Here is a 244,384-nt window from a genome sequence, read left to right as displayed (position 1 = left end):
TGGGGGCATTCTGCTTCTCCTTCTTGTCTTCTACCAGCTGCCAGCTGGGGGGGAACCTGGCTGTGCCACCCTGGCAGGTGTTGAACACCAGCTGAACCACATGGGCCTCTGGGGTCACTGAGAAAGGTGAAAAAAGAGTCAGTCTGTGCAGTAAATGAGTGAATGCAAATGGCTGCAGGTCTCCCCTGCCACTGCACAGTCACAGAATCAAGGTTGGAGAAGATCATCAAGTGCAGTCCAGCCATCAACCCAACACCACCAAGCCCACTAACCCATGGCCCAGAGTATCATAGTATCATTCAGGGTTGGAAGGGACCACAAGGATCATCTAGTTCCAACCCCCCTGCCATGGGCAGGGACACCCCACACTAGATCAGCCTGGCCACAGCCTCAGCCAGCCTGGGCTTAAACACCTCCAGGGACAGGGCCCCAACCACCTCCCTGGACAACCCATTCCAGGGCTTCACCACTCTCATGGGGAAGAACTTCCTCCTCACCTCCAGCCTCAATCTCCCCACCTCCAGCTTCATTCCATTCCCCCTAGTCCTATCACTCCCTGAGATCCTGAGCAGTCCCTCCCCAGCCTTCCTGTAGCCCCCTTCAGATACTGGAAGGCCACAATGAGGTCACCTCAGAGCCTTCTCTTCTCCAGACTGAACAGCCCCAACTCCTTCAGTCTGTCCTCATAGGAGAGGTGCTCCAGCCCTCTGATCATCCTTGTGGCCCTTCTCTGGACACCTTCCAGCACCTCCACATCCCTCTTGGAAGAGGGGCTCCAGAACTGGAGGCAGTACTCCAGGTGGGGTCTCAGCAGAGCTGAGCAGAGGGGGAGAATCACCTCCCTTGCCCTGCTGGCCACACTTCTCTTGATGCAGCCCAGGATCTGATTGGCTTTCTGGGCTGCAAGTGCACACTGAGAGCTCCTGTTGAGCTTTTTGTCCACCAGCACCCCCAAGTCTGTCTCCTCAGGGCTGCTTTCCAGCCAGTCTATGCCAGTTCCAGCCAGTGCCATGTCTAGATGTTTATTGCACACCTCCAGGGATGGTGACTCCACCACCTCCCTGGGCAACCTATGCCAATCCCTGACCACTCTTGTTCAGAAGAGAATTTCTTCCTGATATCCACTCTAAGCCTCCCCTGGCACAAGTTGAAGCCATTTGCTTTTGTTCCATCACTTGTTACTAGGGAGAAGAGACCAACCCCCACATCTCTCCAAGCTCCTTTCAGGCAGTTGTAGAAAGCAAGAAGGTCTCCCCTCAGCCTCCTTTTCTCCAGACTAAAAAAACCACTTCCCTCAGTAGGTCCTCACAGGACCTGTTCCTCAGGCCCATCATCAGGGTCACTGCCCTTCTCCGGATGCACTGCAGCACCTCAATGTCCTCCTCACAGTGTAGCTCCCTGGAGGTGTTCAGGAGGGGATTGGATGTGGCACTTGGTGCCATGGTTTAGTAGTCATGAGGTGTTGGGTGACAGGTTGGACTTGATGATCTCTGAGGTCTTTTCCAACCTTATTGATTCTGTGACTCTTGCAGTGTGGAAGGAAGAAATCCTATCCTAATAACTGTTGAGACCAGCAAAAAGGACTTTTGGTAAGGACAGTTGGAAGCCACCAGCACCTTTTCCACTGCACATTTACTCTGTCTTTTTGTCAACACAAACCCACAACAACCCCAAGGCCCTCCCATCTCTCCTGCCTCCCTGAAAAGCACTGTGACCATCACATTGCATCAGGAACAGTGTGGCCAGCAGGAGCAGGGAGGTCATTGTGCCCTGTACTCAGCACTGGTTAGGCCACACCTTGAGTCCTGTGTCCAGTTCTGGGCCCCTCAGTTTAAGAAGGACATTGAGACTCTTGAATGTGTCCAGAGAAGGGCAATGAGGCTGGGGAGGGGTTTGGAGCACAGCCCTGTGAGGAGAGGCTGAGGGAGCTGGGGTTGTTAGCCTGGAGAAGAGGAGGCTCAGGGGAGACCTTCTTGCTGTCCACAACTATCTGAAAGGAGGTTGTAGCTAGGTGGGGGTTGGTCTCTTCTCTCTAGCAACCAGCACCAGAACAAGAGGACACAGTCTCAAGCTGTGCCAGGGGAGGTTTAGACTGGATATTAGGAAGAAGTTCTTCCCAGAGAGAGAGATTGGCCATTGGAATGTGCTGCCCAGGGAGGTGGTGGAGTCACCATCACTGGAGGTGTTTAAGGAGAGATTGGATGAGGCACTTGGAGCCATGGTTTAGTTGATTAGATGGTGTTGGCTGATAGGTTGGACTCGATGATCTCCAAGGTCTTTTCCAACCTATTCTATGCTATTCCAACTTACATGGTTCTATGGTTCTAGGTTTCCTACAGGATAAGAGCAGGTCTCTCCTCCTCCTCCCCTCTGGAACTCGTGCCTGCCATAGGCTCCTTTGCCAGGCAGGAATGTTTAGGAGGTGGATGGTGATCCCTGGCAAAGCCCAGGTTGGCTGAGGGCATTTCTTTTGAGGATCATGGGTGTTGTTGGGGAGGCTGTCATTTCTTAGCAGTCTCAGGGATGGAGAACACACATAGGAAATAGCAGCTCCTCTTCCAAGCTCAGGCCCAGCTCTGGAGTGCACACTGGGGTGAGGTGAGGAGGCTGCTGGATGCCAACACTCTGAGGCACCAGACAGACAAACACAGGAAAGACTGCACAAGCAAGGGCTTGGTGGAAGCAGGGAGACAGGACTGGGAGATGAAGTTAATATCAGTGCACCTGGACCTTGTTAAAAGCCTTTGGTACATGAGGACCACACCTGTAAGGTTATCCACATCTCCAAGTTGTGTGAGTGCTGAACTGAGCCTGACAAAGCAGCAGGCAGGCCCTGGGGGCTTGGGAGACCAGCAGCAGAGGAAATGTCAGGAAAGCAGCAGGAACTCTTTTAACAGCACCACAGCCACTGCAGAGACTTTTGTGAGCAGAGAATCATAGAATCAATAAGGTTGGAAAAGACCTCAGAGATCATCAAGTCCAACACCTTGTGACTAACTAAACCATGGCACCAAGTGCCACATCCAGTCCCCTCTTGAACACCTCCAGGGATGGTGACTCCACCACCTCCCTGGGCAGCACATTCCAATGGCCAATTATTCTTTCTGTGAAGAACTTTCTCCTCACCTCCAGCCTAAACCTCCCCTGGCACAGCTTGAGACTGTGTCCTCTTGTTCTGGTGCTGGTTGCCTGGGAGAAGAGACCAACCCCTTCCTGGCTACAACCTCCCTTCAGGGAGTTGTGGACAGCAAGAAGGTCACCCCTTAAGCCTCCTCTCCTCTAGGCTAAGCAACCCCAGCTCCCTCAGCCTCTCCTCACAGGGCTGTGCTCCAGACCCCTCCCCAGCTTTGTTGCCCTTCTCTGGACACCTTCCAGCAACTCAACATCTTGCCTAAACTGAGGGGCCCAGAACTGGACACAGGACTCAAGGTGTGGCCTAAGCAGTGCTTCATGTTGGTTCCTCTTGTCCTGTCTCTTGTTAGTTAGGAGAAGAGCAATCCACCTTGGCACAGCCTCCTCTCAGGGATCTGTAGAGTGCTACAGGGTAGCCAATGGGCTGGTGAGAGGAGGATGAGTACTTCTGGCTTCCTCTGAACCTCATGTGCCAATCCCATTGCATGTCTGACCCTGCCTTGCTCCCTGCAGCCCTGGCCTCCCTCTGACAAGACCTCTCATGCATTCCTGTGTCAGCAGCCATCATCTGGACCCTCATCTATGAATGTGTACCAAGTGAAGGTGGCACAAAGCACAGGGTGCAGATGAAACCTCAACCCCAGCCCCTCCATCTCTCTTAGCAATCCCTTACAGATGCAGACCCCAGGGCCCTGCCACTGCACACAGTGGGAAAGGGCTGTGCTCTGCCAGGGGACACAGCTTTCATCTGCCCACATTTCCTCACTCTGTGTCTGTGCAGAGTGTCCTGGACTGGGGCAGGCTGCCCTGCTGCAGCTCTCCTGTTGGAGAGCACCCTGGTGACAAAAGCTCTTCTGCAGCCACTTGCAAGTTTCTGCAAGGCTGTTCACTCCTTGCTTACCTTGTCCTGGAGGACCCAGCCCTGGCTCTGCAGACTGCAAGCAGAGATAGGAGAAGCAGACAGGAATCCCTGAAAGAGAAGACTTCAACTCCACTGAGTGGATGGGAGCTCTACCTGGTTGCCTGCAAGGGGCAGCAGGATGTATGAAGAACAAAACATCTGTGCCAGGACACCAGGAATTAGCTGGGTATGCAGAGAGCTCCAGGACAGTATTCCTGGATCAGCCAAAGGGAGGTATTTGATTTGAAGGTCCAACCCAGCCTTAAAGCACTGACCACTGTCACCTGCAACAAGCACCACAGGAGTTTGTCTGGGGGACATGCTCCAAAGCCTCAGCAGCTGTAAGACATTCACACCGAGACATAAACCTGTTTCCTGCCGTGCCCCACATGGTGTTACAACCCACACACCTTCCTTTCCCACCAGGGCTCAAATCTGGCAGCAGGTTGGGTCTGACCCTGCAGCCTTTGGGCAGGATTGGTTTAGCAAAGCCAGCCAAGATGGAGCAGCCCTGGCCAGGAATACCACCCCCCCTGAGACCAAGCCCTGCCCAGAGCCAAGGGAGGGAAGTGAGGTTCAAGACCCTCTGGTGAGGTTGTGTACTACCTGCTGGGCTTGTTGTCTCCAAGCAACTGGACTTGGTACTTCAGATGCACTCTGTGGCACTCCTGCTCTCCCCTCTGCATTTTGCAGCTTGCTTCCCTCTTCCTTTGTGGCTCTTCTTCTTCTCCTCCTGCGGAAAGCCACTTGGGCTTCACTGCCAGCAGCCTGAGAGCTGCCACCTTCCAGATAACAAATGGTCTTGGCAGCCTTGACCCTGACTTTTAATTCCAACCCAGATAACTGCAAGCTTGGTGGATACAGACAAAGCAGGTCAGTGGAGCAGGCTTTAGTGCTGCATTCAGCTCCACACTGCATTTTAAATCGCCCAAAGGTGTGGGTGACCAAGGAGTGAGGGGATTTGAACCTGCTGTGCCTGGTCTCAGAAGGCATTTGCACATGGGGAATGGTGACAGAAGAGCTGTTCCATGAATGCTTCTGTGGATCCTGCTCTTGAGGCTAGGATGCTTTTGTTTCAGCCTTCAAAAGGGTGATTGAGATGAAACTAAGAGTCCTGTTGACATTTGCAGTTTTGGCAGCAGGGAGCAATGGCTCAATGGACAACTGCAGTCTCCACACAAAAGGCTGAATACAGTCCTCAGGTGAGGAGACAGAGCTGCACCAGCTGCAAGGCACTCTCTGGTGCCTTCATTTGACACTGAGGAGGTCGTTGATAGGAGCCTTCTGTCTGGCTTTGATAGCCACTGATAAAGGGGAATATTAAGAGCAATTTTAGGAGACATAATTAGAAAGATTAGAAAGCTGGGAAGGAGCTGAAGATCCCCTTCCATTCAGCTCAGCAAGGAGTTAAGAGGTGACTGGGCTGCAGTCAAGGAGCTCTGACATTCAGAAGAGACCTGAGGTTCTTGTGCAAAGACAGTGCAGAAAGAGAGCCTGCAGCTGGCACACAAGGTGAGGTGAGTTCAGAGGAGATAGGAGGCAAGCACAGCCCCTGAACTGCTCAGTCCTGGGGAGCCAGTGCACAGCAGCAAGCAGAGGTGGGGGCAGAGAGAGCAATACTTGGTGTGGACTCACCATGGCATTGACTGTCCTCTTGCCACCAGCGCCTTGGTTCAGGGAGTGTGGGAGGCCTCACTTCACCAACTCAGTTCTTTGCAGACTCACCTCTTGGGTACCAGCAGCCTCCCAGAATCACAGCATGCAGGGGGTTGGAAGGGACCTCCAGAGGTGACCGAGTTGAACCTCCCTGCATAGCAGGGCCACCTAGGGCAGGTCACACAGGAATGCATCTAGGCAGGTTTTGAAGATCTCTAGAGAAGGAGACTCCACAACCTCTCTGGGCAGCCTGTTCCAGTGCCCTGTCACCCTCACAGTGAAGAAGCTTTTTCTCATGGGGGGACAAAATGTCCTGTGATGGAGTTTACCTCCACTGCCCCTGGGCATCACTGAAAAGGGGCTGGCTTCACCCTCCCGACAGCCACCCTGCAGATAATTGTACATTGATAAAGTCCCCTCTCAGCCTTCTCTTCTCTAGACTAAACAGCCCCAGGCCTCTTGCTCTTTCATTGTAAGTAAGAGCACTGCCATCTTCTCCAGTCCTGGGCATTTGGACACAAGCCACCTTCCTTCTAAACCAAGGACTACCTTCTAAACCAAGGTAGTAACCTCCTGCTACCCTCCCAAAGTAGCCTGGAGGCAGCTGTCCCCATTCCCCAGCAGTGCAGCCTGGTCAGGGGCAGGACATCCCTTCCCCCCCTGCTCCCACCTCTCCTGGAGCTCCTGCAGCTCCTGGCCAGGCAGAGGAGGTTGGGTGGTGCTGAGGGCAGGTGGAGGCACAGGAACAAAGCGAGAGGAGCCTCTGTGCAATAGAAATTGGTTTTTATTGAAGCAGCAGTGACATGACCTCGCATCTAGCCTTTAGGATAGCGACAGAATGGATGTGGCCAGGGGCAGCCAGCCCCCCAAAAAAAGGGTGTTTGGGGTACTTTTTCCCCCTTTTTCTTGCACTACTAAAGACATGTTCATGTTTAATACAGACATCATCCAGTACCAGAAACCCAACTCAGAGACAGCTACGTGCCGATTTGCTGGAGGAACGGTCCACTGGACGTGGTCTCGACAAACGTTACAGATCACCACCAGAGAACGTCACTAATGGGCTCCAATGAGGTCAAGAGAAAACAAAACCCAACCAACCAACCAAAAAAAATCCCCAACCCAAACCACCAGGAGTGCAGGATTCAAAGGCAGTGGTTGACCCAGGTTCTTGGGTTCGTTATCTATGGGTGGACAGTAAAGGAGGATAGTGGTTGGTTTCTAATTTGAGAGATTTATGTCCCAGGGTTCTTCTCTCCATCAAATCAAACTGGTATCACAGACAGGCTGGCATCTCTTGGAAGGCAGCATGGAATAACACAGCTCAGGAAAGGAAACAATCCTTAGTTCTTGTGGTTTCTCTTTTACTTAGTAGTAGTACAAAGACTCACCTCCACCTATTCTCGTGGAGCAGAAAGAGGCATGAGGGAGGGGAACAAGGGGTGGGGAAGGGAGGGGAACAAGGGGTGGAGAAGGGAGGGGAACAAGGGGTGGAGAAGGGAGGGGAACAAGGGGTGGAGAAGGGAGGCATGAGGGAGGGGAACAAGGGGTGGCGAAGGGAGGCAGGGGGAAGAATAAGGGGTGGCGAAGGGAGAGTGAAGGAGGAGGAGGGAAGGAAGGGGCAAGGTTCTTGTTGGTTTGAAATAAAGACCACACACTTGGTTGTTTTTTTTTTTTTTTTTTCTTTTTCTTTTAAATTCCATTTCCAGGCTAACCTACTTTTTATTTAATGCAAATTACAGTACCAGTTAACTATTTCCGAACCGAGTCACACAGAACAAAACGTATTTACAAGGGGAACGGGGCAGGGGAAATCATAAAACATTGAGCATACCTTCCACAAAAAAAAAACCTGAACAAAACAAAAACAAACAAAAAAAAAAAAAAAGAAAAGAAAGGAAAAAGAAGAAAAAAAGAAGGGAGGAAAAAAAAAAGGAGGGAAAAAAAGGAGGGGGAAAAAGGAGGGAAAAAAAAGGAGGAAAAAAAAGGAGGGCAAAAAAAGGAGGGGAAAAAAGGAGGGGAAAAAAGGAGGGAAAAAAAGGAGGGAAAAAAAGGAGGGGAAAAAAGGAGGGGAAAAAAGGAGGGGAAAAAAGGAGGGGAAAAAAGGAGGGGAAAAAAGGAGGGGAAAAAAGGAGGGGAAAAAAGGAGGGGAAAAAAGGAGGGGAAAAAAGGAGGGGAAAAAAGGAGGGGAAAAAAGGGGGAAAAAAGGAGGGAAAAAAGGAGGGGAAAAAAGGAGGGAAAAAAAGGAGGGAAAAAAGGAGGGGAGAAAAGGAGGGGAGAAAAGGAGGGGAGAAAAGGAGGGGAGAAAAGGAGGGGAGAAAAGGAGGGGAGAAAAGGAGGGAAAAAAAGGAGGGAAAAAAAGGAGGGAAAAAAAGGAGGGGAAAAAAGGAGGGGAAAAAAGGAGGGGAAAAAAGGAGGGGAAAAAAGGAGGGAAAAAAAGGAGGGGAGAAAAGGAGGGGAGAAAAGGAGGGGAGAAAAGGAGGGGAGAAAAGGAGGGGAGAAAAGGAGGGGAGAAAAGGAGGGGAGAAAAGGAGGGGAGAAAAGGAGGGGAGAAAAGGAGGGGAGAAAAGGAGGGGAGAAAAGGAGGGGAGAAAAGGAGGGGAGAAAAGGAGGGGAGAAAAGGAGGGGAGAAAAGGAGGGGAGAAAAGGAGGGGAGAAAAGGAGGGGAGAAAAGGAGGGGAGAAAAGGAGGGGAGAAAAGGAGGGGAGAAAAGGAGGGGAGAAAAGGAGGGGAAAAAGAAAAGGGGAAAAACAGAAGGAAAAAATAAGGGGAAAAAAAAGAAAGAAAAAAATTAAAGAAAAAAATGAAAGAAAAACAAGAAAGAAAAAAACCTAAACCAAAACAGCAACAAAACCAAAACCACTGAGGAAAAAACAAACACAACCCCAAAACCCAAAAAGAAAACCAACCCCCAAAAGAACAACAAAACCCAACCCCTTTAAAATCAGTCACAGAGGCATTCAAGTAGTAATAATGTTATACAGGTTCTGCTTCTCCTTTAAATCAAGACAGATTTGCACAAGTGTATGCAATAGTTTGTATACAACCCACAGTCCTTAATATATATATATATATATTTAATTTTTTTTGTGTGTTTTTTTATTGTTATTTTTATGTTGGTTTTTTTTTTTTTAGGATTTCTGGGTTATTTCTCTCTCTTTTTCTCTCTTTTTTTTTTGTTCTCCTTCAGAGCTGGAAGTGGTCAACGCTAATTTGGTGTGTACAGGCCCGAGTGATCCATCAGCGACACGTTGAGGAACGCAAATTTTACAGGCAAGCAAATGAGATATATATATATATATATAAATATATTTTATATATATATATTCAAAAAAGAAACCAGAGAAAGACCAACACAGGGAAGCTATTTTTCCTCGAGCTAACCCCTCAGGTACTGTTTTCCCTCCCTGTCGTTTTGCTGTTTATTGCGGTGTTGCAAAACGAAGCCAACTCTGACCGAGAGCCCCCCGGACATCGGCTGCCACCCCAAGGGGGACCTGCTGGCAGTCTCTGAAAGGCAGAGCCTGGACTGAACACCCTACTGTGCTTTTCCTTATTTATTTAGTTCTCTCCATGGTGGCTGAGGATCCTGGTACAGAGCACAAGTCTGACAGGCTGCTTGACTTACACTTACTGAACACCAGGAGGGGGTGGAAATTTTAACTCGCAAGTCACAGGCACCTGCTGTTATTGCAGGTAAAGCTTGGCTTTGAAATAAGGGGACAAAGTGTTCAGGGATCTTTTACCAGACAATTTGCTTTTGCAGGTAATTTAATTTTTCCCTAGCAAGGTAGATAAGTTTAACATCACAGAACACCAGCATCTTGATCGGGTGTACACGGGGGGGAGACAGACTGCAGTCGAGTCCGGCTCAGAGACCTGCGCCAAGGCAGGGCCGAAACAAAGGACAGATCAAGACCAGACTGGGTTAAAAAACAAGCCCAAAAAGAGAGTAAAAAGAAGAGAGGGACAGCTCTGAGTGGACTGTCACCGACAGCTGGGCATCACTGACCTTCGTGTCACCAGAAAGTGCAGCCTCTGCTTTCACTGGAATGAACACAAGATGCTTCGAAATCAACCAGCAACCTTTGGTTTGGTAAAGAGCTAAGTGTTTTCCCATTCAAGACAATCTTATGTGGAATACTAACAAGGTTGTAAAACACAAGCAAACTAGTTTTAGAAACAAGGCCTTCGTGCTGGGCACAAGAAATCAAGAGTCATGTTAAACTTATCATCGTAAGAAACCAAAAATTACTTTAAGGAGAGAGGTGTTGGGGGGAAATTAGGGAGAAGAAAGGGAACAGAAAGTCCCCCCCAGGCAGAAAAAACCCACCATGGTCTCTCTACAGTGATGCTCCCATTCCTACTGTGGCCAAGGGGCTCCAGAGTGCAGCATCCCTGTGGGGTGCAGGGGCTTTACGTCCCCAGGGGTCCTTTCTGCTCACCAAACCTGATGGAAAGGCCAAGCCTCCTGGAAGCTGCTACTGCCCAGACGAGTTCTGGGTGCAGGATTGAGGGGAAAGATGAGCAAAGTCTAAAGGAGCTGCCAGGGCAAGTGTCTGAATGAAACTGGCCACTGCTAGCGGAAGGAGGAAAGGGCAGGGTGGGCAACCTGGGAGACATCCAGACCAAAGCCACAGCTCCAACAACATGAACGACGGTGGAGAGCGATTCTTCTCCTTCTGCTACCGATCACCGAAACCTTACAGCACTCAAGAGTAAGAAAGCTGGGGGAGGTAGGAAGGGAGCGGGGAGGCAAAGATGTGGGTTTGGGGTGGGAGACATTGTTAATAAAGGGGGGTGGGGGGGGGGGATTAAAAAAAAAAAGAGAACTCAAAAGGAAAATGAACTTCAAACCATGATGGAAGCGAAGGCACTCCAAACTATATAGATACACTATACATCGCTAGAGTTATTGTTACAATAATACAGGCCGGTACCTACTGTACAGAGTTAAAACTATATGGCTTTAAAAAGCTCGTCTACATTTTGTCTGATTTATTAAACAGAATCACTGCCCTGAACAGTAACTTTTTGCTCATTTAATAACAGTTCCTGGGTCCACATATTTACATACAACACAACGAAACCAAAGAAAACCAAACCAACAAAGAAACAAAGGAACAAAACCCAACCACGAACCAAAACAAAGAGGAAAAACTTAAAAGAAAATAAGAAAATAAAAGAAAATAAAAGAAAATAAAGAAAAAGTAATAATGGACAAGCTTGAATTTGGTGAGGAGCTTTGTTGGTGTTTTTCTTTTGTTGGGGTTGGTTGGTTGGTGGTGGTTTTATTTTATTTTTTAATGATTTTTTTCCCCCTTAATTTTTAAAATTCTTATTTACAGAAACCCAAAAAAAAACAAAAAAAAAAAAAGGTTTGAAAAAAGATCTAACTTGTATTAAAAAAAAAAAAAAAGCAGGTGATCCTGCCAGGATCCTTGAGGGGGAAAAAAGGAAGAAAGAAAAAGGAGAAAGAAAAAGAAAAAAAAACAAGGGGGAAAAAGGAAAAGGAAAAAAAAATTAAAAAGAAGAAAAAAAAAGAAAGAAAAAAGGGAAAAAAAAAAGAAAAATAAAAGAAAAAGAAAAAAAGGAAAAAGGAAAAAAGGAAAAAGAAAAAAGTAAAAAAAGGGAAAAAAAGGGAAAAAAGGAAAAAGGAAAAAAAAAGAAAAAAGAAAAAGAAAAAAAGGAAAAGAAAAAAGGAAAAAGAAAAAAGAAAAAAGGAAAAAAAGGAAAAAAGTAAAAAAAGGAAAAACTAAATAAAAAGAAGGGAAAAAAGGAAAAAAGGAAAAAGGAAAAAAAGGAAAAAGGAAGAAAAAGGAAAAAGGAAGAAAAAGGAAAAAGAAAAAAAAGGAAAAAAGGAAAAAGGAAAAAAGAAGGAAAAAGAAAAAAGTAAAAAAAGGAAAAAATAAATAAAAAGAAGAAGGGAAAAAAGGAAAAAGGAAGAAAAAGGAAAAAGGAAGAAAAAGGAAAAAGGAAGAAAAAGGAAAAAGGAAGAAAAAGGAAAAAGGAAGAAAAAGGAAAAAGGAAGAAAAAGGAAAAAGGAAGAAAAAGGAAAAAGGAAGAAAAAGGAAAAAGGAAGAAAAAGGAAAAAGGAAGAAAAAGGAAAAAGGAAGAAAAAGGAAAAAGGAAGAAAAAGGAAAAAGGGAAAAGAAAGGAAAAAAGGAAAAAGGAAAAAAGAAGGAAAAAGAAAAAAGTAAAAAAAGGAAAAAATAAATAAAAAGAAGGGAAAAAAGGAAAAAGGAAAAAAGGAAAAAGGAAAAAGGAAGAAAAAGGAAAAAAAGAGGAAAAATAAAAGAAAAAGGAAAAAAGGAAAAAGAAAAAAAGGAAAAAGAAAAAAGTAAAAAAAGGAAAAAATAAAAAGAAGGGAAAAAAGGAAAAGGAAAAAAGGAAAAAGGAGAAAAGGAAAAAGGAAAAGGAAAAAAGGGAAAAAAAAAAGGAGGAAAAAAGGAAAAAGGAAGAAAAAGGAAAAAAGGGAAAAAAAAGTAAGAAAAAACAAAAAAGGGCAAGAAGCACAAAGAAACCCCCAAACAGAAATAAATTAAAAACTTAATAAAAAAGGTAAAAACCTCAACCCAAACGTATTAAAGAACTAAAACCAGAGGGACCCCCCGACCCTCCCCCCAGCCTAACACACACACACACACACACACACACACACAAGACAGAGAGAGACGCCAGCACAGTCACAACACCAGAGAGAAAAGCTCTGAACTCCCCTCCAGCAGCCTCAACCAGCACAGGGCAAGGGAAGGGCAGAGCCACACTTCCTGCCACGAGCAGCGAATTTCCTGCATTGTTTTTATGAAAGACTTGGTAATCTACTGCCCCCAAGTTAACAGGGTCTGTGGCCCATGCTTCAGCAGCCTCACTGGCACAGGGGATCCCTACCCTGCCACTGTCCTACTTTTTGAGTCTCCTGCCTGCATGGTGATCCCCGGCTCAGCCAAGCCCTGGCACTTACCTTCCCGGACACAGACTACCGAGCTCTCGTCTTACGATGCTCTTCAGCCCTTTCCGTTAAGTGGCATGTAAGGCTCTGGAAAGCCTTCCCCTTCTACATGTGGGTGTGCTTTCCTTGGCAGCCAGCCAGAAGTTAAGGACAGCTAAAAGCTTTTAAAGGCTTTTTTCTTTCCCTTCCCCTCCCTGTGTGCTCGACAGCAGATCTCTGAGGGGTATGACATGAGGGCTTATTGGTTTCACGGCAGGCAGTCGCTCACCTCTTGAAACAGCTCCTGCCTCCCCAAAATTTGCTGTGTGTCGGGCAGGAGGGGGAGGGTAGGGCTTCTATCAGCTCTGGGGCTGCTAAGAGAGTTTCTCTAAAACTCCCAGGTGAACAGCACAGAAGGTACAAGAGGAAACGCACCAAGCTCGTCAGCACAGCCCTGCCAGCCCTGCGGCAGGCGAGCTCCCCAAAGCTGCTACTGCTGGCTAGCCCTGGGCCACACCGAGGGCCCCGTGCTTCCGAAAAGCAACCGCTTGCCTCCGAGATCCGCAGGCTGAACAACGGCTTGGTAAGCACCAAAGGTGACTACAGTTTCTCTGAAGGAGGATAAGGCCAAAGTGGACACCAACCACAAACCTACGCCAAAGATGGGGTCCCAGGGGTCTCGCTCCTACGCCGTGGCTGCCGCCGGCCGCTCGCCTGCCCCTTTCCCGAGGAATATTGCTTTGACTTTAGGAAGAGAGACGCGGACGCTCGCATCGCGCCCCGCGGCGGGGAGGGAGGGAACCTGGGCCCTGAACAGAGGAAATGGAACACAAGCATTCACCTCACGCTTCAGTCAGACTGTTCTGAGACCGTAGACAAAATGAAAAGCAGCAGCGTAGCATCTATGTATCCAGGTATGTATTTATATAATATATACACACACACATGCTCAGGTAGAGCCAGCCTGCCTACGGGCCAGCAGGTACGGAGCACTGGCGAGAGCACTTGGATCTGCAGTTTATTCACGTTCTAACAATGGGAAAAAACCCAAAACAAAACCAAACCATAATGGCAACGTGGCAGCAATAAATAGAAGTAAAAAAAAAAAAGAATCAGAAAGAACAAAAGCAAGAGGTTAAAAAACCAAATAAACCCAGGAAAGGCAAAAAAGGGGAAACTAAACACAGGTTTAAAGCTCAGGGCTGCTGGAGAAGGTGGCGTCCTGCAAGTTAAAACTGCAGTTGAAAAGGGAAATGAACACGGTACAAAACAAACCAAGCAGACTTGTTACAGTTCACATTATAAACCCACCCCCCCCCGTGTCCTCTCCCTCTCTGCACCTTGGGCAACAGGAAAGCCTGCTCCAATCTACAGCCTGGGTGTGGGGCGGGGGGGGGGGGGGGAACCCCAGAAAGAAACAAACGGCAACAAAAAACCCCCAAGGAAAACAACCCCACCACAGAGCCAAGATTTCAGTGGCCGCTTCCCCCAAAAGTCCTGTAGCATCCCTGCTTGGGTCCTCGCCCCCTCTGAGGACTTTGTTCATCTGCTCTTCTCTGCTGAAGATGGGAGGAGCTGCTTGAGTAAAGCCAGCTGCTTGTGTTCATGCATGTGTGTGTATTATATTATACAGAGCCCACCCGGGTGAGGCTTCTCCCACAGCGAGGCTGCAGCTTTCTTCATCGCTAGCACGGATTCTTTTACAACGACAGGCTTCCACTAGCAGTTCAAGCCTTAGACACGTGGCAACCCCTCCCCCCCACCCAACCCCACGGGCAGCCCTATTTTCCTACCATGCTGCCTGCTCCCCCCACCTCGGGGCAGTTCTTCAGCCAGCCCCGGGGTGGGGGGGTAGGGATTCACTGAGGAGAGAAACGCTGAGCTCTGCCCAACGACCCCTTGGCTAAGCTCCCGACCAAATTCAAGCTCTGCACTACAGCAAAGTCCAAAACTTCACTTCAAAATAAAATGGTAAAAAAAACACCAACCAACCAAAACCAAACAAAACAAAAACAACCCCAAAACAACAAACACAACAAAAACAACCAAGACCCCCCCTCCCCCCCCAAAATAATAATAAAAGAGGGGAGAGAAAAAAAAAGAGGTTTGGGGGTTTTGTGGGGTTTTTTCCTTCTTTCTGTTGGGGGAGGGAGAGAGGGAGGGAAGGAGGGAGGGAGGGAAGGAGGGAGGGAGGGAGGGAAGGAGGGAGGGAGGGAGGGAAGGAGGAAGGGAAGGAGGGAGGGAGAGAGGGAAGGAGGAAGGAAGGGAGGGAGGGAAGAAGGGAGGGAGGGAAGAAGGGAGGGAGGGAAGAAGGGAGGGAGGGAGGGAAGAAGGGAGGGAGGGAGGAAGGAAGGGAAGGAGAGAGGGAGGAAGGGAAGGAGAGAGGGAGGTGGTGGGGGACATGAGGCTAGAATCCTGGTTCTGAAGTACACAACAGCCAACTTCCAAGATGAAGAGATTGTCGAGGGGGACAGACATTGGTTCGTTGTATTGCTCCACATTCCCTCCTCCTCCCCCTTTTCCCCTCCCTTCTCCCTCCCCCTTTCCCCCCCTCTCCCCCAACCTAAAGTCCCCCCTGCCCCTCCACACCCCCCCCCACCCCCTCCCGGCCCACCCTGCAGAGTGAGGATACAATGAAACTGGTTTTGTATTTATAGATATTTTACAAGGTTAAATAAGAACGACAATAATCATCAATCATCATCAGCATCGTCATCAATAAAAAAAATGGAACACTGAACTGAAGAGGGTTGGTTGGTTTGTTGGGTCATTTTTTTTTGTTTGTTTTGTTTTGTTTTGTTTGGTTTGGGGTTTTGGTTTTGGTTTTTTTTGTGTTTCTCCTCTTTTCAATTTGCTTTCCAAATGTGAGCAGTTGTGGCTGAGCAAGAACTCAAAAATTACTGGTGATTTTTTTTTTGTTTCTTTTGTTTTTGTTTTGTTTTGTTTTTTGTTTAATTTATTTATATTTTTTTGTTTTTGTTTTTGTTTTCCTCTCCCGTGCAGCTGGCTGCTTGGTACCGGTTCAGGTGGAGTTGGAGGCTGATGCTGTAGCTACACTATTGGTCTGAACTCGTTCTCCCGCGTTAACGTCTGCAAACGACAAGGCGAGAAGGAAGGGAAGAGAGAAGAGAAGGGAGGGGAAGGGGAAGGGAAGAGAGAAGAGAAGGGAGGGGAAGGGGAAGGGAAGAGAGAAGAGAAGGGAGGGAGAGGGGAGAAAAAAAACAACAACCAGCATTACCTCCAAGATACAGACACACATGGCACAGCAGCTACGGCATTCTCTGCACTGGAAAACCCCCAGCTCCCACCAAAGTGCTCTTTCAGTCAGGATATTCTCCAGCTATCAGCCCCAGGGATCAGTGCTGGGCCCCATGCTCTTTGATATCTTTATCGATGAGCTGGAGGAGGGCATTGAGTCCAGCATCAGTAAGTTGAGAGTGGTGAAGCCCTGGAATGGTTTGTCTAGGGAGGTGGTTGAGGCCCCATCCCTGGAGGTGTTTAAGGCCAGGCTGGATGAGGCTGTGGCCAGGCTGACCTAGTGTGGGGTGTCCCTGCCCATGGCAGGGGGGTTGGAACTAGATGATCCTTGTGGTCCCTTCCAACCCTGAATGATACTAAGTTTGCAGAGGACACCAAGCTGGGGGCAGGAGTTGATCTGTTAGAGGGTAGGAGAGCTCTGCAGAGGGACCTTGACAGGCTGGACAGATGGGCAGAGTCCAAGGCCATGAGATTAGTATCAGTATCACTAAGGTTGGAAGAGACCTCAAAGATCATCAAGTCTAACCTGTCACCACAGACCTCATATGACTAGAACACATCCAAATGCAGGGGTGTCCCTGCCCATGGCAGGGGGGTTGGAACTAGACGATCCTTGTGGTCCCTTCCAACCCTGAATGATACTACGATACATTGGCCACAGCAACCCCATGCAGTGTAACAGGCTGGGGTCAGAGTGGCTGGAGAGCAGCCAGGCAGAAAGGGACCTGGGGGGTGCTGGTTGACAGTAGGCTGCACACGAGCCAGCAGTGTGCCCAGGTGGCCAGGTGGGGGTTGGTCTCTTCTCCCAGGCAACCAGCACCAGAACAAGAGGACACAGTCTCAAGATGTGCCAGGGGAGGTTTAGGCTGGATGTTAGGAGGAAGTTCTTCACAGGAAGAGAGATTGGCCATTGGAATGTGCTGCCCAGGGAGGTGGTGGAGTCACCATCCCTGGAGGTGTTCAGGAAGAGACTGGATGGGGTGCTTGGTGCCATGGTTTAGTTGATCAGATGGTGTTGGGTGATAGGTTGGACTTGGATGATCTTGAAGGTCTTTTCTAAGCTGGTTAATTCTATTCTATTCTATGTCTGACTTCAGGGGTTGCAGGTGGAGCAGCTCATTTTGGGGACAGGATGAGAGTTGTGGACCCATGTGCCAATGCCCACATAGGCTCTAGAAGGTTCTGCAGGACATAACATTGCCCCCACAAGTGCTGTGTTGCCCGTGTTGCATTCCAGTAACTCTGAACTGCAAGACAGGGCAGACTAGCCTCGCAGCAGCTAATGCATCAAGGATGTGTGGCCGCTCCAAGGTTTGGTGCTGGGGTGTCCTGTGAGGCCTTCTCCTAACAGAGCTGCCTGCTGATCGTGCGAGTGAGCGCAGACAGTGCAGGCCACACCTCTGCTTCCCTGGCAGAAGCAGCCTGGGTGTTAATGTGGAATTCAGGCACTTCTTGCCTCAGAAAACGTCTTTCAAGTCTACTGCTTCCTTCTGTGTTGCTCAGCCAAAGTTGGATCTACCACCCTCTGAACTGCTGAAGCAGATTAGTGTCAAGGCCTGAAGCCAGTAAACAAGGTTTAGGCAAGCATATGACAATAGTTAGAGGATCAAGTCTCTACAGCAAACAGCCTACACCACCTTCTCTTCTCTGGGAGGAGCAGTGCTCCACAGAGTCAAGTCACAGGATCATAGAATCACTTTGGTTGGAAAAGAACTTGAAGATGAAGCCCAACCATTATCTAACTCTAGAGAGGCTGCTGCCAAACCATGTGCCTCAGCACCACATCTCTGTGTCTTTGAAACACCTCCAGGGACAGGGATTCCACAACCTCCACGGGGAGCCTGTTCCAGTTTTGAGAACCATTTCAGTGAAGAATTTTCTTCTAAAAGCCAACATAAACCTCCCCTGGTACAACGTGAAGCTGTTTCCTCTCAAGTTGAAGTTCATTCCAAGAAAACCCAGGGACTGCAAAGAAACACCCAAAGGCAATTGGCTGTATCTGTGTTCTCATGGCTCACATGCATTAGGCATCTCCTCTAAAGCAGTTGTTCTTAGCATGAGGGGAGTTGGCAAGGGAGGGAAAAACAGAACTGCACCAACTTCATCTGGAGCCATTCTATGTGGCATCTAATGAAGGTGGTGGCAGAAAGGTAAGAGGATGAATGGTTAAACACATGAAATAATAAATATGGGATGGTTAACAGTCACTAAGAGGTTTTCTACAGGAGATTGTCATGCATTTCTGCTGCTTGGTTTAAGCAAAACCATCAACACTACAACAGGGTAAAAAAACAGGAAGACTTCTTATCTCAGCACAGAAGAGGGCAGGCTGGGCAAATAGTGCATTTGGAGAGACAGAGGGAAAAGGGCTCATAAAAAGAAAGAACAGATTTACTGAGCACAGACTGGAGTACACTATGACTAGCACAAGTAACAGGCATGGCAGAAGACAACTGGTGGGCAGTGGGGGAGCAGTGGTACTTCTCCAGCACAGAAGAGCTCTTGAGGCAACACAGCCTTGGGCAATGCTGCATGGCCACCTGCTAATGAAACTGCTCTCCTCTCCTGCCACACTAACCCGACTGTAGCTGGAACTGCAGCCACAAGTGAAGGTAAGAACACGAGGGAGAATCTGGAGATGGACAGTACTTGGCAAGTTACAAATTCAGTAACTTGAACATGAAATAGGAAATCAAACAGCAGCACCCAGCAACACAAGGGACAAGTGGGAAGAGAGGATGATGTCTATTTGAAAAGGAAATGCTGAGGAGGAGCATGTGGGAAGAAACTGAAATCCTCCTGTGGGCAGAGTATGCCAGACAGCTGCTCTGGGAGTTTCCCATTCCCTTCCCTCTCACCTCAAATTAATTGCAACCCCTCCCTCACAAAGGAATGGCCACTATGATGAAAAAGACAAAGCACCAAGGCAGCATGAGGACAGTACCAACGTTATCTGGGAGCTGTCCTTGCTCGTGAGGGAGGTCCTCCTGCGCGGAGAGTTCCCACGAAGGAGCAGCTCTGAAATCCCACAAGCATGCAGACCAACGATGAGCATGGCAATCAAAAGCAACCCAGCTGGACAGCTAACAGCCCACACTTTAAACTCTCACTGTGCCTGTTCTAGATTGCATTTTCAGGTATGGCTAAACTCCAATCAGTGCAACATCTGCCGTGCCTGATGCGAGCAGTCCAGCTGGAGCCTGTACCGCTGGCAGCGGATTTCTCTGTATGTGCACAGAAAGTGCTTGTATTTCATTTGCTGAAAGGAAATGTGCCTTTTGATCTCCTGTTCCTGAAGACAGCAGAGGCTGAAATTGTTATCATTACATTGCTACTGAGCAGAGATAAAGGGGAAAAAAAACAGAGACAAGGGGCTGGAGCCACTTCCTGTAACATATGCTCCCTTTCCGTCATCACTCAAAGGGGAGAGACATACACAGACCACTTGTTAAAAAAGAAACAAACCAGGTGATGCAACCCAACACCATTTATGTGGGGCTTTTCAGCACAACATACAGAAATCCACCCCAGACAGAGTGCAGAGCCTGCTCAAGGCTGTACTGGCTCCAAACAGGCAAGAAAATGCAGCAGTTTGACATTCTGGCTCGTTCTTTGACTCTGCATTGATGAGACGTTTGGGGGAACAAAGAGAGGTTTGTTCCAGCATCTCTTCACTAAAGCACCACAGAAAGAACACAACTGGAGTTTACTCCTCCTCACCAGCAGAAAACAGTGTTTGGGCCTGAGGGGAAAAAAATTGAGGCCTTCAGCAATGCTGTTAAAGCATCTGCTTTGTAAAGATCCCTGTGTCATGGGGGAAGCCCTGCTGGGGAGTGAGACTAGGAGCTGACACACAGCCTCCAGTACTGCGCAGAGGACTACAGAGCAGACTGTGGCTTGAGGTCAGGGCAGCCTCTTTGTCCTAAACTACCCATTCTGACACCTCTGCCTAGGGGTGCAAAGAAACCACATTGGGGCTTAAATGTCAGCTGCTTTCAAAAGTTCTTCCAGAGGGCAGAAGCATCTCTCACTGATGTAGAGCACCTCCTCCAATTCTGTTTTTGCCTCCAAGCAATGCCTGAACTTTCTTGGAAGGCAGGTGACACTCCCCAGAGAGCTCAAGGAAAGGAAAGATGGGGCTACAGTTCAGAGAAAGCCAGAGGCGCCAACTCAGTCTGAGAAAGCCCATTAGCACTAATGACAGCATTAGCTGGTTGGCTTTGTAACGCTGACACACTGTGCTGCTCATCTGCAAAGATACAGACACAAAACCACCACCAGCCTGGGAATTCTTACAGGACAGCTGACAGGACAAAGAGGAGAAGGAGGAGGAGAAAAGCTTGGTTTTCCTATCGTGGCAGCATATGGGATGTAGAAATCCAGAGCTTGTGGCAAAACTGGTGAGCCTGAAGCATGCAAGTTTTGCTCCTTGGACTGACGTGGGCACATCCCTGCTTGCAGACATCTCAGCACATTGCTTGTCCCTCTTGTCCTGCTACCCTGAATGCACTCAGTCTTATTTTATGGAGCACTGTGGTGCTTTTCAGCTGCCAGGCACCGGCAGGTAGCACCAGCTCTAATCTCTTTTGTTGCTGAAAGTTCAGGCAGACACTGCATTGGGGATTACAGGGGATCAGCACAGCGGGATGCCTCAGCCGATGACCCCAGCGCCCCTGCTGCCGCAACTCCCCTGCAGATGGCAATTACACTCTTCCCGTCCTAACGCTGACTAACAGAGAGGGAACTACTGCTGCTGGCTGATCCGGGAAGGAAAACGTGTAGTCATGTGAGCAGCCACACATTCAGCTGGGTCTGCATGCTCCCCTCTAAGATGCTGTGGCTGCACAGCTATGAAACCATCCTCCTCCAGGGAGATCAAGCCAGCGTCCACACGAGTCAAGCTGCAGTGGGATTCCTCATCAGCAGCCGACAGTATAGTTCACAGAGAGCTGGCACACCATTTCAAGCAGAGCCCAACAACTCCCTTTTCCTCCACTTTGATTTAGATGTCCCACTAACAGTGACAAGGGACAGTCAGGTGAATTCAAGGCTTCACACACTGACTGCAAAGCCAGGTTCCATTTGTACAGTCCAGCTTTAAGCCTCAAGAGAAGAGGAAACGTACAACGAAGGCAGGTTTTTAACACTCAGAAACTAGCTGCAATAACTCCCCTACAACTGTGATCATGCTTACTGTTACATCAGTCTTGAAATCATCACTGTGAATCTATCAGTTAACCAAAATTACTCACTTTCAGTAACTTTAAGAATGCAGATGTGTGCCACCTGGCTTGGTGCAAGGGCTGCTGGCTTCATGACACTCAGCCTGTTAACGTGGCATGTTGAAGAGCAAATTTTTCTCTCTCAACACCACACCACTAAGTCTCCTGGCAAACACCACTTTGGGAGATTTTGGACAAACAGACCTAATTGTTCTAGTTATTTTCCAGCTATGACCCTGCCTCAGTGCATGACAAAATGCAGTGCTTCACCAGCACCAGAACAAGGGGACACAGTCTCAAGCTGCGCCAGGGGAGGTTTAGACTCAAGGTGAGGAGAAAGTTCACCGAGCGAGTTGTTTGTCATTGGAATGTGCTGCCCAGGGAGGTGGTGGAGTCACCGTCCCTGGAGGTGTTCAAGAGGGGATTGGACGTGGCACTTGGTGCCATGGTCTAGTCATGGGGTCTGTGTTGATAGGTTGGACTCGATGATCCTTGAGGTCATTTCCAACCTTAGTTATACTGTGATACTGTGATACTTGCTCTGTCAGGAAGCTGAGGTTCTGACATGGCTGCACACCAACATGACAGCTATGAAAATGGAGTAGCTATCTGCTACCAGGTAACAACAACTCACCATAGGTTATCCACAGAGATGCTCTAGCACTCTGCACTTCAAATGTAGGTGCACCTATGCCTCAAAGCTTACAGAGTAGGCAACTACCCTGGCTATAACAAGGGACACTCAAACCACAGTATGGGTTCTGCGTGCTAGAGGGAGGCAGAAGTTACACACTGTAATGTGAATGACAGTTGCATCTAACTTGCTTTGCCCTTTGCATTGCCCCAAGAGCTACATTTTGTTGCACCTTCACCACTCAAAAGAGTAGTGTGTGGATGTGTACTGCTTAGTCACACAAGCAAATATTCTGCAGAAAGTCTCCTGCCCATTGGGATGCCCTGGGTTAAGGTGGGGGAATTGCTCCTACGCTGCTTTAGCAGCTACTGAAGAAACAGAAATTCAGTGCCCTAGGATGGGTGGGGAGTAGTAAAGGGAAAGAAGTGACCTCTTAAAAATATCCTGCTAAGTGTGTAACATCAGCATGCACACAACAGATGAACAGGGCCCAATGCTAAAAATCACAGCTCTGATGAAGCTCCCAGCACCTGCTGTGAGAACCCCACGTGAGTAAGAAACTACTGAGCAGCTGTGCAGCAGAAACCCAAAGCTGCAAGTTGCCCAGGACTGAACTTTATTTCATAACTTCTTTCAAGGCTGCCAGGATACTTTTTTCTTTGGCTTTTGAACAAGAGGACCTATCCCAAATCAGCAGTGCTTGCAAACAGGGGGTTTGAAAGTATTGGTGTCAATAAGTTGTTGGGGTTTGGGAGCTTTTGTTTGCTTGGGTTTGTACGTGTCGTATTTAGGGCTCAGCCTAAACCCCACATGGACTCTTGGAGAATGCTGGGTGAAAACAGATTCCTTAACCCCACTAATTCCTCAAAGCTTGTATCTTGGCAAAGAGAGCTCCTGAAAGGCATGAAAAGGACATTAAATGGAGCAGTAATTCTCAGAAGAGCTACAAATCATTTTCCATGTTTGATTTTGTAGCTTTATGATTACTTTTACTACTCTCTCTGCTCCCCACTCCCCTGCTCTCAAGCAACAGATGCACACAGAAGGGAAACAGAGCACATGACTGTTTGCACAATACTGCCAAGTGTGTGAAACAAACACCCTAAACCTGAAAACAGCAATTCTGCTTTCTCCTGAACGTGAAGCACACAGATTGTACAGGCTCTACCTTGTATCCACTCTGACTTTAGTGTCAGAGTCAAGCCTCATCTTTCAAACCTGGCTGCATCTATCCATCCTGAGCATGACAATACTTTCTGTACAGCACTGGTTGGACCAGGTGCATCAGGTAGCAAGCAGCTGTTCAGCACATCCACCTGCAAATGCTTTCCTGCACGTTTCAAGGAAGCCTTTTTAATTAGGGCTTCTCCTTATCAGCTATCTTACGTTCAGTGAGTGTCCTGCACCTCAGAAGGGGGTCACAGCCCTTGTCCAATGGGACTGAGGAGCATCCAGGATATGTGTGGAAGCACACCCATTTTGCAGCCTACCTCTGGCTGCCCAAGCCCTGAGACAGCTGGCTGGTGTGCTGACTCAGAGGAGGAGTGCCATGTACTGAATCACCTCTGCCACATCCTGCTGCACCTGGGATTTTCCCTGGGAGTCTTGCAACTGGTATCACCAGGCTTTTAAGCTTTCACTGGGAACAGAATGCAATATGGAGTGGGCTAGAGGCCAACAGTCAGCTTTTAAAAGGTTCTGGATAGAAACTTGAGAGGGGACATGAGAGGTAAAAAGAAGTTCACTCAGTGCTTTGTGAAAACCCAAAAGTGTCTGCCTTGTGCTCAAGGATGACACAAACAAACTTGGTAAGAACTGAAACTGCTTAGATGAAGCAGTAAGTACAACTGACTGAACTCCCAAACTGGACTCTTAAGTGCTAATGCCTTTGGGGGCAAAAAACCCCAGATCCTCTCCATCCCAGCTCCATGGAGGCCACATGTACTAAGCCAGCTGCTGCTTCTCTTCCTAAGCATCACAAACTCACGCTCCAAGTCAGGATTAGTTTTAGACTGGCTGAAAACTCAGAAATTAGGTGCAAGCTGATCCACACAATTTGCTAAAAAGCAGGTGAGAATGTTTTTTTAGTAGTGGAAGTCTCAGTGAGAAGGATCAAACAACTAAAAGGTTGAAGGCAGAGCTTAAGCACCCTGAGGTAGGATGTGGGTTGGTGACCTCAGCTAGCAGCCAAACTGGCACCTATCAAGACTGAATTTCAGGTGATGCTGAACAAACCCTTCTTCCCTGTTCACCCCAAGGGTCAAGGTAGCTTGCAGGCCTCAGCAGAAGGAAGGTGCCAAGCCAGAGGCAGCATGGGTGGGGAAGGAGGAAGTGGGGGAGAGAGGAAGGGAGGGAGGTGTTCTCACCTGAGGCCGCTGTAGCATTTGTAGGGGTTGAAGCAGCTGCTTGGTTCCGGGCATGAGCAGGGATGAGGATCGAAGCCAGAGATGGGTTACTTGACAGTTCTAGAAGGGAGGTGGAACAAACAAGAGTTAGCTCATCACCTACAGAGTGCCCCACATGCAGGCTCAACTCCTTGGGTTCCCCACTCCCCCCCCCCCCCCAGCAGCAACCTCAGGCACAACACATGCCCTTACAGCCAAAGGTCACATTACATTTTCATCTCTGCTGACCAACAAGAAGTACAACCACAATGGTATCTGGCATGACAACCTCCAGAGTAAGACTGTCAGAACTACAAGTAGTGGTGCAAGGGAGCTGTTTCCTAGAGAAAGACAGTGGCTTGGGAGCAAAGAACCAGCCAGGCCTGTTCCTTATCAAGGGCCTGATAATGTCATTTCCTTCTGAGCACTGGAAGGACTCTCTTCACAAACTCACTTGCAGTCAAGTCTCAAGGAGAAGGTTGGTAACAGCAGTGCTGCTTTGGGCACTGGTTCAGCAAGCAAGTGAGCAGCTGGGACAGTTGCTCCAAGAGCTTCAGGGATTCAGTTCTTTGGCTCACTCAATCACCCCTTTCCTCAAGGACTCAGGAACCCAAGACCAATCTCTCCTTGACCAAGGCCAAGAAGTAAGATGTCCTTTAAATCCACAAAGAAAAGCAAAGGGAATTGGTCTGCTGGGCAATTTAAGTAGACAACAAAATGATGCAATCATTCTTTCTGAAGACATTAACCAAAGAAAAAATAGTCCTGTCTTGTAGGCTCCAAAACTAATATAGCTTCAATGTGTGTCAGAAGGAGAAACAGGCATCTCACAGGCACAACTGTGGGAGGATTAAGGGCAACACACCGCCAACAAATGACAATCTTCTGGCACCCTTTCAAGAGAATTCAGTGCCTTGCAGAAGGAGGGACTAAGCTTAGGCAAGACACGTCCTGTTTATTTCAGACAAAGGAATGATTGGCTGTCCCTTGAGAAAGCAACATCTGGTTGAAAGGATGTGAACGGTCACCTCATGTGAAGAGGCTGACTGAGTTTTGGAGCTCCTGGAGGTCACCTGGGGAAGTGAGAATAGACACCTTTCACACATGACCTCCAGATAGCAAGGGCTGTACAGAAACCCATCCAAATCACATCATGTGTTCAGTAAGGGGGCTTGTACACAGTCTTAAATTACTTGGCCTTGTATTTAAGAGGTTATTGCTTTTCTTTAACATGAGCTTTAAACTTAGGGCCTAAAGGGATCAGTAGGCTAGAGGGTGATTTATTCCCTCCGCCCCCCCAATTAAGATACATTAGGCTTCTTTACTGCTAGGAGGGCCAGATGCAGAAGGCTCTTGCCTGCTTGTAAGCCTCTTATTACTACACATTTTGAGACTGTGTTTCAGAACTTCAGTCTAGAACCAAAGAGAAGTTGCAATGCTCCCTGCATACCCATACAAGCTATTCTGTAACACTCCATTCAGGTCTAAGACTGAGCTAGTCCTTCTAGAAAGCCTCAGTACTCACAACATATAGGATAGGATAGGATAGGATAGGATAGGATAGGATAGGATAGGATAGGATAGGATAGGATAGGATAGGATAGGATAGGATAGGATAGGATAGGATAGGATAGGATAGGATAGGATAGGATAGGATAGGATAGACCAGGTTGGAAGAGACCCTCAAGATCATCATGTCCAACCCATCAACCAATCCAACACCACCTAATCAACTAAACCATGGCACCAAGCACCCCATCAAGTCTCCCCCTGAACACCTCCAATGATGGTGACTCCACCACCTCCTTGGGCAGCCCATTCCAATGGGCAATCACTCTCTCTGTATAGAACTTCTTCCTAACCTCCAGCCTAAACCTCCCCTGGCGCAGCCTGAGACTGTGTCCTCTTGTTCTGGTACTGGCTGCCTGCACAAACACTAATCTTCAAATCCACATGTGACTACTGCAGAATTCACATATTTGTAATAGCATTCAGAATTCACAAGCCTCCATTTTAAATGGGGAAACAAACTGAAGCAACAGGAATCCTCGAGTGTTGAAGCTGAACACCAGTGATAAACTGATACTTCAATACAATCTTGAGCATTAGCTGCTCTGTGCTAACAAACATTGCTCCTTCAGTGTTTTTTCCAAAGCCACTTCTCAGATCTGTTGTACCTGGGAATCTGCTGTTTACCTCACTCCTCTGAAAGTTTCTACTACCTCAGCATTATTTTCTGCTCATCACTGGCAGCAACACGGGGCTGTGACCAAAACAAAGTCAGAGCTAAAACTTCAAGGAAACCAAATCACAGCTACTACCTACTGGTGCTAAGTGGTGCCTTGAGGTTGCAGCTATAGAACTCCTGCATCACTGCAGGCAAAGAACCACTGCAATGGCACTACAAGCCCCTTCTCATTCCTCCTGTATGTCTGTCTAATGCTGTCAGAACACCTCCTTATGCAAGGCCAGCTCATGGCAAACGTGGCTTTGTCCTTTTAAAGGCAAATATAACCATGGCTCTGGAGCTACCTTAAACAGCTTGCATGAAGACCAGAAGACTGATCCTGCTCCCTTCTCAAACCCCACATTATCTTTGTTGGTATGAAGTTCCTTACATTCAACATGCTCCAATTGTCTTGATGCCTCACTTAAGAGGAGCAAGCCAATTTAGACAAGAAATAACCAAAGCAAATGGAACTCTTGGCTGAAGTTTAATAGTTTCGCTTGAGAACTTGTTTGAACTTTTGTTCTGTCCTATTTTTGCAGCCATCCTGTCTGTAAGGACAAGATATTTCAACACCAAGGAGAAGCTTGACCTGTGGTGTATCTAAAGCCTGTATTTTAAGTATTGAGTACCTTTATTCCCAGTGATTTCCAGCACATTATTTGGACAAGCTGTTGAACTGTAGCCTGCTTATCTAAATCAAACTTGGGTTAATTACAACCAATAGTGCTGCAAGGTGGTACTGTGACCAAGGCAATCCAGACAAAGTTTTCAACACCATGTGAAGAGCAGCTATACCAATTCATCTCTGAGGCTAAACTCCCATTCACATCAGCTGGGAGAAAAGCTTTGGCTTTCTCCTGGATCCAGTCACACCATTGGCAGCCAGTTTACACCTCAGAAAAAGAGAAGGAATGAAATTGTCCAGCTCTGCTAGAACACAAGATCATCTGTGTGTCCCAAAGGCAAGAAAACACTTACAGCTTGGAAACACTGCAGTGCTCTTTCTCAGTGTTGGTATATTCGATATAGCAACACCCTCAGAATCCCCTGGAACGATGAGCCTTGTGCCACGTGTGCTTTGTCACACTAACAAACTTACCATAGAATCATAGAATCAGTCAGGGTTGGAAGGGACCACATGGATCATCTAGTTCCAACCCCCCTGCCATGGGCAGGGACACCCCACACTACATCAGCCTGGCCACAGCCTCATCCAGCCTGGGCTTAAACACCTCCAGGGACAGGGCCCCAACCACCTCCCTGGACAACCCATTCCAGGGCTTCACCACTCTCATGGGGAAGAACTTCCTCCCCACCTCCAGCTTCATTCCATTCCCCCTAGTCCTATCACTCCCTGAGATCCTGAGCAGTCCCTCCCCAGCCTTCCTGTAGGCCCCCTTCAGATACTGGAAGGCCACAATGAGGTCACCTGGGAGCCTTCTCTTCTCCAGACTGAACAGCCCCAACTCCTTCAGTCTGTCCTCACAGCAGAGGTGCTCCAGCCCTCTGCTCATCCTCGTGGCCCTTCTCTGGACACCTTCCAGCACCTCCAGATCCCTCTTGGAATAGGGGCTCCAGAACTGGAGGCAGTACTCCAGGTGGGGTCTCACCAGGGCTGAGCAGAGGGGGAGAATCACCTCCCTTGCCCTGCTGGCCACACTTCTCCTGATGCAGCCCAGGATCTGATTGGCTTTCTGGGCTGCAAGTGCACACTGAGAGCTCCTGTTGAGCTTCTCCTCCACCAGCACCCCCAAGTCTCTGTCCCCACAAAACAAAGCACAAGCTTTGTTTTCCTTTCTTTCCCCCTCCACATGCCCTGAGCAGCAATATTCCAACTGGCATGCAAATGGTCCTACTCATGATTTCTGGTCACACTGAAAGAGTTTGGTTAAAAATGAAAGGGTTGTTAAATAAAACCAACCAAACAAAATTTCTCCTTTTAAAGGTCATGACCTAGTCTCATAAAAAATAGTAATAAAAAAAATAATCAGAAATCACCCCCCCCAAACCCAACAAGACCAAAACACTTCAGCAAAAAAAGCCATTAAGGAGCCTGATAACCATTCCTAAGTGCTGAATCACAGACAAATCTTAAGTCTTTAACGGCCAGCACGGAGTGACAGTAACATCTGTGCCCCAGCACAAGCACTGCCACATTACAAGGCATTTAGGAAATGGTTGTCACTCCACAGATTGAGTGAAAATTCAGGTTCTAAAGGAAAAAGTGCTTTCTGTCTTGCAGCTGTAACAGCCATGGACCTGCAGCTCTGAGGCTAGTGGAGAAACCTCTTTGGTCAAAGTAATTTTTTCCAACCCCAATTAGGCAGCCAACAGCTGTTTAAAGACTACAAGAAACTTCAAAGGCATGACACAAAGAATGACCAGATAAAGCTACCTCCAACAGATCTCATCTCTGCAATGAAGGAAGCACCTGCAGGCTCCACAAGTAGTGCACTATGATCTTTATGTTCCATACACTCTCGCTGCTTTCCCCCTCCGGCTCCTCAGCTCTATCTGAACAGCATCAGTACCCAGATCAGCACATTGGCTGCTTTCTGAAAAATCAATCCAAGGCATCACCAGTGGTCAGGTTCATGTTGTTTCTAAGAGCTTTGCCCTCAGGCCTTCTGCAGCTACCTCCTACTTCATGAATTTCAAGCAACTGGTGATAGCCAAATGAAACACTTACTCTAAAACTTAATATCGCCTGTTGAAAACAAACGCTGCTCACAACAAAAGGGTGTCTTTCATCACCTTTCAAATTACCACAGATGACTTAACCTGAGTCACTCTCTGATTGCCAATGCTCTGGATGCTCCTCCCAGTTGGGATTCCTGCTTTGGACTGGCCAATTTGATGGGACCTTGCACAGTCTGGGTAAAGAGCGAGAACTGCACAGTGGTCACAGGAGAAGCAAAGGCTTCTTGTTTATCTTCAGCTTGCAGTCAGGCTCACTGCTGCACATTTACTAACTACAAAGCTCTTAAAAATCACTGTGGTAAGCCATGTATTCATTTACTTTAAACACCACCTAGTTTTGGGTGGGGTTTTTGTTGTTTTGGTATTGGGGGGGGGGGGGGGGGTTGGGTGTATGTGTTTTTTTGTTGGTGAAGAGGAGACTCAGGGGTGACCTTATTGCTCTCTCCAACTACCTGAAGGGAGGTTGTAGCCAGGTGGGGGTTGGTCTCTTCTCCCAGGCAACCAGCACCAGAAGAAGAGGACACAGACTTAGGCTGCACCAGAGGAGGTTTAGGCTGGATGTTAGGAGGGAGTTCTACACAGAGAGAGTGATTGCCCATTGGAATGGGCTGCCAGAGGGGGTGGTGGAGTCACCATCATTGGAGGTGTTCAGGAACAGACTTGATAGGGTGCTTGGTGCCATGGTTTAGTTGATTAGGTGGTGTTGGGTGATAGGTTGGACATGATGATCTTGAAGGTCTCTTCCAACCTGGTCCTGTCCTGTCCTGTCCTATCCTGTCCTGTCCTATCCTGTCCTGTCCTGTCCTGTCCCGTCCCATCCCATCCCATCCCATCCCATCCTATCCTATCCTATCCTATCCTATCCTATCCTATCCTATCCTATCCTATCCTATCCTATCCTATCATGTTGTTTTTTTTCCCCCTGCCTCCCCATTTTAGATAGCAAAGCTGATACTTGCCAGTGACAGAAGAATGCTTTTCTGAATCCTAAGAAAACAGCTCCACTGGAAGTGATTTTTTTTGTTTTTTAGCCATTCCCATGATTCATTGCACAAGGGAAGAGCACATCTGCTCCTCAGGATGGCTAAAGAGGAGCTTTACATTTAATTGAGCATTAGGGTAGCTTACCCAACTGTTTCCATGCTGCCTGGGTGGAAACCAGGGACATATTCTCAATACATACATTTATTTTTCCACTAAGGATTTAAAACCATGACTCACCACAGAGCTTTCCAACCCTTGTAAAAATCCCTGTTTGCATGTAGTAGATAGGCCAAATCTTACTGAAAACCAGGGAGAGATACTTTCAAAAACAGGGGGGAATCTGCTTTAAGCTATTGAGAGCAAAACCAACTACCTTAGGTACCAAAGATGTCCTTAGAAAGGGAAGGTAATTCATGAGTGCTGTGACAAGAAAGGACCTGTAACATAATTACTAAACTTAGATGCAGAAAGCAGTTAAGAAGACAGTGATTTGGAAGCACAAGCTCTTTTCTTGAGCACTAAGGTGATCTTGCTTTGGGAAATGTTTTAGTGTATTCAACATATTTACCTTCTGCAAGACAACCATTTGAAGTAAGCTATAAGCTTATTTCTCTGAGAAGAGAAGGGAAGGGAAGGGAGAAGGGAAGGGAGAAGGGAAGGGAGAAGGGAAGGGAGAAGGGAAGGGAGAAGGGAAGGGAGAAGGGAAGGGAGAAGGGAAGGGAGAAGGGAAGGGAGAAGGGAAGGGAGAAGGGAAGGGAGAAGGGAAGGGAGAAGGGAAGGGAGAAGGGAAGGGAGAAGGGAAGGGAGAAGGGAAGGGAGAAGGGAAGGGAGAAGGGAAGGGAGAAGGGAAGGGAGAAGAGAAGGGAGAAGGGAAGGGAGAAGGGAAGGGAGAAGGGAAGGGAGAAGGGAAGGGAGAAGGGAAGGGAGAAGGGAAGGGAGAAGGGAAGGGAGAAGGGAAGGGAGAAGGGAAGGGAGAAGGGAAGGGAGAAGGGAAGGGAGAAGGGAAGGGAGAAGGGAAGGGAGAAGGGAAGGGAGAAGGGAAGGGAGAAGGGAAGGGAGAAGGGAAGGGAGAAGGGAAGGGAGAAGGGAAGGGAGAAGGGAACAGACCAGACCAGACCAAGTTGGAAGAGACCTTCAAGATCATCATGTCCAACCTATCATCCAACACCACCCAACCAACTAAACCATGCCACCAAGCACCCTGTCAAGTCTCCTCCTGAACACCTTCTTGTGTTTTAACTGTAAAAGGACTCCACATGTTGAAAGAGAGCTCTGTTTCACATTTTGGCAGATAAGCACTGCAGACACTAAAGAGCCTGAAAAACGACATGGATGCTCACTGAGCCAAAAAGGTGTTTGGGGCTTTCAACAGCAAATGCACATAGATCTGCTCTTGCTCCAAGAGTGAGAACTGGCAGCTAATAACTAACAAAAATGTGCTCTGACATTAATTACTTGCATATTTCTCTACCATACTTCTCACATTCTCTGTCTTGGCAGGCAAAACTATTCAAGGGGAGGGTATCAGTTTTGTATTTCTGACTTCTGTGGGGAAAAAACAAAGTGAATGCTTTTAAAATTTGATACCAATCCTGCTTCAAATCAAAGCCTTGCTTGTCTGTCACTTCTGCTGTTCCCAAATGACCAAGTCAATGCAATGTCACATGACCATATAGCACATCAGGGCTGGACACCAAAACCTCTATTTATCCCTTATCAGGAAGCAAAATGGGCAGCACCACTGCAACCTCCCTGCCAAACCAAGTATCACAGCATCGCTAAGGTTTGAAGAGACCTCGAAGATCATCGAGTCCAACCTATCAACACAGACCCCATGACTAGACCATGGCACCAAGTGCCACATCCAAGCCCCTCTTGAACACCTCCAGGGATGGTGACTCCACCACCTCCCTGGGCAGCACATTCCAATGACGAATGACTCGCTCGGTGAAGAACTTTCTCCTCACCTCGAGTCTAAACCTCCCCTGGCGCAGCTTGAGACTGTGTCAGTCCTTGCTATGGCACTTCAGGTGTAAAGGAGCAGGATCATCTCCCAAATGATAATCTAATCTCCATGGTCCACTGATTGGGTATTTCACTCAAAACCACCAGCAGACATTGAACTGCAAATGCAAGCCTTCTTCATGCAATCACAGAATCAATAAGGCTGGAAAAGACCTCAGAGATCATCAAGTCCAACCTCTCACCCAACACCTCATGACTAACCAAACTTCAAGTGCCATGTCCAATCCTCTTTTGAACACCTCCAGGGATGGTGATTCCAACCCTTGGTACCCTGTATGAAATTTGAATCAGGGGCATCAGTCATCATGGAAATTCTAACCCATTTCTCCATGTTCTCTTCCTCTCTCTTTGAAGTGAATAGCTGGTTATGCAACCACTTAATAACCTCAGCCCTGCTCAGAGATCTTCACTTTTGAGAGAGTGTCACCTGCATTATTACAATGAACATTTCTCAAAGCACTTCTTCCTATATCAGGAACAGTGTGGCCAGCAGGAGCAGGGAAGTCATTGTGACCCTGTACTCAGCACTGGTTAGGCCACACCTTGAGTCCTGTGTCCAGTTCTGGGCCCCTCAGTTTAGGAAAGATGTTGAGTTGCTGGAAGATGTCCAGAGAAGGGCAACAAAGCTGGGGAGGAGTGTGGAGCACAGTTCTGTGAGGAGAGGCTGAGGGAGCTGGGGTTGTTTAGCCTGGAGAAGAGGAGGCTCAGGGGAGACCTTATTGCTCTCTACAACTACCTGAAGGGAGGTTGTAGCCAGGAGGGGGTTGGTCTCTTCTCCCAGACAAGCAGCACCAGAACAAGAGGACATGGTCTCAAGCTGTGCCCGGGAGGTTTAGGCTGGATGTAAGGAAGAAGTTTTTCACAGAAAGAGACTGGCCATTGGAATGTGCTGCCCAGGGAGGTGGTGGAGTCACCATCCCTGGAGGTGTTTAGGAAGAGACTGGATGGGGTGCTTGGCGCTATGGTTTAGTTGATTAGATGGTGTTGGGTGCTAGGTTGGACTTGATCTCAAAGCTCTCTTCCAACCTGGTTAATTTACTCTGTTCTAATTCTATTGAAGGCTTGCAGGCTACCTTGAGTGGTGAAGTTGAAGAGTGCAGGTTTCTCTCGCCCATTTGGTAGCTTGACGTTTGGGTCCCGTAGTTCGTCGAAGAAAGAATGCGCGCAGGCCTCCAGGGGCGTCAGGCGGGCGGTGGGGGTGTACTCCAGCAGACGGCTGCATAGCGCAATCGCTTCTGGCGGAGTGCGGGGCCGGAAGACCTGGGCGAGGAAACACAAGCACAAAACAAGCAAGGAGAAACGGGTTGTCTGAGTGTGCCTCTTTTCTCTGTTGACCAAAAGCAAGGCAGAGCAATTAAACCTCTCATTGCCCAACAAGCTGGAACAAACTTGTGGTTTGTGCTAATCAAAGTCCTCCAGTAAGTATGGGAAAATCCAGTTCCTGGGGTCGAGAAAGGGTTAATTGCAACCTCTTGCACTAGAGTGAAGGTGCAATGCCAGCAAGAGACTTCATGAGAGTGCACTCAGAAAAAACAACTTTAGGAACCAAGGGAAACTCATTCAAAAACCATGATACACACAGACAGGTGCTACCAGCCATGCATATGGGATGGAGTGGAGAGTGAAGGTGGGGTGGAAGGTTCAAATGAGCAGGATTCACTGAATGTAAACATTGAATAAGGTCCCGCTATGGTTTTTTGTTTGTTTCTTTGGGGGTTTTTGGCTAGTGAATGAAGTCTTATTCACATGGACTTTAGCAGGCAGGCAGGTCAGATTGTTGCTATGGAGGCTGCTGTTCAACTTTGGAGAACAACAAGGAAAGTACGGGTGGGGTGCAGGAAACGTCTAGCTCTAATTTGCAAGTTAGTCTCTGTGTGACCTTATTCTGGCAAATCATTCCCATAAGTTTGTTGGGGTAATTCCTGCACATTTGGTATTTGGAAGGACAGCTGAAAATTGTGTCAAAAGAACCAACTACTTTACTCCAACAGAATTTTTTTTACCTTGAGTGACTATAAAAAGGAGTCCTCCACTGCAGCTGTGTTTTAAACCTCCTAACAACCGCTCTACCCACCACTAATCACACCCTGCCTCTCCTTTCCTATTACATCTAAAGCAAAAGAGGAGGTGACCCAGATGGCCTCCTTAAGCACTTGTTTCTCACCAAGTTGCAGATGATACACAGACTGGGGGGAAAAAAGGAATGGGGAGGGTGCAAGTGTTAAGTTCCGAGGCCAGCATTTTTGGTAAGAACTGAACGAATCCAAAATGCTTTTGCACCAGTGCAAGTGAATCCAAGCCACACAGCACCAAGGAGCAAAAAACAGTGAAACAATTAAAAAAGATCAGTGCATGACATGCTAATTAATCACAGATGACAAACTTGAACAAGCAAATGTCCTTAAGTAAGTTTTAAACCAAAGACACATATGCTGTCTTGAAAGCAAATCAAGCATAAATGCTAAGTTCTCCAGGGACTGCAATTTTATCCCCTTGGTGCCCAGCTGGCACAGAAGCACCTGGGTTTGTAGCAGTGAGGGCTGCACTAACTTATGTGGGAGGTAATCCTGATCTGGGGAGTCAAAATCCAGATACCTAAAGAGCATGATTTATTTCTCTTAGCAGGTTACTCTGCTGCTTGGCAAAACAACCCAAAAGGTTGGGTTTTTTTTTCCATAATGATGAAAATAAAGGCTTTAGCTCAAGACTGCCGGCAGAGAACTGCTGATTGCTGTGCTGTGAATGTATGGTCATGTGGAGGGACAACAGAAGCTGCTTGTGCCTGCTGCCTGCAAAGCTTGGATCGCTGACCACGGTGCACTTGTATCACTCCTGAGTCGTGGCCTGACCAGAATAAAAATCAAAGACTGTCTCCAATTAAAAACAAACCAACCTGCTTATGTTTATAATGTTTGGGTTTTTTTTTCACTCCAAATGAGTAGGTCTTGAGGTAAACCCACAGAAGTGAAGCCACTTCATATTCAACACGAGGTTAAACTACTGAGGTGTCCCTCATGCACCTCTGCACTGATGTTTGATTTCCCATAGCTTGAAACTGAAGTGCTTCACTCTCAGCTGTGTTTTTTCCCTCAGGACAGCTCACTTATCAGCTACTATACAGACGTTTAAAAAGGGAGAAGGAAAAAAAACCTCTTTAAGGCAAGGACTACAAGCCTTTATCTTGAGCAAACTAGTAGATAGTCATAAATTTGTCATCTGTAAAAGAAGCTCTTATTTGTCTGCTCTTCAACTCCTAATTTTTAAGTCAGTAAAACCTTTACATGTTTCCTGAACCCTGCTGAGAACTGCTCAGCCTGCATTTAGATCTGCAGTTAGTCTCGTGGGTCAGGCAGCTTGCAAACTCTGCTCTAGGTGCTTCAAACCAGGGAAGGGGAAAAAAGGAAGAAGAATAAACTCTAAAAGTAAAAGGCCTCACATGGCCTCTTCCTGCAACAAGCGATGACTAACATATGAAATGAGTTACAGGTCTGCGCCCATCTCTACTGCCTTGTGTTACAATATTTGCCTGGCTACTGCCTCAAGGATGCAGTTTGAACTAAAATTTCACTTCTAGCTTTTTTTTTTCCTTTCTTTTTTTTTGGGGGGGTTTCTCTCAAGGCTAGGCCTAGGAATTTGAAAAAATGTTTAAGTACATACCCGTACTCCTGAGGTGAAATGTCCTGTTCCTGACGAGTCCTAAAGATGATAATGCAGTGAAATAATCCAAACAGGGGGAGTCAATCCAAAAGAGAATAGTCCAGCAAGGAAAAATATAGCCAATATTATAAGAAATCCATGGTGTGGGGGACATAGAAAATGTTTATACAATTAGAAACTTTAAACATCAGTCTCCATAGCAGCAAGTCCAACTTCACCACAGTGTATGCCAAAAAAAAATTGATTGTGCAATGGTGAGGCATAGTATAGAAACATCTCTCTATTAAATTTATGTTCCAATGCCAGTGCATTTACTAAAAAAAATAAAAACAAAAATGGAAATTAAAACTCTTAACTTGAACTAAAAGGGTAATTGAAATTCCCATCATAAAGAATTTGCAGTCCTTGGTCCTGGATATAGACGTCCACAGACAACGGGGGCCAGATTAGTTTTGTCCCCAGAGGTGCATCCCACTCGTTAACCGGTCCCAGAGACACAATGTAAGCTTTTGGGTGGTTTTGGGTTTGGCTTTTAACTCTTTTTTTTTTTGTCTCCAAAAAACCCCAACACCCCACCCCCCCCTAAGCAATTCATAATTTATGCTGAAGAGAAAGTAAAAATCCATTATCAGTATTGGAATTTGGATGCTCTTAATTTGTGTGAGCTACGAGTGCCTCAGGCCGCCGCGGATTATTCTTCAGTTTGGATTGACTTCCCCGCCACTGGATTTTGTTTGCTGGTGTTATCTCTTTAGGATTCTTCAGGAACTGGATGTACCACCTCAGGAAATTGGGTATGGACTGAGTTGCTCTCTACTGCGGGTTTATTCTCCCTCATACCCATCACACCCCCTACTAAGAATTTTTTTCCCCCTCAATTTGTCCACGGGTATGGACTGAGTTGCTCTCTACTGCGGGTTTATTCTCCCTCATACCCATCACACCCCCTACTAAGAATTTTTTTCCCCCCTCAATTTGTCCACTCCCACCTCCCATCTGAATAACACCCTAAGAAATAAGAGCAAAACTCCCTGCAGTCTCTTAGCTCTTCCCATTCAACACAGTTCCACCAGGAATGCTGCCCAATTTGCCCACCGAGAACTACATGAGTGGCCGCCGCCCACGGCAATGGAGACACCAGCACTTCCATGCCACGGGGCGCCAAAGCCAAGGCGACAATGGTAGTCCTGGCGCTCCATGGCTGGAAGGGCTGGGAGGGCAGACCGAAGATGGAAGTTGTGAGCTATGAAGCCCCTTGCACACGTGGCTCAGCAGGAGTTCCGAGGCCTCAGCAGTTCTCAGTGAGGGAATTGGTTTAGTAAATAATCCGCGGATTATTTTTTAGTCTGCGGACTAAAATTTAGTGCACGGACTAAAATCCGGCCCGTTGGAGCAAAGTCTGTCTCGGTCTAAATTACACCTGGCTGAAAGTAAAAAGGGGGGAAAATAAATAAATAAATAAATAAATAAATAAATGAAAAGAAAGGGGGAGAGGGGAAGAAAAAAAGGGAGAAAGAAATAAAACACAAATTAAGGAGAGGGGGAAAAGCTAAGTGCACAAAGTAAAGCGTTTGGGCGGACTGACATTCGGTATGCAGGCTAAATATGGCTGGGCAAAAGGCACAGCAAGTCCACAAAGAAAACAAAACAAAACAAAACAAAACAAAACAAAGCAAAGCAAAACAAAAAAGAAACCAAACCCAAACCAAAAATAAAACCACTGACAGGAACTTTTGAAGCCATCCAATACTACCCCACCGGCGCGGCAATTCATTTTGCTAAAATGAAAACAAGACCTCGCGCAAGGCTGCTTTGTCCACAGGAGGGACTGAAGGCTCAAGTTTGCATTTTAAAAAATGAACCTGTTTTGGAGGTAAATAAATGCAAAAAAAAAAGATAAAGAAAAATAAAAAGAAAAAGAAGAAAATAAAGATAAAAAAGGAAAAAAAAAAAGGCTTTACATACAATATTCTTCAAGGTAAATTTTGCACTCACATAACGCAAACCCTCTTGCTTCTGCAAAGCAAATGAAGTTCACTTCTTTCTTTGTTTGCCTTTTTTTGGTTTGGGGTTTTTTTTGTGTGTTTTTTTTGTTGGTTTGGGGTTTTTTGTGTTTGGTGGGTTTTTTTTTTTGGTTGGTTTTTATTTTTTGTGTGTGTTTGTTTTTTGGTTGTCTCTTTTTACTTGTCGGTTTGCCGAGTTAGACAGCTCTCCGAACGATCACGCCTATTGGAAATGCCAACTCATCCCAAGGCACACCTTTTCGGTGCAGGTTTTGTTTGTTTGTTTGTTTTCCTTTCTTCCCACCCCCCCCCCCTTCAGATCCCAATAAATCTATACCTGACTGAATAGCTGAGGGACCAGTGCAAGCTCTTTCTTTGTTCAGGCATGCTGGTGATGCTCAAGCACTGACAGAGTGTAACAGCTAGACAGCAAGGCCAGACACCCTCCTCTCTCCTTTCTAAGTTATGCTGCTATCAACACAAATTTGTTTCTGTTACTCCTTCTTAATTTTTCTGGAACTACCACTTTCTTGAACATAGTTTATTCATAGTTTCATAGTTTCATTCAGGGTTGGAAGGGACCACAAGGATCATCTAGTTCCAACACCCCTGCCATGGGCAGGGACACTCCAAAAGCAATTCCCAGGCTTAAATGCCTCTGGGGCATGCAGCCCTCATCCCCAAGGAACTTCAGCTTAGACAGAGTCTTTGTGATCTAGCAGAGGAGTCACTTTTTACCTTACTAATTTGAAATAGGTCCTACCTGTGTGGTGGAGTTCATGCCCCTTCTGAAATATTTTTTGATTGATTTATTTTTTTGCATGCATGGAAAGATGAAAGAAATAAAACATGGAAAGCACAGGCTTCTCCTATTTCTTTTCACTCACATCAACATTCAGGTCTCAAATAAAACCACATGGGGCAAGAGCTAAGTATTGTTGCAACAGAATGGTTCCTCCGACTTTTGGTTCATTGACATTCTTCAAACAGGCTTTCCATGCGCAACACGGAGCTCTGTCGTCTTGGTCTAATTAAGCCCTGCAGCCAAAGCTTTGCAATGTTACACCAAGGTGCTCTTCTAGCCAGCATGTATTAAAAGACATGACTTCATGCCATCAACTGCTGTGCGGTTTGCATGCAGATTGTGAATACCGCTCGCATGCTGTGCTCCCCAAGAGAGCAGAGGCTTCTGAAAGTGACATCTGTTGCTAACACATCAAGTTTGTGACACCACAGTTAAAATTTTCCTCACCAGCTTCAGAGACTCACATGCTTTTGCCAAGAACCACCCACACCACCGATTCAGGCTGACAGTCTGTGCACATCTCCTTTCAGGTTGTAAGTGCGTTTTTGATGGCACATGAATATTAGGTAAGAGAGAAGTCTCCTCCCTTTCACCCAAACCTCGTACTGTTCACCAGCAAAGTCATCAGATGTAGGATGTGACCCTCAAATCAACTTCCAAAAAATGCAACTACCACCACTTTATGACACGAAGACAGGCTTTGATCACTCAAGTTTAATATGGAGTAACTTATGGCAAACATGATGTTGTCCACAAACAAAAAAAGGAGAGGGAAGAGACACGTGCAAGATGGCCATGGATGAACTGAACTCCGACACAAAAACTCAAAGCTGCACCTGAAGCTCTGCCCTTGGGATCAGTATTGTTGTAAGGGCCCCAGAATTTCAGAAGGGGATTTCTGAAATCCATCATTTAGCTATTTTTGATATGCATAAAACTCATGTTACAAATGAAGGTTAAAAGAAGTCCATGAAACACAGAACTGGTGTTGGGAGTTATTTCAAGATATACAGAAGCCCCCCAGCTTCCTTCTCTGATTAAATCCCCCTAAAGAGCAGCTCCTAAATAGTTAACGCCTTGTTAGTCAGGAATCCCTGTTCAGATGGCACTTAACACACACAGGGGAAAATGAAATAAAGACAGAAGGGTTAAGTGGCTTACAAATGAGCCAACACAGAACTGGGAAGAGGACCAGGAACCTGTCTCCAAAACTACTTCTTGTTGAGACCACACACTTGTTACTGGGCTCCTCCAACTGAGGAGCAGGCAGACACTGAAAAAGCTAGCATTTATTACTTGGTGCGTGATCAAGCTCTAAAAAGGAAAGCAATGAAGCTAAGCAGAGCAAAACTGCTCCCCTTCTCCTCACAGAGCACCCTCAAAAATATACCTCTGGAAGTGATCTCAGCCTTGATGGGGCAGCCACTCTGAACAGCCTAGACAGACATGTTGCAATGGGACAGTTAAACAGATGGAGCATTGCAGAAGACATGTTAAACTTAGCATTTGATTTCTGTAGTTGCACTGATGCAATCAATGTCTTCATGTGACATTAGTGCTCATTCATTTATTGCTAAGCAGTACTTTCTTTACTGCACAGAAATTGGGCAGAGGCAGGGTGATTTACCACCCCACCAACCTGCCTTCTTTTCTCATCCTTTAGATGGGGAGAATAGATTTCAAAAATCATGGCTTCTACAGAAGGAGCTGGGAAACATGAACTTGCCAGAAAAACTTGGGTTTTTCCCCTTTGAAGTTAGTCTCCAGCAGAGCTGTTTTCACTCTGCTTGGAGAATCATTATGTACCAAGTGAAAAACAGAACTGTGCTCTTCAGAAAGAGGTCGGGGTGCAATTTGAAAACAGGCACAAATCCCCGCCAGTTCATGCTGGAAAAGACAGTTCTGCCCTTCTTCTGGCCAAGAATGTCTGTCGTGTTCCCTTGTCTCAACATCTGCAGTCAAGGTTGAAGAGCTGTCCAGGTAAGAAAGGTGATCCAAATCCTGAGCATTCACGTTGTTCAAGAGGTTTTTGCTGCTACACAAACAAAACTGCAGAAGGGAGACATCAGGAACATGAAGGGGGAAGGTGGAGAACGGCACTGCTTGACGATGAACTTATGCCAATTCTGAGAATGCACCCAGAGAAACATCTCATCTCCACTGTGCCTTTGAAGGTCACACCCTGAACAGTGAAAGAAGGGTCTGCATTTTCAGCTTTAATTCAAATGCAAGCCCACTGAAAAGATTCCTGACCAAAGGACTTTAACTTCCCTTTGTCATCAGTTATAATTAGAAGTGACAAAACAAGCTGTCTATTTATCCATTTCACTGTTTGGTATTCTTCCTCCAATCTACAGGATGAGCAGTCATTTTGGATGCATTACAAGCAAAACAATCTGCTTAAAAACCAGACAAGAACCAGGAGAGCAGGAGTAGGACAGGATGAAGACATGAAACTGACTCTGTTGAGTGGAAAAACATGCTCATGAGAGAGACCAGGCTCTTTACATCCCAGTCCCAGAGTGTGGGGAAGACAAGAGGACTCCCTGCTAGGCACACAGAAAGATTCAACATTCAAGGTAAAGCAACTAAGCATGGTAAAAACAAACAAGGAACATACACACACACACAGAGGATACTCAACATTAAGTGTTTTATAATATTAGCCGAAATGATTTAATACAGGCAGAAATACAGATCTGAAAGTCAGTATCTAAAACTAGCCTCTAACACAACTTATTGTGGCTCTGCCCAACTTCTGCAGCCAGGAGTGGCCAACTGCTTTGGAAAAGTGCCAAAAGGGACGCCTAGAGCCTGAAGCTTCACCTTAGACACTGCCTTCCTCTGCTGTAATAATTTGGCATGAAGACAGAGACAGAAGAGCACTCAGAACCGTATAAATAGCGGAGAAAAGGAAGAAAAAGGAAGTTCTTACAAAGTTGGGAGGGATCTTACCCTAATCTGCTGCAGTTTTACTGTGATGGCAAAGCGCTGCAGAGAGAGGCCCCTTGTGTATTCATTCACAGTGCAGAAGGCCAGAGATGCTCAAATCCAAGCTAGACATGACAATCTCTCTCTCTCCTCCCCCCTCCACCCGCGTTAAACAAATGAGTTCTGTCTTTTTCCATCTCAACACTGACTTGGAAATTATGATTCAGACACCAGCCAGCTATAGATTTGGGGCTGGTGAATGAAGCCATTCTCTTGAGCACACTCAAACTTATCTCACCAACTGTATATTCAAAAAGCGCCCGCATGCATGAGCAGTTTTGAAAGCATCTTCAGAAAGAAGAAACAAAGGACACTAAACACACCAAAGAGATGCACTGTCCATTTTAAAGAGCTGCCTGCAGTGGAAGCTGCTTTCACAGCTAGACAATGGAGACAAGGTAAAGGTTACAATTTGCTTGAACAGCCTTTGCTGCTATAACCCATTCTGGTGTTCTGCCATCACAAACCATGGCATGTTTGTAGCTCAGTAGGTAAGTCCATTCACTACACTGCCATTACATCCAAACATATGGAAGTATGCTTGGGTGGTGAAGAAAATCCAAATGAGTCATCAGCCCCATGCAGAAAAGCCCTAATATAACACATATAATTAGATTACATTTACTATGATCATAGTCAAATGAGGTTTGTGACTAGCTGGGTGCATGTGGAAAGGCAGGCTGTCATAGACAGACATTCTTCATATTTCTGGAAATAATTACAGCACTGTCTTTGTTTTTCATAACCCAAAGGAGGTGAGATCTGAAGGTGGCATCTGAACAATGCCAGGATAAAGGCCAGCTGTAATGAGGCCCTGATAAGCAATGCCTGTCTAACAATCTCATCCAGCATGCGCTTAGCCTTTTCGCAGCCACCTCACTGTCTTTGGCCCCCTCCAAAAGGGTTGAAAGCTTCAGAGAAAGCTAATTGCCAGAGCTGAACTTTAATAGCCCTGTGACATACAATCTTGCACTTGCATCTCAGATTTTCTTCTTGGCTTTCTAGTCACACAGCTATGAAGTCTGGATGAAGCTTAGTTGGAAGAGAAACAATTAAAGATTAGTAGCAGAGATCAGACTGCAGTTCCAAGAAGCAGGAAGGCTCAAAGTTGTTGAGGTGGTTGAAAGACAGAAGGAAAGTTTTGGCTTAGTTAAAAAGAACAGCAGCAAAGCCTTCAGAAAGGGAAGTAACTTTTGTTCAGTCAGCCGATACAGTTGAAAAGATTGACAGGTTTCCCATCCCAAAATAAGCCTGAGGACATGGTTGTGCATCAAAAAGCCTAGCATTTTTTTTCACACTGTATCAGTCACTCAAAAGATATTCTCCACCCCTGCAAAACCTTGCTTCTCTTATAACTTAATGCCACTTAGTCACAGACATGGCAGAGCAGCAGTCCCCTACTGCACCCCCATGAATACAAAACATCCAACACTATGTGAAAACAATGGAAGGTTTGGATGAAAAGAACAGCTACATTACTAAAGAAAGCACTCTGCTAGTCTGAAGAAGATCCCTTCCAAGAGAGCCAAAGAGCCCCTTTTGGGGACTGGGGTGCCTAGGGAGGAGAGGAGAAAAGTCCTATTTTGAAAGAAGTGTTTGAAAGGTTCCTGGAAACTTCAGATTCTCTTTTCTTTTGCTAGCCAGGGACACGCTGAACTCCCATCACTGTCTGCCTCATGCACGTAACTGGTGTAAAACACACACACACACGTGCTTAGGCAACACAGAACTACACTGGAGAGAAGAGAGAGAGGCTTCCATTTATAATGAGAGACTCCAGCTCAAATTTCAAGAAGTATTTCAATCTCAAATTGTCAATAGATTGAAAACCCAGCCTGATGACAGCTTGCACTGTAAAAGCACATTATTGCTGCAGCACAGGAAAAGACTTTTTTAGGGCATTAGCTTGACTCCCCTGACCTATTAATATTCTTGCTAATTTGAGATTTCTTTCCAGAACAAGAGGACACAGTCTCAAGCTGCACCAGGAGAGCTTTAAGCTGGATGTTAGGACGAAGTGCTTCCCAGAAAGAGAGATTGGCCATTGGAATGTGCTGCCCAGGGAGGTGGTGGAGTCACCATCCCTGGAGGTGTTCAAAAAGGGATTGGATGTGGCACTTGAAGCCATGGTTTAGTTAGTCATGAGGTGTTGGGTGATAGGTTGGACTTGATGATCTTTGAGGTCTTTTCCAACCTTACTATGATTCTATAGACAAAACAAACCCAACAACCATTTGCACTTCCACTTCTCCAGTCATTCCTTTTCTGCAGACTATTAAGTGGCCAGTGTTCAAAAGTGCTTTTTCTCCCCTGCTTTTCAATTCTAAGCTACAGAAGCTCCAAGAGGATGTACAAGCTCACTGCTGTGCTGTTACACCAATGCAACTGGGTAAGCAAGACCAATACTACATAATACTACCACTGAAATCTGGGACGGCTCAACTTGCTCCAAAGGTTGAAAGGATCTTTGGAAGGTATATACTGAGAAGATAACCATCATTATCAACACCATGCTAGACAATCCATTCTGTTAATTCAGCATTTGTATAATAATAAAAAAATGCATCTCCAGTGTCATGTAACTCAGCTGTGATAACCTCCTTTCACTATTATTCTATGTCCAGCTGATGGCAGAAGGAGTTGCATGCTCAACAACAATCTATGCTGCCAACACAGCTTTCCAAAACTGATTGTGCCCTCATGCAGAATACAGATTTCATCTCCTGGCAAGTTGTTCTCAGCTCTTTGTAATTGACTTAGTTTCATTTGTGAAGACCAATAAAACATAAATAGAAGGAAGTCTCTGGTTTTCTTTTCTTGAAGCTAACTTTTCAGGTAGTGATAGGACTAGGGGGAATGGAATGAAGCTGGAGGTGGGGAGATTCAGGCTGGATGTGAGGAGGAGGTTCTTCACCATGAGAGTGGTGAAACCCTGGAATGGGTTGTCCAGGGAGGTGGTCGAGGCCCCATCCCTGGGGGTGTTTAAGCCCAGGCTGGCTGAGGCTGTGGCCAGGCTGATGTAGTGTGGGGTGTCCCTGCCCATGGCAGGGGGGTTGGAACTAGATGATCCTTGTGGTCCCTTCCAACCCTGAATGAAACTATGAAACTATAAGCTTCCATCTGTCAAAAGGTCTCAGTTGTGGTCTAACAGACTATCAAGTACATACAGATGATTCTTAAGACTATTCAGGCAGAAGAGGAGTTGCATAGCTGGCTCAGATGCTTAACTCCACGTCCTACAGTACATCTCTGCACTCCTACTCCACTGCATATTAATTTAACCCTTATCTTCAGGACAGCAATTCAGTATCACAGTATCACTAAGGTTGGAAGAGACCTCAAAGATCATCGAGTCCAACCTGCCAAGTTCAAATGGGACCCTAATGTGCAGTGCTATAAAGCTCTTGCACTTATTCTTGCAACTTTTCCATGATGCAATTCAAAACTAAAGAGACCACTCAGGGTAGGTAGGGGTTGGAAGGGACCTCTGGAAATACCTGCTAAAGCAGGATCACCTAGGGCAAGCTGCACAGGAATGTGTCCAGGCAGATTGGGAAAGTCTCCAGGAAGGAGACTCCACAACCTCTCTGGATGCCTTGGTCCAGCACTCCAGCACCACTGAAGGAAAGCTTTCACTTATGTTCAGGTGGAACCCTCTGGGTTCTGGTTTGCATGCAGATGCCTCTTGTCCTGTTATGGGGTATCACTGAAGAGAGCCCAGTCCCATCTCCTGACTCCCACCCATTGCAAAGATCCCCTCTCAGTCTTCTCTTTTCCATGCTACAGAGCCCCAGATTTCTCAGCTTCTCCTTGCAAGAGAGATGCTCCAGTCCCCTCATCATATTCATGGCACTCCAATGGACTCTCCCCAGTAGTTCCCTATCTCCCTTGTACTGAGGAGCCCAGAACTGGACACCCACTCCTGGGAATTTAACTTGTTCTAACACTTCCCCCTGTTAACATAATGTATCAAAAAGACTCACTGGATTTACTGGCCTCTCATACTGTCGCAGGCCACTTACAACAGAAAGAAACTGATACACAAATGCAAGCATGGATTAGTGGGGAAAATGAAAGTGGTGTGTGACTCATTGGAGAATCTATCACAGAAGGAGTGGCTTGCAGTACCTGACCTGGCAAGTACCTATCAGATGCATGGCTTGATACCTTTAACTGCTGATTAGTTTATCCAGAGGTTTTACCACAACAGAGCATCTGGTCCAAAAGCGTCTGACACTCAGCTAGAATGCAACCCTTCCACACACATGCACTGCTTTCTTAGCAGAAGGAATCCTGAGCTGTTAAGATATGATGAGAATATACTGACTGCATCAGACATTTCTCATCCTTTCTTGCTATGTGGAATACAGCTGACTTGTGTGGCAATGTGTTTGTTTCAGTGCTAGCAGCTCCCTCATTGCTAACAGAGGTTACAATCTTGTCTGCAGTGGTGTCTCCTTGTGAAAGCTAGATGATAAGAATTCTTAAGAAGTAACTCCTAGAAAGAAGAACCCCCTTCAACAGCACACCTATAGGGGTACAAATGTCTTAGCATCTGGAAGAGAGCTAGGAAAGAAAGTGACTGTCAGCCCTCATCATGTTGATTAACAGCAATACCAAAGTGTCACAAGAAGCACTAGAACTCTCATTTGTAAGGGACTTCTGTGCATATCAGTTTGTAGCAAGATGGGATTTAGATGCATTGCAGTCTGCTATAAACACACATACCATTGGTAAAAAAACTCCACAAAATAAAACCAATGACCCACCTGTTGAAGCTGCTCAACCTCAAAACCTCCCCCAACCAATAGATACTACACAGAGCACTGCTGCATTAACCACCTTCTTATCTGCATCAAAAGTTAAGACCAGGTCCCCAGCTTACTTAAAGGCACACCCAGTTTAGAATGAAAGCCACCAAACCACTCAACTTCTTGACCTTTTACTTTCAGCCCACATGTCTTTATTATGCAGTTCATATAGAGACTCACCTTAGTCCAAGGATGTGCCTTAATCTGAGGGAATTTGAATTCAGTATAGTTTGGATTCATTTCTCTAATTTGCTCCCTTGTGGGCGTGCCCAGAACCTAGAGAGGAAAGAGAAAAAAAGGCAAATTACTTAACTGTGCTTCATATTCATATGGTAATGAAAAGCACAGCATAATCTACCACATACTGAGACAACTGAAGTCAATCCCTGTGACTAGTAAGTTAATGTACTGTTGAATCACAGAAGTGCCTAGATTGGAAAAGGCCTTTAAGATCATCAAGGCTAATCACTAACCTGACATGGACAAACCCTTGACTAAAACATACCCCTAAGCACTACATCTACATGGCTCTTAAATACCTCTGGGCATGGGGAAACAACAGCTTTGTTTCAGAAACATTCAGCCTGGACCTTTTCTCCTGGGAGCTTCTGGTCCTGTTTGAACCATGGAAGTTGAGACAGCAGGAGTAGGATGCCCAAGACCATGTCTGGCTATGTTTTTAGCATCTCCACAGAAGACTTCACAACTTCCCCAGGCAACCTGCTGCAGTTTCACCTGGTTGTAGCCAGGTAGGGGTTGGTCTCTTCACCCAGGCAACCAGCACCAGAACAAGAGGACACAGTCTCAAGCTGTGCCAGGGGAAGTTTAGGCTGGAGGTGGGGAGAAAGTCCTTCCCAGAAAGAGTAATTTGCCATTGGAATGTGCTGCCCAGGGAGGTGGTGGAGTCATTGTCCCTGAAGGTGTTCAAGAGGGCACTGGATGTGGCACTTGAAGCCATGATTTAGTTAGTCCTGAGGTGTTGGGTGACAGCTTGGAGTTGATGATCTCTGAGGTCTTTTCCAACCTTATTGATTCTATGATTTTAATTGTGTTAGAAGAGTGGATTTACTCTAGGTGATCCTGCTCTAGCAGGGAAGTTGGACTACATGATCTCCAGAGCTCCCTTCCCTGCAGCTCTGTGAAAAGCACTCTGAAGATTCAGGTGAAGGGGCAGAGAAGCAAGTTAATTGTTGTTTAATTACTTTATGCACCAGAGAAAGCATCATTGGGAAAGGAACTTAGTACTTCTTTACTGTTTAAAATACAAGCAGCCTGACACAAACTAAGATACCAACCCAAAAAAAGCAACCTTTTAAATAAACAGCAGCAGCAGTGGAAATAAACTCAGCAAGTCATTCAGAAGGCTGCTGCTTGGGCAACAGATTTAACTGACAAGTTGAACAAAACGAATGATCACATAACTCCTACCTTCCCATCCTCAACCAGGATTTCAATCCCACCTACTCCAAAAGCCAAGAGTTACCTTCAGAGCTGGGAGATGATTTCTCTGTGCATGCCTGAAAGCACTGATTTTGCTCAGGTGCTAGGAAAGAAGGTATTTGCAGGATTCCAGACCTTTTGCTCAGCTTCCAATGGAAAGATGAACTGACAGAAGAATGTGCCCTACCCAGCTGTTTTTTTACCTGCCTTGTCCCTAAGCACTTATCACCCAGCTGTCAGCCCTGTCAGGAGGGTGCTGCTCTCACAGCTTTCAAATTCAACTTGAGTTCTGTGCCCAGTTCTGGGGCTCCTCAATTTAAGACGGACATTGAGACTCTTGAACGTGTCCAGAGAAGGGCAACGAGGCTGGGGAGAGGCCTTGAGCACAGCCCTGTGAGGAGAGGCTGAGGGAGCTGGGGTTGCTTAGCCTGGAGAAGAGGAAGCTCAGGAGAGACCTTATTGCTGTGTACAACTACCTGAAGGGAGGTTGTAGCCAGGAGGGGGTTGGTCTCTTCTCCCAGGCAACCAGCACCAGAACAAGAGGACACAGTCTCAAGCTGCACCAGGGGAAGTTTAGACTGGAGGTGAGGAGAAAGTTCTTCCCAGAGAGAGTTGTTAGCCATTGGAATGTGCTGCCCAGGGAGGTGGTGGAGTCACCATCCCTAGAGGTGTTCAAGAGGGGATTGCACGTGGCACCTGGTGCTGAGATCTAGTAGTCATGAAGTCTTGGGTGACAGGTTGGATTTGATGATCGTTGAGGTCTTTTCCAACCTTGCTGATTCTATGATTCTAAAAGTTGAGGGGATTTTACACCTGCAAATGTTATTTTTATGCCAATTCAGGCAGAAGCCATTTCCAAAACCTTGGAAGTTTCTTCAGGTAGTGATAGGACTAGGGGGAATGGAATGAAGCTGGAGGTGGGGAGATTCAGGCTGGAGGTGAGGAGGAAGTTCTTCACCATGAGAGTGGTGAAGCCCTGGAATGGGTTGTCCAGGGAGGTGGTTGAGGCCCCGTCCCTGGAGGTGTTTAAGCCCAAGCTGGATGAGGCTGTGGCCAGGCTGATGTAGTGTGGGGTGTCCCTGCCCATGGCAGGGGGGTTGGAACTAGATGACCCTTGTGGTCCCTTCCAACCCTGACTGATTCTATGATTCTTCAATCAGTTAAATCAACTTCCTGAAAAATGATGGGTAACTTACATTGCTCTCCCCCCTGCTCCCTAAGGGCAAGTTTTTATACTAGGGAGGGCTGAAGAGGGCTTTTAAATAGCATATTTACCTTCTTTACCCTCCTCCTCAACAGATTCCTTTAATAGCCTTCCTAAGAAGAGGCAAAGAGTAAATTTGGTTTTATAAATAGCCAAAATCCAACAAAATGGCTCAGTTGCCAAGGCTGCTCAGAGCAGAGCCTACGCAGTTCGAGTGGTTTTATTTAAAGACTTCCTACAGCATCAGGGAGAATTCAGATGAGACAGACCAGGGCAATTTTCACAGGAGGGCCAATGGACAAGGTCTACTCATATGCTTCACTAAAAATAAAGCTGTAACTCCACAGGAGAGAATGAAACAACTCCTAAACTCAAGCAGAGGTATTTAAGCAGCAGCACCTCAGCTCTCACAAATACTTAGACAAGAGGGAACTGAGGAGGAATCAGGCTAGGCAACATGAAGCATTTGGCCTGATCTTTCAGTTACATAGCAGCCTCTAACATCCACCTGTCCAGAGAAGGCCAGTGAGGCTGGGGAGAGGTCTCAAGCACAAGCTCTATGAGGAGAGCCTGAGGGAGCTGGGATTGCTTAGCCTGGAGAAGAGGAGGCTCAGGGGAGACCTTATTGCTCTCTAGAACTACCTGAAGGGAGGTTGTAGCCAGGTGGGGGTTGGTCTCTTCTCCCAGGCAACCAGCACTAGAACACGAGGACACAGTCTCAAGCTGCACCAGGGGAAGATTAGGCTGGAGGTGAGGAGAAAGTTCTTCCCAGAAAGAGTAACTGGCCATTGGAATGTGCTGCCCAGGGAGGTGGTGGAGTCACCATCCCTGGAGGTGTTTAAGAGGAGACTGGATGAGGCACTTGGTGCCATGGTTTAGTTGATTAGATGGTGTTGGGTGATAGGTTGGACTCAAATGATTTTGAAAGTCTTTTCCAACCTGGTTAATTCTATTCTAACCTAAGTAGAAGAGGAGAAGGTGATTGTTTAAAGCAGAAACCTCTGGAAAGCCATGGTTGCAGGGCTACAGTGATCTTCCCTGAGAAGACACAGAGCAAGTCTGAGGAAACAGCAAGCATGGCTTACCAGATGGCATAATTAATACATCTCCAAACACATCTGCACCTCTTCAGAAAGCTGAGGTGTGCCAAGTGGCTATTTAAAAAAAAAAATCATGATGCAGGCATTTTAAAGCAGTAAACAGAGATCAGTTTTGAAATCATTCAAGAGGTTTGTGACAGAAAAATACAATAAATGTACCCATTTTATACACACTTTCGCTCAGGAACACTCTCTTGTCAAATCAAATCAAAGCCAGCTAAAGAGAGAGATTTCTTCTATTCACAAACACAAGAGCAGCTACACATCAGGAAGAGGAAGAAAGCCACTGTCACTGCTGACAGGAATAGAATTGCTCATCAATTCTTTCTTTTTTATTTTTTACTCTGCCTGCAAGCACTGAAAAGATGAATTACATGAGGCACAGGAACAGCCAAGGTGTGATCTGCAGGGACTGTGAGTACTGCGTCCAGTTCTGGGCTCCTCAGTTTAAGGACATTGAGACACTTGAACGTGTCCAGAGAAGGGCAATGAGGGTGGGGAGAGGCCTTGAGCACAGCCCTGTGAGGAGAGGCTGAGGGAGCTGGGGTTGTTTAGCCTGGAGAAGAGGAGGCTCAGGGGAGACCTCATCACAGAATCACCAAGATTGGAAGAGACCTCAAAGATCATCAAGTCCAAGCTGTCACCACAGACCTCATGACTAGACCATGGCTTCAAGTGCCATGTCCAATCCCCTCTTGAACACCTCCAGGGATGGTGACTCCACCACCTCCCACATTCCAATGGCTAACAACTCTCTCTGGGAAGAACTTTCTCCTCACCTCCAGCCTAAACTTCCCTTGGTGCAGCTTGAGACTGTGTCCTCTTGTTCTGGTTGCCTGGGAGAAGAGACCAACTCCCCCCTGGCTACAACCTCCCTTCTAGTAGCTGTAGACAGTAATAAGGTCTCCCCTGAGCCTAACTTGAGTCTATTGCTCTCTACAACTACCTGAAGGGAGGTTGTAGCCAGGAGGGGGTTGGTCTCTTCTCCCAGGCAACCAGCACCAGAACAAGAGGACACAGTCTCAAGCTGTGCCAAGGGAGGTTTAGGCTGGAGGTGAGGAGAAAGTTCTTCCCAGACAGAGTCATTGGCCATTGGATTGTGCTGCCCAGGGAGGTGGTGGAGTCACCATCCCTGGAGGTGTTCAAGAGGGGATTGGATGTGGCACTTGGTGCCATGGTTTGGTTAGTCATGAGCTTTTGGGTGATAGGTTGGACTTGATCTTTGAGGTCTTTTCCAATCTCATTGAGTCTATGACATCAGGGAAAGAGAAAAAATAAATCAGGAGAATTCCCTCAGGGATGAGGAGAGGAAGCCTGTGTCAGATGCAGCACAGGACCACATCCAATAAAATGAAAGACTCTCTCTTTCTGCTTATTCCCCTGGAAGAGACAGCTCCTCTCTCCCCATTAACTACTGCAACTGAATTTATTTTATTTGAAAAACTGAGCCCAAAATAGTACCTTGACATTTAAGCATGAGCCATATATTATAATTGCAGTCTATACTTAGCATTTGGCTCAGTAAAACTGTCAGAGACCAGAAAGTTACACACAGATAGGGCTCCTGATACTACTGAGCTTGTCTTTTCATACACTTTTTTCCCCTTTCCCCCCCCTCCCACCTCAACAATTAGGGGAAGAAGATTTTATTACTTCTCCTAAATTACCATCAAATGCTAGGTTTGGTGCAGAGGGGAAAAAATAAATCACACAGGCCCCTAGGAACCAAAAACCCAAACAAACACAAACCCCTCCCTGCAATTTTCACAAGTCAGTTGATGATGCTCTAGACTGCAGCATTTCTGATAGCACCATGCAGACTGGCAGATGCTACCCTCCCCCTGTCCCAGGGCTGCTCAGACAATTACTGCTGCTTCCTTCTTGTGACAGAGATCATTTTTTTCCCCATTATTTTCTTTTCCTCCCATTTTTGTGGAGAGGAGGTACTAAACACATCCCTGGGAAGCCTATTCCAGTGTTTGAGACCCCTTTCTTGTAATAGCCAACTGAAATCTCCCCTCTTGCAACTTGGGACTATTTGGGACTAATGGAATGAAGCTGGAGGTGGGGAGATTCAGGCTGGAGGTGAGGAGGAAGTTCTTCCCCATGAGAGTGGTGAAGCCCTGCAATGGGTTGTCCAGGGAGGTGGTTGAGGCCCCATCCCTGGAGGTGTTTGAGACCAGGCTGGGTGAGGCTCTGGGCAGCCTGATCTAGTGTGGGGTGTCCCTGCCCATGGCAGGGGTGGTTGGAACTAGATGATCCTTGTGGTCCCTTCCAACCCTGCCTGATACTATGATACTAAATAGAACCTCTGGGAAGTTAATTATCCTCTTATGAAACAAAACCACCCCACTTCCAAAATCCCCTTCTTGCCAAGGGAGTACAGAGTGGCCACTGTTTATGGGAACTGTGGCTGAAGATGTTTTACTTTGGGGGCACACACACAAGGAAGTTAGCTTTTCCTTGATGGTTTTGGGGTGCTGCAGGCTTCAGAAACTGTGGGCTTGGGGCACTGCAGGGGTGGTGGTTAAGGAATGCCCTCAACATCCTAAGCTTTCACAGGAGGCACAGCAGTCCTGCAACCTCTCTGAGCTGCTGGAAGTAGAGCTTTCACCTCTCCATCAGCTATGGTGCCGTATGACTGCTCTGAGGTGCAGTGTTTACTTGTACATAATTTCTTTACACAACCAGTGATGAAACCCACACTGCCACTGCGCCTGCTTCAGAAGCTGAGCACACATCTGAGGGAGATGGCCCTTGACAGCCAGCAGGGGCATGAATTTTAATGAGTCTATCGGGTTACCCACTTGAGATATTCCCAGCAATGAGATAACTTCACATTTGGAATAGCTAGCAAGAGCTAAAAATACAGAGGAAGAGTCACCATTCAAGATCAACCTCTGGAAAAAGAGTAGCTCATGATTTCTCCCCTGCACTAGTGAAAGCATTCAAGAAGAGTATACTTGGGATCAATTATTTCCTCAGATGGAGCTCCAAGACTCTTCTCCCATATTGAATGCAATTTTGTCAGAGATGAGCAGTCAAAGATCTCTCTCCCCCAGACAGATTGAGAACACCTGGAAAGACCATCTTTAAAGAAAAAGGAAGGTGAAGAACAAGGAAGTTTAAAAGCAGAGGACTGCTTTTGGTTCACACAAACATGATGCTGAAGGTCTGGATTTTTTTAGAGCTGTTTGCAATGTGCAATAGGCCTGGAGAAATGGGAGGGAGAATAGAATAGAATGGAATAGAATAGGCCAGACCTTCAAGATCATAGTGTCCAACCTATTATCCAACACCACCTAATCAACTAAACCATGCAACCAAGCACCTTATCAAGTCTCCTCCTGAACACCTCCAGTGATGGTGACTCCACCACCTCCCTGGGCAGCACATTCCAATAGGCAATCTCTCTGTGTAGAATTTCTTCCTAACCTCCAGCCTAAACCTCCCCTGGTGCAGCTTGAGACTGTGTCCTCTTGTTCTGGTGCTGCTTGCCTGGGAGAAGAGACCAACCCCCACCTGGCTACAACCTCCCTTCAGGGAGTTGTAGACAGCAAGAAGGTCTCCCCTGAGCCTCCTCTTCTCCAGGCTAAGCAACCCCAGCTCCCTCAGCCTCTCCTCACAGGGCTGTGCTCCAAACCCCTCCCCAGCTTTGTTGCTCTTCTCTGGACATCTTCCAGCAAGTCAACATCCTTCCTAAATTGAGGGGCCCAGAACTGGACACAGGACTCAAGGTGTGGCCTAAACAGTGCAGTGTACAGGGGCACAATGACCTCCCTGCTCCTGCTGGCCACACTGTTCCTGATAGAGGCCAGGATGCCATTGGCCCTCTTGGCCACCTGGGCACACTGCAGGCTCATGTTCAGCCTACCATCAATCAGCACCCCCAGGTCCCTCTCTGCCTGGCTGCTCTCCAGCCACTCTGACCCCAGCCTGTAGCACTGCTTGGGGCTGCTGTGGCCAATGTGCAGAACCTGGCACTTGGATGTGTTGAAAGTATGTGAAGCCTGTTAGAAATGAATGAAATTCTGACACAAGTCAAAAACACCTCTGATGCAGCAAGGGACTGAGGATGTTGGACACACTGCCTGGAGGAAGGACAAGTGATGCTGACTGACACATCACAGAAGCTCTATCTTCATGTACACAGCTACAGAGGGGATGTCATCAAGAACTGCATGAAAAGGGAGGGCTAGTTGAATGTGAGTGCATTTGGAAGTCATTCTCCAGCCTAACACAAAAACTTCATGCTCAGGTGTACCAACCAACTGCTGTGTTGTGAAATAAACTCTGAATAATCAAAGTGGAGCAGGCACATGAAGAGACAACTGATAAATTTACTTTAGCTCAAGAAGTGCTACAAGGATGACTGTGACTCAGTTATCCTGAGTTCATAGGCACAAGCAGGAAAGTTTCTAAGTGACCTCTCTTGCAGTGGCATCAAGTAAACTTATGGAATGGAAGCCAGAAGCATTTCCAAATGTGTGGGTCAGTATTTTTTCACTACAGCCCTTTTTGGGAGGTTAAAACCACTCCATTTTCTCTGCCTGTAAGTTTTGGAGAGAGTTTCAATGAAGCTATCTGAAAAGCACAACTCCAAGATAGGCAAACAGCAGCTCACAGGTCCCAGCCTACAATCTTCTACAAACTTCACTGCCATTCTCCTCTGCTGCTCCTACAGTCACAGAAATCACAGAAACTTTCAGGTTGGAAAACACCCTCAGGATCACCAAGTCCAACCCAGAACCCTACTCTACAAGGTTCACCCCTAAACCATATCCCCAAGCACCACATCCAAACCACCTTTAACCCATCCAGGGTAGGTGACACCACCACCTCCCTGGGCAGCACATTCCAATGCCTGACCACACTTGCTGGGAAAAAAATCTTCCTAATGTCCAGTCTAAACCTCTCCAGTCACAGCTTGAGGCCATTCCCTGTTTTCTATCATTAATTACCTGTGAGAAGAGAGCAGCACCAGCCCCTCCACAACGTCCTTTCAGGTAGTTGTGGAGAGCAATGAGGCCTCCCCTCAGCCTCCTCCTCTTCAAACTGAACAGCCCCTGCTGCCTCAGTTGCTCTTCAAAAGATTCATTCTCAAGCCTCTGGGAGAACCAGCAAACCTCAGTATGGTTCCAAAACCCAAGGAGCTGAGTTGGGTGGATTGATCTGAGCATTTAAAAATGCAGAACTGAGCTTTGAGAGGCTAGTACCCCAGACCTGATCTGACACTGAATAAAACAACCCTCATGCATGTGTCTGACTCCAGCTTTTCACTTCCAAACAACACTGACTTGTGAGTGTTTAAAGATGGTGTACCTTCATCTTAACTTCATTCACTCACATTTATGCAGAGATAAACACAACAGAAATTTTAGCAATATTTGAACTAAGGAATACGGTTGGCACCTTCCAGTGGCTAAGTCTGGAAGATGCAGAACATGTAGGTGGAAAGGAAAGCAATTTCAATGGAATCAGCCAGAACTGGATTCTATCAACCATAACTAGCCACAGTACAGTCAGTTGGTGTTAAAACAAGGGTGTTACAATGAAATCTTTGACATTCTGTGGCAGCAAATGGACCTGGACATCATCTGTAAAGTGGGTGTGTTTGTGTGCTTTGGGGTTTTTTAATGAATCCTCTTCAAAAGCACAGCTTATAAAACCTAACATTTGACACCTCACAAGGCATTCATTCTCCAGGGCTCAGCACTGAGGCCAGGCTTATCAACCAGCTGGACCAGGGGACTGAGTGCACCCTCGGTAAGTTTGCAGGTGACACTAAGCTGGGTTGGAATGTTGATCTGCTGAAGGGTAGGAAGGCTCAAGAGAGGTACCTGGACAGGCTGGATTGATGGGTTGAGGCCAACTGTATGAGGTTCAACAAGGCCAAGCATCAGGTTCTGCACCTGAGACACAACAACCCCATGCAATGATACAGGCTTGACATGGAGTGGCTGGAAAGGTGCCCCAAAGGGAAAAACCAGGGAGTGTTGACCCAGAGATAGCTGAAAAGGAGCCACTAGGTACCCAGATGGCCAAGGCAGACAAGGGAATCCTAGCCTGTCTCAGGAGCTGTGTGACCAGCAGGACCAGTGAAGTGATTTGTCTCCCTGGACTCAGCACTGGGGAGGCTACACCTTGAGTACTGGGTTCCATTTTGAGCACCCCACTACAAGAAAGGACATCAAGGTCCAGGAGCAGGTCCAGAGAAGACCAAAGCAGATGGTGAATCACTGGGAAACAGGAATTGTGAGGAACAGCTCAAGGACCCAGGGTTGTTTATCCCAGAGAAAAGGAGGCTGAGGGGAGATCTTGCTCTCTACAACTACCTGAAAGAAGGTTGGAGAAAGGTGGATGTTGGTCTCTTAACCCTAGCAGAAAATCACCATCTCAAGCTGTAACATCCAAAGCCAGTCCACAGGATACTCCTTCAGCTGTCGTGCCAAAGAACATGAGTCTGCCAGTACTACCCATACAGCTGTAACGTGGTCAGTAGATGTTATCACACCACTTACACAGTGTCATTTAAGGAGACCACAGATGACAAGCTATCAGCAATTTTATTACCCTCTGCTTCAGTGTAATTTGAATGTAAATGAAGCAGAATCATAAAACTCAGAGCAAATATGTGCTATAAAATTATTAGGTCACAGAAGCTGACGTCAAGCAGTGGAGAACTGAGAACATCCACCTCTGATTCCACGATAAGGTGATCCAGCAAACTTTGAACCAAGCCACAATCTCTGCTTGGCAAGCATGTCAATTATGGGAGGACATCTATTTCCAGAGTAGTTAACTTCCACTTTGTGATAAATCAAAGCAATGGCAAGGTAAAACAGTATGGCTTTGTTGATAAGGTTTCTACTGTCAGATTTCTTATCAAGCAGGAAAACTTAAAGAGTAGTTCTTAAGCTAAGAACTATTCTTCCATGCCTCTCATTTGAGAATCACAGAATATTCACAGATTACCACATAGAATCATAGAACCAGTCAGGGTTGGAAGGGACCTCAAGGATCATCTTGTTCCAACCCCCCTGCCATGGGCAGGGACACCCCACACTAGATCAGCCTGGCCACAGCCTCAGCCAGCCTGGGCTTAAACACCTCCAGGGACGGCGCCCCAACCACCTCCCTGGACAACCCTCCAGGGTTTCACCACTCTCATGGTGAAGAACTTCCTCCTCACCTCCAGCCTCAATCTCCCCACCTCCAGCTTCATTCCATTCCCCCTAGTCCTGTCACTACCTGAGATCCTGAGCAGTCCCTCCCCAGCCTTCCTGTAGCCCCCTTCAGATACTGGAAGGCCACAATGAGGTCACCTTGGAGCCTTCTCTTCTCCAGACTGAACAGCCCCAACTCCTTTAGTCTGTCCTCATAGGAGAGGTGCATGAAATCAATCCAGCTGTGTTTGGACATATGTGATACATAAATGTCATGTATTTTGAAACATGACATCTTGCTGACTTGAAATAGAAGACTCTTTAGATGGAAGGTACCTTTGCCCTAGATTTCCTGCTTCTCCATGGGCAAAAGGGAGTGCCCTTTTTCACCTTTCACCTCCTAGAGCTGGAATGAAGACAAGGTGGCTACAAATGTGAAGCATCTGGCACAAGGAAATCTTAGTAATGCTGTTTTCAAAGGCAAGAATTAATTGCTTGCACCCAGATTCTCAAAGAATGAAAAACACACATTAATACCTACTGGCTCAGTATGCAAGCATTATTTCCAAGCATGCTGAAAGTGCAATCGTTTAAGGGGGACAAACCCCTATATAATTAAGAGATAATGTATCACTATGCAGTGCTACAGGCTGGGGTCAGAGTGGTTGAAGCAGCCAGGCAGAGAGGGACCTGGGGGTACTGGTTGATAGTAGGCTGAACATGAGCCAGCAGTGTGCCCAGGCAGCCAAGAAGGCCAATGGCATCCTGGCCTGAATCAGAAATAGTGTGGCCAGCAGGAGCAGGGAAGTCATTCTGCCCCTGTAGTCAGCACTGGTTAGGCCACACCTTGAGTCCTGTGTCCAGTTCTGGGCCCCTCAGTTTAAGAAGGACATTGAGACACTTGAATGTGTCCAGAGAAGGGCAACGAGGCTGGGGAGAGGCCTTGAGCACAGCCCTGTGAGGAGAGGCTGAGGGAGCTGGGGTTGCTTAGCCTGGAGAAGAGGAGGCTCAGGGGAGACCTTATTGCTCTCTACAACTACCTGAAGGGAGGTTGTAGCCAGGTGGGGGTTGGTCTCTTCTCCCAGGCAACCAGCATCAGAACAAGAGAACATATTCTCAAATTGTGCCAGGGGAAGTTTAGGCTGGAGGTGAGGAGAAAATTCTTCCCAGAAAGAGTAATTGGCCATTGGAATGTGCTGCCCAGGGAGGTGGTGGAGTTACCATTCCTGGAGGTGTTCTAAAAAGGACTGGACGTGGCACTTCGTACCATGGTTTAGTAGTCATGAGGTTTTGGGTGACAGGTTGGACTTGATGATCTTTGAGGTCTTTCCAACCTTATTGATTCTATGACTCTATGACTGCAAGAGAGGCAAAAAAAGGGTAAGTTCTCAAAGAGGTATGAGAAGTGTTTTCAAACACAGCTCATGTGCAACACCCTCTCCAAGGGTGACAGCACATACATGCTGACAAGCTGGTAACAATGCCTGTTTTCCTGCTGAGCCTGCGTAACGTAGTCAAAACAAAATTCCATACCTTGATTATTTCCACCAACTGATCCACACCACTGTCACCTGGAAAGATTGGTTGTCCTAGTAACAGTTCAGCCAATACACAGCCTGCAGACCACACATCTAAAAAAGAAAAGTGGAGGACAGGAAAAGGCATCATTAAAAGGTATAGGAAGTCATTTACCTAAACCCCAGCAATTTAAAACTACTTTATTTCTCCTTTGCCATGTTTAACGATGTAGATAACACAGCTAAAAAGTAGAAATCATCCCTCTCCTGAATGTTAATCCAGAAAACACAGATTCCTGGCATGAAGCAATGGAGCACAGACAGTCTTTAAGAGAAAAAAAGTAATAAAAAGCTAACCAGGAAGCAATGAGAAATAGAAAATAAATGTTAAATGTCAAAACATACTGACAGTAAAAAGTGTTGGGTGACAGTGCTGGATGTCAATGGGAGGCTGAACATGAGCCTGAAGTGTGCCCAGGTGGCCAAGAGGACCAATGGCATCCTGGCCTGCATCAGGAACAGTGTGGCCAGCAGGAGCAGGGAGGTCATTGTGCCCCTGTACACTGCACTGGTTAGGCCACACCTCGAGTCCTGTGTCCAGTTCTGGGTCCCTCAGTTTAGGAAGGACATTGAGACACTTGAACATGTCCAGAGAAGGGCAATGAGGCTGGGGAGAGGCCTTGAGCACAGCCCTGTGAGGAGAGGCTGAGGGAGCTGGGGTTGCTTAGCCTGGAGAAGAGGAGGCTCAGGGGAGACCTTATTGCTCTACAACTACCTGAAGGGAGGTTGTAGCCAGGTGGGAGTTGGTCTCTTCTCTCAGGCAACCAGCACCAGAACAAGAGGACACAGTCTGAAGCTGCACCAGGGGAGGTTTAGGCTGGAGGTTAGGAAGAAATTCTACACAGAGAGAGTGGTTGCCCATTGGAAGGGGCTGCCTGGGAAGGTGGTGGAGTCACCATCACCGGAGGTGTTTAGAAGGAGACTTGATAGGGTGCTTGGTGCCATGGTTTAATTGATTAGATGGTGTTGGATGATAGGTTGGACTCGATGATCTCAAAGGTCTTTCCCAACCTTGTGAACTCTATTCCATTCTACTCCATTCCTTCTACATGTAAGGATAAGCCCTGAAAACATTTGCCATTGGAAAGTTAAGATCTTTTGAAACCCCTGCTCAGATCATGGACTGTACATGAGCATCATTCACCACCATGCCTGGTGTCTCCACTGTTTCTGAATGTCCAACAGACTCACTTTTTCCTCCACACATTGAAAGCCCAGATACACAAGCAGGTGAACCAGTACTCCCAAGTATTACTTGTATCTTGCAGCACATAATGATTAAGAGATCTGGGAGACTGCCTCTCTAACTCAGTCACATCAGGACCTAACCTTTGTTGTAAATGGATTTGCAAACTAGGCTGGACAACAGCACTGCATGTCATAGATCAGGTCAACAGCATCCATAGAAGCAGCCACTGATAAATATTCACACATACACCAAAAGCCAAATATAGTCACTAGTAGCTGCTCCCCTACAGGAAGAAAACTTTCTATTAGAGATCTATCTTCTTACATAGCAGTAAGAATTAATTCCTACAACACCAACTCAACAGTGGCATTGAGTGCACCCTCAGCAAGTTTGCTGATGACACCAAGCTGTGTGGTGCAGCAGACAGCTGGAGGGAAGGGAGGCCATCCAGAGGGACCTGGACAGGCTGGAGAGGTGGGCACAAGCCAACCTCATGAGGTTCAACAAGACCAAGGGCAGGGTCCTGCATCTGGGTGGAGGCAATCCCAGGCACAAATCCAGGCTGGGCAGGGACTGGCTGGAAAGCAGCCCTGAGGAGAGAGACTTGGGGGTGCTGGTGGACAAAAAGCTCAACAGGAGCTCTCAGTGTGCACTTGCAGCCCAGAAAGCCAATCAGATCCTGTGCTGCATCAGGAGAAGTGTGGCCAACAGGGCAAGGGAGGTGATTCTCCCCCTCTGCTCAGCCCTGGTGAGACCCCACCTGGAGTACTGCCTCCAGTTCTGGAGCCCCTATTCCAAGAGGGATCTGGAGGTGCTGGAAGGTGTTCAGAGCAGGGCCAGGAGGATAAGCAGAGGGCTGGAGCACCTCTCCTGTGAGGACAGACTGAAGGAGTTGGGGCTGTTCAGTCTGGAGAAGAGAAGGCTCCGAGGTGACCTAATTGTGGCCTTCCAGTATCTGAAGGGGGCTCCAGGAAGGCTGGGGAGGGACTGCTCAGGATCTCAGGTAGTGATAGGACTAGGGGGAATGGAATGAAGCTGGAGGTGGGGAGATTGAGGCTGGAGGTGAGGAGGAAGTTCTTCCCCATGAGAGTGGTGAAGCCCTGGAATGGGTTGTCCAGGGAGGTGGTTGAGGCCCCATCCCTGGAGGTGTTTAAGAGCAGGCTGCATGAGGCTCTGGCCAGCCTGATCTAGTGTGGGGTGTCCCTGCCCATGGCAGGGGGTTGGGACTAGATGATCCTTGTGGTCCCTTCCAACCCTGACTGATACTATGATAAGAGCACTACAGGAGATAGCACTCTACTTCTGAAGTATAGCGAGTTTGATCTGCAGTAGACAGTGCATGGTAGATGTTTGTGAGAATCAATCTGTTTTACCTGCACACCAAACACTTCAGATTAAGCTGCTTAAAAGTACTGCACCTAGAGGCAGAAAACTGCTCAAGAAAAACCCCTGACTGCAAGGATTTCTAGGAAGTCATCATTGTTCAATGGATATCTGAAACCTCACACTGACATCTAACCTCAAACAAGCAACCCCTAACAAAGGATTTGTAAAGCCTTTAATACTGTAATTCCCCAAGAGAGAAAAGAACAAACCCAGCCCCCCTCTACCTTTCTTTGAACCCTTGCCTAATTTCATGAGCTCATCAAGCCTTCCCTCCTCCTCCACCTGGCCTTGAAATAACAGTAGCATTGCCATGACTCAAACCCCAGAGCATTTACTTCCTGATGGCTGCTCTAACCTGAGATAACCCACACTATGACAGATTCTGATTCTGCTGGTGCATTTAAACTGTGCCACTGGAAAGCAGGATACACACAGCACTGTCAGCTATGGCTAAATGTCTATGTAAGGAAAATGACAGTTCCCTAAACAGTCTGTTAGCACTTTGTCACAAACACTAGAGATTGATGCACAAAAATGAGAAACAAAATAAGCCAAACAGCTTTTAGGAATCCAAGATTGCTAACACAATGATCCTTCCCCCCCTGGCCTAGGCCACACCTTGAGTCCTGTGTCCAGTTCTGGGCCTCTCAGTTTAGCAAAGATGTTGAGTTGCTGGAAGGTGTCCAGAGAAGGGCAACAAAGCTGGGGAGGGGTCTGGAGCACAGCCCTGTGAGGAGAGGCTGAGGGAGCTGGGGTTGCTTAGCCTGGAGAAGAGGAGGCTCAGGGGAGACCTTACTGCTCTCTACAACTCCCTGAAGGGAGGTTGTAGCCAGGTGGGGGTTGGTCTCTTCTCCCAGGCAACCAGCACCAGAACAAGAGGACACAGTCTCAAGCTGTGCCAGGGGAGGTTTAGGCTGGAGGTTAGGAGGACGTTCTTCATAGAAAGAGAGATTGGCCATTGGAATGTGCTGCCCAGGGAGGTGGTGGAGTCACCATCACTGGAGGTGTTTAGGAAGAGACTGGCTGAGGCACTTGGTGCCATGGTTTAGTTGATTAGATGGTGTTGGGTAACAGGTTGGACTCAATGATCTCAAAGGTCTTTTCCAAACAAAAAGTACTCACTGCCAAAGCTTTCAAAATCACTCAAAAATCACTTTTAAAATCACTTTAAGTCAAGTGGATGCATTTTGTTCATAATGCCTTAGTACAAATAGTACATCAGGGCTTATCCTAAGAAGCTGGCCACTTACAATACAAACAGAAACCAGAAATAACCTGAATTTTGAGCCTTGAATTTCAACTGGTGTACATACCAGATTTGTGCTTTCTGATCACAGAAGCTCAGAATCAATCAGGTTAGAAGAGACTTCCAAGATCACCAAGTCCAATTGATCCCCCAACCCTATCTAATCAACCAGACCATGGCACTAAGTGCCTTATCCAGGCTTTTCTTAAACACCTCCTACAAAAAACCTCTGCCACAAAAGAGTACAAAGTGATATTGAACTGAGAAATGTTGTTCAACTCCTTTCTCTGGTTAAAAAAACCCACAGCAAGACAGAAGAAAGTAAGTTTGTCTTAAATGTAACTGAATACCTCCCACGCTGTTGGATATCTCTTAACACCCAGCAATATTGCTGCAACTGTTGTCTTAACAGAGAATCACAGAATCAATAAGGTTGGAAATACCTCAGAGATCATCAAGTCCAACCTGTCACCCAACACCTCATGGGTAACTAAACCATGGCTCCAAGTGCCACATCCAATCCTCTCTTGAACACCTCCAGGGATGGGGACAGTGTTCTGCAACCCTGACTCTGCAGATGATGGCTGTGACATAGCCATGGTCTTTTACTCCTCTCACCTCTCATCTTTTACTCATACTCAGTAAAAGCTGATGGGACGGGATGGGATGGGATGGGATGGGATGGGATGGAATGGAATGGAATGGAATGGAATGGAATGGAATGGAATGGAATGGAATAGAATAGAATAGAATAGAATAGACAAGGTTGGAATACACCACTGAGATCATGGTGTCCAACCTATCACCCAACACCATCTAATCAACTAAACCATGGCACCAAGCACCCCATCCAGTCTCTTCCTAAACACCTCCAGTGATGGTGACTCCACCACTCCCCTGGACAGCACATTCCAATGGCCAATCCCTCTTTCTATGATGAACTCCCTAACATCCAGCCTAAACCTCCCCTGGCACAGCTTGAGACTGTGTCCTCTTGCTCTGGTGCTGGTTGCTTGGGAGAAGAGACCAACCCTCACCTGGCTATAACCTCCCTTCAGTACCAGTTGTAGACACCAAGGTGCTAAGATCTCTTCTGGACAACAATCTGCCCTGCATTAGGAATAGTGTGGCCAGCAGGAGCAGGGAAGTCATTGTGCCCCTGTGTTCTGCTTTGGTTAGACCGCACCTTGAGTCCTGTGTCCAGTTCTGCGCCCCTCAGTTTAAGAAGGACATTGAGACACTTGAAGGTGTCCAGAGAAGGGCAATGAGGCTGGGGAGAGGCCTCAAGCACAGCCCTGTGAGGAGAGGCTGAGGGAGCTGGGGTTGCTTAGCCTGGAGAAGAGGAGGCTCAGGGGTGACCTCATTGCCCTCTACAACTCCCTGAAAGGTGGTTGTGGCCGGGAAGGGGTTGGTCTCTTCTCCCAGGCAACCAGCACCAGAACAAGAGGACACAGTCTCAAGCTGCACCAGGGGAAGTTTAGGCTGGAGGTTAGGAGGAAATTCTACACAGAGAGAGTGATTGCCCATTGGAATGTGCTTCCCAGGGAGGTGGTGGAGTCACCATCACTGGAGGTGTTCAGGAGGAGACTTGATAGGGTGCTTGGTGCCATGGTTTAGTTGATTAGGTGGTGTTGGGTGACAGGTTGGATGTGATGATCTTGAAGGTCTTTTCCAACCTGGTTTATTCTATTCTGTTCTACATGAGAAATCCAAGGGAATGGTAGGTGAAAAGAAGAGAAAGATATAGTTCATGAGGAAAGAACTGGGGAAGTCTGAGGATTGCATGCTGTATTTGTGACAGGTTTAATTCACCAAACATACAACAGATCTACTGGAAACCTATGCAGTTGCTCCTCTTGCAGTGAAATTCTGGGCCATTTAATGCCTTGTTAAAAATCTAATTTCCTTTGACTTTCCTTGCTAACACTTTAAACACACAGAAATAAGCTACAGGCATTCCAAAATCTCCCACTTTTTTTTTTTTTCCCAGAAGGGTAATGTCACCAACTTCCAAATTAGGTGTTGGGCAATGTTCCCTGGGCAAGGAAGTGAACAAAGCCTTGAAGCATCCTCAATGAAAGCCAGAAAGCAGAGACTTAGCTTCAGCAGCTCCAAGCATGGACCACAACGAAACACAGTTCACACTGGTGTTTATAAAGCTCTGGGGAGCAATGTACAATAAAGAGAGAAACAAATTTCAGCACTGCTGAAACTGGATGAAATCTATTCCATGGACTTCAGCAGGCCTAAAACTGGGCTCCAGTGTACCTTTGTCTTTCCCTACTCCCCCTTTGAACCTTCCATTTTAAAAGTTACCTTCCAAATTTGGATGGTAACATTTTTCAAGCCTAAAGTAAATAATGTACTAAATTCTACATTTACAGACATGTTACTTAAGTGATAAAGTGGTTACCAGCAGGTTATGATAGCTCCTCCCCAGACTCTTTTCCACCTTAGCACAGTTGCAGTTAACTATGGGCAACGAGGCTGGGGAGAGGCCTGGAGCACAGCCCTGTGAGGAGAGGCTGAGGGAGCTGGGGTTGCTTAGCCTGGAGAAGAGGAGGCTCAGGGGAGACCTTATTGCTGTCTACAACTCCCTGAAAGGTGGTTGTAGCCAGGAAGGGGTTGGTCTCTTCTCCCAGGCAACCAGCACCAGAACAAGAGGACACAGTCTCAAGCTGCGCCAGGGGAGGTTTAGACTCGAGGTGAGGAGAAAGTTCTTCACCGAGCGAGTTGTTGGCCATTGGAATGTGCTGCCCAGGGAGGTGGTGGAGTCACCATCCCTGGAGGTGTTCAAGAGGGGATTGGATGTGGCACTTGGTGCCATGGTCTAGTCATGAGGTCTGTGGTGACAGGGTGGACTCCGTGATCTTTGAGGTCTCTTCCAACCTTTGTGATGCTGTGATACTGTGATATTATAATGCTGAAGCATTTCACAGTTCCCTACACTTCAAGCTATGGGTAAAGCACTGCTGATTGAATGTTCCTTCCTGCCCCTCTCTTCTAAGAAACTTACCTGTTGGCTGGTGTACAAATAATGTTGGTTGAGTTGGGATGAGAAACCCTATGTGAAACAGAGAGAGGTTTTCACTGAGCATGCTCTTACTGCCTATGCAGCAAGGGCTGAGGAATACCCTGGAATACCACTGAGGAATACCACTGGAAGCAGCAGCAATACAAAACTGAACTTCTCAGTGCATAACATGATCTGCAATCTAAGCTTGGGAGCTGAAAAGTAATAAAATGCTTTTAGAAATGAAATAAATCTGTTGAGAAGGAAGCAGAGGGAGAGAAGGGCAGAACTGCTGAATGCATTGGGTTGGAAGGCACTTCTAGACATCAACTAATCCAACCACCCTGGGAGTAAGCAGGGACATCCCCAACTAGATCAGGTTGCTTTGACCCCCCTCAAGCCTGACTTTGAATGTCTCCAGAGATGGGACCTCCACCACCTCCCTGGGCAACCTGTTCCAGTGTCTCACCACCCTCATAGTAAAGAGCTTCTTCCTAATGTCCAATCTAAACCCACCCTGCTCTACTTTAAAACCATTGCCTCTTGTTCTAATAGTCCCTCCTCTCCAGCTTTCTTGTAGGCTCCCTTCAGGTACTGGAAGGCTGCTATTAGATCTCCCCAGAGCCTTCTCTTCTGCAGGCTAAACAACCCCAACTCCCTCCACCTGTCCTCATAGGAGAGGTGCTTCAGCCCTCTGATAACTTTTGTCATTGGAATGTGCTGCCCAGGGAGGTGGTGGAGTCACCATCCCTGGAAGTGTTCAAGAGGGGATTGGATGTGGCACTTGGAGCCATGGTCTAGTCATGAGGTCTGTGGTGACAGGTTGGACTTGATGATCTTTGAGGTCTCTTCCAACCTTAGTGATACTGTGTCCCTCCTCTGGACTCTCTCCATCAGGTCCATGCCCTTCTTGTGCTGAGGGCCCCAGGGCTTGTCACAGTACTCCAGGTACTGTGGAAGGAAGGAAGGAATTATCTGCTGACCTTCATTTTCAGCTTATTCTGTTAAGTTTCAGAAAAGGCAGTTTGAGGAGGGGGGGAGCATGAGAAAGTCTGAACAATGATTGAAATTCAGGGTGTTTCTGGCAAGTGGCAAAGGGATTCCTCACTTAAGAATGCTATTTTTACAAGAATAATTTTAGAGGCCAGCAGATATGAAGAACAAAAAAAGAGTAACTTTAAAAAGGGTCTGAAAACAAGTGTACAGTTGGAACAAGAGACATGCTCAAGCTTATCTACAAAGCAGTCTCTTCTGGTGCCACCTAAAAATACTGGGCTTATGCAGTTATCCTCTGAAACAAGTTGTCTCAGTGCACAGTGATAACACAGCTGAGCCAATCTATTAACTCAGCTGGCAACCAGGATCAGGCACCTTCCTCTTGCTCACAAGCTGCCACCACGTGACTTCTACCTGGGCTCTTCTGCTTCTTGGACTACACAGCAATGCTGATCCTATTCACTAATGTAGCAGAAAGTTAACCTACACAGAAGTCTGATCAGTTGAAGCTGAATGGGTGTATCAAACAGTAAAATGTGAGAGCTAGGGTGTTCAGGAGCAAGAAAGAGGAGGGTTGGGGCTGTCACTTTTGGCAGCAACCAACCCTTAAATAAAGTCTGCTCTTCATTGTGCCATTTGTTAGGCCACACCTTGAGTCCTGTGTCCAGTTCTGGGCCCCTCAGTTTAGGAAAGATGTTGACTTGCTGGAAGGTGTCCAGAGAAGGGCAACAAAGCTGGGGAGGGGTTTGGAGCACAGCCCTGTGAGGAGAGGCTGAGGGAGCTGGGGTTGCTTAGCCTGAAGAAGAGAAGGCTCAGGGGAGACCTCATTGCTCTCTACAACTACCTGAAGGGAGGTTGTAGCCAGGTGGGGGTTGGTCTCTTCTCCCAGGAAACCAGTCCCAGAACAAGAGGACACAGTCTTAAGCTGTGCCAGGGGAGGTTTAGGCTGGATGTTAGGAAGAAGTTCTTCCCAGAAAGAGAGATTGGCCATTGGAATGTGCTGCCCAGGGAGGTGAAGTCACCATCACTGGGAGTGTTTAAGAAGAGACTGGATGGGGTGCTTGGTGCCATGGTTTAGTTGATTAGATGGTGTTGGGTGATAGGTTGGACTTGATGATCTCGAAGGTCTTCTCCAATCTGGTTAATTCTATTCTATTCTATTCTATTCTATTCTATTCTATTCTATTCTATTCTATTCTAATTCTATTCTACTCTATTCCCCAGACTTTGTATGGTTCTGCTTGTCTCTCTTTCTACCAGGGAGATAAGCAAGAGTTGCTACAATACATACTGCAAAAAAAATTAATGGAAGAAAAAAAAATCAGCAAGAGCAGGTCTTATCTTCAGGAACACTTCCCAAATAACTGGAGTTGAAACCAGCCAGTCAGCCATTGAGTTTAATACTAGTTAGAAAATACTAACTTTCAACTAGGCATAAATACATTCTGCCAAGTGGCCAGCAGGTCAAGGGAGGTGATTCTCCCCCTCTAGTCAGCTCTGCTGAGACCCCACCTGGAGTACTGCCTCCAGTTCTGGAGCCCCTATTACAAGAGGGATCTGGAGGTGCTGGAAGGTGTCCAGAGAAGGGCCACGAGGATGAGCAGAGGGCTGGAGCACCTCTCCTGTGAGGACAGACTGAAGGAGTTGGGGCTGTTCAGTCTGGAGAAGAGAAGGCTCTGAGGTGACCTCATTGTGGCCTTCTAGTATCTGAAGGGGGCCTACAGGAGGGCTGGGGAGGGACTGCTCAGGATCTCAGGGAGTGATAGGACTACGGGGAATGGAATGAAGCTGGAGGTGGGGAGATTCAGGCTGGAGGTGAGGAGGAAGTTCTTCCCCATGAGAGTGGTGAAGCCCTGGAATGGGTTGTCCAGGGAGGTGGTTGAGGCCCTGCCTCTGGAGGTGTTTAAGCCCAGGCTGGATGAGGCTGTGGCCAGGCTGATCTAGTGTGGGGTGTCCCTGCCCATGGCAGGGGGGTTGGAACTCGATGATCCTTGTGGTCCCTTCCAACCCTGACTGATACTATGATTGTGTTCTCAATCCTTTTGAAGATACTAAACCTTGCCCAAATGTCAAGTCCATAAGCGAGGCAGAAGCTTAGCACAACATTAAGGAACCTGGGAGTCCATTCTCATCTCCTTAGCACTAGCACTAAAAGCCATGAGAATACCTTGGCTAAAAAAGCTGCAGAAATTACCCACAAGCAGCCAACATATTGCTGTTCATTTCTGTGAATTCTCATTTTGGTGTTCATGTTTAGGACTCCACTCTAAGAAAACACAGCTGCTCCCTGTCGTCTGCCCAAACCTCCAGCTTCCCTGACATTCTTCTCTGTCTCTTCTCCTGAGTAACAAGTAATGGGAAGAGGAAAAAATGGCCTCAAGTTACACCACAGGAGGTTTAGGCTGGGAATTGAAGAAGCTTTTTCACAGCAAGGTTTCTCAACTGCTGGAATAGGCTCCCCAGGGAGGTGGTTGAATCTCCATTCCTGGGAGTATTTAAAGAAGCATGGAGATGTAGTGCTGAGGGACATGGTTTAGCACCAGGTTTGGATGAGTCAGATAGTGGTTGGACTAGAGATTAATGGTCTTTTCCAATCAAAACTATTCCAATTCTAGCCTTGAATACAGTATCCAGTTCTGGTATCCCCATCACAAGAAGGACATAGATCTGCTGGAGTGCCACAAAGATGATCCAAGGGCTGAAGCATCTCTGCTATGAGGATAGGCTAAGGGAGCTGGGGATTGTTCAGCCTGGGGAAGAGAAGACTCTGGAGGGACATTATGACTGCCTTCCAATACCAGAAGGGAACCTACAGGAAGGCTGGAGAAGGAATTTCCATAAGGGTGTCTAGCAATAGGACAGGGGGGAATGGTTTTAAGCTGAGGGGAGAGTAGATTTAGACTGGATCTTAGGAAGGTGGTCATCATTACAAGGGTAGTAGGACCCTGGAATAGGTTGCCCAAAGAGGTTGTAGATGTCCCCTTCCTGGAAGTGTTCAAGGCTAGGTTGGATGAGGCCTTGAGCAACCAAGTCCAGTTGAGAAGCATCCCTTCCTTTGTCAGGGAGGTTGGAGTAGATGATCTCTAAGGTCCCTTCCAACCCAAGCCATCCTATGATTCTATTTCCATGCCCCAGCTACGTGCCAGGTATTAGAATGAAGTCTTCTTCGGATTCAGAACTAATAACGGAAGGACAGTAAGAGCTAACAGAATAAGCCAAATCAGAAAGATTGCTGTACACCATATATTTAAATCATCAAGAGAGTTTAAAGCCAACCACTAGGCCACATTTTCCCTCCCACTAAAAGCCAACTAAGAGAATTATCTGTGTCTAAACCGCAACGCATCAGAGGCAGTAACTGATTATTTCTACAGTCATTCTATGCAGTTATTCTATGCCATCAAAATGCATTTCTGGCATGAGACTTGCATCTACTTTTAAACTAAATAGCAAATATGACCTGGATTGGTTTTGTCAGAAATCAGACTTCCTCAAATACATTTGAAAACACCTCAACAAAGCCAACAACCAATGTGCCCCTTCCCTAAGATAACTGACACTAAAACTCTCAAAAGGCTTATAAATCACACAAATTGTGCATGTTGTGTTCAAAAGCAGTACCTGGCCACTTACCACTCTAAGTGGCATTCTGCTTCTTGGGTTTCTGTCAGAGACCTCTGGAAACCTCTGGGCTTTTTAACTACAGGTTCAGTAAGAGCAAGTGCAGGGTCCTGCATGTGGGTCGAGGCAATCCCAGGCTGGGCAGTAACTGGCTGGAAAGCAGCCCTGAGGAGAAAGACTTGGGGGTGCTGGTGGACAAGAAGCTCAACTTGAGCTCTCAGTGTGCACTTGCAGCCCGCAAAGCCAATCAGATCCTGGGCTGCATCAGAAGTGTGGCCAGCAGGGCAAGGGAGGTGATCCTCCTCCTCTACTCAGCTCTGCTGAGACCCCACCTGGAGTACTGCCTCCAGTTCTGGAGCCCCTATTCCAAGAGGGATGTGGAGGTGCTGGAAGGTGTCCAGAGAAGGGCCAGGAGGATGATCAGAGGGCTGGAGCACCTCTCCTATGAGGACAGACTGAAGGAGTTGGGGCTGTTCAGTCTGGAGAAGAGAAGGCTCCCAGGTGACCTAATTGTGGCCTTCCAGTATCTGAAGGGGGCCTACAGGAAGGCTGGGGAGGGACTTCTCAGGATCTCAGGTAGGGATAGGACTAGGGGGAATGGAATGAAGCTGGAGGTGGGGAGATTGAGGCTGGAGGTGAGGAGGAGGTTCTTCCCCATGAGAGTGGTGAAGCCCTGGAATGGGTTGTCCAGGGAGGTGGTCGAGGCCCTGTCCCTGGAGGTGTTTTAAGGGCAGGCTGGATGAAGCTGTGGCCAGGCTGATGTAGTGTGGGGTGTCCCTGCCCATGGCAGGGGGGTTGGAACTAGATGATCCTTGTTGTCCCTTCCAACCCTGAATGATACTATGATATTAAAAACTCACATGGTTGGTATAGATTTGCATGCACATACATACCTATACTGGAGGTATAATCGGTGGCTCCAAAGATCAATTCTGGTGCCCTGTAGTACCGAGAGCAGATGTATGACACATTAGGTTCTCCACGAACCAGCTGTTTTGCACTGGAAAGGAAACAAAACAATCATCTTTTAGTAGTGAAGAGCTTTACAGTGTTGCAGTGCTGGCCAGAGCAAAACTTTGGCACGCTTCACCCTACTCCAATTCCTAATGCTAAAGTGCTATGTTCAATCAAGGCAATGCAAGCCACAGAATCAATGATTTACCATTAAATTAGTCCAATTCAAGCAGCTACCTTACACTAGACTGTGGTAGTTTTAGGGTTTTGGATAGGATAGGATAGGATAGGACAGGATAGAATAGAATAGGATAGAATAGAATAGGATAGAATAGGATAGGATAGAATAGGATAGGATAGAATAGGATAGGATAGAATAGGATAGGATAGGACCAGACCAGACCAGACCAGGTTGGAAAAGACCTTTGAGATCATCAAATCCAACCTATCACCCAACACCGTCTAATCAACTAAACCATGGCACCAAGCACCCCATCCAGTCTCTTCCTAAACACCTCCAGCGATGGGGACTCCACCACCTCCCTGGGCAGCACATTCCAATGGCCAGTCTCTCTTTCCATGAAGAACAACTTCCTAACATCCAGCCTAAACTTCCCTGGCACAGCTTGAGACTGTGTCCTTGACTGTGGTACTTAAAGTAAACTGGTGCACATACAAGTAGACTAATAAAGGATAACATTAGCCTTTTAGGTTACTGTGGTAGTTTTAGGCTAAGCCTTTAAAATTTAGCTGCAGATTTTGAGCAGAAAAGTAGGAAAATATAAATAAATCACTGCTGGGTGCAAACCCAAAAGATTATTCTAAACAAATTCACTGTATAAATGTCTGGGATAAGAGAAGCCTTATCATAATAATTCTTCACATTTCACTTCCATTCCCATTCCTTTTCTCCTCTGATCTTGGCTGTTCTGCTTTGCCTGGGAGAAGGTAACACTTCTGCCTGACCTTGAAATAAGACTAACATTGCTTTCTCTCAGCTTCTCTATCTCTCTCAGTACAAAGGGGAGTTTGGGAGGTTGGGGGCAGCAGTGGAACAGCTTCCCTCATCTCTTTCTGAGCAGGGGGTTTTCCATGCTATTTGCTAATTGTAACTACCTGTATAATAATGTAACTCTTGTATATTTTGTACACATTCATTGCATTCCATTGCAGAGTGTAGTTTTTGCTTGTAAATGCAGCTTCATTTGTTTCTAACTGAGTTAGTCTGGCTAAAGCTAATGCTGGGGGAAACTTCAACCCACCACAGTTACTGTGCAGCCTGTTCTGCAAAAGACTCCTCTGCACAAACACCCAAACCTAAGATGGATGTAGCACCATGCAATATAATTACAGGCAGATTATCTACTACCAAAAATCTCTTCATGTATTATTATTCTCTCTGTGGCAAAATCAGTAAAGAGTCACTCAGCTCAGCCCCCTGCTTTGACTAGGCTCCAGGAAGGTGGAATTAAATGGGAAGTCACTTTAATCAATGTGTGGTATTTAATCACTGGGATCAACAGAATAAGAAGGCAGGAGTGGTGCAGAGGACCATAACTAGGAGAGGTAGTGATGGGAGAGGAAGGCAAAGCAATTAATCTGTGTCATGAAAGGAAACAAATCCAATTAGTTCTGAACTCAGAAGAGGACTAAGCCCTAGTCCTAGTGAGGACCACCACCAGGTACTGAGATGGGAGTGGCAAATACTCTGCCTTGCAGAACTCTGCAGAACTGTACCCATTCTCTCTTCCCCGAATACATTTCACCCCAACTGTATTTATTTTCCCATGGCACAGTGTTTTCCCTATGTACCAGTGTATTTCTTTTTATGCAGGTGGTAGAACATTACAAGCTTGAACTTTAATTCCCTCCCTTCTGGTAACTTTTCCCAGCTCTCTCCCACCCCCACATGGACCAAGACCACCTGAGTAACACAGAGGACTTCTTTGCAAAGTCCCACCCAGATTTGCCCTGAAGGAAGCTCAGTACAGGATGTTTCAGGCCACAGATGTGCTTACCTTCCGAAGTCACAGAGTTTTAGAACAGCTGTATCAGGGTCCAGCAAGAGGTTCTGTGGTTTTATATCCCGGTGGCAGATCCCAAAGGAATGGATATAGGCTAAACTCCGGAACAGCTGATACATGTACAACTAGAACACAGAAACACTGCGTAAGAAACATGTTCCCAGTCCAAATAGGGCCAACAAGTCATTTGGCACAACCCCTTATTAGAAGAAAACCACCAGAATCACTTTTAAAAGACCCTGCTACCTTTCCCTGCCACATTTCCACACGTGCAGCTCAAGTTGGTCCATGTGTCACAGTATCACCAAGGTTGGAAGAGACCATTGAGTCCAACCTGTCACACACACCTCATGACTAGACCACGGCACCAAGTGCCACATCCAATCCCCTCTTGAACACCTCCACCACCTCCCTGGGCAGCACATTCCAATGACAAATGACTTGCTCAGTGAAGAACTTTCTCCTCACCTCCAGCCTAAACTTCCCCTGGTGCAGCTTGAGACTGTGTCCTCTTGTTCTGGTGCTGGTTGCCTGGGAGAAGAGACCAACCCCCTCCTAGCTACAACCTCCCTTCAGGTAGTTGTAGAGAGCAAGAAGGTCTCCCCTGAGCCTCCTCTTCTCCAGGCTAAGCAACCCCAGCTCCCTCAGCCTCTCCTCACAGGGCTGTGCTCAAGGCCTCTCCCCAGCCTTGTTGCCCTTCTCTGGACATGTTCAAGAGTCTCAATGTCCTTCTTAAACTGAGGGGCCCAGAACTGGACACAGGACTCAAGGTGTGGCCTAACCAGTGCACAGTACAGGGCACAATGAATTCCCTGCTCCTGCGGGCCACACTATTCCTAATGCAGGCCAGGATGCCATTGGCCTTCTTGGCCACCTGGGCACACTGCTGGCTCATGTTTAGGTGGCTGTTGATCAGTACCCCCAGGTCCCTCTCTACCTGGCAGCTCTCAGCCACTCTGACCCCAGCCTGTAGCTCTGCATGGGGTTGTTGTGGCCAAAGTGCAGCCCCTGGCACTTGGATTTGTTGAATGCCATCATGTTGGACTCTGCCCATCTGTCCAGTCGGTCGAGGTCCCTCTGCAGAGCCTTTCTACCCTCTAACTGACCAACATCTGCTCCCAACTTGGTGTCATCTGCAAATTTGCTGATGACTGACTCAATCCCCTCATCCAGATAATCAATGAAGATATTAAAGAGGATGGGGCCCAGCACTGATCCCTGGGGGACACCACTGGTGCCTGGCTGCCAGCTGGCTGTGGTCCTGTTAAAAAGGAGCACAGTTCCAAACCAAGTAATTGTGCCAGCTTTCTCAGGTTTATCAATACGGGCAGTCATAAAAACCACCCAAAAGAAAGGTGTTTCAGTTTGCTTTATGAATCAGTCTCTTCATAAAAATGAAGTATTCTGGGGTATGAAGAAAATCCACACAACTGAAAAAAAAAACACACCCCACACTCCAAACCCCTCAAGAAAATGCTTTGTTTGAAGTTATTAACATCCAGTGCTGCCCAAGAACTATGGCAGTGTTACTTGAGTGAATTACCCAGTTTCTCTTCATGAGGGGCCAGTTTTAATCTCAACTCTCTAGACAAAGAGAAGGCAGATTAAACCCAACTGTTCAGAATACTTTTATGAAAGGACAGCAAACAAGTATGCTGAGGGAGAGTTTTCTCTGTTCCCATTCCAAGGCTTGATAACCTCATAGCAAGGAGGAATACAGCAAGGGGAGATGTTACGAAGCTGAGAGCTTCACAAAGCAGGATTACAGAGCAAGGGGAAGATGTCCAGCTGCTGGAGCTACACACTTTTGGCTACAGAGAATAAATCCTGCTGCATATGATTAGACCTGTATAGCCTAAGTCTAAGTCTACATCCCAGCCTATAGGCCATACAGTTAGGAAGGCAAGGGAAGCCCTGTTTCAAGGTTGACAGCAGGCTGCCATAGGTTATTTGTTATCTTGGCTGTGTCTACCTATAAGGTTCCATTTAAAAATAAAGCTACCAGAGATGCACATCCATGCTTTCCTTTTCTAAGTACATTCTCCACAGTTTACCTTTAACAGGCTGTCGAACTCGGTGCAATTACTAGATACTGCTATCAGTTCATATCTGCCTCACTTCCACCACTATTTTTAGAATAGAACAGAATAGAATTAGCCAGGTTGGAAAAGACCTTTGAGATCATCAAGTCCAACCTATCATCCAACACCATCTAATCAACTAACCCATGGCACTAAGTGCCTCATCTAGTCTCTTCTTAAACACCTCCAGTGATGGTGATTCCACCACCTCCCTGGGCAGCACATTCCAATGGCCAATCTCTCTTTCTATGAAGAACTTCTTCCTAACATCCAGCCTAAACTTCCCCTGGCACAGCTTGAGACTGTGTCCTCTTGTTCTGTTGGTGGTTGCTTGGGCGAAGAGCCCAACTCCCACGTGGCTACAACCTCCCTTCAGGTAGTTGTAGAGAGCAATAAGGTCTCCCCTGAGCCAGGATGCCATTGGCCTTCTTGGCTGCCTGGGCACACTGCTGGTACATGTTCAGCCTACTATCAACCAGTACCCCTAGGTCCCTTTCTGCCTGGCTGCTCTCCAGCCACTCTGACCCCAGCCTGTAGCACTGCATGGGGTTGTTGTGGCCAATGTGCAGAACCTGGCACTTGGATGTGTTCAATCTCATGCCCTTGGACTCTGCCCATCTGTCCAGCCTGTCAAGGTCCCTCTGCAGAGCCTCTCTACCCTCCAGCAGATCAACTCCTGCCCCCAGCTTGGTGTCATCTGCAAATGTACTGATGATGGACTCAATCCCCTCATCCAGATCATTGATAAAGATATTGAACAGGATGGGGCCCAGCACTGATCCCTGGGGGACCTTTACACATTCTCTCTCCCTTGTCTTCTTTGTTGGTTTTTGGTTGTTCTTTGATGGGGAAGGTAGGAGTGGGGGCAGAATTGCTTGAATTTTGGCTCTAGGTTTTCATATATGTTTCTTAAAACCACAACTCTGCACAGAGAAAAGCAAACAAGTTTGTATTCTGAATTGCCTGCTCTAGATGTGTTAGGTGTGTACTGTGCAAGTGTATTGCAAAATAATGCAAAAGACTGCTCTGACTTTAGGACTCAAGTCAAAACATGTGGGCTTTGGAAAGTATTCCTTTCAACTCCACACAGCAACCCCAACATCTTCAAGAATTTTCTACACCATGGTAGAATTTACCAATATTACTAGAAAAGCCTCCCTGCAGCTCTTTGTTACCTAGGGAAGAGCAGCGCTCTGCCTGCCGAGGCATCAATCAGACCAAATGGATATGATTTGACCTTTGTCGAGCCAAGATCCCTGGAAAACTGCAGAACACTTTAAGGTAAAATGGTCTTTTAAAATCCAGTGTTATGGGAAAGGCTAGCCTGGCCAGAAAAAAGAGAACAGCCTCACAGGCTACGTCAAGTAGGAAGCCTCAAACATCAAGTGAGATGAAAGAGTTGAAGTAGACTTTTCTCCCACAGGGTAAGGACAATTCTCCTGAAGTTACAATAATGAAGAGCAATAAAGGCAAAAGTACTGACAACATAGTATCAGTCAGGGTTGGAAGGGACCACAAAGATCATCTAGTCCAACCCCCCTGCCATGGCCAGGGACACCCCACGCTAGATCAGGCTGGCCAGAGCCTCATCCAGCCTGCCCTTAAAACACCTCCAGGGACTGGGCCCCAACCACCTCCCTGGACAACCCATTCCAGGGCTTCACCACTCTCATGGGGAAGAACTTCCTCCTCACCTCCAGCCTCAATCTCCCCACCTCCAGCTTCATTCCTTTCCCCCTACTCCTATCACTCTCTGAAATCCTGAGCAGTCCCTCCCCAGCCTTCCTGTAGGCCTCCTTCAGATACTGGAAGGCCACAATTAGGTCACCTGGGAGCCTTCTCTTCTCCAGACTGAACAGCCCCAACTGCTTCAGTCTGTCCTCACAGGAGAGGTGCTCCAGCCCTCTGATCATCCTCATGGCCCTTACAGATATATAAACAAGTTATTACAAGCTAAGGCAACAGATTATGGGGGGATATAACCTTAAGACATGCTGTTTCACCAGCAGACCAAAACAGGGTGCCCTTGCAGTAGAAATTGTTACTGCTGGATGACAAAATGTTGTGCTTCTTTAAAACCAGGAATACTTGTTGCTAATCTCAATTGAATGGTACCTGGTACCACACCAACAACTTAATGCCATGTGAGAACTTGGCACCCTTGACTGGTGCCTGACTTGATCTGGATGAAGGGATTGAGACAGGCATCAGCAAATTTGCAGATGACACCAAGTTAGGAGCAGATGTTGGTCAGTTAGAGGGTAGAAAGGCTCTGCAGAGGGACCTCAACCGACTGGACAGATGGGCAGAGTCCAACAGGATGGCATTCAACAAGTCCAAGTGCCAGGTGCTGCACTTTGGCTACAACAACCCCATGCAGAGCTACAGGCTGGGGTCGGAGTGGCTGGAGAGCTCCCAAACAGAGAGGCACCTGGGGGTGCTGATTGACAGCTGCCTGAATATGAGCCAGCAGTGTGCCCAGGTGGCCAAGAAGGCCAATGGCATCCTGGACTGCATTAGGAATAGTGTGGCCAGCAGGAGCAGGGAAGTCATTGTGCCCCTGTGCTCTGCATTGGTTAGGCCACACCTTGAGTCCTGTGTCTATTTCTGGGCCCCTCAGTTTAAGAAGGACATCGAAACACTTGAATGTGTCCAGAGAAGGGCAACAAGGCTGGGGAGAGGCCTTGAGCACAGCCCTGTGAGGAGAGGCTGAGGGAGCTGGGGTTGATTAGCCTGGAGAAGAGGAGGCTCAGGGGAGAACTCACTGCTCTCTACAACTACCTGAAAGGTGGTTGTAGCCAGGAAGGGGTTGGTATCTTCTCTCTAGCAACCAGTACTAGAACAAGAGGACACAGTCTCAAGCTGCACCAGGGAAGTTTAGGCTTGACGTGAGGAGAAAGTTCTTGCCAGGAAGAGTAATTGGCCATTGGAATGTGCTGGCCAGGGAGTTGCTGTCCCTGGAGGTGTTCAAGAGGGGATTGGATGTGGCACTTGGTGCCATGGTCTAGTCATGAGGTCTGTGGTGACAGGTTGGACTCAATGATCTTTGAGGTCTCTTCCAACCTTGGTGATACTGTGACACCACAATGCACCAAATGGAACTGTGAGAGCCAGGGGAGTTCCATCTTTGACCAAAAAGGGGAAATATAAAATAAAACTGTAAAAGACAACAACAGAAGCAGACACCTAAAGAGAGGTTGTGAGGTTACAGTGTGCATACAAGCATCTTTTCCCACTAGTATGCCTTTCATGCCTGTAACAGAAGCACATGAACTCTTACTCATACGGCAGGAAAAGGGAAAGATCACAGATAAGAGAACATTATTCTTTCTGACATCCTCTTTCAGTTCATGACCTTTGTATTTGTCATCTCAGGAACCTGAAGCTGCTAGTGTGACTGGTGTTGGTCTCAAGCCTCTTCAAAAACACAACACTCCCTTCACACTCAGACTCCCCCACCCCTTCCAAGACTTCTGTAGAGCAGGCAATCCAGGCTGCTTGCTTTCGGCTTCCGCCCTCTGTTCTTCCTCTGCCATAACAAATCATTCTACATTTTTTTCCCCCCTTGCCTTAAGATTAATGTGCTCCTAAAAATTTCAGAAAGCTACTTATGTCAGAGAAGAGGTATCCACATTCCTGTAACAGATGAAGGCATCACTGAACCACATCTATCAGTTACCTACCTTGACATAAATCATAGGGAGTGTCTGTTTGGCCCGACTATAATGTCTGGCAACTCTGTATACTGTTTCAGGAACATAGTCCAGCACCAAGTTGAGGTACACCTCATCTTTCTGAAAGAGAACAAAAGAAAAATAAAGAAAGAATTAATAATCATAATAAATCAACAATACATTTGAAGCATGAAGTACAATTAAAGCATTCAGAGAAGCCTAAAGGAGGACACAGTCTCAGGCTGTGCCAGGGGAGGTTTAGGCTGGATGTTAGGAAGAAGTTCTATACAGAGAGAGTGATTGCCCATTGGAATGGACTGCCTGGGGAGGTGGTGGAGTCACCATCACTGGAGGTGTTCAGGAGGAGACTTGATAGGGTGCTTGGTGCCATGGTTTAGTTGATTAGATGGTGTTGGGCGATAGGTTGGACTCGATCTTGAAGGTCGCTTCCAACCTGGTCTGGTCTAGTCTAGTCTAATCTATTCTATATGCCCTTCACTCTGGCTCTTTCAACCTGGTCTATTCTATTCTATTCTATTCTATTCTATTCTATTCTATTCTATTCTATTCTATTCTATTCTATTCTATTCTATTCTATTCTATTCTATTCTATTCTATTCGGCTGTGGACATCTTAAGTACACCTCTTTAGGTGGAGTGTGAACTCTTGCCAACCTGCCTTTGCCCTTGTTCACTAACACCTATGTCAAAACTACATTTAAAATCCTATTAATTGATGTGGTCTCCAACAGAACAAGTTAAATTCCCAGGAGTGGGTGTCCAGCTCTGGGCTACTCAGTTTAAGGAAGATAGGGAACTACTGGAGAGAGTCCAGTGGAGTGCCATGAATATGATGAGGACTGGAGCATCTCGCTTGCAAGAAGAAGCTAAGACCTGAGGCTCTGTAGCATGGAAAATAGAAGACTGAGAGGGGATCTTTGCAATGGGTGGGAGTCAGGAGATGGGACTGGGCTCTCTTCAGTGATACCCCATAACAGGACAAGAGACAGCTGCATGCAAACCAGAACCCAGAGGGTTCCACCTGAACTTAAGTGAAAGCTTTCCTTCAGTGGTGCTGGAGTGCTGGACCAGGGCATCCAGAGAGGTTGTGGAGTCTCCTTCCTGGAGACTTTCCCAATCTGCCTGGACACATTCCTGTGCAGCTTGCCCTAGGTGATCCTGCTTTAGCAGGTATTTCCAGAGGTCCCTTCCAACCCCTACCTACTCTGAGTGGTCTCTTCAGTTTTGAATTGCATCATGGAAAAGTTGCAAGAGTAAGTGCAAGAGCTTTATAGCACTGCACATTAGGGTCCCATTTGAACTTGGCAGGTTGGACTCGATGATCTTTGAGGTCTCTTCCAACCTTAGTGACACTGTGATAAGGCATTTTCTGATTATAAATGGGGACAAGGATAACTGCTATGTCCAGTCAATATTTTTATTAAGAGACATATTGAAGTGACATGTGCAGTCTATTAACTCTTGAGTTAACCCTTGCCTGCTAAAAACCATGTGCAGAAGTCCCAAACTCACCCCCCAAATAGACATCAGAAGAAAGTTTGACAAATGTAGCTTTGATCTTATTGAACTGCCAACTATTAAAGCATCAATACATATTAACAATTCAAAGACAGCTAAGCCACTGGTAATATTTTTGACCATTTCAGGTGCTTGCTTGTATTTTGATATCCCAGTTGTCTCCAGCTGAAATATATGAACTTATTCATGGCAAAACAGAACAAGCTAAACACCAAGTCCCCAGTTATCAAATCTTGGGTCAGGTCAGTGTGACCTAATTGTGGCCTTCCAGTATCTGAAGGGGGCCTACAAGAAGGCTGGGGAGGGACTGCTCAGGATCTCAGGTAGTGCTAGGACTAGGGGGAATGGAATGAAGCTGGAGGTGGGGAGGTCTCTTCCAACCTGGTCTGGTCTGGTCTGGTCTATTCTATTCTATTCTATTCAGGCTGGAGGTGAGGAGGAAGTTCTTCCCCATGAGAGTGGTGAAGCCCTGGAATGGGTTGTCCAGGGAGGTGGTTGAGGCCCCATCCCTGGAGGTGTTTAAGCCAAGGCTGGATGAGGCTGTGGCCAGCCTGATGTAGTGTGGGGTGTCCCTGCCCATGGCAGGGGGGTTGGAACTAGATGATCCTTGTGGTCCCTTCCAACCCTGACTGATACTGTGATAATACGATCATAATATAGAAACACCAAAAGGAGCTTTTTAATATGCTACTTGGTTATAGAATATATTAACAAAGGAAAGGAGGAACAAAGAGGAATTAATGTATAATGTCCTACAATCACATAGTGCCCAACTGTGGAACTGAGGATTTTCAGCAGTAAAACAGGTTTTAAAAGGACTGCTGAGATTTTTAATGTGGTCTTCTGCTCAAATCCTATCAGGACTGTGAATACATCTAATGTTGGAGGAGTAGATATAATTAATGTATCAACCTGAAAGATTATTTTTGAAAGTAGTAACCTTTCCTGTCCTTGCTGTATTAACACTTTCATCTTCCTAAAGAGAAAGTCAGTATAGAGAGACTTTATGTGGATGGAAACAGCACAGAACTCCCAGGACTCCCACTACAGTCCCTTGTAAAGGTGGTCTACTTGCTGCACATCTTAATACCTGAACACAAACCTCATTCAGCCATAGCAATGTCACAGTTGTATTGTCACCCCAGGGGTGGAGTGTGCTGTGCTAATCTCAAAGGCCTCCATCTCCCTTACTCGTCTCTGTGCTGCATTAGCAGAGAGCAGCAGCCTCCAGTGAGTAAAGCAGCAGCACACAGAGATACACACCTTGAGTACACAATATGCAAAGAGCTGCTGGGTTTGTGCTGTTGAAGACTCAGAGTTCAGGATCTCTGTTCACCATTATTGGACAGTGAACACCTCTATTTCCAGGATATTTTAATATCTCTTAACAACACCTCCTAAGAGGCCAAGTGACTTTGCAAGGTCCTGCCTACAACACTACAGAAGGATACTCTCTTTTTACTATCATTGCTTAAATGATAGTAGTAATAGCACCAGTTCTAAGCAAATGCCAGTGGTCTAGCTTTTCTACTTTTATGGTACTTCTGCAACATAAACAAGGAGCAGCAGCCTCCAAAGCCCTCTCTACACTGGTGTCTCTCTAGTGCCATCTTAGGAAGTGGGTAACATGAAGGAATGCAGGGAGCAGGCAGGACAACAAACTATTTGAAATGCATGAGGAGGAACAACTACTAGCAAAGGAAGCATCAGAAGGCTCTGGAACTACAGAGGTGTGTGAATGTATGCAAGAAAATTAAGTCCTTGTATCTTAGCACTTCCCTTCTGCAACAAGCAAAGTTCTTTGCTGGCTTTTACTTTAAGCCAGTAACAATCCCTCACCACCTCTTCTTGGATCAGAGCTTTCAACCTATTAAATATGAAATACAGAAAATAAATGTCCTGAAAATAAAAGGTAACTTATGTCTAGTAAGGCAACCTCCACACCAAGAGAGAAAAGTCTCATGGATATGAATTCTGTTTGACTCAGTGTAGACACAGCTTGATGGATATGCTACCAGAACAAGAGGACACAGTCTCAAGCTGTGCCAGAGGAAGTTTAGGCTGGAGGTGAGGAGAAAGTTCTTCACAGAGAGAGTTGTTAGCCATTGGAATGTGCTGCCCAGGGAGGTGGTGGAGTCACCATCCCTGGAGGTGTTCAAGAGGGGATTGGACGTGGCACTTGGTGCCATGGTTTAGTAGTCATGAGGTGTTGGGTGACAGGCTGGACTTGATGATCTCTGAGGTCTTTTCCAACCTTATTGATTCTATATGCTTGCCTCTTGGAGAATGGGAAAAGTACTACCAGTAATGAGCCACTACACAGAACTGTTACTAAGTTGATCATCTTCATTCAAGGATACATGATCCATGGATCAGAAAGATTTACATAAGAGATTTGAAACAAGGGGAAAAAAAGAGAATAGAAATGAAATTACAATGATTTCATTGTCCTCTTACAGTACAAGCAAAAGGAGACAGGTAAAGCATGCCATCATTGAACCCTCTGCATGCTACTTCACAAGTGAAGTTTGAGAACTACAGTATTCCATGTGGTCCACACCACTTTTGCTTTGCCTTTCTTCCCTCCATTTTAATTTTATGTTCTGTTGGAAATGAGACTGATTCAATAGAATAGAATAGAATTAACCAGGTTGGAAGAGACCTTTGAGACCATCGAGTCCAACCTATCACCCAACACCATCTAATCAACTAAACCATGGCACCAAGCACCCCATCCAGTCTCTTCCTAAACACTTCCAGGGATGGTGACTCCACTACCTCCCATGACACAAGCACAAATAAACCTCAAGACACCTGCATCAGAGAGAGGGAAGTTTTGCACTCAGTCACCAAGGCTTGTGAGTGTTGGTGCTGTCCACAGTAGCTGAACAAACAGCGTGGGTTTTGTGTGGCGCTGCTCATGTCAATGTGTATCACACATTATCACCTAGAACACCAAGGCACACAAAAGCCTTTTCCCCAGCCAGTGAATGAGTTGTGATGTACCATTTGATGTACTCAGAACTTCAATATGCAACTACAAAGCCAAAGCTTATAGTGTTGGCTATGTAAGCAGCTGCAGATTCCACTCCTACCACAAGCAACTTCAGAAGTGCTCTGAATGACTGCTCATGAATTATAGACATTTCAAAGTGTTCCGGACCTACCCCCTCCCGATGTCATCTGGCACCAATCTGATAAACACTCAGAATGGGGTTTGAAAGAGCCTTCATCCTTCCCTGTGAGCATGAACTGGATGAAAATAACATCCAAGTTACCTGGATTCCCCTGAACAAGATCCAGGGCAAGCTAGAAAGCAGTCATGGCCTGACAAGCTCTGAGGATGATGTAACCTGGTTTGCCTACCTCATGAGTTCCACCTGAACACATTTTTCCAGTGACCCAGATGTGTTGCAGGAGGGAAGAGAGTTAGCTCAAAGAGTTTGCTAAATGAGGGCAGCTGCTTGAGGATCAAATGGGAGGATCAAGGCTCATCTTTCCACTACAGGAAGCCATTTACAAACCCCACCACATATTCCACACCTGACTTGTTTCCCTGCTGATGGCTCAAAATTGCTGGACTGGGAACAAGCCATGGTAACCTAACTGTGAGCAGCACCTCTGAACCACCTCTACAAAGAATAAAAGAATTCAGGTCACAACTGCATCACATATATGACAAAGCAAGCACATGATGTCATTAAATAACTCACTTCTCCTTACAGACCTTGGGCTTGAATAGATGTTACTAGCTTTCCCCAGCAGGTCAAATGCCTATGTGCATCCATATTCTCCTGTGCCTGCTGCTAAGGATATGACTATGCACTCATTAGAATAGAAAAGGGGAGGGTAGGAAGCCAGATGCTGAAATACAGGATCAACATATTTCATTAGGACTTTGAGCAATGCAGCTGATGTACCTGCAAACACCCCAAATGTTAGAACTGCTTTTTATCAATGGGCAGTTAAATCTCCAGCTGACCAACACTGATGCAATAATCAGCCACAGCAAAATAAGCACCATCTTGTGGTGATCTTCCCCCTCTACTCAGCCCTGGTGAGACCCCACCTGGAATACTGTGTCCAGTTCTGGAGCCCCTATTCCAAGAGGGATCTGGAGGTGCTGGAAGGTGTCCAGAGAAGGGCCACGAGGATGAGCAGAGGGCTGGAGCACCTCTCCTGTGAGGACAGACTGAAGGAGTTGGGGCTGTTCAGTCTGGAGAAGAGAAGGCTCTGAGGTGACCTCATTGTAGCCTTCCAATATCTGAAGGGGGCTACAGGAAGGCTGGGGAGGGACTTCTCAGGATCTCAGGTAGTGATAGGACTAGGGGGAATGGAATGAAGCTAGAGGTGGGGAGATTCAGGCTGGAGGTGAGGAGGAAGTTCTTCCCCATGAGAGTGGTGAGACCCTGGAATGGGTTGTCCAGGGAGGTGGTCGAGGCCCCATCCCTGGGGGTGTTTAAGAGCAGGCTGGATGAGGCTCTGGCCAGGCTGATTTAGTGTAGGGTGTCCCTGCCCATGGCAGGGGGGTTGGAACTAGATGATCCTTGTGGTCCCTTCCAACCCTGAATGAAACTATGAAACTATCTTCCCACTGAACCACTCTGCCCCTCTCAAGAATTAAAGATACAGGCACCAACTCACACTGCTTGGAAACACTTCACATAAATAACAATACAGACCATCTCATCATAAGGGATATGATAAAGATTAGGATACAAGAGCCAAAACATCCTAGAAACCAATTATTTTCCTTTGTATCAGAAACTGGAGTCTACAACTACTCTACAACATGAGCACTAGACATCATGAGGCCAAATCACCACAGAATGGTTTAGGTTGGAAGGGACCGTAAAGATTATCATAGAATCAGTCAGGGTTGGAAGAGACCACAAGGATCATCTAATTCCAACCCCCCTGCCATGGGCAGGGACACCCCACACTACATCAGCCTGGCCACAGCCTCATCCAGCCTGCTCTTAAACACCTCCAGGGACAGCACCTCCCTGGACAACCCATTCCAGGGCTTCACCACTCTCATGGGGAACAACTTCCTCCCCACCTCCAGCCTGAATCTCCCCACCTCCAGCTTCATTCCATTCCCCCTAGTCCTATCACTACCTGAGATCCTGAGCAGTCCCTCCCCGGCCTTCTTGTAGCCCCCTTCAGATACTGGAAGGCCACAATTAGGTCACCTCGGAGCCTTCTCTTCTCCAGACTGAACAGCCCCAACTCTTTCAGTCTGTCCTCACAGGAGAGGTGCTCCAGCCCTCTCACCAGAGCTGAGTAGAAGGGGAGAATCACCTCCCTTGCCCTGCTGGCCACACTTCTCCTGATGCAGCCCAGGATCTGATTGGCTTTCTGGGCTGCAAGTGCACACTGAGAGCTCCTGTTGAGCTTCTCCTCCACCAGCACCCCCAAGTCTCTCTCCTCAGGGCTGCTTTCCAGCCAGTCCCTGCCCAGCCTGCATTTGTGCCTGGGATTGCCTCCACCCAGATGCAGGACCCTGCACTTGCTCTTGTTGAAGCTCCTGAGGTTGGCTTGTGCCCACCTCTCCAGCCTGTCCAGGTCCCTCTGGATGGCCTCCCTTCCCTCCAGCTGTCTGCTGCACCACACAGCTTGGTGTCAACTTGCTGAGGGTGCACTCAATGCCACTGTCCATGTCATCTAGCTCATAATCCCCTGCCACAGGCAGGGACACCTCCCCAGTAGACCAGGTTGCTCAAGGGGAAGGCCTCATCCAACCTTCCCAGGAACACCTCCAGAGGTGTTCCCTGGGAAATCTGCTCCAGTGTCTCATCATCCTTACTGTAAACAATTTCTTTCCAACATCCAGTCTAAACCTATGCTCCTAAATACTGTGTGAAATTGAGCACATGACCCCACTAACCCAGGAAAGGCTGCATGGAGGTTTCAGTCTCCACTTTGAAAAATCTCCCCTCTCAGTTCAGACAAGTAACCTGTTTTAAGCACCATCCAGTTGTGCTTAACCATGGCCAATATAAAATAACAGCTACTGAATGCACAGACTCCCTCTTAAAGATTGTTCCATGCAGGGCAAGTACAAATATTCTTTCTCTGTGGTCCTCCCCTGCCTCAACAAACCCCAAATTAATCCTGAGCGGTCTCTCTCAGTTTCTGTTCCCATGCATCACACACACTATATTTCCAATGTGCACATAGAAAACTGCAATCAACATCACTCACAGTCCAACTATTTCCTCTATTTAGCACCACCAGGATAATAGAAAGCAGGGAGGTCACACATGCCAAATGCCAAACTGAGGGCAAAAGGAAAAGCATCACAGGGCATAGCCTGAAACACACAGGGAGACGCTAGAAACACTCCTGGACTGTCAGTCCTATATGGAATCTAATGGAAAATACCCTGAGCATCAAGTAATGGAATTAAAAGGTTGGAGAAACTACTCTGGGTACTCTTTTGTCTGGGGTGCATATGGAAAAAGTGATGGATATTTCAGTTTTCCTGTCCTGGCAGATCACAGATCACCAAGGTTGGAAGAGACCTCAAAGATCATCAACCTGTCACCACAGACCTCATGACTAAACCATGGCACCAAGTGCCACATCTGAGGGGCTGAGGGAACTCGAGTTGCTTAGCCTGGAGAAGGCTCAGGGGAGACCTTCTTGCTATCTACAACTACCTGAAGGGAGGTTGTAGCCAGGTGGGGGTTGGTCTCTTCTCCCAGGCAACCAGCAGCAGAACAAGAGGACACAGTCTCAAGCTGTGCCAGGGGAGGTTTAGGCTGGATGTTAGGAAGAAATTCTTCACAGAGAGAGATTGGCCATTGGGATGTGCTGCCCAGGGAGGTGGTGGAGTCACCATCACTGGAGGCGTTTAGGAAGAGACTGGCTGAGGCACCTGGTGCCATTGTTTAGTTGATTAGATGGCATTGAGTGCAGCCTCAGCAAGTTTGCTGATGACACCAAGCTGTGTGGTGCAGCAGACAGCTGGAGGGAAGGGAGGTCATCCAGAGGGACCTGGACAGGCTGGAGAGGTGGGCACAAGCCAGCCTCATGAGCTTCAACAAGACCAAGTGCAGGGTCCTGCATCTGGGTTGAGGCAAACCCAGGCACAAATCCAACCTGGTTAGTTCTGTGTTCTGGTGGTGTGGTTCACAGGTGGTTCTCAAATGTTTATCCTTTCTCCTTTTTTCATAGTAAACCATTGAGCTAAGGTAGTTTTCAGCTGGACTCTGTGTGATCAGCTGAGCACAACTGAGAGGAGATGAATGACGGAGGAGTTCCTTAAATTTACCTTGGCATTTGGAAAACTGAATGTGGAACTGCACTCTGAAGAGACTCTCTTCACCTGCCTATTCAAACCAAATGCACACAGGGAAGCAATCAATCTAAAATTAAGGAATATGCCTCCAGAATGCACTTACTGAGATGACCCCAAAGCAGCAGTATTGGGGCTAAAGGAAGGTAAATAAGCCAGTTTCCTCCAGGGGACCATGTTTACTTTGCAGCATGACAGCACCCCACTGATGAGGTTTCAAAGGTAGATGCTACATCGAGCTGCTACTGACAGGTTGGCAACTACACAAGGGTTCTGTCAGAAAGTGCTGAGGAATTTTAACTCAGAGCTGGGAGGCAAGCAAATGGATTTCAGCATTTTTCATGGATTACCTCTCCTTTCTGATTGCATTAGTTAAACAGCAGAGTGTCAGCATGAGTTGGACAGATGGGCAGAGTCCAAGGGTATGAGATTGAACACATCCAAGTGCCAGGTTCTGCACATTGGCTACAGCAACCCCAGGCAGTGCTACAGGCTGGGGTCAGAGTGGCTGGAGAGCAGCCAGGCAGAGAGGGACCTGGGGGGACTGGTTGATGGTAGGCTGAACATGAGCCTGCAGTGTGCCCATGTGGCCAAGAAGGCCAATGTATCAGGAACAGTGTGGCCAGCAGGAGCAGGGAAGTCATTCTGACACTGTACTCAGCACTGGTTAGGCCACACCTTGAGTCCTGTGTCCAGTTCTGGGCCCCTCAGTTTAGGAAAGATGTTGAGTTGCTGGAAGGTGTCCAGAGAAGGGCAACAAAGCTGGGGAGGGGTCTGGAGCACAGCTCTGTGAGGAGAGGCTGAGGGAGCTGGGGTTGCTTAGCCTGGAGAAGAGGACACTCAGAGGAGACCTTCTTGCTGTCCACAACTACCTGAAGGGAGGTTGTAACAGGCAGAGGTTGGTCTCTTCTCCCAGGCAACCAGCACCAGAACAAGAGGACACAGTCTCAAGCTGTGCCAGGGGAGGTTTTGGCTGGAGGTTAGGAGGAAATTCTACACACAGAGAGAGACTGGCCATTGGAATGTGCTGCCCAAGGAGGTGATGGAGTCACCATCACTGGAAGTGTTTAGGAGGAGACTGGATGGGGTGCTTGGTGCCATGGGTTAGTTGATTAGGTGGTGTTGGATGATAGGTTGGACTCGATGATCTTGAAGGTCGCTTACAACCTGGTCTATTCTATTCCATTCTACTCTACTCTATTCTATATGCCCTTCACTGTGGCTTAGCCATCTGGATTTAAACATACAAGGTTCAGATTCATAGTTTTTGCCCTAGATTAAGAAAAAGTTTGTTGTACTTTTTCTGAAAGCTACAAGCATGATGTGCCTCAGACATACATCCTTATCAAGCACCAGGAGAGACCCACCTTCCTTCTCTTATCTTGAAGACTGGCATAGGGCATTAGAGATACACAGACTTTGGAGCCACTGCCAAAGACAAGGCAAGAATTTGCAGCCTCCCTACTCTAACTACTGAACAGCCATGACACACTGGGAAAAAAACTGAAAATGCAAAAAAATGGTGTAGCTGACCTTATCTGCATGAGGAATGGTGACATCCAGTGGCCACATGTGCTGTATTTACTTGCAGTTTACAAACACATCTATTCCAGAACCCAGCTGTGGCTGTGACCCAAGGGAAGGAAATGTAAACCCAGAGGTAGATGCAGTTCTGTACAGGTAACTCTGGAGTGCAAAAGCAATTAAGACTTGAATTCAGGGTCCATAAAGATACTGTATTCTAGTAGTACTGAATGCTGGGCTAAATAAAACAGAATTAACCAGGTTGGAAAAGACCTTTGAGATCATCTAATCCAACCCATCACCCAACACCATCTAATCAACTAAACCATGGCACCATCACCCCAGCCAGTCTCTTCCTAAACACCTCCAGGGATGGTGACTCTACCACCTCCCCAGGCAGCACATTACAATGGGCAATCACTCTTCCTATGAAGAACTTCCTCCTAACATCCAGCCTGAACCTCCCCTGGCACAGCTTGAGACTGTGTCCTCTTGTTCTGGTGCTGGTTGCCTGGGAGAAGAGACCAACCTCCACCTGGCTACAACCTCCCTTCAGGTATCTGTAGAGAGCAATAAGGTCTCCTCTGAGCCTCCTCATCTCCAGGCTAAACAACCCCAGCTCCCTCAGCCTCTCCTCACAGGGCTGTGTTCCAAACCCCTCCCCAGCTTTGTTGCCCTTCTCTGGACACCTCCCAGCAAGTCAACATCTTTCCTAAACTGAGGGGCTCAGAACTGGACACAGGACTCAAGGTGTGGCCTAACCAGTGCAGTGTACAGGGGCACAATGACCTCCCTGCTCCTGCTGGCCACACTGCTCCTGATGCAGGCCAGGATGCCATTGGCCTTCTTGGCCACCTGGGCACACTGCTGGCTCCTGTTCAGCCTACTATCAACCAGCACCCCCAGGTCCCTCTCTGCCTGGCTGCTCTCCAGCCACTCTGACCCCAGCCTGTAGCACTGCATAGGGTTGCTGTGGCCAGTGTGTAGAACCCAGAACTTAGATGTGTTCAGTCTCCTGCCCTTGGACTCTGCCCATCTGTCCAGCCTGTCGAGGTCTCTCTGCAGAGCCTCTCCTTCCCTCCAACAGATCAACTCCTGCCCCCAGCTTGGTGTTGTCGACAAATTTACTACTGATGGACTCAATGCCCTCATCCAGAGCATCAGTAAAGATATTGAACAGGATGGGGCCCAGCACTGATCCCTGAGGCACACCACTAGTGCCTGGCTGCCAGCTGGCTGTGGCACCATTCACCACCACTCTCTGGGCTCAGCCTCCAGCCAGTTCCTAACCCAGCTCAGAGTGCTGCTGTCCAGGCCAGGGGCTGACAGCTTGGCCAGGAGTTTGCTGTGGGAGACGGTGTCAAAGGCCTTGCTGAAGTCCAGGCAGACCACATCCACAGCCTGCCCCACATCCACCAGGTGTATCTGGTTTCTAACTTCCTCCTTGTTAACTAAATGAGTCTGAGAATTGAGATTGGTTCCAAGCCCTCTGCTCCTATACCTACTTATCAAAACTTATCAAATTGTTCTGTAATGCTCATTACTTGATGCAACAGTTTGATGCAGGAACTGCCAAATGGGTCAGCTGTGATGGGAGCATAAGGGCAGAAGTCAAGCTCCCCATGGAATTCAGATTTAAGAACTTGCCTCAGTCTTGTTCTAAGACAGTTGGTTTGCATTGTCTGCCTTTGATCACTGAAGGGGTCTAGGTTCTCAGCACTAAGCATTTCTCCTTCATTAAAAAAACCAAAGGGCATTTTCTGCCACAGTTTTCACCTCCAAGAGAGAAGATAGTCACGAGTCAAGTCAAGTGTTCAAGAGGGAACTGGATGTGGCACTTGGTGCCATGGTTTAGTAGTCATGAGGTACTGGGTGACAGGGGGACTGGGCAGGGGGGACTAGGGGGAATGGAATGAAGCTGGAGGTGGGGAGATTCAGGCTGGAGGTGAGGAGGAAGTTCTTCCCCATGAGTGTGGTGAAGCCCTGGAATGGGTTGTCCAGGGAGGTGGTTGAGGCCCCATCCCTGGAGGTGTTTAAGCCCAGGCTGGCTGAGGCTGTGGCCAGGCTGATCTAGTGTGGGGTGTCCCTGCCCATGGCAGGGGGGGTGGAACTAGATGATCCTTGTGGTCCCTTCCAACCCTGACTGATACTATGATACTATGACAGGTTGGACTTGATGATTTTTGAGGTCTCTTCCAACCTTATTGATTCTATGGTAAGTGTCACTCATGAAGAGAATTTGAGAATCCCAACCCAATGCATTCTATGATTCTGTAAGCTGGAAACAGCCACCCAACATGGAAGAGATGGGACTGAGTTGGGATCTTTGTCACAGGTAATCTGTGAATATTGCACCAGAACAAGAGGACACAGTCTCAAGCTGTGCCAGGGGAGGTTTAGGCTGGATGTTAGGAAGAAGTTCTTTACAGAAAGAGAGATTGGCCATTGGAATGTGCTGCCCAGGGAGGTGGTGGAGTCACCATCACTGGAGGTGTTTAGGAAGAGACTGGATGAGGCACTTGGTGCCATGGTTTAGTTGATTAGATGGTGCTGGGTGATAGGTTGGGCTTGATGATCTCAAAGGTCTTTTCCAACCTGGTTAATTCTATTCTACTGGAACCACAGCTTGCAAGCAGAGCCTGTGCCATAACCTGGCAATCTGTTGTGAAATGAAAATTAACAGATACTGTTTGGATTGCTTGGGTGTCCTGGCTACCTTAGCCTGGAAACAAAAAGCCCTCTTTGAAGATCTACTCGTTCCTGCCTGTACTCTACCTGCCAGACTGAGCGGAAATTCCTGACTCAGGTTGTATCCACAACAGCCAATTAGGCAAGATGATACACCAGAATGTCTCAAACTATAGCCCTGCCTCAGGACAAACAGCAAGCTGCTCTCCTTCCCAGGCTGAATGACTGTTAGATGAGAGCAGTGGCTCGAGCTGGCAGAGGAATGACTTCAGGACAGAATGACTAAGCAGACATACTGGACAGTTTCACCTGTCTGGAGCTTCCCACTTCCGCTGCACACATCTAGCACTGCCTCCTCTGCTCTTGCAAAGTCCTCCTGCAGGCAGACAAAACTGCTGTTTCTATTAACACAACCTACTCAAAACCAGACACTGCTCATAACTACAACTAAGGAAACCCCCAGCATGCTGTGAGCCCTAACAGCAGTAACTGCAATGATTATCTGAGGAGTCGTGCCCTTTCTGAAATGAGCTTGGCAGGCCTCAGGCAAGGACTAGGCAGATACCAATAGCCCAGAATCCCTCATAATTGGCATTAATTGCTCCTTTGTTGACAGCACAGCAGATCTGCCAAGGATTAAATGGATCATAGTGACTAAATTCATCTCCAGTGATGGCCCTTCAGCACATTTACCAGGCTGGTGCACCACATTCACACAGGCTCTCTTCATCTGAAATTGGGCTCAAGGCTCTGCCAATTGCACTTTTGCTGCAAGAATCACAGCATCACCAAGGTTGGAAGAGACCTCAAAGGTCATCAAGTCCAACCTGTCACCACAGACCTCATGACTAAACCATGGCACCAAGTGCCACATCCAATCCCTTCTTGAACCCCAAAACCAAAACACAACACACCATCAGCACAGAAATACCCCACAAAACCCCAAGTTCAATTAAGAAGCCAAATGGTTCAACTACAAGTACTCAGTTTTAATAGGAAACAGAGTGAATGGTCCTTACACAAGGACTCAACTGAATACTCCTGCAGGGCCACAGCAATCCCATGCAGAGCTACAGGCTGGGGTCAGAGTGGCTAGAGAGCTGCCAGGCAGAAAGGGGCCTGGGGGAACTGGTTGACAGCTGCCTAAACATGAGCCACCAGTGTGCCCAGGTGGCCAAGAGGGCCAATGACATCCTGGCCTGCATTAGGAATAGTGTGGCCAGCAGGAGTAGAGAGGTCATTGTACCCCTGTACTCAGCACTGGTTAGTCCACACCTTGAGTCCTGTGTCCAGTTCTGAGCCCCTCAGTTTAAGAAGGACATTGAGACACTTGAACGTGTCCAGAGAAGGGTAACGAAGTTGGTGAGGTGCTTGGAACACAGCCCTGTGAGGAGAGGCTGAGGGAGCTGGGGTTGTTTAGCCTGGAGAAGAGGAGGCTCAGGGGAGACCTCATTGCTCTCTACAACTACCTGAAGGGAGGCTGTAGCCCGGTGGGGGTTGGTCTCTTCTCCCAGGCAACCAGCACCAGAACAAGAGGACACAGTCTCAAGCTGTGCCAGGGGAGGTTTAGGCTGGAGGTGAGGAGAAAGTTCTTCACTGAGAGAGTTGTTAGCCATTGGAATGTGCTGCCCAGGGAGGTGGTGGAGTCACCATCCCTGGAGGTGTTCAAGAGGGGATTGGATGTGGCACTTGGTGCCATGGTCTAGTCATGAGGTCTGTGGTGACAGGTTGGACTTGGTGATCTTTGAGGTCTCTTCCAACCTTGGTGATACTGTCAAAGGATGATGTTGATGTGTCTTTAAAGGGAAGAATGAATCTTTCCCTAACAGGGCTATGAATCAGGACAAACATCAACTGTTCACCAAAGGCCAGCTTGCCCACTTGCTCCCTTCTTCTGAATGTCTTCACTGCAGTTCAGTACACTGCTGCCAAAGCACATGTGAGACAGTGCAGATCAAGCTCATTGATGTAGCTCAGCATGCATCTTCTGCATGCTTAGTTTAAACCTCCAGGTCTATGGGAGTAAATTTCCATCCAGAGCCTGCAGGGAATTTTGGCTGCGTGCCCTTACAGCTAAGACTAAAGAAGACTAGAAATCAATTAGAGGATGCAGAAGGGACAGCTCAGCCTCCAAAAGAGTTAATATATTACCCCTTAGTGATCTCTCCCTGTGCTTCCATATGTGATTTCTTTGACTTCTCTGACTACCATGTCACCTTAATTGGAGTTAGAGGATGGGAGGGGGAGGGGGGGAGGGTGTTGGGGGAAGTTCTATAGCCAGAGTTACAATTACTGAACAAAACCTGTATTTACTTGAGTTCTGTATGATTCAACCCAAGAACAAATCCCTGTGACTAATCTTCCTCTTTTGGGCACGGATATGGATCAGACTTGAACAATGGAAAACATCCCCACCAAGAAAACCTGACATGTATGAAACAGGAAAGATCTGGAGAACCAGCCTTCTGAGGAGCTGATGAGGGAACTAGAGTTTCATTTGGAGAAATGGAGCAGGGCTCCAAAGGCTGTCAGCACAGTTAGGATTAAAAAGGACAGGTACCAAGACCTGTTTCGCCATACTCCAGTAAGTTAATGTTTATAAACCAGGCTAAGATGCCCCTGAAATTAAGGAAAAGCATCAATAATCCAACCATAAATACACACCTTCCTAAAATGGGCTGATCCCCAAGGGCCAAGCTGACAGACAAATCATAGTATCACAGTATCAGTCAGGGTTGGAAGAGACCCCAAGGATCATCTAGTTCCAACCCCCCTGCCATGGGCAGGGACACCCCACACTAGATCAGCCTGGCCACAGCCTCAGCCAGCCTGGCCTTAAACACCTCCAGGGATGGGGCCTCGACCACCTCCCTGGACAACCCATTCCAGGGCTTCACCACTCTCATGGGGAAGAGCTTCCTCCTCACCTCCAGCCTGAATCTCCCCACCTCCAGCTTCATTCCATTCCCCCTAGTCCTAGCACTACCTGAGATCCTGAGCAGTCCCTCCCCAGCCTTCCTGTAGCCCCCTTCAGATACTGGAAGGTCACAATGAGGTCACCTGGGAGCCTTCTCTTCTCCAGACTGAACAGCCCCAACTCCTTCAGTCTGTCCTCACAGGAGAGGTGCTCCAGCCCTCTGCTCATCCTCCTGGCCCTTCTCTGGACACCTTCCAGCACCTCCAGATCCCTCTTGTAATAGGGACTCCAGAACTGGAGGCAGTACTCCAGGTGGGGTCTCACCAGGGCTGAGTAGAGGGGGAGAATCACCTCCCTCGACCTGCTGGCCACACTTCTGATGCAGCCCAGGATCTGATTGGCTTTGTGGGCTGTAAGTGCACACTGAGAGCTCCTGGTGAGCTTCTCCTCCACCAGCACCCCCAAGTCTCATGCATCTTGTTTAGGATCTCATCATAAAGGCAGAATATCAAAACAACAAACACAGCAGAGATCACTGGCCCTACAACCCTGCCCATTTGCTCCAAGGACTATGCAGGAAAACCTCAAACTGCAGAAATAAAGCAGGAAAAAGACTTCTGACTGCTTCCACCAAAAGAATCTTGAACATACAAGTCAGCCCATTATTTGGCTGTTCTTTCTTCCCCTCTGTTTCATTCCACCAGTTATAATCACATTAAAGTGATTAAAGTTGGTGAGGGGCTTGGAACACAAGCCCTATGAGGAGAGGCTGAGGGAGCTGGGGCTGCTTAGCCTGGAGAGGAGGAGACTCAGGGGTGACCTCATTGCTCTCTGCAACTACCTCATTCCAATGGGCAATCACTCTCTCTGTGTAGAATTTCTTTCTAACCTCCAGCCTAAACCTCCCCTGGCACAGCTTGAGACTGTGTCCTCTTGTTCTGGTGCTGGTTGCCTGGGAGAAGAGACCAACCCCCACCTGGCTACAACCTCCCTTCAGGTAGTTGTAGAGAGCAATAAGGTCTCCCCTGAGCCTCCTCTTCTCCAGGCTAAGGAACCCCAGCTCCCTCAGCCTCTCCTCACAGGGCTGTGCTCCAAACCCCTCTCCAGCTTTGTTGCCCTTCTCTGGACACCTTCCAGCAACTCAACATCCTTCCTAAACTGAGGGGCCCAGAACTGGACACAGGACTCAAGGTGTGGCCTAACCAGTGCTCAGTACAGGGCAGAATGACTTCCCTGCTCCTGCTGGCCACACTGTTCCTGATGCAGGCCAGGCTGCCATTCTTGAATTCTTCTTGGGTATCAGCCAGTAACACAGAGAAAGGAAAGCCTCTGGGCTTATGAGACACTGGTGTCAAATACCAGGGAAGGAGAAGTTCAAGGAACCCTCCCACTGGAATAAACAGGTGGAGTGATCACAGCAATATAAACTATTCATGCAAGAGAATACTTGATCATCCAGGTATCAAAATTAAGTTCACTGGTGAACAATTTCATTCAAGTTAAGAGCAGTATAATCATTACCTCTGAAATCCTCCCATCACTGCTAGACTCAATTAGCATGAACAGATCAATGGCACTAGGCTGTTAGGTTCATAAACAGGTAACAACTGCAAGCTCAAATCATCACTACTCAACCATGTTTTCTGGTACTTTTCCTTGGATTTTTGTCTTACTCTTCCCACTGCACGTTATACAAAGCTCTGGGTACCTAGCACACAAACCTGCAAGCGGTTCCTCTGTGTCTTTCCTGCTCACCAGATGGCATCTTGCCTTTTTTTTCCCCTTCCCTTTTCCTCCCCTCTTCAAAGAGTCAGTTTGATTAGGAAGGTCATCTGAAGGAAAAGATGTTACTGCTTCCCAAACTGACAAAAACACAAGAACTGTTACTCTTCCTCCCCAGACAAGCTTCAGAATACCAAACTGCTGCTGTCCAGAGCTTCTCTCAGAAAGCAGCCAAACAATTTATACACAGTTATCTCCACACGCTTCCACCTACATGGAAATACTTCTGAGCCAATTAGATATGATTTTGTATTGAACTGCAAAATGATCTTGCAGCCTGAATGGTGACATAACACTGCCTAGGTTCTGCTGGGTGTCTCTCTGTCCCTGCGACTGGCTCACATTTGCCCCATTTTCCTCCACGGCAGCAGCGAAGTCTCCAAGGCACAGAGCAAAGGTGCAAAGAAAGAAGAGCAGAAAGTAATTTCTAACCAAAACACCAAGATTCACTGCTCATGGATGGAGTCTGCATTTAAAAAACATCATAGAATCACAGAATGAGGTTGGAGAAGATCTCAGAGATCATCGAGTCCAACCTACCACCCAACACCTCATGACTAAACCATGGCACCAAGTGCCACATCCAATTCCCTCTTGAACACCTCCAGGGATGGTGAGTCCACCACCTCCCTGGGAAGCACATTCCAATGGGCAATTAATTACTCTTCCTGGGAAGAACTTTCACCACACCTCAAGCCCAAACCTCCCCTGGCACAGCTTCAGACTGTGTCCTCGTGTTCTGGTACTGGCTGCCTGGGACAAAAGACCAACCTCTGCCTGTCTACAACCTCCCTTCAGGTAGTTGTAGAGAGTGATAAGGTCACCCCTGAGTCTCCTCTTCTCCAGGCTAAGCAACCCCAGCTCCCTCAGCCTCTCCTCACAGGGCTGTGCTCCAAGCCCCTCACCAACTTCGTTGCCCTTCTCTGGATTCGTTCCAGCAAGTCAACCTCCTTCCTAAACTGAGGGGCCCAGAACTGGACACAGGACTCAAGGTGTGGCCTAACCAGTGCAGTGTACAGGGGCAGAATGACCTCCCTGCTCCTGCTGGCCACACTGTTCCTGATACAGGCCTGGATGCCATTGGCCCTCTTGGCTGCCTGGGCACACTGCAGGCTCATGTTCAGCCTACCATCAACCAGCACCCCCAGGTCCCTCTCTGCCTGGTTGCTCTCCAGCCACTCTGACCCCAGCCTGTAGCACTGCAACACTTAACACTCCCAATGTTCACAGGTTTCTGAAAGTCACTAGCTATGGCAGCTGTCTTCTGCTTGCATCATGAAATCCTACTTCACTCTAGCCAAGCTACAAGCTAGCTTAAAAAAAAGCCAACACTATCCACCTCCAAATTAAGCTCTCCTTCACACTATTCACTTCCCTGTGCTCGTGCAGCTCAAAGAGCTTCTGCTTACATGCTACATGAGCACAGTGTAGTTTCAGATACTGCACTACCAAAAGGACACTGGAAAGGCTTGCTATCACCAGGCAAAGGGAAGGAAGGGATGGTGCAAGAGGTAAGGAAATTACAATCACATTTATCCTTGATTCCTCCACAGGGGGTTGGATGCTTTCTGTAGGAACAGGCAATACATAGGGCAACCCTGCAAGCACCTCCCAGAGAGGTAACAACAGAGCTCTTCCAATTACCCCTCTGTGCACTGCACAGCAAACTGACAGCAGTAGTTTACCCTGGAGATGCCAGCTCCTTCTCTAGCCAAAAAGACCATGAAGTGAGTGGTCTGCCTCTCCCCTTCTCTTGGCCCACTTTGTGGCAACAGTATAGAATCACACAATAGAATCACAGAATCGACCAGGTTGGAAAAGACCTCAGAGATCATTAAGTCCAACCTATTACCTAACACCTCATGGCAACTAAACCATGGCTTCAAGTGCCAAGTCCAATCCTTTTTTGAACAATCACATGATCACAAATTATTTAGTCCTCTGGGCTTTTAAACTCTGTACATAGAACAGATTGTACAAGGAAGGTGATCAGAAGCATACAGGGTCAGGGAAAGGTCAAATGAATGCATGAAATGGGGAGTGGTTAATGTAGAACCCTAGAAAATCACAGAATCAGTCTGGTTGGAAGAGACCTCCAAGATCAGCAAGTCCAACTGATCACCCAACCCTAACATAAGGTCTCCCCTGAGCCTCCTCTTCTCCAGGCTAAGCAATCCCAGCTCTAATCCCTGGGGCACACCACTAGTGCCTGGCTGCCAGCTGGCTGTGGCACCATTCACCACCACTCTCTGGGCTCAGCCTCCAGCCACTTCCTAACCCAGCTCAGAGCTGCTGTCCAAGTCAGGGGCTGACAGCTTGGCCAGGAGTTTGCTGCGGGGAATGGTGTCAAAGGCCTTGCTGAAGTCCAGGCAGACCACATCCACAGCCTGCCCCACATCCACCAGGCTGTCACCTGGTCATAGGAGGAGATCAGGTTGGTCAGGCAGGACCTGCCCTTCCTAAATCCATGCTGGCTGGGCCTGATCCCTTGGCCAGCCTGCAGGTGCTGTGTGACTGCACTCAAGATGACCTGCTCCATAATCTTGCCTGGCACTGAGGTCAGGCTGACAGGCCTGGAATTCCCTGGTTCCTCCTTCCGGCCCTTCTTCTGGATAGGCATCACACTGGCCAGCTTCCAGTCATCTGGGACCTCTCCAGTGAGCCAGGACTGTTGAAAAATGACGGAGAGCAGCTTGGCAACTCATCTGCCAGCTCTCTCAGCACCCTAGGACAGATCCCATCCAGTCCTGTTGACTTGCGGTGATGCAAATGGCTCAGCAGGTCCCTTACTGTTTCCTCCTGGATTACAGGGGGACTATACTGCTCTCTGACTCCATCTGCCAGCTCAGGAGGCCAGGTGGTCTGAAGACAACATATCCTGCTATTGAAAACATATCTACACACATGGAATGGCAGTGCTACAATGTGCAAATGAAGCCTGGCTGCGCTCCATTACATTGAAAGAGGCAGTGCATAGGCAAGTCTGTTACAGTGTTGTTGTGCTACACCAATAGTATTACTCATAGTATCATTGTATCAGTCAGGGTTGGAAGGGACCACAAGGATCATCGAGTTCCAACCCCCCTGCCATGGCCAGGGACACCCCACACTACATCAGCCTGGCCACAGCCTCATCCAGCCTGGGCTTAAACACCTCCAGGGACAGGGTCTCAAACACCTCCCTGGACAACCCATTCCAGCGCTTCACCACTCTCATGGGGAAGAACTTCCTCCTCACCTCCAGCCTCAATCTCCCCACCTCCAGCTTCATTCCATTCCCCCTAGTCCTATCACTACCTGAGATCCTGAGAAGTCCCTCCCCAGCCTTCTTGTAGCCCCCTTCAGATACTGGAAGGCCACAATTAGGTCACCTCAGAGCCTTCTCTTCTCCAGACTGAACAGCCCCAACTCCTTCAGTCTGTCCTCACAGGAGAGGTGCTCCAGCCCTCTGCTCATCCTCATGGCCCTTCTCTGGACACCTTCCAGCACCTCCAGATCCCTCTTGGAATAAGGCCTCCAAATCTGCATGCACTACTCCAGGTGGGGTCTCAGCAGAGCTGAGCAGATGGGAAGAATCACCTCCCTTGCCCTGTTGGCCACACTTCTCCTGATGCAGCCCAGGATCTGATTGGCTTTCTGGGCTGCACACTGAGAGCTCCTGGTGAGCTTCTCCTCCCCCAGTACCCCCAAGTCTCTCTCCTCAGGGCTGCTTTCCAGCCAGTCCCTGCCCAGCCTGCATTTGTGCCTGGGATTGCCTTGACCCAGATGCAGGACCCTGCACTTGCTCTTGTTGAAGCTCCTGAGGCTGGCTTGTGCCCACCTCTCCAGCCTGTCCAGGTCCCTCTGGATGGATCCCTTCCCTCCAGCTGTCTGCTGCACCACACAGCTTGGTGTCATCAGCAAACCTGCTGAGGGTGCACTCAATGCCACTGTCCATGGCACCCACAAAGATGTTGAACAAGCCTGGTCCCAGGACTTATCCCTGAGGGACTCTGCTTGTCCCTGGCCTCCACTGGGACATGGACCCATGGACAGCCACTCTTTGGGTGTGACCATCAAGCCAGTTCTGTATCCATCTAGTAGTGCACCCATCAAACCCATGTGTCACCAGCTTGGAGACCAGGATGTGGTGGATGTGGCTTTGCTCAGGTCGAAGGCTTTGCTCAGGTCCAGGTAAATGACATCAGTTGCTCGCCCCTCAGCTGTTAATGTTGTCAGCTATTAATGTTGTCATCTGTTCATACTCCTCACAGACCACACATTTTCCTACTGAAGATGATCTGTAATCTTCACACTCCTGCATCTAGAACTTCACCTGGTTCAGAGAGACTCTCAATGGTTACCAGGAGGCATTGTCTGTTTTGTTCTTACCTTCTCTCCACTGGAGTAGAAGAAATAACGCAATCGGACGATGTTGCAGTGATCCAACTTCCTCATAATCTGCAGCTCTCGGTTCTGAAACAAGGCAAAGGCAAACAATGAGAAAAACTCCTGTCTCAACCAGGTTAGGTAACAGTAATGAACACCTTAACATACAGGAGCTAACACAACTAAGAACACATAAGGTTGGAAAGAGGCAACAGCTGTCACACGTTTATTAGTCTGCTTTCCAACGACTTTATCACTGAGTCTCTCACCACCTTTGAGCACATTTTCCCTCTAAAATAAAGTTCACCAAATCCAAAAATTACCTACTGTCCCAGTTTGAGGCCAGGCAGATCCTCTCTCGCCCCTGAGAGGGGCAAAAGAAGGACACTCACACAAATGGATTGCAGAAGTGATGGAAAAGCAGTGAGTGTTGTACAGAGAGCTACGAGCATAGTGACAAAAGAAACCCCAAGCGTACAGAATCCCCTTGCAGCATACCCAGGAGCTTCCCAACATTTTCCTTCTCCCTATCCAAAAACCCCCAGGGCTCTTTCTTCCCCCTCCACTGCTAGGCTGGTCTCAAGACTGGTCTGAGACTGCCTCCCCCTCTCCCCCACCCCGCTTTCTCCTCCTGGCATTAGGCCTAGCCAGGCCTAAGAGGCCTTGAGATACTCCCTCACCATTACCAGATAGGGAAAATCTCTCACAGGAGTAGGGAGAGAAGAAAGTGGATGTGAGAGACTTTGCAGACAGATTTATAGGGTGCAGGACATTATGGGTATGAAATAGCTATTTCTTGTGCCCACCCACTGGGCTGGACACTGATGACACCAGAGGTGTATCTTATGTGGCAGAGGCAGGAGGCACCCAGCCTGAACTGCTGCACCTACCTACATTAGTGAAATTCTAGTGGTATAAAAAGGCAAGAAGATACTGGCTTCCCATTTTTGTGTCCTGATCTTACAGAAATCATGAGCTAGAGAGGCTGGAAGCCTGCCCCCACTGATAAAAGCCTCCTTACTGCCAACTGAACGAACACAACGTAAAAGCAAACACAGCATCTCTGCCTCCATGCCTCCCCTCCTCCAGGCTACCAACAATGATGGAGCATCATTTCCTGCACCACCCTCTCTGCAATACCAACAAAAAGCACCTGAAATCGAGTGGGCAACTCAGTTTCCACTTCTGTTCAAGGAAGGTTCAGGCAGTGTTGTTTTCCTGGTTTATAGCAACCTGAAAAAAGCTGCTGAAATCAAAATCAGTGCGTCCCATACAAAATACACCGAGGGCTTCGCTGCACTGCCCACTGCAACTGTGCCCGAAACAAATAAGGGATCTTGGAACCATGGAATGCTTTTCCAGTCTGGAAAAGACCTTTAAGATTGATTTCAACCTTTCACAGTATCACGGTATAACTAAGGTTGGAAGAGACCTTGAGGATCATCTAGCTCTATCAAGTCTGGTGCCGAGTGCTGCACTTTGGCTATGGCAATCCCATGCAGAGCTACAGGCTGGGGTCAGAGTGGCTGACAGCTCCCAAACAGAGAGGGACCTGGGGGCGCTGATCGACAGCTGCCTGAACATGAGCCAGCAGTGTGCCCAGGGGGCCAAGAAGGCAAATGGCATCCTGGCCTGCGTTAGGAATAGTGTGGCCAGCAGGAGCAGGGAGGTCATTGTGCCCCTGTACTGTGCACTGGTTAGGGCGCACCTTGAGTCCTGTGTCCAGTTCTGGGCCCCTCAGTTTAAGAAGGACATTGAAACACTTGAAGGTGTCCAGAGAAGGGCAACGAGGCTGGGGAGAGGCCTTGAGCACAGCCCTGTGAGGAGAGGCTGAGGGAGCTGGGGTTGTTTAGCCTGGAGAAGAGGAGGCTCAGGGGTGACCTCATTGCCCTCTACAACTACCTGAGGGGTGGTTGTGGCCGGGAAGGGGTTGGTCTCTTCTCCCAGGCAACCAGCACCAGAACAAGAGGACACAGTCTCAAGCTGCACCAGGGGAGGTTTAGACTTGAGGTGAGGAGGAAGTTCTTCACCGAGCGAGTCATTCATCATTGGAATGTGCTGCCCAGGGAGGTGGTGGAGTCACCATCCCTGGAGGCGTTCAAGAGGAGATTGGATGTGGCACTTGGTGCCATGGTCTAGTCATGAGGTCTGTGTTGAGAGGTTGGACTCGATGATCCTCGAGGTCCTTTCCAACCTAAGTTATACTGTGATACTGTAAAGCATGTCCCTTAGCACCACATACCTGCATCTTTGAAACACCCCCAAGGGATAGGAATTCAACCACCTCCCTTGGAAGCCTTTTCCAGTGTTTGAAACAAATAAGGGATATTGGAACCATAGAATGTTTTTTTCAGTCTGGAAAAGACCTTTAAGTTTGATTTCAACCTTTATCTAGCTCTATCAAGTCTGGTGCTAAAGCATGTCCCTTAGCACCACATACCTGCATCTTTGAAACACCCCCAAAGGACAGGAATTCAACCACCTCCCTTGGAAGCCTTTTCCAGTGTTTGATAATTCCTTCAGTTATAGCCTTGCCTTACAGCCTAACATAAAAATCACTGCAATGTTGAATTGTAGGTATGAATAAATACAAGCAAGCAATATTAGCAGAGCTATGTTTGTTACACCTCATCCCACAGCTGTTGCTACAATACTCCTTTCACCTGGAGACTTGATAGGGTGCTTGATGCCATGGTTTAGTTGATCAGGTGGTGTTGGATGATAGGTTGGACACGATGATCTTGAAGGTCTCTTCCAACCTGGTTTAATCTATTCTATTCTACTCTATTCTATTCTACTTCTATTCTATTCTATTCTATTCTATTCTATTCTATTCTATTCTATTCTATTCTATTCTATTCTATTCTATTCTATTCTATTCTATTCTCACATTTACACACCACCCTTTCTCCTTCCGCAGCTACTATACAGTCTGTAGCTTCCAAGCTAGAAGATACTCCCATTTTCACTTGGTTCACAGGGTTACTAATCATGCATCCCAACAAGCTAGGGCCAGTACACTAAACTATTACTAACTAAACTGCAGTGTGCCCAGCCAGCCAGGAGGGCCAATGGCATCCTGGCCTGCATCAGGAACAGTGTGGCCAGCAGGAGCAGGGAGGTCATTCTGCCCCTGTACACTGCACTGGTTAGGCCACACCTTGAGTCTTGTGTCCAGTTCTGGGCTCCTCAGCTTAGGAGGGATGTTGACTTGCTGGAGCATGTCCAGGGAGGGGCAACAAAGTTGGTGAGGGGTTTGGAGCACAGCCCTGTGAGGAGAGGCTGAGGGAGCTGGGGTTGCTTAGCCTGGAGAGGAGAAGGCTCAGGGGAGACCTTATTGTTCTCTACAACTACCTGAAGGGGGGTTGTAGACAGGCAGAGGTTGGTCTCTTCTCCCAGGCAACCAGCATCAGAACAAGAGGACACAGTCTCAGGCTGCACCAAGGGAGGTTTAGGCTGGAGGTTAGGAGGAAGTTTTACACAGAGAGAGTGATTGCCCATTGGAATGGGCTGCCTGGGGAGGTGGTGGAGTCACCATCACTGGAGGTGTTCAGGAAGAGACTGGATGGGGTGCTTGGTGCCATGGTTTAGTTGATTAGGTGGTGCTGGATGATAGGTTGGACTCAATGATCCTGAAGGTCTCTTCCAACCTGGTCTGGTCTATTCTATTCTATTCTATTCTATTCTATTCTATTCTATTCTATTCTATTCTATTCTATCCTATCCTATCCTATCCTATTCTATTCTACTGGTCCTACTAGCATCATTAAGTCTGGCCAACTTCAGGAACATTTGGGAAGAAAATTCTTCAGCCAGCACACGTTTTCATACTTAAATGCAGAAACCTAACACCTGCTCTGCAGGGTGCTGCTGTTGAAAGGAGGTGTTTATGTTCTGTTTATCAGAGGGTCACCTATGGTGCCCTATCACTATGATTAAAGCTTAAGGAACTCCACAAGAGCAACTCACAGCTTGTAACGTGAACACGGTTACAGAGTCTGCTTTTAGTTCCTCTAAGCCATGCAGCCTTAAAAAGGGAGGTGTTAGATGGGATGCAGTACCACTAATCCTATCAGCCCTGCCACCCGCTGACTGTAAGAGTACCTCAGTATTAGCTAGCTCTTCACAAACACAAGTGACATCTCGCACAATCATCGGTTGGCAATTAGCCAGCTGGTACTTAAGGACAAAGCAAGTCCTTCCCCCAGCCTGCCTGGCTTTTGAACAGATTAAAGCCTAAGTCTGTTAGGTGCACACCTCTCTATCCCAAAGAATGAGAAGAGAAAGTAAGAGGAAGCAGGGAGAGAGCTCTGAGGCTTTCATGTAACTCCTGAAATCCTATGAAGTGAGTTTGTCAAAGGGGACTACAGACTTCATCACAACCTCATCAACAAGCTTCCCATCTCAGGGACAAAAGCATTCTCCTGGTGGGAACACCTCCAGTATTCTGCACTTACTCACTCTTTATTAAATGCTATCCAAAAGAAGGCAAATTTGAGCAGCATGGCTGGGTTCCTGTGATGCAGGGGACAGTCCAGGCTTCAGTCCAACAGAAAGACCTCAGGCTCTCTTGTCTGAACTGCACTGCCACTGCTGGCTCAGTAGAGTCTCCTCGGACCTCACAACCTGGGGCAGATTTCAAACATGGAGCTCAAGCAGAGGTGGCTCTCTAGATCACATTGTTCAGCAAAACACCAATTATGACAAGAGATTAATTTCTCCAGCTGGCTTTTACAGCCCTTAGTGTTACAACAGGACTAAACCTAACACCACACCTTCCACCACCTCAACTAAATCCCACCAGCACCTCACAGCACAGTGTAAGGCAAGTCATTTCCTCTGTTCTCCCACTGGCTGTGAGATAGGAGTAATGCCTTTTAACCTCATGGAATTACTGGGAGAAGCATGAATAGTCTAAGCATTAATGTACAAATATTTTGGCACTATCTCCACTAGCTTCTTAAAATACCCATATGCACTCTAAGTCAGGTTATCACTTCATGTCCTTTAGATGGTTTTTCTTCTTCCAGCCAGTATATACACATACTATCACCAGCAGCTACTCCAACACTAAGCTTAAGTTATATTTATACTACAGTATCTTATCCTAGCACAGGCACAGTCTGTGCCCACTGATACCTTCCACTGATCCATCTTCCTCGGCTCTCATCCTGACCATCTGCTGCAGCTGCACAAACAGTGCTTCAAGAGGTGCTGATATCAAGGCTAACTCATAAGCCAGTTACACAGTAACCTATATCTCCCATCCCGTGACTAGACAGAAGGAAGCAAATTTAAAGCAGTCATCTTTGTCAAACAGTCATCTTGGCCATCTTAAAACCAAGCTGACTTCTACTCCAAATTCCCTGATGGAGTTAACTGCAAGTACTGTACACTGCACTGGTTAGGCCACACCTTGAGTCCTGTGTCCAGTTCTGGGCCCCTCAGTTTAGGAAGGAGGTTGAGTTGCTGGAAGGTGTCCAGAGAAGGGCAACAACGTAAGCCCTATGAGGAGAGGCTGAGGGTTGGAACACAAGCCCTATGAGGAGAGGCTGAGGGAGCTGGGGTTGCTTAGCCTGGAGAAGAGGAGACTCAGGGGAGACCTTATTGCTCTCTACAACTACCTGAAGGGAGGTTGCGGACAGGCAGAGGTTGGTCTCTCCTCCCAGGCAACCAGCACCAGAACAAGAGGACACAGTCTCAAGCTGCACCAGGGAAGGTTTAGGTTGGATGTTAGGAAGAAATTCTACACAGAGAGAGTGATTGCCCATTGGAATGTGCTGCCCAGGGAGGTGGTGGAGTCACCATCACTGGAGGTGTTCAGAAGGAGACTTGATGGGGTGCTTGGTTGCATGGTTTAGGTGATTAGGTGGTGTTGGGTTGGACACGATGATCTTGAAGGTCTCTTCCAACCTGGTTAATTCTGTTCTACTCAAAACAGTTGCAAAGTTTGAATTGGCAGGGAAATAGCTACTGATACTCATGTAACAGACTGATGCTTTAAAGAATTCATTTTGTCCTCACACAAATACTGCAAGTAGTTTCACTTCAGATGTATTTCCCTGTATCTCAATGACAGCTTTTGCACATCATCACATGGGCTATTAATTACCAGCACACAAATGCATGGAGGGGGGAAACCATACCAGATTATAAGCAGGAAACCTTTAGTGAAACGTGACAGATGTCCTACACAGAACAAGAGAGAAAACAGATGTCTAAATAGAATGCAAACTAAACCCACTTCAAAATACACTCATGAGAGAGGCTGGCAGCTTACGATCAAAATACAAGGTGGACAAAAACAAAGCTCCTCTCTACCCTCAACTCAGCATTTTTGTCATCCAAAAGACATGGATATAAAGTCAAAGGCTCAAAGACACTGTTTTCAATTTACATGAAGAGAAGGGCTTGATTTTCTTACTTCAAGAACTAAGCCTGGTAAGCAGAGAAGAAAGGAGTACCACTCAGCACCAGCCTCACCACAAGGGAGACCTCCACACCAAAACAGAGCTTTAGAATAAACCTTTATTTAGAATAAACCAAACCAGGTTGGAAGAGACCTTCAAGATCATCGTGTCCAACCCATCAACCAATCCAACCCACCCAAACAGCTAACCCATGGCACCAAGCACCCCATCAAGTCTCCTCCTGAACACCTCCAATGACGGCGACTCCACCACCTCCCTGGGCAGCCCATTCCAATGGGCAATCACTCTTTCTGCTCCTGCAGCACATGTTCCCTTGAACAGCCACAAACCAACAGGCCCATGAACTGTTTACTGAAATCTCTGTTGCAGTTTTTTTCTCTTTTAAACTAAAAGAGGCATTTTATCCAGAACACAAGGGGCTGCTGACACACAACTATGTAAGACTGCTTTATGACCAGCGCATTTGAGCCCTTCTCTTCCCTACTGAAGCAAACCCAGCGTGGTAACACCATGTTCATGTCTGAAGACAACTTTCCCACCCCAGACTGCCTGTATCTGATGTATTGCAGAAATCTCCTTGCTCATCAAGGTTAAGGATTTGTTTAAAGGTTGCCAAGACAACATCAGACTTATAACTTCAAAGCACAGTGAACAAAGCTCATGCATGAAGACTCATGAAATCCCCAAAGTTAGGCTTGATTCGTCCTAGCTGTGATAACGCTACAGCTGATACAGAACCACCAAAGCAAGACTACTTCCGCCCCACTACTGCAATCTGTTATTACAAACTAGGACAGCCATGGCCCTCTCCAACACACATACCCCCTTCTCTCCTCTGCCACAGGTTTCTGGTGCTATGCCAGTTTGCATTCAGCACCACCAACCTGGATCTTCACTTTTTAAAAAGCAAACCAAAACACCTCCTCTTTTTTCCCCTCCCTGTTGTTACAAGAGGGGTTAAAATGATTGGATCATGAGAGATGGTGCCTGATGGACTTTATTTAGAATAAAACCTTTATTTAGAATAAACCAAACCAGGTTGGAAGAGACCTTCAAGATCATCACATCCAACCCATCAACCAATCCAACACACCTAAACAACTAACCCATGGCACCAAGCACCCCATCAAGTCTCCTCCTGAACACCTCCAATGACGGCGACTCCACCACCTCCCCAGGCAGCCCATTCCAATGGGCAATCACTCTCTCTGTATAGAACTTCTTCCTAACCTCCAACCTGAACCTCCCCTGGTGCAGCCTGAGACTGTGTCCGCTTGTTCTGGTACTGGCTGCCTGGGAGAAGAGACCATCATCCACCTGTCTACAACCTCCCTTCAGGTAGTTGTAGAGAGTGATAAGGTCACCCCTGAGTCTCCTCTTCCCCAGGCTGAGCAATCCCAGCTCCCTCAGCAGCTTCCTCAACTGGCCCAGAGCAAATGAAGGACTCCATGATCTCAAAGGTCTCTTCCAACCTGGTTAATTCTATTCTGTGCTGTTCTAAGGTGGAAGGTTTGGTACAGTTCATGTCAGCATGACATTATTCATATATACCTAATGAAGTGTAGAAACATCAACTGTATCACAGTATAACTAAGGTTGGAAGAGACCTCGAGGATCATCGAGTTCAACCTAACAACACAGACCTCATGACTAGACCATGGCACCAAGTGCCACATCCAATCCCCTCTTGAACACCTCCAGGGATGGTGACTCCACCACCACCCTGGGCAGCACATTCCAATAGCCAATGACTCTCAGTGAAGAACTTTCTCCTCACCTCCACCCTAAACCTCCCCTGGTGCAGCTTGAGACTGTGTCCTCTTGTTCTGGTGCTGGTTGCCTGGGAGAAGAGACCAAGGATAGGGCTGGGCTCTTTCCAGCAGTCCCCAGTGATAGAACATGGGGCAATAGACACTAACTAGAACAGAGGAGGTTTCACTTTAAACACAAAGAAAATTGTTTTCCTGTGACAGTGCCACAGCTCTGACCAGGCTGCACAGAGATTGTGGAGTCTCCTTCTCTGGAGACTTTTAAAACCCATCTGGACACGTTTCTGTGCAACCTTACCATGGAATTTGTTTGGCTTGGAAAAGCCCTCTGAGACCATCCAGCCCAACCAGCAACCCAACACCACCATGGCCACCAAAACACGTCCCCATGTGCCATGGCCACAGGTTTCTTGCACACCTCCAGGGATGGGGACTCCACCACCTCCCTGGGCAGCCTGTGCCAATCCCTGACCACTCTTGCAGCAAAGAAATTGTTCCTCATCTCTAACTTATCCTCCTGGCTCAATTTCAGGGTGGAAAGGAAGCCTGCAGCAAGCAGGGATCGGGGGGGGCTTTGCCCCATTGAACTAGATCAAGGGGCTCCCTTTGTGAAGGAGAATCAATCTATGATCGAGCAAGATGTGCTGAGGGGCACCTGGGCAACAAGCAGCACCCACTGGCAGTGGTGGGATGATGCTGCTGTTGCTGGAAGGCTGATGCCATGCCAGCAGCTGCCACCCTACAGAGCAGCAGGAGGGTGCCTCAGCCTGGCCAGCACCACTTGCTCAAGGCAGGCTCCGAGCTGGAACTGCAGCCAGCTCAAGGGCTGGAGTGTCTGCAACGGTGCTCAGGAGGCTGCTGAGCAGGGGAAAGCAGCAGCCTGCATGGTGGTGGGAAGTGGAGAGATGAGCAGAAAGGAGGTCAATGTGGGGTTGTGCCAGCAACCTGCTCTGGGTTTTAGTAAGGGCACTGGACTAGATGATCTCCAGAGGTCCCTTCCACCCCCTACCAGTCTGTGATTACAAGAAAACCAAAGCAAAGGCTCCAAATCCAGCTTCATGTCAGTATTAAGCTTCACAACACTGCCACACTTTCCACTATTTGCCCTCATGTAAAAACCTGGTAATTAAGATCCTGAAGCCACAAATGGCCACATACAACAGGGTTGCACTGAAAAGCATTGCTGAAACATTGGCCTATGAACACCCAGAAAGTCAGAGGCACAAACTGCCTGCGTCAGCTGCGCTCTAGCCAAAATTTATTACTGAGCACAGTGACCTTCAGCCCTGGCACCAGTACAGATCAGGGCAAACAGCATCTGCTCTGAGCAGGGCAGCAGGCAGGATGTGCCTGAGGCCAGTGGGCAGGATGGGCAAGGCTAGAGCAAGTTGAAGGTGCAGGGTTCAAGCAAGGCTATGTGGGGCCACGAGTGCTCCCCCTGTCCAAACTCATGATTTATCACTGCTCGGCTGAGATCAGAGCACAGACAGGAGCAGGGAGAGGGAAAATGGGCTTGAAACTGAAGTAAAGAAGTCACACAAATGCTCAAAGTGTTAACCTTTTAAGAACTAGATAGACTGGAACTCCAACCATGCAGGAATAACTGAGCTGACAAAGGTATACTGGATGAAAATCTGAGATACCAACATATACCAATGAGGCTGGGGAGAGGCTCAAGCATGAGCCCTAGGAGGAGAGGCTGAGGGAGCTGGGGTTGCTTAGCCTGGAGAAGAGGAGGCTCAGGAGAGACCTCATTGATGTCTACAAGTCCCTGAAGGGTAGTTGTGGCCAGGAGGAGGTTGGTCTCTTCTCCCAGGCAATCAGCACCAGAACAAGAGGACACAGTCTCAAGCTGCGCCAGGGGAAGTTTAGGCTGGAGGTGAGGAGAAAGTTCTTCACACAGAGAGTTGTTAGCCATTGGAATGTGCTGCCCAGGGAGGTGGTGGAGGTGTTCAAGAGGGGACTGGACATGACACTTGGTGCTATGGTTTAGTTAGTCACAAGGTTTTGGGTGATAGGTTGAAGGTCTTTGAGGTCTTTGCCAACCTTGTTGATTCTATGATTCTGTGATTCTTTGCCAACCTTGTTGATTCTATGATTCTGTGATTCTACCCTCTTCCTACCCTATCAGTTCTTTTTATTGTATTACTGCCCCAAATAAGCCTGAGCATTAGCCAAGATGAGACAATGTCATTACATCCCTTTCACAAAGGGACCATGCTCTTTGAACTTCTGAGCTTGTCCCCTAGGTAGTCAGCAACAACCACCACCAGCCTACTCTTGTCAGAGCAGGACAGTGTCCCCACGCTCAACTTTTCTGCTTCATACAGCTATTGCACACAGTTTCCTATAACTGGAGACAGAAATAGCTTACTTGTGTTAAGAGAACATACAAGCCTCAGTCTCTTGGGAGAAGAGAAGAAAAATTCTCACTCTTATTTCATTTTCCCCCTGCACCTCAGCAGTCAGAAGCCAAATTCTTTGTTAGCTCCTTGCCGCCTCTTTGAATGGAAGTGGAGTTTGAGAGCCTCTCAGAGGCTTAGTGCCATCTCTAAATTTCTGCCAGCCCAGGAAGCTCAAGACTAAACCTGGAACACAGATTGATTTTCGACATCATGTCACATCTAGATCACAACCTGAAATTCACTCCATCCCTGTTCAAGTGCTTGTTTCAAGTGTTGTGACCTGATGAACCAGCTCGCTACTACAGCAGCCACTGTACTCTGCCAGGGGCGAAGCCAGATGCAGCAGGAATCACAGAGCACCCGAAAGAAAAGGCAGAAAACCAGAACTAGGTCTGAAACTCAGAGCAATGGTTCAAGTCCATTAGAACACTGAAATAAAAGTGCAGGAAGGAGTATAATTGAAAGGAAAAGTGTTTGCTAGAAGGCAGCCTTATGCTCTCAGAGATAAGAGCCATCCTTTTTCAGTGACAACACAGAGGATCTCTGTTGAAAAACCTGGAGAAGAAAACCCATTTTCCCTTCACAGAAAGAGCAGACACATTTTCCTCATGTTTTGATTTTTAACTCTTCAGCTGGGAAGAGGAAAGTAAAGGGATGAATGCCTCTAACATCAATCCTCAGCGTGTCAGTGGCAGCCATAGCAACTCACACCTGCAATCACAATAGGTTGCATGCAATTAATCTATTAACCAACTAAGTTCCAATCTCCTGCAGCCATGAGGCATTTGCTGGGCTGCTAATCACTGTGCTATTAAACATTAATGGAATGCTTTATTACTCTTGGCCTTTTCTCCTTGCATGTGATGCAGCAGCTGTTTCATGCAGACACTGCAAAGGACTCCACTAAACAAAACCAACTTCTCCTCACCCTCCAAAGAAACCATTTAGTTATTTAGGGAGCAGGTAAGTGCAGCCTCCAGTGTTCATTTTCCCCTTGTCTCAGGACTATTGCTACATGACATGGAGCTGTCTGATGTCACTGGCCAAGAGAGGCTTTTATTTCTATCAGAATGCAAGCTTCTGGCTCCTTAAGACATTAAAAGAAACACATAAATTGGAAGGACACACAAGGAAGGGCGTGGGGGGCAAAAGGCAGATGAAGACTGAGCAGAGAGCAAAGGAGAAGTGGAACTAGCAAGGGGAATTAGCTGCCTGTAGATGACTATTTGCCAAGCAGAATTAAATCTTCCAGAAATCTTAATAATGAGCTCCCAGATGACCAAGCTTTTCAAAGGTTAAGCATTCTTTACTGCATTCTGAGGGAGACTGGGCAGGTCCTTCGCAGGGGATGGGGGAATGTGAGAGGAAGATGGCTCAACTCCAGCAGGGGAAAGTAAAAGCAGGGACTTACACTCCTTATACATTTATATAAGCCCTTCCCCCCTCAAATTCCTGACAGGTTCTCTACCCTTGGTTTGGTAAGCTTGTCATGAGCAAATATCAGCCTTTATTAGTTACTGCTATAATTTGAAATCACCATATGTGCATATGAGGCCTGAGATAAGCCTAGAATAATAAATACCCTACAACATCTGAGCTGATAGCCACTTGTGCAAGAATGCTTCAACTCTTCACAGTATCACCAAGGTTGGAAGAGACCTCAAAGATCATCGAGTCCAACCTGTCACCACAGACCTCATGACTAGACCATGGCACCAAGTGCCACATCCAATCCCCTCTTGAACACCTCCAGGGATGGTGACTCCACCACCTCCCTGGGCAGCACATTCCAATGGCTAACAACTCTCTCTGGGAAGAACTTTCTCCTCACCTCCAGCCTAAACTTCCCCTGGTGCAGCTTGAGACTGTGTCCTCTTGTTCTGGTGCTGCTTGCCTGGGAGAAGAGACCAACCCCTTCCTGGCCACAACCTCCCTTCAGGGAGTTGTAGAGAGCAGTGAGGTCTCCCCTGAGCCTCCTCTTCTCCAGGCTAAACAATCCCAGCTCCCTCAGCCTCTCCTCATAGGGCTTGTGCTTGAGGCCTCTCCCCAGCTTTGTTGCCCTTCTCTGGACTCATTCCAGCAACTCAACATCTTTCCTAAACTGAGGGGCTCAGGACTGGACACAGGACTCAAGGTGTAGCCTAACCAATGCAGAGTACAGGGGCGCAATGACTTCCCCGGCTCTTGTTCTTCATAGTTAGATAACAACAATTCAAACTTCTCTATATACATAGCTTCATATTCAAAGGCAGGAGCACATTCTTCTGGTAGCCACAACAATTTCCCCAGCTGACTTCTGCTGGGTGAAAGGAATCTAGCATACACTTGAAAGGAAAAGCAAAGCCAGTGATGTCAAAGTCCAAAGCCACTCTAAGCTACAAGAGAAGTTTCAGCTCGACTTTGCTGAAGTAGGTTATCAGGCGTCCTGCTGGAGGTTTTTCTCCTTAGTCAGCACCAGCACTTTGTAAACATTCTCCCATTTTTCAAGAAATCATTTTCTTAGGCTAAATGGTGTCAACATCCCTGAAAGGAGAAGGCTAAGAAATCTTCCAGCCTAAATTGTCCCTGAAGAAAGAACATAAAGAAGAGGAGTAAGCTTTAATAACTATTTGCCCAGCAAAGGGTGTGGGTTTATGATGGAGCTTAAAAGCAGAGACTGCTCTATGCTTAGAGTCACCAGGTAGTGACACTAAAAAAAATAGAGAACTCCAAAAGAAAGGAGCAGAGATTTTTTTTCATGTCAGATGGCACACACTAGCCACATTTCAGAAGGCTACACCGCCCCCTCACAGGCTTCCAGCCTCAGGGTTCCCAAGAACCAGGTCAAAAGGGACCAACAGAGGGTGGGGGCAACCTAACTCCCATAAAGGCCAACCCTTCTGCCCCCTCTCCTAACTCCCATAAAGGCCAACCCTTCTGCCCCCTCTCCTAACTCCCATAAAGGCCAACCCTTCTGCCCCCTCTCCTAACTCCCATAAAGGCCAATCCTTCTGCCCCCTCTATCTGCAAAGATCCAGAATGTTATGGACTCAGATGTTCCCTTTACTGACTCAGGTAAGACAGCTCTGAATTCAGGCCTACCCCAGGGTAGGTGTCATAAGCAGTGTCTCAGGAGTACATCACAATGAGAGGCAGTCTGATTCATGAACAGCAGCACCTTAAACTTGTAGGGCAGAGGTAGCCCTCCCTGCCTAGATGTCCACTCCACCTGCCTCCTCCAGAGTGCTGCTGTCCCTGCAGCAAGGAGATGTGGGTGGCTCAGTAGACCCCACATGATTTACAAGCACAGACATTACCAGGACTAAGGTTTAACACATTCACTAGGCTGCAAATGGCACTGATGGAAGGGCTGATTCACAGTCACTTCAAAGTTTCTGCTGCAGGGGCAGCAAGTGCAATAGCCATCCCATCTGCCACTCCCACAGAAGTCTTCTCTCTTCTTCTCTTGCAAGGATCTCCTCACTAGCCCCTCTGTCAGGTAACTGGGCATGCCTACAGAGTTCAACTTGGACCAGCAAGTTTTCAGGGAAGGAAAACCAAAAAGCTGAAATAATAGCTGGGGACTCAGGCAGTAGTGGCAGAAGCCAGAGGATTCTGGCTTCCACCTTGCTCATGGATATAATCCTACAGTGAATAAAAAGAAGAACTGATAAAAACAAGAAGCTAAGGGAACAGAGACAACTTGCTCAGACCAATCATCTTGGCACCCAACTGTTCAACAGCAGCCATCATTAGATGGTTCCCAGATGGGCTTTCTAGTCATCTGGGACCCCAAAACCTGGATGCATGGACAATTCACTGCCCTTACAGAGCTGGGAAATCATTTTCAAACATGCATTTGTAAAATGTAAGAGATTCCCCATGAGGAGAGGCTGAGGGAGCTGGGGTTGCTCAGCCTGGAGAAAAGAAGGCTCAGGGGAGACCTTATTGCTCTCTACAGCTACCTGAAGGGAGGTTGTAGCCAGGTGGGACTTGGTCTCTTCACCCAGGCAACCAGCACCAGAACAAGAGGACACAGTCTCAAGTTGCACCAGGGGAGGTTTAGGCTGGATATTAGGAAGAAGTTCTTCCCAGAAAGAGAGATTGGCCATTGGAATGTGCTGCCCAGGGAGGTGGTGGAGTCACCATCCCTGGAGATGTTTAGGAAGAGGCTGGATGGGGTACTCGGTGCCATGGGTTAGTTGATTAGTTGGTGTTGGATGATAGGTTGGATGTGATGATCTTGAAGGTCTCTTCCAACCTGGTCTGGTCCATTCCATTCCATTCCTGATTATCAGAAGAGACCTAAGACTGAAAGCTAGAAGCTTCACCTGACTATCCAGAGTTAGTCTCTGCAGACCAACAGTCACAGGAGTAAGGTCTGCAACAGTGTTCTTGGAAGCCAGAACAGTTAGTTTTGGAGAGGAAAGTTCCTGGGATAGCCTCTGCTGACAGGAGGATTAAGCAGCAACATCCTCACTGAAAATTCAAAGAAATACTCCCTGCTGCCTCATATTTCCAAGGAGTTGTGTCAGTCAGAGCTGAATTCATTTCACCATGACACCCTCTGACTACTGAACAATGACATTCAATAACTTCTTGAGACCAAACTATGTAAAGGGTGCTGAGAGCCTTTTGCATTCAGAATTCCAATAATGTGAAATAATGAAGTTACTTCCTGGTGAGGACCTGGCACTGCCTGCTCACACAGGCAAATGCTCCCTGCACATCCTAGTGTTTACTGCATACAAGGTTAAGACAGATTCAGCTCCAGATGTGGTGGCTCTGATTTAAACAGAAAAATCTAATTCAAATAGATTTTAAAGGTCAACCAGTTAAAGCTTCCAAAGGTGTTCAGTTGGACAGCTGAATTCAGAAGGCTCTCAGCCTAATTTAATTCCCTTCAAATCCCATCATCTGCTCAAGAAGTCACCTACAGAATCATTACCTACACACAGACCCATGCAGACAAGCCAGTAGGACAGGATACCACAAGCTCAGTGCTCCACCAGGTAGGGACCTCCTACTAGCACCTGCACACAGTGCTGTTTTGACCAGTAAGGTGGACCCCTTCCAAGAGATACTGATCAGGTTACCTCCAAAGAAGAGTCCTCACACTGTTTATCCTTCCTGCTAATTGATGGTCTTCATGCTGCCACAGAAATTGCTCAATGAGTACTCTGACTTATGTCTCCAACACTGCAGGCAACCCTCAACATGCCCTAGTTTGGCTGCACTTTCTTGTCCCACTAGATCTGTTACCCCTATGTATAAGTAGGTAACCTCTAGGCAGTCACTGAAGCAGTCTTTGCCAAGCAGGATATTTATTAGAGTATCTAAAACCCATGTCCTTTTCCACCCTGGCCCAAGTTAGGTTGGCTTTTCAGGGGAAAAAAGGGAGAATGTATGCATTGTACCAAGGCTCTTGACTGTTTGCTCTGGCTCTTCAAACACTCCAATCACCTATACTGTGATTTCCAGCACACTGTGGTAAGAGTGTTTCTGTTTCATGTGCTCTCATGCTGCTGCTTTTGGAGGGATCTAACTGACAAGTGAATAGTGTTAATAACCCCAGTACAGTCAAGGGAGCTCCAGGCCTCAGAGACAGGTAATGCCAGTACAGGTTACTGTGATGCAGATCTAACAGAAACACCTAACCTAGAAAGAATATAGTACTACTTAAAAAACAAACAACCCCCCAAACAAACAAAAAACCACCACACCAAGACCCCCAAATAAACACAACCAATCAACAAACTACAAAGCTTCTAATCATTGCAGGTGTTGATCAGTTAGAGGGTAGAAGGGATATCCAGAGGGACCTTGCCAGGCTGGACAGATGAGCAGAGTCCAACAGGATGGCATTCAACAAGTCCAAGTGCTGGGTGCTGCACTTTGGCCACAAGAACCCCATGCAGAGCTACAGGCTGGGGTCAGAGTGGCTGGAGAGCTGCCAGGCAGAGAGGGATCTGGGGGTACTGATTGAGAGTAGGCTGAACATGAGCCAGCAGTGTGCCCAGGCAGCCAAGAAGGCCAATGGCATCCTGGCTTGCATTAGGAATAATGTGGCCAGCAGGAGCAGGGAGGTCATTGTGCCCCTGTACACTGCACTGGTTAGGCCACACCTTGAGTCCTGTGTCCAGTTTAAGAAGGACTTTGAGACCCTCAAACCTATCCAGAGAAGGGCAACAAGGCTGGGGAGAGGCCTTGAGGGCTGAGGGAGCTTGGATTGCTTAGCCTAGAGAAGAGGAGGCTCAGGGGAGACCTCATTGATGTCTACAACTACCTGAAGTGAGGCTGTAGCCAGGAGGGGGTTGGTCTCTTCTCCCACGTAACCAGCACCAAAACAAGGGGACACAGTCTCAAGCTGTGCCAGGGGAAGTTTAGACTCAAGGTGAGGAGGAAGTTCTTCACAGAGAGAGTTGGTAGCCATTGGAATATGCTGCCCAGGGAGGTGGAAGAGTCATTATCCCCGAAGATATTCAGGAGGGGCTTGGATGTGGCACTCGGTGCCATGGTTTAGTAGTCATGAGGTGTTGGGTGACAGGTTGGACTTGATGATCTTTGAGGTCTTTTCCAACCCTGTTGATTCTGTGATTCCATGAACTAGAAAGTACCAGCTCCTACCATTTTCTAATTTTACAACTCAGAACTGCTCACTATTTTTAAAGCATGTTCAGCAGAGAACCACAGAGGAAAAACCAATTAAGTATATAGCCTCATTTTCAGGAATTCCTGAGGAATCTGTGCTCACCTCAGATGCCCTGCTCTACATCCTGCCCCTCCCTGTCACACTTCATCTGCAATGTGCTCGCGCTGTTGGTCACTATCCGAAAGCAGAACAACTGCATCCACCTTAAGGCACTGAACTGAATTTTCCTAGTGATCCCCAGCCTATGCACTGCATTGCCTGTCTAAGGGAGGTTGTAGACAGGCAGAGCTTGGTCTCTCCTCCCAGGCTACCAGCAACAGAACAAGAGGACACAGTCTCAGGCTGCACCAGGGCAGGTTTAGGCTGGAGGTTAGGAGGAAGTTCTACACAGAGAGAGTGATTGCCCATTGGAACGTGCTGCCCAGAGAGGTGGTGGAGTTACCATCACTGGAGGTGTTCAGGAGGAGATTTGACAGGATGCTTGGTGCCATGGTTTAGTTGATTAGGTGGTGTTGGATGATAGGTTGGACACTATGATCTTGAAGGTCTCTTCCAACCTGGTCTGGCCTATTCTATTCTGGAGCAGTAAACTCCAAAGTGCTCAGGTGCATTCCTACACACTTACTCTAATTCCCATGTTAGCCAGCAGCACATCTTTTCACAGTTTCCTCTGTTACTTAATAGTAAACCCAAAGTTGTGTACTGAGGGGCCTTACTGGCTTCACACAGCCAACAACCAGGCTGGATGAGGCTCTGGCCAGCCTGATCTAGTGTGGGGTGTCCCTGCCCATAGCAGGGGGGTTGGAACTAGATGATCCTTGTGGTCCCTTCCCACCCTGACTGATTCTATGAATTCATTTAATCAATCTTAATATAATTCTTGCCAAATGAAGTGATCAGTGTAAGAGAGGACCCTGACACTCTGCTGCTGAGGATGCTGCCTGGACTAAATGAGCTGCTTGAGCAGACTGCTCCTTTAACACTGCCTGTAGTTTGTCTCCCATTTAATACCACTCATTTCATAATTCTGCAGTGACAAATGGAAGGAATTGATTCAGGGCTTGTTCCAGATAATGAGGAACTTGTCCTGCAGCAACAAACTCTCTCTAAAATGTTAGAGGCCCTGAGTGTGCAGCTAGTAGCAGATTTTGATAAGTGGCAAGAATGGAAATGAGAAAACCAGAAGCCCATGGCAGGGGGGTTGGAACTAGATGATCCTTGTGGTCTCTTCCAACCCTGACTGATTCTATGAACATGAACATTCACTATGAACTTTGAAAGAAAAGAAGTCCTCCTCTGTACCCCTGCAGAAAGAACACACAACTGGTGGCCAGCATGGGTGGGAGCTCAGGAAGACTATGCTTGCACCCCCCCCACACCACACTGCACTGCTCCATTTCAGGGACTAACCAGCCACAAGTTATTCCATTCATAATCAATCAACATGCTTGCACTGTTACACTCATCTGGTATAAATGAGATGCCTGTTTTCAAGCCCAAAACACTGGGTGCAACCTTTATGACTCATCTGTCTGATGACATTAAACTAATGCACAAGATGAACACAAGGGCCTGCCAGCTCAGTCTGATAAGCAGATTCTTGGACAGATCTTCAAGTGAAGAAGGAAAGCAGGGAAATCTTTAAGACACTGAGGCAGACATTCTGGTTTCATGCTCATTTGAGAAAAATTAGAAGGGAAAAACAATCAAGGAGGGAACTGCATCCCAGGTCTCTGCAACAGAGAAAGCTCTTCCCAGAGAGAGTTGTTAGCTGCTGCAATGTGCTGCCCAGGGAGGAGGTGGAGTCACCATCCCTGGAGTTCAAGAGGGGACTGGATGTGGCACTTGGTGCCATGGTTTAGTAGTCATGAGGTGTTGGGAGACAGGTTGGACTTGATGATCTTTGAGGTCTCTTCCAACCTTATTGATTCTATGAATTAAACCCAAGTAAAATCCAATTGCAGACAGATTCAGCTGTTCTTCTACATAAGCATTGCCAGGCTTCAGTGATTCAGACTGGATGTTTGTGTTTTGACTAGTGAGCTCAGGACTAAATAGTCTAACCACCAGGGCTGGGCTTTCAAAGGGACAGCACAAATGAGGAGGTGAAATGGGCACTTATTTGGCCTCTACCAATTAGACCTGGCTTCAAATTTAGAAGCACTGGAGTATATACGTGCATGGAGCCTGGATATTTGCATCATGACACACAGAGGACTCTTGCTTACTCACCCCCCTTCATTATACCAGGCACTACACAAACAGAAACCCACCCTGGAGAGAAAGCAAACTGCATTTCACTTAGTTAAAAATGTGCAACATGTATTTAAAAATACAATTAACATCATGCCTCACATTTCACCCTAACAGGAGGGTGAGCTCCCTTCCTTGCTCCTGCCAAAAAACACTATTGGCATAGCTCCTTACACACATGGTTTAGTCATGAGGTCTGTGGTGACAGGTTGGACTTGATGATCTTTGGGGTCTCTTCCAACCTTGGTGATTCTGTGATTTTAAGGGAACTATCAGCACAGTACCAAAGCATCAAGCCCTGTAATTAGTTTTCCTTGATTAAGTACATTCCTCATTACATTTCCAGGAATATTTCTTCCCCTGGGTTATTGCATGATACAGCTCTTACAAAGCTGCTTGAAATCAAATTCAGTTTTACATCCTGCAGTAGCTCACACAGGCATCTAGGTCATCCAACAAAACCTCAGAGTCTCCATCATCCTTCCAGACTAGTCTTGGGCACCAAATTTCATTGCATACTGCAGACAGAAAATATGAGGGGCAAGAGCCAAACTACAGCAGGACATAGAACAGGATAGAACAGGATAGAACAGGATAGAACAGAATAGACAAGGTTGGAAGAGACCTTTGAGATTATCAAATCCAAGCTCTCACCCAACACCATCTAATCAACTAAACCATGGCACCAAGCACCCCATCCAGGCTCTTCCTAAACACCTCCAGTGATGGTGACTCTACCACCTCCCTGGGCAGCACATTCCAATGGCCAATCTCTCTTCTTATGAAGAACTTCTTCCTAACATCCAACCTAAACCTCCCCTGGTGCAGCTTGAGACTGTGTCCTCTTGCTCTGGTGCTGGTTGCCTGGGAGAAGAGACCAACTCCCACCTGGCTACTGCCTCCCTTCAAGTAGCTGTAGCCAGCAATAAGGTCTCCCCTGAAAGACACAGCTAATGACTCCCCATCAAGACAAACCAAGCTTTTCCTGGAAAATGTGCCATGTAAAGTAGCAGAAAAATTATTTTCTGCATTGTAGAGGCTAAAAATAAATTGTGCTGGTCACTGACATCTCTTCTCACTTGTCCCAGGGACCAGGAAGTATCCATGTCACAGGAAAAACCAGCAGCGCTGCTAATTCTGGAGTGTGCCTGACAGTCTGAAGTGCTTCTGTCTCTGCACTACAGATGCTTGACTAAACATTTAAAACAGCTTCCTTTTTATTCTTTTTCCTATGCCTTGCTACTAATTTTCAGAGCAGCACTGGGCAGTGTGTAGTGCCTTTAGCAGCAAAGAAGACAATCACCAATTATATGACTCTCAAAGCTTTCCAGCAGTTCTCCAGAAGCCAGGCGCCAGCTGGCTCTGAAAGGTCAGGGCTGCTCAGGAAAACACAGTGGCAATCAAAAACAATTCCTTCCACATCTGCTTAAACCTGATTAGGTTTACTGAATTTTATTCACCCCTCTTCAAAGAGGACCTAGGGACAAACCCCAAAACAAACAAAAAAGCTGTAATTTGTGGCGTTAAGGGACATGGTTTAGCATCAAGCCTGGCAGAGATATGTAATGATTGAACCTGCCTGCTGGATGTGGGGCAGGCTGTGGTCTACCTGGACTTCAGCAAGGCTTTTGACACTGTCCCCCATAGCAAAATCCTGGCCAAGCTGTCAGCCCATGGCTTGGGCAGCAGCACTCTGAGCTGGGTTAGGAACTGGCTGGAGGCTGAGCCCAGAGAGTGGTGGTGAATGGTGCCACAGCCAGCTGGCAGCCAGGCACTAGTGCTGTGCCCCAGCGATCAGTGCTGGGCCCCACCCTGTTCAATATCTTTATTGATGATCTGGATGAGGGGATTAAGTCACTCATCAGTAAATTTGCAGATGACACCAAGTTGGGGCAGGTGTTGATATGTTAGAGGGTAGAAGAGCTCTGAGAGGGACCTTGCCAGGCTGGACAGATGGGTGGAGTCCAAGGGCATGAGATTGAAGACAGCCAAGTGCCAGGTTCTGCACATTGGCCACAACAACCCCATGCAGTGCTACAGGCTGGGGTCTGAGTGGCTGGAGAGCAGCCAGGCAGAAAGGGACCTGGGGGGTACTGGGTGACAATAGGCTGAACAGGAGCCAGCCATGTGCCCAGGTGGCCAAGAAGGCCAATGGCATCCTGGCCTGCATTGGGAATAGTGTGGCCAACAAAAGCAGGGAAGTCATTGTGCCCTGTACTCAGCACTGGTTAGGCTACACCTTGAGTCCTGTGTCCAGTTCTGGGCCCCTCAGTTTAGGAAAGATGTTGAGTTCCTGGGACTACCTGAAGAGGGGCTGTAGACAAGTGGGGGTTGGTCTCTTCTCCCAGGCAACCAGCACCAGAACAAGAGGACACACTCTCAAGCTGTGCCAGGGGAGGTTTAGGCTGGATTTTAGGAAGAAATTCTTCACAGAAAGGCCATTGGGATGTGCTGCCCAGGGAGGTGGTGGAGTCACCATCACTGGAGATGTTTAGGAAGAGACTGGATGGGGTGATTGGTGCCATGGTTTTAGATGATTAGATGGTGTTGGGTGATAGGTTGGACTCGATCATCTCAAAGGTCTTTTCCAGCCTTTTTTCTATTCTAATCTAACTTGATTATCCTAAAGGGCTTTTACAACCAAAATCCTTCTGTGATTCTATTCTATTACTTAAAAGATTTTAAACAAAGCCAAATGGGATGAACTATAAGAGAGTACTGGAGAGCACAGCACAGCTGCCTTGGTGGCACATGACATCTGTCCCCGCTCTTTTGTTTCAGGATGCCTCTGCTGAGCAGTAGGTAGATCTTGTCTGTCCTTCCCTTGTCTGACATTTCATCAGTTATCCCCTTCTTTTCCTTCCAGTGTATAGCTACTACAACAGAGTATTTGAGTAAGTAACAAATACTGAGTTCAAAAAAAGGCACATCATTTTAAACACCCAAAAATAGAATGGAAGAGAAAAAATGGAAGAGAATGGACGAGAATGGACAAGAATGGACTAAAGCAGGTTGGAAGAGACCTTCAAGAACACTGCATCCAACCTATCATCCAACACCATCTAATCAACTAAACCATGGCACCAAGCACCCTATCAAGTCTCTTCCTGAACACCTCCAGTGATGGTGACTCCACCACCTCCCTGGGCAGCCCATTCCAATAAGCATTCACTCTCTATGAAGAATTTCTTCCTAACCTCCAGCCTAAACCTCCCCTGGCACAGCTTGAGCCTGGTGTTCCCTGGCAAAAACTGAAGCCAAATTACTTCATGATACATTCCAATCATGTCCTAAGAAGGGCATGTTGCACCAAAGATCATTGAACCAAACATGAAGGAAGCAAGCAACTGAGCCACAGGTACAGTGCTGCTAGATGCAAAAAGCATTTATGCTAAATACTCTGTAGCCAGGCAGTCTCATGCTGTGGGACTCCTGAAAGGGAATGTATAATAGCACAACAAGAAGCCTTAAAATGACTACATGCACCAAACATCCAAGTAGGCTCAAAGTACTGTTTTTACCTCAACAAGCACCAGCTAATCTTCTAATTATACTCTACACAACACTATTCTCCTACTGGGACACAGTCTCAAGCTGCACCAGGGGAGGTTTAGGCTGGATGTTAGGAAGAAGTTCTTCACAGAAAGGCCACTGGAATGAGCTGCCTAAGTAGGTGGTAGAGTCACCCTCACTGGAGATGTTTAAGAAAAGACTGGATGGGGTGATTGGTTGCATGGTTTAGTTGATTAGGTGGTCCCTCCCCAGCCTTCCTGTAGCCCCCTTCAGATACTGGAAGGCCACAATTAGGTCACCTCAGAGCCTTCTCTTCTCCACACTGAACAGCCCCAACTCCTTCAGTCTGTCCTCACAGCAGAGGTGCTCCAGCCCTCTGATCATCCTCCTGGCCCTTCTCTGGACACCTTCCAGCACCTCCACATCCCTCTTGGAATAGGGGCTCCAGAATTGGAGGCAGTACTCCAGGTGGGGTCTCAGCAGAGCTGAGCAGAGGGGGAGAATCACCTCCCTTGCCCTGCTGGCCACACTTCTCCTGATGCAGCCCAGGATCTGATTGGCTTTCTGGGCTGCAAGTGCACACTGAGAGCTCCTGTTGAGCTTCTCCTCCACCAGCACCCCCAAGTCTCTCTCCTCAGGGCTGCTTTCCAGCCAGTCCCTGCCCAGCCTGGATTTGTGCCTGGGATTGCCTCCACCCAGATGCAGGACCCTGTACTTGCTCTTGTTGAAGCTCATGAGGTTGGCTTGTGCCCACCTCTCCAGCCTGTCCAGGTCCCTCTGGATGGCCTCCCTTCCCTCCAGCTGTCTGCTGCACCACACAGCTTGGTGTCATCAGCAAACCTGCTGAGGGTGCACTCAATGCCACTGTCCATGTCCCCCACAAAGATGTTGAATAAGACAGGTCCCAGGACTGATCCCTGAGGGACTCCACTTGTCACTGGCCTCCACTGGGACATGGACCCAGTGACAGCCACTCTTTGGGTGCAGCCATCAAGCCAGTTCCTTATCCATCTAGTGGTGCACCCATCAAACCCATGTGTCACCAGCCTGGAGACCAAGATGTGATATTCACAATGCTTGCTGAAGTCACTGGAAAGTATATTCAGCCTTCCTTCCCTACTTGTGAGCACAAGACATTGCATTAAAGTAGACAGAATACAAGTGTGTTGTTCTGGGTGCTCCTTCTAGCTGTTTAACAATAAAATCAAGGCATTCTTTCAAGAGTGCCACCTCCATAATGGCCTTAAGAACAGCAATTCACTATTCCTCAGATCTTCAAAGCAGCCAAAATGTGCAAGTTTTCGAAGACTTGAAAGGCAATTAAATGTTATTATTTCTCATCACTATGTCTTTCCTTTGTGACTTGTTATCCCATGGGTGCTTCCCAGCCAACTGAGATACAGTAAATAAAGAGGACAGAAGGTCTGACAGATTAATGGCTGAATATTCAACAATCCTTAGATGGGAGATAGGAGAAAGCTCAGCTAGCTCACACAGAGATTAAATTAACAGAGAAAGGGCACTCTTTAGTTCAGTGGAAAACCAGTGCAGATGCCAAGAGGTCACAGAGAAAAGATGATCATGAATGCATCAGAGCAGGTTCAACCTCTGCATTGTAGTCAAGACAAACCAACAAATGGCAGTAACTTCCAATTCCTTCTCCAGAAAACAGAGGGGTGGGGAGCTAGGAGGGCTGGGTTGAAGTATTTCACTCAGACACTGTGTGCTTGAAAGGGTCTACAGCTCAGTTCTATGTGGTATCTGTTTTCAGCAGCAGTTGTGGCTTCTCTTCAACTGCAGATTTAACATCCTCATGGCCCAGCTACAGTACATAGAAACACATCTGGAGTAGAGAGGGAGAAACCTTCTTTTCAACTGCCTGAAAGGAGGTTCAGTCTCTTCTCCCTAGCAACAAGTGATAGGACAAGAGAAGTGTTTGGACAACAACCCCATGCAGAGCTACAGGCTGGGGCCAGAGTGGCTGGAGAGCAGCCAGGTAGAGAGGGACCTGGGGGGACTGGTTGATAGTAGGCTGAACATGAGCCTGCAGTGTGCCCAGGCAGCCAAGAGGGCCAATGGCATCCTGGCCTGCATCAGGAACAGTGTGGCCAGCAGGAGCAGGGAGGTCATTCTGCCCCTGTACACTGCACTGGTTAGGCCACACCTTGAGTCCTGTGTCCAGTTCTGGGACCCTCAGTTTAGGAAAGATGTTGAGTTGCTGGAAGGTGTCCAGAGAAAGGCAACAAAGCTGGGGAGGGGTTTGGAGCACAGCCCTGTGAGGAGAGGCTGAGGGAGCTGGGGTTGCTTAGCCTGGAGGAGAGGAGGCTCAGAGAGACCTTCTTGCTCTCTACAACTCCCTGAAGGGAGGTTGTAGCCAGGTGGGGGTTGGTCTCTTCTCCCAGACAACCAGCACCAGAACAAGAGGACAGACTCAAGCTGTGGAAGGTGGCTCAAGCTGGCTCAGGGAAGGTCAGTCAAAAGTAGAACAAAGTAAACCAAATTTAAGTCAGACTCCTACAGTGGCCTGTTAACAGATTCTGTGAGCAAAGAATACATCTCTCATGAGTCATCAGGTTCATGCTTTTTGTACATGCATGTTTACAGAATGACACTTTCAACCACAAGCAGGGACATGCAACCTATTGAAAAAGAAAGGGTCAGCTTTGAATTGTTGACTGCTTTAAGCAGAAAAGTCTCTTGAAAACTCTCTTGAAAAAAGTGAAGCAGCTAAACATCCACTCATTTTTCAGCAGGAATTCCTCCTTGTGGGTTTGTATTTTTTGTGTGAGCTGTTACAATCAAAGCTGTGGTTATTAAGTCATCACAAACAACATATATGGGCTACACTTATTAAAAGGGATCTTATTATATATATATATGGGGGTGCTGGGGGAGGAGAAGCTCAACAGGAGCTCTCAGTGTGCACTTGCAGCCCAGAAAGCCAATCAGATCCTGGGCTGCATCAGGAGAAGTGTGGCCAGCAGGGCAAGGGAGGTGATTCTCCCCCTCTGCTCAGCTCTGCTGAGACCCCACCTGGAGTACTGCCTCCAGTTCTGGAGCCCCTATTACAAGAGGGATCTGGAGGTACTGGAAGGTGTCCAGAGAAGGGCCAAGAGGATGAGCAGAGGGCTGGAGCACCTCTCCTGTGAGGACAGAGTGAAGGAGTTGGGGCTGTTCAGTCTGGAGAAGAGAAGGCTCCAAGGTGACCTAATTGTGGCCTTCCAGTATCTGAAGGGGGCCTACAGGAAGGCTGGGGAGGATCTCAGGTAGTGATAGGACTAGGGGGAATGGAATGAAGCTGGAGGTGGGGAGATTCAGGCTGGAGGTGAGGAGGAAGTTCTTCCCCATGAGAGTGCTGAAGCCCTGGAATGGGTTGTCCAGGGAGGTGGTTGAGGCCCTGTCCCTGGAGGTGTTTAAGGGCAGGCTGGATGAGGCTCTGGCCAGCCTGATCTAGTGTGGGGTGTCCCTGCCCATGGCAGAGGGTTGGAACTAGATGATCCTTGTGGTCCCTTCCAACCCTGACTGATACTACTATGATACTATACTTAGCAGCTTCATACCCTGGAGACAGGATCTGAAGGAAACCTGCTGTTCTTTCAGAAGTATTTCAAATAGCTCACAAGAGCACACACACCCAGGACAGAAAGAGAGAAACCAGAACCTCAGTGTAGACTTATTTTTCCACCCTGCTGCTCTGTTGGGATTTAAGGCTCACATGATCACTGAGATTTCCTATTTTGAAAAGCAAACACACATGCAAATAGTCAGACTATATATTCCTTCCACAGCTTGAATCCAGAAATGAGCACTTCAGTGGCCTTGGCTTTATCAATGCAGTGCTTCATATTTATGGACCATAAGGGCCTTAGTCTGACATCTTCTCACACTCCAGCACATCTGCCTACTTAAATAATTCAGGCAACTAAGCCATGGGCACACACAGTTGTTGTAGTAAACCCAGGCAGTCCCAGAGTGATTTGACAGAGTGGAAGGCATGAATGGTTCTCGTTACAGAGTCTGGCTTTCAGTTAACTGCACACTTCAGGTCTGTGTGAGCCATTGACAAGAGTTGTGATGCCCAGTCTAGACTGTCTGAAGAAGTACAGGCTTATTAAGGAGTCTCTTGATCATTTAGATGGCAACAGCTTAGCACTAAAGCAGAAGCACCAAGTACTGCAATTCAGATATGAAGAATTAGAGGATTTTTTCCCCTCAGGCAGCTGAGAAACGTCCAGCAGTCTGCAGTACTGTGTCCAGCTCTGGGCCCCTCAATACAAGAATGACAGGGACCTGATAGAGAGGGTCCAGAGCAGGGCCACAGAAATAATCAGAGGGCTGGAGCACCTTTCTTACAAAGACAGGCTGAGAGAGTTGGGGTTGTTCAGCCTGGGGAAGAGAAGGCTCTGGGGAAACCTTAGTGCAACTTTCCAGTATCTGAAGGAAGCCTGCAAAAAGCTGGACAGGGACTGTTTAGAAGGGCATATGGCAGTCTGACAAGGGGCAATGGTTTGAAACTAGAGAAGGGCAGATTTAGACTGGATGTCAGGAAGAAAGCAGCTTTTTACTGTGAAGGTGGAAGAACGCTGGAAGAGGTTCTCCAGGGAGGTGATGGAGGCCCCATCTCTGAAGACATTCAAGGTCAGGCTTGATGGGGCTGAGACAGCTGATCTAGTTGGAGATGTCCCTGTTTCCTGCAGGGGGGTTGGACTAGATGACCTCCAGAGGTCCCTTCCAGCCAGTGCATTCTATGATTCTGAATTCATGCATTCCAAGAGGATCTCTTAAGAATGAGCATGGAATGACAGAAATGGCAAAAACTGGACTTAGAACTTCCTATTTGTGCTAACATATATGCTTGCTCATGATTGCCTTGTACAGAATCAGGCAGCAATGACTGACCCTCCATCTGACAAATATTTCAATGAACATGCCAAGAAGTAGTGCAATTAGATTTATGCCCCTGGTATTTTCTGGTCAAGCATCACCATGGTTTTGTTAGTTAAGGGCCTGCACAAACATAGAGTTGAAAACAATCAAGAACACTGTAAATAATTTACCTGCACCTATCTTAATCAGTGCTTTGCATAAGCACCTATTGTTACACATAGTATCATAGCATCAGTCAGGGTTGGAAAGGACCACAAGGATCATCTAGTTACAACCCCCCTGCCATGGGCAGGGACACCCCACACTAGATCAGCCTGGCCACAGCCTCATCCAGCCTGGGCTTAAACACCTCCAGGGATGGCGCCCCAACCACCTCCCTGGACAACCCATTCCAGGGCTTCAACACTCTCAGGGGAAGAACTTCCTCCTCACATCCAGCCTGAATCTCCCCACCTCCAGCTTCATTCCATTCCCCCTAGTCCTAGCACTACCTGAGATCCTGAGCAGTCCCTCCCCAGCCTTCCTGTAGGCCCCCTTCAGATACTGGAAGGCCACAATGAGGTCACCTGGGAGCCTTCTCTTCTCCAGACTGAACAGCCCCAACTCCTTCAGTCTGTCCTCATAGGAGAGGTGCTCCAGCCCTCTGATCATCCTCCTGGCCTTTCTCTGGACACCTTCCAGCACCTCCAGATCCCTCTTGGAATAGGGGCTCCAGAACTGGAGGCAGTACTCCAGGTGGGGTCTCAGAAACACAGGTCAGCTCTGTCAAAGTTGAGACATAACCTTTAGGAAATTCTGCCATTTGAATGGATTTGAGCCCCAGAAGTTTCTGAGAAGTTACCATATAATATTTTGCAAAGAGAAACATCTCTCTTTAGTCCTGTGTCCAGTTCTGGGCCCCTCAGTTCAAAAAGGACATTGAGACTCTTGAAGGTGTCCAGAGAAGGGCAACAAGGCTGGGGAGAGGCCTTGAGCACAGCCCTGTGAGGAGAGGCTGAAGGAGCTGGGCTTGTTTAGCTTGGAGAAGAGGAGGCTCAGGGGAGACCTTATTGCTCTCTACGACTACCTAAAGGGAGGTTGTAGCCAGGAATGAGTTGGTCTCTTCTCCCATGCAACCAGCAGCAGAACAAGAGGACACAGTCTCAAGATGTGCCATGGGAGGTTTAGGCTGAATGTTAGGAAGAAATTCTTCCCAGAAAGAGAGATTGGCCATTGGAATGTGCTGCCCAGGGAGGTGGTGGAGTCACCATCACTGGAGGTGTTTGGGAAGAGACTGGATGGGGCACTTGGTGCCATGGTTTAGTTGATTAGATGGTGTTGGCTGATAGGTTTGACTCCATGATCTCTGAGGTCTTTTCCAACCTGGTTAATTCTATTCTATTCTAAAACACAGAGCACTTCAGAGACCCTGTTTAAAGCACAGCCATGCAGGAACTGCACTGGCAAACTAAAAAACCACTTAACTGCAACAAGGGACTAAAAATGGCAGGACTCCAAACTACCTTAGCCACCACAGAAACTATAATATTCAACTCTTCAGATAGTTCACACTCACTTTGTTCTGGTGTAGACCAATGCTGCTTCCACTTTCAGATGAGAAACCTATCATGGCAATGGAAAAAGGGGGGAAGGGGAAAGAAATACACCCCCCCCAGCACAGTAATTCCCATTGTCTAGTTAGTTTTAAACCTGAATGAAAGTATCTCAACTTCCTGACAGAGATCTAAAAATTGGCAACTGTGATGAGTTTCCCAGATCTTCACACCAAACTCTCTCCACATGCACAACATGTAGAAGGAACCCAGAAGTTACACTCTCTTGGGACTTCCTAAAGTTTCTGAATTGTGTCCTTTAAGTTTCAAGGCTTTCAGCTGGATTCTCTAAAAGCTTTTTTCCCCCTTTTAAGAGCCAAATCACAACAAGGGCATTATACTACCTATACCAAGATAAATACACAAAACACAGAGATAAAGAGGCACTAGTTTGAAGCACAGAGCTGAAAGTTTCATTGATAACACCCACTTCAGAAACAGCTTCTAGAACTGGCATTCCTCTTGTTGCTTCTCCACCCCTGGGACCAGGGCAGACAGGGATTTCTAAAGTGCTCCCTCTCAAGCTTAGAAAGTTGACTTAAACAAGCAACTGCCACCTATGACTGTCTACAATAATGTGTTCCTCATCACTGCTACAGCAGTACATTAATGCAGGAAGAAGGTAAAGTATCTGATCCAGCATTTATAACCTAGACCAGGCACTCCTGAAGAGTAGCATACCATGAAGTAATTGTATGCTATTCTTGATATAGGATACACGTCTCTAGCTTCCAAATCCGTCCAGGCTGAGGCTTTCATCCAGCCTGGAAGAATTCACACCTCCTGCCAACAGAACATACACTTCCAGATCAGAATGTGAAAAGAAAGGGAGGGCTAAACTGATGAATGACAGGAAAAACTAGGGAGCTGAGACCAAGAGTTAGATTACATCATGCAGTTGGAAATACAAGTTTGGGATAAGAACATGGGGGAAAAAAGCCTAATTTGGGATACTCCTGCAGATGACAGCCATGCAAATCACAAAAAAAAACAAACCATAGAATCATAGTAAGTTTGGAAAAGACCTCAAAGATCATCAAGAACAAGAGGACACAGTCTCAAGCTGTGCCAGGCGAGGTTTAGACTGGATGTTAGGAAGAAGTTCTTCCCAGAAAGAGAGATTGGCCATTGGAATGTGCTGCCCAGGGAGGTGGTGGAGTCACCATCACTGGAAGTATTTAAGAAGAGCCTGGATGAGGCACTTGGTGCCATGGTTTAGTTGATTAGATGGTGTTGGGTGAGAGGTTTGACTCCATGAGGTCTTTTCCAACCTGGTTAATTCTATTCTATTCTATTCTATTCTATTCTATTCTATTCTATTCTATTCTATTCTATTCTATTCTATTCTATTCTATTCTATTCTATTCCACCCAGGAAAATCAATATAAGTACTTTTAAATTAATGCTGTCTGTCTGTAAATCTACAAATGCACCTACCATTAAATCCCCTTACTTTAGGGGTTTTAAAGCCTCCAGCTACAGGAGGCTCTCGGCTAACGTCATCACAGAGAGAGAGATTGGCCATTGGAATGTGCTGCCCAGGGAGGTGGTGGAGTCACCATCACTGGAGGTGTTCAGGAGGAGACTGGATGAGGCACTTGGTGCCATGGTTGAGTTGATTAGATGGTGTTGGGTGATAGGTTGGACTTGATGATCTCAGAGGTGTTTACCAACCTGGTTAATTCTATCACACATAGGCGATTAGTTCAGAGTCCAAACTGGACAAAACCCTGCTTGCAATTTTGTCTAAGGTAAAGAGCTAAACAAAAAGCTAAGAGAGGGCTAGTATTGAAAAGGTATTTTTAAAAAAACCATTGAGATACTCCACAATAAAAAGACTGTCAGATAAAATGACACTGAACCCAGTACTGAAACAATCCACTACTGATCTGCATTTTATTCTGGATGCTCAACAGAGATGTGAGTCTAAAAAAAATAACAACTGACATGTCACAAACTACTAGTAACTGAACTAACTAGTTACTGCTACTAAAATTACTAGTACTAGTAACTCGGGAGGGGTTTGGAAAACAAGCCCTATGAGGAAAGACTGAGGGAGCTGGGATTGCTCAGCCTGGAGAAGAGGAGACTCAGGGATGACGTTATTGCTCTCTACAACTACCTGAAGGGAGGTTGTAGACAGGTGGGGGTTGGTCTCTTCTCCCAGGCAGCCAGCTCTAGAACAAGAGGACACAGTCTCAGGGTGCACCAGGGGAGGTTTAGGCTGGATGTTAGGAAGAAGTTCTATACAGAGAGAGTGATTTGCCATTGGAATGGGCTGCCTGAGGAGATGGTGGAGTCACCAACATTGGAGGTTTTCAGGAGGAGACTTGATAGGGTGCTTGGTGCCATGGGTTAGTTGTTTAGGTGGTGTTGGATTGGTTGATGGGTTGGACACGATGATCTTGAAGGTCTCTTCCAACCTAGTTTATTCTATTCTATTCTACTCTATATCTTTCCTTTTCCATTCTTCATCTAATGCATCTGTGATGTGCTGATGCCTGTGGTGATGACAGGCTCCAAAGGCACAGACCAATTCCTTCAAAACATTTCCAAAGAATGATTTTGCTGCCAAACCAAGACCCAATTACAACAGTGAAGTTAGCTGGGCATGAAGCCTTACTGAACAAAGAAAGGGGTGATACTTCTAGCTTTCAGAAGTAGTTCTACAACTAACAATAAGTATCAAATTAGAAGAGCTTCAAATCATTTAAGTATGCATCAGCTTCCCACTTTTAAGCTCAGAAGTTTGTATCCAGACCTCAACAACAGTATTTTCTGCAGCATTTTCTCTATGTATTGTCCTTGTGCTTCTAACAGGCACAAAAGCTGTGGCCTTCACATCCTAAACCCCACACCACTAATTACAGATGCTAAAGCCAGGACTTCTGCTATCATTCACTGCTTGCACGTTTACCAGCAGGCCACTTCACTAAATGGGAAAGCAGCCAAGCAGAACAAGTATCAAGCATGGGCTAACAGCAGCTATGAAGTTGCTGATGGTCCTCAACTTTTATTTGGTTCAAGTATCAACACATAAAAATACAGCTTTTTGGAAGGCTACTTGTTGAGAATAAAGAATGACTAGTCTATTATTACTGTGACCTATTATGGTGGGTTTAAATCAAAAGAAGTAATTAATCTTCAGTTCAAACTGTCCTGGGCTCAGTATTTACGCTCCTGCCTGGCCTGGGGACTTCCCAATTTCCTCAGATACAGCCTTCTACTTCGTAGGTGCAGCAAAGAAGAACAAATCCCAAAGGCTTTTGTTCTTTCCAGCAGCTTAATTGCAGATGACTGGAGAAGAGACTATGCTAGAAAAAAAAGAGTAAGCATAATCCAGGCTTTCCCCTTATTGCCACAGCTCAGTGCCTGGGAAAAAAATCTAGCCTGCAGCTAGAAACAGCACCACAACATCAAATCCAGATTCTCAGCTTCTTGTTTTGCACAAATCCAAACAACCTTAACAGTCACTCACTGTTCTTCAGGTTCAACTGTATCCCTTTGTCATAAACTACCATAAGTCCTGTGAAATTTTTGGTGTCTATTTATGTGTTCCAATGGAAGTAAATGAAAATAATCAAAAGCATTGCCATCAAGGGCACAGGAACATTCATAACACATGCACAGACTCACCTTAAATCTCTTATCCTGCAGGACTTTCTTAATGGCCACAAGCTCTCCTGAATCACAGAGTTTGGCTTGGTACACAACACCAAAAGATCCATTTCCAATCACCTTGGTGTCTGTGTAGCTAACTTCCTGTGGTCGGTCTGGACCTTGCCCAGGAGTTGCCACTACTGTAGTCACTTTGCTGCCATCTTTGTCTCCTGGGAAGAGAGAGAGAGACAAATAATTAGAATAGCTCTGCAAACAAGATGACCAACAAAGCTGAAAGAGAAGAGGGAGAGGCAAAGACTAAAATCAGCATGTGCATTATAGGAAAAGATAAAAACCCTGGCAAAATGCAAAGAACAGACCCCATCATCTAGATGATTGCTAACTAAAGCATTCCCTTTCCAGGAGCAAACCGCTCAGAAATCAGATGTGATGCACGATGAAGACCAGTACCTGTTCCTACTGATTAATATAAGCAGCATCAAACAAAGTATTGCTGGTATTATCAAAACCAAGCATTTCCTCATTTTCCTGTAACTGCATATACCAAACTGTCACATACAGTGTGTATGGGATTTCACACAGTACCACCCAGGTTGGAAGAGACCTCGAGGATCATCAAGTCCAACCTGTCACCACAGACCTCATGACTAGACCATGGCACCAAGTGCCACATCCAATCCCCTCTTGAACACCTCCAGGGATGGTGACTCCACCACCTCCCTGGGCAGCACATTCCAATGACGAATGACTCGCTCGGTGAAGAACTTTCTCCTCACCTCCAGCCTAAACCTCCCGTGGTGCAGCTTGAGACTGTGTCCTCTTGTTCTGGTGCTGGTTGCCTGGGAGAAGAGACCAACCCCTACCCGGCTACAACCAACTTTCAGGTAGTTGTAGAGGGCAATGAGGTCACCCCTGAGCCTCCTCTTCTCCAGGCTAAACAACCCCAGCTCCCTCAGCCTCTCCTCACAGGGCTCTGCTCAAGGCCTCTCCCCAGCCTTGTTGCCCTTCTCTGGACACGTTCAAGTGTCTCAATATCCTTCTTAAACTGAGGGGCCCAGAACTGGACACAGGACTCAAGGTGTGGCCTAACCAATGCAGAGCACAGGGGCACAATGACTTCCCTGCTCCTGCTGGCCACACTATTCCTAATACAGGCCAGGATGCCATTGGCCTTCTTGGCCATCTGGTCACACTGCAGGCTCATGTTCAGCCAGCTGTCAATCAGCACCCCCAGGTCCCTTTCTCTTTGGCAGCTCTCCAGCCACTCTGACCCCAGCCTGTAGCTCTGCATGGGGTTGTTGTGGCCAAAGTGCAGCACCTGGCACTTGGACTTGTTGAATGCCATCCTGTTGGACTCTGCCCATCTGTCCAGTCGGTCGAGGTCCCTCTGCAGAGTCCTTCTGCCCTCCAACTGACTAACATCTGCCCCCAACTTGGTGTCATCTGCAAATTTGCTGATGACTGACTCAACCCCCTCATCCAGATCATCAATGAAGATGTTAAAAAGGATGGGGCCCAGCACTGATCCCTGGGGGATGCCACTGGTGCCTGGCTGCCAGCTGGATGTGGCACCATTCACCACCACTCTCTGGGCTCAGCCCTCCAGCCAGTTCCTACCCCATAACATACCCTTCAGAGCAGCACTCTGTCCTTATAGGCATACCTGGCAACATAAAACATGGACCTGGCAACATAAAACACAAGCACTGACTAAGCTTGTCACAAATCCACCTTTGTCACAAATCGATCTACATGTAAGCCTTCAGCTTGCCTCTCTGTTAGGAAGCAAAACCTTTGCCCATGCTGGCATCGTGAATCTGAAGTGAAATCTAGGCTGCATTACACAGCACAAGCCCTGTTTCACCCTTCTTCACAGTATAACTTAGGTTGGAAAGGACCTCGAGGATCATCAAGTCCAAACCTATCAACACAGACCCCATGACTAGACCACGGCACCAAGTGCCACATCCAATCCCCTCTTGAACGCCTCCAGGGATGATGACCCAACCCAACCGTGCCTGGGCTTCTTTGCAAAGAAGGGAGAACCTCACTGGGGCAGAGGAAGGAAGCAGAAGCAGCACCAGAACAGCATGAGCTTAGCTTGCCTCTTGACACGAGCCCAAGAAAGAGAGATGTGCACTCACAATGCAAGATCACGGTGGACATTGCTCAGGTGAAAGTGCTGCGGTGCAGCAGCTGTGGGTTTCAGCAGCCGGCAGCCAACTACTCAGGGACCTTCCCAGCCACTTTCCCATCATAAGACAAAACCACTATTACCTCAGCAGCTCTGCTACTGCAAACAGTTCTTCCCCTCGTTCCATGTCTGGGTTTGGTTTAGGCATTTGCATGGGTTAGTTGATTAGGTGGTGTTGGATGATGGGTTGGACACGATTTTGAAGGTCTCTTCCAACCTGGTTTATTCTAATCTATTCTATTCTGCAAGCACACAGCAGGCATTTATTGTCCTTCAGTTATGCTTAGGTTACAGGATAAAATAAAGCTGCAATAGGAAAAAACCCTCCTGTTTCACCACAGTCACTCTGCACCTCTACAGAAACTGCACTCAGGATGCACTCTTCACTTCTACTAAGAACCTTTCCTTCTACAGCTTCCTCAGAAGTCCCTCTCTCCACACCTCATGCATTCAGGAAAATTTTTCTAGCAGGTACTTCAAATCACCTTTAATGCAGTTTAGATGTGATGCTTCCTGTTTAGCTCCCAGAATGCATGGGAAAGAGCACAGCTCCTCCCTGCCCTCTTGCCCCTCCCCCCTTAAAATATGGGGAGGGGAATTTACCACGATGGAGAAGCTATTTCTCTTTGGGGGACCGCTCTACTCACTGCTAAAAATCTCAGAGGCACACTACCCAAAACCAGACCCTGCCCTGGAGGCTTACCTCAGCTGTACCCAGAGTGCTGGGGACTTTTCATGTCCAGCTTACAACATACTTGTTTGTGCAGCCCAGCACAATGTTTGCAGCTTGTGCAATGCTGCAGCCTGGTTGACTCATGATCAGTTTGTGTACCAAACTCTCCCCTGCAAAGCTGCTGCCTGTCCAATCCTCAGCCACTTTCCACTTACACACCTGATTGCTCTTATCAAAACCTAATAGTCTGCATTTGTCCTGACTGAACCACATCCAGGATTACTTAACACTCTCTTGCCAGCTTGCCACATCCTGGGAGCAGTCACCACCAGAAGGAGATGCTATGTGGAGTTTATCTAAGAAACTGGGGAAATCCAGTGAATCCTGTGAAGCTGCTGCAAATCCATTGAATATTTTGCCCTCATTTCATCCTGAACAACTCAAGAAGGAAGCACACTAGTGCTAACAGTGTCAAACGATGTGCCAAGCAACACACAGCAGGCATAGCCCTCCCCCAAAATATTCAGGTGGTGAGATCCAGTGTTACACACTTGAAAACAGAAAAACAGCAACAAAAAAAATGCCAAACAAAACCAAAGCAACCAAAAAGAAAGAAGAAAAACCAGAAAGATTAATGTCTGCCAAGAAGGAGAGAGAGAAGCATAAAAGGAAGCAGACTAAAGCTGCAACCACAACAAATAAGTGGAAAGAAGCCAGGGGAAAAAGGAGAACTGGGGGGGGGGGGTGTGGGGTGGTGGTGGTGGTAAACAAGTTGGAAGCCTGACTGTAGCCCTGCATTTGATTTGCCCAGCGGTGTAACTCAGCACATACAAATAGGTGGTGAGACCCCACCTAGAGTACTGCCTCCACTTCTGGAGCCCCTATTCCAAGAGGGATGTGGAGGTGCTGGAAGGTGTCCAGAGAAGGGCCAGGAGGATGAGCAGAGGGCTGGAGCACCTCTCCTATGAGGACAGACTGAAGGACTTGGGGCTGTTCAGTCTGCAGAAGAGAAGGCTCCCAGGTGACCTCATTGTGGCCTTCCAGTATCTGAAAGGGGCTACAGGAAGGCTGGGGAGGGACTGCTCAGGATCTCAGGTAGTGATAGGACTAGGGGGAATGGAATGAAGCTGGAGGTGGGGAGATTCAGGCTGGAGGTAAGGAGGAGGTTCTTCCCCATGAGAGTGGTGAAGCCCTGGAATGGGTTGTCCAGGGAGGTGGTTGAGGCCCTGTCCCTGGAGGTGTTTAAGGCCAGGCTGGATGAGGCTCTGGCCAGCCTGATCTAGTGTGGGGTGTCCCTGCCCATGGCAGGGGGGTTGGAACTAGATGATCCTTGTGGTCCCTTCCAACCCTGACTGATACTATGATACTATGAGGTGACATCTGCCTTACTACAACAATCCTCTTAAAAATGAATCCCCGACTTCCCCACTTTTGGGGGAGGGCTTTTGGTTTGGCCTTGCTCACAAAGCCACAGTATCAAGATAGCTGCTCTTGAGGTTCATTCCTCACTTTCAGAAACAGCAAGACTACTGAAGTCTTAAAGGTTAAAAAGAGGTCCCTGGCAATCCTAGTTGAGATATGAAGTATTTGGTATCAGATCTGCCCTAAGGACACTCCTCAGAACTGCAATTTGCTTGCACAACCACAACAGCAAACCCTGAATTTCAGGCCACGTTAGATGGCTCTTCCCAGTGTGGCACTGCAGCTCACTGTCCAACTTCTCCAGAGCTCAAATGAGGAGCCAGTCAGCTGGGCACACTCTCCTGTAAGTCCATGGACAAGTAGCTCATTGAAAGTGTAAGCACTGACACTTGAATTTCCTACAGCAAGAATTACTTGGTTTCTTTACCAGAATGTTACGGAGCATAGAGCCTTGTAGATGTTTCTCACTGTTTCCTTCTTCCAATAAAGAAGTTTTCATCTCATTCCTTTCACCTCTTAGTTTTGGACTGTCAGACTTGATGGCCCCAGTGGATAAAAGCAAGCATTTGGAACACACACTATACTTTGGACACCTTTGATTTGAGGTCCACAATAGAACCAGAACGTTAAAATGAAGATATACATGAGGACAGACCCACCACCAAATAGAGCCCTTAACAGCACAGCTCTCAGAGGAGCCACTGGTATTTGCCCAGAAGAAGCTGCAATCTGGGGCCAACAACAACATGACCTAGCTTTAGTGTAACAACAAAGCAGACTCACATGACTGTACAACCATCATCTAGGCAAGTGATCAGGACAATACAGAATGGTAGGGGTTGGAAGGGACCTCTGAAAAGCATTCTCCCCCTCTACTCAGCTCTGGTGAGACCCCACCTGGAGTACTGTCAGACTGGAAGTCTGACTGTAGCCCTGCATTTTATTTGCCCAGCAGTATAACTCAGCACATACAAATAGGTGGTGAGACCCCACCTGGAGTACTGCCTCCACTTCTGGAGCCCCTATTCCAAGAGGGATCTGGAGGTGCTGGAAGGTGTCCAGAGAAGGGCCACGAGGATGAGCAGAGGGCTGGAGCACCTCTCCTGTGAGGACAGACTGAAGGAGTTGGGGCTGTTCAGTCTGCAGAAGAGAAGGTTCCCAGGTGACCTAATTGTGGCCTTGCAACCCTGGCTCATACTATGATACTAAGTGGATGGAAGTCTATCACAAATTCACAGTTGGTTGGTTGTTTTTCCAGTCACTGATAATTGAGGAGGTCATAAGCTGTGTATACTTTGTGCAATGATTTAATAGAAAGCACAAGAAAAGTTCTGTTAGTATCTGATGCCAACCACCAGATTAGTCTATGAAAAGACCACCTGGCTTCTTAGAGATCTGCTCATGGTATGTGAAGGAAGAAGGGTCATTGGCTGCTCTGAGAGTTTTCAACGTGAGCAACATATGCTGGAGGCAAGAGGCTGTCAGCAACTACCTCAGTGCTAGATGACATCTTTCTAAAAATTTCTCCTGCTGCATTTCTGAAGAAAAGGTTAATTCAACCAAAAGCTAGTAATCATGAACCACCACGGGAAGGAAGTGCATAAAAACTCCTGCTAGTTATGAACTGCTTTATAAACAGTTTCCCTTTATCATCTGAGAGCTGTGAGAATGTTGCCTTGTGGAAGACAGAAGACAAATGAACATTCAAGGACCAAATTACCAAGAAACAGGGAAATAAAGAATGGAGACTAATGAAATAAAGTGGTTTTGAAACTTACCCTTGAAATTATGAGAATAGAATAGACCAGGCCAGGTTGGAAGAGACCTTCGAGATCATCACATCCAACCTGTCATCCAGCACCATCTAATCAACTAAACCATGGCACCAAGCACCCCATCCAGTCTCCTCCTGAACACCTCCAGGGATGGTGACTCCACCACCTCCCTGGGCAGCACATTCCAATGAGCAAGAAGAATTTCTTCCTAACATCCAGACTAAACCTCCCCTGCCACAGCCTGAGACTGTGTCCTCTTGTTCTGGTGCTGGTTGCCTGGAAAAATAAACCAACCCCCACCTGGCTACAACCTCCCTTCAGGGAGTTGTAGAGAGCAATAAGGTCTCTTCTGAGCCTCCTCTTCTCCAGGCTAAGCAACCCCAGCTCCCTCAGCCTCTCCTCACAGGGCTTGTGCTCCAAACCCCTCACCAGCTTTGCTGCCCTTCTCTGGACTGTGCCAATCATCACCCAAAGAAGGCAGAAGCATTTGTTGAATGGAATCACACACACACACTTGTTTTAGCACAGGAAATGTCATCTGACTTCTTGACTGAAACTGAACACTGCAATAAAGGAGTGGCCATCAGACATTACTTAAGATCAGAAACATCTCATGGTTTGTATCCAAGCATTTTGGAAGAGCTAGGTAAGAAGTCTCCAAAGCTATGCTAATTTTTGAAAGGAATCAGAACACTCTTGAGAACAGCAGAGGTGGATGGGAGAATCCTGTAAGTTTGAGGATGTCTCCAGCCTAAGTACCATACTAGCTGCTTTAACAAATACAGCAGCAGTAAAGTGGTTTGTACAGACCGGATTGCTGGACTCCACACTGTCAATGAGATTCTAGGTTCATTTGGGAAAAAGTGATGAAAAGCCACTGTGTGATTTCTGTAGGGTTTCTGACTTGCTATCACATCGTCAGTTAAAGAATCATGTACACAGAGTAAACACCACAATTACTAATCAAATTGTAATACACAAGCCCCTAAATTTCAGTGTAACTGTGATCTAATAAAATACAGAAGGATAGGATAGGATAGGATAGAATAGAATAGAATAGAATAGAATAGAATAGAATAGAATAGAATAGAATAGAATAGAATAGAATAGAATAGAATAGAATAGAATAGAATAGAATAGAATAGAATAGAATAGAATAGAATAGGAGAGACCAGACCAGGTTGGAAGAGATCTTCAAGATCATCGTGTCCAACCTATCATCCAACACCACCTAATCAACTAACCCATGGCACCAAGCACCCCATCAAGTCTCCTCCTGAACACCTCCAGTGATGGTGACTCCACCACCTCCCCGGGCAGCACATTCCAATGGACAATCACTCTCTCTGTGTAAAACTTCCTCCTAACCTCCAGCCTAAACCTCCTCTGGTATAGCCTGAGACTGTGTCCTCTTGTTCTGGTGCTGGCTGCCTGGGAGAAGAGACCAACCTCTGCCTGTCTACAACCTCCCTTCAGGTCGTTGTAGAGAGCAAGAAGGTCGCCCCTAAATCTCCTCTTCTGCAGGCTAAGCAACCCCAGCTCCCTCAGCCTCTCCTCATAGGCCTTGTGTTCCAAGCCCCTCACCAACTTTGTTGCCCTTCTCTGGACACCACAATAGCATTCATTTTTGGCCTCACACTTACTGTTTTTAACCACCAACCTGGAAGAAAAGCTATGACGTTCTGAGACAAGATTCAGAGAAGAGATGTCAATGAAAAAGCAGCTGGCATCCCTCCACCCCAGGCACACATGAAGCAGAGGGATCCAGGATTAAAGGTGATAAGCCAAATCAAGTAAAGCCATCCAAAGAGTGGAGGCATCAGCTCTGACTTGCAAGGTACCCTGGCAGAAATTCCTAAGCACAATATTGCTACTGAGACCTAAAGCCATGCTTAGATGTGTAAGCAGGGGGATGTCAGCAAGAGTTATTTCCTCTTTGGCAGCCATGCAGCAGCTGCTGGAACGGTGCGCTCAGCGCTTGCTTAGCTAAAGCGCAGGAGTGATGATTCAAACCACTGGAGATTCACAACGGCACATTACTTTGAGACTTTGAAAGCTGCAACAATTGAAGGACAGAAAGCTGGAGAATTAGATCTAAAAGCTACCTGCTGAAAGGACACTTCAGGGAAGGCTCTGATTTGCAAGTGGAGAAAATAGCACCCATAATGAGTGGAAATAGCCAAAGTTTGTGACAGAAGCGGAGGCGGACAAACTTCAGGAAGTATTTTTTCCTCAAGCACTCTGAAAGTTCAGGTTATTTTTGGAACACAGCTTTTTATTTTAGCCTGGAACCTTTCCTAAAGCATAGAATACAGCTGAGCTGTGATTGCTAGGCTTGAAACAAGAAAGCCTGAACAGGATGAACGTGATGACTCTCTGGGTCTTCAGAGGGTTAAGAAATTCAACATCGACAATAAACTATTTTTGTTTTACCCAGCACTGATGCAACAGCACAGCCCTGTGAGGAGAGGCTGAGGGAGCTGGGGGTGTTTAGCCTGGAGAAGAGGAGGCTCAGGGGAGACCTTATTGCTCTCTACAACTACCTGAAGGGTGGTTGTAGCCAGGAGGCAATCGGTCTCTCCTCCCAGGCAACCAGCACCAGAACAAGAGGACACAGTCTCAAGCTGCACCAGGGGAAGTTCAGGCTGGAGGTGAGGAGAAAACTGTCTCTGGGAAGAACTGTTAGCCATGGGAATGTGCTGCCCAGGGAGGTGGTGGAGTCACCATCACTGCAGATGTTCAAGAGGGGACTGGAGGTGGCACTTAAAGCCATGGTTTAATAGTCATGAGGTGTTGGGTGACAGGTTGGACTTGATGACCTCTGAGGTCTCTTCCAACCTTGGTGATTCTATGATAATAGTGTCATAGCTCAACTCTAAATATGCTGCTTTTAACCACAGTCAAAATCTGCACTCAACTGGAAACAACACACACCAAAGCCATAAGAATGATGAATGGTGAAAAGGTGAAGCAGCCATTCTTTGGCTTTATGTCAATGATCAAATCACAGTCACGGATAATTGCGTGTTAATTCACTTCACTTCAATCCATAGACAAATAATGAAGACAAGATTCAGCAACAACTGCCAAGACCACTAAGTTTTGAGTTTAAAACACTTCAGCCCCAAATCAAAGTTGCTATTGCCTCTAGCTGGACACAAAGGAAAGGGGGGATAAAAGGATCAAAAAATTTATTCCATTCACACCGAGCAACAGCACTGCTTTTCAGAAATCCATTTCTGAGTCTTTCACCTGTAACCCAAAACCCCCAAGCGTTGGTGCCTCTATATTTTGTTCAATAGCTTCTAAAATAGCAATATGGAATTAACCAGGTTGGAAAAGACCTTGGAGATCATTGAGTCTAACCTAACACCCAACACCATCTAATCAACTAAACCATGGCACCAAGCACCCCATCCAGTCTCTTCTTAAACACCTCCAGTGATGGTGACTCCACCACCTCCCTGGGCAGCACATTCCAATGGTTCTATGAAGAACCCCTTCCTAAGATCCAGCCTAAACCTCCCCTGGTACAGCTTGAGTCTGGGTGTCAGAGTGGCTGGAGAGCAGCCAAACAGACAGGGACCTGCGGGTGCTGGTTGACAGCTGCCTAAACATGAGCCAGCAGTGTGCCCAGGCGGCCAAGAGGGCCAATGGCATCCTGGCCTGCATCAGGAACAGTGTGGCCAGCAGGAGCAGGGAAGTCATTGTGCCCCTGTACTCTGCATTGGTTAGGCCACACCTTGAGTTCTGTGTCCAGTTCTGGGCCCCTCAGTTTAAGAAGGACATTGAGAGACTTGAAGGTGTCCAGAGAAGGGCAACGAGGCTGGGGAGAGGCCTTGAGCACAGCCCTGTGAGGAGAGGCTGAGGGAGCTGGGGTTGTTTAGGCTAGAGAAGAGGAGGCTCAGGGCAGACCTCATTGCTCTCTACATCTACCTGAAAGGTGGTTGTAGCCGGGAAGGGGTTGGTCTGTCCTCTCTAGCAACCAGCACCAGAACAAGAGGACACAGTCTCAAGCAGTGCCAGAGGAGGTTTAGGCTGGAGGTGAGGAGAAAGTTCTTCACTGAGAGAGTCATTCATCATTGGAATGTGCTGCCCAGGGAGGTGGTGGAGTCACCATCCCTGGAGGTGTTCAAGAGGGGATTGGATGTGGCACTTGGTGCCATGGTCTAGTCATGAGGTCTGTGGTGACAAGGTGGACTCCATGATCTTTGAGGTCTCTTCCAACCTTGGTGATACTGTGATACTGTGTGTCCTCTTGTTCTGGTGCTGGTTGCCTGGGAGAAGAGACCAACCCCTTCCTGGCTACAGCCACCCTTCAGGGAGTTGTAGACAGCAATAAGGTCTGAGACTCCTCTTCTGCAGGCTAAGCAACCCCAGCTCACTCATCCTCTCCTCACGGGGCTGTGCTCCAAACCCCTCCCCAGCTTTGTTACAATATAAATTCAATGTACTAAGTGCTAAGATTGTGCAGAAGACAGACAACAGAGTAAAAATTCAGGCTGACTTCTCTCCAGCCAGAGTGCACTAAAAATTAAGCAGCAACAGCACAGAATGGCAACATAACTTCACTAGGAAACTGGAACAGTGTAACTCACTTGACCTCTGTATTCATAAATTTTTGAGGTCAGTATGTCAGAAGGAAAAAGACACTAAATACATTTCCAGGAAAGTGTGACACGTAATCCCACGCCTGTGTTTGATACAACAAACATCAAATTGCATCCAGATAGATGTTTTTACTTCATCTGTTGGAAAAACAGACACCCCAAAATGTAACTAAAGGAACAGCACTTGCATTTACTGTATCTCAGTTCAGTTATTCCAAATGGCTTTGGATCCTTAAGTCTCCCCTTTAGAGACCATCAGAGTTTTCTGGGGAAGACATTCAATTCACTGCCTTTGACAGCTTATCATAGGATCTGTCAGGGTTGGAAGGGAGCACAAGGATCATCTAGTTCCAACCCCCCTGCCATGGCCAGGGACACCCCACACTAGATCAGCCTGGCCACAGCCTCATCCAGCCTGGGCTTAAACGCCTCCAGGGACGGGGCCCCAACCACCTCCCTGGACAACCCATTCCAGGGCTTCACCACTCCATGGGGAAGAACTTCCTCCTCACCTCCAGCCTCAATCTCCCCACCTCCAGCTTCATTCCATTCCCCCTACTCCTATCACTGCCTGAGATCCTGAGAAGTCCCTCCCCAGCCTTCTTGTAGCCCCCTTCAGATACTGGAAGGCCACAATGAGGTCACCTGGGAGCCTTCTCTTCTCCAGACTGAACAGCCCCAACTCTTTCAGTCTTCTTAGTGTCTTGAAGAAAAGATTCATCCTTCCTACCACTGCATAAAGGTGGTGCCCACACCTTTCTGAGGCATATCTAAGGCTTGTTTTCACCACCTCTCAGTAACACACAGCTTGATTTGAGCATTGTCATGGCAAACACAATGCATATTTCTCAGCAAGGAGAGAGTTTCCTCAAACTGTAGTTAACACTGAGGTGGGAGGAGAAACTCTGCCCTATTACCTTAGGGAGCAGCATTAAAAGTTATTCTTTTCTGTGACTAAACAATATACCCATCAGAATGTTTATACTTAAATTTCTGTGTTGGAAAAAAAAAAGACAGTGGGGTTAACAAGCATGAGGCTGCTTACAAAACAGGTTGTTTTTAGTAGGCACTCTTTCCCCTCTCCTTTCCCTTCTTCCCTCCCCCAACACTGACAAACCCACCCCACACAAGTTATTTAGCTCTATAAACCAACTTTAAATTCAGATGAGGTGACTCCACAGATTAGGAACTAGTGCCCAAGCTATCATGAGAGCATGTTTTTAGAATCTCAGGCTAGGCCATGCCTGCCCCACAGAGCTTACCAGATGAAACACAGCACAAGAGACCGGAACAAATGCGGGAGTAAGTGGAAAGAGTATGACAGCATCACCTTAGCATGAGCCTGTGGCCTCAGCACTGTCTCCCTCTGCTACATAGCTCAGAATTCATTGCCAGCTGTGAAATTCAGACTGCACAGTACCAGGATACTTTTTATTTGAAGTTTCCTTTAGTTGTTTGTCCCTCTTACATCATCAGGGAACATGGTTTAGCAAACATTTGCCAGAGACAGCTACAGCAGTTGGGCTGACACGTAACAACTTACAAAACCCCTGTAACTGAGCCCTGACAAGGCACTGGAGAACCCCAAGTTACAAACAGATCATATTTACCCACTTGTTGGTGCCATTCAACAGCTGACCCTCAACAAGTCCAGTGTCTTCTAGCAAAGCTGATGTAGTGAATCCATCATAGGGTACCATGCCTGCTTTAACAGAGCTGTTGGACTCAACCTTCTTAACTCATCCAAGTGCCAGGTTCTGCACATTGGCCACAGCAACCCCATGCAGTGCTACAGGCTGGGGTCAGAGTGGCTGGAGAGCAGCCAGGCAGAGAGGGACCTGGGGGTGCTGATTGATGGTAGGTTGAACATGAGCCTGCAGTGTGCCCAGGCAGCCAAGAGGGCCAATGGCATCCTGGCCTGCATCAGGAACAGTGTGGCCAGCAGGAGCAGGGAGGTCATTCTGCCCCTGTACACTGCACTGGTTAGGCCACAGCTTGAGTCCTGTGTCCAGTTCTGGGCCCCTCAGTTTAGGAAGGAGGTTGACTTGCTGGATGGTGTCCAGGGAAGGGCAACAAAGTTGGTGAGGGGCTTGGAACACAGCCCTGTGAGGAGAGGCTGAGGGAGCTGGGGTTGCTTAGCCTGGAGAAGAGGAGGCTCAAGGGAGACCTTATTGCTCTCTACGACTACCTGAAGGGGAGTTGTAGACAGGCTGATGTTGGTTTCTTCTCCCAGGCAGCCAGCACCAGAACAAGAGGACACAGTCTCAAGCTGTGCCAGGGGAGGTTCAGACTGGAGGTCAGGAGGAAGTTTTACACAGAGAGAGTGATTGCCCTTTGGAATGGGCTGCCCAGGGGGGTGGTGGAGTCACCACCACTGGAGGTGTTCAAGAAGAGACTTGACAGGGTGCTTGGTTGCATGGTTTAGTTGGTTGGGTGGTGTTGGATGATAGGTTGGACTCAATGATCTTGAAGGTCTCTTCCAACCTGGTTTATTCTATTCTATTCTTGCCTTCAAAGAATAACAAAGTCATCAACAGCACAGAGGTGGGCCCTTGAGGACCTACAATCTTCCTACCAAAATCTCTGTTATGACCTCTAAACCTTTCACTAAAGCAGTTTCTTGCAGACCACTTAAGGCTGTCAACTTGCTAGAGCCTTCCCTGGTTCATTTGCCATAGTTGTTGAATCGGTTTAAATGCACATACGTGATTTACCCAAGTTAAACTCTGTTTCCCTGAGAACAGAGTTCACCACCTTTTCATTCTCTCCCTGTATCCATTATGAGGTTTTTAAGGCACAAGACTGTACCAGTAAGCAAAACTCAAGGAATAGCTCCAAGTTGCCAAGACCTTCCCTAATAAACACTTGTGCAAATTAAGAGCATCTCAATACCTCAAGAACAAATGAAGAACATCATCTGCTGGGGGTTAAATAAGCAATCTTTCACTCATGGTTATGACAGCAGTGCTTATGTATCACGTGTGAATAGGACCACAGTGCACTAGGCACAGCTCTGGGAATAAGAGACAGCTCCTGCCCTGGCACGCCTGCAGCCCAGCCTGAAAGGAGACAGACCTAGGCTGAGACACTACAGCCCACAGAGGCAACAGTGTGATGGTCAGTTGTTTCAGGCAAATGCCACAGTTACTTCAGAAAGGAGGCTGGAAGGAGAGAAAATACTTGGAAGGAAATAGACTGAAAAGAAGTGGAAGTAGGAAACAGCAAAGAGGAGTGGTCAGGTGGCATGTGTGCTGGTGGAAAGTAGCCCAAAGCCCAGAAAAACCTAAGGAAAACATCAGAACCATACTGAACAGTGCCAGAGCACTGAGAAGCAGAAGCAAGAGCAGGGATCCAAGGAGGGCTGAGAATTTGGAGCAGGGCTATTATCAGATTAACACCACACGGAAAGCCCCTGGATGAGTTCTGCCAGTGCACAGAGCACTGCTGTCACCACTGCTGCAGGCAGCCTGGGCCAGCAGAGCCTCCAGGCAGCTCTCTTCGGCCTCTGCAGCCCCTGCCAGCCCACAGAGCTGTGGGGAAAGGAGCAGGGCAAGCAGCATGTAGTTCCACAACTGGTAGGAGTCACTTTGGCAAGGTCCCTTCTATGACACTGCTGCAGTTATCTGCCACAGCCTCCAATCCTTGGTGCAACACTACACCCTCGAAATTCATCTAGCAAAAGAGCAATCTCTGCACTTACCAGTAATATATGTGGCCACGAGGAAGATCAGAGGACTGGGGCACCTCTCCTGTGAGGACAGACTGAAGGAGTTGGGGCTGTTCAGACTGGAGAAGAGAAGGCTCCAAGGTGACCTCATTGTGGCCTTCCAGTATCTGAAGGGGGCCTACAGGAAGGCTGGGGAGGGACTGCTCAGGAGCTCAGGTAGTGCTAGGACTAGGGGGAATGGAATGAAGCTGGAGGTGGGGAGATTGAGGCTGGAGGTGAGGAGGAAGTTCTTCCCCATGAGAGTGGTGAAGCCCTGGAATGGGTTGTCCAGGGAGGTGGTTGAGGCCCCAGCCCTGGAGGTGTTTAAGCCCAGACTGGATGAAGCTGTGGCCAGGCTGATCTAGTGTGGGGTGTCCCTGCCCATGGCAGGGGGGTTGGAACTAGATGATCCTTGTGGTCCTTTCCAACCCTGACTGATACTGTGATACTATGATATGTGGCCCTGAAAATCCTGGTGCAATGACAGCAACACCCACTTGAGCCTTCAAGGTTTTTCCTCCTGGGATCTCTAGCCCCAGCCAGTAACCAAGGTTCTGATACAATTTTCTACTCTCCAGAACATGGGAGGAGTCTTCTCACTTTGCAGTTTCTGCCAAGTACTCTACAATTAGTTCCTGTCCTACAAGGACTTGATTATTTTCTGTTTCTTTTTACTCTCCAACTTCACTAAACAGGACAGAAATACAGCACATCCTTGCCACACTGCTCCCTGTATGACCAGGAAACAGCATCACGGTAAGAAACAGACTGGCTCCAATCTGATACAGCAGCCAAAATACGAAGACAGATGAAGTCAGTTACAAAAAGGCATTCATTTGTCGCACATTTTTTATCACCGGAGGAGGAGTAAAAAAACTGCCAGCTGTTCAGAAGTAAAATAGAATAGAATAGACCAGACCAGACCTTCAAGATCATCGTGTCCAACCCATCAACCAATCCAACCCACCTAATCAACTAACCCATGGCACCAAGCACCCCATCAAGTCTCCTCCTGAACACCTCCAATGATGGTGACTCCACCACCTCCCCAGGCAGCCCATTCCAATGGGCAATCTCTCTTTCTATGAAGAATTTCTTCCTCACCTCCAGCCTGAACTTCCCCTGGCACAGCTTGAGACTGTGTCCTTTTGTTCTGGTGCTGGCTGCCTGGGAGAAGAGACCAAGCCCCACCTGGCTACAACCTCCCTTCAGGTAGTTGTAGACAGCAATAAGGTCACCCCTGAGTCTCCTCTTCTCCAGGCTAAGCAGCCTCAGCTCCCTCAGCCTCTCCTCATAGGGCTTGTGTTCCCAACCCCTCATCACCTTTGTTGCCCTTCTCTGGACACGCTCCAGCAAGTCAACCTCCTTCCTAAACTGAGGGGCCCATCCACCATGGGTGGGAAGTACACTGGAAAGAAGAATCAATAAATCAGTGAGCAGCAGCTAATCTAAATCCCTATGCTGAACCATAACCTGTGGTTGAACACCATTTGAAGTCAAAGAGCCACTATGGATATTTCTAGCAAGCCCCAAAGCAAGCTGTGCTACGTCGTTCAATTCGTGCTCCAAGAGACTACACAGCCTCTGCATTTGTCCTTCAGAATACACCACAGACATGGAACAGGTTACCTTAAGTTGTAGATGGTTTTGAACCCAGGGAGAGCATTATCTCAATTAACATTAAAAAGCTGTAGGCATGCCTTCAGTGCAATGCAGATCTTATCCATGGCAGGCATAGCTGTCTTGGTGAAGAAGGAGCTCTTATGAGAGATGAGGCAGCATTTTAGAAGCTAGATGCCTAAAGCTTTTCCTCACTGGCAAGCCTTGCTTCTTTATTTCTTTTGAAAGGAATAAAAATAGTAGGGCAAGAAGAGCAAGAGAACTAAGTATTCAACATCTCTAAAGCTATTTCAAGGTAATCCAAAAAACTAGAGCTTGTTTTACATTAGACATAATCTGATCAAAGTGAGGGCTGGTGCCAAATAGGACAGTATTATTTCCCACCTTCACACATCTGCCACAGCAAATATGGCAATCTTGTAGTCTGAGGATGAGTCAGTTTATCTTACTGATCTGACAACCTAATCCATCTGCAGAATAAAACAAGCATCAGATCAGCAAGCTGAACTGACTCATCGTCAGGACAGCAGTTGTTTGATCTGACAAGGAGAAGCACAGAGAAGGACTGTTCCTGCCTATAGTCCCAGGTAAGCGATGCTAAGAGTAACAGGAACCCACACCCTTTGGCATAAGCCCTATGAGGAGCCCTATGAGGAGCCCCATGAGGAGCCGCTGAGGGAGCTGGGGTTGCTTAGCCTGGAGAAGAGGAGGCTCAGGGTTGACCTCATTGCTCTCTACAGCTAACTGAAGGGTGGTGGTAGCCAGGAGGGGGTTGGTCTCTTCTGTCAGGCAACCAGCAGCAGAACAAAGGGACACAGTCTCAAGCTATGCCAGGGGAAGTTTAGGCTGGAGGTGAGGAGAAAGTTTGTCACTGAGAGAGTCAATAGCCATTAGAATGTGCTGCCCAGGGAGGTGGTGGAGTCACCATCCCTGGAGGTGTTCAAAGGGAGATTGGATGTGGCACTTGGTGCCATGGTCTAGCCATGAGGTCTGTGGTGACAGGTTGGACTCAGTCTTTGAGGTCTCTTCCAACCTTAGTGATACTGTGATAACTCTGTGGCAGAGCTGCAACCTGCAAAGTAGCCTGCCCTCCGAAGGGCAGTGCTGGTCCTCCCATCTCTCCTTGTGCCCTGACATGGCTTTATGCTGGTACCAGGTATCAAACGGCTTCTATCAGAGGATGAGCTCAATCAGAACTGCTATGGTGGAACAACACTCCCTGCCCTGATTCATTCCACAGCAATGAGTGCTCAGGCTGGCAGAGGAAGAAGGTGGAAGGGGGCAGTAAGGCCAGAGACATTCCTCCTGCTTGGCAGCCTGAAGCACTCAAACTGCAGGCTCAGGCAAAGCACAGTCATGGCACCTGGGCACATCCACTGCATTCTCCAAGCAAAACACAAGCTCAAGACAGTCAAGCAACTGAATACTTCAGCTATGGTTGATGGGAAGTGTTACATCACACCAGTCTGGAGAAGAGAAGGCTCCCAGGTGACCTAATTGTGGCCTTCCAATACCTGAAGGGGGCCTACAGGAAGGCTGGGGAGGGACTGCTCAGGATCTCAGGTAGTGATAGGACTAGGGGGGATGGAATGAAGCTGGAGGTGGGGAGATTCAGGCTGGAGGTGAGGAGGAAGCTCTTCCCCATGAGAGTGGTGGAGCCCTGGAATGGGTTGTCCAGGGAGGTGGTTGAGGCCCTGTCCCTGGAGGTGTTTAAGCCCAGGCTGGCTGAGGCTGTGGCCAGGCTGATCTAGTGTGGGGTGTCCCTGCCCATGGCAGGGGGGTTGGAACTAGCTGATCCTTGTGGTCCCTTCCAACCCTGACTGATACTGTAATACTACTATGATACCTGCACAAGGATTTATTATGGAAAGCAATTATCCTGCCTTATAATGCACACTTGATCTAATAGCATTATTTGCTCTTATTTAATGAGTTTATTTTCCCTTCTCTCAGACACAGTACACACACTTCAGTATGTATTTTTTTATCCTCCCCAAGTGAAAGAACAAGAATACAATTCAAACCACAGAAGTTTCCAAACATTCTATGGCAGTGTACAGATTTTACCAAAACAAATCCCACACAATAGGAATTAATTCTCACAATAAAGAAAAAAAACAACACATGAACAAAAGGAATATTTCTCCTCACAGAATGAGCCCAGGCATCTGGAGATGCAATTCTCCTCTGCAAGCACAGGAGCAGACTGAGGTTTTCAGGGACAGTCTCCACACAGAGCTGCAATTCTCAAAACTGTTCCTGCAGTTGTTTGTTAAGGAAGACTGCTGGAGCTTGAAATCCTAAACCAGACAGGGACCTGGAAACATGGAGAGGCCAGCAGCACCCATTTTAGCAAAATTTCCTCTCTATTATCATAGTATAGTATCAGTCAGGGTTGGAAGGGACCACAAGGATCATCTAGTTCCAACCCCCCACACTAGATCAGCCTGGCCACAGCCTCAGCCAGCCTGGGCTTAAACACCTCCAGGGATGGCGCCCCAACTACCTCCCTGGACAACCCATTCCAGGGCTTCAACACTCTCATGGGGAAGAACTTCCTCCTCACCTCCAGCCTCAATCTCCCCACCTCCAGCTTCATTCCATTCCCCCTAGTCTTATCACTACCTGAGATCCTGAGCAGTCCCTCCCCAGCCTTCCTGTAGGCCCCCTTCAGATACTGGAAGGCCACAATGAGGTCACCTGGGAGCCTTCTCTTCTCCAGACTGAACAGCCCCAACTCCTTCAGTCTGTCCTCACAGGAGAGGTGCTCCAGCCCTCTGCTCATCCTCCTGGCCCTTCTCTGGACACCTTCCAGCACCTCCACATCCCTCTTGGAATAGGGGCTCCAGAACTGGAGGCAGTACTCCAGGTGGGGTCTCAGAAACACAGGTCAGCTCTGTCAAAGTTGAGACATAACCTTTAGGAAATTCTGCCATTTGAATGGATTTGAGCCCCAGAAGTTTCTGAGAAGTTACCATATAATATTTTGCAAAGAGAAACATCTCTCTTTAGTCCTTCTCTGGACACCCTCCAGCACCTCCAGATCCCTCTTGGAATAGGGAAGAAAAGCAACTAGCAAAAACAGACCCTTCCCAAATTCTGCCAGTTTCCATGCCAGGCAAAGAAAGTGTTACTTTCCAAGATGACAAAGCAGAAAATAACCAAGTAGAAGAGAAGCCTAAAACCACAGTGAGCAAGTTTTGAGGAATCAGACATTTCTCTTATGTCTGCAAGAGTAGCATACCTATCCAGAAGGGGAGGTTTTTCAAGTACTACTCTTCCAAATCTCTGTAGGCTTTGAAAGCACCTGAAACTTCCATGCCAGCAGTGCAGCGAGTTTCTTTAATTAGGATTTAATTGTCTTTGAGGGAAAACATCAGTCTCCAGACTGCTAGCTGCTCCTTCTCTTCTTACATATACCCTCATTCCAGGTATCTTAGGCAAGATAAGCCAGGCATTATAAAGCCAGGACAGTGGGTACATGCAAAGGGTTTCCATTTCCAGAAGGAGATAATGGAGTGTATCATTTCTCTGCTGCTGCTGCAACTGCAGAATGACGACTCTGCTTTATCCTGGTACAGGTAAGGAGGCTACTTTCAACACAGTAATACAGACATTCATCTCAGAGGAAAGGCAGATGAGTAATCTCATGTTCTTTGCAGGCAAGTGTGTGTTTACCTGGCTCAGAAGAGAGAACTAAGAAAGCACTCTGAAGAACACAATTCCTCCATAAGAAAGGCTCAGAGAGAAGAAACACTCTCATATGCTATCAAGATAAATGAAGTGCATAACAGCTCTTATGTTCCCATCTCTTACAGCACCAAAAAGTGTTTAAGAAGAGCACAAAACAGGCACAGTATGCTCTTTCAGCCCCTATATATGGGGGGGGCTTTTTTGCTTCCCAAGCAGCAGTACTGCATTTTTCTTTCTGACCCAAGCTCAGATCTGGAGATATGACATGGAATGAGATACCAAAGAATTCCTGGACAGGCATAAGAATAGAATAAACCAGGCTTGAAGAGACCTTCAAGATCATCGCGTCCAACCCATCAACCAATCCAACCCACCTAAACAACTAACCCATGGCACCAAGCACCCCATAAAATCTACTTCTAAACAGCTCCAGTGATGGTGACTCCACCACCTCCTTGCGCAGCACATCCCAATGGCCAATCTCTCTTTCTGTGTAGAACTTCTTCCTAACCTCCAGCCTAAACCTCCCCTGGCACAGCTTGAGACTGTGTCCTCTTGCTCTGGTGCTGGCTGCCTGGGAGAAGAGACCATCATCCACCTGTCTACAACCTCCCTTCAGGTAGTTGTAGACAGCAATAAGGTCACCCCTGAGTCTCCTCTTCTCCAGGCTAAGCAACCCCAGCTCCCTCAGCCTCTCCTCACAGTGCTGTGTTCCAAACCTCTCCCCAACTTCATTGCCCTTCTCTGGACTCATTCCAGCAAGCCAACATGACATCCTAAGGCATGTTAGTCTCAAGAATATCCAGCAGAAAGCTCCACTATTATCTCAACATCTACAGCAGGAAGTACTGACAATTCTGTTCAGAGTTGAAGATGACTACAGCATGTGCATGCTAGGCAGCACCCAGGCAGCTTTTAGTAAGCAGAATTAGTGTTAGAACTAGTTCAGTATTTCATCTTGGGATTGGACAGAAACTATGTATGTAAAATTAACTGAAGTCTTTAAACTAAGTAAGATCAGCACCCCAGGGTCTATTTGGGAGCAGAAGATCAGCACCCCAGGGTCTACTGGGGAGCAGAAGATCAGCACCCCAGGGTCTACTGGGGAGCAGAAGATCAGCACCCCAGGGTCTACTGGGGAGCAGAAGATCAGCACCCCAGGGTCTACTGGGGAGCAGAAGATCAGCACCCCAGGGTCTACTGGGGAGCAGAAGATCAGCACCCCAAGGTCTGTTTGGGAGCAGAAGATCAGAACCCCAGGGTCTATTGGGGAGCAGAAGATCAGCACCCCAGGGTCTATTGGGGAGCAGATGATCAGCACCCCAGGGTCTACTTGGGAGCAGAAGATCAGCACCCCAGGGTCTATTAGGGAGCAGAAGATGAGCACCCCAGGGTCTACTTGGGAGCAGAAGATGAGCACCCCAGGGTCTACTTGGGAGCAGACGATGAGCACCCCAGGGTCTACTTGGGAGCAGATGATCAGCATCACAGGGTCTACTTGGGAGGAGAAGATCAGCACCACAGGGTCTACTTGGGAGGAGAAGATCAGCACCACAGGGTCTACTTGGGAGCAGAAGATCAGCACCACAGGGTCTACTTGGGAGCAGAAGATCAGCACCACAGGGTCTATTTGGGAGCAGAAGATCAGCACCACAGGGTAAGATAAAAACTGAGTGGCCCTGATTTAAGAGTTGAAATCAAGGCAGCAGTTCCTGGAAAGGAATGTATGGAATACACTTGAATGCTGGCATTTTCACTGACACAGGAAGTCTTGAGGAGAATTTATTTCCCACACTGGCAGACCACTCATCTATAAACCTACAGTGAAATTACAGCAAGACATTACAGCCTGGCACTACAGCAAAGGTATCAGCTGCATAAATCACACTTATCACGAGAGATTTCAGCAAAGGCAATATGAAACTCATCAGCACACAAAGCTATGGGGAAAAACCCAAAACAAAAGCCAAACCAACCAACCAAAACAAAAACCACACAGCCAAAAAAAGCAGACAAAAATGCTCATGTTTCAGTTTAAAATCATTCAGCACAGAACACACTTTCTTCCTCCCTTCAGTAAACACATTTTTCTGAATAAACATGTTTTTCTAGTAATCAAATCAGTAATTGACCTTTCTCTGCCAAGAAATGAGCACAGGATTATGTTCTCCTTTACCTTGCATAACACTTCCTTTACACTTATTTACACTGGCATCTAATATTTCAGTATTTTAGATCCTTAATAAATCATAGTATCAGTCAGGGTTGGAAGGGACCACAAGGATCATCTAGTCCAAACCCCCCTGCCATGGGCAGGGACACCCCACACTAGATCAGCCTGGCCACAGCCTCAGCCAGCCTGGCCTTAAACACCTCCAGGGATGGGGCCTCAACCACCTCCCTGGACAACCCATTGCAGGGCTTCACCACTCTCATGGGGAAGAACTTCCTCCTCACCTCCAGCCTGAATCTCCCCACCTCCAGCTTCATTCCATTCCCCCTAGTCCTATCACTACCTGAGATCCTGAGAAGTCCCTCCCCAGCCTTCCTGTAGGCCCCCTTCAGATACTGGAAGGCCACACTCGGAGCCTTCTCTTCTCCAGACTGAACAGCCCCAACTCCTTCAGTCTGTCCTCACAGGAGAGGTGCTCCAGCCCTCTGCTCATCCTCATGGCCCTCACCCTAACCCCTCAAACAACACTAAAATTCAGTGTAAATTGAAGTTAAAATTACTCCTCTCCCATTGTTTCCTTTGAAACAGTGAGATGTAATTGAGCTGGTAGACAATTCTGTAACTTAGTGATTTTTGGTTTCCAAATATGTATTTCCCTCTGTAAGATGACCTGAAAACATGATCTACTTTTTAATCCAATTATTGCCCCTTTCAATTTGGCACATCTGAAGAGTCTGACAGCTGATAAAGGGGATAGGAACCACTGAACGTAATGCATGCTGCCTGGCTCACAAATAAAACCCTTCAGGTATTTTTACATGTATTACTCACCATCAGAGGGTGTTAATGTGTGGGTTCATCAGAACTACATGGTTAAGAAATAATGCAGACTCATCCCCTTTTCAACACCAAAGAATATGGCACTGCTGACATCACTCAGCCAGGTCTTTCAGTTTAGTGATTTATCACCATGTATTCCCATGGCGAATCTTCATCTATCTTCACTCTCAGCTCATCTGCCAGGGCAGCAGAATTACTTCTCAGAAAGTTAAAATCACACAGAAAAAAGAATGGGAGGCATCACAGTAGTACAGAATGAGTATGGATTGGTTTCCACCATAAATCCAAGTACTTCAGAGGATTTTTTCATCACTGAAGAATCTAAGACACAAAATTATGCCTCGAGAATGGAAGTGTTTTATTACAATATTAGAAATCATATCACAGTATCACCAAGGTTGGAAGAGACCTCAAAGATCATCAAGTCCAACCTGTCACCACAGACCTCATGACTAGACCATGGCACCAAGTGCCACATCCAAATCCCTCCTGAACACATCCAGGGATGGTGACTCTACCACCTCCCTGGGCAGCACATTCCAATGGCTAACAACTCTCTCTGGGAAGAACTTTCTCCTCACATCCAGCCTAAACTTCCCCTGGCACAGCTTGAGGGGAAGGATATATTGAGGAGAAAATGCTCTTGGCCATTACAGGGACCTGTGGCCTTTAAAGACTTGCAAGCAGAAAGTTTCTTTACATAACAAGGTGGTACGATCAAATTAACTGCACTGTCACTCTGTAAAACAAGTTAATTGTTTCCTTGATACATGAAACCAGAGAGATCTACACCTAAGAACATGCTCTCCAAATACAGGTTATTGCAAACTGACTGTGAACAAAGACAGAGCATCTTAGATCTTCACACTAATCTAAGAAACATCATGAGTAAACAGTATCAGTCACCAGAACTAACAGGATTTGCATTCATAGAATCAGGAAGGTTGGAAAAGACCTCAGAGATCATCAAGTCCAACCTGTCAGCCAATACCTCATGACTACTAAAGCACGGCTTCAAGTGCCACATCCAATCACCTCTTGAACACCTCCAGGGATGGTGACTCCATCACCTCCCTGGACAGCACAATCCAATGGCCAGTCTCTCTCTGCGAAGAAGTTCCTCCTCACCTCAAGCCTAAACTTCCCCTGGCACAGCTTGAGACTGTGTCCTCTTGTTCTGGTGCTGGTTGCCTGGGAGAAGAGACCAACCCCCACCTGGCTACAACCTCTCTTCAGGTAGTTGTAAACAGCAATGAGGTCTGCCCTGAGCCTCCTCTTCTCCAGGCTAAACACCCCCAGCTCCCTCAGCCCCTCCTCACAGGGCTTGTGCTCAAGGCCACTCCCCAGCCTGGCTGCCCTTCTCTGGACTTCACAGGTTCTCACACAATTAGAGGCATACTAAGAATACCATTGCTGTGGTTTTGAAGACAGAAGTAAGTTACATATACATTAGTTTAATAGGTGCAAGTTATTCCTTTCAATCTCACAGCCTATCCTCCTACTATTTGCCCCATCACAAAAAGAAGTCCCAACAGTAGTTCCAAAGGACAGACTAATACATTGGCAAAACACTCTCAACTTCAACAGACAAATCAGCAGCCATGTTCAACAGAGAATATTAACCTAGGCTCCATATTTCAGAAAGCCACCCTAAGCAAGTGCCACTATAAGAAAGAGAACATTTAACAGAGCTTTTCCCTTATGACAATGATTAGTTAACACAGAGATGCTTGTAGGCTCAACAGAAAAATTGACCTCCAAGGTTTTTCAGCCATCATCATGGCATGAGATTTAATACACCTAAGTGCTGGGTTCTGTATATTGGCCAAAACAACCCCATGCAGAGCCACAGGCTGGGGTCAGAGTGGCTGGAGAGCAGCCAGGCAGAGAGGGACCTGGAGGTACTTGTTGATAGTAGGCTGAACAGGAGCCTGCAGTGTGCCCAGGTGGCCAAGAGGGCCAATGGCATCCTGGCCTGCATCAGGAACAGTGTGGCCAGCAGGAATAGGGAAGTCATTGTGCCCTGTGCTCAACACTGGTTAGGCCACACCTTGAGTCCTGTGTCCAGTTCTGGGCCCCTCAGTTTAAGAAGGACATTGAGACTCTTAATTGTGTCCAGAGAAGGGCAACAAGGCTGGGGAGAGGCCTTGAGCACAGCCCTGTGAGGAGAGGCTGAGGGAGCTGGGGTTGCTTAGCCTGGAGAAGCGGAGAATCAGGGGTGACCTTATTGCTCTCTACAACTACCTGAAGGGAGGTTGTAGCCAGGTGGGGGTTGGTCTCTTCTCCCAGACAACCAGCATCAGAACAAGAGGACACAGTCTCAAGCTGCACCAGGGGAGGTTTAGGCTGGATGTTAGGAAGAAATTCTTCCCAGAAAGAGAGATTGGCCATTGGAATGTGCTGCCCAGGGAGGTGGTGGAGTCACCATCACTGGCAGTTTAAAAAGAGACTGGATGAGGCATTGGTGCCATGGTTTAGTTGATTAGATGGTGCTGAGTTGGACTTGATGATTTCAAAGGTCTTTTCCAATGTGGTTCATTCTATTCTATCATTCTTATCTCCAGTTGGATAGTTCTGCTTCAGCACTACAACATCCCTTTCAAGTGTATGGTCACACACTGGGTCAACTTTTTTCTGTTCCACAAGTACCTGGTCTTTTACTTTCCATTAGTTCAATTTTAGGAAACCCACAATCTGAATGTAACATAAAGGTTAATTCAAACAGAAAAGCTATTTGCCACTTTCCATATTTCCTACCAGGATTCAATAATGACTTACTGTCACAAACTTCTTTCTAGATCAGAGCAACTGCTGGAGTTCAAGATGCTATTATGATACCTTATGGCCACAAGTCAACACTTAATGTGTATTACATATGTGCACTTAAACAATGACACTGAACCAAAAGAGGTAGCAGTGAGCTTCAAGCATGTCACATCACAACCATCCTGGTAGCCAAAACTGAGAAGACTGAAGGAGTTGGGGCTGTTCAGTCTGGAGAAGAGAAGGCTCTGAGGTGACCTAATTGTGGCCTTCCAGTATCTGAAGGGGGCTACAGGAAGGCTGGGGAGGGACTGCTCAGGATCTCAGGCAGTGATAGGACTAGGGGGAATGGAATGAAGCTGGAGGTGGGGAGATTCAGGCTGGAGGTGAGGAGGAAGTTCTTCCCCATAAGAGTGGTGAAGCCCTGGAATGGGTTGTCCAGGGAGGTGGTTGAGGCCCCAGCCCTGGAGGTGTTTTAAGGGCAGGCTGGATGAGGCTGTGGCCAGGCTGATCTAGTGTGGGGTGTCCTTGCCCATGGCAGGGGGGTTGGAACTAGATGATCCTTGTGGTCCCTTCCAACCCTGCCTGATACTCTGATACTAAGTGTTTTTCTATGAAGTCTTCCATACATGTGGAATTGCACACTGCCTTTCTCTGCTAGCTAAGTCCTATTAAGAAGTCTCCCACACAGGCACAGCAGATTATTCCTTGCCCTACTACCATAATTTATCACACACTACATCATGCTGATGAAACTGTTTGTGTGACTGTGCTATAAACATCAATGAAGTCATCTGGGATGGGAACCAAACTATGGGGTGTTTTTTTGTTATAAAACATAACCCTCACAAGTCTGGATCCCCTCACTGACTGGGTTTGCAACATAGCTGTGCAAGAAACTAGCTGGGGGGCAGGTCAGAGTAAGGCAGGAAAATTAAACCAGTCTTCTCATCAGGAAAATTTGAGTAAATCTGTATTAAAAAAACAAAACCAAAATGGACAAAGAGGACCTGGAGAGGCTGGAGAATTGGGCAGAGATTAATTTAATGAAGTCCAACATGGATAAATGCAGGGTACTGCAGCTGAGGAGTAATAACCCCTTACACTAGCCCAGCTTAGGGGCTGATATGATGGAAAGCAGCTCTGGAGAGAAGGATCTGGGAGCCCTGGTGGATAACAAGTTCACTATGAGCCAGAAGTGTGCCCTGGTGGCCAAGAAGGCCAATGCTATTGTGGGGTGCCTCCAGAACAGTGTGGCCAGCAGGTCAAGGGAGGTTCTCTTCCTCCTCTACTCTGACCTACTGAGACTGCACCTGGAGTACTGTGTCCAGTTCTGGGCTCCCCAGTTCAAGAGAGTCCAACAAAGAGCTACAAAGATGATCAGGGGTCTGGAGCACCTCTTGCAAGAATGGGCTGAGAGAGCTGGGTGTGTCTAGCCTGGAGAAGACAGAGAGGATCTTAGCAATGCTGATCAGTATCTAAGGGGTGGGGGGCAGGAGGATGGGGCTGGGGTCTTTCCAGTGGCGTCCAGTGATAGAGGAAGGAAGGGGCAACATGCACAAACAAGAACAGAGGAAGTTCCAACTAAACACAAGGAAATACTTAACTTAGAAGGTGCCAGAGCACTGGAAGGGCTGCCCAAAGAAGTTGGGGAATCTCTCCTAAACACTCTCAAAACCTGCTTTAGCAGGGGACTGGACTACAGAATCTCTAGAGGTCCCTCCCAACCCCCACCATTCTGTGATTCTGTAAAGGAGTAAGAGGTTTCTCAGCCTTAACTGCCACTACCAGAACAGGCTTACCTTTAACCCAAGTGCTAAGAGCAGATTTGCCATTGTTTTTTCATAAACCAGAAAGACAAATGAAGAAATCCCACCCAACCTAAGCAGTATTCATTTATCAGAACTGCTAAGTCATGTACACATTCACAGGAAACCATGTGCCTAATCTGGGTCTGATATGCCATATAACATAGTACACTTAAGGGAGTAAAGATTAACTTCATGCTCTCCCAACCCATGCTTTTGGATGTGCCAGGTCAGGAGAGGAAAAGTATCACCAAGGTTGGAAGAGACCTCAAAGATGATCAAGTCCAAACTTGCAGGTTTCTTTCAAGTTGTTTGATAATTGGCCTGGTGGGCTCTCCAAAAGACTCCAGCAGGTATCCTAACAGCTACAGACTACTAAATGTGATGTCCACCCATGGGATGGCTGCAGATGTAAGGCCACAGCAAACAGCCTGCCGGGCTCAGTTGGAAATGGCTTTGGCAAAGACAAACCCTGCTGGCACTCCAAGAAAACAGGTAAAGGAATCCAAGGAAAACACATATTTAGACTTTCAAAAAGCCCAGGCTCCTTAACAGCCTATGGCAAGAAGTCAAGTTGTCTGGTTATAGAGGAACAGTCCATTTATGGGCAGAAAGCTGGCTGAAGAGTAGGAAGCAAGGGTTAAGACTTAGTCAACTTTCTACTACGGAGAAGAGTCAATAGTGGAGCTGACCTGGCAGCATTGCCAGGACTCATTCTATTCCATATCTTCAGTGACCTGGATAGGAGTGCACAGTGAAATTCTCCTAGTGTACAGATAAAGCTACCTTTTTTCATGTTGGCCAGCTGCAACAGCAATGACTACAAAGTCCAGAAGGACCTCACTAAGATGAATCAGCAAAGTGTGACAGATGAGCTTACCTGCAGACAGATCTAAAACAATAGATATGAAACAAAACAAAACAAAATCCATGCTCATAGCAGTATCATAGTATCAGTCAGGGTTGGAAGAGACCACAAGAATCATCTAGTTCCAACCCCCCTGCCATGGCCAGAGCCTCACCCAGCCTGCTCTTGAACACCTCCAGGGACAGGGCCTCAACCACCTCCCTGGACAACCCATTCCAGGGCTTCACCACTCTCGTGGGGAAGAACCTCCTCCTCACCATGAGGGCTTCCATGCTGACTTTACAGCTGGGATTTACAATTCAAAGATGTGATCTTGAAGTCATCATTTACAGTCCTCTGAAATTACTGGCTCAGCATGCAAGACTTGCCAAAAATCTCATCTAGATATTGGACAGGAAGGAAGTGCAAACAAGGTATGAAGTAATCTTGCTGCTATGTGAAGACCTGATGCACTGCAGCCTTAAGAACTAAGATATGGAGACAGAAATGGATTACAGGCAGGGCAGAGCAGAATTCAGAGGTACAGAGAAAGGCAATTAAGGATTAAAAAGAGAAGCTGCCTTGGGAGAAAACACTGAAGAGGTTGGACCTCTTCAATTCAGGGGCAATATGAGCAGTGAGAGAGTGCAATGTATTTGACACTTATAGAAGGCTGAGAGCAGCAAGCAAAATCACCATTGCTGGCAAGGAAATATGGGAATCTATTACCTCACAATCATGAGCAGATAAAAAAGGGAACAGCCAAGGATGTAGCCTCTACTGATGAGTGGACACTAGAACAGTAGGAGGGCAGTAACTCAGAGTGGCCATGCCCCCAGGTATTCCCTAAATTGCAATGTCACTGCCACTGGTGATGACCACACATTTGGCTACACGAACTACTGACCTGATAAACCATGGGGGTTTTCACAGTATCACAGTATAAATTAGGTTGGAAAGGACCTCGAGGATCATCGAGTCCAACCTGTTACCACAGACCTCATGACTAGACCATGGCACCAAGTGCCACATCCAATCCCCTCTTGAACACCTCCAGGGATGGTGACTCCACCACCTCCCTGGGCAGCACATTCCAATGATGAATGACTCGCTCGGTGAAGAACTTTCTCCTCACCTCGAGTCTAAACCTCCCCTGGCACAGCCTGAGACTGTGTCCCCTTGTTCTGGTGCTGGTTGCCTGGGAGAAGAGACCAACCCCTACCCAGCTACAACCAACTTTCAGGGAGTTGTAGAGGGCAATGAGGTCACCCCTGAGTCTCCTCTTCTCCAGGCTAAACAACCCCAGCTCCCTCAGCCTCTCCTCACAGGGCTGTGCTCAAGGCCTCTCCCCAGCCTTGTTACCCTTCTCTGGACACATTCAAGTGTCTCAGTGTCCTTCCTAAACTGAGGGGCCCAGAACTGGACACAGGACTCAAGATGTGGCCTAACCAGTGCAGAGTACAGGGCACAATGACTTCCCTGCTCCTGCTGGCCACACTATTCCTAATGCAGGCCAGGATGCCATTGGCCGCCTTGGCCACCTGGGCACACTGCTGGCTCATGTTCAGGCATCTGTCAATCAGCATCCCCAGGTCCCTTTCTGCCTGGCTGCTCTCCAGCCACTCTGACCCCAGCCTGTAGCTCTGCATGGGGTTGCTGTGGCCAAAGTGCAGCCCCTGGCACTTGGACTTGTTGAATGCCACCCCATTGGATTCTGCCCATCTGTCCAGTTTTGAACCTTCTAAAATCAAAACTGGAAAACAATATATCAATGTTAACTATTTCCAACAGACCTAATGCAAGGAAAACTTCTTAAAACACAATGTGGAGACCTAATTTGCATTACAGTCTTACAAGGCAACCTGCTTTGGAGAAAAGTATAGATGTTAAGTTAGAGGTGGTGAGGAGCTTGGCTTTGGGGATGGAGGAGAGTGAACAGGAAGAAGACAAGCTTAGCAATCTCAATTATACATTACTCCAAGCACTTAAGAGTCAAGAAAAGCTTGCTCCTGAAATAGCCAGGCACCTCTGTGCCACAGGCTCCATCTCTGAAAGCTTCAAGGTCAACAAAGGCAGCCCAGATTAGAAATGGGCTGCCTGTACCTGGCTGCATGACCAACCATAGTTACAAGTTCCTTGATGTCATCTCCAGGGAATTCCACCCAGTAAAACACACCTTTAAAAGGCAACACTCATTTCCCCATGAAGGCCTATCCTCTCCAGGCAAATTTTAAATTAGGAGGGAGAGAAAAACAGGCTTACAACAATTGAGTCACTGCCTAGTGTCTCAGCTGCAGAAGCTTCTTCAGAAGAGACATGGCCATGTTAAGCACATCTAGAAGGCTGGTTTCAAACACCAACACATACAGTAGTCTCACTAGTATTCCTCTCTGCCTAGGAAATGCCATGTAAGCAAGAAAGGAGTGAGGTACTCATACTAACTTCTGCTGAAGAACAGCTCTACAACCTACTCTTCTGATCCAGACCTCTTGAGTACCTAAACACACAGGTTGGCTTATTCCCTTCCCATGTTTTTCTCCAAGCAGTCACCTGCTCTGCTTCCCTGCTTCCTGCTCCTACTATAGGGGATGGCAGAAGAAGTAAGCAGAGACATGCTCTCTGAAAGCACTGGAATTGACACAGTCCCTAGAGGAATATATTAAGGTGATTAAAGATGTGCTCTATTACTGGTTCCTCCATGGCTGAGCAGAGCTGTCTCCTCCTTAGGCTGCACTTCAGGGCAGAGAGGGCATGTGTCTTAGTACACAGCCAGTGCTCATGGGGAATACACCTAAGTATGGCTTTGGTCTCTTGTTCTTTACAAGATGGTCTGGAAACAGCTTTCAGTACTACATCAGATTGTCATGGACAACTTAATACATGCCTACAGCACACAACTGCTTACCTTGACAGAGAAGCTGCATAGAATAAAACTGTTAAAATTCAGTGCTCAGTCTTAATCAGTTGAAGCAAAACAGTTGGAGCGCACTGGACTGAGCTGATACTTGTCAGTACAGACCCTGAACTGGATCTGCTCCATCAGCCACACTGGACAGGAAAGAAAGCAGAACACATATGAGGAGAGACTGAGGGAGCTGGGGCTGCTTAGCCTGGAGAGGAGGAGACTCAGGGGTGACCTTATTGCTCTCTACAACTACCTGAAGGGGGGTTGTAAACAGGCAGAGGTTGGTCTCTTCTCCCAGGCAGCCAGCACCAGAACAAGAGGACACAGTCTGAGGCTGCACCAGGGGAAGTTCAGGCTGGAGGTCAGGAGGAAGTTTTACACAGAGAGAGTGATTGCCCATTGGAATGGACTGCCCGGGGAGGTGGTGGAGTCGCCGTCACTGGAGGTGTTCAGGGGGAGACTTGACAGGGTGCTTGGTTCCATGGTTTAGTTGATTAGGTAGTGTTGGGTGATAGGTTGGACGTGATGATCTTGAAGGTCTCTTCCAACCTGGTTTATTCTATTCTATTCTATTAGAGCACCCAGTGTGAAACCACTGCTGTAACATAGGACCAAGGGATCCAGTGCAATTCTTGTCTTGGGTTGACACCCAAGCCCTACTGCAGATGGGAGATGATGAAACCTTCCACAGTCCTGGAAGGATATGGGGAGACCCAACTGGGCATCAAACCCTGCTGCAAGACCATGACCTCTTTGCCTTCATTTGCAGGCTGTGAGAAACCAGCATCCAGGGCAACAATAGAGGAAATAGAAGAAAAATTATTTCTGTATCTGTATCTTCAAATCCCAGTGAAAGAAAATGACCCATATCATAGCATCAATCAGGGTTGGAGAGGACCAGAAGGATCATCTAGTTCCAACCCTCCTGCCATGGGCAGGGACACCTCACAGTAGATCAGCCTGGCCAGAGCCTCATCCAGCCTGCTCTTAAACACCTCCAGGGATGGGGCCCCAACCACCTCCCTGGAGAACCCATTCCAGGGCTTCACCACTCTCACAGGGAAGAACCTCCTCCTCACCTCCAGCTTCATTCCATTCCCCCTAGTCCTATCACTACCTGAGTCCTGAGAAGACTTAGTGCCATGGTTTAGTTGATTAGATGGAGTTGGATGATAGGTTGGACTTGATGATCTCTGAGGTCTTTTCCAACCTGGTTAATTCTGTGATTCTGTGTCCTTCCCCAGCCTTCTTGTAGGCCCCCTTCAGATACTGGGAGGCCACAATTAGGTCACCTCAGAGCCTTCTATTCTCCAGACTGAACAGCCCCAACTCCTTCAGTTTGTCCTCATAGGAGAGTCCTTATTTTAGTAACATTTATCATATTGTTTGGGGAATTTTTTGGAACTGGAGATCTAGGGACTTTTCCAAGTAAAAATCAAAGCAAGAGAAATAAAGGAAGCCACTAGAATTGCTTGTCATTGCACTGGGTGGAGACAACACAGTAGAGAACTCAGGAAGTAACACACCGAGTTTTCCGTCGACTACCATAGCTAAGGAAATAAAGGTGATAAAGGCTAAGCTCTGTATGTTACTATTACCTTTCCCTGAGTCTGGAGTCACTTGATCATGCAAAAAAAATCAGCTCTCCTTAGAAGTAATTCTCATTTCTCTTATTATGGTTAAGCAGGAACCTGGGTAATACAGAGTCATAACCCTAAAGACAAAAAACCCCCCACCTTCCTTCTTCCATCTCAAGCGAGAGGAGTATCATAATTCCCCACAGCACTGCTTGTGATCAGTCGACAATTACAAAGTTAGGCACAACCACCAGCTTCTGTTTGTTTTAATGCAGAACATAGCCAGCTAGAGCTCAGCACATTTTGGTTTACCCAGAGGGCAAGCAGGAGTTCAAACTCCTACAAAACTGCACTAGAGTGAACTGCACAAATTTACTCAAACTAAAACGATTTCTTTCGATACACTTGCACAATGTTCCAGACCAGTTGATTCCAACAGCTAGAAACTTAGTTTCATAGATTCACAGAATGGGTTGGGTTGGAAGGGACCTTGAAGGTCATCTAGTTCCAAACCTACTGGTATTGACTAGGACACAGTGTCACTAAGGTTGGAAGAGACCTCGAGGATCATCGAGTCCAACCTGTCACCACAGACCTCATGAGTAGAATAATAAATGTATTTAGAATAAACCAGACCAGGTTGGAAGAGACCTTCAAGATCATCATGTCCAACCTATCAAACAACCTTCCAGCAACTCAACATCTTTCCTAAACTGAGGGGCCCAGAACTGGACACAGGACTCAAGGTGTGGCCTAACCAGTGCAGTGTACAGGGGCACAATGACCTCCCTGCTCCTGCTGGCCACACTGTTCCTGATGCAGGCCAGGATGCCATTGGCCCTCTTGGCCACCTGGGCACACTGCAGGCTCATGTTCAGCCTACCATCGACCAGTACCCCCAGGTCCCTCTCTGCCTGGCTGCTCTCCAGCCACTCTGACCCCAGCCTGTAGCACTGCATGGGGTTGTTGTGGCCAATGTGCAGAACCTGGCACTTGGATGTGCTCAATCTCATGCCCTTGGACTCTGCCCATCTGTCCAGCCTGTCGAGGTCTCTCTGCAGAGCCTCTCTACCCTCCAGCAGATCAACTCCTGCCCCCAGCTTGGTGTCATCTGCAAATTTACTGATGATGGACTCAATGCCCTCATCCAGATCATCAATAAAGATGTTAAAGACTAGACCATGGCATCAAGTGCCAAGTGACACCTTCCACTAGTCAAGCTCTCATTCAACTTGAGCACCTCCCTGAACAACCTCTTCCAGTGCCTCCCCACCCTTACTGTAACAATGTCTTCCTAATATCTAGTCTAAATCCACAGAATGAAACCAAGTAAATTGACAAGGGTATCTCCTCTAGTCTGTATTCCCATATTCTTTCCTTGTTTACTGCAGCTTCCTCTTCAGATCCATTTTGCTTCTTTCAGCAATTCTGTCCTGCTTATTCCTTGTCTGGGATGGAGAATTATGGTAGCAGCTTCTAGTTTGCCTCCATCCAACTCCCTCAGAGGGGAGGATTACCTCACCCTATGTCTGACTATCTATTCTAACCTGTTTCAAGAGGTGACTGGCAAAGTCAGTCAGGTTATTTTAACCTTCCTTGCAGATACACAGCCTCCCTGTGATTAAAAGCAAAGCTCAGTTTCTGCACAAACCATCGCTGCCCAGAGGCAGGCACAGCCAAATGCTAGTCTACACAGGAAAGAACCTGTCACACAATTGATTCTCCTGTACTGCTGCACACCAGTCTACAACCAGCATCTTGCTTTTCCTGAAAGAATACCTGAACCCCCTTTTACTGAAAACTCATCACAGACTCCCTAATAGCTTGTGGTGCAGGGACAGCCAGTTACTCATTTGAGGATTTACATTTCCCTGGAATTTAATTTCAGCCCACCTAACAGCTGGGGTGTGGAAAATCAGTTTCCAAACTGCTAAGGACTACTGAAGAAAAAAGCAAGGGTGGCTGAAGAGGCTCCAAGCATGGACAATTCCACGTGACTGGGCAGCCCCTCATAATGAGAGCTGCCTTGTTCACACCACACCCTGATAATAGCCCAGCCTTAAACACACACAAGCATCTGCTGCCTTACCTGATCTGTCATGCCTGAAGCACAAGAGCCAGAGATAACAGACCATACTTGCCATAACCACTTTGATACCAGGACCAGACAGAGGGCAACCAGCTAGCAAGCTAGTAACCAGCACTAGAACAAGAGGACACAGTCTCAGGCTGCACCAGGGGAGCTTTAGGCTGGAGGTTAGGAAGAAGTTCTACCCAGAAAGAGTGACTGCCCATTGGAATGTGCTGCCTGGGGAGGTGGTGAAGTCACCATCATTGGAGATGTTCAGGAGGAGACTTGATGGGGTGCTTGGTGCCATGGGTTAGCTGTTTGGGTGGGTTGGATTGGTTGATAGGTTGGACACGATGACCTTGAAGGTCTCTTCCATCCTGGTTTATTCTATTCTCTTCTAACTGCTTTCATAAAGCTATTAGCCTGCCACTACACTCAAATCCCAGTCAACTCACCTGAAAGAGCTGGACTCAGTTTTAGCCTCTGGCTACTATTTCAAAAGATGCTTCCAAGCCCTAAAGGCAAGCAAGCTGACAGCCAACAGCCCATCCATGCTGGGGATATAGGAGTCCTCTCCAAATGATGCTATCTCCAGGAACATCACCCACTGTGTGCCACTTTGGTATTTGCAGTTTTGGTTTGTTTTTTCCTCTTCTGTTTTCCTCAATGGATTCTTCCTTCAGGAGGTTGAGCAAATGCTTGTAACATTTCCAGAACCCATAGGGCACTTACAAGCTCCTAATCCAAGTTTATGGAAGCAATTACAGCCACTTTCAAGTGCTGTTTTCATTGCCTTCAGCACATATGCTTCTTTAAACTACAGACTAGACAGCATTGAATAAGTGTATTTCTCTATGCAAGAGGCAGACTGAAAGCACCTCAGAAGTTTCCTTTTTCTATTGCAGAACATGCTGTGTTCTCCTAAATGGGATATTAAATTCTAGAACTCTCTCTCAAGCACCTCTGTATTCAACCACAATTTTGGCTTTGTCCTGGAATTCACGTGGCTCTTTTAAAATGTCTTTTATAGAGGGAAGCTCTTCACAGACAAGCTCAAATCTCACACTGCCCTATCACAACTGCAGATCTCCTTTCCACTCATCACAGCACTCAACATGATGTGAAACAGAATCATGGATTTTTGCACATCTAAGAATATCAGCAGGATGCATTTGAAAGGCTCTTTTAACTATTTGGGTGGAAGCAGAAACTATCCAGTTCTGGGTCCCTCAGTTTAGGAAGGAGGTTGACTTGCTGGAGCGTGTCCAGAGAAGGGCAATGAAGTTGGTGAGGGGCTTGGAACACAGCCCTGTGAGGAGAGGCTGAGGGAGCTGGGGCTGCTTAGCCTGGAGAGGAGGAGGCTCAGGGGAGACCTTATTGCTGTCTACAACTACCTGAAGGGAGGTTGTAGACAGGCAGAGGTTGGTCTCTTCTCCCAGGCAGCCAGCATCAGAACAAGAGGACACAGTCTCAGGCTGCACCAGGGGAGGTTTAGGTTGGATGTTAGGAAGAAGTTCCATACAGAAAGAGTGATTGCCCATTGGAATGTGCTGCCCAGGGAGGTGGTGGAGTCACCATCATTGGAGGTGTTCAGGAGGAGACTTGATGGGGTGCTTGGTGCCATGGGTTAGTTGTTTAGGTGGGTTGGATTGGTTGATGGGTTGGACACGATGATCTTGAAGGTCTCTTCCAACCTGGTTTATTCTATTCTATTCTATCAGTGTGAGGGGAGAGCTCAGCCCTGTGCCCAAGCACTGCAGGGACATAAGTCAAACGAAATCCATACCCTAAGTTTTATGTAGGTAGCATCAACAAACAGTATTACCCTGCAGTGACAAACTTCTCCCTCTCCAGCTGCTTTTATGGAACAAACAGTACTACTTAGAGAAAACCACTTAACTTTCATGATTGTCTAAGACAGCTTTCCACTTCAACTGAATTCCCACATCTTGAAATGCCAATTTGGAAGAGAGAAGTTGTTTACCCTGATGACAGCAAACAGCAGAACTGATTGCACGTAATCTTTGCAACTGTTTATTTAATTTGGGAAATCAGCTTCTTCAGACTGATTTTTTCCAAGCTAAGTGTAGCTACAAGAGATGCTATAACACTACTAGCACAGGCTGAATAATACAAGCTTTAAGCAAGGCAGGCTTCCCCCATTTCTCCCTTTAGGTACAAGTTTCAGTGGATGAGAAAAATTCCTGCTGAACATATTATTCTAAATGGTAACCCAGAACACGATGGTAACCTTGGCCAACAGGATGGCATGCAACAAATCCAAGTGCTGGGTTCTGCACTTTGGCCACAGCAACCCCAGGCAGAGCTACAGGCTGGGGTCAGAGTGGCTGGAGAGCAGCCAGGCAGAGAGGGACCTGGGGGGACTGGTTGATGGTAGGCTGAACAGGAGCCTGCAGTGTGCCCAGGCAGCCAAGAGGGCCAATGGCATCCTGGCCTGCATCAGGAACAGTGTGGCCAGCAGGACCAGGGAGGTCATTCTGCCCTGTACTCAGCACTGCTTAGGCCACACCTTGAGTCCTGTGTCCAGTTCTGGGCCCCTCAGTTTAGGAAGGAGGTTGACTTGCTGGACTGTGTCCAGAGAAGGGCAAAGAACTTGGTGAAGGGTTTGGAACACAGCCCTGTGAGGAAAGACTGAGGGAGCTGGGGTTGCTTAGCCTGGAGAGGAAGAGGCTCAGGGGTGACCTTATTGCTGTCTACAACTACCTGAAGGGAGGTGGTGGAGTCACCATCATTGGAGGTGTTCAGGAGGAGACTTGATGGGGGGCTTGGTGCCATGGGTTAGTTGTTTAGGTGGGTTGGATTGGTTGAAGGGTTGTATGCCATGATCTTGAAGGTCTCTTCCAACCTGGTTTATTCTATTCTATTATTTTAAAAAGCAGTGGTGAGGCCAACAACAAGCTCTAGGTACTGTCAGTATTTCTTTTGCAAGTACACCTATCCTCCATCCCCCTTCTTGGCTTACATTTGACGCATTCTGCAATCCAAGTGAGGGCTTCATAGGTACCTGCCACAAGTGCTTCCCCCTTTACAGCTTTGGGTGTTGGTGGAAGAGTGTGCAAAGGTTAGAGCATAGCCAAGAACTGGTAACTGGACGAAGCCAGAGCCTTGCTATTTTCAAGTCTTAACAATACAGTTTCACTTGCAAAAAAACAGTCCTTGCTGTTTCAGTAGCAATGTGAGAGTGAAACACTTCTAGTAGTGTTTCCTGGCTCTGTCCTGATAAACCTTAGTTCTAAGCATAGGAACTTTCAGCCCAGTCCCCCCACCTTATGATCCAAGTCATCTGCATACAGACCTGCAACTAAAAATCTGACTGCAGGTTTCCATCTAAAAAAGGAAACTGCTACTCCAGGAAGGATGTCTGCCAGCCTTCCAGGGCAAACATGTGAGGAGGGCCTTCAGTCTTTAACTATGTTGTTATGGGTGTGGTAAGGCAAGGCTGTTCAGGTGACCTAATGCTTCACTGTCATCAGAAGGGACACTCCTTTCTGCTCCCCCCCAGCTATACAGTCCATGCCATCCTTTGACATCTTAACTACAAAATAAACCAACTCAACTCTGGCAAGCCTGGCAGAAAACTCTTGACTCTCATGTTGAGCTCACTGTCTGATGAATAAGCAAGTTCAGCTGGCTCACTGTATGGTCATGCAAGCTCCAGCAAGACAACACACAGAACCCAAGAGCAATACAGCCAGTAGCAGAACTTTAAGAGCAGAGAGCAAATCCCACTCAACTAACAGCTAAATGTACTCCAAAGGAAATTAGATTCAAGAGAAGCTTCAAATCACAATACAGCCTAGGACATTCAAGCAAAAGCCAAGGCCTTGCCACATACTTTTGTATGTATGTATGCATAGACTCTATCCAAGGATGCAATTATTCATAGACTACATATATAAATATATGTAATTTACTTCAAAGCTCAAAACCATGTAAGGGCAATTCTTGACCCAGGGCTCTGGGCAACCTGATCTAGTTGAGGATGTCCCTGGTTACTGCAGCGGGGATTGGACTAGATGACCTTTGGAGGTCCCTTCCAACCCAAACCATTCTGATTCCATCCAAGTTACTATTTGTTGTTCATGAAAAACCACTGAACAGAAAACAGGGAAGGAAATTCAATACCTGTTACAGAATTTCATTGGTCATAGTATAGTATCATAGTATCAGTCAGGGTTGGAAGGGACCACAAGGATCATCTAGTTCCAACCCCCCTGCCATGGGCACACTAGTTCAGCCCACACCCCACACTAGATCAGCCTGGCCACAGCCTCAGCCAGCCTGGGCTTAAACACCTCCAGGGACAGCGCCCCAACCACCTCCCTGGACAACCCATTCCAGGGCTTCACCACTCTCATGGGGAAGAGCTTCCTCCTCACCTCCAGCCTCAATCTCCCCACCTCCAGCTTCATTCCATTCCCCCTAGTCCTATCACTACCTGAGATCCTGAGCAGTCCCTCCCCAGCCTTCCTGCAGGCCCCCTTCAGGAACTGGAAGGCCACAATTAGGTCACCTGGGAGCCTTCTCTTCTCCAGACTGAACAGCCCCAACTCCTTCAGTCTGTCCTCACAGGAGAAGGTGCTCCAGCCCTCTGCTCATCCTCATGGCCCTTCTCTGGACACGTTCCAGCACCTCCAGATCCCTCTTGGATTACGGGCTCCAGAACTGGAGGCAGTACTCCAGGTGGGGTCTCAGCAGAGCTGAGCAGAGGGGGAGAATCACCTCCCTTGCCCTGCTGGCCACACTTCTCCTGATGCAGCCCAGGATCTGATTGGCTTTCTGGGCTGCAAGTGCACACTGAGAGCTCCTGTTGAGCTTCTCCTCCACCAGCACCTCCAAGTCTCTCTCCTCAGGGCTGCTTTCCAGCAAACTCCAGGGCCAAACTCAAATAAGCCCCAAGTCTTTTTACAAAAGTGATTTCTAGGCCTAAAATAACCTGGAGGTGTTGAACTATTCTGAGTAGAAAAACAGCAATATGATGCAATCTTCAAATTCAATGCCCTCTTGAGGATGCAACACCAAACAAAAGAATCCAACCTGAAAACCAAACCCCAAAAATCCCATTGTGTTCAGCAAGACTGAAAACATGCAACAGCTGAAAGGGAACTCAGCAGTCAGGCTTTCAGTTGAGGTACTTTCCGTTTGCAAATCTGAGTAGGCAGGACCTTGGGCTTGAAAGGAAATCACCCCAAACTTCTCAGTAGTACACTCAAAAAGATTTCTTCTCTTCCACAAGCAGATTAAAACTAACAAATATGGGAAAGAGGAGGAGAGGAGCCCACAGACAGAACATGCATTGTACTCAGCAGGGATTCAGGAGCAGGGAGAGGAAGAGGATGTTTAGTCAGTACCTTCCCGAAATACTGAGCTGAAGCTACCCTACCTCTTCCTGCTTAAGTTACTTCAGGCTTGTATATAACAATGTATATTGGGTTGCAGTGCCTTAATCAAAAACACCAAACCCAGTGGCTTTGTACCACATTCATAGTATTTACAAGCCACATGATGACCTTTAGCAAAAGTAGCTGTGTATGTATTTTAAGCAGCCCTTGGTGGCATACCTTTGCCTGTACAAAGAAGCCCTGTACAGCTATGCATGTTGCAACCAATGCTCTCTGTGCTCAAGGGGAGGAATCAAAGCAAGGCCTCAGAAAGGGGTATAGCCTGTGAGTGTCCTCCTGTCTAGGTACAAGAGATTGCTTGCTCCCCCCATATGCTGCCACTAAACCTGGGTCCTTATGTATAAAACACTTGTAATTTACTGCTACACTTCCCCTCAGAAGCCTTAAAAAGGAACAATCTCAGGTGGAGCACCTCTCCTATGAGGACAGACTGAAGGAGTTGGGGCTGTTCAGTCTGCAGAAGAGAAGGCTCCCAGGTGACCTCATTGTGGCCTTCCAGTATCTGAAGGGGGCCTACAGGAAGGCTGGGGAAGGACTTCTCAGGATGTCAGGTAGTGATAGGACTAGGGGGAATGGAATGAAGCTGGAGGTGAGGAGATTCAGGCTAGATGTGAGGAGGAGGTTCTTCACCATGAGAGTGGTGAAGCCCTGGAATGGGTTGTCCAGGGAGGTGGTTGAGGCCCTGTCCCTGGAGGTGTTTAAGCCCAGGCTGGATGAGGCTGTGGCCAGGCTGATCTAGTGTGGGGTGTCCCTGCCCATGGCAGGGGGGTTGGAACTAGATGATCCTTGTGGTCCCTTCCAACCCTGACTGATACTATGATACTATGTGGTCTGACTCTCCCTCCCTCAGAACATGGACACACAAGCACACCACTGCATGGGAAATAGATGACTGAATTTACTGTAGAATGACATACAGCTTTCCATCTGTGCAGTCGCTCTGAAGTAGTTTCATGGTGGGATTTCCTTGTATAGGCTCTGAATGAACACACAAACAACTATCATAAATCAGAGTTCCACACAGTTGACCCACAATGATTGTTCTCATGTCCATACCCTTGGGTCCTTATTGCTGCCATACCTTCATAATCTGTAACTGCCCTCATATCTGATGGGATAGGAGAAAGCCATTAATCACATTTTGGAGCTGAAGCACTGCTCAAAGCAGTATTTGCCTACATCAGGTATCAATATTGACTGAATAGGAATAATCCTACAGTGGACACAATCAGAAGAAAACAAAGGCACTTTTTCATTTGAATAGCCATTTCCACAGGGAGTGAGAATTACATGGGATGTATCCTGAGATTTCTGCTCCTTCAGACAAGGCTGATAATGGCCAGTCAGTACTGAGCAACCCTTGTCTCTCCACTAACAACAAAAAACAAAGCAGCACAGCAAGACTGAAAACCTAGACAGGCTTGGAAGCTAAACCAAAAGCATCATGTAGTGGGCAAGTCTTTCTGGCTGACATTTCCTTTTGGAGGTAATGAATGCTCCATGACAGCTTCACCAGGTAGTGCTTGTAAGGCACTCAGCATAACACCCTGCAAATTGAAATGCTGAACTAAAAACACAACACAACACAGCAACAAAACCAACACACCAAAAAAACCCACACATGAACACTTCTGCCTGAAGGGACAAGTTCTGACAAAGTTCATTTCTACTTCTGTTTGATATTCTGCCATTTCCCTCTGCACATGCTCTACCTTGGCTGCTTTTAAACTGGTTCCCCAGCTAATGAAGCTTATGTGGTCACCATTTTACCCAGCTCTTTTTCTAACCCCAACACCAAAATTGGCCATTTATCCATCTTATCTGAAAGAGCAGAAATCTCAGAAAGATTTTGTTCCCTCTGTCAAGCCAGCAAACAAGGTAACATTCTCTTTGTTGTTTTTTCACACTGGTTAGCAGCAGGAAACCAACTGTATTTGGCAATCCCAGACACAAATCCAGGCTGAGCAGTGACTGGCTGGAAAGCAGCCCTGAAGAAAAGGACTTGGGGGTGCTGGTGGAGGAGAAGCTCAACAGGAGCTCTCAGTGTGCACTTGCAGCCTGGAAAGCCAATCAGATCCTGGGCTGCATCAGGAGAAGTGTGGCCAGCAGGGCAAGGGAGGTGATTCTCCCCCTCTGATCAGCTCTGCTGAGACCCCACCTGGAGTCCTGCCTCCAGTTCTGGAGCCCCTATTCCAAGAAGGATCTGGAGGTGCTGGAAGGTGTCCAGAGAAGGGCCATGAGGATGAGCAGAGGGCTGGAGCACCTCTCCTATGAGGACAGACTGAAGGAGTTGGGGCTGTTCAGTCTGCAGAAGAGAAGGCTGCGAGGTGACCTAATTGTGGCCTTGCAGTATCTGAAGTGAGCCTACAGGAAGGCTGGGGAGGGACTTCTCAGGATCTCAGGTAGTGATAGGACTAGGGGGAATGAAATGAAGCTGGAGGTGGGGAGATTCAGGCTGGAGGTGAGGAGGAAGTTCTTCCCCATGAGAGTGGTGAAGCCCTGCAATGGGTTGTCCAGGGAGGTGGTCGAGGCCCCGCCCCTGGGGGTGTTTAAGCCCAGGCTGGATGAGGCTGTGGCCAGGCTGATCTAGTGTGGGGTGTCTCTGCCCATGGCAGGGGGGGTGGAACTAGATGATCCTTGTGGTCCCTTCCAACCCTGAATGATACTATGATACTATGAACATACATGTACCAGGCACCAACAAAAATATGCCCTGCTCCAGGTAGCCCCAAATCCTTGCCCTCTCTGCTTGAGAGGGAAGGAATCCAAGGTCACTGAGTTACAGTACATGAATAAAATGGTCAAATCCTTAAAAAGGAGGCATCAGTAGTTCTACTGCTCAGAAGTCTCTGCCATACAGAATCCTAGAATTGTTTCAGCTAGGAAAAACCTTTAAGACTGAGATCAACCATTATCTGACTCTACTAGTCTGATGCTGAACCGTGTCTCTCAGCACGACATCTCGGTACCCTGTGTCCACAAACTTCCCATTTAAAGCACCTCAGTGTTCTGCTTCCACCTGCATTTAACTTAATTATGTTTACCTACCCAGTCCCACCCAACCTGCTTTAAAATCTTGACAACACACCCTGAGGAAATCTGCAGCAGCAAGAGTATGCAGTAGGGTCACTCTGTGTTTACACCCATGCATTTGTGTGCAAAGTGGATGATTTATTTCTACCACAGATGTTCAGCTGCAAGCTGAATTCTCCTCACAATCCACAGGCGTTTTCATTACATCAGGACAACCCTGCCACCAATGGCCTACAGAGAATCCATGTGTAACAGGTTGTAATAAAAGCAGAGACACATAAAGATATTCCCAAACTTTCTAAATCTGTAAGTACTGTCTTATTAACAGTGCACCCTCAGCAGGTTTGCTGATGATACCAAGCTGTGTGGTGCAGCAGACAGGTTGGAGGGAAGGGAGGCCATCCAGAAGGACCTGGACAGGCTGGAGAGGTGGGCACAAGCCAACCTCATGAGCTTCAACAAGAGCAAGTGCAGGGTCCTGCATCTGGGTCGAGGCAATCCCAGGCACAAATGCAGGCTGGGCAGGGACTGGCTGGAAAGCAGCCCTGAGGAGAGAGACTTGGGGGTGCTGGTGGACAAAAAGCTCACCAGGAGCTCTCAGTGTGCACTTGCAGCCCAGAAAGCCAATCAGATCCTGGGCTGCATCAAGAGAAGTGTGGCCAGCAGGGCAAGGGAGGTGACTCTCCCCCTCTGCTCAGCTCTGGGGAGACCCCACCTGGAGTACTGCCTCCAGTTCTGGAGCCCCTATTCCAAGAGGGATCTGGAGGCGCTGGAAGGTGTCCAGAGAAGGGCCAGGAGGATGATCAGAGGGCTGGAGCACCTCTCCTGTGAGGACAGACTGAAGGAGTTGGGGCTGTTCAGTCTGCAGAAGAGAAGGCTCCCAGGTGACCTCATTGTGGCCTTCCAGTATCTGAAGGGGGCTACAGGAGGGCTGGGGAGGGACTGCTCAGGATCTCAGGGAGTGCTAGGACTAGGGGGAATGGAATGAAGCTGGAGGTGGGGAGATTCAGGCTGGAGGTGAGGAATAAGTTCTTCCCCATGAGAGTGGTGAAGCCCTGGAATGGGTTGTCCAGGGAGGTGGTTGAGGCCCTGTCCTTGGAGGTGTTTTAAGAGCAGGCTGGATGAGGCTCTGGCCAGGCTGATCTAGTGTGGGGTGTCCCTACCCATGGCATAGGGGATTGGAACTAGATGATTCTTGTGGTCCCTTCCAACACTGACTGATACTATGAACAGGCAGAGTATTAGTTCTGAAGACCAAAGGTGAAAGGTAAATGTAATTCTAACATGAAAGTTTATTTCTAAACCAAAGGCAAACATGGCATAGAAATCTTTCCTTAAACAGACAACAACAACAACAACCACCAGCACGCCAGCAGCACCCTGGCAACAGATAAAAGCAGATCCATTTACATTAATAAGGTCCATGATAAGTCTGATAAATTTACCTCAATTCTACATGGTGTGGAGCATTCAAACAAAACTCTGACCTTTCCTGCCTGGTAACAAGCAATGAGGTGAGAGGAAATCATAGTATAGTATCATAGTATCAGTCAGGGTTGGAAGGGACCACAAGGATCATCTAGTTCCAACCCCCCTGCCATGGCCAGGGACACCCCACACTAGATCAGCCTGGCCACAGCCTCATCCAGCCTGGGCTTAAACACCTCCAGGGACAGGGCCTCAACCACCTCCCTGGACAACCCATTGCAGGGCTTCACCACTCTCATGGTGAACTTCCTCCTCACCTCCAGCCTGAATCTCCCCACCTCCAGCTTCATTCCATTAGTCCCAAATAGTCCCAAGTTGCAAGAGGGGGGATTTCAGTTGGCTATTACAAGAAAGGGGTCTCAAACACTGGAATAGGCTTCCCAAGGATGTGGTTGAATTCCCACCCCCACAGCTGCTCAGAAGATGCAGAGATGTGGTGCTGAAGGACATGGTTTAGCACCAGACTAGAATGAAGTCAGTCTTACAGGCCTTTTCCAACCAACCTGATTCTATGAAAACTCAGCTGCTGAGGGATGGCTTTCACTTTCTTAATGCTACTGCCATGTAACAGGCTCCAAAAGCAAAGCCATTACTGTACCAGTGCTCATGCTTTTCTGGGAGAAGTACTTCAGAAATAGTCTGGGACCAACCCATGCACATGGTTGGGAATGAGCATTCACACCCAGTCTAGCTGAACAACCACTAGACAGGGAATAGCTCTAAACAGGAGAAGGAAACCTTTCACAACAAATGTACAAGAAAAACAACCACCAAAAAAAAAAGTCAGTTTCTCCTAATGGAGAGGAGAGCAAGCAGAACAACTCATTCCCTAACCTTCACATTTAGAACAGACTTTCTTTAAGCACAGGAAAGCTGAGCCAACACGTTTTACAGCATTCAAGATCTACAGAACTGACAATTTGGGTTTCTATTTCTGTCTGCTTACCATGCTGCTCCTGCCTGTAAACACTTTGTAGGAGGATGTGAAATTCAGAGGGGACTCTGAACTATGAATGACTCCACAATGGTACATTCTTAGAAGTGCGTGGTGGTGCCTATGAGCTCACTCACACATGAGAACACCAGCAGGGTAAATTCAAGGCACCTAAGGCAGGACACCCAGTAAAACCTTCAATTCTTTCCTTAACTTTTAGTAAAGCCATGCAATGAACAATGACTTCTTACTCCACTAGACCTAACAATGTCATAGGCTGAACATGAGCCTATGAACATGAGATTGAACACATCCAAGTGCTGGATTCCACACATTGGCCACAACAACCCCACGCAGTGCTACAGGCTGGGGTCAGAGTGGCTGGAGAGCAGCCAGGCAGAAAGGGACCTGGGGGTACTGATTCATAATAGGCTGAACATGAGCCTGCAGTGTGCCCAGGGGGCCAAGAAGGCCAATGGCATCCTGGCCTGCATCAGGAACAGTGTGGCCAGCAAAATCAGGTAAGTCATTCTGCCCCTGTACTCAGCACTTGTTAGGCCACACCTTGAGTCCTGTGTCCAGTTCTGGGCCCCTCAGTTTAGGAAAGATGTTGAGTTGCTGGAAGGTGTCCAGAGAAGGGCAACAAAGCTAGGGAGGGGTTTGGAGCACAGCCCTGTAAGGAGAGGCTGAGGGAGCTGGGGTTGCTTAGCCTGGAGAAGAGGAGGCTCAGGGGAAACCTTATTGCTGTCTCCAACTACCTGAAGGGAGGTTGTAGCCAGGTGGGGTTGGTCTCTTCTCCCAGGCAAGCAGCACCAGAACAAGAGGACACAGTCTCAAGCTGCACCAGGGGAGGTTTAGGCTGGAGGTGAGGAGAAAGTTCTTCCCAGAAAGACAGATTAGCCTTTGGAATGTGCTGCCCAGGGAGGTGGTGGAGCCACCATCACTGGAGGTATTTAGGAAGGGACTGGATGGGGTGCTTGGTGCCATGGTTGACTAGATGGTGTTGGGTGATAGCTGGACTCAATCTCGAAGTTTTTTTCCAACCTGGTCAATTCTATTCTATTAACTTTGTCCAGTGTGATGACTTGAAAGCCTCTGTATATACTGCATAACTTTCACTGAATAATTTCTTTCTGGATTCCTTAACTTTTGAGGCTTCTATGCAAAGGCTATGACTGCCTGTCCCATTTGCTCCCTGGTCTGTGTTAACACCATAACCAGCTACCCGAGCAGGTGAAACACAATACAAATGTCATGCTAAGGTTTCATCTGCACAGGGCTGAAGGGAGAGCAAATTAGACAAGATTAAAAGTGAGACATGTTACAGACAGGTATTCCTACTTCAAATTAGGTACACACAACTCACCTTTAATATACCTTGGCCTCATCAACCAAGGTCACTGCCTTATCTCCACAACAAGGTGAAGGTTGACTTTACAGTCAAAGTTAATAGACAGAACTCATCTCCACAGTTGAGCAGAACATTATCTAAGCATATCAGAAGAACTACTCATTTCCTAAGCATGCTCTTAAAGAGCTTCTCATTGTTTCTTCAAATCTGTCCCTCTTGACTCATTCACAACATCTTATCTAAGACTCCTATCAAAAGAAGCTACTATATATCACATCATATCATTAAGTGTCTGAGAAAAGGGATAGTTCATTTACACATCTCCATCCCCATGATTTTTTCATGATCAAAAGACAATAGAAGGCTGTGCTTCACAGAATTCAAACCATAACAACATGGAACCTCAACATTCCAAGAATTGACAAACAGCATCTTCTGTTCTACAGAGGAAGATGTAATAGATGGATGAAAAGATAAAGAAGATTTGACACTGAAAAGGGACCCAACACCTGCTTTGAAACAAAAACACTATTTTACCCAACATGTTGTAGGTTTAAGTCCACCCAAGCAGGAAAAAACAACAAAATTAAGAAGACCATCACTTAATCTCTTTAATTCTGACCACTGTTATAACTTCAGTAAGCCCTGTGGTTAGAATAAAATATATATATCCCCTATCTTTGTTAATTCCTTTAGATAAAGCTTACATCACACAGCACGCAAAAGAAAAACCACAGTGCAACCTATGACACCTTAAAAACACTGCTTTCTCTTGCTCATCAGAAGTGTACATGCTCAGGCAGAGAAACTGAAAATTCAAATGCTCCCCATCTGAAAAATGAAACCAAACTATAAGATGTAATAAGCTACCACAACACCACAAGGTGATGTAGCCACAGTGTGGCCAGCAGGAGCAGGGAGGTCATTTTGCTCCTGCACTCAAGCACTGGTTAGGCCACACCTTGAGTCCTGTGTCCAGTTCTGGGTCCCTCAGTTTAGGAAAGATGTTGAGTTGCTGGAAGGTGTCCAGAGAAGGGCAACAAAGCTGGGGAGGGGTTTGGAGCACAGCCCCTATGAGGAGAGACTGAGGGAGCTGGGGTTGCTTAGCCTGGAAAGGAGAAGGCTCAGGGGAGACCTTATTGCTCTCTACAACTCCCTGAAGGGAGGTTGTAGCCAGGTGGGGGTTGGTCTCTTCTCCCAGGCAACCAGCACCAGAACAAGAGGAGACAGCCTCAAGCTGTGCCAGGGGAGGTTTAAGCTGGATGTTAGGAAGTTCTTCACAGAAAGAGAGATTGGCCATTGGAATGTGCTACCCAGGGAGGTGGTGGAGTCACCATCACTGGAGGTGTTTAGGAATAGACTGGATGGGGTGCTTGGTGCCATGGTTTAGTTGATTAGATGGTGTTGGCTGATAGGTTGGACTCTACGATCTCAAAGGTCTTTTCCAACCTGGTTAATTCTATTCTAAATGATTTGTTGACTCAACAAATTAAACAGTGGCTTTCCCCAAGCACACTGTGTGTTCTGAGAATTTAAGTGGCTATATTATACATAGGAAAGCAAGAGACTCCTCCGAGAGCTCCCGAAAAGCCTAACATCCAACATCAGAAATCCCAATTATCTTGGATGCTTAATATAGCTTATGAAGTTACTTGTCTAGCCACACTGAAAGACTGAAAGCCTTCACACCCTCAGATCAGTAATTAAGGCCATCATTTTGGACATCAACATCTAAAAATAAGAATCTCCTTATAGGAGACTCAGGAGATAACTCTTGACTTTCAAAATGACTGGTCTTCCCAGTAAATTAAAGTCTCTCATGAAGATTGCCAAGGACCAAGACAGAGCATCTGATGGCAGTCTGCTATTTCCTTTGGGAAGAGAGAAAACTAGGCCATTTTTAAAAGGGGCATTTTTATTTAAGGATGTGATCAGCCTCATATTCAGAGCACTGAATGGCAGCCACATTCTATTTCAAGGAATCCTGTATAGGGGGGAAAATGCAAATGAATAGAACAGAATAGAACAGAATAGGTTGGAAGAAACCTTCAGGATCATCATGTCCAACCTATCATCCAACACCACCTAATCAACTAACCCATGCAACCAAGCACCCTATCAAGTCTCCTCCTGAACACCTCCAGTGATGGTGACTCCACCACCTCCCTGAGCAGCACATTGCAATGGGCAATCACTTTCTCTGTGTAAAACTTCCTCCTCACCTCCAGCCTAAACCTCCCCTGGCACAGCCTGAAACTCTGTCCTCTTGTTCTGGTGCTCGTTGCCTGGGAGAAGAGACCAACCCCCACCTGTCTACAACCTCCCTTCAGGTAGTTGTAGAGAACAAGGAGGTCATCCCTGAGTCTCCTCTTCTCCAGGCTAAGCAACCCCAGCTCCCTCAGCCTCTCCTCATAGGGCTTATGTTCCAAGCCCCTCACCAACCTTGTTGCCCTTCTCTGATCCCTGGGTCACAGGCAAAAATGACAGTTACTGGAGTGTCTATTGGGGGGTGAGGTATGGAGACAAAACTGAATAGTTTGAACACAGATGGTGAAATACTAATACCAAAATACAGAGGCAGGAGTACATATGCTTCATGTGCTCTGCACTATTTCCAAGTGAGATAAAGCAGTAAGCCTTTATTACAAACCATGCAAAAAGCTGTTTATCTGATATTTACTTTAAAATAGCAACCAAAGCCATTTAAGTTTGTGTTTAACTGTGATTTTTGTAGATACAAATCAGATCAAGCACACAGCTGTAAGCAAACAAAGGGCAAGGCAAATCTGCAAAAATCAGGCCAAAAGAAGTTGTTCCATTCCTAGACTGCAGATGAACACTGCATTTGAATTGGCATGTTCAAGAGCAATACAGGTAAAGTGACCTCAATTCCCCTTTCTGGGCCCAGCAGCAGGAAATGTGCTGGTGGTTACAGGAAACCAAGGAGAACCACGGTTGGCCACATGCAAAGTTCACATGCAGTGTCTTACGACTGCATTAGAACTGAGGTTCTTTGATGGCCTCACTACAAGGTGGAGCATCACCCTCAGATGTGCAGTAACTTCCATGTCTCAGCACCTCAGACTCCAGCTGCAAGTTTGGTGAACTAACTTGTACTCCAGTTCCAAACCTGGTAGTTCTGCATTAAAACACTAAGTGTTTTGGTTTCACCAAAACACAACAACAAAAATCACCTAAACCCAACCAAGCAAAACCACAACACACACAAAAACACCCAAACCGAAACGAAAACCAATGAAGCATGCCACAAGAGGCAGGTCTCTGAGCCAAGGTTTAGAAGTTCAAGGCTGTTTATATCTGGTTATAAACTGAACGTGACAGCACTAAAAGAGGCTGACACCTCATAACCAGAAGACACAATCTGGATCCTCCCCCTCTGCTCAGCTCTGCTGAGACCCCACCTGGAGTACTGCCTCCAGTTCTGGAGCCCCTATTCCAAGAGGGATCTGGAGGTGCTGGAAGGTGTCCAGAGAAGGGCCACAAGGATGAGCAGAGGGCTGGAGCACCTCTCCTATGAGGACAGACTGAAGGAGTTGGGGCTGTTCAGTCTGGAGAAGAGAAGGCTCCCAGGTGACCTCATTGTGGCCTTCCAGTATCTGAAGGGGGCTACAGGAAGGCTGGGGAGGGACTGCTCAGGATCTCAGGTAGTGATAGGACTAGGGGGAATGGAATGAAGCTGGAGGTGGGGAGATTGAGGCTGGAGGTGAGGAGGAAGTTCTTCCCCATGAGAGTGGTGAAGCCCTGGAATGGGTTGTCCAGGGAGGTGGTTGAGGCCCCAGCCCTGGAGGTGTTTAAGGCCAGGCTGGATGAGGCTGTGGCCAGGCTGATCTAGTGTGGGGTGTCCCTGGCCATGGCAGGGGGGTTGGAACTGGATGATCCTTGTGGTCCCTTCCAACCCTGATTGATACTATGATACTACGAAAGCTTTCAGGCAGTTGATGAGGGGCTATGCCAGGGCTTGAGCATGCTGCTTCAAAATTGTAAAGTGAGGGAGCTACACCAAATGACCAAGTAGTTACTTTGTACATACAATTAATTCCACTGCCCAGTGCATTAAAGTTTCACAGTAACCAAATGCTCGCAAAGGTCACATTAAGCTGGTACTTTCATTTTCACGTATCACTATTTCTCTTTATCTGCTACAAAGTGCACACACTCTCTGGACAGCTCCCCAGGAACAGCAAAGCATGTTATTCCCATGGAACACACACACACACACACACACATCTCCAGCAAGAACTCAGCATGCTGAAGGCAGGTCTTCCCAATGCTGCTTATCTGGTAGCATTCTGTGGGACCAGAGGCATGCCTCTGATCCTGCAACACTGTCACCACATTCATAGAATCAACAAGGCTGGAAAAGAACTCAAAGATCATCAAGTCCAACCTGTCACCCAACACCTCATGCCTACTAGACCATGGCACCAAGTGCCACGTCCAATCCCCTCCTGAACACCTCCAGGGATGGTGACTCCACCACCTCCCTGGGCAGCACATTCCAATGGCTAACAACTCTCTCTGGGAAGAACATTCTCCTTGCCTTGAGCCTAAATTTCCCCTGGCACAGCTTTACACTGTGTCCTCTTGTTCTGGTACTGGTTGCCTGGGAGAAGAGAGTAACCCCCTCATAGCTACAACATTGGTTAATCATAGTATCATAGTATCAGTCAGAGTTGGAAGGGACCACAAGGATCATCTAGTTCCAACCCCCCTGCCATGGGCAGGGACACCCCACACTACATCAGGCTGGCCACAGCCTCAGCCAGCCTGGGCTTAAACACCTCCAGGGACAGGGCCTCAACCACTTCCCTGGACAACCCATTCCAGGGCTTCACCACTCTCATGGGGAAGAACTTCCTCCTCACCTCCAGCCTCAATCTCCCCACCTCCAGCTTCATTCCATTCCCCCTAGTCCTATCACTCCCTGAGAAGTCCTTCCCCAGCCTTCCTGTAGGCCCCCTTCAGATACTGGAAGGCCACAATTAGGTCTCCTTGGAGCCTTCTCTTCTGCAGACTGAACAGCCCCAACTCCTTCAGTCTGTCCTCATAGAAGAGGTGCTCCAGCCATGAAGTCCACCATGAAGGAATACAACAGCAATAAAGAAAAAGATCATCTTGCAATGATTCCTTTAAAGCTGTACTGACACATTTAACTTATGCCACTTGGAGAAAAATCAAAACAAAACCAAAAGTTTAGCCAAAACATTCCATGCAGAAGAATCATTACAGGACAGTCAACAGGGAGAAGAAAATACACTTTTTAAAGAACCTGGCATGTTGCAACAGTACAGTAAAAATAAAGCAGCCAACCATGATAAGCAGACACCTACATGCTCTTTTATCAAACTCTAACAAGACTTGAAATAAAAAGAAGCTTAGAAAGTCATGAACCAACTCATCAAAGCTACCTATACTTGGAAACAGAGCACAAATTGTATGGCTGTTTTACTTCTTGATTAGTTTTAACTGCTTGCCAAAATGAAGTTTTTATGATCTTAATTGGGTATACAGTTTAGGAATGATGTTGAGTTGCTGGAAGGTGTCCTGAAAAGGGCAACAAAGCTGGGGAGGGGTCTGGAGCACAGCCCTGTGAGGAGAGGCTGAGGGAGCTGGGGTTGCTTAGCCTGGAGAAAAAGAGACTCAGGAGGGACCTTATTGTTCTCTACAACTACCAGAAGGGAGTTTGTAGCCAGGCAGAGGTTGGTCTCTTCTCCCAGGCAACCAGTACCAGAACAAGAGGACACAGTCTCAGGCTGCACCAGGGGAGGTTTAGGAGGAAGTTCTATACAGAGAGAGTGATTGGCCATTGGAATGGGCTGCCCAAGGAGGTGGTGGAGTCACCATCACTGGAGGTGTGTTCAGGAGGAGACTTGATAGGGTGCTTGGTTGCAAGGTTTAGCCTTCTCTTCTCCAGACTGAACAGCCCCAACTCCTTAAGTCTGTCCTCATAGGAGAGGTGCTCCAGCCCTCTGCTCATCCTCGGGGTCCTTCTCTGGACACCTTCCAGCACCTCCACATCCCCCTTGTCATAGGGGCTCCAGAACTGGAGGCAGTACTCCAGGTGGGGTCTCAGCAGAGCTGAGCAGAGGGGGAGAATCACCTCCCTCGACCTGCTGGCCACACTTCTCCTGATGCAGCCCAGGATCTGATTGGCTTTGCAGGCTGCAAGTGCACACTGAGAGCTCCTGTTGAGCTTCTCCTCCACCAGCACCCCCAAGTCTCTCTCCTCAGGGCTGCTTTCCAGCCAGTCACTGCCCAGCCTGGATTTGCCTCGACCCAGATGCAGGACCCTGCCCTTGGTCTTGTTGAAGCTCATGAGGTTGGCTTGTGCCCACCTCTCCAGCCTGTCCAGGTCCCTCTGGATGGCCTCCCTTCCCTCCAGCCTGTCTGCTGCACCACACAGCTTGGTGTCATCAGCAAACCTGCTGAGGGTGCACTCAGTGCCACTGTCCATGGCACCCACAAAGATGTTGAACAACATGGGTCCCAGGAGTAAACATGCTAGTATATTCTCCCCAAGTCAGACAAAACATACCCTCCAAATGTTGAGTGGTCCAGCTTCAAACCATGCTGCACAAATGATGACAGCTAAAAGCAATTTAAACTTCAAGCAAAATACAGCTCAGAGCATATACTCAGATGGGCCCTGAACTTGGATCACAACCAGAACACTGGTAGTTACAGGCTTATTAAATGAGGAGGGGGATTCACCTCAATAGTCTGCAAGCATTCCCAATATTCTAGAGGCAACAACAGAAATGAATGCCTCAAAGAATGACAGAAAGCTTAAACTGGACAAACTCAAGCCAGGGTAGAGTTTCCTTAACTTCTCATCATGAAAAACAGTTGGGGGGGGGGGGGGGGGGGGGAAGCTGCTATTATCACACAGGTAAAATGGCTTTTTCGGTGCCAGTCCCAAATCTTAAACAGGTGCAAAACTGGACAAGTCTGCTAGTGTAGGAAGTTCCTAAGCCCCGTGCAAGACACTTCAACATCTGATAACGCTGCATGGCTTACCACTGGCCACAGAGAGACATTCCACACGCATTCATGACAGCTAAATTACTATGGTTCTATGCAGTCATTCTAGCTTTATTCCAGACACTTCAGTGGTCAGGATGAAGGCACACAACTGCTCTTTAACAAGGCTTCTCTTCAAGCCACTAGAAAGGAGATCTCCACATGCGCCACAACATCCCCCTCAGAGCTCAAGTTGCTACTTTGACAGTTTTGTTGGTAGTGTTTTAAAATCATGAAAGCTCCCCTGTTTTACTTTCTCATGCATATCACAGTAGTATCATATCATCAGTCAGGGTGGGAAGGGACCACAAAAATCACAAAAGCATTCAGGTTGGAAAAGACCCTCAGGATCACCAAGTCCAACCAATAACCCTACTCTGCAAAGCTCACCCCTAAACCATATCCCAAAGCACCACATTCACATGACCTTTAAACACATAGAATCTGTCAGGGTTGGAAGGGACCACAAGGATCATCTAGTTCCAACCCCCCTGCCATGGGCAGGGACATCCCACACTACATCAGCCTGGCCACAGCCTCAGCCAGCCTGGGCTTAAACACCTCCAGGGATGGGGCCTCAACCACCTCCCTGGACAACCCATTCCAGGGCTTCACCACTCTCATGGGGAAGAACTTCCTCCTCACCTTCAGCCTCAATCTCCCCACCTCCAGCTTCATTCCATTCCCCCTAGTCCTATCACTACCTGAGATCCTGAGCAGTCCCTCCCCAGCCTTCCTGGAGGCCCCCTTCAAATACTGGAAGGCCACAATGAGGTCACCTGGGAGCCTTCTCTTCTCCAGACTGAACAGCCCCAACTCCTTCAGTCTCTCCTCACAGGAGAGGTGCTCCAGCCCTCTGATCATCCTCCTGGCCCTTCTCTGGACACCTTCCAGCACCTCCAGATCCCTCTTGGAATAGGGGCTCCAGAACTGGAGGCAGTACTCCAGGTGGGGTCTCAGCAGAGCTGAGCAGAGGGGGAGAATCACCTCCCTTGCCCTGCTGGCCACACTTCTCCTGATGCAGCCCAGGATCTGATTGGCTTTCTGGCTGCAAGTGCACACTGAGAGCTCATGTTGAGCTTCTCCACCAGCACCCCCAAGTCTCTCTCCTCAGGGCTGCTTTCCACCCAGTCACTGCCCAGCCTGGATTTGTGCCTGGGATTGCCTTGACCCAGATGCAGGACCCTGCACTTGGTCTTGTTGAAGCTCATGAGGTTAGCTTGTGCCCACCCATATCTTCCAATAAGCAGAAAACCAATAAGGATCTCTTAGTTACCCAAGCCAAGGTTCTTTATACTGCAGGAAGCTATATAGTGTATACCCCTGAGCATGTATTCAATCAAAGTGAGTCTTTAAGATTCTTTCCTTCTTTTGAGGAACAAAAGTCTAAAAACATTTTCTTCTTTGGGTGAGTAGAACAGAAAATAAAGATTTTTTAAGACAGAAGATGCATCCCTTTTTAAAGTCAGTGTCCTTGGTTTTGCACAAGCATTGTACTTGAGGGAGGTACAAGCAATAATTAAACTAATGGCAGAGCGAGCCAACATTGAAGTATTTACAGAGGGGGAAAACAAACCAACACACAATCGATTCTGCTGAAGGTAAGACAAACATCATGAGTTTCATTTCCTGGTTCACCTTTCCTTTGACAATCCTGGCGTGTGCTTCAGCCTGAATTCCCCTTTCATGAAGCCCAAGTGGTCAGACTGGAGCAAGCATACTTTCCATGTGGCCCTAGCAGCAGCAACTATGACTCAAGTTCCCTGTCTCTGGAATATGCTACCCAGAATCGCTTACCACACTTAGAGCTGTATTGTTCAGATGTCCAAGTCATATCAACATCCTGGCAAAAAACCTTGTCTGTGCACATGTGCCAATGATAAGCTCTCTATGTGAGCCCTCCAACATATAAGCTCTCCATTACAGCATGCTCTAAGGCACCTGTATTCATGGCCACTGAAGTATTCACACAGATTATTGTACTCTCATGCTAATGACAGCATCCTGGCCTGCATCAAGAACAGTGTGGCCAGCAGGAGCAGGGAGGTCATTGTGCCCCTGTACCCTGCACTGGTTAGGCCACACCTTGAGTCCTGTGTCCAGTTCTGGGCCCCTCAGTTTAGGAAGAAGGTTGACTTGCTGGAGCGTGTCCAGAGAAGGGCAACGAAGTTGGTGAGGGGTTTGGAGCACAGCCCTGTGAGGAGAGGCTGAGGGAGCTGGGGCTGCTCAGCCTGGAGAAGAGGAGACTCAGGGGTGACCTTATTGCTGTCTCCAACTACCTGAAGGGGGGTTGCAGACAGACAGAGGTTGGTCTCTTCTCCCAGGCAGCCAGCACCAGAACAAGAGGACACAGTCTCAGGCTGCACCAGGGGAGGTTCAGGCTGGAGGTCAGGAGGAAGTTTTACACAGAGAGAGTGATTGCCCATGGGAATGTGCTGCCCAGGGAGGTGGTGGAATCGCCATCACTGGAGGTGTTCAGGAGGAGACTTGACAGGGTGCTGGTGCCATGGGTTAGTTGATTAGGTGGTGTTGGGTGATAGGTTGGACACGATGATCTTGAAGGTCTCTTCCAACCTGGTTTATTCTATTCTATTCTAAAGCAAGAATTTGTCCCACATTAAAGAGTGTTTAACAACAGAAAAAAGCAAGATGTACTGAAATAAGAAGAGTGAAGTTTTCCTATTTCTCAGAATATTTTTGAGCAACTCTGGACTCCATATTCTCTTCCCCATCACAGAAGGGTGGTGCAACGAAGTAGTTCCCCTTCGCTCAGCCAAGGCAACTGTTCTTCTTCCCTAAAACCAGGCAGTGATGTTGAGTACCTCACACAACTTTATTAGCATGCTTAATTAAAAGCTTCCCAGCTGGAGCCAGTGATCTGCACATCAAGTGCAGTACAAATTTCACAGTATCACAGTATAACTAAGGCTGGAAGAGACCTCAAGGATCATCAAGTCCAACCATTTGAATGCTTAAGTCCATCTGCATGTGCTTCTACCACCGTCTCTAAAGAGACTGGAAAGCCAGTATCAAAAAAGTTCCAAAACATTTTAAAACACATCTTTAAGACATTAGCAGGACCTGGGATTTATAATTATCACTGCTTTCTTTCTCTAACCCAAAGGTGCACTTGTGCATGCTTTAAACTAGACCCATTTTCAGGTTTGCCATTCCCATTGCCCAATGGAATGGGCTGCCCGGGGAGGTGGTGGAGTCGCCATCACTGGAGGTGTCCAAGTCCCTCATCAACTTCGTTGCCCTTCTCTGGACACCTTCCAGCAACTCAACATCTTTCCTAAACTGAGGGGACCAGAACTGGACACAGAACTCGAGGTGCAGCCTAACCAGTGCAGTGTACAGGGGCACAATGACCTCCCTGCTCCTGCTGGCCACACTGTTCTTGATGCAGGCCAGGATGCCATTGGCCCTCTTGGCTGCCTGGGCACACTGCAGGCTCATGTTCAGCCTACCATCGACCAGTAATCCCAGCTGCCTCTCTACCTGGCCGTTCTCCAGCCACTCTGACCCCAGCCTGTAGCTCTGCATGGGACTGCTGTGGCCAATGTGCAGAACCTGGCACTTGGATACAAACTGACTACACCAAAGGTGAAGGAACAAGAAAAAAGACAGACTACAATAGAATTAAGTAGGTTGGAAAAGACCTTTGAGATCATCAAGTCCAACCTATCATCCAACATCATCTGATCAACTAAACCATGCAACCAAGTGCCCTATCCAGACTCTTCCTAAATACCTCCTGTGATGGTGACTCCACTACCTCCCTGGGCAGCACATTCCAATGGTGAATGACTCTCTCAGTGAAGAACTTTCTCCTCACCTCCCACCCAAAACCTCCCCTGGTGCAGCTTGAGGCTGTGTCCTCTTGTTCTGGTGCTGGTTGCTAAAGAGAAGAGACCAAGCCCTTCCTGGCTACAACCACCCTTCAGGTAGTTGTAGACAGCAAGAAGGTCTCCCCTGAGCCTCCTCTTCTCCAGGCTAAGCAACCCCAGCTCCCTCAGCCTCTCCTCACAGGGCTGTGCTCAAGGCCTCTCCCCAGCCTCCTTGCCTTTCTCTGGATACATTCAAGAGTCGCAATGTCCTTCTTAAACTGAGGGGCCCAGAACTGGACACAGGACTCAAGGTGTGGCCTAACCAGTGCTGAGTACAGGGCACAATGACTTCCCTGCTCCTGCTGGCCACACTATTCCTGATGCAGGCCAGGATGCCATTGGCCTTCTTGGCCACCTGGGCACACTGCTGGCTCATGTTTAGGTGGCTGTCCATCAGCACCTCCAGGTCCCAATCCCAGGTTTGGCAGCTCTCCAGCCACTCCACTGCCAGCCTGTAGCTCTGCCTGGGGTTGTTGTGGCCTTCCCAGCAGCCATTCCTGATGTCAGGTTATTCTGTTGTCGTCATCACAGCATTGAAGCTGAGAATGTCACCAGAATCGCCTCAGCCTCTCACAGCGATCAAGAGGGAAGAGGAACAAGCTTTCAACAATATCTAAGTTACAAACCCTTCCATCACTCAGGTGATGACAGCTGCAGACAAAAAAGAAAAGAACTATACACCCTGACAGTCTAAGCCATCTAAGAGCTGAACTACACCGTGCATGTCAAAGTCAGAGTGAAGACTATGCGCAGCCTTAAGCAAAACGCTGCCTGAAAAATGAAGTACAGAGGCGCCAGCAGGAGCCTCTCTTACAGCTAGTGGTCTATCTCTCTAATCAAAGATTTAAACAGGGGGGGCCAGGGGGGAAGGGCATTCTGATCTACTACTGCATCTTAGAAGGGCTCTGGCATATGTGGAGAGATAGAATAGAATAGAATTAACCAGTTTAGAAAAGACCTTTGAGATCATCAAGTCCAAACTATCACCCAACACCATCTAATCAACTAAACCATGGCACCAAGTGCCTCATCCAGTCCCCTCTTAAACACCTTCAGTGATGGTGAGTCCACCACCTCCCTGAGCAGCACATTCCAATGACGATTCTCTTTCTGCATAGAACTTCTTCCTAACATTCAGCCTAAACCTCCCCTGGTGCACCTTGAGACTGTGTCCTCTTGTTCTGGTGCTGGTTGCCTGCCTGGGAGAAGAGACCAACCCCCACCTGGCTACAACCTCCCTTCAGGTAGTTGTAGAGAGCAATAAGGTCTCCCCTGAGTCTCCTCTTCTCCAGGCTAAGCAACCCCAGCTCCCTCAGCCTCTCCTCACAGGGCTGTGCTCCAAACCCCTCCCCAGCCTTGTTGCCCTTCTCTGGACACCTTCCAGCAACTCAACATCTTTGCTGAACTGAGGGGCCCAGAACTGGACACATGTGGTTTTAGGGTTATAATTTCTTCCTTCTCTTTCAGGCAGATTAGAAAAACTACAATACCATTTGACATCTATTTTTGCATATTCAGACTCACTTGGAATACAGGAGCACAGTATCAGCAGATTTTTACAGAACAAGTTACAATTTTAGGAGGATTTATATGAACACTAGTTCAGGATTCTAGTCTTCCAAGTAACCTGTACACTAAATAAAACTGTAACCTAAAGAGACACAGAAAAAAGCAGTTGTTTAGTTCTAGCCAAAGTTTCTGCACCAGATGACATACTTTTTGCTCTACAGTCTTTATCATTTCTCATGTGAGAACTCAAATCTTAATTTTCACATAACCTCCGTGTCCAGAGAGAAAGTATAAATCAATTGATATCCATTAAAATGTTTGAGAATAAAGAAGTGACAAAAGGCAACACTTTGATTGTCAAGGTTCACATCAAATCTTTGACCTTTGAAACAAATGATAATAAATATATCTGTCTACACTCCATAGACAAGCACCACCACCACAAACTTCTTTTCCTCCTTGGCACATTCTATTCAACATTAGGTTTGGACACACAATCTTCAGACACTTCCCCATTCACCAAATAAAAACTAAAATGACTGTACTGTGCAGAGGTAGTCATGCATTAAGAGATTACTGTTTTTCAGACACTATACACATACACTAAGTTCTTTTGGGCAGACAGCCCCCTACCATAAGCTTAGTACTTACACTGCTACAGCAATACAACCCTGGCCTGTGCACGGAGCTCTGAACAGTTCTTCACTTGTGCTAAATCCTTGTGATGAAGTTAAGAACCACTGGATGAAAAAAACTGAAGAAAAAAAGCATTGTTCTTCTCAGGACCCACATGAAGTAAGCTCTGGAGATCTCCCACGGAAAGTCAGGTGGTCAGCTGCAGTACAGGACTAGCAAACTAAAGCAAGCTTTCATCTGAACTGCACTTAGAATATAGAATAAACCAGGTTGGAAGAGACCTTTAAGATCATCATGTCCAACTTCTGTAAAGAAAAATACAATTTATAGCTGATTTAAACTTGCAGCTAAAAATAAGAGTCCCCAATCACACCAAGCTTTTCCAAATACAGTACCTAAACTCCAAGGGCAAGAAAGTTCTTTCAGATTAGACACAGATCAGAAATGTTTTACAGTAAGGGTGGTGAGACATTGGCATAGGTTGCCCAGAGAGATGCTTGATGCCCCATACCTGGAAACATTCCAGGTCAGGTTGAACAGGGCTCTGGGAATGTCACTGCTTACTGCACAGGTAGTATCATAGTATAAGTCAGGGTTGGAAGGGACCACAAGGATCATCTAGTTCCAGCCCCCCTGCCATGGCCAGGGACACCCCACACTACATCAGCCTGGCCACAGCCTCATCCAGCCTGGGCTTAAACACCTCCAGGGACAGGGCCTCAACCACCTCCCTGGACAACCCATTCCAGGGTTTCACCACTCTCATGGGGAAGAACTTCCTCCTCACATCCAGCCTGAATCTCCCCACCTCCAGCTTCATTCCATTCCCCCTAGTGAACTAGATGACCTTTAAAAGTCCCTTCCAACACAAACTGTTCTATGACTCTTTCAAAATTAGAGCTACATGCTACAGTCAGGACAAGTCATTGCACATGCTAATTCCCAGATTATCCTGGAGAGGTTAGCTTCAGTCTATCCAGCCTCTAAGTGTTGAAAACCGAGGTTAAGATGAGGATCTGTGAAACTGACATCTAGTAATTGCCAGCAAGTTGCCAGTAGCACAAGGCTACCTTATCCCAAGGGGAGAAGGAACAGGATTAATGTCAGTAACTGAAATTTATCTCCAGATCAAGTAAAAATAACCAGAATGGCAGGTAATAATACCATAAGGGACCACAGGCTATCTTAATTAAAACCTCTCCACATTTCTATGTATAATCTACCTGGCAACTTTCATTTCTAAAAGCAGCATCTACTGGGACTCACACAGCCTCCACAATCATTCCAGTGCTCCTGTTGTTCTTGAAAGTTGACTCAAGCAATTAACAAATGTTTGCTGCAGTTTAAACCCACAAATTGTTTCATCTCTCCAGTGGAGAAGACAACAGCCTATCTTTTTCTTTCCAGTTACCTTTAACATATTTACAGAACACTACTGAAAGAAATTTCCCCTCAGTCTCCTCTACAAGAAATCATCCAAAGTGCTTCAGCTTTCAGAGGCTTTCCAGATCTCTGGCCATTCCCCTTTGACTGCAGCTATTCTTTTCCCAGTATAATGCCAAAACTAGGTGCTGTACTTTAACTTCAGTTTCAGTAGCGTGCCAAAAAGCAAGGCCAACTTCATCTATTTTACCTGGCATTCCTGTTAACACACCCAGTAGAATTTTTGCTCATTCTGCAACATCAGTTGATTCCCAGCCATTATGCAAAAAAAAAACCCCTAGATCCAGATTCTTCACTGACAGATTTCTTCCCCTATCCAATTACTTCCCACCCTGCTGTTGGCACAGTCAGGTCTCACTGAAGACTGTATCTTCAGTGAAGACTACATCTAACCAACTACATCTGCCTCTGCTAAATTTCACACAACTTAAGTACCACTGTTTTGTCAAGATCATTTGGAACCATGTCCTTGAGTCCTTGGAGTGCCTCTGAAGGGAAAGCAATACACAAGTCTAGACAGTTTACTCGGATCAGCTGCAAAAACTTACTACCACACTCCAAACTCTGCAGAACTTCCTTGTCCCATTCTTCTTGCTTGGCCACGAGTGCTAATTAATTTCAAAGGAACATTTCTTTCAGAATGGCTGCAGAAAAACAAAAGCCTGAGTTTCTGCCAGGATATAAAACAAGCAGTTACCAGTATGAAAACGAGCACAGCCAACATAAAGATGTTTCATTAGCAAGAGCAGACTGGGTCGGATCAAGACATTGCCTAATCCACTTCCCTGTCTTCGAGAGCGACCATGAGCATACACCCAGAGAATAACACCACAGCAATTAATAATAGGAGGCATGCATGCATAGATATGCCTTAAATTATATATAACAAGTATGTGTATATATTTTAGGTACATTCTGCAGCTTTATCTAACAACAAACTGCGTCGGTCTCCAGCACAGCATCGTGCCACCCGCGTTCAACATCAGTTTGTGGAGACCAAAGAGCTCCCATCTGCATAAAGCCCAAAAACAAAAGTGAAAATGCTGTGACTCAGTTACTGGAGGAAAAAAACAACCACCAAAACAACAGCATTCCATAAAAATAGACATTTGAAGTTTTCAGTGGATGATGTGTCTTTAAGCAAGCACTTTCCTGCAAATCCCTGAAAAACAGGATCCTAAGGTAACATCACTAAAGGACTATTTTTGCTACTTGGTTTCTAGCCTTGAAGACTTAACACCTTTCCAGTTCACAGGAGACTCACAGAAATAGACTCCAAATTCATTTCAAAACCAGAAATGTTCAGACTAGCAACAGAACTTCACTGGAGAGAAATCTTCTGGGGGACCTTATAGCTGCCTTGCAGTACCTGATCCTACAGGAAGGCTGGAGAGGGACTCTTCATAAGAAGGTCTAGCAATAGGACAAGAAGGAATGGTTTCAATCTGAGAGAGAGAGTAGGTTCAGACTGAACCTTAGAAAGAAGTTTTTCAATACAAGGGTGGTGAGACTCTGGAATAGGCTGCCCAGGGAGGCTGTGGATGCCTCCTACCTGGGGTGTTCAAGGCCAGTTGGATGAGGCTGACTAGTTGAGAGGCATCACTGCCCAAGGCAGGAAGTTTGGAGTAGATGATCTCTGAGGTCCCTTCCAACCTAAGCTACACTATGATAATTCTGTGTATTCCTAAACAAAATCTCATGCCACACAGTCGACTCCATTTACCAGCACATTCCATGGCTGATCATCTTTTAAGATGCTTCAGTTATGTGGTCTACACATTCTCTTCTTCAAAGAAGAGCCACAAGGTGGGTTACTCCTTAAGAATCTGAAGTGCACTCTACCCTTTTAAAAAGGTAGTTTTGAATAACTTCTAGAGGATTTCAGCTATTTCTCTTGTGGTAGCACAAAGGCTTCTTTTTTACCCCTCAATGCCATGGCAAAAGTGCTAACTACACCAGCCTAACTTACTGCATTCTGCAGAATAAAATACACTCTTGAACTTCCTGCAGCAGCACCCACACTCCAGTCAGATTACCCAGCCTCCAATGTCACTTGTAATTCAGCTCCAACTCTCAGGTCATTTGAAGAGCTCTCTCTTTTACAGTCTGTCTCAGGACATCCAAAGAGATACATTTACAAAGAGGAACACACCATATATATATTTTTACATTTGTATGATTGCATTAGCCCTTTGTATTTTCATTTAAAAATAGGGGAAGGGTGGTGTTGTGAAACTCCCTAGCTGGCCATGGGACAGGAAGGGAAGTTGGTCTAGCATGCCTCAAGACCAAGGTCATCTACAGTTAGCAGGTGTTTGTGTTAAATGAAGATCCATGAAACTGGCCTGTGAAGAAGCTGAAGGAGGGAGTCTCGTGAAGATAAGACATCCCTGTTGTGGCTAAAACTGATGAGGCAAGGCTCACATAACATAAACACCCAATTTCAAAGCAGCTTTTGAAGGCCAGGGTGCCCAAAGAAAATCTTTGCCTAATTAACTATAATTTTAAAGTTGCCATCCCTCACTATGTCAGGGAGGAAACTCAAGTACATGCTAAACATATATGACCACGGTACTCAACATTCCTCCCACATCAGCAGCACCAACACTTTGTTATTCTTACTGCATAAATGCCTTGCCTAAGTTCTACAAGTTAATGGACTACCAATACATTTTTCATACATTTCATTGCATTTGCCAGAAATGTGTTTGACATACTGGCACACCAGACACAGCTATCACTCCTCTTCCCTGCCCTGTCAGAATTGCTTACTTCATTCACATCGACTGAAGGCACACCTGTGAAGTACTAGGTGAGGGATGCTCACCTCTGCAGATCATGGAATTGTCAGAGTTTCAAGGGACTTCAAGGATCATCTAGTTCCAACCCCCTGCCATGGGCAGGGACAGCTTCCACTAGATCAGGTTACCCAGAACCACATCCAGCCTGGCCTTAAAAACATCCAGTGATGGGGCTTCCACCACCTCTCTGGGCAACCTGTTCCACAGTATCACAGTATAACTAAGGTTGGAAGAGACCTCGAGGATCATCGAGTCCAACCTGTCACCACAGACCTCATGACTAGACCATGGCACCAAGTGCCACATCCAATCCCCTCTTGAACACCTCCAGGGATGGTGACTCCACCACCTCCCTGGGCAGCACATTCCAATGACGAACAACTCGCTTGGTGAAGAACTTTCTCCTCACCTCGAGTCTAAACCTCCCCTGGCGCAGCTTGAGACTGTGTACGGATGAGTCCATACACCAAATCCTGGTGCTCCACACTTGGGGATTTCACTGCAAGCACAGCAGTAGACAAGACTGCTGGGAGACATGCAAGTGCCACAATACAGAAGACACCAAGCTACACAGCAGGTGTCAGCAGTCAAAATAATCCAGTTAAAACCTAGACATTCCCAATCTTCCCAGGTACTCAGACAAGAGTGCCATGAGGGGCTTTGAAATTAAATACAAACATTCACACTCATACATTAAGGTGAAAAATCAACCTACAACTAAGCAACAAGAACAGGCCACAGGTATATAGCATTTGTGACAGCATACAGCACATTACCAGAAAATTATCTTGAGATATCAACAGTGCTGTCAAATCCCTTTGCTTTTCCCATGTATTAGTCACAGCAATGCTATAGTAAGAACAGTTCAATGCACTGCTTGAATCATGGAGTCAAAAAATAACAACAGAGAGACTACAATTTCCTTTAAAAAGAAGACATATGTACACCTACTACTGGTCTGGGAGTTTGGTGTTTGGGAGTTTATTTGCTTGTTTTTGCAATATCCTGGGGGAAAAAATATCTATGAATATTGAATCCCAGCATTCAGTACAAATTGTTACAGGTTCACTAAACAGTACTGCAAATAGTATCATAGTATCAGTCAGGGTTGGAAGGGACCACAAGGATCATCTAGTTCCAACCCCCCTGCCATGGGCAGGGACACCCCACACTACATCAGCCTGGCCACAGCCTCAGCCAGCCTGGGCTTAAACACCTCCAGGGATGGGGCCCCAACCACCTCCCTGGACAACGCAGTCCACAGCTTCACCACTCTCATGGGGAAGAACCTCCTTCCCACCTCCAGCTTCATTCCATTCCCCCTAGTCCTAGCACTACCTGAGATGATGAGAAGTACCTCCCCAGCCTTCCTGTAGGCCCCCTTCAGATACTGGAAGGCCACAATGAGGTCACCTCAGAGCCTTCTCTTCTCCAGACTGAACAGCCCCAACTCCTTCACTCTGTCCTCATAGGAGAGGTGCTCCAGCCCTCTGATCATCCTCATGGCCCTTCTCTGGACACCTTCCAGCACCTCCACATCCCTCTTGGAATAGGGGCTCCAGAACTGGAGGCAGTACTCCAGGTGGGGTCTCAGCAGAGCTGAGCAGAGGGGGAGAATCACCTCCCTTGCCCTGCTGGCCACACTTCTCCTGCTGCAGCCCAGGATCTGATTGGCTTTCTGGGCTGCAAGTGCACACTGAGAGCTCCTGTTGAGCTTCTTGTCCACCAGCACCCCCAAGTCTCTCTCCTCAGGGCTGCTTTCCAGCCAGTCCCTGCCCAGCCTGGATTTGTGCCTGGGGTTGCCTCGACCCAGCTGCAGGACCCTGTGGACCTGCTGGTTACTAAAACATGTAATCCAACATTAACAAATCTTCCAAACCTGTCTCAAAGTGTCTAAAATGGACATTTGATTAGTGCTGAACACAGAAGGGGGGAAAAAGAAAACAACACACACACAAAAACACCACAATAGCCTGCAACTACTTGAACTTGCACTTCATTACATTATACATACCAGTGGCTCCCAAGCCAGTACTTCCAATCATGAGTAAGATTGCAAGATTAGAAGTAAAACGGTCAGCAGATGCTATCTGCTCAAGGACAACATTATTTTCTGCTTCTTTAGGTTTCAATTGAGCAATTGTATACCTAAAGCAAAACCATTCCAGAAGCCTTACATCGACTCACCTGCAACAAGCAAGCCTCGCCAGAGAGCTTTTCTTCTCTCAGCAGGGCACAAAACATTCTGATGCCGATTCTCTGCCTCCCACAAGCGCAGGGGAATTCATTTATGGCCGTGGACTTCATTCACGAGGATACAGCTCTATGCCAAATGATTCATGTTGACTTGGCCAACAACCAAATATTCTGTTTATTTAAAGCTGTGAATTTGTGTCCCCCTTCCTCCCTCAAGGAAACCCACTCATAGGGTTCAGTTCATTGTGTTGCTTTTTTTACCCTTAAAACAAATGAACAACGTGAGAGAGCATCTATATTATTATTGGTATTCTACGTGCATGCTGGCAGCAGGGGGTGAATCCAGAGAACCAAACAGCTTGGCTTTATCAACAGCAACTAAATAGTTTTTCCTCTTTCTGCACTGCAAGAAAAATTCAATTCCTCATTGCAGCAACAGCCACATCTTAGTTTATCGTTCAGCAAAACATGCTCTTGGCCTGTCTTGAAATTAAACAATTGCCTGCATTCCTGGCAAGAGATACTGCTTTGAACTACAGGGCTTGTGGCTGACAAGAATTATATTCCTACTAAAAAAGTCAAAACAGACGATGTTCTACAGTTGTGGCTGAAAGAAGTCTGCCTTGGTTGGAAAAATTCAGCTGCTGCTTCCCTTCTGGTTATAACTTCAGAGCCAACACCCAACTTCTCTCCTTCTATGTGCTCTGATCCAAAATCCTGTGGCAACTGTTGCTGCTGCACTCCCTTATCCTCATGCATGCACAGCAGTATAGTATTCTGAAGTCCCACACATCCTCTACAGCATCACTTGTCCAGTGCTATCAACCAGGAACATCTTCCCTTTGTCCTCTGATCAGCAGGTTTCTTGCTACGATCAATGTAAGGCACTTCACCTACTCACAGGTTTCTTCAAATCAAGCCCAACGGCCTGAAGAGACACATTGAGCAATCTAACTCTATCACTGGAGGTTCCTGTGATACATTTTAAGAGGCACCTTCCAGGACCAGAAATAAAATCAACAGAAGCCAGCTAAACAAAGTCCTAGTGGCTATCTCTAAATAATTCAACCCAACCACTTCACAATACCACCGAAAGAGTCGCTCACTACTTTCAACACTGGTCACTACAACCTGCAGAGAGACACTCATCCCTTTTCAGGCCTATTACAAAGCAATGAAACTGCATTTTCCTTCACTTCAAGTTCTTACAAACAAGCTACACTGAATTTCCTCTGGCAGCCAGCAAGGCCCTCTGCAACCCTTTCATAGTATCATAGAATCAGTCAGGGTTGGAAGGGACCACAAGGATCAGCTAGTTCCAACCCCCCTGCCATGAGCAGGGACACCCCACACTAGATCAGCCTGGCCACAGCCTCAGCCAGCCTGGGCTTAAACACCTCCAGAGACGGGGCCCCAACCACCTCCCTGGACAACCCATTCCAGGGCTTCACCACTCTCATGGGGAACAACTTCCTCCTCACATCCAGCCTGAATCTCCCCACCTCCAGCTTCATTCCATTCCCTCTAGTCCTAGTCTTTAGCTCTACTCCTTCAGTTGAATGGACTCCATGTTACTGACAGTCAAAGATAGGTGGCACCTCACTTTTGCCCAGTTAGTAAGAACTGCAGTCATCAAGTGCATGGACAGGAAGCACTGGTAATAAGTTAAATGCCCCTCTGCTGATGACACTAAGCCAGAAATATTAGGTCTGCTAGCAGCTGTGGGGAAGTAGCAATACTCTTGTCAAAGACTGGTGCTATCCCTTCAGAAGGAGTTGTTGCTGTAGAGCTTTAGTCTAGGAAAAAGAAGTTCACAGTGCTTGACATTGACAAGTTATCTTACCACCTTCCTTTCTTCCATTGTAAGACAGACTAGGTGAGAACATAAATTGCCTTAAATGCTTAGATCTACTTGCCATCTGCAAGAGATAAAAGTAGAGAATGAATTGCTTTGCTTTATTTCTGAACAACAGACAAGTCATCTGTGGCAAGAATACTTAATGAGAAGATTCTTTGATAGCACTGATCATGCAAGAAAAGACACTGTCCACTTTGCAGAGGCAGGTCAGCATGACTTCTGGGCATCTAAATTTTTGACAGTTCTCAGAGGACAATATAAAAATTGCCTTTGGTAAGCTCTCTAAAATGGATTTCTGTTAGAATCACCTCATCTCACCTCACCTACTGCACAAACAGAGCACCACACCAGCACTGTTAAGAGGATATAGGATCGAGCCAAATGTGCCATCTCATGCACTGCACCTGAATAACTCTCCCTCTCTCTACAGCATGGTAAGCCAGTACCAATAGGGTCAGGAAGGACTTTGAAGGTTTGGTGAACATGGTTCTACCTATAGCAGTTATCAAAATCTAGTTTACAAAGGATTTGGGCAGAGATTCATTTTAAGCAGCCATTTAATGAAACACATCAGTGCTGATCAGGAACACCTTGTCTGAGCACGACTATTAAGTTGCAGCCATTTTTCACAGAGATGGGATCTCTCTCTCACCTTTCTCCCCTTAAGAACAGATTGCTGCAATGCACTCAATGTATGGCTACATTTTAAATCCATTTAAAAAATATTAAGTGGCAAAGTATCAAGCATCCAGACTTCTGTCTTCCCCAAGGGCAGTAACGCAGTATTTTGGCAACAATCTCCACTGGGTGGGAAGCGCCAAGAGGGTTCCTGGGTTTGCACCTAAAGAGAGGGTTTGACTTGCACAGCACTCTATAGGTTTCAGCCTTGGTCTGAGGGAGTATCTTTTCTTGCCACACTGTAAAAGCTGTAATTAACACTTATTTTCAAAATACATAAATAAAAGAGCATCTATTTGTGGAGCCTACTGAAGGAAGTGCTGATGAAAACATTTAGGACTTTATACGGGCTTGGGTCAAAGAAAAACGAGGAGAGCTGGTCTGTGAGACATTTAAACTTTCGATCAGCTCCTCTTTGGAGCTGTTTGACTCAAAGCTTTGTTTGTCTTTCAAGGCACTACTCGGCTGATGCTCATTAAATTCAGCAAGCAGCAAGTAACTCCAGCAGCCATAAGCTTCTGCAGGAGGCAGCCACTTTAGCACTTCCCACACTAGCTATGGGTGACTAAAAGTCCTCAGAGTAAAGTTGAGGTTGGTTTTTGTTTTAGAATAGAATAAACCAAACCAGGTTGGAAGAGACCTTCAAGGTCATCGCGTCCAACCCATCAACCAATCCAACCCACCTAAACAACTAACCCATGGCACCAAGCACCCCGTCAAATCTCCTTCTCAACACCTCCAAGGATGGTGACTCCACCACCTCCCTGGGCAGCACATTCCAATGGGCAATCACTCTCTCTGTGTAGAACTTCTTCCTAACATCCAACCTAAACCTCCCTTGGCGCAGCCTGAGACTGTGTCCTCTTGTTCTGGTACTGGTTGCCTGGGAGAAGAGACCAACATCTGCCTGGCTACAACCTCTCTTCAGGTAGTTGTAGAGAGTGATAAGGTCTCCCCTGCGTCTCCTCTTCTCCAGGCTAAGCAACCCCAGCTCCCTCAGCCTCTCCTCATAGGGCTTGTGTTCCAAGCCCCTCACCAACTTTGTTGCCTCTCTCTGGACACCTTCCAGCAACTCAACATCTTTCCTAAACTGAGGGCCCCAGAACTGGACACAGGACTCAAGGTGTGGCCTAACCAGTGCAGTGTACAGGGGCACAATGACTTCCCTGCTCCTGCTGGCCACACTGTTCCTGATGCAGGCCCGGATGCCATTGGCCCTCTTGGCTGCCTGGGCACACTGCAGGCTCATGTTCAGTTCAACAGAGGCAACAACAGAGGGTTGGGGTTTTTTTTAAACAAAAAAAATGAAAGAACTCCAGAAAAGTGTTCAAATCTACAGAAGCTTCTGGAAAATGGAAAGTGACAGATTTCCAGTTGAAAATGAGCCTCCTCATGTCATTCCAAGCAAAGATACTCTGACAGCGTGAAACAACAAGCTGCAAGCACTCTCCAACCACCCTGCATAGCCCTAGCTCACATGCTCAAATAACTTCAGGTGTTAAGCATGAATTCATTTCAGAAAATGCTAGAGCTGGTTACAGCAGAAAGGTTTAGATTGTCGGCGACGGAGAATGGAGTCAGGACGGATCACCAAGGTGATCCAGTGTTGTTCATTTATTAAGGGAACTTCTCCAGCTGACATAGACTCAGAGAGCATCGTTGGCATAGCTTCATTGGTTCCCCATGAGTGACCACACGTCATGCTATTATAGATTATTGGTCAAACTACTAATAACACACGAGGTTGTGGGTGCAGGTGTGTGTCCTGTTATTCCCAGATAACTCTGTGTTTATAGCTACCAGCCCCCTGCTTTAGTTACATGCTGCAGGCACAGCACTGGTTTGCTGCACTGCTAGCTGCTTCTGCACTTATGCTGAGCATGGCCTACCACCATGTCAGGCTCTAAGCTCATACTGCCAGATTGCTCACACCACTTATTGCTACCATTGCCACGTTACGTGTAGGCTTTCTGCAGACAAAGACACTCTATAGGCATTCAGGATCACCTTCACATCACTCAGCCATCCAGTGGAGTGATGGCTCACCATGGGGTGAGGGAACAGCAATAGCCAATACCCCACAGATTTGTATGGCTGTGAAGATGTGGGGGGTAGACTGGACACCAATATGGGCAAAGTCCTTTATGGTCTATCTAAAAAAGTGCTTAAAGATACACCAAAATTAAAAAACTCTTGGGGCAGTAGAGGGAAACTCTTCAGCCTGTGGGGTGTTTTGCTGCAATACATGTCAAAGAACTCCTTCTTATCTCTCAAGAAAAAGATCAGAGTAGATAAACCAGTACTGCTACAAGGCCCTATCAAGTATTATGAGAACTTCCAGAGCCAGGATGCATGCAGGCAAGGAACATACTCCATATGCCATATGGGTTTCCACAGCTGTGCAAACAGATGAACAAGATGGTTAAAACATTGCTAAGAAATATAAAAGGTGAATCAAGTGATATAATACAATCAGGTAGCATCTCCAGGAAGCAGCACAGGGAAGAAGAAATTAGCAGAATAGAGATGGAATGAGAAGAAAAGGCTCAGGTTAAATCCCAATCTAACTTGCAAGGAAAAGAAACCCAAAAAACCACACAGAAATAAGGTGTTGGGGGCAGAGCAGAGTAATTAGTCAAATTGCCATCTGACAGGTTCCATTGGCAGGCTTCACCTTTTTGTTGTTTTTCTGCTCAACTACCCTACTACTGAATGAAAATAGTTTGGCAGCATTAGAATTAAGTACAGCAGAGAACTGTTTTATTCCTTTTGAGACTGTGAGGCATGAGTTTGGGGGCACTACAGCCTGAGAGACTTTTGACTGCAGTGCACATGGTCACTAGCTGACCCTGGCAGTGAAGTTCTTTCAAGTTTAGGCATGAGGAGAGCGGTTCACCCAGTGGCAGACAGAGAGCTGGACAGGGCTAGGATCAGCGACTGCCAGCCACATAACACTCAGCAGGCTTCTGGAAGGGAGTGATCTTCCTCTCTCCAGCAAGGAGAGCAGGATGGGCGGCTTCTAGTTTCAGAAACCAATTAGGCAGAAACTGCTATCAAAGCAATAGAGAGGGCCCTACCCTAACCGGGTTGAGAAACAGGAGGTGGCATTATCTAAGTATCTCAATCCTTTCACCAGTTTCAACAGCCTCACTCATTCCTTCTTGCTGAAGTTGCCCAGGGTGCTCTTTTCCAACATTCTTCCTACACACTTACCTGGACAACAAAATATTAAACTCTCACCTAGACATCACATCCTACCTAAAAAGCTGTTACTTTTGTGTCATGGCTTGGGGAATGGCTACTAACAGAGCAACAAACTCCCAAACTTCATTCCCTCGTGAACCAATTTTTAAAGAGCCATTACCCTAACAAAAGATGCATCACACTCAAGTGCCAGCAGTAGTACCATGTGTAGAACAGTACAGAGCAACAGAGGTTTATCAAGCTCTTATGCTTCAGGGAAATTCCCAGGAGTGGGTGTCCAGTTCTGGGCTCCTCAGTACAAGGGAGATAGGGAACTACTGGAGGGAGTCCAATGGAGTGCCATGAATATGATGAGAGGACTGGAGCATCTCTCTTGCAAGGAGAAGCTGAGACCTGGGGCTCTGTAGCATGGAAAATAGAAGACTGAGAGGGGATCTTTGCAATGGGTGGGAGTCAGGAGATGGGACTGGGCTCTCTTCAGTGATACCCCATAACAGGACAAGAGGCATCTGCATGCAAACCAGAACACAGAGGGTTCCACCTGAACATAAGTGAAAGCTTTCCTTCAGTGGTGCTGGAGTGCTGGACCAGGGCATCCAGAGAGGTTGTGGAGTCTCCTTCCTGGAGACTTTCCCAATCTGCCTGGACACGTTCCTGTGCAGCTTGCCCTAGGTGATCCTGCTTTAGCAGGTATTTCCAGAGGTCCCTTCCATCCCCTACCTACTCTGAGTGGTCTCTTCAGTTTTGAATTGCATCATGGAAAAGTTGCAAGAATAAGTGCAAGAGCTTTATAGCACTGCACATTAGGTCCCATTTGAATTTGATAGGTTGGACTCGATGATCTTTGAGGTCTCTTCCAACCTTAGTGATACTGTGAGATTCTACAGGACCCAAAAAAACCCCAAGAAAATCTAAGCAGCAAAGAAAAACTTCAACAAAAAGCAAGTTTGGCACCACTGTAACAAAATGAAACCACTGTCCAAAATGAAATATTGCAAGTTTGTCCTTTAGATTTTGCAACCAGGAGTATGTGGACAACATCAGAATTAGCTAAAGCAAGGGGAAAAAAGTTGTCTTCTTCACCCTCCAAATCAACAAACTCTTCATAACCCATTACAGAGCCATGACACTTGCACATGGAGCAAAGAATTCTTGATGGCAAGCATTAAGCATGGCATTTTTTCCTGCTGATCAACCAGATAATTGGCTACAGTCACCCTAAGTCCTGCTGTCTACAAGGACTTGGTGTTACTTGAAATGCTATTTTCCAGCAGCTCAGGAAAGGAAAGTTTAAAGAAAAAGAATTACAAAGAAATCAATTCCACAGTCATCAGGTGAAAAAATCTGAAAGTGCAACCTTCCAGCCCTCTATTTTTATACAGGTATTTTTGGTTGTGTTGCATGACTACCAGTTATATTACAGGATTATTTTGGTCCCATTTGGGGAGCAAGGTACATCTGGAAGCAATACAAGAACTAGGTGAAGAATAAAAAGCTTCAAGATCATACCTTGTCCCTTATACCATCAACAGCAGGTTGATAGGATCAGCAAGTGGGAAAGTGGAAGCTCAGCTCCCTCCTATTAAGGGACAGGCAGCACATATCCTTTTGTGTTGTGCAAGGAGAGCCTACAAACCAAGCAACACAGACTTGCACAGAGAATAACCTACCTGAGAATTACTTCAATGGAGAAATCCACATAGTGGAATGGAAAGAATGGTGGATTAATTTCAAACCCACCAAAAGACAGAAAACCAAAGTCAGATAGCAAAAAGGACTCCTGATGCTGGCATGGCTTAAAAGAGGTAAGGCCACAGGGTTCCCACTCCTGCAGAGAGACTGAAACCCTTGTAACTTCTATCACAGAGCAATGAGAGCAGCATGCACAAGTCATCTTTCCCAACAGCCAGAGGAGAAGCAGCTGTTGGTAATCTCCCATCCTTTTGCTCAAGGCTCAGGCTTTCAAACCAACTTCAAAGGACAGTGTCTCATAAATTAAGTCTAATAAATTACACAGCAAAGAGATGAAAAATCCATTACTCACACTTTCTCCCCATCTACCTTGGAGAGAAGAGAATCTCCATACTGTTCTAGCATTTCTCCTGCCAGTTAAAACAAGGATCAGTGTGCCCTTCTCAACTACTCTATCAATCCTTTCCTCATCACTTGGATCCATTCTTCCTAGATAACTGCTGCAGTGCTCAGTCAATAGCACCAATAGCTGCAGAGACACCAGAGCAAGAGTGACTTCATCATCTAATTTCACTGCTACTCTGGGCTTACAAATAAAAGCCAAAAGGCTGACATCAAGCAAGCCAGGTTTTGCTCCCTGTGATGACTCTGAAAAGACCTGCACCAAGATGGAGGGACTAAAGACATCTCAGGGATTCAGAAGATACCAATCCATCAATTTTCACCTACCTCACCATGAGTCTTTTATCCCAGCTTTCACTCAAAAGGGCTCAGAATAAAACTAAGTATTAGTCTGTAAAGATACAGCAAAATAAAAGAGTAGAGCAAACTCTCTGGTCACCACACAAGAGCTTTCTGACTATTTTTTTTCAATTACTCAACATGGTAATAGATAACTTGCTACATCATGCCAATAAGATCACACCAAAACTCCTGAGAACCAGAAAAATACAGAGCTTTATGACACCTAGGAATTTTTCCCTTATAAAAGAGAAAAAGTAGTAAACTTCCTGGACTGTCTTACACGGATGGATCAACTGAAAACACAAGCTGCATTTCCCACAGAGTCCTCTTATGTGGTTCTCTTGCTTTGTTCTGACATCTTTTTTTCCAGACAGCAGAAGGACCAGGAGCACATGACTAGAGCGACTGTGGGGGTTATCACAAGTGCATGTGCTTTATGCTACGGCCTTTGTTTCTCCCTCAGCATTATACACTTGGGATTGAATCATATTTGCAAACTTGTTAGTCTGCATCAGTTAGCACCTTCTTCACAGGCAAGCATCTGTCTAGTCTTTGACCTCAAATAAATGGGAAAGAAGCATCAATGACCTTTCAAGAATCAAGCTGTAGAGCTCCAGGAAGACAAACGCAGTTGCTGAGAATGACCGGTCTCGGTCCCACTTAGTTCAGCCAGCCACCTGCAGAAGCTGATCACAAGGCCCAATTCCTATTCCACAAGCACCTAAAGTAAATCAACACACTAAAATGGAGTCACCCCCAGTTTATTTTCTCCACACAAACCAAGAGGAATAAATGCTACTGCTGAACCTCAGCAAACACACACTCTTATGCTGCCAACACGGGTTAACTGAACCCCTGTTTTCTGAAGTGCTGCAGGCACGCTGATCATGCAGATACAAGGTAAGGCTACAGACCCCGAGCCAAACACTCTCTTCAAGGCTTCAACCGCAGTGGAAGACATTTCAGGGCAGGAAAAAAAACCGTCACAATTGCTCATCTATCAAAAAAAGCTCACAATCTTCCAGCACTTTGGCACCAAAAGCATAAACCGATGCGATATGCATGCACACGCCAAGCCATGTCAGGTGTGGCTGTACCCAAGTATCAAATAGATCAACCGAACGGTAACGTCTAGCAAGCATTCCTGGCCCCGTAAAGATGCCACCCTGCACTTCCATAAGGTGAAGACCTCTGAAAACTACGCTATTAATGTCAATCGGGGAGAACAATTGAGTTGGTAACACGACCGTATTGAAACCGGGGAGCTGAAATAAATTCCCCTATGATAAACACATAGGCAACACTTGGCACCACAGAACAGGGCCTTTTCCCAACCGAACAGTGCATCTGTCCAGGGGAAATACATATTTTTTAATTCACAGAAAAATCAGCTAAGCCCACAAAAGCTAGAATTACAAAGGACGGACACGTACTAAAAGCACAGCCTCCAACATGCCCGTGCAGAATAAAACACAGGCCTCATTCTTCCAAATAGTCCTGAGCAGAGAAGGAAAAAAAAAAAAAAACGGAAAAAAGGCTGAAAAGGTTGGGGGGAAAAAAAAAAATAAAAAACACCAAAAACCTCTCCCATAGGTTTGCATGTTAAAAAAAAATAGAGAAAAAAGAAGAAAGAAAGAAAAAAGAAAAAAAAAAAAGGAAAAAAAAAAAGAAAGAAAGAAAGAAAGAAAGAAAGAAAAAGAAAGAAAGAAAGAAAAAAAAAGAAAGAAAGAAAAAAAAAGAAAGAAAGAAAAAAAAAGAAAGAAAGAAAAAAAAGAAAGAAAGTAAAAAAAAGAAAGAAAAAAAAGAAAGAAAGTAAAAAAAAGAAAGAAAAAAAGAAAAAGAAAAAAAAGAAAGAAAGAAAAAAAAGAAAAAGAAAAAAGAAAGAAAGAAAAAAAGAAAGAAAAAAAGAAAGAAAAAAAGAAAGAAAAAAAGAAAGAAAAAAAGAAAGAAAAAAAGAAAGAAAAAAAGAAAGAAAGAAAAAAAAGAAAGAAAAAAAGAAAGAAAAAAAAGAAAGAAAAAAAGAAAGAAAGAAAAAAAAGAAAGAAAGAAAAAAAGAAAGAAAGAAAAAAAAAGAAAGAAAGAAAAAAAAGAAAGAAAGAAAAAAAAGAAAGAAAGAAAAAAGAAAGAAAGAAAAAAAAGAAAGAAAGAAAAAAAGAAAGAAAGAAAAAAAAGAAAGAAAGAAAAAAGAAAGAAAGAAAAAAAAGAAAGAAAGAAAAAAGAAAGAAAGAAAAAAGAAAGAAAGAAAAAAGAAAGAAAAAAAAGAAAGAAAAAAAAGAAAGAAAGAAAGAAAAAAAAAGAAAGAAAAAAAAGAAAGAAAAAAAAAGAAAGAAAAAAAGAAAGAAAAAAAAAGAAAGAAAAAAAAAAGAAAGAAAAAAAGAAAGGAAAAAAAAGAAAGAAAAAAAAGAAAGAAAAAAAAAGAAAGAAAAAAAAAGAAAAAAAAAAGAAAGAAAAAAAAGAAAGAAAAAAAAGAAAGAAAGAAAAAAAAAGAAAGAAAGAAAAAAAAAGAAAGAAAGAAAAAAAAGAAAGAAAAAAGAAAGAAAGAAAAAAAAGAAAAAGAAAAAATAAAGAAAGAAAGAAAAGAAAGAAAAACAGAAAGAACGAAAAAAAATCCACAACTATTTTCTTATCCCTTTATTGAGCGTTTTGCCAGAGCCTGGTGGATATTAGAGACACCTTTTGTAAGCTCCCCTCCCCCCTCCGGGGTTTTTTTTTCCTCCTCCCCCCCCCCCCCCCTTTCTCTTTTTTTTCTCTTTAATGGGCTGGACTAATAGGTGCTCACACCCGTGTGCATGGAGAGCCAAAAAATAAAGAATCTTCCAAGCTCTCTCTCCCCTGCTTAAAAAAACCCCAGCAAACACACATAATAAACGTGAATGTCACGGCCGTATCCGTGTGTGCCCGCAAATCGTTTCCTCCTTGCAGGGAGGAAAATGCAAAGGAAATATAGGGCTACGGAGCGCCCAACCCGTTTCACAAAGGGGGGCGGGCGGAGGTGGGGTGGGGGGGTTGTGCTTTTTAATTAGCCAGAGGCCGTTTAAAACGCTAGCGGCTATGGGAGGTAAAAAGGAGAGGGCAAAGCAACGGGCGTTTTTTTGTCCAACAGGCCCCAAACGGAGCGGCGGCGTGCGCCTATTCAAGGTTAATGGGGGGGAAGGGGGAAGGGGAGAGAAAGCGATCCGCTTCAGCCGGGGCTGAGGCCTCTCGCTCGCTGGCTCGGCCGCCGGCCGGGCTCTCAGTGAAGGGACGAAGGGGCAAAAGCCCCGGTAACGCCAGACAGACACCCACGCCCCGGCCCCGCGCAGGGCGGTCGGATACTCACGGCTAACTTTCATGCTGCCGAAGGCCGAGGGCTGCTGCACCGGCTTGCAGCTCTCCGCGAAGGAGGTGGTCCTGGGCCGCCCGGACATGGTCTCTTGCTCCTGTTCACCCCCGATCACCTCTCTCTTCCTGCCTTCCCCCTCCGCCTCGCCCCGGCGGGCCCGCCTGTCGCTCCCTCGCTCGCTCAGCTGGAGGAGACGGGCGGGACGCGCTACATGAAACGCTGGGTTCCCCCCTTCCCCCCCACCCCCCCTCGGGGAAGCCCCCTCCCCTCTCGGTCTCTGTCGCTCTCTTCGCCCGGTTTCTTCGTCGCCCTCCTGCTCACGCCGCCCGTTTCTCACAAAACCATCCTTCCCGGCAGCGCCGGTGGGTCCGAGAGCCGCCTCCACCCAGTCCGCAGCCCCCCCCCCCGGCGCCGCTCCCGCTCCTGCTGTCGGCCGCGAGCGAGGGGGGTTGGCTAGGCCTCACTGCCCCCACCCTGGGCGCCAGTCACATGGGGCGGAGGCTCACGGTCCGGCTCCTGTGCTCCCTTCGCTGGGTTTCTCTTTCTCTCTCTCCTTTTTTCCTCCTCCTTTCTTCTTTTTCTTCCTCCTCTTTCTTTCTCCTCCCCTCTCCTTCCCCCTCTCCTCTGAGGGAGGCGGCAGGGAGCGGGACTATTTTTTCTTTCCCTAGGCGGAGTGATCTCAAGGCTACCGGATCCGCCGACAGGAGGTGATGCGGTTGCTCGCAAAGGGATCCGGCAGGTGCGGTGTGATCCGCGGCGGGCGGAGTGGGGGTGAAACGGCCCGGGTGGCCTCGGTCGCTCGCTAAGGCAGATTCTCAGTACGGCGCTGAGGCGGTGGCTCCGGCGCGGCTCCTCATTGCGCCCGCAGGGGCAGCTGGCGGCGGCTCAGGCTGGGGACGCTGCACTGCAGGCGGCGGGCGGCGGCACAGGCCATGACGACGGCGGCGGTTCCCCGGCTCCTCCTCAGCCGGCTTCAGGGCGCTGGCCGCGGCAGTGGTTGCTGCTGCTGCTGCTGCCCTGGACGTTCAAGGCACATGGGACTCGCCCGCCTAGTTGAAACCTCCTGCCGCTCCCTCCCCGCGCCGGCTGCTGCCTGCCAGCCCCCCTCCCCTTTTCTTCCGATCAGCCCCTTTGTCCCCGCTGCTGCCTCCGCTGCGTGCCGGGCTCCTGCTGCTGTGCTCTGCGTGTGCGCCAATGCCGCGCAGACGCCTATACCCGTCGCTGCCTTACGCTGCGAAATGGTCCTAAGCACCTTCTGTGAATAGCTAGCCGAAGAGTCTAACACACTCGCTAACCCCCAGGCCGAGGCCCTTACGGAAATACCCGAGCTTCCTCGGGACCAATCCCGAGGTCGTTACGGAAATGACTCTAGCAGGTCATAACCAATCACGAAGCCATTATGGGCGCAGCCGAGTCTCTCCGAAGTGAAACAGAGCCCCAATCGGGAAAGGCTGCCGCCGCCCTAGCAGCGCCTTCAGGGAGCCAATAGGAAGGAGCCTCTTCTTCCGGTTATTGCTGAGTCGACCCGAAGAAAGCCGAAGCAGGAGAGCCAATCAAGGGGCGCGCCGTCTCTGTCACACAGCCCTGGGATGGCTTCAAGCAGCAGCCCGAGGCAGAGCGCGGACGCAGGTTGGCGATTGGCTTCCCTAGCGGAGCGCTGCGATTGGCTCGCGGCGATGAGGCGGCCCGAGGACGCCATCCAGCTCTGTGGCACGGACCAATCCGCGAGGCCCCAGGCAGCACCCGTTCCCGTTGGGACACAGCCGCTCACCTTTATGACCTCACCGTGCGCAGGGCGGAGCCGGGGGGGGCGCTGGTGGTGCTGTGGGTGGTGCGGAGGGGTGCGCATGCTTGCTGCGGAGCGAAGGGAGGGCCTCAGGGGCCGCCGCCCTGTACCCTCGCGGTCGCCCTTGTAGCTTGTGTCGGGGGGGATAGCAGCTGCCTCTCGGGCCCTGCCAGCCCTCTGGGGGTGGCTCCGAGCCCTGTCCCCCCCGGGATCGCGCTGCGTGGCGTTGCCTGGTGAAAGGAAGGCCCGCGATTATCGGGGTTGTGCCTGAAAGATCAGGGAAGGAGGCTCTGTGGGCCTGCCCTCACTGCCTTGCCGAGCCGCGAAAGACAGTAACTTTGAGCCAGCCGCTGCTATCACCGCGCAGTGTTGTCATTGCATGGGCTGGTGAAAGAAGGCCTTGGCTGTGGGAAAGGGTTTGCAGTGTGGTGAGCTGATTTCTTTGAAAAAATAAAGAGGAACAGCGTGCTTGAAGTCACAGAGGGGGCACACGGTGTGATGCTGAGCCTGTTCTGCACAAACGGGGTTGAGCGGTGGAACTGGTGTCCTGCCTGTGTGCAGCACTGGTGAGGCCACGCCGTGAGTGTTGGCATAGTGCTGTGGCCCTCACTGCAGAAAAGACATCGAGGTGCTGGAGTGCAGGCAGGGAGAAGCCACGGAGCTGGTGAGGAAATTGGAGAACAGGTCTTGTGAGGAGCAGCTGAGGGGACTGGGGCTGCTCAGCCTCAAGAAAAGGAGGCTGAGGGCTGAACTTCTTGCTCTCTACAACTCCCTGAAGGAGGTTGTAGCAAGGTAGGGGTTGGTTACTTGATGGGGTGCTTGGTGCCATGGGTTAGCTGTTTAGGTGGGTTGGATTGGTTGATGGGTTGGACACGATGATCTTGAAGGTCTCTTCCAACCTGGTTTGGTTTATTCTAAATAAAGGTTTTTTCTCCCTAATAACAAGTGATAGGTGTGAAGCGGGGCCAGGGGAGGTTTGGATTGGACCGAAGTAGAAATCTCTTCACCAAGAGGGCTGTCAAGCACTGGGACAGGCTGCCCAGGGAAGTGGTGGAGTCACCATTCCTGGAGGTGTTGGGAAGATGCAAAGATGTGATGCTGAGGGATATGGGCAGTAACTGGCTGGAAAACAGCCCTGAGGAGAGAGACTTGGGGGTGCTGGTGGACAAAAAGCTCAACATGAGCTCTCAATGTGCACTTGCAGCCCAGAAAGCCAATCAGATCCTGGGCTGCATCAGGAGAAGTGTGGCCAGCAGGTCGAGGGAGGTGATTCTCCCCCTCTGCTCAGCCCTAGTGAGACCCCACCTGGAGTACTGCCTCCAGTTCTGGAGCCCCTATTCCAAGAGGGATCTGGAGGTGCTGGAAGGTGTCCAGAGAAGGGCCAGGAGGATGATCAGAGGGCTGGAGCACCTCTCCTGTGAGGACAGACTGAAGGAGTTGGGGCTGTTCAGTCTGGAGAAGAGAAGGCTCCCAGGTGACCTCATTGTGGCCTTCCAGTATCTGAAGGGGGCCTACAGGAAGGCTGGGGAGGGACTTTTTAGGATCTCAGGTAGTGATAGGACTAGGGGGAATGGAATGAAGCTGGAGGTGGGGAGATTCAGGCTGGAGGTGAGGAGGAAGTTCTTCCCCATGAGAGTGGTGAAGCCCTGGAATGGGTTGTCCAGGGAGGTGGTTGAGGCCCCATCCCTGGAGGTGTTTAAGCCCAGGCTGGATGAGGCTGTGGCCAGGCTGATCTAGTGTGGGGTGTCCCTGGCCGTGGCAGGGGGGTTGGAACTCGATGATCCTTGTGGTCCCTTCCAACCCTGACTGATCCTATGATACTATGTTTTAGCGCAGAACTGGTGGAGTTACGTGGTGGTTGAACTCGATCTCAAAGGTCTTTTCCAACCCAAACTTTCCAACCAAAAATTCTGATGGCGAAATAAGATCAAGACTCCTCAGAAGTTCTTCCAGTTCAGCTTTTTATCAGCAAGACCTTCTTACAGTTTGTATTAGAGCCACTAAACTGGCAGTCGTGTCCAGCTCTCACTGCCATCATGAATGGACTGAGCTTAGCCCTGAGCTGGTGTACCAAGCACTGTTGTGGAAGAGCCTGTACTTCAAGGCTCTGAAGCAGCCCTGAGGACATTGGTTCCCAGCCCTAGCAAAGCAGGCGCTGGAGGACTGCTCCCTGCTCTGACCTCAGTAAAAAAATCACTTGGCAGACCCCAGCAAAAATTGAGCACTGCTTGCTTATGCCATTAAAATAAAAGTGTTCTTGCCAGAATAGTTTATACCACAAACAAAATAACTTGGATTAGCAGGAGCATTTTTTTGCTAGTGTTAGAATCGGACTGAGCTGCTGTTTTCTTTTCAAGACATCAAAATACTGCCAGATTTACTACTTTTTTCTTCTTCTTCTTTTTTTTTTTCCAGCCATGTTCTGAACAACATTGCTATGTGAGCAAACAAAGACCTGGCCAAAGGCAGTTGAAATGTATTCTTTACAGGAGCTCTTTTCCAAAGCAGAAAATAAACCCAGTCTCTCAAAATGGTCCTGTTCAGCAATTTGCTTGCCCCAGGGTGCTTGGTTTGCTGGAAACTTTTATCCTGTTTTATAAATGATTAATGGGTTTACCTACTACAAAGGACTTGGGATTGTTTAAGGGTTGGTTCCTCATGCACTGCCTGTGCAGCTTTGTATAGCTGGAAAGCTGACAGTTGAGAGTGGTGTGCCCTCACAAGGACTAAAAGAGGAGTGGTACTGTAACCATCCGAAAGCTCCCTGCTCTGAGACACCAGGGTACTGAACATTGCTGAAACAGTCTCAATAAACCATGAAAACGACATTTTCCCCCTTCTGTTTTGGTAGAGATGTTGAGCCTAGCCATGATTATTAGTCAAAATTAAGGCTACAGATTGAATTAGCTCTCTAAAAGAGTGACCTTATATAAAAGTACAAAGCAAACATACAACTACGTGGTGCTCAGCTCTCTATTCATAGTATCATAGTAGTATCAGTCAGGGTTGGAAGAGACCACAAGGATCATCTAGTTCCAACCCCCCTGCCATGGCCAGGGACACACCACACTAGATCAGCCTGGCCACAGCCTCATCCAGCCTGGGCTTAAACACCTCCAGGGATGGGGCCTCAACCACCTCCCTGGACAACCCATTCCAGGGCTTCAGCACTCTCATGGGGAAGAACCTCCTCACCTCCAGCCTGAATCTCCCCACCTCCAGCTTCATTCCATTCCCCCTAGTCCTATCACTACCTGAGATCCTGAGCAGTCCCTCCCCAGCCTTCTTGTAGCCCCCTTCAGATACAGGAAGGCCACAATGAGGTCACCTCAGAGCCTTCTCTTCTCCAGACTGAACAGCCCCAACTCCTTCCTTACCTGAAATACATCACAAGCCACTCATGAGCTCAAAAGAGGAGGTTTGTGGCCATGAGCACCAAAATGCCAATGCAAATAGCATTTTCTTATTTGCTGACAAAGTTCTTTCAAAAGAATACACAAACAGGAGGACAAATTAAAGAGGAACAGCTGAGCTTTGTTACTTGGAGAAGTTGGTGGTCCAAAAAGTAGCAGGTGGGGTGGGATGAGCTCTTTGCTATAGCATTTGCTGTTACTCATCATCACAGTAAATAAAAGTCAGACCAGTGCATAATTTACACTGTTTGAAAAATGTCCCTTAAAGCTTTATAACAAGTCTATAACCTGATACAATCATAGAAGGGTTTGGGTTGGAAGGGACCTTACAGATCATCCAGTTCCACACTCCCTGCTGTGGGCAGGGACACCTCCCACAACTCCAAGTTTCTCAAGGCCCCGTCCAACTTGGCCTTGAATCCAGTGTGAATCTACCCTCTTCCAACTTAAAGCCATAATAATAAAAATGGAAAATCAACTTCACTTACAGAGAAGAAGGCTGCCTCAGGAAAAGAGCTTGTCCTTCTGTTCAGCCCATCCTGAAACATCACAACTACCTGAGGTGTGGTTGTGGCCGGGAAGGGGTTGGTCTCTTCTCCCAGGCAACCAGCACCAGAACAAGAGGACACAGTCTCAAGCTGCACCAGGGGAGGTTTAGGCTGGAGGTGAGGAGAAAGTTCTTCACTGAGAGAGTCATTAGCCATTGGAATGTGCTGCCCAGGGAGGTGGTGGAGTCGCCATCCCTGGAGGTGTTCAAGAGGGGATTGGATGTGGCACTTGGTGCCATGGTCTAGTCATGGGGTCTGTGGTGATAGGTTGGACTCGATGATCCTCGAGGTCCTTTCCAACCTAAGTTATACTGTGATACTGTGATCACTCAGTTTCCTCTTTGGTACACAAGCAATCCAAATCAAGCTTGAACCTCTCAGTTACTGCTGACTCCTATTTCTGAAGATCAATCCTCACCTTCCACTTGGTGAATGCTCTATTTCCTTTTAGGCAATCCTGCTCACATTTCCAAGTAATAATTCACCAACAAACTCTCCATAGTCTGTCCATTCAAGTCTGAGCATCTTCTCGTCTAGTAGGAAACGACACAAGTATCATAGTATCATTCAGGGTTGGAAGGGACCACAAGGATCATCTAGTTCCAACCCCCCTGCCATGGGCAGGGACACCCCACACTAGATCAGCCTGGCCACAGCCTCACCCAGCCTGGGCTTAAACACCTCCAGGGATGGGGCCTCAACCACCTCCCTGGACAACCCATTCCAGGGCTTCACCACTCTCATGGTGAGGAACTTCCTCCTCACCTCCAGCCTCAATCTCCCCACCTCCAGCTTCATTCCATTCCCCCTAGTCCTATCACTACCAGAGATCCTGAGAAGTCCCTCCCCAGCCTTCCTGTAGCCCCCTTCAGATACTGGAAGGCCACAATGAGGTCACCTGGGAGCCTTCTCTTCTCCAGACTGAACAGCCCCAACTCCTTCAGTCTGTCCTCACAGGAGAGGTGCTCCAGCCCTCTGCTCATCCTCCTGGCCCTTCCCTGACACGTTCCAGCACCTCCAGATCCCTCTTGTAATAGGGGCTCCAGAACTGGACACAGTACTCCAGGTGGATATGCTTAAGGAAGATGATTATGGAACTGGAGGGATGGGAAACTATCTCTGATTTCTGTCTTTCCTTATCTAATATTACTCTCAGAAAACCCCTAAACACACAATAAAGGCAGCTGTTAAGCTTTCACCATCCATTTCAATAATGGACTGAGAAATTAATTTGGGAGCTGTGCCAGGGGAAGTTTAGGCTGGAGGTGAGGAGAAAGTTCTTCACAGAGAGTTGTTAGCCCTTGGAATGTGCTGCCCATGGAGGTGGTGGAGTCACCATCCCTGGAAGTGCTCAAGAGGGGACTGGATGTGGCACTTGGTGCCACGGTTTAGTCATGGGGTCTGTGGTGACAGGTTGGACTTGATGATCTCTGAGGTCTCTTCCAACCTTGGTGAGTCTGTGATTCTGAGAGCCATGAGTGAGCTAGCTGCTTTTTTAGCCTGAAAGAGTCTCTTGTGACAACATTGCAAAGTTTGTGTTTATTTTTGGCCCCTTGGCTGGCAAAATGACCTTCCTCTACAAATCTGCAAATATAAATAGAATTGATGTTTTAGTGATCAGTTTGCACAAGCAAGCACAATCCAGTGTCTCAGCCATTAGTATTGGTCCAAATCTGGATGCTAGGGGCCGATTTGCAGCTGCTGCATTTCTGTGACATCCAGGTTCCCAGAAGGGCTGCCTGAAAGTACCAAGCATCTGATAGAAATTACTGAAGTGTTATCTCTCTCAGATGCCATAAGGTGGCAGTGAGCTGGAAATTAGACACTCTTTCTGGGTAGAACAAAGCTTTAAGAAGCTCAGTACAACAGGAGGGGAGGCTTTTCCTGTTTGTCTGTTTACATTTCATGTATCACCATAAACTTCAAATCCAGTCACCTCATCGGACACTGAATAGGTCAGTTCCAGCATGCACCAGCAGACACATTCCTGCACAGGCAGCTCCTGCCTTTTCTTACTCCTTTGCTTCATTTTCAGCAGGAAGATTTTCTGTTTGCTTACCCTGCAGCTCTTGCTGGGTCATTCCACCAGATGCCACGGTGAGAGGACTACCTCCACTCTCCTGGTGAGGGTGCGGTCATTCAAGGCTGTTTTCAGCTGACGAAATCAAAATTCAACTGGGGAATCCAAATGATATTAATGGGTGTACCAGTCTTGCATCTGATTCCCTGATACTGCCAAGGGAATTAGCCACAGAACAATCTAGAATAGAATAGACCAGACCAGGTTGGGAAAGACCTTCAAGATCATCGCGTCCAACCTATCAACTAATCCAACACCATCTAATCAACTAAACGATGCAACCAAGCACCCTGTCAAGTCTCCTCCTGAACACCTCCAATGATGGTGACTCCACCACCTCCCCAGGCAGCACATTCCAATGGGCAATCACTCTCTCTGAGTAGAATGTCTTCCTCACCTCCAGCCTAAACCTCCCCTGGCACAGCCTGAGACTGTGTCCTCTTGTTCTGGTGCTGGCTGCCTGGGAGAAGAGACCAACCTCTGCCTGTCTACAACCCCCCTTCAGGTAGTTGTAGACAGCAAGAAGGTCTCCCCTGAGTCTCCTCCAGGCTAAGCAACCCCAGCTCCCTCAGCCTCTCCTCGTAGGGCTTGTGTTCCAGACCCCTCCCCAGCTTTGTTGCCCTTCTCTGGACACCTTCCAGCATCTCAACATCCTTCCTAAACCGAGGGGCCCAGAACTGGACACAGGACTCAAGGTGTGGCCTAACCAGTGGGACGTTGTAATGGCTTGTCCCTTTGTTTGATTGGCACGGACAAACTCAATGGTCAGGGTTGAACTTTAACTTTTCTTTTTCCAGTGGAAAAAGCAGAGATTGTAACAGTCCCAAATCTACTGACTGCCCAGGTGTTAATGATTAGACAATAAATCCTGAAGAGTGGGTTTCATTTGTGTCCCAGAACAAAATCCAAAGGAATCTATGTTTAGAACGCACACACCAGTCGCATTCCTTTTGCTGGGGAGGACAGAAGTTTTTAATCCTGAGAATCCCAGCGTTTTGCAATGATTTCCTGTCACAAAATATGTCATCACCCAGAGTTGCTTCAGAGAACAGCTCATGTTTTGCTGCTCTGAATGTGCGTGGGTGCACCGAGGCCTCGCAAGACTCCAGGTAAGCTTGCCAAAACCGATAGAGCCAAGTGGCCTGAACAGTTCAGTGTGACAGGACCTACAGATGACTTCCATTTCCCAATTCTACAGCACAGTTGAACCAGCAGAGGTGCCAAACACAGGTTCATGGCAGCATTGCAGCACACGGAACGCATCGGTGACTCACTGAGCCGGCAAACGCGTTCTTCTCTGGAAGCCCTTCTTGCTGATGGGCTGCACAGGTTTGAGGCTGGTCTTGTCCACTGGCTCCTGAAAGAAGCAGCAGCTTTCTCACTGTGCTGGGAGAACATCTTGTTCATTTGGACTGTTTCCCTTGCTCCAGCGTTTGTCTGACCACACCTTCATCATAAATAACCCTGGAAAACCACAGTGGCCCGAGCCAGAACAGCTCTGTCACTCTAATGAGCCTTTCACAAGTCTTCCAGGCATTTGTTTTCTGGAAAGCAAGAAAAAAAACCAAACCCTTTCCTAACAAGTCTGAAAGTGTTCAGATCTAGAAAATTATGGGGCTCTTCTGTGTGTTTCATCTCCCTCACATTAAGTTCAACCAAACAGCCCAAGACTGACATCAATTTGCTTTCTACTTGTATTTTAGAATAAACCAAACCAGGTTGGAAGAGACCTTCAAGATCATCGTGTCCAACCCATCAACCAGTCCAACCCACCCAAACAGCTAAACCATGGCACCAAGCACCCCATCAAGTCTCCTCCTGAACACCTCCAATGACGGCGACTCCAACACCTCCTTGGGCAGCCCATTCCAATGGGCAATCACTCTCTCTGTATAGAACTTCTTCCTAATATCCAACCTGAACCTCCCCTGCTGCAGCCTGAGACTGTGTCCTCTTGTTCTGGTACTGGGTGCCTGGGAGAAGAGACCATCATCCACCTGTCTGCAACCTCCCTTCAGGGAGTTGTAGAGAGTGATAAGGTCACCCCTGAGTCTCCTCTTCTCCAGGTTGAGCAACCCCAGCTCCCTCAGTCTTTCCTCATAGGGCTGTGTTCCAAACCCCTCATCAACTTTGTTGCTCTTCTCTGGACTCGTTCCAGCAACTCAACCTCCTTCCTAAACTCAGGGGCCCAGAACTGGACACAGGACTCGAGGTGTGGCCTAATCAGTGCAGTGTACAGGGACAGAATGACCTCCCTGCTCCTGCTGGCCACACTGTTCCTGATGCAGGCCAGGATGCCATTGGCCCTCTTGGCTGCCTGGGCACACTGCAGGCTCATGTTCAGCCTGCCATCAACCAGTACCCCCCAGTTCCCATGCTGTCAGCAGGTCTGACGTTTATTTGTGAAGGGGATACCAGGGAGCAGATGGGTCAGTCTTACAGCAAGAAGTTACAATGATCCCATTACCTACAGTTTCCAGTGTCTCTATTAGTACTGGTGGAAGGGCCCATGAATGCACCATGCTTACTATTTCTCTGCCTCCCCAGTCAAGAGGCTGTTGAGGAGACTTCCTTGGTGTCATGGTTTAGTTGATTAGGTGGGTTGGATAGTAGGTTGGACGTGATGATCTTGAATGTCTCTTCCAACCTGGTTTATCCTATTCTATTCTAAAATAAAGAGTTAAAGCCAGCATGATCCTTGAGGCCTTCAGTCCATCCAAGAAAATCTTGTAGGGCTAGGAAGACTTATCTTGAGATAGGGGATTAGGACTACTCTGTAGATGGATCTTGGTAGGCATATGGGAGAGGCACAGGCAGGGGAGAAGACTCACGCTGGGTTTCCAAGCCATCACAGTGATCTAGAAGTCATACAGGGAGCCAAGCACAACAGCCAACAAAGGAGACTTTTTCTCTGCTTCCTCCTTCAGACAGCTGGGGGATGTTGCACCAGGGTGATGAGATTTACTAAGACTTCTCACAAATGCAGGAAGAGGACTTGCTGGTTCCTATTGAAATAGTTTTTGGAAAGAAAACGTTGTGCACAGTGCAGGGTGCCAAAAGAGGAGAGAAGGCAGTTGGGAATAGCTGTCTGCATCACCAAAGAAGCAAAGAAAGCAGCAATGTGCCTGCTTGGAATGCTGTCCTCACTGCAATGTCTCCCTGTAGACTGATGTTTCCACCCTTGTCTGCAATGAAACGCTCAACTAGCTCTTGCTGTCACAGCTGCTTTTTCACCCTGGGTGAAAATAACTGCATGGATATGGGCCTCCCCAGAACAACCAGCTCCCTTGGGCAGAAGGGGGATGATAGTGCTTGGTGAGTTAGAGCCATTCTTGATATCCAAAAGGCAAGCTGTGAGGAGCATAATACACGCATGTCTTCAGAGGGGAACAGTTGATCTGAGATACATAACATACAACAGAATGGTTGAATGGAGCTAAGAAACTTAGACCATTCTACATAGAGTCAGCCACAGCAGCAAACTTGCACCAGTGTTAGAATAGAATAAACCAGGTTGGAAGAGACCTTCAAGATCATCGTGTCCAACCTATCATCCAACACCACCCAACCAACTAACCCATGGTACCAAGCACCCTTTCAAGTCTCCTCCTGAACACCTCCAGTGATGGTGACTCCACCACCTCCTCGGGCAGCCCATTCCAATGGGCAATCACTCTCTCTGTGTAAAACTTCCTCCTGACCTCCAGCCTAAACCTCCCCTGGCACAGCCTGAGACTGTGTCCTATTGCTCTGGTACTGGTTGCCTGGAAGAAGAGACCAACCTCTGCCTGTCTACAACCTCCCTTCAGGGAGTTGTAGAGAGCAATAAGGTCACCCCTGAGCCTCCTCTTCTCCAGGCTAAGCAACCCCAGCTCCCTCAGCCTCTCCTCACAGGGCTGTGTCCCAAGCCCCTCACCAACTTCGTTGCCCTTCTCTGGACACCTTCCAGCAACTCAACCTCCTTCCTAAACTGAGGTGCCCAGAACTGAACACAGTACTCGAGGTGTGTACGTCTTGCTTATTAACTGGGGCTCCTTAGCTTGCAGCCCAGAATTAAAGGTGGTGATTCCCCTCAGAACCTGGCAGAAAATGCATAGTTAATTATGAAGTAGCCAAAAGTGTAACAGTGTTTTCATTTTGTTCACTGAATTTTTGCCAAGCACTCTAATTGATTTAATGATCCCTGTCCCTGGCTACTCGCTAATCACCATCACACAGTCATTCCTTCATCTTTGGCTTGAAAATGGTTACTAATTGTTGCCTGCATCTTGCATTGTACAGCTGCTGTTGACAGCTGTCGTTGCCCTGAGACGGGGAGACAGCTATTTATAAAAGGAGAGCTCCCTCTCCAATCTCAAAAACATCTGGGAAAATGGGGCATTGAAACTGAGTTATCCAGTATTAAAAGGTGACCAATATGTGGACAGGCCAGAGGGTCTGTAAGCACAAAGCTTAAGAGTAGGCACAAGAATCAGAATGAAAAAAGACTCACTGCTGTGTCTTTAAAATAGGAGTCCTTGTTGCTTCCCATTAAAAGAATGCTTTCCCCCCCCACCCCCACCCCCCTATTTCCCTGTGGACTGCTTGAGATGGCAAAATCTTTGCACAACAGGGTACACCTCCTAATTCAATCAGCCTTCCAGGATATGTTGCTTTTGCTTCAGCCTGTTAGATGTAATTCTAAAGCCTTTTCAGACGGCAGGATTCAGGAGCGGGCAGCAAGATCTAACTGGAGACAAGAAACCAGTAGCATGAAAGCACCAAAAAGCCTTGGAAATCAATGGAAACAATGACTTTCCTTATAAATAAATAAATAAAGCTTTTCCAGACTCTCATTTCCTCCTGAACACTTTGTGACTGCAATTGTTACAAGCAAGGTATTTTTTTCCCCCCCCTCCTTGTTTATTTTGTGTATTGAGCAGCGCTGAGCATACAGGCCATTGTTTTGCTAACGGTCAGCAAAGCTTATCTCCCCATCTCACCCAGCTCACATGCTGCTCTGCAAGATTTGGATGAGCACTCCTCTCAGACCCTGTGAGAGGCCACAAGCCGACAGCAAGAGCGAAGCTGAACTCAGCAGCCGGCAATCAGTAGGCACGTAAGGACGCAGAAAGGAAACGGGGGGGACCTTCAACAAGGTTAGTGTGGTCACTCCAAATGACCCCTAAGAAAGGAGCCTGCAAGCAGAAAGAGCCAGGGAGACCTAACAATGCCTTTTTTTTCCAGAAAGGAGTCATTCCAGGACATCTGTCTTTAGGGAAGTAGTACATTTATTTATTTTTAATTGGACTGGATTTGAGCCATATCAAGCTGACAAGGCCGTGCAGAGTTCAAAAGGATATTCTCTTTGCTTTGCAGCCCAGGAGCAAGGGGACAATGCAGTTAATGGGAAAGGTGGCCCTTTCAATAGCAGCAGAAGGAAGTGGGTTTAAATGAAGCTGTTAGTGCAGATGTTGAGCGCTGAAAGTAGAATTCTCTCCTGGTCGTTGGAAGGTGAGTGTCTTCTCCAGGAGATGATTCTTAGGTGGGGTTGCTCTTAAACTTAGTATCATAGTATCAGTCAGGGTTGGAAGGGACCACAAGGATCATCTAGTTCCAACCCCCCTGCCATGGGCAGGGACACCCCACACTACATCAGCCTGGCCACAGCCTCATCCAGCCTGGCCTTAAACACCTCCAGGGATGGGGCCTCAACCACCTCCCTGGACAACCCATTCCAGGGCTTCACCACTCTCATGGGGAAGAACTTCCTCCTCACCTCCAGCCTCAATCTCCCCACCTCCAGCTTCATTCCATTCCCCCTAGTCCTATCACTACCTGACATCCTGAGCAGTCCCTCCCCAGCCTTCTTGTAGCCCCCTTCAGATACTGGAAGGCCACAACTTCATCTAGAGGATCCCTTTCTTTTCTCCACACCTATGGAAGGACCCGAGAAAGACCTGCCTAGTAAGTGGATTCTGAGGTAAGAAGCCTCCCACTAGGTGACAGGAAGACAGTTATATTTCTGAATGGAGTCTGAATAGTCACTGCTGCAGGATATTATTCATTGATGATCTGGATGAGGGAATTGAGCCCATCAGTAAATTTGCAGATGACACCAAGCTGGGGGCAGGAGTTGATCTGTTAGAGGGTAGAAGGGCTCTCCAGAGGGACCTCGACAGGCTGGACAGATGGGCAGAGTCCCAGGGGATGAGATTGAACACATCAAAGTGCCAGGTTCTACACATTGGCCACAACAACCCCATGCAGAGCTACAGGCTGGGGTCAGAGTGGCTGGAGAGCAGCCAGGCAGAGAGGGACCTGGGGGTACTGGTTGATAGTAGGCTGAACAGGAGCCTGCAGTGTGCCCAGGTAGCCAAGAAGGCCAATGGCATCCTGGCCTCTATCAGGAACAATGTGGCCAGCAGGAGCAGGGAGGTCATTCTGCCCCTGTACTCAGCACTGGTTAGGCCACACCTTGCGTCCTGTGTCCAGTTCTGGGCTACTCAGTTTAGGAAAGATGTTGAGTTGCTGGAAGGTGTCCAGAGAAGGGCAAAAAAATCTGGGGAGGGGTTTGGAGCACAGCCCTGTGAGGAGAGGCTGAGGGAGCTGGGGCTGCTTAACCTGGAGAAGAGGAGGCTCAGGGGAGACCTTCTTGCTCTCTACAACTCCCTGAAGGGAGGTTGTAGCCAGGTGGGGGTTGGTCTCTTCTCCTAGGCAACCAGCACCAAAACAAGAGGACACAGTCTCAAGCTGTGCCAGGGGAGGTTTAGGCTGGAGGTGAGGAGAAAGTTCTTCCCAGAGAGAGTGATTGCCCATTGGAATGGGCTGCCTGGGGAGGTGGTGGAGTTGCCATCATTGGGGGTGTTTAGGAGGAGACTGGATGGGGTCCTTGGTTGCATGGTTTAGTTGATTAGATGGTGTTGGGTGATGAGTTGGACATGATTATCTTGAAGGTCTCTTCCAACCTGGTCTATTCTATTCTACTGATGGGAAGTACCTGGATGACACTGACCCCAGAAGCAGGCAATACTAAAACTCCTTTCCCCCTCCTTCCCTTCCTCCCTTTCATCCCCCCAGTAAGGGATATTAAACTTACTGTCTGGATTCAAATCAGTAAGTGTGGAAACATAGGAAGTTTTCTAAAACACTCTGAAACACCTTGCCCTGACCACAGTCAGGAACAAGATGCTGGACTACTGAAGCTGAACTGTTTCATAATCAAAGATCGTCTCCATGAAGGTAGATTGGTTCATTCTGACAAGAAGAGAATCAAACCAAGGTAGCAAGAGGCATGTGTGGATGAAAAAGGAGCTCCTCATTAAACTGACATAAAACTGACATGTACAAAAGGTGGAGGTAGGTGACCTAGGGGGAAGCCTTCCTGCTGAGAGTGTCCTTCAGCAGCCTGAGGTCTCTTTGTGAGGGCCCAAAAGTGAATGAGAGAGATGGCTAATGTCATCCAAGGCCACTCTTTAAAAAGTCATGGTGATCAGGAGAACTTCCTGAGGCCTAGAAGAAAGCAAATGTCACTTCTGTCTTCAAAAGGACAACAAGAAGGATCTGATAGACTGCAGTGTGTTCAGCCTCACCTCAATCCCTGCAAAGACAGTGGGGCAAGAAAACGTGGACATCATTTCCAGACATGGGAAGAACAAGGAGTTGATGGAGCACAGTCATCATGGATTTACAAAGGGGAAATCAAGCATAACCAACCTTACAGCCTTTCACAGCAAGAGGACTGGCTTAGGGAGTGTGCAGAGAGCAATGGATGCTGTTTGCCTTGACTTCAGCAAGGCTTTTGACCCTGCCTCCTATAAGAGCCCTGCAGATAAGCTGACAAAGTATGGGTTACATAAATTGACAGTGAGGTAGATCCAAAAATGGCTGAATGGCCAGACCCAGAGGGTCATGTCAGTGGCACAAAGTCCAGCTAGAGGCCAGTCATTAGCAGTATATCCTGTTACTAGGTCTCAGACTGTTTAACATATTCATTAATGATCTGGCTGATGGGGCAGAGTACACCTTTGGTGAATTTACAGATTATACAAAGCTGTGAGGGGCTGAGACACCAGATGGTGTGCTGCCATCCAGAGTGACCTGCACATGCTGGGGAATTGGGCAGAGAGGAATCACATGAAATTCAGCAAAAGGAAATGCCAAGTCCTGCACCTGGGGAGGAATGCATGCACCTGCAGAGAAGGATGCGAGGGGTTCTCCTGGACAGCAAGTTGGCCAGGAGTCATCAGGGTGCTCTTGCAGCAAAGACAGCCAGCAGCATAGCCTGGGCAGAGTTAGGGAAAGTATTGCCAGTTAGCCAAGAGAAGTGATCTTTCCCTTCTACTCAGCAGTGGTGGAGCCACACCTGGAGTCCTGTGCCGAGTTCTTGGCTCCCCAATACAAAAAAAGGCAGAGACTTACTGGAGTGAGTCCAGCAAAGGGCCACAAAGGCGATTAAGGAACTGGATCATCTCTCATGTGAGGCAAGACACAAAGAGCTTTGGACTGTTCAGGCTAGAGGAGAAAAGGCTCAGAGGGAATTTCATCCATGTGTATAAACACCTGGTGGGAGGGAGATGGCTGCCCACTGATAGGACAAGAAGCAGCAGACATTGTTTGAAACACATGGAACTACACCTGAACACAAGGAAACACTTTTGTGTTACTGTACAGGTGATCAGAGAGTGGAGCAGGTTAACCAAAGAGGTTAGAATTAGAATTATATAGAATAAACCAGGTTGGAAGAGACCTTCAAGATCATCATGTCCAACCCATCAACCAATCCAACCCACCTAAACAACTACCATGGCACCAAGCATCCCATCAAGTCTCCTCCTGATCACCTCCAATGACGGCGACTCCACCACCTCCCCGGGCAGCCCATTCCAATGGGCAATCACTTTTTCTGTATAGAACTTCCTCCTAACCTCCAGCCTAAACCTCCCCTGGCGCAGCCTGAGACTGTGTCCTCTTGTTCTGGTGCTGGTTGCCTGGGAGAAGAGACCAACCTCTGCCTGGCTACAACCTCCCTTCAGGTAGTTGTAGACAGCAAGAAGGTCTCCCCTGAGCCTCCTCTTCTCCAGGCTGAGCAACCCCAGCTCCCTCAGCCTCTCCTCACAGGGCTGTGCTCCAAACCCCTCCCCAGCTTTGTTGCCCTCCTCTGGACACCTTCCAGCAACTCAACCTCCTTCCTAAACTGAGGGGCCCAAAACTGAACACAGTACTCGAGGTACGACCTAACCAGTGCAGTGTACAGGGGCAGAATGTACAGAGTCTTCACCTCTGGAACTACACAAAACCTGTCTGGACATGGTCCTGGGAAACAGGCTCTAACTGACCCTCCATGAGTAAGGAGGATTGGATTAGATGATCTCCAGAGGTCCCTTCCATCCTCCAGAACCCTGTGATGATTCTGTGATCCACCACAGCAGTTTCTGATGTTCTCCATGCTGTCAGTTCTTATGCATTTTACTGACCTCTCTCTGAGGTAATTATAGATGTTACTGCTGTAATTAACTGCACTGAATGTATGTACCTCTGAGGATGAGGTGGTTACAGGGAAACCTGGGCTTAATAAAAGAGTCAGAGGAATCCTCCAGAACAAAAAAAAAAGGGCAGCAGGAGCTGGGGATCATCATTCCTGACTGTGAGGCTCTGGACACATGCTTTCAGCAGAATAATTGAGGTGTGGGGAGATGGAGGCTGACAGAGCACACAGAGCAGGGTCAGATGAGAAGTGGCAGATGAGTGACTTATGACAGCCAGTGCTGAGCACAGTACTTAAGAATTTCAGTTCTGTTTCCTAGTCTATGGCAACAAGGGCTGGGCTGTTTGGGGGGGGGGGGGGGTGGTAAAATTAAAGCCCCAATGCTGTATCAAAAGAGGGCACCGTGCATGGACAGTTAAATCAGAAGCAGTGTTTCCCAGACCTGAGCACCCAGAACATGGAGAAAATACAACTAATGACTGTCTGGGAGAAGTCTGATTTGAGTGGACCACCCAGGAACTCTGATGCTGAGGCAGTTGTCCAGGGCAGCAGTCCCTAAGCTGAACCATGAATCTCCTTCAAAGCTTGTTCCTGGTATGTTTTATGCACTGGGGCAGGATTCCATTAAGCAAAAGTGTGCAATCATGTTATTAACACCTGTCTTGCCAGAGAAGATTAGAGAAACATTTGTCAAGAGTGGTCTAGGTCCTGACTTAGGGGAAAGAGATGGACTGGAGTTCCCAGAGGGTTCTTTGAGGTCCCTTCCAGGCCTGTTTCCCACAAAGCTATGCATGCCAAGATTAAGCCAAATTAAGGATGCACAAATTGGTTTAATTCCAGCCATACCTAACTTCCCAGTGCTTGATTTCAGAGCCTGTTTGGCACAGATTATAGTGCACAGCTTTTTATGGTTCTGCTGGTTTGTTTTAAAGCATCCATAAGGTTCATTAACAGCCTTGTAACAGATCCACCGGAGGCACATCTTCCAGGAACTGGCAGAGGAAACCCAGGTGATTGTGTGTTTTCCAGCTAATGAAGCTATGGGTGGCAGGAGGAAGAGACCACTGAGCTGCTGGCCAGCATCAGAGCCTTGCCTTTCAAATACACATGCTGGCAGCAGAGATGAAAATCTCAGGACACCTGAATTCCCTCCCAGACTCTGGAGGGCAACACGTGCCACCAGGAGCCTTTTGCCTGTTACTGTCCATGCTCTTTCCAGTCCTATTTTTTCCAGACACTTGAAAAACAAACAGCTCCTTTGCTACTGCCTCTGCTTCCTGCTCCACCATTGCCAAGCCAGGGCGTTTCCTCCCCCCCTCTTGCCTCCACTGATTACACCCCACCACAAGTCACACCCATACCCTACCTCTGCCCCCCTCCCACTCCTAGACACCTGGCTTGTCCTACCATTGCACATCTTTCCACCACTGCTCTTTCCCCTACTCCCCTGCCTTATTTTTTGCTCACCAGCCTCTCCCACACCCTGAAATCCTTAGTGGCTTAATCCTCATTCCTATTCTTTATTGACTCAGAAAACAAAGCTCTCCATGTTCCCTCATCTGCCCTGCTCACACCATCTTTCCCTTTGCAATGGTTTGGCTGGGAGCCAGATGCCTACCAAAGCTGCTCTGTCACTCCCCTTCTTAGATGACAGGGGAGAAGAAAAATATGAACCAAAGGCCTGTGAGTCAAGACAGAAGCAAGATAATAGGATGAAAAGCAAAAGCAAAGGCCACACACAGAAGCAAAAGCAAACAGAGATAGCATTCTCTACTTCTCTACTTCCCATCAGCAGATGATGTTGGGTCACTCCTGGGAAGCAGGGCTCCAGCACACATAGCAGTTACTCGAGGGGACAGATCAACAAGTGTCCCCACCCTTCCTTCTTTCCCTTTGCTTTCCTATCTGAGCTGACATTATATGGTATGGAATACCCCTCTGCTCAGCTTGGATCAGCTGGCCAGCTGTGCTCCCTCCCAAGATCTTGCCCATCCATTAGCTTACTCTTGGTGGGGGGGAGTGTAGGAAAAGCACAGCCTTGGTGCTTGGCTCAGCAGTAGCCAAAATAGTGCTGTGTTATCAACATCCAGCTACAGCATTGCAAAACACAGCACTACAAAAGATGCTCTGAGGAGAATTAACTCTAGCTCAGCCAAATCCAATACACCCTCTTCCACCACCACCTTCTCCCCCAGCCACAACAGCTTCTCCAGCCAGACTTACTGTTTTTCTCCCACAGGGAGCTTGCACAACTGCTCTTTCTGCCGTGGGCCTTCATTTCCAGCATGATGGTCACCACCTTTATGAGGAGAATCCATGCTTTGTTCTGGGTTCAGTGCACCCTCCCACAGTGGTAACTGCAATGACTCACAGGTGGGGAGGGCTTGGCCACCACCCAGCCACCACCACCTGGACAGCCCAGGTGCAGGGTGCTCTAGCAGCTGCTAGGTCATGGAGCATACCTAGCTGCAGTGGAGTTTCCAGGAGTGATCTGGGGCTGGTCTTTTGTCCACTAAATGCTAAAAAGCCTCCACAGATCTGTTTGGCCTGTGATTTTTCAGTGTGGTTCAGTCTGAATGGGTTTTGAACCTGGCCTTGAACACCTCTAGGGAAGGGGCATCCACCACCTCCTTGGGGCAACCTGTTCCAGTGTTTCACCACCTTTAGTCTAAAGAATTCCTTTCTAATATCTCATCTGAATCTACCCTCCTCAAGCTTCAATCCATTCCCTCTTCTCCCTTGTAAAAAGCCCCTCCCCAGCTTTCTTGTAGGCCCCCATCAGGGAGTGGAAGGCTGTTATAAGGTCTCTCCAGAGCCTTCTTTTCTCCAGGCTAAACAGCCCCAACTCTTGCAGAGGGGAGGTGCTCCAGCCCTTTGATCATTTTGGTGGCCCTCCTCGGGACCCACTCCAGCAGTTCAATATGTTTGTGGTAAGTGCTGTGCAGCCTTAAAATGCAGAGGACATTATGCATCCCAATGCATAGGGATGTTAACTCTGAGATAAGGAAATCATCAAGTATTTCCCTCCCTTTTACTTCTGGTTTGCTCATTTCCATTCTTGCCACTTATCAAAATCTGCTACTAGCTGCACACTCAGGGCCTCCAACATTTTAGTCTTCACTGGAGAGTTTGTTGCTGCAGGACAAGTTCCTCATTATCTGGAACAAGCCCTGAATCAATTCCTTCCATTTGTCACTGCAGAATTATGAAATGAGTGGTATTAAATGAGAGACAAACTACAGGCAGTGTTAAAGGAGCAGTCTGCTCAAGCAGCTCATTTAGTCCAGACAGCATCCTCAGCAGCAGAGTGTCAGGGTCTTCTCTTATACTGATCACTTCATTTGGCAAGAATTCTATTCAGATTCATTAAATGAATTCATAGAATCAATCAGGGTGGGAAGGGACCACAAGGATCATCTAGTTCCAACCCCCCTGCCATGGGCAGGGACACCCCACACTAGATCAGCCTGGCCACAGCCTCATCCAGCCTGCTCTTAAACACCTCCAGGGACGGGGCCTCAACCACCTCCCTGGACAACCCATTCCAGGGCTTCACCACTCTCATGGGGAAGAACTTCCTTCTCACCTCCAGCCTCAATCTCCCCACCTCCAGCTTCATTCCATTCCCCCTAGTCCTATCACTCCCTGAGATCCTGAGCAGTCCCTCCCCAGCCTTCCTGTAGCCCGCTTCAGATACTGGAAGGCCACAATGAGGTCACCTCGGAGCCTTCTCTTCTCCAGACTGAACAGCCCCAACTCCTTCAGTCTGTCCTCGCAGGAGAGGTGCTCCAGCCCTCTGCTCATCCTCCTGGCCCTTCTCTGGACACCTTCCAGCACCTCCACATCCCTCTTGGAATAGGGGCTCCAGAACTGGAGGCAGTACTCCAGGTGGGGTCTCAGCAGAGCTGAGCAGAGGGGGAGAATCACCTCCCTTGCCCTGCTGGCCACACTTCTCCTGCTGCAGCCCAGGATCTGATTGGCTTTCTGGGCTGCAAGTGCACACTGAGAGCTCCTGTTGAGCTTCTCCTCCACCAGCACCTCCAAGTCTCTCTCCTCAGGGCTGCTTTCCAGCCAGTCCCTGCCCAGCCTGCATTTGTGCCTGGGATTGCCTCCACCCAGCTACAGGACCCTGCACTTGCTCTTGTTGAAGCTCATGAGGTTGGCTTGTGCCCACCTCTCCAGCCTGTCCAGGTCCCTCTGGATGGCCTCCCTTCCCTCCAGCTGTCTGCTGCACCACACAGCTTGGTGTCATCAGCAAACCTGCTGAGGGTGCACTCAATGCCACTGTCCATGGCACCCACAAAGATATTGAACAAGCCTGGTCCCAGGACTGATCCCTGAGGGACTCTGCTTGTCCCTGGCCTCCACTGGGACATGGACCCATGGACAGCCACTCTTTGGGTGCAGCCATCAAGCCAGTTCTTTATCCATGTAGTGGTCCACCCATCAAACCCATGTGTCACCAGCTTGGAGACCAGGATGTGGTGTGAGAATTATGCCATCCTAGGGCTTGTGCCATGCTTGCTGAGCTGCTGAATAAAATGCCACAAGGTTTATGTTAGAGTTGAAAATCACTCTGCTTCTACTAATGGACTCAGATGCCAGTATGAGAGCTATTGCTGCCTAAATGGCACAAACCAACCAATGTCTTATGTCTGTCTTATGACATGAGAGGAAATTTTTGTTCTACTTTGAGGGTGGTAAAGCACTGGAACAGGCTGCCCAGGGATCTTGGCAGTCATTAAAGACCTGCCTGGATATTATTGATGTTTACAACTACCTGAAGGGAGGTTGTAGCCAGGAGGGGGTTGGTCTCTTCTCCCAGGCAACCAGCACCAGAACAAGAGGACACAGTCTCAAGCTGTGCCAGGGGAAGTTTAGGCTGGATGTTAGGAAGAAGTTCTTCCCAGAGAGAGTTGTTAGCCATTGGAATGTGCTGCCCAGGGAGGTGGTGGAGTCACCATCCCTGGAGGTGTTCAAGAGGGGATTGGATGTGGCACTTGGTGCCATGGTCTAGTCATGAGGTCTGTGGTGACAGGTTGGACTCGATGATCCTCGAGGTCTCTTCCAACCTTAGTGATTCTGTGATTCTGTGATGTGTTCCTGTACAGTCTGCTCTAGCTGATCCGGCTCTGTCAGGTGGCTTGGACTAGGTGATCTCCAGAGGTCCTTTCCAACCTCTATCATTCTGTGATTCTGGGAATCTGTGTTTCAGTCAGCCCAGCATTTCTGTTGGACTCTACAGGAAGGTTGCAGAGTAGCAAAACCCAGCGAGACAGTGGAAATTTCCCTGCAAAGAAAGCGTGTCTCTCAACACTTCCCGGCATGTCCAGGCAGAACAAAGCTGCAACCTATTCTTTCATCTGCCACCCTGAGGGTAGGAAGATCTTTAAAAGTCCATGGCTCATTTGTGACTGTGCATCAGAACAGCCTAAACTGGTCATGGAGGGAAATTCTGTTATAGCAATCCTGTAGAAGGAGAGACAAAATCTCAGCTGTTACCTGCACAGTCACCAGTCTTGAAACCCAATGAATAATGCTTGAAACAGCATTGCTCCTAGATTTCCAGCTGTACTGGAAGGAAGGTGGTCAGCACAAAACCTACCTTACCTCCTGCTTCTGATGTAAGATTGATGCTATCTGGACCAGGGGAGGATAGGGCAATTGTGCAAAATAGTATACAGAATACAGAATTAACCAGGTTGGAAAAGACCTTTGATATCCTCGAGTCCAACCTATCACCCAACACCATCTAAGCAACTAAACCATGGCACCAAGTGCCTCATCCAGTCTCTTCCTAAACACCTCCAGTGATGGTGACTCCACCACCTCCCTGGGCAGCACATTCCAATGGCAAATCTCACTTTCTGGGAAGAACTTCCTAACATGCAGCCTAAACCTCCCCTGGTGCAGCTTGAGACTGTGTCCTCTTGTTCTGGTGCTGGCTGCCTGGGAGACCAACCCCCACCTGGCTGCAACCTCCCTTCAGGGAGTTGTAGACAGCAATAAGGTCTCTCCTGAGTCTCCTCTCATCCAGGCTAAGCAACCCCAGCTCCCTCAGCCTCTCCTCACAGGGCTGTGCTCCAAACCCCTCCCCAGCTTTGTTGCCCTTCTCTGGACACCTTCTGAGGGGCCCAGAACTGGACACAGGACTCAAGGTGTGGCCTAACCAGTGCAGTGTACAGGGGCAGAATGACCTCCCTGCTCCTGCTGGCCACACTGTTCCTGATGCATGCCAGGATGCCATTGGCCTTCTTGGCCACCTGGGCACACTGCTGGCTCATGTTCAGCCTACTATCAACTGGTACCCCCCAGGTCCCTCTCTGCCTGGCTGCTCTCCAGCCACCCTGACCCAAGCCTGTAGCACTGCATGGGGTTGTTGTGGCCAGTGTGTAGAACCTGGCACTTGAATGTGTTCAATCTCCTGCCCTTGGCTTCTGCCCATCTGTCCAGCCTGTCAAGGTCCCTCTGCAGAGCCTCTCTACCCTAGAGCAGATCAACTCCTGCCCCCAGCTTGGTGTCATCTGCAAACTTACTGATGATGGACTCACTCCCCTCATCCAGATCATTGATAAAGACACTGAACAGGATGGGATCCAGCACTGATCCCTGGGGGACACCACTGGTGCCTGGCTGCCAGCTGGCTGTGGCACCATTCACCACCACTCTCACAAAAGGGCCTCAGCTCTGTCCAGCATAGAGGTGCCATCTCTCCTTGTAGGACTGTGGGCTCCCTGCAGCCCAGAATCTGATTGTGTAGCAGGCTGCTCCTTTTTTCCCAGGGGAAAGCTGCAAGCTGATTTTTCATGTGTTAATTTGAGCACTTTACCAGATGCATCTCACCTGCTTGTGAGGTTGTTTCTAATACTGTCATTATCTAGAAATATCTTCACTTAGTGGTAGAAATCTCATCCTTGCATCAGCAGATGATTGGATTGCTGATGGGGAGCAGCATTCTTGGCTCTTTCTAATCAGTGATTGTGTCATGGACTGAACTGAACCTGCTGCTGTTAGTCATACCATGCTGCAGTCATGCCAGCTTCAAGAATGAAAGTGCTAACTGCAGCAAAGTATTGTGGGGCTTGAAGTTCAGATTGCAACATGGAAGGCTTCCTGTGCTGGTTGCTGCTTCTGGCTTCTTACTTCTTGGGTGTTGGCTCTTTTATTTCCCTGCAGGGATGGCAGTGAGGCATGTGGGAGTTGGGCAGCTGCTGATTTTGGCTTTCTGGTTTATGCTGGGGTTTCCCCCCCTGCATTTCACTCTGCTTCTTCTGCAAATAGGCTAAGCTAAGGTAATGAGATTGAACACATCTAAGTGTTGGGTTCTACACACTGGTCACAACAACCCCATGCAGTGCTACAGGCTGGGGTCAGAGTGGCTGGAGAGCAGCCAGGCAGAAAGGGACCTGGGGGGACTGGTTGATAGTAGGCTGAACATGAGCCTGCAGTGTGCCCAGGCGGCCAAGAAGGCCAATGGCATCCTGGCCTGCATCAGGAACAGTGTGGCCAGCAGGAGCAGGGAGGTCATTCTGCCCCTGTACACTGCACTGGTTAGGCCACACCTTGAGTCCTGTGTCCAGTTCTGGGCCCCTCAGTTTAGGAAAGATGTTGAGTTGCTGGAAGGTGTCCAGAGAAGGGCAACAAAGCTGGGGAGGGGTTTGGAGCACAGCCCTGTGAGGAGAGGCTGAGGGAGCTGGGGTTGCTTAGCCTGGAGAAGAAAAAGCTCAGGGGTGACCTTATTGCTGTCTACAACTCCCTGAAGGGAGGTTGTAGCCAGGTGGGGGTTGGTCTCTTCTCCCAGGCAACCAGCACCAGAACAAGAGGACACAGTCTCAAGCTGTGGCAGGGGAGGTTTAGGCTGGAGGTGAGGAAGAAAGTCTTCACAGAAAGAGTTATTTGCCATTGGAATGTGCTGCAGTCACCATCACTGGAGGTGTTTAGGAAGAGCCTGGATAAGGCTCAGAGGAGACCTTATTGCTCACTGAAGGGAGCCTGTAGCCAGGTGGGGGTTGGTCTTTTCTCCCAGGCAGGCAACCAGCACCAGAACAAGAGGACACAGTCTCAAGCTGCACCAGAGGAGGTTTTGGCTGGTTGTTAGGAAGAAGTTCTTCATAGAAAGAGAGATTGGCCATTGGAATGTGCTGCCCAGGGAGGTGGTGGAGTCACCATCACTGGAGGTGTTTAGGAAGAGAGTGGATGGGGCACTTGGTTGCATGGTTTAGTTGATTAGATGGTATTGGATGATGAGTTGGACATGATGATCTTGAAGGTCTCTTCCAACCTGGTTAATTCCATTCCATTCCATTCTATTCCATTCCATTCCATTCCATTCCATTCCATTCCATTCCATTCCATTCCATTCCATTCCATTCCATTCCCCTTAAGTAACTTAGATCCCATGTCATCCTCAGGTACTCTTTGCTGTTCATTGGGTTTGTCTGCTTTAAAGGCTAAATTCAGAGACCTTCAAGTATTGTTGCTGAAGGCAGAGAGGCTGAAAGATTTTTTCTCTTCTATCAGAGGGTGGAATTTAGCCCAATCATGTCATACTGTGGCACAGCAGGTACCCAGCAATGTCTGGCTTCCAGGAACAGGAGAGCCTGCCTGCCTTATTGGCTGCAGCATGCTGGTATCAGGCATTAGGAGAACCAGGATAAAGCCCTCACCCTCAGAGAACTGTGAAGAATGGATTGCAGAAGCAGGAGTGCACTAAATGTGTTTTTGTGACTAGGATGAAAAAGGCTCTAATAGCAAGAAAATGAGCTGATATTTGCAAAAGCATAATCCACCATCAAATGGAAGAGTCACCTGTCAGGGGAAAGGCAGCCTTTATCCAGCACCTGTATTTGGGGGACTGTTAGAAAAGGCCCAAGCAAAACCCAGCTGCTTTCAAACAAGGGCTTGAATTTGCTGCAATCATGTGCAGTGTGTCCCACCATTCATGGATCTGCCTAGCACTGCTGTAAATCCAAGGTGCAATTGCATCAGCTAACATTGTTCTTGCAGTCCTCTTTGGTTTGAAATATTGCTTGCCTCATTTGGGTTAGATATGAGATGTAATTGCCTGGAAACCAGCATGCAGCTCCAGAAGGGTGGCCTGCTAGTTGTAGTCACCTCTCCAATAAAATGCTACAGACTCACAGAATGGTAAGGGTTGGAAGGAACTTCTAGAGATCATCTAGTCCAGCCCCCCTGCAGAAGCAGGTTCACCTAGAGCAAGGTTGCACAGGAACACCTCCAGGTGGGTTTTGAAAGTCTCCAGGGAAGGATACTCCACAACATCTCTGGGCAGCCTGGTCCTGTGCTCCAGCACCCTCAAAATTTCTCTTTAAGTTCAAGTGAAATCTCCTGTGTTCCAGGTTGTGCCCACTGCCCCTTGTCCCATCACTGGGCACCACTGAAAAGAGCCCAGCCCCATCCTCTTGCTGCCTGCCCTTTAGATATTGATAAGCATTGAGAAGATTCCCTCTTGGTCTTCTCTGTTCCATGCTAAAGAGACCCAGGTCTCTCAGCCTCTCCTAAAAGAGATGCTCCAGTTTCCTAAGCATCTTCGTGGCCCTTTGTTGGACTCTCTCCAGTAGTTCCCTATGAATGTCCATGCTATTCCTGTGTGGGGTCATGCCTTCAGGACACTGTGCAGGCTGTGCCTTCCTTTTCCCTTCCTATAGGCCCCCTGAAAGGTAACAGGGGCTTCCTAAGGAACTCTAGTCCCTATGGATTTCCTAAGCCATGGGAACCTCCAAGAAACAAAAGTTCTTCAGGATTTCTGTACCTACAAGGCACAGATGAACCTCTTAGCACTTGCAGAAGGTGTGGTGTGAGGAAAGATGGATGGACAAGCCCTACCCTGTGAGTACTTTAAATTACTGCTAGTAAACCTAGCACCTGCTGGGTGCTGGGAACTTCATGTAAAGGGCAAATCCTGCCTGACCAACCTGGTTGCCTTGTATGAGCAGGTGACAAAATTAATAGCTGAGGGGTGAGCAACTGATGTCATTTGCCTGGACAGACTGAAGGAGTTGGGGCTGTTCAGTCTGGAGAAGAGAAGGCTCCCAGGTGACCTAACTGTGGCCTTCCAGTATCTGAAGGGGGCCTACAGGAAGGCTGGGGAAGGACTTCTCAGGATCTCAGGGAGTGATAGGACTAGGGGGAATGGAATGAAGCTGGAGGTGAGGAGATTCAGGCTGGATGTGAGGAGGAAGTTCTTCCCCATGAGAGTGGTGAAGCCCTGGAATGGGTTGTCCAGGGAGGTGGTTGAGGCCCTGTCCCTGGAGGTGTTTAAGCCCAGGCTGGATGAGGCTGTGGCCAGGCTGATCTAGTGTGGGGTGTCTCTGCCCATGGCAGGGGGGTTGGAACTAGATGATCCTTGTGGTCCCTTCCAACCCTGAATGATACTATGTCCATTGCAGGCTTGCAGAGAAAATGGCAATCCCCTGCTGACCCACAGGAAATCTGCTTGCTCCTGGCCTGTGTTCCTAATGTCCTTTTGAAAAGATATGGTCATGTTCCAGCATGTTGCCAAACTCTGTACAGACCCTTCTGCAGCTGGAGGAAGGGAGCAGTGTACACAGCCATCTGCACACCACTGCAATGGGAAGAGTATGGTCTGGTAGAAATGAAACGAGGGTTCTCCCTCAATGCCTTCCTGCAGGCTGAAAGAGGGGCAGGCAGGAGCTGCTAGAGAGAGCTGAAAATAGACAGTCTTGTCTTTGAGTAGACCAGGGAGCCTGGGAAGAAAAGGCCATACTCTTCAGCAGCATGTAAGAGAGCAAGTTAGAGAATGAGAAGGGAAAACAGCTCCTAACTAGAAGACAGCACTGGCTTGAGAACAAGTGGATAAAAATAGGCTATGAGAAAATGTGGGCTGCAAATCTGAAACAAGTTTCCTTCTGCCAGAGTGAGGTTCTGAAATAACCTGCCAAGAAAATTCCCAATGACTCTTAAGATGGACTGTGATAAATTAACAAGAGGAACTTTATGATTCTGTGCTTGTCATAGCTGTGGAATATGATGATGCCTAGGAGATCCCTTCGAGCCCTGCATTCCTGTTCATATGATAGCACAGGAATCTGTGTAGGGTGCAGTGAATGCTGAATCACTGAGTGCTTTATATAGCTGCCTGGCAGGACAAAGTCCCTCTTACCCACCCTGTCTGTAAGAACCTCCAGGGGGAAGGAAAAAAAGAGATAATGAAATAAAACCCTACATAAATAATTGTGCTCTGGCAGCACAAAGTGTAAAGCTATGGATGCCTACGTCAGAAGAGAAGCAGTTGAGCTACAGGCTCCTCTGCACAGGAGAAAGGTAGTGGCATAGACATGAAAGCAAGAATAGGGTAGGATAGGATAGGGTAGGATAGGATAGGATAGGATAGGATAGGATAGGATAGGATAGGATAGGATAGGATAGGATAGGATAGGATAGGATAGGAAAGGAAAGGATAGGGTAGAGTAGGGTAGGGTAGGATAGGATAGACCAGACCAGGTTGGAAAAGACCCTCAAGATCATCAAGTCCAACCTCTCACCCAACACCATCTAATCAACTAAACCACAGCACCAAGCACCCCATCCAGTCTCTTCCTGAACACCTCCAGTGATGGTGACTCCACCACCTCCCTGGGCAGCACATTCCAATGGGCAATCACTCTCTCAGTGAAGAACTTTCTCCTCACCTCCAGCCTAAACCTCCCCTGGTGCAGCTTGAGATTCTGTCCTCCTGTTCTGGTGCTGGTTGCCTGGGAGAAGAGACCTCACTGTAAATTCTGAGAGGTACATGCTTTGAGCTGCTCCAGCAGCTTCCATACACAATTTTAATGTGGGAAAGAAACCCAGTGCTTGGAACAGCGTGGAGGTACCCCAGGCACTTGCTCAGCCAGGTGTATGCAGGGGTTGTTTCCACAGGGCATGATCATATAATGTAGTGGAAAGCTCCCGCAATTAACATCAACTAGTTGCTGGAATATGTCCAGAGAAGGGCAACAAAGCTGGGGAGGGGTTTGAAGCACAGCCCTGTGAGGAGAGGCTGAGGGAGCTGGGGTTGCTTAGCCTGGAGAAGAGGAGGCTCAGGGGAGACCTTATTGCTGTCTACAACTACCTGAAGGGAGGCTGTAGCCAGGTGGGGGTTGGTCTCTTCTGCTGCTCAGAAACCTTGGATTCAGGGCAGACCTCTCGTTAAGATGCTTTGAATGGTTTAGTGGGGAAGAACAAACTCTTCCAAAGACTCTACAAAGGCCTGTGGGGGAACCAAACCCTGAATTCAGTGTGTAACATTAAGCAGTATGAAAGATTCTCTGCATGCCCCAGCACAACTCCCCAGTGCAAAGTCCCCATGATGCCAAAGGCAGTGAAAGGCAGCCCACCATCTTGCTCTGTCCTTCTCACATGCAGGAAGCTCACTCCATTACATAGTGCTTTGACCCCTCCCCACCTTGTTTCCTCTATGGAAACAAGGAAAAGACAGAGTTGGGAGTCATCAAAAGCACCAGTGAGTGCACACCTGCACGTGCAAGTGTCAGCTGCATCAGCCCTCTGTGTGCAGGGAGGAAGTACAGGCACAGAATCATTTAGGCTGGACCTTTAAGATCACTGAATCCAACACCACCACGTCCAGCACTAAACCAAGTTTCTAAGCACCACATCTACATGTTAAATACCTCCAGGGATGGTGACTCCACATTTTTCCAGGGCAGCCTATTCCAATGCCTGACAATTCTCCTGACAAAGAAATTTCTACTAATATCCAATCTAAACCTCCCCTGGTGCAACCAGAGGCCATTTGCTCTTGTCTTATTGTTTGTTACTAGGGAGAAGATAGAATAGAATAAACCAGGTTGGAAGAGACCTGGAAGATCATCGTGTCCAACCTATCAACCAATCCAACCCACCTAAACAACTCAACCATGGCACCAAGCACCCCATCAAGTCTCCTCCTGAACACCTCCAATGATGGTGACTCCACCACCTCCCTGGGCAGCACATTCCAATGGGCAATCACTCTCTCTGTATAGAACTTCTTCCTAACATCCAGTCTAAACTTCCCCTGGCGCAGCCTGAGATGTGTCCTCTTGTTCTGGTGATGGCTGCCTGGAGAAGAGACCAACCCCCACCTGTCTACAACCTCCCTTCAGGTAGTTGGAGAGAGCAATAAGGTCACCCCTGAGCCTCCTCTTCTCCAGGCTAAGCAACCCCAGCTCCCTCAGCCTCTCTTCACAGGGCTGTGTTCCAAGCCCCTCACCAACTTTGTTGCCCTTCTCTGGACACCTTCCAGCAACTCAACCTCCTTCCTAAACTGAGGAGCCCAGAACTGGACACAGGACTCAAGGTGTGGCCTAACCAGTGCAGTGTACAGGGGCAGAATGACCTCCCTGCTCCTGCTGGCCACACTGTTCCTGATGCAGGCCAGGATGCCATTGGCCCTCTTGGCTGCCTGGGCACACTGCAGGCTCATGTTCAGCCTACCATCGACCAGTACCCCCAGGTCCCTCTCTGCCTGGCCGCTCTCCAGCCACTCTGACCCCAGCCTGTAGCACTGCATGGGGTTGTTGTGGCCAATGTGCAGAACCTGGCACTTGGATGTGTTCAATCTCATGCCGTTGGACTCTGCCCATATCAATCCCTACCTGGCTACAACCTCCTTTTTGGGAGCTGTGCAATGTGAGAAGGTCTCCCCTCAGCCCCCTCTTCTCCAGGCCAAACAACCCCAGTTCCTATGGCTGCTCCTCATAGGACTTGTGCTTGAGACCCTTCAGCAGCTTCATTGCCTTTCTTTGGACCTGCTCCAGCACCTCAGTGTCTTTCTTGTTGTGAGTGGCCCACAATGGAACTCAGAACTGAAGGTGTGGCCTCTCCATTGTTCCATACAGGGGGCAATCACTTCCCTGGTCCTGCTGGCCACCCTATTTCTGACACAAGCAAAGCTGCTGTTGGCTGCCTTAGGAGGTGCATCCCCATGACGTGCAGTTTTCAGCTGGTCACCAGGCAGAAAAGCAACTGCCCCAGGTTCCAGTGACAAGTTTCCAAACAAACCAGAGGGTCAAAGTCCTCTGGAGAGATTTTCTGCATTGGCTACCAGATTTGAAGTTAACTTTTATATCAGCTGCTTCCAGGTGGCTTCATGGTTGATCATTTCCTATGGCCGTGCTGTGGTAGTTCCTAGTTGGCAGAGCCAAGTGCTGCTCTTAACACGCTTGGGGATGGGGATGAGGCAGCCCCAGTCTGGAAAACTCCCATGTTTTATAGGGTCTCTAAAGCATCTCAGCAACCTCCCTGTCCCACACGTGGTCCCAGCGCGCATGGGATGCAGTGGGACGGCGCTGGGTGGGAACACTTGGGAGGCTCGCTGCGGCACCCGATGCGGCAGCAGCAGCCCCTGCTGCGAGCGCTGCAAAACTGCAGGTGCCTGCTCACCGGCCCCGCGGCTGGGGAGCGATGGGGCAAGCGCCATCCGAGCCCCACCTGCGGGAACCTGCCCGGGAGAGGGCAGCGAGAGGCCCCTGCCCAGGGCTCTCCGTGCTATCATCCCGGCTCCACACACCATGGATGCTTTCAGGTCGGTCAAATAAAGAATGGTTTAAAATAAAACATAGTTTCATAGTTTCATAGTTTCATTCAGGGTTGGAAGGGACCACACGGATCATCTAGTTCCAACCCCCCTGCCATGGGCAGGGACACCCCACACTAGAGCAGGCTGGACAGAGCCTCATCCAGCCTGGGCTTAAACACCCCCAGGGACGGGGCCTCGACCACCTCCCTGGACAACCCATTCCAGGGTTTCACCACTCTCATGGGGAAGAACTTCCTCCTCACATCTAGCCTGAATCTCCCTTCTCTTCTGCAGACTGAACAGCCCCAACTCCTTCAGTCTGTCCTCATAGGAGAGGTGCTCCAGCCCTCTGATCATCCTCCTGGCCCTTCTCTGGACACCTTCCAGCACCTCCACATCCCTCTTGTAATAG

General features: G+C 47.6%; 1 protein-coding gene across 2 annotated transcripts; it reads right to left on the bottom strand.

Moving 5' to 3' along the window:
- Positions 1–15,260: 15,260 nt before the first annotated feature.
- Positions 15,261–213,447, bottom strand: GSK3B (glycogen synthase kinase 3 beta). Of its 2 annotated transcripts, XM_068165938.1 has the most exons (12): positions 212,135–213,447; positions 134,233–134,426; positions 101,119–101,202; positions 79,005–79,115; positions 73,235–73,365; positions 71,156–71,262; positions 58,768–58,865; positions 46,505–46,600; positions 35,715–35,753; positions 33,131–33,317; positions 24,101–24,199; positions 15,261–15,710 (listed from the first exon to the last, which is right to left on the bottom strand). In XM_068165938.1, the coding sequence occupies exons 1-12, from the start codon at positions 212,220–212,222 to the stop codon at positions 15,643–15,645; spliced, it is 1,302 nt and encodes a 433-aa protein (XP_068022039.1). In that variant the 5' UTR covers positions 212,223–213,447; the 3' UTR covers positions 15,261–15,642. The 2 variants fall into 2 exon arrangements, with proteins under 2 accessions (XP_068022039.1, XP_068022040.1); XM_068165939.1 differs by lacking the exon at positions 35,715–35,753 and having other exon boundaries at positions 212,135–213,433.
- Positions 213,448–244,384: the final 30,937 nt, after the last annotated feature.

Source organism: Melanerpes formicivorus, unplaced genomic scaffold (assembly GCF_026170545.1).
Source record: "Melanerpes formicivorus ecotype bairdi unplaced genomic scaffold, bMelFor1.0.p_v2 SCAF_95, whole genome shotgun sequence".
Classification (NCBI taxonomy): Eukaryota; Metazoa; Chordata; class Aves; order Piciformes; family Picidae; genus Melanerpes; species Melanerpes formicivorus.
Note: the sequence above shows the minus strand (reverse complement) of the source record. Positions and strands in the feature narration are given on the sequence as shown.

Bases quoted from the DNA above. Each gene is read 5' to 3' on its own strand.
- GSK3B (XM_068165938.1), bottom strand. From the start codon at position 212,222: ATGTCCGGGCGGCCCAGGACCACCTCCTTCGCGGAGAGCTGCAAGCCG. The intron at 73,366-79,004 runs GTAGGTAACTGA...TCTGTGTTCTAG, and splicing joins TCCCTATGATTTATGTCAAG to TTGTACATGTATCAGCTGTT. The intron at 71,263-73,234 runs GTAAGCACATCT...TTTCCTTTCCAG, and splicing joins AAACTCTGTGACTTCGGAAG to TGCAAAACAGCTGGTTCGTG.